The sequence below is a fragment of the Eretmochelys imbricata genome, chromosome 25 (assembly GCF_965152235.1).
Source record: "Eretmochelys imbricata isolate rEreImb1 chromosome 25, rEreImb1.hap1, whole genome shotgun sequence".
NCBI lineage: Eukaryota > Metazoa > Chordata > Testudines > Cheloniidae > Eretmochelys > Eretmochelys imbricata.
In genome coordinates this window covers 16,688,846-16,975,231 of record NC_135596.1, presented here as the reverse complement: position 1 = coordinate 16,975,231, position 286,386 = coordinate 16,688,846, and the positions used below count along the sequence as shown (strand labels likewise).

The 286,386-nt window shown below is 44.8% G+C and overlaps 6 protein-coding genes across 10 annotated transcripts; 4 read left to right on the top strand and 2 right to left on the bottom strand.

The window, feature by feature from the left end:
- Positions 1-2,129: 2,129 nt before the first annotated feature.
- On the bottom strand, positions 2,130-4,407 carry LOC144280285 (uncharacterized). Its single transcript, XM_077842190.1, has 2 exons — positions 3,343-4,407; positions 2,130-2,755 (listed from the first exon to the last, which is right to left on the bottom strand). Exons 1-2 carry the CDS (start codon positions 3,923-3,925, stop codon positions 2,235-2,237), a joined length of 1,104 nt encoding a protein of 367 aa, XP_077698316.1. The 5' UTR covers positions 3,926-4,407; the 3' UTR covers positions 2,130-2,234.
- Positions 4,408-4,461: 54 nt separating this feature from the next.
- HAUS8 (HAUS augmin like complex subunit 8) lies at positions 4,462-17,323 on the bottom strand. The gene is made up of 11 exons (XM_077842191.1): positions 17,205-17,323; positions 17,023-17,093; positions 16,530-16,585; positions 15,914-16,019; positions 14,189-14,302; positions 12,808-12,890; positions 11,409-11,483; positions 9,938-10,096; positions 8,795-8,936; positions 7,954-8,095; positions 4,462-5,482 (listed from the first exon to the last, which is right to left on the bottom strand). The coding sequence occupies exons 1-11, from the start codon at positions 17,228-17,230 to the stop codon at positions 5,362-5,364; spliced, it is 1,095 nt and encodes a 364-aa protein (XP_077698317.1). The 5' UTR covers positions 17,231-17,323; the 3' UTR covers positions 4,462-5,361.
- A 2,019-nt stretch (positions 17,324-19,342) lies between these two features.
- Positions 19,343-95,497, top strand: MYO9B (myosin IXB). 4 transcript variants are annotated; one of them, XM_077805439.1, is made up of 41 exons: positions 19,380-19,469; positions 20,936-21,072; positions 33,821-34,714; positions 51,604-51,698; positions 55,297-55,359; positions 56,548-56,647; positions 57,548-57,648; positions 58,001-58,130; positions 58,648-58,737; positions 59,214-59,330; positions 59,696-59,830; positions 62,555-62,676; positions 63,291-63,432; positions 63,703-63,898; positions 64,526-64,601; positions 69,053-69,166; positions 70,400-70,439; positions 71,101-71,223; positions 72,280-72,360; positions 74,260-74,370; positions 75,200-75,322; positions 76,077-76,226; positions 76,316-76,482; positions 76,980-77,939; positions 78,667-78,733; positions 79,159-79,289; positions 79,903-80,060; positions 81,436-81,626; positions 82,575-82,673; positions 83,145-83,321; positions 83,866-83,907; positions 85,765-85,876; positions 86,454-86,527; positions 86,803-86,995; positions 87,321-87,449; positions 88,048-88,153; positions 88,985-89,116; positions 90,376-90,499; positions 93,834-93,973; positions 94,289-94,416; positions 94,568-95,497. In XM_077805439.1, the coding sequence occupies exons 3-41, from the start codon at positions 33,878-33,880 to the stop codon at positions 95,002-95,004; spliced, it is 6,513 nt and encodes a 2,170-aa protein (XP_077661565.1). In that variant the 5' UTR covers positions 19,380-19,469; positions 20,936-21,072; positions 33,821-33,877; the 3' UTR covers positions 95,005-95,497. The 4 variants fall into 4 exon arrangements, with proteins under 4 accessions (XP_077661566.1, XP_077661564.1, XP_077661567.1 ...); XM_077805440.1 differs by lacking the exon at positions 20,936-21,072 and having other exon boundaries at positions 19,343-19,469; positions 76,980-77,795; XM_077805438.1 differs by lacking the exon at positions 20,936-21,072 and having other exon boundaries at positions 19,343-19,469.
- A 3,106-nt stretch (positions 95,498-98,603) lies between these two features.
- USE1 (unconventional SNARE in the ER 1) lies at positions 98,604-109,633 on the top strand. Of its 2 annotated transcripts, XR_013348763.1 has the most exons (9): positions 98,604-98,720; positions 104,119-104,168; positions 104,999-105,077; positions 105,576-105,728; positions 106,312-106,330; positions 107,058-107,088; positions 107,384-107,546; positions 108,081-108,349; positions 109,268-109,633. XR_013348763.1 is itself a non-coding variant. In XM_077842164.1 (8 exons), exons 1-8 carry the CDS (start codon positions 98,619-98,621, stop codon positions 108,261-108,263), a joined length of 780 nt encoding a protein of 259 aa, XP_077698290.1. In that variant the 5' UTR covers positions 98,604-98,618; the 3' UTR covers positions 108,264-109,633. The 2 variants fall into 2 exon arrangements, 1 of the variants encoding a protein (XP_077698290.1); XM_077842164.1 differs by having other exon boundaries at positions 108,081-109,633.
- A 21,895-nt stretch (positions 109,634-131,528) lies between these two features.
- On the top strand, positions 131,529-235,439 carry INSR (insulin receptor). Its single transcript, XM_077805414.1, has 21 exons — positions 131,529-131,621; positions 145,933-146,484; positions 196,764-197,079; positions 200,521-200,666; positions 201,115-201,259; positions 201,499-201,713; positions 203,849-203,975; positions 208,444-208,694; positions 209,800-209,967; positions 211,192-211,393; positions 216,050-216,324; positions 216,593-216,735; positions 219,689-219,848; positions 220,648-220,747; positions 221,664-221,731; positions 222,945-223,174; positions 224,613-224,723; positions 224,836-224,995; positions 225,992-226,121; positions 226,370-226,504; positions 228,299-235,439. Exons 1-21 carry the CDS (start codon positions 131,540-131,542, stop codon positions 228,651-228,653), a joined length of 4,071 nt encoding a protein of 1,356 aa, XP_077661540.1. The 5' UTR covers positions 131,529-131,539; the 3' UTR covers positions 228,654-235,439.
- A 31,958-nt stretch (positions 235,440-267,397) lies between these two features.
- On the top strand, positions 267,398-278,063 carry LOC144257514 (rho guanine nucleotide exchange factor 18-like). Its single transcript, XM_077805486.1, has 10 exons — positions 267,398-267,456; positions 268,143-268,278; positions 268,648-269,150; positions 273,070-273,274; positions 274,109-274,223; positions 275,541-275,598; positions 276,050-276,094; positions 276,478-276,555; positions 277,078-277,183; positions 277,896-278,063. The coding sequence occupies exons 1-10, from the start codon at positions 267,398-267,400 to the stop codon at positions 278,061-278,063; spliced, it is 1,473 nt and encodes a 490-aa protein (XP_077661612.1).
- The last annotated feature ends 8,323 nt before the right edge of the window (positions 278,064-286,386 follow it).

Below are 286,386 nucleotides of genomic sequence, written 5' to 3'. Positions count from 1 at the left end.
GGAGTGACTTGACCAGGTCATTCTCTTTAGTCCTGCAGTCAGTCCTATTGAACCGTCTTATGGTGAGCGGGCAGGCGATACGGACTGCTAGCAGTCGTACTGTACCATCTTCTGCCAGGCAGGCAAGAGATGAGGATTGCTAGTAGTCGTATTGTACCATCTTCTGCCAGGCAGGCAAGAGATGAGGATGGCTAGCAGTCGTACTGTACCATCTTCTGCCGAGCAGCCATGAGATGTGGATGGCATGCAGTCCTTCTGCACCGTCTGCTGCCAGCCAAAGATGTAAAAGATAGATGGAGTGGGTCAAAACAAGAAATAGACCAGATTTGTTTTGTACTCATTTGCCTCCTCCCCTGTCTAGGGGACTCATTCCTCTAGGTCACACTGCAGTCACTCACAGAGAAGGTGCAGCGAGGTAAATCTAGCCATGTATCAATCAGAGGCCAGGCTAACCTCCTTGTTCCAATAAGAACGATAACTTAGGTGCACCATTTCTTATTGGAACCCTCCGTGAAGTCCTGCCTGAAATACTCCTTGATGTAAAGACACCCCCTTTGTTGATTTTAGCTCCCTGAAGCCAACCCTGTAAGCCGTGTCGTCAGTCGCCCCTCCCTCCGTCAGAGCAACGGCAGACAATCGTTCCGCGCCTTTTTTCTGTGCGGACGCCATACCAAGGCAAGCATGGAGGCCGCTCAGCTCACTTTGGCAATTAGGAGCACATTAAACACCACACGCATTATCAAGCAGTATATGCAGCACCGGAACCCGGTAAAGCGATACCGGGCGAGGAGGCGACATCAGCGCGGTCACGTGAGTGATCAGGACATGGACAGAGATTTCTCTGAAAGCATGGGCCCTGCCAATGCATGCATCATGGTGCTAATGGGGCAGGTTCATGCTGTGGAACGCCGATTCTGGGCTCGGGAAACAAGCACAGACTTGTGGGACCGCATAGTGTTGCGGGTCTGGGATGATTCCCAGTGGCTGCGAAACTTTCGCATGCGTAAGGGCACTTTCATGGAACTTTGTGACTTGCTTTCCCCTGCCCTGAGGCGCATGAATACCAAGATGAGAGCAGCCCTCACAGTTGAGAAGCGAGTGGCGATAGCCCTGTGGAAGCTTGCAACGCCAGACAGCTACCGGTCAGTTGGGAATCAATTTGGAGTGGGCAAATCTACTGTGGGGGCTGCTGTGATGCAAGTAGCCCACGCAATCAAAGATCTGCTGATATCAAGGGTAGTGACCCTGGGAAATGTGCCGGTCATAGTGGATGGCTTTGCTGCAATGGGATTCCCTAACTGTGGTGGGGCTATAGACGGAACCCATATCCCTATCTTGGCACCGGAGCACCAAGCCGCCGAGTACATAAACCGCAAGGGGTACTTTTCGATAGTGCTGCAAGCTCTGGTGGATCACAAGGGACGTTTCACCAACATCAACGTGGGATGGCCGGGAAAGGTGCATGATGCTCGCATCTTCAGGAACTCTGGTCTGTTTCAAAAGCTGCAGGAAGGGACTTTATTCCCAGACCAGAAAATAACTGTTGGGGACGTTGAAATGCCTATATGTATCCTTGGGGACCCAGCCTACCCCTTAATGCCATGGCTCATGAAGCCGTACACAGGCAGCCTGGACAGTAGTCAGGAGCTGTTCAACTACAGGCTGAGCAAATGCAGAATGGTGGTAGAATGTGCATTTGGACGTTTAAAGGCACGCTGGCGCAGTTTACTGACTCGCTTAGACCTCAGCGAAACCAATATTCCCACTGTTATTACTGCTTGCTGTGTGCTCCACAATATCTGTGAGAGTAAGGGGGAAGACGTTTATGGCGGGGTGGGAGGTTGAGGCAAATCGCCTGGCTGCTGGTTACGCGCAGCCAGACACCAGGGCGGTTAGAAGAGCACAGGAGGGCACGGTACGCATCAGAGAAGCTTTGAAAACCAGTTTCATGACTGGCCAGGCTACGGTGTGAAAGTTCTGTTTGTTTCTCCTTGATGAAACCCCCCGCCCCTTGGTTCACTCTACTTCCCTGTAAGCTAACCACCCACCCCTCCTCCCTTCAATCACTGCTTGCAGAGGCAATAAAGTCATTGTTGCTTCACATTCATACATTCTTTATTCATTCGTCACACAAATAGGGGGATGACTACCAAGGTAGCCCAGGAGGGGTGGTGGAGGAGGGAAGGAAAATGCCACACAGCACTTTAAGCATAGCACTTTAAAAGTTTACAACTTTAAAATTTATTGAATGACAGCCTTCTTTTTTTTGGGCAATCCTCTGTGGTGGAGTGGCTGGTTGGCCGGAGGTGCCCCCACCGCGTTCTTGGGCGTCTGGGTGTGGAGGCTATGGAACTTGGGGAGGAGGGCGGTTGGTTACAGAGGGGCTGCAGTGGCAGTCTGTGCTCCAGCTGCCTTTGCTGCAGCTCAACCATACACTGGAGCATACTGGTTTGGTCCTGCAGCAGCCTCAGCATTGAATCCTGCCTCCTCTCATCACGCTGCCGCCACATTTGAGCTTCAGCCCTGTCTTGAGCCCGCCACCTACTCTCTTCAGCCCGCCACCTCTCCTCCCGGTCATTTTGTGCTTTCCTGCACTCTGACATTATTTGCCTCCACGCATTTGTCTGTGCTCTGTCAGTGTGGGAGGACAGCATGAGCTCGGAGAACATTTCATCGCGAGTGCGTTTTTTTTTTTTTCTAAGCTTCACTAGCCTCTGGGAAGGAGAAGATCCTGTGATCATTGAAACACATGCAGCTGGTGGAGAAAAAAAAAGGGACAGCGGTATTTAAAAAGACACATTTTATAAAACAGTGGCTACACTCTTTCAGGGTAAACCTTGCTGTTAACATTACATACATAGCACATGTGCTTTCGTTACAAGGTCGCATTTTGCCTCTTCCCACCGTGTGACTACCCCCTCAACCTTCCCCCCTCCCTGTGGCTAACAGCGGGGAACATTTCTGTTTAGCCACAGGCAAACAGCCCAGCAGGAATGGGCTCCTCTGAGCGTCCCCTGAAGAAAAGCACTCTATTTCAACCGGTGACCATGAATTATATCTCACTCTCCTGAGGATAACGCAGAGAGATAAAGAACGGATGTTGTTTGAATGCCAGCAAACATACACTGCAATGCTTTGTTCTACAATGATTCCCGAGTACGTGTTACTGGCCTGGAGTGGTAAAGTGTCCTACCATGAAGGACGCAATAAGGCTGCCCTCCCCAGAAACCTTTTGCAAAGGCTTTAGGACTACATCTAGGAGAACCGCAAATGCCAGGGCAAAGTAATCCTTTCACATGCTTGCTTTTAAACCATGTATAGTATTTTAAAAGGTACACTCACCAGAGGTCCCTTCTCCGCCTGCAGGGTCCAGGAGGCAGCCTTGGGTGGGTTCGGGGGGTACTGGCTCCAGGTCCAGGGTGAGGAACAGTTCTTGGCTGTCGGGAAAACCGGTTTCTCCGCTTGCTTGCTGTGAGCTATCTACAACCTCCTCCTCCTCCTCCTCTTCTTCGTCCCCAAAATCTGCTTCCGTATTGCCTCCATCTCCATTGAAGGAGTCAAACAACACGGCTGGGGTAGTGGTGGCTGAACCCCCTAAAATGGCATGCAGCTCATCATAGAAGCAGCATGTTTGGGGCTCTGACCCGGAGCGGCTGTTCGCCTCTCTGGTTTTCTGGTAGGCTTGCCTCAGCTCCTTCAGTTTCACGCGGCACTGCTTCGGGTCCCTGTTATGGCCTCTGTCCTTCATGCCCTGGGAGATTTTGACAAAGGTTTTGGCATTTCGAAAACTGGAACGGAGTTCTGATAGCACGGATTCCTCTCCCCAAACAGCGATCAGATCCCGTACCTCCCGTTCGGTCCATGCTGGAGCCCTTTTGCGATTTTGGGACTCCATCATGGTCACCTGTGCTGAGGAGCTCTGCATGGTCACCTGCAGCTTGCCACGCTGGCCAAACAGGAAATGAGATTCAAAAGTTCGCGGTTCTTTTCCTGTCTACCTGGCCAGTGCATCTGAGTTGAGAGCGCTGTCCAGAGCGGTCATAATGGAGCACTCTGGGATAGCTCCCGGAGGCCAATACCATCGAATTGTGTCCACAGTACCCCAAATTTGAGCTGGCAACGTCGATTTAAGCACTAATCCACTTGTCAGGGGTGGAGTAAGGAAATCGATTTTAAGAGCCCTTTAAGTCGAAATAAAGGGCTTCATTGTGTGGACCGGTGCAGGTTTACATCGATTTAACGCTGCTAAATTCGACCTAAAGTCCTAGTGTAGACCAGGGCTGAGAGATCTTAGGGGGGAGCATGAGACAGTGAAACAGAGCAGCTCTGAATGGTGCTATAAGGAGGACAGACCTTTCTGCAGCAGCTTTTATACACCGATTTCCCATACAGGACATGATGCTGTAGCTTGCTCCATTAGAAAAGGCTTGTAGAAAGTAATAATGTGGAGAAACAGGACAGTTCAGGAAATAAAGTTTATTTTTCATTCATGTATATTAAAAGGGCTCCGGGAAATTGTACACAACCTTCTCCAAGACCTGGCATGAGTGAACCGTATAATAAGGCCATTAGTGACGAGAGTAAGTTTCAGAAAGTTAAATCTCCTTCCAAACAAAACTTAACCTAATACAAAAGAAAAATACTAAGATACAGAACAAGACTTTAAGCATGAGATTTTTAAGCTTTACCAAACACAATATTACAGAGAAGTCAGTGATCAGTTCCCCCATTCAACATCCTTTGATTTAACAACCACTTAGAGCGACAGCCATCTCTCTGGACTTTTCCTCTTGCTAAATTGCAAAGGAAAGGGGTGATCAGACTTCCTGCTGCACTTCCTCACAGAATGACCAGTGCACATGGCATGAGCTCAGGCATCCCTCTTGCAGGCTAATGTCAATAATGCACAGTCCTACACACATTTGGTCCTGCATCTACATATTGACACAATGACCTTTGAGCCACATTTCCCTTGGGAAGAGATCTCTTGCCCTGCTGCATTGAAACGACACACAAGGAACACAAACAAATTGGATGGGTGTACTAAATTTGTCAACAGTAACATTTCTTAGAGCTCTTGCTCCACATTTCAGCATTTAAAATGACCTAGCAATGACAATGAGCTTCCACAAAGGATGTAGGGCTGGGGGTTTGAGTCTACAATGGACTCATGCCACATTGGTTCAGTTATAAAAATGCTCCACATCATAGCTGATGAATGTTTTACAATTATATAACTGAGGAAATGTATGATAAAGTTACCAGGCAGATGTCCTTAACTTTAGTCTGCTTTTTTGTGCAAGCTCCTTGGCCTTGGTTGAGCATCCACAGGCATTCAAGTCACTGAGGAACATTTCAAAGCTAATCGAAGTACCAGTGTTTCAGGGTCTCTATTCCATGAGTCTCTTCACAGACTTTTTGGTTATGCAAAGAAACTTCCTTACTGATTTCAAAGGACAGGTCCTGTACTTGCTTGAAGCTCCTGTAAACAAGTCAGACAGACTGAAGCAATTATTGTGGCTAACTGTAACTTAATTAGATGAGTAGTAAAGTGGTAGAAGATGTGGGTTTGCTTTCCAATGTAGCAAGAACTTGGGAGTGTTGTAGAGGGAGAGGTCTCTGGGTTCAGTCATGAGCGGGCCTGTGAGTTTTTCCATTTCATGTTATTTCTAGGGCTGTCAAGCGATTAAAAAAAACTAATCATGCTGTTAAACAATAGAATACCATTTATTTTTAATATTTTTGGATGTTTACTACATTTTCAAATATATTGATTTCAATTACAACACAGAATACAAAGTATACGGTGCTCACTTTATTTTTGATTACAAATATTTGCATTGAAAAATACACTTTTTACAGTTCACCTCATACAAGTACTATAGGGCAATCTCTTTATTATGAAATTTGAACTTATAAATGTAGAATTATGTACAAAAAATAACTGCATTCAAAAACAAAGCAATGTCACATTTTACAGCCTACAAGTCCATTCAGTGCTACTTCTTATTCAGCCCTTCACTCAGATAAACAAGGTTAGTTACAATTTGCAGGAGATAATGCTGCCTGCTTCTTGTTTATAATGTCACCTGAAAGTGAGAACAGGCATTCACATGGCACTGTTGTAGCTGGCGTTGCAAGATATTTACGTGCCAGATGCGCTAAAGATTCATATGTCCCTTCACGCTTCAACCACCATTTCAGAGGACATGCTTCCATGCTGATGATGGGTTCTGCTTGATAACGATCCAAAGCAGTGCGGACTTACACATGTTCATTTTCATCATCTGAGTCAGATGCCACCAGCAGAAGGTTGATTTTCTTTTTTGGTGGTTTGGGTTCTGTAGTTTCTGCATCAGGGTGTTGATCTTTTAAGACTTCAGAAAGCATGATCCATACCTTGTCCCTCTCAGATTTTGGACGGCACTTCATATTCTTAAACCTTGGATCAAGTTCTTCTGCTATTTTTAGAAATCTCACATTGGTACCTTCTTTGCATTTTGTCAAATCTGCTGTGAAAGTGTTCTTAAAACTAAGATGTACTAGGTCATCATCCGAGACTGCTACAACATGAAATATATGCAGAATACGGGTAAAACAGAGCCAGAGACTTACAACTCTCCCCACAAGGAGTACAGTCACAAATTTAATTGTTACATTTTTTTTAATGAGCATCATCAGCAAGTCCTCTGGAATGGTGGCCAAAGCATGAAGGGGCAAACTAATGTTTAGCAAATCTGGCATGTAAATACCTTGCAATGCCGGCTACTAAAATGCCATGAGAACACCTGTTCTCACTTTCAGGTGACATTGTAAATAAGAAGCAGGCAGCAGTATCTCCCATCAATGTAAACAAACTTGTTTGTCTTAGTGATTGTCTGAACAAGGAGGAGGACTGAGTGGACTTGTAGGCTCTGAAGTTTTACATTGTTTTGTTTTTGAATGCAGCTCTGTAACAAAAAAAAAAATCTGCATTTGTAAGTTACACTTTTATGATAAAGAGATTGCACTTCAGTACTTGTATGAGGTGAACTGAAAAATACTCTTTTGTTCATTTTTACAGTGCATTATTTGTAATGAAAATATAAAGTGAGCACTGTGCACTTTGTATTTTGTGTTGTAATTGAAATCAATATTGAAAATGTAGAACATCCAAAAATATTTAATAAATTTCAATTGGTATTCTGTTGTTAAATAAGCGTGATCCATTCTTTTAATCGCAATTAATATTTGAGTTAATTGCAATTAATTGACAGCCCTAGTTATTTCAACTCTAGTCTGCTTCTTGGGGGAATATTTACCCTATTGCATTATGTCCCTTTCTCACCTCTGGTGGATGTTCCAGCAGCAAGCCTTTACGGAAGTGGTGACTCATGGGGTATAGCAGGGGAAAGGAATTGGGTTCAGGATACTCCCATGGATACACACTGATGCAGAGGGGAGGTATAATCCATTACTGGAGCCTCTTTGCAAAGCCATATAGAAGAATAGGAGAGCAGAGTCATGGTCTTCTTTGCATTATGTTCTTGAAGACAGAGTGCTGCAGCCCACACCTCCAATCCCTGGTACTTGCTGTTGTCCTGTCTTTCAGGACTTTAGGACTGCTAGCCTTGGTTGAAATTTGTTTATGGGAGTCAGAATGTGTCACATTAACCACCCCCTTGTGTGATCCTTTCCTCATTGCCTTCTGTGTAGGTAGACCTTTGGGGGTGGGAACAAGGGGAGTAAATGGGTGTGTGTGTTTCTTGCTCTGTAGGGGAGGGGTGAAATCTGGCCAGTCGTGGCCAGCTCTAAACTAGGGTACAGGAGGTAAGCTTAGTGGCACTAGCCATTTCATATATGGATTGTCTGAAGAGGTTGTAGGACCCGCAGTTTTTTTGTTTTTTTTTTAAAAAAACAGATTTTAAGATCCATTATAGAACTCGGGAGTCTTCAGCATGATTTTGTAAATACCTTTCAAGTTCTGCATCCATTTTGAGAGCAATTTCCTTAAGTTCTTTCAGTACTGGGAATGCCTTTGAATTTTCTTCCAAGTAACCAGGTGCAGCTTCCACCAAAAGACTTTGTGTGACAGCTAAATGCTTTTGTACGTCCTCTACAAAAGAGCAAATGTTACAGCTATTATCATTGAATGTACAGTGGCACCTGTTAATAATATACATTTTAAAGATGTCAGCAGCTTGAGTGGTCACCCAAGAGCTTGAAGAACATCTGAGCATACTGGTGAACACTCAGCCTTCAGGAAAAGACAACAGGAGCATATTACTATGAGAGCAAAATTGTCTTGCATTATATTAAGACTAATCACAGCAGGAGACTAGGTAACTCGCTCAATTCAGTTTGTGAGATTAGTAGGTTCCACAGAAAGTTTACAAGCCAAGACCATGTATTGCTACAACAGGAGCGGAAGCTTCATTTATTCAGACTTCCTTGGCTAGCTATATGTTGCTATTGACACAATATCCAAATGTCAATCCTTGCAGATACTTTCAATAATAATGAACCCATAAGAAATCTCTTATAAATGCTACACAAGTGTTCTTAGTTTAGAGTGCTCTGCTCTTCTTACAGAAAAAGAAACTGGATGGATGCAGCTTATTAACTAGAGATGAACAAATATGCAGACAATACAAAGCAAAGCTTGGGACTAATGTTTCAGTGTCTCCTCCAAGGGCAGCGAACAAGAGTCATGCCATGGATTTAACAAGTTAGAGTTACATTTCAATTCAAAGAAGTACACAAGAGTCAAGTACACTGAAAAGTGCAAAATCCTGTTAATTTGGAGTTTTCATACCCAAATATTTGTGTCTATTTCCTTCCATGTGAATGTTCTTCATGGGAAGCTCATGTCTAGTGGTGTCCAGGGCAGTTGCAAAGGTCTTATACTCCTCCTTAAACTGTTCACAGACAGTAAGAAGAGGAGCAAGGACTTCAATCTGAAAACAAAAAGGGACATAACCCAGCACCTCAATGCAGAGAAGCCACTCTGAAAGAACAGTCAGAATTTTTTTATCTGGTTTGTCTTAAAGAATAAAGTGAGATTTGAGTCTAGTTCAGTATTAAAAAGGCCATCAATAGGATTTTAAAAAAATCAACAAATTCTGTGGCTGTATCATCACATACTCCTATTTTCAAAAGTGCCCCCCCTCCATCTTTGAGGAGGCCTGCTCCAATATCTGTTTCTTTACTTCCTCTGTTTGGAAGCACTGCCAATGTACAAAATAAACTGGAAAAGATGAGAATGTTTTGTTCTAACCAGTTGGGGTAGTTTTAAAGGGATACTTAAATCACTATTAGTAAGGCTCTTGGTGTTTGGTTATTATAGTTCTACAATATGTTCCCATTAAGTGATTTTTTTAAAAAGTTCCCTCAGGTACCAATGCCAAGATGGAGCTGCTGCAACCTATCTCAATGCATCAAGGTCCATTGCAGTTTTCCTTATGCTGATCCCATGCCACAAAACAGAAAACACACAGCAAGGAGATGCCATTGTGTCACACCCCAGGAAGTGATCAGTGCCTCTGCTCTGGCCCGGATATCTGTAGTAGTCCAGGATGTTTGGGGCCAGACGCTGTGCTTTCGCAAGTGGTGTACCACAAAAGACTAAAGGATGTTACTATTGCTTTAAGCCTTACATGCCTTAGATTATGAGCTGCTCTGGTGACTGGTGCACTATCACCACCCCACAGCTCAGAATATGCTCTTGCTCTTCCTTCAGACCTCCATGTGTTTCCTCCAGTCCATACACGAGAGGCCACCAAAGCAGGTGCTGCAGATATTCTACCTCCTTTACGTTGGCTGAGAAGCATGAAGTGTCACAGCAGGGTTCAAATTTGATGCTTTTTTGTTTGAGGCACAGAATGTACCAAAAGGCCAAAGGTTGCTTCTTCAGAGCAATTGCAAACTGCAGGAGAAACATGAAGTGTGATAAACTAACCTGTTTATCCAGCACTTCTTCAAGCTTCTGCTCTCTCTTCTTGAGCAATAGTTGGCGTTTCAGCTCATACAGCTTTTTCTGCTGTTTTTCCTTTTCTTCACACAAGATTGATAAATTTCTTTCACCTTTTTCCTCCAGCTGGGCAATATTTTTTTCTATCTGTGAAATCCAAGAATGTATTTGGAGCCAATATTAAACCACAGCTAAGTACTTTAGGGGTTAAGTTATTTCCAAAATATTTTGAGAGAGAAGAGAAATTCAAACTTGTTTGAATTCAGAAGTTAACTCACTGTATGCAGTGATTTTTCTGTACCTTATATAGTTACTAAAATGCTATTATATTCTGTAAAGGAAGAGTCTCACCTCCATGATCATTTACTAGAGCTCCTTGAAGTCAAAATGGCATCTAGTCTATAAAAGGGAAAACTTAGAAAGTGTACAAGGGTAGAGAAAAAAATTTATCTGAGTTTTCAGAGGGAGATGTGTCATATGCCTTACTCTGACCATGACCATCTCTTCTTCAAATGTTTTCAGCGATTTCCCCTCATCTTCTGTATCATATCTGACCAGGTCTTCAGGATCCTGTACCAGTCTAACTCCCCACCTTGTCCACTTCACTCCACCCAAGTCAAACATTTAACCACTCCCTATATCATCTGGTCCCTTATTTCCACACCTTCCATGCAGCTTCTAATACCAAATCCTCCTCCCCTCCCCATTTGACTCTACTCTCGCCTCCAAATTTCCCCCCCAAACATACCTCTTCCATTATAGTATGATGGCTTGTAAACCTAACGAACAACTGTGTAAATCTGTATCATTAACCTCAGTGAATACCTAAGCAGATTGCTGAATCACTTGTCATCCCATCCCTGTATTCCCCTCCCACTATGTTGCTCTCCCTCCTTAAATAATCCTAATTTAGATTGTAATCTCTTGGGAGCAAGGGCTCAAAACTTTTATCTATAGTGTACCATGCACACTTATACCATTGCAAAAATATAAGAATGGTCAAAGTGTGCACTTCATCTGGAAATTGGAGGCTCCTCCCAACTATCTCAGAAGCTCTCTCAGCCCTGATCATTGTTTAATGAAGTGCATGAAATGCTATATATGAGGTGGGGGGGGAGAGAAAACCTTTTGTAGTGGTAAACACCCATTTTTTCCATGGTTTGTGTGTATAAAAAGATCTTCTGTACTTTTCACAGTATGCATCCGATGAAGTGAGCTGTAGCTCACGAAAGCTTATGCTCAAATAAATTGGTTAGTCTCTAAGGTGCCACAAGTACTCCTTTTCTTTTTATATATGAGGAAGTGTCTGAAGTCACAATTGCATAACCAAGGCTATCTGAAGCACAAATTTAACTTGTGTGGGGCAGAAAGGTTGTTTCAATTATATTTAGAAAGTTTTCCAATAGGCTATGTTTTTTGTAGCTCTGGAATACCAAACATTTGACTATTTGTATCTTACCTTCATTGATACATAGTTTAATAACAATGCCTGAGATTCCAACATCCCAATCACATCATCAGGATCAGAAGATTTCTTAAGGAAATTGATTTAAAAAAAAAAAATTTAATGGTAGCACATATACTTAGAAATTAAATACAAACAAGTATTTCTAAACTAAAGTTTGAGTCTGTTCAAAGCAGCATCTCTGATCATTACAAGTACATTTGTAAACAAAGCCCGCCCTGTTATCACCAAGTGTCAACTACACACAGACTATTGTTTTTTCAAATGGGTGTATTTCTTAATAATGGAGCATTTCTCACCTACCAGCATGGAGGCTGGTTAACTTTGGGTTATTGTTCTTTTATCCTGTCACTCTACTTAGTGTATTCTCTGAAGGATTCACAATATCACTAGAGGATATGACGTTTCTATGCTGTGTTGGATGAATCGTTGTCAATGTAAAAGGGACCTCAGTTTAATTTTCAAGTACTGTACTATACAAATCACGGGGTGCAAATATCCTTCATGCATATTTGGGACATCATTAGAAAGCATGGGTAAGAGCACAACAAGATGAAGAACTAACTTGAAGACTAGCCAAAGTCAGAGTAGGGTCTAAGAAGAAATGGAAGCTGGACTCACAATGGAGTGCTGGTGGTACACAAATCAAATCCCCACCAGCAGAGACCATGTGAGCCTTTAATAATTGTACTTGGTCACACTTTAGAGGACAGATATGCTTGGTGACACACTAAGGAGAGGCCTCCATCCCTGCAGTGACATGAAGAAAGCACCATACTGGATTATACATTCTCTCTTCCTCCATTCAAAATGATATCGGATACTCAAGGTAATACTTCACTATACAACATGGCAGCTGGCAGAACAAAGGATATTTTGATAGAAATTTTAGAATGCTTAGGATAGGGTGCATTTCACTACCAAAATGCAGATTTTTTTCCTTAAAAAGGAACGTAAAATTTTACATATAGAGCTGAGGTTAGCCCAGTATAAGTAGGTCCAAATCTATTAAGCTTTACAGCCGTGGCTAAATTTGATCTACTACATTTCCTTTTGTGAGCATTTATCATGCTATTTTTAGCAAAGCTGCTTGTTCCCAATGCTTTTAGTTTTATTGGCAGATTCTTTATTCTAGTCCTTTGGGAACTACTGCATGCAGCATTAGCCCACAAGCCCTACAGCAGCTCTTCAGCCCATAATAGTCCTTAGTGCTTTCAAGATGACGACACTCTCACCAACACCACACACTACAGAAACACTTGTTACCACATGGTTTCTGGGTAGAAGTCTTAACTCTGGCTGACAAAGTTAATAATGAACAAAAATCCTTACTCAGTACATTCCCAGTAAATATAGCTGTGTCAATTTCCAGCTAATTTAAAGTGTCACTTACTGAGTTCTGCTCTTTTTTTCGTGTTCTTGATTCTGCTCTGAAGAGAGACTTTGAACCAGAAATCTTTTTTAAGAGACTTTTGTCTAAACCACAAAAGAAAAAAATATATAAAAAAAATAAAAATCTCTATGCACAGCACTTCTCTGCCAAAATGCTTTGAATGAGACAATCAGCAGCTTATTAAAAGCCAGTTTTAACATGATTTTATGCAGGGCGGATAAAATTGATTTAAATGTTTTTAATCAGATTTTTTTATTTTGTTATTTAAATTAAGTTCTTTTTTAAAATGACATCTGAATTTAATACAAAATATGTTAAGATCTAAAATTATAATCTCTTAAAACATTTAAATAAAAAAAAAAAATGCTGAATCCATGAGCCTCTAGCAAAAACTAAGTTAAAGGCTATTTTTCCATGTAAAGAAAGAAGTTTTTCCTCCTGATTCCAAGGTCAAGCTTTATAAATATAGCACAATGGATCATTATATTATATTAAGGGGTTGTTTTGTTTAACAGAAAGAAATTTGACATACTGTCTTGTGTGTTTAATTAAATTCCAGTTACCATCCTAATGCAGCTCGACAAATCAAGAGCAAAAAGTTAATCACCATTTTCTAACATACTAAAAATGTACAATTAATAAGAATCTGAAAGTACTCAGCTACACATTTACTTAAACAAACATATATAGTTTAGTGTACCTTCCTAAGCAGCAACAATACATATCAAATCTAGTGTAAAGGCCCCATTTAGTTGTAAAACAACATATTTTAATGGTTATATCAAGGAGAATGTACCTTTCTTTAGAAAATAAAGTACAAAATGGAAGAATTGATTAAAATCCATTATTTAAATCAGGTCTTTCCACTTGGCAATTTAAATTGCTGATATTAAATTGCCTTGGTTTAAATCAATCCACACTGATTTTATGAAGGGAAGAAAGAGCCCAAGCAGAAACATTCTATTTTTGGCTCTGATACTGACTCGTATGAACATGGCCATGCCAACTTTTCAAAACTGGCCTCTAATTTTAGGTGCCTACCTTTGAATACATGGGGCATAATTTCCAGAAGGGGTGAGCGCTTACAACAAATTCAGCTTGTTACTACTAATCAGAGTGGTGGATGCTCTGAAAATCAAGTCCTAGGAATCTAGAAGTAGGGCACCCCAAAAATTGGGGATTTGAAAAATAGAGGTCATTTAAAAATTTAGGCCTCACCTCACTACGTCAGTTTCTTCAATTCTAGAATGAGAGTAATAGTTTACCCTCTTTTGTAGTATGCTTGAGATCTTCAGAAAATTGTTAAATACCATTAACATACATTCTAATTTTTGATTTAAACAATGATGTTAAAAGGAGAGAGTTAAAGGAGAAAACTTACCATTAATAGCTGAGAGATCGAGGTCAGGTCGAGCAATTTTATGGCCCTCTAATAAAGTGGACTGCAAGTCATCTTTTCCCAAGATAGTACGATTTAGCGTGCTAGGAGCAGTGCCTGTAGAAACGTGTTATTTTAGTGTGGTAGAACATAAGTGAGCAGCCCAGAACACCTAGCTCTGCAAGTTCACAAGTGTTTGCCCAATAGCTCATTAAAAAAACCCAGAAAAGTCTCATCTGGATATTTCCACCTTTATTGTCTTCCAAAAGTCAACAAACATAGCAGGTGTAACTTGCTGCAAAGTTCCTTTTAGTTGGGGTTTAACTTGTTCAGAATGCTGCTATCTTAGCCATTTCATAGCTTGCCACCATGAGCAGAACCCAAATGAAGGAAAAGGTAAAGCATAGGTGATTAAAGTACAGAAGTAATGCTAAATTAAAATCATTTTAAAATATTCCTTTCCCACATTACCAGACTAAACTGGATGATCACCTGGACAAGTGCTCAGACACTGAGAGTCACATACAGGATCATTGTATAAACATGTAGATTTGCAACATTACTAGTGATTTATATATTGTGGGGGTTTTATTGTTCATTCCTCTAGATCTATTAAAAATTAGAGAAGTATTTTTGGGTATTAAAGTAGCAGCCCAATCCATTTACAGAATGACAGATATCTGCTTATTCTAGAGAATTAATGTGGTGTTTCATTTCCAGACAGAGAATGTAGAGCTAATCTACACATAGTACTATATATTTTAATGTAATAAGTATCAATGACAGGAGTCACAATGCTGCTATAATGTCAGATGGGCGGGGGGGGGGGAAGCTTTTGTAGGCCTCTAGACTACCTAGTCTACGATCTTTAGATCAGTGGTCTCCAACCATTTTATGTCCAAGATCACTTTTTAAATTTAAGGGTGACCAAGATCTATCCCACCTCTTCTGAGGCCCCACCCCTTCCCCAAAGCCCCACCCATTCCAACCCTACCCTAGCTCCCTCTCCCCAACCCTCATTCACTTTCACCAGACAGGATAGGTGGTTTGGGTTCATGAGACGGTGCAGGCTCTTGGCTGGGACCAAGGGGTTCACAGTGTGTGTGTGGGGGGTCAGGGCTGAGCCTGGTGCAGGGGTGCAAACTCTGGGAGGGGGTTTGGCTCCAGGAGAGGGGTCAGGGCTAGGGCAGGGGCTCAGGAGGGGGCTTCTACCAGGCAGCACTTACCTCCAGCAGCTCCTGGTCTGACTACCGCTACATCAGGCTCTCTGTCTATTCCAGCCCCACACCACCCCTGGAAGGGCCCAACACACCCCCTGGGAGGGCACATGACTCCACACTGCCCCTCTCTGCAAGCCCCGCCCCTGCAGCTCCCACTGGCCAGGAGTGAGGAGCTGTGGCCAATGGAAGCTGCAGGGGCGGGGCTTGCAGGCAGGGGCAGCCACAGAGGGAGACCCCTGCCAGGCCACACTGGCCACTTCTGGGAGTGGCATGCTGCTGGGCAGTCAGGAAGCCTGCCTTAGCAGCAACCTCGCTGCAGATCACGATCGACTAGAAGACCCTCTAGGATTGACCAGTTGATCGCGATCTACTGGCTGGTGACCACTGCTTTAGAGAATTTCACAATAGTCCCTGCTCCCTCAGTGATACTATGGCAGCACAGGTTGAGACACGTCCATAAAGAATTGTTCTGACTGTTTTGCTAAACACACACAAAAAACCCACTTACCTGTGGTGGCTTTGCATTTCTGAAAAATACCTGCTCTTCCAGTTGGGGTTTCCCCCTTTTCAGATCTTTTCACACCAGAAACTACAGATGAATTTGTTGAGGTACTCTGCCAACCAGAAAACAGAAAATATTCAAGATTAATAATGATTAAGAGGTGTAATGCCTTGTCTTGACTCCTACTTCATTACAGGATTTCACTGATAGACAGATAATTTAAAAAAACAAACAAAAAAACACTGCCTTGGAGCATCACAATGCTTTGCAACATCACATAAGAGGCATGGGCTTGGCTTTAATTCTTTATCCTGATTTCTCTCTCTGGGACTTGGTAAGAGCTCATAAGAACGGGTGGGGAGAGAAGAGAGAAAAACTCTTACTGACTGGGATTAGAGAAACCCATATTGTCTAACCAATAGTACTAGGCAGCTCCTACAGCATCAGAGGCTGCCAGGCATATTTCTAAGCCATGTTCTAGTCTCTTTAAAATATTTGTTTTTCAGTTGAAGCGGATATATATTTTCAATTTTTAAAACTGCGTTCTTCAATCAGCTTTCATTTTATTATGTTAGAGGCCAGCATTTCTTTTTAAAGCAGGTCATTTGAAACCATACTTCACCTTCCCCAGAGCTTTTCTATCATATTGAAGGTAGCGAGCCTTCACAACTCTTCCCCCTGACAGGAAGGAAAGAAATGAAAATTGACCAGCAAGAAAACTATTTATCTCCATCTAAATTACGCTAGTCTCAGCACTGTGGCGACGAAGCATTTTGCAAATGCAACACACAACGACATGCATTATAACAAATGAATATGTTACTAGTGATGTTTCCGGCTCATGGGGATGACTGACCCCTTATTTAACAGCGGGAGGAGGCAGGGAGGGGCTGTACACGATGGGGGGAGGGGTGGATGAACTCGGGGCGGCCAAATTTCCCTGGGTACAACGGCGGCGGGCAGAGCTCGTGAGGGGGGCGGGCAGCGGCGTGGATCCGACGCAGGAGTCTCTGGGGAAGGAGAAATCAGCAGATTTCTACTTACCTACCTACCTACGGGCCCACCCGGCCCCACCCCAGCGCCCCGGCCCGGCCCGGCCCGCCCCCAGCCCCTACCTTTCGGCCTCGGCCCCGCAGCGCCCGCGCTCCCGTCCGGTCCAGCAGCTCCCTCCGCCCCCGGGGGCGCCCTGCACAAACACCGGCACCAGGTCAGCGCGCGCTGAGGCGAGGCGAAGGGGCCCGCTCGGGCCCTGCCCCGGGGAGAAGGGGCAATAACGGGGATAGCACCCCCCACTCACCCCGCCGGGCTTCCCGCCGCCGCCATCGCCGTCAAACTTCCCGCGCAAGCGCCGCGGGATGATCTACTTCTCCAGCCTCATCATCGAGTTTATCCGGGAGTAGCTAGAACGCCCACTTCCTGGTCGCTCCCCCTGCCGGCTTGGAGGGGAAAGGCGGACACAGCTATTTCCATCCAGCCCCTGCCGCCCCACCCCAAATCCTTGCAGGGACCTTGTACATTTGCCCCCACGGGACCAGGGCCAGTAGCTCGGGAGCCAATGTGGGCCGTAAGCACAGGACAATACATTCACTGGGACCCTTCTGCCAGCTCGCTCATGGCCTCGCTGGGGCACCAGAAACCACCCACTGGCTTATACCCTGCCAGTCAGGGTTGTCTTTCTGTAGCAGGCCAGATCTAGTGGTTCCTACCCTAAATGTTCAAAATTATGAGTCAGCAAACCACCACCACCCTGCCAAATCATGAGCTAGGCTTAAAAATCATGAGCTAAAATAATAATTGTTTCTTTCTTTCTTGTTTCTGAGTCTTTGGGAGTAGGGGTAATATTGTCAAGGGTTATCTGCCATCACAAGTACGAGGGGTTTACCTTTTTTTTAAATTAAAGCTCAGATTCTCATGTATTAACTTGACTCCAGGATCTGGGACTTTAAGGAAAAAACCCTAATTATCATGAGATTCGTGTTAAAATCCTGAGAGTTGACAACACTGCTGATCTTTTAAGGCTCCTGATTTTGGCCACCCTTTCCTGCAACCGGAACCTCTCCTATGTAGCAGAGACTTAAAAGGATGGAAATGAGGACGAGACACTCCACTCCACACATACCCACATACTGTGGTCTCAATGGGGTGATGCTAGTCTACAGGTGAGATCAGAGTGGCTGGGAATGTGCCTGAGGGAAGGAAAGGTATCAGTTCTACCTCCTTTTTCATGCTGCCTGTCCAAATGCAGAGGGAGCAGCACGGACCTGCTTCTTGGTGCTGAGCTGCCACCTGGCACACTAAGTGCAGCTGGACACAGAGCAAACCCACTGCTTAATTTGCAATGAAAGAGGTGTTGGGGCTCAAGCAATTTTTTTACATTCATAACTGATGCAGCAAGCCCAGAGGTGCAGCAAGCCCAGACTATGAACTGCCAAGCCTAGAGGTGCTGGGGCTCTGCCCTGGCACAAATTGAGCACCATGAAAACACAGAACCTGCTGCCCCCTGCCACCCACTACTCCCAGTCCAGTGCCTCTGGCTACCCCAGATATTGCCTTCCCTGTCTAGCGGGATGGGTGGGCTGTTTTTCACATAATTTTAGGGATAGGGTGACCAGATGTCTCGATTTTATAGGAACAGTCCCAATATGTGGGGCTTTGTCTTATATTGCCGCCTATTCCCCCCCTCCCCATCCCGATTTTTCACACTTGCTGTCTGGTCACCCTAGGTGTGTAGGAAACTGATGATAACAGCAAGGATCAGAAATTTGCAATGCAATAACAACAGTTTAGTGACATTGGCTTTGCTTTGTAGCTACCTAGTCGCATCACAATCTACTCCCCCTGCCTGTACAGCAGCACAGAGGCTGCGTGGCTAACATGGAATTTTTCTTTGTTGGCCCATATGCCCTAAGCATGTCCCTGCAACTGAGCCCAGGCTTCCCAGGCACCTGGCTACTAACATCTGATACCGCCAGGGTTCTCAGACTTTTGTACTGGTGACCCCTTTCACACAGCAAGCCTCTGCGTGCGATCCCCCCCCCCCCCGTTAGACATTAAACACACTTTTTAATACAGTTAACACCACTGTAAATGCGGGAGGCAAAGCGGAGTTTGGGGTGGCGGCTGACAGCTCGCGACCCCCCAGGGCTACCGCCTTGAACCCACCGCTGCCGCAGAGAACCTGCTACCGGGATGAGAGCAGGAGCTGGAACAAGAGCATTTCATGGGGAAAGCAGACAGTTCTGCAGACGAGATGACGCAGCCCGACCCAAACGGACAGGCTCGTTTGCGCATCCCCCTGGATTTCTACCCGTGGCGCGCGCCCAGGCGCCGCCAGCTAGCAGCGCGCATGCTCAGCTCTCGCACGCAGGCGCACTAGCGGCTCGGAGCTCCTCAGGATTTGCCCGGCGTTGCCCTGTCCCTTCCCCGCAAACGCGGAAGTGAGCGGTTCCTCGGCGGGGCCTGGTAGGAGGGGCCGCCGCCGGGCTGGGAGTGATCGACCAACCGAGCCGCCGGAGGAGCGCGATGGGGAACGGGCCTTTGCCCCCCTCGTTCCTCTCCCTCGGTGGGTGAGCGGGAAGGGGCTGGTGTGGGGAGAAGGGGGGCCGGATGGGGAGGCCGGGGGCGGTTTGCGAGGGCGTGGGGAGAAGGGGGGCTGGAGGGGAGGATGGGGAGGGCGTGGGGAGAAGGGGGGCTGGGGGGGAGGATGGGGAGGGCGTGGGGAGAAGGGGGGCCGGATGGGGAGGCCGGGGGCGGTTTGCGAGGGCGTGGGGAGAAGGGTGGGAGGATGGGAAGGGTGTGGGGAGAAGGGGGGCCGGATGGGGAGGCCGGGGGCGGTTTGCGAGGGCGTGGGGAGAAGGGGGGCTGGGGGGGAGGATGGGGAGGGCGTGGGGAGAAGGAGGGCTGGGGGGGAGGATGGGGAGGGCCTGGGGAGAAGGGGGGCTGGGGGTGCTGCAGCACCCCCTGGATTGAAGTGGTTTCCATTATATACAGGTTTTACAATTTGGTTCAATGGTTCTAAGAACCCCCACCATACAAATTGTTCCAGCACCCCTGGTTGGGGGGAGAAGGGAGCTGGTTTGATGGGGGGGGGGGAAGACATGGTTGGGAGAAGGGGTGTAGGATGGTTTGTGGAAAGGGTGGGGAGAATGGAGGCTGGTTGGGGGGAGAAGGCGATAATGCTATACAGAGTTCTTCATATGGGAGTTGCTTTGTGACGGGTAATGGAGAACTGGAGGATAACATATGGAGTGTCATACAGGGGGCGATGGTGGGAGGAGGAGGGTCCTGGAGAGGAAGGGCAGGAGGGCGGGTTCAATCAGATCTTCTATAAATACACAGGGGGATCTGTAGCTTCCAGCCCTCTCAGATGGTGCAGGGCTTGCCCATGGGATTTGGGAGGTTACGGGGAGGAAGACACGTTCTGGTTGCCCCAACTTCCTAGATAAGGTCCTTCAAGGTTTGCTTGGGGAATCCGAACTACACTACTTGGAACCATTGTTGGCAGTGCAGTTGGGTTTTTCCAGCTCACAGCTATTTCCTAAGACCTTCTGGTGCCTGGCCTTTGAAAATAAACCCAAGCATGCAGCTGTGATTGTGGGTGCTCTCTGTTCCATGCTCTACGACTGAGCCAGTGAGCAGGAGGCACTACAGACCCATCTACTGCACAGGCTGCCTCAGACTCCTATTCTGTGCTCAAGTTTTAAGAGAAAGTGCCTGTAGGTTGTATTATGCTATGCTGCATCTGTCTGCATTGATGTGTTTAGCAGACAGGATTGCAATGTGGTTACTATTGGCACTCTGTCTTATGTCCAAAGAATGTTAAGGTCTTAAAGCTAGGAAGCATACTTTTTTTTTCTAGGTTCCTCTATTTTGACTAGAAAAATGGCTAGAGACTAATATCGATATTGTAACTGGTTCCATTTGTGAGCATCATGGGGAATTCACAACTCAGAATTTCTGAATTTGGTGAGAAATAAGCAGTGCCCACAACAGTTCTATAATTGCTCATTTCCATCTTCTGTAAGACAGTAGTAGAAGTCACGGAGGTGGTCTTAGACTTCTGACATGTGACCAGCTTTTCAAGGATGATGGCTTCAGCACCCTCCCCACACAACACTTCAGAGTGGATTAATATCAGTTTGCCTGCTTTCCTATCTGCAGATAAGGTATTTATTGCAAGCATTCAGAAGGGTCTAGGGATTTCAGACCTATTACTGGGCCAACAGGAGCAGTTGTCCTAAAATTGTCATGAGGCAATCCTACATTCCAATTAGCACATGAATATTCACACCTGTTGACTTCAGTAAACCTTTGGTTTCTTTATGTTGCATGTCATCAGGAACAGATTTATATAGAAAAAACTGAAGGAAAAACAAGATGGCTGTGTTTTATAATTCTCCACAAGCTTTGAATTTTGTGGAGAGGGTGTATATATACTTATTTGCCTAAAATTATTATTCTTCAGAAGTTTTGACTTTTTCCCTTTAAAGTTGCATGATGCTATTATCCAGAATTTATATAAAATAGCACATTTAAAAATGCAAAGTTTTAACATATCCTTGCTTTAAGAAAAGGAATAAATTCAGTCACTGTAATTGGGTATGACATACACAACAGCGTATCACATCTGGTTGCAGCGTACCTGAATGATTAATAGACTTTAATAAAAGCAATTGTTGCTTCATTTCAATTTATCAGTTCTTCTCTTGTTATGCTCACACTGTAATCCATGTTAATCTCTGCCGTACCATTGACTCTGGCAGTGTGCTCTAGAAGACAGAGCACTGAACTGGGATTCAAGATACCTGGTTTCTTTTCCCAGCTCTGTGTTTGGCCTGGTGGGTAACCTTGGGCAAGTCACTTTCTGCCTCAGTTCCACCATCTGTAAATGATTGGCCACCTTTTTGAGCTCTGTTGATGAATAGTACCCTATAAGAATAGGTAGTGATGGTGGGGGTATTAATCAGCATCCTGTATTGAAATGCTTTTCTTTTTCACTAGTCATTCACTTCTGTACTTTACCCAGATGAACTTCGGTGTTGGAGTGGGTAATTCCCACTGGAGACAATGTGGGAGTGCCCCCTCCCCCCCCAGCAACTATTGTGCCATTGCTGCACCGGTGTGCTCCCTTCTTGTCCCATTCCCAAAACCCAGGGAAACACCTAAATGTTAAGTGTTGGTGCTTAGGCTTACTCCCAAGCACGGGAGAGCCCACAGTGCTATGTACTAGAATGGTTCTGCATAGCTTCCTTACTGTATCAAGTTGAACCATGCTTTCTTGCTATACTTGAGAATGACTGGCTTAATAAAGAGCTTTTTCCAGAAGTTGACTCAGTAATGCTATACTTCAGTGAAATGGGGCAGCCCAAAAACTCAGATGTTCTAACCAGCATAGGAATAGGGGGGTTCTTAGGTCTCTGTTCCAGTTTTGCTGTGGAACTTAAAATGCTTGTAGGGCTGAATAATTTGGAAACCGTAAATGCAGCTGATGAAAAATTTAAATGAGACCTATCCATAATTGAAACTTCGTAGAAACTGAGCTTTTTGACAAATAGTGATTCAAGCATTAGACCTGTTGAACAAGCTGATGTATGAATAAATTGTTTGTCTGACTCATATACTTATAACACAAGTCTGCCCACCTTAAAAATGACCTATTAGTTGTAAGGACAAATGTCTTGTTTCTCATATCCTTGGAATTCAGAAAGAAAAAACCCTTACTTATGTAATCTTGGTGGTCTCAACTCTTGATAACTTTTAACTGATTTTATTTAAAGATCCCAGGATTTGGTACTTGTTCTTACACATTTATAGAGTGGAAAGTGTGTAATTTTTAAATAACACGCTAAGAATTTCTACAGATACATTGCTTAAATCCCAAATACAAAATATTTCTCTTTAACGTTGATTTGGTATTACATACTTCAATACTAACAGTGAAAATTGGCATTTATTTTGTCTGATTTAAGGTATAGTTGATGTTTATTTATAAACTGATCAAAGTATTCTCCTTGCTATTGTACAAAATAGATACATATTGCATTTCTAGGGACTTAAAGATTGTAAAAAGTGCCTCTGAATAGATATTGTTTGATTTATTTTTAACTAGACATTTCATGTCTGTGTAGAATTCCTTTCTAGCATTTAGCCATGATCTTAAAAATAGTTTATTTTTACACTGTTAAAATGGAGGTAAAAGGGGAACCTCTGGCCATATATGGAAGCAACTTTAATTTCAAGAACAATGTCCAGTACTACTCCAATAGGTAATTTGTGTATGTGATCCTCATGTGTGGAGGAGATACTTTTTACCCCTCCACCCCCGGTAAAATGCAAGCATCTATTTAAAATAGACTTGGGCACTGTATTCCTCAGGTGCCATGGACTTTAGCTGCAAGAACTGTGCTTCAAGGCCTGATTCTACCAATCCTCAATTTGCAAGTACAAGCATAAAAGAAAAAGTAGATTGAAAACTTTCCAGAAGTCCCCTGCCTCAAGCAGAGAGAGCACCCTATGCACCGTATTTAAAATTCTTCCTTGTATAAAAAACTAATGAAATAATAGTGGGTTGCACATTTGTGAAAGGATTAGCAGAACCTCTTTGTTTTGGTCTTCTACTTTACTTGCCTCCTCACTGAGGTCAATTTCTCTTGTCTGCTTTGTTTTGTTTACTAATTACTTCAAGTACCTTTTTAATAATGAAGTGGAGCATGCAGAGTTGGATTTACCTGGGCTTTATTATGCTACCGTATACAATATTGAACTTCGATTGGTAACATGATGCAGCTCTTTGCAGAGATAATATGCTCTACTACTTCAACGAGCAGTGGTCTTTATCCGCACGGTGTTTGTAAAGCTGTTTCAGATATGCCTAGATTATGGTATGGCTGCATAAATTATTTTTAAACCCACATAAAACTTAGAGAAAAAGTACCTTAATCATGGGTGTAATTATAGTACCGAGGACAATGGGGACCCAGCCTCCTTCAGGAAAGTAGGCCCTAATGGAGTACTACTACTAATCGAATGAAGAACTGAGGGAGAGTCAACATGGCTTTTGTAAAGAGAAATCCTGCCTCACCAATCTATTAGAATTCTGTGAGGGGGGCCAACAATTATGTGGTCCAAGTGATCCAGTGGGTACTTGAACTTTCAGAAAGTCTTTGACAAGGTCCCTCACTGACTCTTAAGCAAAGTAGGCAGTCATAGGATAAGAGGGAAGGTCCTCTCATGGATCAATAACCAGTTAAATAAGAAACAAAGGGTAGGAATAAATGGTCTGTTTTCACAGTGGAGAGAGGTAAATAGCAGGATCCGCCAGGGACCTGTACTGGGACCAGTGCTATTTGACATATTCATAAATGATCTGGAAAAAGAGGTAAAGGGTAAAATGGCAAAGTTTGCAGATGATCTAAAAAAAAATCATTCAGATCCAAAGCTGACTGCAAAAAGTTACAAAGGGCTCTCACAAAACTGGATGACTGGGCAACAAAATGGCAGATGAAATTAGATGTTAATAAATGCAAAGTAATGCACATTGGAAAGTATCCCAATTATACAAAACAGTGGTGGCTAAATTAGCTGTTACCACTCAAGAAACAGTGGATAGTTCTCTGAAAACATCTGATCAATGTTCAGCAGCAGCAGTCAAAAAAGCTAACAATATTAGTAACCATTAGGAAGGGAATAGATAAGACAGAAAATGTCATAATGTCACTATATAAATCCATGGTATGCCCACACCTTGAATACTGCATGTAGTTTTGGTCATCCCATCTCAAAAAAGATACATTAAAATTGGAAAAGGTACAGAGAAGGGCAACAAAAATGATTAAGGCTATGGAATAGCTTCCATATGAGGAGAGATTAAAAAGACTGGGACTGTTCAGCTTGGAAAAGAGATGACTGAAGGGAGATATGATAGAGATCTTTAAAATCATGAATGGTATAGGGAAGAGTTATTTACCCCTTCACATAACACAAGAACCAGGGGTCACCCAATAAAATTAATAGGCAGCAGGTTTAAAACAAACATAAAGAAGTATTTCTTCACACAATGCACAGTCAACCTGTGGAACTAGTTGACGGGATGTTGTGAAGGTCAAAAGTATAACTGGGTTCAAAAAATAACTAGGTGAGTTCATTGAGGATAGATCCATCAACGGCTATTAGCCAAGATGATCAGGGACGCAACCCCATGCTGTCCTTAAGACTCTGACTGCCCGAAGCTGCGTCCAGAGGACAGGGGATGGATCACTCAATAATTGCCTTGCTCTGTTTGTTCTCTCTAAATCATCTGACACCTGCCACTGTCAGAAAACAGGATACTGGTCTAGATAGACCTTTGTTTCTGACAGTGTATGGCCATTCTTATGTTCTTAAGAAAATCACCAGGTAAGGCAACATTAACATCCAGGCCACCCTGATTCATGCACTTTGCCGCACAATGCTCACGCTATCCAAACAAGCTCCGACTCTGCCTCCACAGCTAACTCCGTTTCATTTCCACCATACAGCCACGCACATCTGATTCCTCTCAATCTCACTTAATAAGCACCATAGCCTTAACTCTGCCATCAGATTAATTTAGGTAATAATGCATTATCGGCTTTTGAAATAAACTTGTGTCCAGTAGACTAGTAGAGCATCTTAATTTTGCTGAGTTCAGAACTAAGCTGTGCATCTGAGTATGATTCAGAGGAATTGGATGTGTGGATTGTATGTGATTTGTAGGGACTTTGGGGCCTGGGCAGAGTGGGGCTGTGATGCAGGGGCTTGAGGGGCAGTAAGGAGCAGAGCAGGTAGTTGAGAGGGTGAGGAATACCTCCTCTGCCTTATGCACCACTGAGCAGCAAAGCTGAGGTTGGGGTGAGGATAGGGTGAGGTAAGGAGCATGCTTGCGCCCTTTTTATTCTGCAGCCTCCCCTACTAGAGTCCAGCTTGTTCTGTGTTAGGAAGCCCATGGCAAAGACACTTTGTCCCTTGGTTTCCTTGATTACAACAGCTAAGAAAAATGTAATAACATTTAGCCATCATATACTTCTTTCAAAAAAAACTTTGATGGTGTTTGATTCAGAATTAACTAATGTGGAAAATTACAAGTCTCAGAGCATTAAAATAAAGTTATAGTGAATCCAATAAAATCTTACATTTGTATGTAAAATATCCAGTAAGAAGGATTTCAAGTTGCTTAGACTTCTCAATCTGCAGCTGATTGTAATATGAAAATTTGCAAGAGAATTCAAGTTTGTTTTTATTGAAAGTAGTAGTACACGTTTGGGAAGCTCAGTGTTAATTTAGGGGATTTAAACCTTGCTTTAAGTGGAAAAGCTCAGTGCAGCCTTGGAGTTGTTGGGGCACCTCTATAATATCCTCTCTTATGGGAGATGGAGAATTTCTCCTTTTTAGTTTAAGAAACAGCCCTACTGTCATAGTCAGTAATTGCATGTTTCTGAAGCAAAGACATAATTGAAAATTGGTGTTTCACATTACTCAGGGACACTAGTATCTTGCAAAGTCTGTGGTTTGAATTAAATATTACTGAACTGTATTTGACTTTGGAGATCAGCCATGTATTGTTGCTATTTTCATGTTGAAAAATACATGACCATGAACACTGCCAAAATAAAATCATAAACTTGTTATTAGGAAAATACAGTACATTGCATGAGATATATGTATTCAGATAATACATTAGTCTGTGTGGATATGCAAAGCTGCCAGTTGAAGTAAGGCTATTTAGTAGTCTAGAAGATACACACAATAAACAAACAGGCATGCATGCAAGCTCTGAAGTGCATGCACATCTTACTCCTGGGGAAATTCTGCACCAAAAATAAAAAATTATGCATACAATATTTTAAAATTCTGCATATTTTGTTTATCAAAATAACACAATATAATCACACTGGTTTCAATTACAGTATTTTGGTAACTTATTTAAACTACAATGCAATGGATGGAGAATGGGAGTGGAGAGTATTGAAGAAAATCCCCAAACCCCCTTGCCTAATATAATGTAGCTTGGTTTGACCCTTTTTTTCTAGTTATTAGTCAACAAATATATGCAGCCATATGCTCAGTGTTACATCATAGGCAACTGAAGAGCAAGTGATGGCTGGGGAATCAAACTCACAATTTATATTGGCTACTGACCATCTGCAGAAAGGTCAGTAACAAACAGTTGATGGAGCACATTTTGATAGGAAATTTTTTCAGTCCAAAAATTTAGTTCAGTTCTAATCACTAAAGCACCATAAACATTTATAAGGCTGTACTGTCCTTTACACCACTCTGGCAATGTAAAAGAGCCTTAAAACGTTACACCTGTTTTATACTACTGCAGGAATTCACAAAGACAATGGGAACAATTCACTAAGCAGGCAGGCTGCTACATTTGCTCTGCCTGAGGAGGCAGAGCCTGCCCCATGCCTGCCTACCTCAGAAACACCCTGATACCCTGCCCCTCCATGCTGAGCGTGCTGCAATAGCAAGCAAGAGGGACAGTGTCTCTCTCACACACGACTGCCCAGTCCCCCGTCCTCCCCCCACAGCAGTGATTTTCGTCTCCACCGGGTGCTCCAGTTGTCCAAACCGACCTGCCTGCACTGCCAGGGTGGGGGTGTGTGACCACTCTTTTGGCTTCCCTTTGTTTCCCCATCAGAATTCATTTTTCTGTAGGGAAACAAAGAAATCTGTGGGGGACATGAATTCTGCGCACATACAGTGATGCAGAGTTCCCTCAGGCGTAGCATCTGAACATACTGATGAATCTCACGCCCACCACATACACTTTTCAAGCTATTAGCTGGTAACAGTTTAAATATTTGACACACTAAAATGGGAAGAAAACAAAAATCTGTATCAGAACACAAGGAAGTATTTGAAAGTTTTAAAAAAACAAAAACAGGAGGAAAGGATGAAGTTGAGTGTATGCGCTGCAAATGGTGTGGCCCAGTTATTAAATGTAAATATTTATAGGCTAATGGTTCTAAGTCTACAATAGTAAACTGTTTATTCAAATGAAAAGTTTCATTTGGAGATTAGAGACACATTGTTTTCTTAAACCCAGAGGAGGCATTATGTTTTGAGTTCTGTTTTAGTTCTTCAACAACCACACTGAATTCCACTCATCAAAGCATTAATCTACTGAATACTTTTTCCCCTGTCCTTCCATCCACTAAAATAAACCCCTATATTTACCCAGAAAAATTAATAGTTTTTTGCACTGATTTTCACCTGTTTTTGTTGTTGTAGTAATAAACACAGATAAATTCCCAGGGAAAAAAATAAATAAAATAAAACCTGAAAACTAAGGGCCCTAAGGATGAGGCAGTCCAAGTGTACATGGAAACGAAAAGAATTGAAATATATGATCAGTTCTTCCTGCACATTTTTGTTGTAATGTTAGCTTTCCCTTTTAGCTTCAGTATGATTCACTGGATAAATATGCAGCTTCAAATTATGGCCTTATTTAAACTAAACAGCTACCCTGTGCTGGTTGAGGCACGGTCCTGTTTTCCAGTAGCTTACCAGATCGTAAAATAGTGTGTTCTTATGTACTTTACAAAACATAATTGATATTATTGAGGCTCAAGAACAGTTTGAAACTATCTACAGAATTACTCATTGAAATTTGCTTGTTATCCTACTTTCCCAACTCCAATGTCTTCCTCTTCACATTGTCTGTCTGTGCAAGAAGAGAATTTAAAAAGTTCATGCTAATCACTTGGTAAAATTAAAGCATGTTGCTTCCCCTCTCTTCCACCCAGAGAGAATGATTGGTGTTCTGGGACGTTGCTCTTCTCCAGTGATGTAAATGACAGCTACTCCCTTCTTCTGTGATGGAGTGAATGAGACACTCTCATGTTGAATAGGTTATTGTTTGAGAAATCTTTAGTATACTCAGTGCTGAGCAATTTGCATGTACTTAGCATAAAAATGAATATTGGGTTAAGCAGTGCTCCTTAACAAACTGATTATATTCGTACTACTTGTAAGTATTCTGTTAATATTCTGTATATCATATAGGCAGAGGGGAAGGGTAATGAAAACTGAAACGGAAAAAAAAATAGATTTCTTGTACTCCCTGTCTGTCTGTATCCATCCGTTATCTCTTGTCATATACTTAGATTTTAAGCTCTTTGGGACAAGGAGTTTTTGTTCTGTTTGTACAGCACCTAGTACAATGCGGTCCTGGTTCATGACTAGGGCTCCTTGGATACTACTGTAATACAAATAATAAAAAATAACATTGCTTGGGTCATATGGTAAATGTCCTACTTTAAATCAATGAGGCAATCAAGAGAGGCGGAAGAAGATAAAATTATCTGAAAGTCTGTTTTGGTTTCTATTGTACCAGCCTAGAGATCTAGTAGTTCTCCAGTAGTACATCATGAATTCACTTCTGTAATGTACTCTACTAGCTCTAGCAGACTGCTTAGGCATACTATTTCCGTCTGAAATTCCAGTAATAGTCTGTGGCAACAGACATTCATCTTAAGAGTCTAATTTTCTTCTGTGTCCAATGTCTCTGCTACAGCTGACCTCAGGTTTATGTATCATTTAGAGCCCTGTTTACACTGAAGCGATAAAGTGTCTGAACCAGCTTATAAAACTATTATAAGCAAATTCAGCACAATTTTTAAATATGGTTTACCTGACCAGTGTTGGCTAGTTTCTACCTAGTCTAGAACGTGTTCCAAAAGGTTATTTCCTCAGCCACACTGCTCAGGCCAGTATTTTAAAACCTCAGATAGGCCTTTTCTGCACAGTGGTGGGAGGAGACTATCTGCTTGGGCACTCCTTGGAGCTGTCATTGAGCAAAATATGAAAAAAAGCCCACCAAACCGCTTGCTGGGTCCAACAGGGCTCTAGGGTATATATCATCTTGGCTTGAGGCCTAGTTTTATTGAAATGTTTGATTTCTCCTGTTCAAGTGATTTTAAATGTTTATCCCAAGAGAAATGTATTTCAGCCTCTAGGTTATGATTTAGTATAGTTTTTGAACTTGTAGGCAGAGAAGTCCTCAGCTCATTAACCTGCCAAATCGTGGCCTTGAGCTGTTGGGGTGAATAGTGGAGGCATCTTCTGCTGGGATCTGTAAGCAGATTGATGGGTAGACCAGAAGATATTTACATCTTGTTTTGTTTAATGCCTATTGTTTCACAGAACATCCATGTTCATTTCTGCTTTGCTTTTGAAGATTTCGTGGGACTACTTTAGCTCTTTTTAAAGGGATACTGTCAAGGTAATTAGACCTAACAATTGATGTGCTTTAAAGTTTCTAATTTTATGACACTGCACTGAGGTTCTCCTCCTGTTTGTATCTGAAGTGGATTATTGCAACGTTGCATTTCAGACTACTCCGAAGTGAACTTTAACATTTAAGTTTTAATGGTTTTGGTCACCTTCACACAAATTATTGAATACTTTCATCTGGATTTTTCAAAGGCAAATCAATTCAAAAAGAATTCATTGAAAGCTGGGTATCCAATTTCCTTAGAGTCCTTTGAAAATCCCAGCCTTTAATATTAAAATAACCTTTAACATCAATATTAAATAACTCTCTAAATGTTTTACATGAGGCAGCTGATCCACAAGGAGGAAGAGGGCCTCTGAAAATTCAGCAGTGTTAAAATAAAGCAAACCGCATCTGGATTTCGTATTTGGTTGAAGTGAAGCAACCATTATGGTGACTCTTCCTATTTTCTCCCTCAGTGAATGTATGTAGTAATCATGTTACAGCAAGTTCTTTTCACTGAAGGCTCTGTGCCCTAGACTATCCCAGTGAGGAAACAAAACTGCGTTGTCGGTTTGATGTCCCCTAAAGCAGATGCCTGTGATGACTGCATGTACTGCAAATCTGTGTCTAGCATAAATACTCTCAGGTTGATGTCTACCATCTGCATGTTGCTTTGTCAGTGATCAGCCTTCCCCAGGATGGGAAATATTTTTTTCCTGTTTCTCAGTCTTGGAAATCTCCTGAGCTCAGACCACCAGCTGTCCCCTAAACAAGCAGTATATTATGTTATAATGGGCCTCTGTCTTCCATGAACAGAGCTGAGACTACTAGTGTTCCATTTCCCCCAGCAGATATCCAAGACTTTAGTTTTGGAAAATGTGATGGATGAGTGAAAAATGTATCAGACAGCCTTTATATGAGCTAGTAGATGAGGTTGGGTAGGCTTTATCAACAAGGTCAATGCCTAGGTAAGAAAAGCAGCCTCCAGCCACCTTCAGCAACTGGGAAGTAGAAGGCTGCTGAGGTTTCTGTGGGAATGCTGCCTCTGGACTCTGCTTGGGTCCATCTTTCATACCAGTCTCTGGCTAGTAAGTGTCTGAAACTTCTCGCTGCTGGAAGAGAGCAGGAATTCTGTGATTGGGGAGGGTCTAAGCTACTCTACTTTTTTCCCAGAACTGCCTGGCTGAGGAGATAAGATGAAGTGGTCTTTGTCACTCTTCGTCGTCTGTAGCTTTAGTGGTTTTTTGAATCCTCTTTTCCATGAATAAGTCCAGGGTCCCTTCTGCTTTTAGCTTTCCCAAGCAGCAGTAAGGTGAAATTCTGTTTCTTGATAGTGTCACTGCTGACTGGGGTTCTGAGTAGCGGTGGTGAAAGTAGCAGAGTCTTGTAAATTTCACTTTGCTGTTGCCTGGCAAAGCTTCTCCCGCTGATATAGCTACTGCCTCAGGGAGGGTGGATTAACTACACTGACAGGAGAGCTCTCTCCCGTTAGTTTAGAGCATCTTCATTAAAGTGCTACAGTGGCACAGCTGCACCAGTACAGCTGCACCAATGAAACATTTTAAGTGTAGACTTGCTCTTATGTAACCCCTTTAACCTTTAAAAAAAGAAAAGGAGTACTAGTGGCATCTTAGAGACTAACCAATTTATTTGAGCATAAACTTTCATGAGCTACAGCTCACTTCATTGGATGCATTCAGCTGTAGCTCACGAAAGCTTATGTTCAAATAGATTTGTTAGTCTCTAAGGTGCCACTAGTACTCCTTTTCTTTTTGCGAATACAGACTAACATGGCTGCTACTCTGAAACCTTTAACCTTTGTGGTTGAGTATCTGCCATGAGTCAAAAATCAGTGATAATTATAGATTTAAGAAATGGATGGGACTTCCTGAGTCGTCCGATCCAACCGCCTGTGTGAGTGTTACAACGAGCCTCTTAGAAGTGATAGACTTAATTTTTATGTAGAATAAGGAACCATTCTGCAGGGGATCATATGGATTAACCAGAGAAGTGCCATTATTTGTCCCACTGTTTGTGGTTCATTCTGCCTCCCGTTTGATAAGTATGAACTGAAAATAATCTAAAAAACTTGCATAACAGAAAATGTTTCAGAAACTCCTGCTTCTACACAGAATTGCTTAGAAATGAAGTTCTCCATTCTTAGACTATGTTCAGGAGTGGCAGAACTGTCATGTGCATCTCGGGAGTAATTCATTGACCGCCTGTGGTGGAAATGCCAACAAAATAATGTTTCCAACTCACTGTAGATCTTATTTGTGGAACCCTTTGGCCTAAAATTGTCTGCCATTGAAAATGACTGCATGTTAATTTATAACTTGAATTGACTTTCTCATATTGTACTATATTTTGATTTAATTTGTGATTTGTATTTGGGTCACTTGTTCAAGTATTCTGTACTTTCCACAGTATGCATCCGATGAAGTGAGCTGTAGCTCACGAAAGCTTATGCTCAGATAAATTGGTTAGTCTCTAAGGTGCCACAAGTACTCCTTTTCTTTTTGCAAATACAGACTAACACGGCTGTTACTCTGAAACTTGTTCAAGTAGCATCCTCTGCGTATACTGTTATAGAGCACCTTAAATTGAAGAGAGCAAAGATAGAGCTTTATTGTCCATCTGCCTAAACGGCAAGATTTCCCTTAGGAAACTGCTCTCCACTTAGAAGTTAATAATAGAGGTCACTGAACTCAGTGTACCACAGTCATAATGGTTTGGACTTGTAGTGTGACTACCCATGGAACATAACTAGGTGGAGGTTGAATGCCTGATGAAGCACCACACTGAGCGAAGGACAGTGATTCAGAGTGGATTGCAAATCAAAGAGGAATACAGACCAGCATCTTTTAACTTGGCCACAAAAAGGTGTTGGTTGACTTCCATAAGATCTGCTCTCTCTACTCCCATGAAACTGAAGCTCAATTGCAGGGGTCCAGTAGGGATTGAGGAGGGGAAATCAAGGTAGTGGGAATCAATGACAGTACAGGAGCTTCATGTATGAGGAGCTTGAATGCAAATGGGAGGAGAGAGATGAAGCAATAGTTAGAAAGACAAAGGTAAAGGAATGAATAGGGGATTCTTTAGGTGTGGAATGAGAGTTTTGAATCCCAGATGAGCTAGTTACAAAATTTATCACTGAAATGTGCTACAATTTAGACTAATTTTAGTTGATCACTTCCTGAAATAGGAGGTGAAAAGCAAAAATACACTTTGGAGCATTAAGGGTGTGGTTGTTGGTTGATTGATAGTAATGAAATTAACTCTAAATTGTGTTTCTTCTCAATAATTGTTGTGAATTTTATGAAAGAAATAGCCACTGTGCTTAAGTGAGGAGAGAACTATCTCAGGCTGGAAGGAACAGCTTGTGAAATCTAGATGCTCAAACTCTTTCCACCCCAACCTCTGCCACCTGAGACTCACTCATAAAGAAAATCTTTCCATTGCGAGATCCTAAGTAAAAACGGGCAGTTTGTTTGAAATAACATCACTGATGTTCAGGAAAACACCTTACTTTCCATCAATTTGCCTGTGTAATAACTTCATCTTATATTTCAGATAACTTTATTTTTTGGTTCAGTTGCTTTTGTATTTCAGGGAAACCGGTTGGACAGGATACCTTTAAACATCTGACTCTCTTCACTCTCCTTTTGCAGATAATGGGCACTGAGCAACAAGCTGGGGCGGTATGCTGAAGTCAGGTTGGGGGCAGAATGAGTTTAAAAGATGCTGGAAGTGCAGTTTGCCAGGAGAAGGCGGCCTATAATCTTCATATTTACCCCCAGCTCTCGACAGAAAGCACCACCTGCTGCAGTGTGACTGCAACTAAGGACAGCACCACTTCAGATGTAATCAAGGATGTGATACATATTTTGAACTTGGATGTCTCAAAGCATTATGTGCTTGTGGAGGTGAAAGAATCGGGAGGTGAAGAATGGGTACTTGATTTGAATGACTCTCCTGTTCATAGGGTTTTGCTTTGGCCCCGCCGTGCTCAGGATGAGCATCCACAAAACGATGGGTACTACTTTCTTTTGCAAGAGAGGGACACTGATGGGACCATCAAATATGTCCATATGCAATTGGTGTCCAAGGAGAAGGACGCTCGACGATTGGTTGAAAGGGGTTTTCTTCCATGGCATCAGGAAGACTTTGATGACTTATGCAATCTCTCCAATTTAACAGAAACGACACTCCTAGAGAATCTCAAACGCCGCTTTCTAAAACACAAGATTTATACGTATGCAGGAAGCATTCTGATTGCCATCAACCCCTTCAAATTCTTGCCCATTTATAACCCCAAATATGTCAAGATGTACGAGAATCACCAGCTTGGGAAGTTGGAGCCCCATATTTTTGCCATAGCTGATGTGGCTTATCATACAATGCTTAAAAAACATGTTAACCAGTGCATAGTCATTTCAGGTGAAAGTGGATCTGGAAAAACTCAAAGTACAAACTTTTTAATTCATTGTCTCACCGCACTGAGTCAGAAGGGGTACGCAAGTGGTGTGGAGAGAACTATTTTGGGAGCTGGACCAGTACTGGAGGTAAACTTAGGCTGAAATGTTTCTTTGCACAAATAACTTTTTAAAAACTTTCTGAATAATTGCTGGTATGTGTCATTTTTAGGGAGGATTTTGAAGGCCTTTCTCCTGCGGAGGCATTGAAAATCCAAGTCTGTGTTGATCTGCTACTTTGAAGACAGATTTTTAAATTATTTCTGTTTTTAATCTCTAATCTTTCTTTGCAACTAACTTTCTGCATAGATGAAATAGACCATTTAGTCCTCTTTTGAAATAGGCTATTTCTCTATTTTTCCTTTGCAAGTTACATTCTCGTCTTCAGAGATGTCAATTTTGATCAGTTATATTTTTCACGGCCAGAGCTCAATGTGCTGGGGTGAAGGATTCATTGGGTGTCTCTCATTAGGACACTGTCAGTATTTGAGTCTAGAGTCAAATACAACCAGTCACTTGGTTCCACTGAATAAGGAATACAGTGAATGTTTTCATAAGTAAATAGCTCTCCATTGAAATAGTTACTGCTCTGAGTCTATTGGTGCTTTTTTGCATGGTGAGGATGTCTTTAGCCTTTCCATTGTGAACTCCCTTTCGCGGGGATTTACTTCTCTGGTGTAAATGTTTGCTTCAGGCAGAAGCATGTTCTCAGCTGGAGAGAAATTTTGATTAACCCGTAAGAGTTCTGAGCAAATTCTGTCTTAATTACTACATCATTTCCAGCAGAAGGAAAGACAACAACCACCAGTCTTATACAGGGGTGTTAGTGGATTACAGATTGTTGTAATAAGCATTAAATCCAGTGTCCTTATTAGGGTGGCCTCTCATATATACCTGGAATACTGGAGATTCTGGTATTTCTGGGAATGATGTGGGAGTGATCCCATCCCTGTCAGTGTGATGTGCATGTAGGGTCACGCCACACGGGGGCACCATTTGGAAGATTGTGTCATCTTGCCCCCACTGGTGTGACCATGCGCATGGTGTGTACAAGGTCATGCTGGTGGTGGTGGAGTGGGGCACTCTCCATTATGGCATCCCTCATCAGATACTGCATAAAACCATATCTGGTTTTGTCTCAGTGCTGGATAGGGAACAAACATTACAAAAGCAGAACAATTCGTTTAAAAACCAGATGAGGGGCCTGCCTGGTCCTTATTGAGTTTATGATTTTTAGTTTCTAGAAAAGTTATGAATTTAAGCTCCCACACTCATCTTTTGAAGGTGTTGTGCAGGTTTCCTTTGAGGATGAAGGCTGAGAGGTCCGATATGGAGTGATCACTTTGTGAAAAGTGTTCAACCACCAGTGATAAGGGTTTTTTGCCATATCATTTTTCAATGTGAGTCACTTAGGTGCTTTTGAAAATTTTACCCATGATGCTTTACAGAACAGGGAGCACATGCAAGCATTTTGCCTTGCTTTCTGCTACTTGAAAGCAGAAGTAGAATTTGAGGTTTGCTAGTTGCTGGAGCTCAAGTTTGCAGTTTAGAATAGAAAACAGGAAGGGGTCACTGTGGAAAGCACTATTCAATCAGCTGATCTTGCTGTGTCTGATACCATTAACTCTTTTGGACTCTAATTTGCAAGATGTGATACAGCATAATCAAATCAGATAGAGGGGCTTGAAATCACATGTTATATTTTGCCAACTGAATGAGAAATGCAAATACTCCAAACTTCACCAGCTAGATTTCTAATTATCTGTTATGCAATAGAAAATGAATGCTGTTTTATTCAAGCATTCTTAGGGCATGACTACACTTGCAGATGTAGAGCGCTTTGAGTTAAACCAGCCTTTGGAGAGCGCAGTAGGGAAAGCGCTGCAATCTGTCCACACTGACCGCTTCAAGCGCACTGGCGTGGCCACATTTGCGGCACTTGCAGCGGCATTGGGAGCGGTGCATTATGGGCAACTATCCCAGCATGCAAGTGGCTGCAACGTGCCTTTCAAATGGGGGGATGGAGTGTGTTGTGTGTATCTGAGGGGAAAGAGAGTGGGTTTTTGGGGGGCTGAGAGCATGTCAGCATTCTGTCTTGTAAGTTCAGACAGCCGCAGACCCCCCTCGCCTCCCTGACCCCCCCTCACAGCATTCCACGTTAATGGTTGCTTTGTCTCGGAGCATATAAGCAGCCGGCTGTCAGAAACAGAGCTTTCAAAGGGCATTTCCGCATTCCTACAGCCAATTCCAAACAATGACAAGAGTGGCCACTTGACTTAAGGGGATTATGGGATGTTTCCGGAGGCTGATCAGAGCGCAGGAAAGCAACACCTCGTTCACACTGGTGCCGCGGCGCTCCAGAGAGGGCACAGCAAACGTTATTCCACTCGCCAAGGTGGAGTACCAGCAACGCTGTAGCCGTGGAGTCAGAGCGCTCTATGTGCCTTGCCAGTGTGGATGGGTAGCGAGCTAGTGGGCCCGGGGCTCCTTTATTGCGCTGTAACTCGCAAGTGTAGCCAAGCCCTTAGAAATTGATACACCTAACATGGAAGTCTGAATCATAAAGAACCACTCCTAGCTAAAAATATGAGTAAAGATTGAAACCTAAACTTGGGAATTTTCTAAATAAACCTTCACATAAAGAAGACATTTCAACATATACCATCTAAAATTTAGGATTTGATAGTTTCTTTTTATGAGTATTTCAGTCAGAACTTTCTCATGCTTTAAGGGTCTTTGTCCATCACACATTAATTCAACCTAAACTCCTATCTGGGGCTGTACTTTTGAAAATCCCTTTGTTTGCTTCTTAATAAAAGTAACAAAATGCAGTACAGCTGTATTCCAAAATGTCTTGCGGAGCTGAGCACAAGTTTGTATGAAGGGTGCTACTTATCAGCTTGAAACTAAAAAGGAGGAAATAAAGCATTCATAGATGCATGAAAGTTAATAAGGCAGTACAATCCTGCATGTAGAGAAGTTATGGAGGCACCTGTGACTCTAACCAAGAAATATGAGTAGGGTTATGTCTGCATATGGGTTAGGACCTATAATTCTCCAAGAGTTCAGCTTGAGTATCAGTGGGAGCAGTGAAGGTTTGAAGTATAGACAACTCACATTTTTACAGTAGGGTTAGATAACACAGTAATAACTGTTCAACTCATGTCTGCGCTACTGCCTCCATTATTATCACAGTTGGAGCTGATGAAGTGGAGAATTATGGGTCCCAGTTTTCTTAGGGTAGATGTCCTCTTAGTGGAAATTCCGATTCTGTTAAGTGATGATGAATACTTAAGTCAGTTGTGAGTTTAATAGGAGAATGCAATGAAAACTTTGTAGCAAACGTTCTGTCTTACAGAAACTGAATTGTTCACAACCAAAATGTCCTGTTTCAGAGTTGGTGATTTGGCTACAGTGAGAGTCACTTGGGCTTTTCATTTAATAGAACCAAGCACAACAAGGAATCTTCCTTTGAAAATGAGTTTTCCTGAGGACTTTTGGGGCAGAAGAATACTTTGAAATGTGTTTTAGTCATTTGGCAATACTCTATTTCGTTTTTGCTTTATATTTTGAGTCCTCCTGAAATGTGAAAGACTTAACGTTATTGAAGTCTGCTTGATTGCAGTAAGTCTATAAGAGCCTTTAGGTATTGGCTTAGAACTTCCCCCATTTTTGGTGACCTCTTATTTTAGTGATACCTGGTTGCCAGGCATCTGCTAATGGGCTGACCTTTTCATAGAGTTCAAGTGAGTCATAACATTTCTAATATAACGTAAAAAAGGTGAATGGCGGCATAGTACTGGCAAGTTGTGTTTGTAATTAAAAAAAAAATCATATATTTTAAGAATAGCCTGTCAGGAAACCTGAAACTGCATGTTCTTTGCTATGTGAAGACTAGTTAGCCAAAGCTGGTAGCTCAGCTTTCCTCAAATTAGTGGAAAGTGTTGAATCATCTAATCATTTGCTCAGAATAACCAGACTCTGGAAAAAATTATAACCACAACTACACCTTGCCATGGGATTAATTTAAATGCTTCTTGAAATTACCTTCTCCAACTTCTGAGACATTAGATCTGCCAAAATGATTCATAGATGTCCTAGTTAACTATGAAAGATATTGTATATCAAATAAATCAAAAGAAGAATCAGTCCTGGATTAATATAGACTTAGCGCATAAAAGATCATGGATCTTGGAAAACTAAGGTGGTCAGAAAATAGACTGCTGTTGCTTATACTTCTGCAACGCTTGACCAAAGGAAATACAGCTTGGGTCACTCTCTGGCATTCTGACTTCATGCATAATTTTAGCAAGGTCTTTTTTCTGCTACAGATGATAATAGTATAGCAATCACATGCAATATCATAATAGACATGAAAAGCATCTCTTGTTACGCTGTAGCTTCCACATGTGTCTGTTTATGTATGGGAAATTGTCAGGTGCCACAATGGAACATTCTAATAACATCTCTAACAGTAACATCCCTGGGACGGGTATTTTGTTGAATTTCCAGCTTCCAAGATGTAATTTTTAAAAGCTGTTTAAAGACTGCAAGGGGACCAACTGAACATTCAGGATATAGTAGCTATGTTAGTAATAGCTGCTAGAGAGGAAAAGCTATTCAACTGGAGTGTTTAGTGCTAAAAAATGTAGCCAGCAAGCTGCTGAATAAACTAGGAAGTAGTTTGGGGGCTAATTGAAAGCTTTTTCTGCTTAACTCACTTTCTCCCTCTTCATAACTCCGTCTTGAGCTCTGAGAATAGTTTTCTGTTGGTGGCATTTGCCCCTCTTTTCTGGGACAGAACTCACCTGACTCTGCAACTTGCAGGCAGCTTTGCCTAGGTAGCTTTTTTGGAGTTTTCCTGCCAGCTCCTGATCTAGAAAAATAGATTGTGAAGACTATTCATTTTCTGTGGAAGACAAAACTGTAAAAGTGACCTAATCTAACAGAATTCCTCAGGGAGAAAAAACAGACTGAAATATTTTCCTCCTAATTAAGTGATTTGCCACTGCACTTCCCTTGTTAATATATAAATGCTAATAAAACACTGTAGTTAAAATAAACTATTACTTTTTTGGACTGCAATAACACACTGATTTCAGCATATTTGTATTAGGAGATTATGGACTATTTATCATCCAAAGTGCTTTTTCCTTCCCCTCCCCACTCTCAAATTGGTGAGTACATGTGTGAAGATCATTTTAAAACTGTTTTGTGCTAATCTGCAAGACACTGGTTTGAAGGCAAACTTAAGAATTCCCAACCTTTAGACTGGATATGGCCCACTGTCTAACTGATGAATCACCAGTGTCTGACGTGTTACGGGGATCCACCGAGCAGTGGTAGTTGATACCTTTGGGAGTCACTTTTTCTTTCTTTCTTTCTAACAAAGGAGGGAATGAAAAAGAGGTAAAAGATGGTACAGCAATCATGGTTCATCTTAAAAAAATTTCTTTTTCAAGTTATGTAAATGCGAAAAGAGAGTTAAGAAACGAAACTGTTGCTGTTTTAACTATAGAGTGGTTGTTACAGGTGTCCTTATTGATACACTAGAACAGTATAGGGAATCTGCAACAAATGGCAGGGACATGTTTTGGGTGGGTGCCAGAGGATGGATAGGAGCGTAAAGTTAGGCTGGCTCTGTTTTCCTCTGCACAATTTAAACAATTTAATCTTTAAAGTGTAATCTCTTACTGAAGTGGAGGATTGCCTTCTGGTATGGGCAGTGCTTAGGAAAACTAAACTATGGCTGGGCATAGGGTTTAGAAATTTTTATATGGACTAAGTTATAAGAACATAAGAGCTGCCATACTAGGTCAGACCATGGTCCATCTTGCCCAGTATCCTGTCTCTGACTGTGGCCCATACCAGAGTTTCAGAGAGAGTGTACAGAAGAGGGCTATTATGGAGTGATCTATCCCTATCTCCCTCTGAAGGAATTAACATCTCCTGGGAGCTTTTTGGAAGGACAAAGTTTGGGTTGGTTAAACTTTGGCACTAGTCCTGTAGAAACTTATGTTCCAGGCTTATTCCACATGATTGGGAAGGCTTTACTTCACTACATAGTTTTGGAACGCTCCAAGAATTCTGTATGGTCACTTTGTCAAGGAAAAATGCGAAGTATTGAATCTATTTAAAAGACACACAGAATATGTGTTAGAGATTTTGTAAGATTGGTAAAAAGATAAATACTGGCCTTCTAAAGTGCTGATAAACTTCACTGGCAGTAGTTTCCAAATAAGAGCCATTCTTGGCAAAGCCACTTGCATAATTTGGGAGTGGTAGAAATTCATTGTAAATGTCTACTTTTGAAAGACTCAGCTAAAAATCCAGCCAGCTTCTGAAACCAAATATTGGTACATGTGAATATCTTGGATTCATTACAGCAATGGCCTTCCTAATCCACTGAAATAATAAAGCATGGTGCCTCTGAAGTGGAAGATGGTAGCACAGACTGTGGAATAGATTGGGGTACCTCTTCAGTTGTGGAACAATTTTGATTCTTGTCTTAGTTTGATTTGACAGGAGGATTCCAGGTTACTCAAGGATATTATAGAGATGATAGGTGAAATAAAAACAGCACTAAGTACTCTTCTGCCATTTGGATAATGTATTCCTGGAGGCGTCTTCATGAAACTTAATTCTCTTCAAAGGGTGGTTCCAAATAAGAGTGGCCCAAGCTATTAATACTGCCTGTTAGTGTTTCTCTTGTAAGCCGCATTCCTTAATAAATAAGAAATTGCTAAAAATGAATTAATATGACAGCAGAACCCCAAAGGTAGAAAAAGTGAGGCTTTCCCAGAGCCCAGCCAATTCATGCTAGGGAGAAGCTGCTAAACTTAGTTATGGAAAGTAAAGTTCTCAATTTGCTAACCCGCTAGAAATGGAAAACAGAGTAAAACAGTTTGAGCTTGCTGCCAGCCCTCAGTTTCCTGTATTACAGATCTGCTGAGCCTGTGATGTTGGTATGAGGTGGGCCAAGTCTAAGTGGTACTTCAGCTCTGGTTTTCATTCACATTTGCCACAAAAGCCTGCATAATATATTTAGTGGGTGTAGACTATGTTCTATTTAAAGTAAATGCTGTTCTGAGGACATACGCTTTATAAAATGATCATAGTCACAAAAGGCATGGCAGTTCCCTTTTTTTATTCACTTAAACCTTAGTATCTTCTAGTTACATGATGTCAAATGTGGCCTGACATGTTGGGGTTTTTAGCCTACTGATAAAATACTTCTTTGCTCTTAAGTGTACTCACCACATGGCTTGTCCAGAGTTCCCCAGACATTCAGACACCATGCACTGGTTGTGTCATTAGCCTTTACAGACCAAGACTGCACTATTCTCTCTAGTTAAGAACATAATGGCTGTGCTGGGTCCGACTGACAGTGGCTAGTGTCAGCTGCTTCAGAGGGAATGAACAGAACAGGGCAACTTATCAAGAGATCCATCCCTTGTCGTTCAGACCCAGATTCTGGCAGTCAGAGGCTTAGGGATACCCAGAGCACAGGGTTGCATCCCTGACCATTTTGGCTAATAGCCAGTGGTGGACCTATCCTCCATGAACTCATCTGATTTGTAATTTGAACCCAGTTATAGTTTTGGCCTTCAACATCCCGTTGCAACAAGTCCCACAGGTTGACTGTACATTGTGTGAAGTAGTACTTCTTTATATTTAATACCTTGATTGTCCATTGGCCCCACTGATTGTTTGGCAGGCATCCTCCTTCTGATGTACTTAAAAAAAACAAAACCCTGGTGTTAGTTTGTGTCTTTTGCTAGTTGCTCTTCATATTCTTTTTTGGGCTGCCTAATTATCCTTTTATACTCAACTTGCCTGAGTTTGTTCCTTTCTATTTTCCTCAGTAGGATTCAACTTCCAATTTTTAAATGATGTCTTTTTCTCTCTAACTGCCTCTTTTACTCTGCTATTTAGCCATGGTGGCATATTTTTGGTCATCTTACTTTTTTTTCTTCTTCAATGGGGGGGGGTGGGTATAAAATGGGTTAAGCCTCTAATTATGGTGGTTTTTTTTAGTTTCCATGCAACTTGTAGGCATTTCACTCCTGTGACTGTTCCCTCTACAGAATTTCACTTAACTAATCTCCTGGGTGGGGTTTTTTTTTTTTGGTTCCCCTTTTTGAGTTAAATGGTGCCATAGTGGGTTTCTTTGGTATTCTCCTCACCCCCACACAAGGATGTTAAATTTAATTACATTTAAGTCACTATTACTGAGCGGTTCAGTTATACTCGCCTCTTGGACCACATGCTATGTACTTTGTACTAAATCAGGAATTGCCTCTCCCCTTGTGGATTCCTGGACTAGCTGCTCCAAGAAGTGGTCATTAATGATATCTAGAAATTATATCTCTGCATCCTCCCTGAGGTGACATGTTCCCAATCAATATGAGGCTAATGGAAATCCCCCATTATGATTTGGTTTTATGTTTTCTGTAGTCTCTCTAATCTCCCTGAGGATTTCAGAATTACTGTCATCATAGAAGTGTAGGACTGGAAGGGACCTTGAGAGGTCATCTACGCTAATCCCCTGCACTCAAGCCAGGACTAAGTAATAACTAGACCATTCCTGATAAATGTTTGTCTAACCTCTTAAAAACCTCCAGTGACGGAGATTCCACAACCTCCCTAGGCAATTTATTCCGGTGCTTAACTACCCTGACAGGCAGTTTTTCCTAATGTCCAACCTAAACCTCCCTTGCTGCAATTTAAGCCCACTGCTTCTTGTACTGTCCTCAGGGGTTAACTAGAACAATTTTTCTCCCTTCTCCTTGTAACAACCTTTTATGTACTTGAAGACTGTAATCATGTTTCCTCCTTCCCCTCTCCCATCTTCTCTATTCCAGACTAAGCAAACCCAGTTTTTTCAATCTTTCCTCATGGGTCATGTTTTCTAGACCTTTAATCATTTTTTGTTGCTCTCTTCTGGACTTTCTCCAATTTGTCCTCATCTTTCCTGAAATGTGGCACCCAGAACTGGACACAATACTCCAGTTGAGCCCTTATCAGCGCAGAGTAGAGCGGAAGAATTACTTCTTATGTCTTGCTTACAACATTCTTGATAATACATCCCAGAATGATGTTTGCTTGTTTTTTTGTTTGTTTGTTTGTTTTTTGTTTTGTTTTTTGTTGTTTTTGTTTGTTTGTTTTTTTTGCAACAGTGTTACACTGTTGACTCATATTTAGCTTGTGATCCACTATGATCCCTAGTTTGCTCTACCCCAGTATTCTTTCCTTGGCAGTCATTTCCCATTTTGCATGTGTGCAACCGATTGTTTCTTCCTCAGTGGAGTACTTTGCATTTGTCCCTATTGAATTTCATCCTGTTTACTTCAGATGATTTCTTCAGTTTGTCCAGATCATTTTGAATTTTAATCCTATCCTCCAAAGCATTTGCAACCCCTCCCAGCTTTTTATCATTCGCAAACTCTGTAAGTATACTCTCTATGCCATTATCTAAATCAGTGATGAAAATATTGGACAGAACTGGACCCAGGACCGAGACCTGCAGTACCCCACTCAATATGCGCTTCCAGCTTGACAGCGAACCTCTGTTAACTACTCTCTGGAAAGGGTTTTACAACCACTGAATCCACCTTGTAGTAGCTCCACCTAGGTTGTGTTTCCCTAGTTTACGAGAAGGTCATGACCATCCTGGTCAGGTTGTCAGTAGTGTATTATTATTGCTATACTCAGAAATTCCATGCTTGAATAGTGTATCTGTAAAGGGTTTATGATACAGTTTCATTCATTTAAGACTTTTTAATATATTTGACTCTGTGCTTTTTTTTTTTTTTTTTTTACATATAGTGCCACTACACTACTAGTGCAATCTGCTCTGTCGTTCCCATCTATTTTTCCCCCTGGTATTACTGTGTCCCAGTGATTCTCATTGTTACACACGGTTTCTGTGATGTTTGTTAGATCAATATCTTCATTTAATGCCAGGCACTGCAGTTCACCCACCTTAATATTTAGACTTCTTGCTTTTGTATACAAGCACTTATAAAATTTGTCAATATTTAGTTGTCTGTGTGATGCAATTGGATAGGACTCTTTATTTTATTTGACTCTTTCTCTTCAGTTTCTAACTATGCTTTGGCAACTTCTGTCCCCTCCTCTTTACTAGGATATAGAGTATCCCCATTAATAAATCCTCCCCTGAGGGATGTCTCTGTCCAAACCATGTGCTCCTATGCTCCTGCCAGCTTTCCCTCAGCCCTTAGCTTAAAAACTCTTCTACACTGTTTTTAATTTTACATGCCAGCGATCTTGTTCCATTTTGGTGTAGGTGGAGCTCATCCTTCCTGTATAGGCTCCTCCTGTCCTAAAACATTCTTCAGTTCCTAATAAACCTAAATCCCTCCTCCAAATGTCGTTGTCTCATGTACTCGGTGAGACCCTGCAGTTCTGCCTTTCTAACTGGCCTCGTGTGTGGAACTGGCAGCATTTCAGAGAACGCTACCATCGAGGTCCAGGACTTTAATCTGTTCCTTGGCAGCGTAAATTTGGCCTCCAGGAGCTATCTCCTTCTTTACCTATGCCATTGGTACCTACAAGTACCACGACCACCAGCTCCTCCCCAGCACTGTACATACATCTGTCTAGATATCTCAAGAGGTCCACAACCTTTGCACCCAGCAGGCCATTTTCCATGCAGTTCTCCTGGTCATTACAAAACCAAATATAGATATTTCTAATAATCAAATTTCACAGTACTTTTACCTGTCTCTTCCTAATAACTGGAGTCCCCTTCCCTGGAGAGGTATACTCAGTGTAAGATGATACCATGACATCATGTGGAAGGAGGGCCCCAACTACAGGATGGTTCCATCTTAATGTTATCCTGCCCTGAGACTTTCATCCTCCTCACCAGAGTGGTGGCTGTCAGATTGGGGGTGGGGCTGGTCTGTTGTCTCGGAAAGTCTCATGTATGTACCTCTCTGCATCCCTTAGCTCCTGCAGTTCACCCACCCTGGTCTCAAGAGCCCATACTTGGTCTCTGAGGGCCATAAGCTGCTTGCACCAAATGCACACACATGCCTTCAGCCCACAAGGTAGGTAATCAGACGTGCTGCATTCAGTGCAATAAAATGATACGCATTCTACCTCCCACCCTGCTGCTGGACTTCTGCCTGCACTGTTTTTACTCCTGCAGGGTCTTTTGTGTGTGTTTGGTCTTTGTGTGTGTGTGTGTTTTTTTGCCCTGTGTGTGAGGGAGTTATTAGCCTAAGTTTAGAGAATATTTTTAGGTATATCTAGCTCTCTTTCTCCCTCTCTTGCTTCTCCAGTTCACTCGCTTTTCTAGTTGCTTACTATCTGGCATTTTAAATGCTCGTTCTCCCTGAGTTAGACCCACTCTCTTGTTAAGGGATTCTAAAGGGATTAGGATAAAAGGATAGAGCTCCTTAGGAAACTATGCTAGGCTCAGCATACAGGCCCCCACCACTTCCCAACAGACCACATTATACATTTCTTTCAAGCAGGCACACAGCGGACAGCAAACTCACCCTAAAGGTCACCTAGTCACTTCTCCTTCACCTGGAGAACTTCCTCGCAAAACTCCCGTTTGCCACTCCTGTTTGCTAGTTGGGTGTGGATGTCTGTCAAGCACTGGATCCAACTATGGTGAGCTTGATTCACTGGGTTGCTTTATCTCCCAGAGTAAAGAAACTAGTTCATTCTTGATAGTAATTAATAAATATGCATAATCCCATAAAACTGGACAGTTCTATAATTAGAAATGGACACCGTGGACCTAATTCTGGCTTTGGTCCTTACATACGCAGGGGCTCCGAATGGAATTGTAGAACTGTTGTGATTCTCTGACTGTGGAGGTGTTTCTGCATGTTCCTCACCCCACCCCAAAATCTCTGTTTATCCTCTAGTTGTCTTCTCATAATTCTACATTTTGAGCTCTAGGCTTGCACTGTCTTTGTTTTATCTGTATGTGCAGTGCCTCACACAATGGGACCCTGACCAGGTTAAGGCCTCTAGGAGTTACCATATTGTAAATGTTGGGTTCACGAACCAGTGCTTTATGGCTATACACAATCCTCTCCCAATGCAGTCTTCAGTTGTGTCATAATATTTCTCACTTTTGTAGTTGTGGCCAATGATATCTTATTTATAAGGCAATCTGGGGACTCGGTGTGTTCCTTTGTGGTTCTACAAGTCCTCATTAAATGTGCTTTAATAGCCAACCACAATGTCTACTTTATGACTATCTAGGTTTCCTTTCTTGTTACTTTCACTTCAGGAGGGTTTTGTGAGCAGGGATTGTTTTCCTTTATAGACCCTTATTTTCAGTTACCTGGGGTCTGCACACAAACTTGCACTGAAATAATTAAATTGGCATTAATTCACACACCTTATTTCAGTGCGAGTCTGTATGGATACTTTTATTCCGAAAGAAGTGTGTCCACACACAGACTTGCACAGAAATAACTAAACCTGTGAATTAAAACTTATTTAGGCCTTGTCCACACACAAAATTGCACTATTTTAACTAAAGGTGTGATTTTTAAAAAAATTGACTTTGATAAATTGATGAAACTTTGTGTGTAGACCTTCTTAAATTAATTTAGACCTGGCTTAATTTGGTGTAGCTTGCACCTGTAAATCCTGTTAAAACATTGTTCAGCCTAGCTGGTTTTAAGAGGAAGATGTAACTTTTTGTTTTTAGTAACCTCACCAAATTATACAGTAAATAATGCTTAGTCCTGTTCTCTATGATATAGAGCACTATGACGTAAGGGGTAAAAAACATGCTGAAGTGGTATTTGCTTCTGATTTGGGTGCAAGGTCAAACATTACTCAGTATTTTGAAATTTTTAGCTATTTGGAATATGTAAAAGGGAGTAATGGGTGTAATTGACAATGAGACAAAACCAGTAAACACATTTCAAAGAGTATATAAAACAGATATATTTTACATCCTCTTTTGAGAATTTGCTATGTGCTTAGACTAAATACCAGAGGTGAGGTCATCTGAGCCATTGGATAGTTTTTTAAATCATATGCATTGCTTGCATGAGTAATAAGTAAAAAGTCTTTTAGCAAACAAGGCTTATGGGATTTCTTATTAATTAACTCCAGGATGTCTGCTTGCTTGTAAATAGATTATACTTGGGCAAACCTAGTACACTGTGGATTTTTTAGTAGGTGGCAAACTGACAGCCTTAAGACCAATTTTTTGCATGTAGTTGATTCTTTGCAGAGTAGGTCTACGAATCCTTTACAGGGGGTCTTCCCTCGTTTGCAGTTTGGTGAGGTTTAATACTGCTGATTTTTTTTTTTTTTTTTTTTTACTCTAAATGAGAGGTAATTGGTGACATTCTCTTGCAAGCCATAGCTAAGCCAATACCTGGTGGAGAGGGGCAGATTTAACTTCTTGTGTCATGGATTGTTCATTGTTCTGATGTCACAGGAATTCCTATTTATGGATTGGCATCAGTTCCATTAACTATAAAGTTGATTAATCAACCAGGGTTTTCTGAATATACCAGACATATCCAAAATGAGTTATCTGCGTGTTCCCTCAGAGATCCATGCCTGTGAGTGGAGTAAAATCAAAGAGATAACATTGAGAATTACTTGTTAGGTGGTAGTTACAAGAATACATTAAGGAATGCTGGTGATATAACAAAAGCAAAGCAGTAATCAAATCCATAGCTAATGCGCAGTATCCTAGTCGCTGGTGTGTAATATGAAATGTACAAGGATGTAAACATTCATTGACTGCAATCCTGAAAATGTGTCCTTGAACATGTGTGTTCAAGTGCCTTACAGTGTGTTCTCAGAAAGCTAGCAGAAAACCATAGAAATCTTCTCAGAAGAGACTGTTTCAGGGATCTGTGCTGAAGTGTGGGACAGTGCAACTGCAACAGTATAGTGTACTCTAGTACAAGTATGGATTCCAATGAGAACTGCAAACGAAACAGCGTGATTAGCGTTGATGCAATGCGCCACTATTGATGCTTACGCCATAACTGTCCCAATGGTTTGTTTATGGCTGTCATTTTCAGGGTGCTGTCATACATGGCTTTTCGGTGAAATCATTCCATGGATTTGTTGTATTAGGAAACAAATTTCATCTGGGAATTCATAACTGATGCTGCTTGAAGTTTGCATGAGAAATGCTTGTGGCAGAACTTTCTGCAGATAAAATTCACACTTGGAGGTGTAATATTTTCTAAACTGCTGCCTTTCCACACTGACTGCACGAGGTCATTTCTGTGTGCATTTTAATCAAGTGACAAGATCCCCTTAAATATACCTCCGCTATAATACCTTTGGTTTGATTTTTGTCTTGACTTCTGGCTATTTTTAAGAAATGTATAAAGGATCTTTATTAAGATTTAATACAAAATGATAAACATTTTAAAAAGTCACAATTAAATGTTAGAGATATGGCAACATTAAACAGTTTTCAGTGCTGTCTATTAAGTCGCAGCAAGTGTTCCTGTTAAGAATTCCCAACTTACAACTTTAAGTATAGGATAACAGAGGTTTCAGTAATGATTTCTTCCTGTGCTGGGGCTGTTGGTATCTTCAGATTTGGTGCACTCCATTAAAACACAGAAACACATCCTTCTTCTTCAAGTGATGGTCCCTAGTTTATTCCACTTGTGTGGAATACGGATAGGGATCACACATCTTGAAGAACCTCCAGTTACAGTATGTAACCTCCTATTTTTTTGGCAGACTATGCATCCCAGAGCCATCATAACCTGAATAATCATGAAATCCATGGGCACTTCTAGGGTATAGATTCCACAGAGAGACTGCCTGGCACGGAATGCATCTTAAAGTCTTAACATTGTGTGGCAGTTACAACAGAAGGGAGTCAATACCTTCCAACTCTTGGAGACAAAACCTAGCAGATTCCTTTTTAAATAAATGTGTGGTCATTTACATTAATTTGCATAAAGTACATATATTTGTAAATACATATTGCCTATTTATCCTAATTACCCACTCCACACATATGACACACCCTCTTTCACTTTATCCCAACTCATTACACATGCATTCCACAGACAAAATTCTTTCTGCATCTACTTCCTTTCAGTTGTGCAGCCTCTAGTTGTGCACCCACTCATCCACTACTTTTCATAGATATAGCCACTCATTCGGCTCTCAGATTCATCCATTCCATGTGCACCATATCTATTCCACACACCTTTCATACACATCCTTTCCACCTGCTCATTCCATATACACATTGCTCATCCCAGGAACCCCCACTCCAGAAAGCTCATCTCCAAATGACCATCCCTAGCTTCCTGCTCTCAGCTACTCCTAAATTAACCCTTTGGCTCTTCCACCAGGCTACTGTAGGAGGGCTGCCAGTCAGGAGTTTTCCGTAGAGTCCAGTGAGAGGGATGAAACCCCGTGAAGTGTATGGCAGAAAATTAATTGAAGGCAGGCTGGTATTCTCACATTTTATATCTTAACTCCCCTGAGGCTAAAGGCAATAAAATTGCTGCTGAAATATTTCAAACTGAAAGTCTGGCTATCAAGGTCAAGTAAATGTGCTGCTGTCTGGTCCATAAACTGGCCCACAGAGGGAAGGTTGTTCAAATAGTTTTAGGCCAAAATTGATCTATAATCTGTAACAGCAATACAGGCAGAGCTTGAGTAGGTGGGTTAATGACATTTAAATTGGAACCCTGCGGATGGGGCATGCCAAGCTGAACAGACATGTCATTGTGTCAAACTGTGGGTCAGGACCCCAGAGTGGGTTGTGACCCTGTTTTAATGGGGTCATCAGGGCTGGCTTAGACTTGCTCGGTCCCATGGCTGAAGCCTGAGCCCCAGGGCCGAAGCCCAAGAGCTTCAGCCCTGGGTGGCAGGGCTCAGGTTACAGGCCTCTTGTCTGGGGCTGAAGCCCTTGGGCTTCATCTTCCCCCGCCCAGGGCCGTGGGGCTTGAGCAGGTTCAGGCTTCGGTCCCCCCATCTGGGGTCATGTAATAATTTTGGGTCTCAGAAGGGGGTTGTGGTGCAGTGAAGTTTGAGAACTCCTGTGTTAGAGGCATTGGAGGTAGAGATCTGCTGTCTTTAGTGTCATGGCTACAGTATTTGTTGTTCCTCTTCCATCCTTCTCTGACTCTGGGGAAAGTTATTCATTAAAGTGAGAAAAGAGGAAACAAATTCTAGCAGCTAATTATTGTTTCTCTGGAGAGAGATTTTAGACTGTCAGACTGAAATCTACTCCTGAAAGCTGCTAATGCAAGTCTCTTCATGACAAATACTAATGAACCTAAAATTCACTCATTAGTTGAAAAAATGTTGAAAGGACCAGTTCACTCTGAGAGCAATTCCAAGATGAATTTCTGCTAACAAAAGCCATATCTGTGAACTTCCATTTTTTCATACAAGATTAGTTTGATTAACCCTCAGAATTCAAATAGACTAACTTTGCAAAACAGACTTTTGCTTTGTCTTTAAAGAGAAAATATGAAATTAATTTTATATTACTTTGTAACATAGAGGGTGGGATTCATTTTTGGAAACAGGAAGCTTGCTCACTTTGTGGTTTTGACTACGGAGAGGTACTTCCTTGGTAGTTGAAGCTTTCTTCCCCTATACAAGATCCTTCTCTAAGGTCATACTTGCTTTCTAATGAATTCAGGCTGTTTTAACTGTGGTTTCCTTTGTTAAGCTTTTTTTAATCTTGGCTGTTCGTGTTCTATATTAAAGTAATTTCTAATAAATTTAAGTGTCGCCTTTCTCAAATCCTGAAATATCGTCTGAGCAAAATGTACTGATATATAACAAATAAGAAAGGAGTCTTAGCAACTGTTCATTCTTATAGCACATGCATCTTGCTCTTTCATTAGGATTTTGGGTGTTTAGTGCCAACCAGTAGTTGGATAAACAATGAACAGTGGAAGCTATGTACCAGCTTACTCTGTTTCACTGATGAAAATATAGACTCACCCTGTTCTTTGTTACAGGCTTTCGGAAATGCAAAAACAGCACATAACAACAACTCCAGTCGTTTTGGAAAATTCATTCAAGTCAACTATTTGGAGAATGGTATTGTCCGAGGGTAAGTATGGCATGAAGTTCTTTCCGGAGATAAACTGTATGTTCTTAAAGTTTTTTGTGCAGACTTGATAGAGTCTGAAATAGCTTTTCATTTAAGCATTCCACATATGTGAATGATCTGTTTCTGTGGGTGGTGATTTCAAAGATACATAACTTCATTTTGTTTGGATTTTTCATAGCCCACGTAAAAACAATACCTAGTACTTTTCCTCAGTAGGTCAGAGGTCAGTATCCATCTCATCCCCAGTTTGCTGAGGTGCACACAGAGGAAGTGGCTTGCCCAAGCTTACCCAGTATGCTACTGGCAGAGCTGGAAGTAGGGCCAGATGTGCTGAGTCAGTCCAGTGCTCTGTCTGCTAGGCCACATTGGTCAAGATAATTAATTTCATTTGAATATATCCCTACAGAGCCATCTTTTTAATAAGAGTTTAAATTAGTAATACAATTAACAATGTAATTAATACAAGTTAAGATTTTGTCCAAACAACAAAGGAAAAGAAGCAGAGGCAAAAAGGGATCCTCTTAAAAAAAAAAGAAAAGGAAGTTAAATCCTATTGAGGAAAATAGAAAGGAGCATAAACTCTGGCAAGTGAACTGTAAAAATATAATTAGGAAGGCCAAAAAAGAATTTGACGAATGGTAGCCAAAGATTCAAAAAGTAACAGCAAAAATTTTTTTAAGTACATCAGAAATAGCCTGCTAGACAACCAGTGGGGATGATTGAGATGCTAAAGGAGCACATAAGGAAGATGAGGCTATTGCGGAGAAACTAAATGTATTATTTGCATCAGTCTTCATGGATGAGCATGTGAGGGAGATTCCCACACCTGAGCCATTTTTTTAAGGTGACTAATCTGAGGAACTATCCCAGATTGAGGTATTATTAGAGGAGGTTTTAGAGCAAATTGATCAATTTAACATCAGTAAGTCACCAGGACCAGATGGTATTCATCCAAGAATTCTGAAGGAACCCAAATGTGAAATTGCAGAACTATTAACTGTGGTATGTAACCTATCACTTAAATCAGCTTCTGTACCAGATGACTGGTAGATAGTTAATGTGATGTCAATATTTTTAAAAGGCTCCAGAGGCGATCCCAGCAATTACAGGCCGGTAAGCTTAACTTCAGTACTGGGCAAACTGGTTAAAACGATGGTAAAGAATAGAACTGTCAGACACATAGATGAACATGATTTGTTGGGGAAGAGTCAACATGTTTTTGTAAAAGGAAATCGTGCCTCACCAAATCTTTGAGGGGGTCAACAAGCGTGTGAACAAGAGTGATACAGTGGAGAGAGTATACGTAGATTTTCAGAAAGCATTTGACAAGGGTCGCTCACCAAAGGCTCTTAAGCAAAGTAAGCTGTCATGGGATAAGAGATCCATGGTCCTCTCATGGATCAGTAACTCGTTAAAATTGGAAAAGGTACAGAAAAGGGCAACAAAGATGATTAGGAGTATGGAACAGCTTCCATATGAGGAGAGATTAGTAAGAGTGGAACTCTTCAGCTTGGAAAAGAGACAACTAGGGGGGAATATGATAGAGGTCTATAAAATTATGACTGGTGTGGAGAAAGTAAGTAAGGAAGTGTTGTTTACTCCTCATAACACAAGAACTAGGGGTCACCAAATTAAATTAATAGGCACAGTCAACCTGCAGAACTCATGGCTAGGGGATGTTGTGAAGGCCCAGACTACAACAGGGTTAAAAAAAAGAACTAGATAGTCATTGATGGATCTGTCCTCCATGAAGTTATTAGCCAGGATAGCAGGAATGCAAAACCATGCTCTGCAGTATCCCTGTCCTCTGTTTGCCAGAAGCTGGGAATGGGGAACGGGATGGATCACTTGATGATTACCTGTCCTGTTCATTCCCTGTGAAACACCTGCCATTGGCCACTGTCAGAAGACAGGATACTGGGCTAGATGGACCGTTGGTCTGACCCACTGTGGCAGTTCTTAAGATTGTCACTGTATATTTAATTTCCTGCTAAACGGTGGCTGTTCCATTGTCCTCTCCATGTTGTAATTTAAAATAGTTTCAAATCTACTATTTGAAGAGAGTTTGGGGAGAAGTGAAATAGAAGTGAGGAAGTTCTTGTTTTTTTTAGAGAAGTCACACACCAGTTGAAAGACAGGTGCAGAAGAAAATGACACTAAACAAGGTAGTTAAAACTATGTACACATGCATTAGCTATTACTTGGGCTTAATGTAGCTGAAGAGGAGTGGAGAATTCAATGTGTGTTGGTAAAAAAAAAAAAAAATGTTCCCAAATGTAGGTTCATTTTAGCTGGGGCATCGTAGTTACAAAACGCATTAAAAAAATCAATATGATAGTGTCTAAATAGAACTTGAACTCTGCAATAGGCATTAAATGTTGCAGGTTCTTCTTTAGGAGTGCTCCGATCCAAAAGTGGAGTAACTTTATATCAGTTGTACGAAGTGATTAAAGGTTATTTACTACAGCAACAATTAGATGTTATACTGGATCTTTCATTACAAGTAATAGGTTTTGTCCAATAATTGCCTCCTATATGATGTCTTTGCACTTAATTATCCATCTAATGTCATACGCTGAAATCTGTTTCTGTCTTGGTGTGTAAACTTTGTAGTATGTATGCAGAATACATAGCAGCGTCACACCACACATTTCTGTAAACACATTAAGGTTCTGCTTTCATGAGGTGGAATGAGATAGCTTAGAACATTAAAAAGGAGTTCTGGTCTATGCCGCAAACCTGTCCGTGTTATTCCAGGTACTGAAATTGTAACAGTTAACTGTTGCTGGGGTTTCAATGCAATGTCCCATTGAAAAGTCTTATTTATATCATTGCTGTTTCTTAAGCTGTTCAGAGATGAACAACAAGCCTCCACTCTGTTTCAGTGCTTTGATTATTATTCTGGATAAATCTGGCATCTTTACAGATGAAGTCACCCCAACTCAGGAGATTGGTACCATGTGAATTCATTTGTTTTCTGTCTCCAGCATGAGAAAAGGCTACTTCAGCTCTGGCTTCATTCTTTGTCCATTTGTATCCCCTGTGGAAGAGTAGATTGTTCTGTTGCTTACTCGCCATACAGTTTCCAACATAGAGTTCCCTGCTTTCTGGCCTCCCTCTGTGGCTGGTGGGGTGGTCCAGTGTGGGCCAGCAAATTCAGGAAGTCTGGCAACAGTGTTTCTATTATATTCTCTCTGCATGTTGTGGCCTTTGCTTGAGTCCCTAAAGTGATAAGCAGCTCTAGTGGTAAAATCAAGTTGTGTACAGTATTTATGGTTTTACAGCAACAGTTAATCTTGGTTTAATGTTTTTCTATTCATATCTACCAAGATAAAGCACCAAAAAGATAAATGTTCCTCAGGGTAGCTGCCCATTTCAAGCATTCTCATTGTATCCTCTCAAAGCCAGCACAATATGACTGAGTTTTTTCGTCTCAGGCTAGCAGAGGTGACAACGAGGCCATTCTACCCTGAGCTCTAGGGCATATGAAATCTTCATAAACTCACTTGTAGCTAGTTGCTTTTTAGTGTCTAATATCCAGATGCTCTATTTGACTGTGTTGCCCCATTCATGTTTTATTTCTTTTGGGGGATTGCAGGGCTGTTGTTGAAAAATATCTGCTTGAAAAATCTCGCCTTGTCTCTCAGGAGAAGGATGAAAGGTAAGAGGAGATTCGTATTTTGTACTATCTGTTTGATTGTGTCTCCCACAATCAGTGATGTTCACCTTTCTAAGCACAGTTTTTTTTATATAAAAGAAATTCCACAATTGTCTAATTCTCCTGACAAGAGAGTAGATCACAATGAGAAGAGTTTGGGGTGAATTACTGGTTCATGTAGGCAGGTCATCGGCAGTTTGTGTAGCTGTCAAAAGGCTGGACTGCACCTGAATGAATACTGGCTAAATCTGTACTGATCAGTGCTCTCTAGAAATATACTCCTAGCATGATGGTTGCCAGTCCTGGTCAGATAACAAGGATTATTTAGAGTTATGAAAATAAATTTAGCTCAGTCATGTCATGGTGCCAGTATTTCTTAGAGCTAATAGACATTAAACGTTTTAAAGGTGACCCGCACAAAGTTGTTCACAAATTGGTTTGTTTGTTTTTTGGGTTTTTTTTTTTTTTTTTTTTGCTGCTATGACTTATATAGAAGTCCTGAAGGTTTTCCAGAGAACTTCTCTGCTTGTTTGGGGTTTATTTTACCTTAAATATCTGTAGTATCAAGCCTGGTTTTGGTGGAAGAACTGTCTCGGATCACTTGTGAGCTGTATGATAATGGGAGTGGGAGTACAAAGACCTTCTTTATCCAACATGTTAACTGGTAGTTGAAGTTAAAATGCTGTTTCTTGACACTAGTTTTCCAGACATCATAAAAACAAAAAGGACGCCAGCCCAGTTCTTTTCCCTTTGCAAGTCACCTTTAAGCACCTTCCCTTTGTGCACTCGGACACTGCTACATTCAAATGAATTTATGACAGTGGACCCAGAAGGAGGAAATACTTAAGCCATTTTGAGATTTCATATAAAGGTTTCTTCTTCTCGAACCAGTGCTGCTTATCTGGATGTACATTCTGGGAAAACAGATTATGCACTTCTACTTTTTCTAAGTAAATTCTCTACAATAGACGTACAATTCTTTATTTATTACTTTAATAATAAAGAACAAATGAGAGGATGAGTAATTTTCTTCCTTGGGATTTTTTTTCTAAACACAGTGTGTGTGTCACTAATGATATGTAATGTAGTAATTATGGCAAAGGTGCCTTTTTATCCATTTGGAATCATGTAAGGCTTAAAGAGAAACCAATATCATATCTTCATTAAGTAGAAATATGTTTCACTCTATAGGAACTACCATGTGTTTTATTATTTGTTACTTGGAGTCAGTGAGGAAGAACGTAAAGAATTTCACCTCAAGCAGCCTGAAGATTATTTCTACCTCAATCAGGTAAACGTTGGTACTCTGTGTGTAACTTCAGTGATGAAGATGCTGTGTCCCTCTTTGAGGTGTTGTAGTGATAAAGGACACCAGAGCAGAGAATATTTGTTTCCTCTTGTGTCCTGTGATGATTCTCTATCTAGAAACTAGTTCAAATGGCAAAGGTGGCTTTTTGACAAAACATTGCTTCTTAGCTATGCAGCAACATGAGCACCAACAGCACAAATCATGGTATGAACCACTCATTACTCTTCTCTCTGTGGATGAGATTTAACCCTCACCAAACTTGTCCATGCTTCAGTGGAATGCGTTGCCTAGGGAGGTGGTGGAATCTCCTTCCTTAGAAGTTTTTAAGGTCAGGCTTGACAAAGCCCTGGCTGGGATGATTTAATTGGGGATGGGTCCTGCTTTTGAGCAGGGGGTTGGACTAGATGACCTCCTGAGGTCCCTTCCAACCCTGATATTCTATGATTCTTTGTGGGCCCCGTATTAGAGATCTCGGCAGGTCCTAAAGACGAACCTGTGAGCACCATATTGACATGTCATAAAATTCCCTTTGTAGAACGATTTTAGAGATGTTCTCAGCCTCAATATCAGTAATTAGACTGCACTTTCCGTTTGAAGACTCAGGTGACTGTTGATTGTGCTTATAGCATCATTCAGCTGGAGAGTGGTTGGGGAAACAAGACGGAGTATGCATTTGAAGTAAGAGCTTAGTCTTGCAGTTGCTGTAAGAAAATTGAAGTAAACGAAATTCTGGACTTTGCCAGAGCAAAACAAAAGTTGCTTCAGGCCTGCACTTTGGATGGTTCATCTTCCTTCATTAGAGTGCTTGCATAAGAGTTGTGCCAGCACCTCTGTTGTTCAATGTGTTTATGTGAACTGAATTATTGTGGGGCTTTTCTGTAGCATAACTTGAAAATAGAAGACGGGGAAGATCTGCGCCATGATTTTGAAAGATTAAAACAAGCCATGGAGATGGTTGGCTTTCTTCCAGCAACTAAAAAACAGTAAGTAGAATTGTTTAGCCTCTTTCTGCAGACAGCAGGTTAGTGTTCATATATTGCAGGGAAATTGATGCGAAGTAGTCTGTATTGCTATCTGTGCTGTAAAAATGCATTATGAACAGAATGGTGTGGTATGTGCTAATTTGTAAGACGTCAAAACTATATTTACTTTGCTAAGCCCATTACAAAACAGGGAAAGTAGAGGGCTACTTTTGTGGGCTGCTCTAGGCCAGTTGTGTTGTCCACATCTCTTCAAGTAGATGTGGCTGTGTTTCTGTTATGCATTCTGGCTGTATTAACCTGTTAACTTCAATTAGAACATTTAAAAAAAGTCACTATTGTTTTTATTCTTCAGGATCTTTTCAGTACTCTCAGCTATTCTTTACTTGGGCAACGTTACCTACAAGAAGAGAGCCACAGGTCGGGATGAAGGGTTGGAAGTGGGACCCCCAGAAGTATTGGACACCCTCTCTCAGCTTCTAAAGGTAGAGTTTTGCCATTAATGTGTTCCATAAACATTAAACCACTGTCACGGTCTGCCTCAATAACTTTTTGGGAGCATTTTGTTGCTCAAGTTCAGCATGCCCCAGAACTGGCATAGGAGTATTGTAGGGGTATCTTCTTGGGGAAGGGAGCCAGCTTGCTATACTGACTAGGAATGTGCATGCTGTGAGTGACTTTTTTGGGAATAGGGAGAGATAAAGGGGGTAAAATACAACCCAAAAGATGGGAATGGTAAAATCTGGTTACTCTGTTAGCTCTTCAGCTCGGTATCAGGAGCAGAGAAGTAGAGCTTAGCTTGTCAGCACTGGGGCCTTTCCACCACACAAATCAATCCTAACTACATGTAAAACTTACTCAACCACAGCTGTAGTTGTCCTAAGGGTTTGACTTCGGTATCTGAGGAATTAGTAACTACTGCTGTCACCATATTGCTGTTGGTCAGGTAGCTAACATTTAAGGTTGTCAGTAACTCTTGTTTTTCTTGCTTTTTGTGTGAAGGTCAAACGAGAAATTTTAGTGGAAGTACTGACAAAAAGAAAAACGGTGACTGCTAATGACAAACTTATCCTGCCATATAGTCTCAGTGAGGTGAGTGTCTAAAGGCATTAGAAGAAGGAACTTGGCCATTTACCTATAGCTGACCTGCATTGTGAATCTGTTGGTAAAAATGCTCGAACAGTTGTCTTGGACTTTTCTTACTCTTTAAAATCACTAATGAGAAAATAGCCCCTGATTACATCTGAGCTGTGAATAACATGTGAATATCATGTTGTTGGATTGCTGTGGGATTTTTACTTTATTCACTTAAATACATATTTTTAATAGACATGGCCAAAATCCCATTGTCAGCTGGTGGAAAAAGTTATATATTATACATTTAGTGAGTCTATACAAATGAATGTTAAAATAAAAACAAATTAAACCAAAGCTAGGGCACTGAAAGCCCTTATACTGTGCCAGAGAAAGGTTCAACAGTGGAGTAATCTTATTTTTTCTGACACTGCACCACTGTAGGAAAGTCCTCATATTTCAGGCCAACTTAATGAACTGTTTTTTATCTGCAGGCTATAACAGCTCGTGATTCAATGGCAAAGTCACTGTACAGTGCCCTGTTTGACTGGATTGTTCTGCGAATTAATCATGCGCTTCTTAATAAGAAGGATATGGAAGAATCTGTTACAGTAAGTTCTTCACCAGAAATAATACCCTCTAAACTCAGCTGTTGCACTTGTGCACATAACGCTACCAAAGATCACCCAATAAGACAGTAGGCTCAAATATCTGGAGTGAAATCCTGGCCCAGTTGAAGTTAGTGGTAATATTCTCAATGACTTCACTAGAGCTGGGATTTCAACATAGGTGTCATAAAGGCAACGATCTTCTATCATCTTGAAAAGTGTTCGTTAAAAATTTAAACATGTCAGTCATATTGGAATAGACACTATTACTCATGCTTAGTGCATAGTCAACAACCACAACTGTAATTGTATGATTAGCTTACTTTCACGATGGCCTACCTAACAGGATTTCTGTATCATTTTCTTAGTGCTTGTCCATTGGTGTGCTCGATATATTTGGATTTGAAGATTTTGAAACCAACAGTTTTGAACAGTTCTGCATAAATTATGCAAATGAGCAGCTTCAGTATTACTTCAACCAACACATTTTCAAATTAGAACAGGTAAGAAAGCGCATGTTGAAGGAATGATCTCCCAGCAAAAGTTTAAGGATGGGATAATAGACCCTTTTATTCACGTATTGATATGTCTTGCTTTATAAAGCACCTAACCATTGCAGAAAATTAAAAAAGCCTCTCCAAAAAGCTTACGCTGTAACATTATAGTTGTGAAACTATTTAGTTAAAAATCCTGTTTCAGGTCCTAGTTTATTTTGTGGAGTGTGTTTGTATTCTGGTAGAGGCCCCATTTGGGTACCAGGGTCCCATTGTACCAGGCACTGTACATGCACAACAGACAGCTGTGGCCTCCAAGAGCTCAGTCTAAATAGAAGATGGGCTACAACACCAGAATACAACATAGATGAGGCGAGCACAAGATAACAATGAAACTAAGTTACAAATTTTGGGACTGAAACTTCATCAACTTCCTGTAGCCAAAAAGGGAATTAGTTTGGAAAGGTTTGGCAAAGCAGTTGAGGTTCGTTTCAAATTATTTCATCCGTTCATAAATACTTTGATTTAGGTGCTTGTACCTGGGGTATCCTGTAGTGAATTAGTCTTAATCCAAGTTAAAATAGGTGGGTCATGCTTTTGGGTTTGTGCATATAGGGTGAAATTACCATTCTGGGGCATATGGCACTGGAGTCACACAATGTGCATTTATTTTATGGTACTGGATTCACATGTATGCACTGGCATATTTTTATTAAATACGAGGTACCTGGTAAATGTAAAAAAAATCTGTCCGATATTCTGAGAGAATAAGAATGAGGAGATTCAAAGTGATGTTTCTCAGCATGTCCATAATTTGTTTACATTGCATGTAGATGTGAAGGCATTAAAAGCCATTATTATTACCATAGCAGGTAGGAGCTCTAGTCATGGACCAGGACCCTTCCCCCACCCACCGTGCTAGGCTCTGAATAAACATAGAACAAAAGCCATATACAATAATAGTAAACCAGACTATGTATAAGCAAGAGGGTGTTTTATGGTTACCACAGAGAATGTAAACTTTTCTGTGTCTTTAACCTTTCTGTAACAACTTGGCTGGCAAGAAGTCTCTGTACAGGTGTTTCCTCAATTCCTGTGACTTCAGAAGCTAACTATATAAAAGGGGGCTAGCCAGCTGTCTCCCTGTGGGTCCAGTTTCTTTATTAACTTGTATTTAACTGCAGTAAAGTGCTTGAGAGAAGTCTCATTTGTTTGCTCAATGGGATAATAGAGATTTATCTTTCTGTGCTCTGGCTTTAACTGGTTCTGGGTCTGGAACCAAAAATTATTAATCTTTCAGTTGTGAAATCTCTAGAGCACAGAAACAGAAATAGCATCCAATAATAAGGTACGCTGCATCTTCTGTTCTGCAATCTGGAAAAAACCTATCACTTTCCTCATTTTAAATGTCCTCATTAACACATTCAGTATTTAAAATATTCAGTATTTCTCATTGCTTCCCCCTCCTGATGGTTGTTAGAGAATGTACTTAATGCATGGATACATATCAATTACATGCTGTGTGTCCTGTAAAATCAGCTAGTGCACTTTGTGTGTGCATGGTATTTGATTTTACGTGTTTTGTGTGGTGCAGCATTCGAGATTACAATCTGGTCTTGTGTCCCTAGGCTTAGGCTTGTTGTTTCTTTGTTTTCTTGCTGCTGGCTTTAGAAAAAAACAAAAAACAAAAACTTTTCTAGATCATGACAAAATAATTTGTCCTATTGTCAATCTGCATGAGGGATAAATTGCTCTGTATTATGTATCTTATGAACAGTGTGTAAACAGCTTTAAGCAAAAAAGTAATGGAAAAAGTTGCCCAAACGTAAGTAAACACAGCAGAGAGCCAGCAGCATAATAATTTAGGACAGGCATTGTTATCCAGACTAACCAGAGTAAATAGCTATATGCTGTTTTTGTTTTTCTAATTCTGTTTTCCCAAACAGCCTTAATCCTTAAGTAATTCATTTCTTGTATCTCTGTCTGCATGGGTTCCTTCGGGGATTCTTTGCATATCTTTTTTTGAGTAGGGACTTGTTCATAGAATTTAAATATCATTTTTTGTAGTGTATTGTGCATATAAATCACACAGAGTAGATAAATTGGACAGATTTAGTTCCACCCAATTGAAAGGATGCATTTTCTAACATCCATCATGTAGAAAGCACCTCCACTTCACATTCTGCTGCTTCTCTCTTTTTAAACATGTGGTTCTGTTTTTCACCGGGGTGTAAATACGTTACTCAGAATTGTAAGTGTATTATCTCCAAACCAGTTTGCCTCTGGCTTTCACAGCATAAAGAAAAGCTGGTTGTGGAGCTGGCACTGCAAGGTTGTTTGGCACAAAACTATGTGGAGGTGTACTTTGCACAACTTTATCAATCAAAACTCCAAATCTTCTGAACCAAGGCAATGCTTACTGAAGGCAAGACATATCCGCCATCGCCCTTAGAGAAATGGGTTCCATGTCTCACTCCCCAGTGTTTTGTAGGCCTGGTCTGCCTGGCTTACGGAGTTTACCATACAGAGATTAATTAATATTTTATTTAGAGAATCTATGCTTTAGTATCTATAAGTGAATTTTTTTTTCTGGTTCTGACTGCCCCTGTATGAACTAACAAACTTGGAACCTGGCAGTATCTATCTAAGGAAGCCCTGATGTGGGATGCGTGTTTAGTTAGCAGGGCTTGACAGGCTGCTGTGGTGATATGGAAATTTTCTTGAGTTGCACAGGAGGAGTATCAAAGTGAAGGGATCGCTTGGCACAATATTGACTATACAGATAACGTGACCTGCATTCACTTAATCAGCAAGAAGCCCACTGGCCTCTTCTTTCTGCTAGATGAAGAAAGCAAGTAAGTATCAAGTTTCTTCCTCAAGACTTGCTGTGTGTGTCATAAGGGAAAAGGTTATAAATAGATGAAGTTAATGGTTATGGTAGATAACAAATTAAGGGGAGGGAGGGATCTTTGTATGTACAGTGTACAGCTAAATCAGATTCCTTTCTGAGAAATTACGCCAGTATGTTGATGTTCTTGAGTGCTGCTGTAAACGAAACTTGGAGTTTTCACTGTGTAATTATGGAGCTAGTATGAAGCACATGGCTGTGGAATGTAATTATGAAAGTGCTGTAAGACATAGCTACTTAGTACCAGTTGTTACAAAGCTTGATAACGGAAGGGGAGTGTGAAATAACTATATGTACAATAGATGTTTCTAAATATTCTGCTTTGTTGTGGACTGCTTTCTGCTTAAAAGTTAACTCTGTAACTCAGCTCTCTAAGTGCCAAAGCGGGGATTATAAGCTGCTTACCCCTGTATAGGGCATAGTTATCCAGTTTGTCACTGCTAGTGACATCTCGGACTTGTACCAGCTCACACCTCTCTGTATGAGCAGGCTTACCTTCATTCATACTTGGAGTGCAAGAAGCTGATATTTCCCACTCTGTTTCCTACTTTATGTCCTTAGCTTTCCACATGCCACCAGCCAGACCCTACTTGCAAAGTTCAAGCAGCAGCATGAGGAGAATAAATTCTTTGTTGGGACACCAGTGAAGGAACCTGCTTTTATCATCCGTCACTTTGCTGGGAAAGTTAAATATCAGATAAAGGTATGTAGTAGATTTTGAATAGTCACCAAAGGCCCTTTCCTTTCCTTTTCCCTTTCCTATCCTACAATTCAGTATAAACAGAAAACTTGTTGGGTCTGGGTTAGACTTGGTGTGTCACTAGACTTAGATTAGTTTTTTTGTGAAAGTCTTGGAGTGAAGACCAAGACCATGTTAAGAATTATTCAGGCTGACATATCCCCTTAGTCAAACACAGTTCCATAGGAACCCTTTCTGATATACTGTTTCGGGCCTGGTGATTCTGTTCTGCAGGATTTCCGAGAGAAGAACATGGATTACATGAGACCGGATATTGTTGCTTTGCTGCGAAGTAGTGACAGTGCCTACATTCGGGAGCTGATAGGAATGGACCCAGTGGCTGTGTTCCGCTGGGCTATTCTGCGGGCAGCAATTAGAGCGATGGCTGTCTTCGCAGAAGCAGGACGTCAAAGAGCCCAGAAAACTGCAGGTACTGAGCACACAGAAACCACTCTGGAAATATTTTTAAATACAAGCAGTTGCTGTTCTTTATATCAATAGATCTAACAGATTTACATCTGTAGGATAGAAAGTATTAAAGCTTAATGCTGAAGGGGCAACTGTGTCCTACAGTTTAAATAACTTGTCCAAGGCCAAGAAGGGCATAGATGTTGTTATACCTGAGTTCAGAAGTCAGGAATTCCTGCCTTTAAGCCCTGTGTTATGGCTACACCCAGCATGAAAGCCTGTTGCCACCAGTGCATGCTTTAGAAACAGTGTGTGAAATATGATAAAATATTTTGTAAAGCTAGTTGTGATGCAGGCAATTCTAATGCATAGCAGGTATTGTCTGCCTGTCACTGATTATTTAATGGCATTTTGTCAGGCTTCCCAAGCCCCCACTGAGATCCCAGTTTTATAAACTAGATTGTTTCATCTTTAATATTAATACTCAGTCTTAAGAGTTTTTTGAATAGATGAGTTTGCCAGCTGTAGTTGAAGCAAAACTTTAGACCCTCAGGTATATTTCTGCAGTTGTGATTGAAATGCTGTATGTTCCATTGTGTGAATAAATTTGTCAAAATTAACAAGCGCTGTCCTTTACTTTCCACAACAGGTGTGGTGCGTCACGGACCCCGGGTTCCTCTGGGAGAACTCCAGAGAGCAAACACACCAGTTGAAAAAGTTTATCGGTGAGAAACATATGCTTGGCCTCTAAATCAGAGCCATTTACACAGAACAATGGGCAGTATCCTAAGGATAGTAGGGAAGAGTTAATTTGCCCTGTGGGGAAGGGCCCTACACTGCCAGGCCATGTTGTCACCGCTATCCACACGCTTGATTGACCATTTATTTTTTCAGTATCTTGGCAATTGTGTTGAGTTCTTCCAGTTGTTGTTTTTATTAATAGGAAGTAGTACAAAAAATAGGAGATTCGCTAGATGAGGCATAATTGCTCTCTACTTAGTATGCTTAGGTTGTATAAATTGCGATGAGAGACTCAGAATAAGCTGTTCACTTGGAATATCTATCTTTAATTACCCCTCTTCTAAAATGTTCAGAGGCCAAGGATGCCTGAATAACGTTGAATGAATGTGCGTGGGCCTGTGGAAGAAGTGGGGTTTAGGAGGGATTTGGAAGAGGACAGTGGGGAGGATGCTGTGCTGTCATTGGGAATTACGGTAGAACCTCCGAGTTGTGAACACCAGAGTTACAAACCAACCGGTCAACCACACACTTCATTTGGTAGTGGATGTATACAGCAGCAAGAGACGGGAAAAACAAGCCAAAAAAAAGCGCCAGTACAGTACTGTGTTAAACGTAAACTAGAACGTTAAAAACAGAAAAAATAAAGGGAAGTTTAGAAAAAAAGATTTCATAAGATAAAGAAACTGTTTCTTTGCTTGTTTCATTTAAATGTCATTTAAATTAAGATTACTATGCAGAAGAAAAATTCTGATTTTAACAAAGTTTCAAAGCTGTATTAAGTCAATGTTCAGATGTAAACTTTTGAAAGAACAACTATAACGTTGTGTTCAGAGTTACGAACATTTCAGAGTTACAAACAACCTCCATTTCCCCCATGTGTGCGTAATGCTGAGGTTCTACTGTAGCTTCATGCATAGAGAGCAGCATGGAGAAAAGGAACAGAGGGAACGTTGCCTTGTTGTGAAGGATTCAGTAAACAAGATCCAAGGTGTTGGGCAGGGAACATAGATGAGTTTTGTTACTTATACACAGTAGCACCCTCCATTTGCTAGCCACTTTCCAGACACTGTGGAAGATGCAGTCCCTGCACCTCTGAGCATGCAGTCTAATTATTTGTGTTACAGTAGTGCCTAGAGGCCTCAATTAAGGATTAGGGTCCTCTTGTACTAGGTACTATAGAAATATCTAAATAAGACAGTCCTTGACCCAGGGATTTGGCAGCATAGGATACCGATGTGATGCAAAAGTACACTGTGAAGAAAACTGGAGCTGTCTATATGCTCTCTCTTGTCTAGATATTACTTCTGTGTCAACTTTCTCTCTTTCTGTTACTGCTATGGAATTTTAAGATTTTGCTTTCTGGAACATATCCACTTTTCCTACTTGTTCCCAATTTGAAGTATTAATCCAGATATAATCCAATTTCCCAGCCTCTGGCTGGGATACCAGAAAAGTCTTTTTTCAGATGGAAATAAGGAGCAGATAAACGCATATATTCTACTTTACTTGAAATGCTCTGAAGAAAGGAAGGAAAATAAAGATCTGTCTGCATGTAAGAAAGAATTGTTTATAAAGTCTTTTTAAGGAGATGCTCCAGCTGGTTGTTAAATAAGAAACAGTGCTACCGAATATCACTGATGTAAACTCTGAACCTAGCCTTACCACTAAGTTTCTAAACTCTCCATCTGTAATTACTGTATGTTGCTTTCTATGTTGTACATTCTTTCCTGTGCTGTTGGACCCTGAAAACTGAAGAATCCATACAAGTCCCCATACTTTTGTAGCCTTTATTTCTAGGAGTATGGCAGTGATCACTGAAAATGCAGTGGTTGGGAGCAGGGAGATTCCTTACAGAGCTAGTTCTGATCATTCCTCTGTCTCTGCATATTTACCTTTCCATACAATATTTAGGTTCTATACATGGTTCTGTGGATGAAGGGAAAGCAGTGGATGTATTGTTTCTTGACTTTAGCAAAGCTTTTGACACTGTCTCCCACAGTATTCTTGACAGCAAGTTAAAGAAGTATGGGCTGGATGAATGCACTATAAGGTGGGTAGAAAGTTGGCTAGATTGTCGGGCTCAACGGGTAGTGATTAATGGCTCCATGTCTAGTTGGCAGCCGGCATCAAGTGGAGTGCCCCAGGGGTCGGTCCTGGGGCCGGTTTTGTTCAATATCTTCATAAATGATCTGGAGGATGGTGTGGATTGCACTCTCAGCAAATTTGCGGACGATACTAAACTGGGAGGAGTGGTAGATACACTGGAGGGCAGGGATAGGATACAGAGGGACTAGACAAATTGGAGGATTGGGTCAAAAGAAATCTGATGAGGTTCAATAAGGATAAGTGCAGGGTCCTGCACTTAGGACGGAAGAACCCAATACACCGCTACAGACTAGGGACCGAATGGCTAGGCAGCAGTTCTGCGGAAAAGGACCTAGGGGTGACAGTGGACGAGAAGCTGGATATGAGTCAGCAGTGTGCCCTTGTTGCCAAGAAGGCCAATGGCATTTTGGGATGTATAAGTAGGGGCATAGCGAGCAGATCGAGGGACGTGATCGTTCCCCTCTATTCGACATTGGTGAGGCCTCATCTGGAGTACTGTGTCCAGTTTTGGGCCCCACACTACAAGAAGGATGTGGATAAATTGGAGAGAGTCCAGCGAAGGGCAACAAAAATGATTAGGGGTCTGGAACACATGACTTATGAAGAGAGGCTGAGGGAACTGGGATTGTTTAGTCTGCAGAAGAGAAGAATGGGGGGGGATTTGATAGCTGCTTTCAACTACCTGAGAGGTGGTTCCAGAGAGGATGGTTCTAGACTATTCTCAGTGGTAGAAGAGGACAGGACAAGGAGTAATGGTCTCAAGTTGCAGTGGGGGAAGTTTAGGTTGGATATTAGGAAAAACTTTTTCACTAAGAGGGTGGTGAAACACTGGAATGCGCTACCTAGGGAGGTGGTAGAATCTCCTTCCTTAGAAGTTTTTAAGGTCAGGCTTGACAAAGCCCTGGCTGGGATGATTTAATTGGGGATTGGTCCTGCTTTGAGCAGGGGGTTGGACTAGATGACCTCCTGAGGTCCCTTCCAACCCTGATATTCTATGATTCTATGTTCCTTTTGCAGCTGCTCAGTGCTTGATTTCTCATTTGATTGCTCTGAGGATTTCGATATAAATGCTTTTGAAGACATCATTGCTTTTTATGAAAGCAAGAAGTAAGTAGAAGTGAGAAGACTTTGTAGTTGGAGACCAGGGAGGCACATTCCTGGGCAGATGCACCTTCTGAGCATGGTCAGGGCAGAAATCAAGCCTCAGAGAGTGTTACACATCCTAAAATAACTGGTTCATAGCAAATTGGACACTTTCAGCCAAGCGCAAGTGAAGTCCACACTGAACTCTTAGTAGGCCAATAAAACTTATCAGCCATAGTGTCACTCATTTCCTTTAGATATTTTAATGAAAAAAAATTAACAGCTTTCTTAAAAAGAACTGCCAAAGGAACTAGAGACAATGAATGAATACCTTTTTAAAAAATGGTTGGTGCTGCTTCACTGAGCAGCTTAGAATGGCGATGGCATTTTATGGTCAGAAGTGACTTCTTACACTTCTGTTATATTTTTGGTTTGTGCCTCTCTGGAAAGTAAAGAAGGTAAGTTTTTTGCCAAGATGTGACACTCCCAAGCATGGTGCATGGTTAAACTGATTGATTGAACCACTAATTAGAGACCATCCCAGGCTGACTTTTAAAAGCTAAACATGAGTTTAAAAAAATAACTTCAACTGGAAATGGGAGAAGTAAAACTTCACTTTGATGCAGTTTCAAGTAATCCTGCAACATCTAGCTTTCTGGTCTACTTCTTCATGAGATTGTGCTAAGCAGACATACTGTAACATTCAGACATATTGAAGCTATTCAAAGAAATATTTATATTTATTGCTAGATTAAGTGCAAAAAAGTCTCAAATATTGTCTCTAAAGACCATTCAAATAGCACACAGAATAGCTTCTTTGCACATGTTAAGCTATTTAAAATTGTATTTCTCTACAAGGGAGGAATTCCCACTTTTGGGTCATTTTGCTCCTAGCTATTTGTTCGCAGAGTTTTCCTTGGACATCGCATTAAGGACTTGTTGACTGTGTTGACTTCTATTGGTGAAAAGCTGTGATCCTCAGTGCATTCAGAATTGATGACCCAAAAGCGTGCATCAAATGGACACTAGGCCTAGAAAATAACTTGACACTTGACCCTGATATTTAAAACATGGAGGCACTAATTGATATGTCAAGCCAGCACTTTCTCTTCCAGAAATGTTCATGTTTAGGGAAAAGTAGCCTTGGATGGACCTGCTGTTTAGAACATACTGGGTGATGGGACTTCCTTTTTATCTCCTTGTTTTCTCCCTCATGGCTGTCTTTGTCTGGCTGTGGATCGTTTAGTGACTTGCATGACCAAATCATCAAGAGCATAAAAGGACTTCCCTGGCAGGGTGAAGATCCCTGTAGGCTGCTTCGGTCACTCAGTCGACTTCAGCAACCTCACTTCCATTTTCTGTGAGTTTTGGTGCTCTGGGCATTGCTTTGCAAGTGTAACTATAATGAAGCAGTTATTACAGTCCAGAACAAAATGGTTATTTTTGTGACAGTAGAGCAAGCCGCTCTTAAGATTAATTTAAACAAAACAGAAATTTTGAGCAAAATATTTCCTCTGTAAAAGTGCATTACCTGTAGTGGCTGCAGAGAATGTTACATTGCTTCCTTTGCACGAGCTAATGCTAAATTCTGCTTTTGATACCAACTGGCCTCCAAACACCAAATTGTATAGAAAATCAAGTTTCACAACATAAGTACAATTCTTATAGTGAGGGTGCTGAGTGCCATTGAACCAAACTATAAATCCTGTATATGATGGAAATCGCTTTAAGGCATGGGGTGCAGCAGCCCCCCTAGTTCCAGCATCTGTGAAGATAAGGAAGTGAATAGTTTCCCAAAGTGCAGGACATAGGCTAACAATACATACATTCCTAGATCCAGTGTCTTTAACTGTCAGGTGTAATTATGTATGAAAATGAATCTATAATAGGTTGCATAATAAGGGGATATTAATTGCCTGACACTGATCTGGGACACACCTTACACCAAAGGGTTAACACTGCAGGAATTAGCAGGGAGTGAAATGCAGCCCCATTCCCGAGGGATTCGTTTTCCAATTCACTGCCTCATTCCATTTGGTATCTTTGTGCCCTAGCCTAGGAAGTCCTGGAGATGATCCCATTAGTGAGGCCTCAGAATTCCTAACTGGCATGTGCTGTTCAGCTGTGAACAGCTCCCTGCTCTCACAGAGTGATGCTGGGACCACCAGAGATAGCCTTTTGGCAGTACATAAGTGTGATAAGGAGACTTCCAAAGACTGTACAGTTGGTTGTATAGACTAATAGCATGTGTTTTGTTTTTGTTTTATTTTTTAAAGCAAATACAGCATATGCACCAATTAAAATTTCTCTAACAGCTGTGAATTTTATTTGTAGACAAAACATTTCCTTTTTGCTAGTACTGCAGGTATTGGAAATTGGCAAAACAGTCTCCTTGCAAAGTCGCTTGCAGTCCCTGCATTAATCAGTTATAAGGAACTCCTATGTATGGATGAACACCTCCTGAAGCTGTTGCACTCATTCTCTTCTGCTCTGCATCTTAGCATGCTCTAATTTGCAAGGCATGGCTAACACGCTGAACTAACAAAAATCATATTATGTATTGTTTCTTAAACAATCTTTAATATTTTAACAGGAAGAGTAGAGGTACCAAACAAAAGCAGATCATTCCCAAGGTAAATTTATTCAGCACATTTTATGATGTCTTGGGTTTTGCAAGTAATGAATATGTATCGTGCGTCAGGAAAACTGTTTGAGAAGACAAAAAAGTGTTCATCTCCCTTTCACATCCAAAAGATGAGTTTGCTGTATAGGTACAGTTTGTTCTTTTATCTGAAGAGTTACGGAAATATTTCTTGAATCCTCTTTCTGTAAAGTGATGTGCATGTAACTGGAAGGCTTATGGAATAGCTAAATATGTGGAGAAAGCACATTTCAGTGTTCCTAGAAGCCAGGAACACTCTTTTCTAGATACTACATCTGAGGTAAACCTACTGAATTCTGGAGCTCAAGTAGAGTTCACAGATCATCTGTGACTCATCCAGGCAGTGGAGACTAGTTGTGGATGAACCTACCTGCATTAGGATATGGGAGGAGATGGCACATGTGCAGAGCCACTGACTAGCCCACAAGGGGCAGAAGTATTGGGGGGAGGCTGTGTGTTTTCCTGTCCTTGAGGAAGAAATGGTTTTGGTATTTGGAAGAGAATGATTTAGGTTTAAAATAAAAATCATGAGATTCACTGAGGGCTTCAACCATTTTCCGTATTACAAGTGTGATCACAGTTTATATAGATGTATATTGACTGAGTGAAAACGGCAAATCTCTTTGTTCTAGAACTTGCTGGACTCCAAGTCTTTGAAGCTTATAGTGAGCATGACTCTGCATGATCGGACTACAAAATCCCTCTTACACTTACACAAAAAGAAGAAACCACCTAGCATAAGTGCACAGTTTCAGGTAAATGAGTGAACTGGAGAGAGATCGATATTTCAGCCTTCATAGAGGATCAGAAACCGCTGCTATGCCATGGAGCATGCAGTGAGTGCACACCACTGAGGACCTATCCCTGAACTGATCTGACTTCTGGTTTTTTTCCTAAACCTGTTTGCACATTCTCTATATAGATCTGGGGGTAGTGACCCCTCAGGGGGTCACAAGGTTATTACATGGGGGGGTCACGAGCTGTCAGCCTCCACCCCAAACCCTGCTTTGTCTCCAGCATTTATAATGGTGTTAAATATATTAAAAAGTGTTTTTAATGTATAAGTGTGGGGGGGGGTCGCACTCAGAGGCTTGCTGTGTGAAAGGGGTCACCAGTACAAAAGCTTGAGAACCCCTGATATAGATGATCAGCTCATTCTCCTAGCTCTTATGCAATCTTCTGATACTTGTGGTCTGCCCTGTGTCACCAAAAAAATAGGACCTTCTGGCAGTCAGCACCTATGGGGTAGGCTGCGCTAGGTCAGTCATAAGCTACACAATTAGTTGTTGCCATTGTTTGGAGTATCTCCAAGGATTAGAGGTGAAGGTGTCTTGATGTTTCTGGCAGAGAAAGGAAAAAACTAACACAAAAGAGATGAAATGGTGGCACCTAAGGCCCCCTATCAGATCAATTGTTGTTTGATTAGCCATACGACTAGAGAGGCCTTGTACTCAGAGGAGAAAGGTCTGCTATTGCCAAAATATCATCATCATCATCAAACACACACAGTGTACTAAGGACCGTTGTGCCAACCAGAGTGACCACATTTGACAGCATCGCACCAGGTGGTATGAAGTTCCTAGATCTGGCTTTATCCTATGAACACCAATCTCTGGGCAGCCCCGTGGTCAGTGCCAGGTATGATCAGGGTGTGCACCCCTTTGTGCGTTTGATGGAGAGTGAGAGCACAGCGTGTGTAGGGTGTTTTTGTCCATTTGAACAACATGACTGAAGAACATTCAAAGCTATTGCTAAAGGCAACTCAAAATAGTGATATTTGAAGAATGAGTGTATTGAATGTCTCATTCCAGAACTCCCTCAATAAATTACTGGAGACCTTGGGGAAAGCGGAGCCATTTTTCATCCGCTGCATCCGCTCCAATGCTGAGAAGGTAGGTCATTCTGCCTCCCAGAGCTAAGTTGGTCTGATTAGTGGATGTACAGAAAGGGCATCCCCATCAATGTACATTGTCAACATTTTAGATTTGACTTTGCTTTAAGGCAGCCTGCAACTAGCATGTGTAAAGGCAAATTGTGTTTTCTCTGATACTTGATAAAAATATAGTAGTGCATGAAATAATTCTTAGCCCTTTCTTCAGTTTTTGAAGAGAATGTAATGAAAGCAAGAGACTCCTGTGTGTTGTGGGGAGGGATTCAATGACTGATGTCCTCCTCAAATGGCTTTTGTCAAAATAGCCACAGCAGCCCTCTTATAAAACTTGTGTCATCACAGCAAGCCTTGGGGATTATGGTTCTGGCAGGTTCAAGGGACTGGCAGCTAGTTCTAGCTCTACTCAGGTTTGGAGTTACAGGATGCAGTTACCATAAGAGAACTGTTTGGTGGCATGTGTGGAATGAATTAGTGGGTCTCAGTACAGTTCTTTGTGGATAGATGTCTGCACCTCAGGAATGACCATTTGGCGCTAGTTGCTCCGTTGTTAGTTCTACCAGAAGTACCAAGAAGAATGCAAAGATGAATAATAACAAACACAATTCTTTATATTATTTGGTTACTCTGGTTATTTTTTCTGCTATGCCATGTAAAGTGCTGTTGCTCTTCTGTCAAGTGGTAGCAGATGCTAGGGTCTTGCTGGTTGCTGATTTCTCCTCCTCCAAAGGGAAACCAATGTGGAGTCTGGGTACTTTCTTATTGCAGCTTGTTCATTTACACTGTAGACACCAGTCCTCAAAGAGAGGAGGTCATAAACTGCATGTAGGTAATATGCTTATTCTGAAATCTTAGTCCAAACACCAATGTCCAATTTCCAGGAAGCAGTTCTGTTCCAAGAACTCTAGTTAGAGAAATAAAGGCAGAGAGCAAACTTCTCCAAGCTTCCTCAAAGAACCTACATCACAAAATTAACAGTATACAATAGAACCTCTGAGTTATGAACACCAGAGTTACAAACTGACCAGTCAACCACTCACCTCATTTGGAACTGGAAGCACACAATGGGGCAGCAGCACAGGCCCAAAAAAAAAGGAAATACAGTACAGTACTCTGTATTCAATGTAAACTACTAAAAAATAAAGGGAAAGTTTAAAAAAAAAATGACAAAGTAAGGAAACTTTCTATGCTTAATGACAGGTTTCAGAGTAGCAGCCGTGTTAGTCTGTATTTGCAAAAAGAAAAGGAGGACTTGTTGCACCTTAGAGACTAACAAATTTATTTGCGCATAAGCTTTCGTGAGCTACAGCTCACTTCATTGGATGCATTCATGAAAGTGAGCTGTAGCTGTAGCTGACGAAAGCTTATGCGCAAATAAATTTGTTAGTCTCTAAGGTGCCACAAGTCCTCCTTTTTTTTCTATGCTTGTTTCATTTTAATTAAGATGGTTAAAAGCAGCATTTTTCATCTGCATAGTAAAGTTTCAAAGCAGTATTAAGTCAGTGTTCAGTTGCAAACTTTTGAAAGAACAACCATAACGTTTTGTTCAGAGTTACCAACATTTCAGTTACCAGCAACATCCCTTCCTGAGGTGTTCATAACTCTGAGGTTCTACTGTAGCATTTCTTTAAGAATTCTACACTGCTCACATGCTAAAAAGAACTTTAAAGATTGTATGTAACGGTGCCATTTTTTGACTCCTGCCATAAGAATACTGTCTCCAGCTGTGTGGATCTGAAGGGAAGAAATGTAAATATTTTGGGGTAGCTGGCTTTAGGTGAGTAGGAGAAAGGTGTCACTGACAGAAAATCAGTGTAAATTCTCAGTAAGAGATCTTGTCTTAGAGGAGATGGTGTAAATTGTGTCCTGTGTTTAGGTCTCTGTTTCCCTGTGTCTCTTTCAGAGGGAGCTATTCTTTGATGAGGGATTAGTGTTGCAGCAGTTGAGATACACTGGCATGTTGGAGACTGTGCGAATCCGAAGATCTGGTTACAGTGCCAAATATACGTTCCAGGTACTTGGGGTGCAGTGGGATCAAACCAGTATGATTTGGGAAGCATCTGCTTCTATAAAAAAAAACAAAAAACACCACTTATGAGACGCACAGGTGTCTTCAGCTGTGTGTCTCTATAATATATGCTGCTATGACCACTTGGACTCAGTTTCAATTTCTGTGCTAGGAAGTATCTGCTTAATGTAGCTCTGAAACCTCAGTGAAATGCTATCTAAAAGCATGTGTCATTAACTTAGACAGGTCCTGTGTATGCTGACAAGGCACAATCTGAACTGCTCTGAGGTTTATCTGTGCTGTTCTAGTTATTGCATGTAGAGAATCTTAATGTCTCATCTATGTATATGTCAATAGGCCTATCCCATTATAAAGTAATATACTTATAGCCTCTGCATATGGCAAATATACACACACCTCCATATACTAAGCATTAACTTGGATGTGAAACTGGAAGGAGCCAGCATTTTACAGGTTAAAAAATATTAGTGCAACTTTGGAATATTGATATTAGTAATATTAGTACTTCTTGAAATTAAGCTAAGTTATTTGGGCTGCAATGATTTGGAAGCTAGAGCTAGTTAGAACTCCAGACTCCTGAATTGTCTGCTAACTCTGGTCTCTCAAAAGAAAAGGAGTACTTGTGGCACCTTAGACTAACAAATTTATTTGAGCATAAGCTTTCGTGAGCTATAGCTCACAAAAGCTTATGCTCAAATAAAATTTGTTAGTCTCTAAGGTGCCACAAGTACTCCTTTTCTTTTGCGAATACAGACTAACACGGCTGCTACTCTGAAATCTGGTTTCTCACTGTCTCTGTTTGTTACCGACTCAGGATTTCAAAGACCAGTTTCAAGTGTTACTACCCCAAAATGCTAAAGCCTCGAAGGAAGAGATCTCAGCTCATCTGAATAAACTGAAACTGGACAAAAACAACTACCAAATAGGAAAGACCAAGGTCTGTAAAATGTGTCCTCCACTTCAGCCCCTGTAAGAAACACTAATGTGCTGAGTCTGCACGTTTTGCTGGGGAATCCCAACATATATTTGAATTTCTTTCTTCTCCTATCCACAGAAAAATGAACTGTTTTAAAAATTTGACTCTGTCTTCTCCAGGATATCTCAATTGCTTGTAGCTCCTCCAATCCCTTATTAAGACAGCTAACGGCAGCATCCTGGACTTGGTGCAGGGCTGTACCCTACAGCGACAGCCTTTATACTTTAAGAACATTGGCTCTGTGGACCATGAGCACCACTGGCTTTTATCACAAAGATCAGTGTTTCCATTTAGAAAGAGATTTGTGCTGCCTTCAGAGTAGTGTGTGGTGGAATCTGAACATGAGGGTTTAGTTAGTAAAACAGAATTTAAAATAGATTTTTGGGAGGAAGAATTCATGATGTTGGGCTTTACAAGTGAACCATATTCCCAGCCCTGTGTGGGACAGAATTGTGGCTATCTATCCTCCATTTATGTTTAATACCCAGAAAACTAGGAAATGGGATGGAAAAACTTATTAATGTATCAGATATAATGAACAGATGTTATGTGGCAGGAGGCAGCCATAGCTGTTTGGAAAACGAAATGCAATACTCTTATAACTTGAAAGCAAATTATATGCATACCCAAGTATAGTATCCCTGGAATATATCCTTCTAAGAGGTGGAACAGTCTGGTACTGATTAATGCTCATGTGACCTTTTTTACTGACTAGGTGTTTATGAAGGAGGCTGAACGACAGATGCTACAGGACACACTACATAAAGAAGTGATCAGGAAGATAGTTCTCCTTCAGAGCTGGCTCAGGATGGTTTTGGAGAGGAGACACTTTCTCAGAATGCGGCAGGCAACCATTACTCTGCAGGTATGTGTAACTTGATTTTAGTGTGAGCTGCAAATCTCTGCCAAAAACATTTCTGTGGTTGCCTCTGACCAATGAAATCTTGCTTCTAGACTTGTTGGCGTTCATACCGTATTAGGAGGGCATTGGAGAGGACTAACGCTGCCATTTACATTCAGTCGGTATGGCGAGGATACAGGGAGAGAGAATCCTACCATCAGCAGAGGAAGAGAATCTCCCTTTTGCAGGCTCTTGTCAGGGGACACCTACAGCGCAAGAGGTAAAGGAAAAGGAGTGATCTGGTTCAGCCAGGCCTAAATTCAGATACCGCTCAGGCTGTTTCAGAGCTAGCTTGCTATGGTTGCAGGAATGAATTCTTCATTATGGTGCATTGTCACCAGGTATTGGTAGAGCTAATCTGATCATCGTCCCTTAAGAAAGAAGAGTAAAAGCTGCATGTGGCCGGATTTAAACTGGGAAGTGACAGCCCAGGCACTGAGTTTTTGGGTTAAGCCAGAGTGCCCAAGCAGGCTACAATGGCAGCTTGCCCAAAGTGCAAGGGTTGCACCAGTATGGAGCAGGTTGTAGATGTCCTAATCATACTATAGAGCTGAAGCTTGCAGAGACTACAAAGCTCCAAGCAGCCATGCTGAGACTTCAAAATTGAAGATACCCACTGGTTGTACTCTGTGAGCCATATTTAACCCACAGCCATGCTTCTTGCCCACTTCTGGGTTAAGCCTTTACACATCCTGTCTTTAATGTGTTTTAACCTAGATTTCAACAAATGATTGTGGAAAAGCAACAGGAAATGCAACAAGCTCAAGAGGGAGAGGCTAGTGTAAGCCCAGAAGATGGTAATGAACTGGCATTGGAGCAGTTGGCTGTAAAACCTGAAATGCAGCCGGATCAAGGTGTTGAACAGATGGCAGCAGGAGTAGATGGAGCTCAGAATGATCGAGATGAAAAACTGAGCCAAGCTACTGAAAAGGCCATTCCTTCTCAGAAGAGCATAACAGATGTCCATGAGAAGCTCACAAGCAGTCGGGAGAAACGGGAATCTCGCCGGCAAAGGGGTCTGGAACATAATAAATTACAGAATAAGCATGTCCTGTTCCCCTTAGAGGAGCAGTCTTTAGTATGTCATGAAGAAAAAACCTCTGAAAAGGAGACTCCAGAAACTGTCCAAGAGCCAAACAAATTCACGGCAGAAGACACAGTCCTTCCAAAAGGTACAGAGGAAGAGAGAATCTCAGTGGAAGAAAACAAAACCCCTTCAGACACACAGGTCCCAGGTGAAATACTGGACAGTGAGGTCTCCTTTCCCAAGCAATCCAATGAATCAAAACAGGAAATACTAGATAAGGATATTGATAAAGTGAAAATTCAAGAGAACCAAAAGAATCAAGTAAAAGGCAGCCAAAGCTTCACCTGTCCTGAAAGGCCGTCGGATCTCTCACTGAACGTTAAAAAGAATCTTGCTCCCACCAGAAGCTTTCAAACTGCAGATGAGAATTATGGAAATAAAAATAAACACCGAATCTTGAAGGTGGACAAAGATCTGGACAGCCCCCCCTCTTTCCAAATTCAGAGGTATCTGCATGACCCGGGAGAACTGAGGGACAAGCGGGAGAAATGGAAAGGAAAGAGGCAGTCAGAGGCTGGTCAGAATGATGTACTCAGCCAGTCTTTGGATGAAAGAAACCGAACTGGCCAATCCCCTCAGACCCTACTAGCGTAAGAACAGCTTTCCCAATTGCTTTGACGATTCTGTGGTCAGTAGCAGCTGGCTTTAGAGAAATCCATTATCAAAAATATTTAAAATAAAGGCTGGGAGGGGAGGAAGTATTGTGGCAGCCTGTTCACCTGGCTCCAGTGTGGGGTAAAGAAATTCTGTCTGTGCTTTAAAATTCCTGGGTTCTGAGGCCCTAATCCTGCAGTTAGATCCATGTGGATAAAACCTTGTACTCTTGCTGAGCTTCCTTGAAGCTAATGGGGTTTTCTAAAGGATCCAGTGCTGCTGTGTGGATCCAGTTTGAGGACTGAGGCCTTAGCTAGTACATTAGTACTTGCTGATTGTCTGCATCTCTCAAAGAACTTTCTTTCCTACATCACTGGATAAAATGTTGCTCCAAAATGGCCAATCTCTTCAGATCCCCAGCATTGGCTCCATGCTTATGGTAGACAAAATTTAAAGTAAAGAATCTTTGACTTTTAAATGCAAATATATTGGAAGAGTGGTGGATTACAATAATATGTGTCAATTAAGATTCTCCTACACAGGTTAAAATCAACAGGTGGGATTCTTTTAAAATGCTTAAATCTGAAGGATACTTCTCAGTAGGTTATAACTCTTTTATGGGAAGTAAGATTTTGTCCTGAACTATCTGACAATATGAACTTTGATTCTTAAAATATAAAATCTGGTTTTTCGATGCAGAGTAATACTCTTCTAATCTTATAGAAAGAAGGGGACTATTTCTTCGCTGGATGATATCGCTAACCTTGCTCAGTCTGTCACCAGGATTCAGGTATTCACACTCTTCAGAAGTGTATTTTCTATTTTCCTTACTTGCCTTATTAGGAGTGTGACGCATAGGACCTTGTGTATATTTGAAATGCAGTGTGTACTGTAAATGCAAGTTCCTGTTAAGTCAACCTTTGGCTTAATTTCCATGTAATATGAAAAGTTTAATGTGCCAGCTATTACACAGCAATTTGTCCATTGAATTTTATATGCTTTCACAAATGGAGTCCCAGATGAGGCATTATATATAATAGGGCATTATCTTGCCACATGAGGGAATCTACAAATTGAGTGAAGTGGATTCTTTCGATTGTTGTACAAAAACAAAACTTGGTAGATTTCTTAAAAGATAAAACTTAAATACGTGAACTAGCACTTCCTTCATGGACTGGATTTTAAAGATCGTTCTATTTCTTTAATATTCTGTAGCCATCTCTGGAAACAATGGCGGAGGAGAAGAGCAACAAGAAACAGACTGTGCAAAGGAAGTCCAGTGAACAGTTATCGCCCTTGGATTCAGCTGTCTCAGTTCAGCCACCTAACCAGCCGATGGATGCCAAGTACGTGTTCTGTGTGTGTCTATGGGATTGACTTCAACCAAGCGAACCAAAGAACATGCCCTTTCTATAGCATGCCCTGTTATGCCCAAGTATTGCACATGTCTCTGTGTATGATTATAGTGCTGTGGGACAAGATAGGGAAAAACAAGAAATATTTTTCTCAGCCAATCAGCAAAAACGTGTTAGTACCAATGATAGACATGTATTGCATTTTTTGTGCATCCATTATCCCTGGAGCTTTGGTTCTACCAATAGATTTTTGGGAAAATACTCTATTATATACATCTATAATTAATTTATTGACTGACTGACCATTTCAGATAATGTGTCATGCCCTCTCTCTGCATTCTGGAAGGCTGTGAATTAGTATATGTAGTAAATATAATCCAGGTAGACACTCCCTCCTTCCCTTCTCTTCCCTTCCCTTCCCCTTGTCTCAGGCTTTACCTTGCTAGTGCTTGGAACTTATGCTTTGAAGATTTACTTCTCTCTATCATGGCTGTTAATTGTACAGTTAAACACACCCTTTCTCTTAAAGCCTGTCTGTGTCTGTATAAAACAAGCTTCCATTACAAACATATAAAAGAAACATGCAACCTGCTTTTACTTTCAGATCCACATTTAAAAGTCCTCTGCGCAAGCTGCTGGGAAAGAAACCAGACAAGAAATACATTAAGGAGAGTCCTGATGTAATGGAGGAAGGAGAGAATCTCCCTCTTCTATCGTGTATTCTGATGTCAGAAGCAGTGGAGTCACAAAAATTATCAGAAGGTGAGTTTCCTCTGCTCCGTTTCAGCCAGGAATGTGCAAGGAGTAGAAATAAAAAAAATGGGTTGATTGCAGAACCTTCACAGCATTAGAGCCACAGTGAACATCTCAAAAATTGTCCTTTTCAAATTCCCAGTGGTGCCTATGGATGGCAGCTTACCCTCGTGTTCAGTGAAATTAAGATTCTGCAAGCATTAGAAATGTTCTGTGATCAAAGTTCCCTTCATTTTTCAGAATAATCAAATCATATGTGACTAAAGTAAAACTTTAGATTCTGTTCTGCTTCCCATTGAGGCAATGTTTCTCAATAAGCCTTCTAATTTTACTAAATAAGCTGTATGTTCCTATGGAAAAGGGAAGTTATCTACGCAGAGTTTCAGACTTAGTTTGTCCTCGCGGCTTCTTCTCTTGTGTAGTCTTAGGGCTTGTCTACACTTACCGGGGAATTGATGTGCGGCGATCGGTTTAGTGGGTCTAGTGAAGACCCGCTAAATCGACTGCAGATCGCTCTCCTGTTGACTCCTGTACTCCACGGGAATGAGAAGAGTAAGGGGAGTCGATGGGAGAGCATTTCCCACCGACACAGCACAGTGTGGACCCTGCGGTAAGTAGGCCTAAGCTACATCTACTTGAGTTATGCTATTCACGTAACTCAAATTGCATAGCTTAGACAGACTTTCCCCTATAGTGTAGACAAGGCCTTAGTCTTAATGCTATATTTGGCCAGACTTTGTCACCAAAATTATAGATATGGAAACAGTAATTCTTAAATGTGGTTGGCATGTCTTAAGTGCAAGAGTTTTTGTTTAGAAAGGTGAACTAAATTTATACATTTTAAAATCTGAAGCTGTATGCATCTCAAACTCACTCTTGGTGGATATTGCATTAATATATTCCATGCAGACATATCCACTCCAGCTAGATGCAATTGGACATGTTCAGAATAGTGTTCTGAATTTCTGGCTTCCTTGTGTTTAACCGTGGTTTCTTTGTAGTTTTAACAGTATGAATGCCCAGACTTGATCGCAAAGGGAAAACTGCAAGGCTGGAGTCTTGTCCAAGTCTTGTCTTGGAATCCAAAGAAACTTCTCCAGAAACTGCATTATCCTAAAAGTTTGTGCAGAGAATAAGATAATTGTAGATTTCTTTTGTTTACTTTAAATATTTCTGGTGATATGTATTTGACTTGGCCTTGTGTTAACTGGACATCACTATGAAATGAATTGTTTAAAAGCAGCTGCGATGATTATAAAATACAATCGTGACCCTTCCCATATTGTTGGTGCCATGCTTTCCATTGTGCAGTGCAAGGGAGCTGAGCGAAGTAAAGCTGCAGAATACTATCTTCTCTAGAATATATACTGATTCTTTTCCCCAGCTCCTTCTGGACAGCCATGTCGCCCCCAGGCAGGAGAGCGACCTGTGAAAGAAACTAGCAAAGGGAAAAGGAACCGTAATATTAAAATCAGCAAGGTTTCAGCAGTGTCTGAGAAGTGGCCACCTTCTGTGTTCCGTGAGATCACAAATGCCAATGAGCTGAAATATCTTGATGAGTTCCTTCTAAACAAGGTGAGATGAATGGAATACAGATCAGTGTTGTAGGACCAGTTATCTGATTATGGTTCTTCTCACTCCATTTTTACTTCTTGTCAACTAATATAAATTGGAGTGGAAGCTTTTCATGATTTATATTTTACGTTGTATATTTTCTCACCTTTTGAGATGTCTTTATGCCCAGACTTCCAAGGAAGGTCTGCTTAGAACTGTTATATGAACGGCCTTGGGACATTTCTTTCAGCCCTGTTCTGTAGCTGCTGTATGTGGGGATGTCCTTTGACCAGGAATTCCATGAGCAGGAGTTCCATGGCCCTGGAACTGGGTCTTTAGCTATATCATTCAAAGTACTATTGCTCATCATGAATTGCCACTGAATAAAGTGCTGTGTCTTTCTGGTTTTCTCAAAATGTAAATATGAAATTGCTGCTAGTGTGATTTTGTGCAAAAGTGCAAGTGCTGAGTAGAAATGTCAGATTGCTTTGAACGAATGTTGTTGCCACTCCTAACAACCTGGAGGTGCCCAGTTCACCAGCGTGGGATTCGAAAGGTTATTCTCCCAGGCATCGGCTTCAGTGATGATTTAAGGGGAGGAGGGAAGTGATTTAATAACTTGACACAAACTAGATCCTGCTGGATTTTTTCTCAGTCCAGGTGTTTCTAATGCATATGGTGTTTACCTCCCTTGGCAAGTCGCTTTCATACTTGTATGCAGGCAGCAAGGTGATATTAACAAGAATGTATGGATAAGAAGAGCACAGTCATTGCAGAAGGAGGCATAGACAAGTATTATCTTTCCATGTGTGACAGAACCTCTTAGTATTATCAAGATGCATCAGGAAATCCCATTTTGGATAATTAGAAGCTTCAGACATGTCTGATCCAAAACGGTTAGCTTAAACATAGTACAGACTGGATGTTTTCTCCTTAAATATGATTGTGACAAATACCCTTGCCTTTCAGATAAATGACTTGAACTCCCAGAAGTCTGCTACTGAATGTTTATTTTTTGAAGCCACAGAAAAGTTTAGAGGAAATATCAAAACAATGTACTCTGTTCCTGTAAGTAATATACCTTGTTAGCCCTAAAAGTGATGTGAATATCACACGGATTTTGCAAAGAGCTGAAGTTAAGCATTTAAAATGAATGCTCTAGCTTTACTTGTTTGTATTATCCTTAGTCTTTCAGCATCCAAGTAGGAATTTCTAACACTGATTAAATATTTCAGTACTGTTTTTTCAGTGATAAAATTAGGGTACAAATGTCAGATCCTGCAAACTTACTCATACAAATAGATGCATTTCTTTCTTTCCCTTTCTCATCACCTCTCTGACCACTTGTTACAGTGCTGCAGCAAAGATGGCAGGACGTTATTGTCATCAGCTCGTCCATGCTGCTGCATTAGTTACCCAGTGGGTGACCATTAAAAATTATCCATCAGTGTTTCAACATTAAATTAATGGCTAAAAAAAAGAATGATGCACTTTATTGCACTGATTGTTCAATTTGAATCATGCCTTTACTTCCACTAGAACGGGCAAATCCACGTCGGCTATAAAGATCTGATAGAAAACTATCAGCTTCTAGTTACAAATCTTGCAAAAGAGAGGGAACAGAAAGATGTCAATCTGGTTTTAAATCTCTTCCAATCCCTTCTCGATGAGTTTTCCCGAGGATACGCAAAAAAAGAAGTGTCAGAGCAGCACAAGGTATAGTACTTCCTTTCCACTAGTCGTGGTGGTTGAAAAAGTTGCTTTAAAAGTGTTTAAAGAATTAGAACCACATTTTTCCCAATGTCATTGACGTAGTCCATGTTACTTCAGAACATTTTCCCACCTTGGTGTTCTTTTCGGAAACTTTTTTTCTATTTATTAATCCTGAATCCAGCACCTGGTACTAGATTTTCACAGACTTTGGCCAATTTATTTGAAGGTATTTCTCATTATTATGCATTTTTCAAGATACTGAAAATACTAAGATCAAGTTGGGAAGAATATTTTAAAACCTCCAAAATTCTTCGTAGGGTTCATCAATTCCAACGCTTTATCCCCAGACAGCGACCCCCCTCCAGCAGATTCAGGAGATGGTTTGAACTCTGAGAGGAACCTTATCCAGCTGTGTTATGCTAGCAGGTAGAGGCTGCAATGTAGAGCCTCAGATGAAGCTGGAGGTGGAATGGGGGCTGTAAAGTTGTGAGGGAGAGGAAATCTTTGGATTTCACAGATTAATATACCTTTGTGTATCTCACTGCAGCAAAGCAAAACCCAGAAGAAGAAACGAAAACAAGAGCGTGCAGTGAGTATTATTTTTTTTTAATTGTGATCACGCACGAAGTCCCCCGCCATGGTTGAGGTCACACAGTACTAGGTGCCACAGGATCCTCCTCCTGCAAAGAACTGCTTATACCTATGTGGCTTCTTGGTTTTCAAACCAAACTAACATAATCTCTTCATCACAAAGCTTTATAGCTGTCATCTTCCACAATGCAGCAAGGTGTGCAGAACCATTTCCCGGATATGTGCTGGGTACTTCCAGAGTCACTTAAAATGTTCAAAAAAAATTTAAAAAATTTTTTTTGCTGAAGATAATCACCAGCCCCAGCACACTATCTAACAGATGTAATTCACCATAGACGAGTGCAGTAATGCATGCTGAAAGGAACCATTGAAACTCCAATAATTGCTGTTGGGGTCTGAATGTCAAGTAATCTCTCAGGGAAAAGATCAAGGCGTTGTTGTGGATGGCTCCATGAAAATATTTGTAGTGTGCACATGAGCCACCAGAAAAGGGAATAAGATAGCAGCTGCATTAAAGGGTAGAGAAAAATATCACACCAAAAATAATGGCGATTCCTTGCCTCATAGATTTGGTCCCCTCCTCTCAGAAATTATGTAGAAGAAATATGAAAGGTCCAAGGAAGAGCATCAAGAATGATTAAGCATTTGGGAGTATTCTTGAAAGAGCAGGGCTATTTCTTCTGGAAAGTAAAGGTGTCCTAGGAGATAGGCTAGAGGGATATAAAACAACTGGTGATGCTGGGAGAGCTATCAGGGTTCTGTTTGTTCCTGTCCCATTAAGCAAGCAGGGAGCACTTAATGAAACTGAAAGGCCACAATTTTAAAACCGCATGTAATTGCACTGTGGAACTTGCAGTGGTGGGGTGTTGCTGAGCCAAATCTCATTGTGCAATTCATAAAGGATTAAACACTTCATATAACTACCGTAATGAAGATATAAATTAAGGGCTGTAGATGCCTGTTTGTAAAACATAAGCTGATTGCTATCTGGGTTCAAGCAGAACCAGAAAATTAGGCGTCAGTGTGGGTTTTCACCACTTGCATCAAAGTTCTAGCATTGGCTTCTGGATTAGAAGAATCACTGGTCTGTCGTCGTGTGCAGCCTGGTGTGTTCCTAAATGCATACATCTCACCTCACCTGGGGTGCTTTTTAGGACAGACTGTTTTTTTTTTTTAATGAGGAAATTGTTTAAAGGGGAGGAGTGACTGCTCAATGTTAGTAGCAGACTGCATCTAATGGGTGACTGGGTTAAAGTAACTCTGTCTAATAAATGCCTTAATTCTGAAATGGACCAACACCAATTATCTTGGGTTGAGAGCAGTGGTTCTCAACCAGGGGTACGCAGGGGTCTTTTAGGGGATACATCAACTCATCTAGATAGTTGTCTAGTTTTACAACAGGCTACATAAAAAGCACTAGCATAGTCAGTACAAACTAAAATTTCATACAGACAATGAGTTGTTTATACTGCTCTATATACGATGCACTGAAATGTATGTACAATATTTATATTCCAACTGATTTATTTTAATAATATATGGTAAAAATGAGAAAGTGAGCCATTTTTCAGTAATAGTGCACTGTGACACTTTTGTACTTTTATGTCTGATTTTGTAAGCAAGTTGTTAAGTGAGGTGAAACTTGGGGTACACATGACAAATCGGAATCCTGCAAGGGGTACAGTAGTCTGGAAAGATTGAGAGCCACTGGTTTAGCCTTACACCAGAAGCCAGATTTCCCTCTATCAGTTTTAATTGTGGAAGAGAGGAGAAAAAGTAAGGTGGAGATAGCTCAGATTGTTTCTAAAGAAAATAAGGAAAGGGAGCCATTAACTTCTCCCCTTCCCCCACCCAGATTGAGGAGCACAATGGCCATGTGTTCACGAGCTACCAAGTGAGCATTCGGCAGTCATGTGAGCAGTGCTCGTCCTACATCTGGCCAATGGAGAAGGCCTGTCTTTGCAGTAGTAAGTGGAAATGGCTCATTCTTGCCACTTAGTTTTTAAAAATTGCAGATCCTTACAAGTTTGGAGGGCACAGGCATAGCCTTGTTGGTGGGGGTCTGAGCTGGGAGCGCTTTGCAAGTGGTGGAGCCAGGGCAGGTAATACCTTGCATGTAGGGTGGCACCTGAACATGTTGCCATGGGGGTGCATGTGCAAGTTGGCTGGCACAGGTGGCAGGTAGGATTCTGGCAATTCTTGCCAGGCACTTCATGAAGCAGCAGCAACACCACCACTCAAAGAAACTACATGTCCCTTTTCTGTGGCTGAAGAGTTTGGGATGAGGTGAAATGAGGGAGGAAAACCTCCTGACCAGCTGGCTTTCCTAATGACTTGAAGTGATATTGTCATATCCCAACTGGAGCAGCCCTACAGCTAAGAATATTTTTCCATCTCCCATGCAGAGGGTAATTTGTGTTTTGGGGAAAACTCCAGTATGCAGCATATTCGGACTATATAGAGACTAATAGCAAATGGGAAACTGAGGAAACTTTGCATTTGAATCTGCTTTGATCTGTTAGTAACAGTCCCTCTCCTCTGTAGTCTGCAAGTTGATTTGCCACAAGAAATGCATGTCCAAAACTCAGAGCTGCTGCACATCGCCCTGTGGAAAAAAGGTAAGAGAAGTCCTGCCCTCAGAGTACACATGTGTAATGTGTTAAACCAGCTGTTAGGCAGTGATGGCCTGATTGTATCAACAACTGAAAATCTTGCCCAGTGCCACAGCCCAGACGCCATTCTCGCCAGTGGGCATCTTGTGACCAAAAGTTAGTAACAAGCATGGCATAAAACATTCAGCTTTCATTTAGGTGTAACGGGAGGTCCTAACTTAAATGAGTTTGGTAGCCTGGAAACAGGAATCCACATGACACTTGACCTGTATCAATTCCAGAACGACCAAGGTGTAGACTCCCGTCACTTCGGAGTGTGTGTGAGTTCCTTAATTAGCGATAAGAATTCAGTCCCAGTTGTTATGGAGAAACTACTAGAGTATGTGGAGATGCATGGCCTCTACACAGAAGGAATCTACAGGAAATCAGGGTCAGCAAATCGCATGAGGGAGCTGAAACAGTTGCTGCAGACAGGTATGTCTGAATAATGCTGTCAGCCTTTCCTGCTTCCCAGCACACAGTTCAGCTGCCCTGCTATTCTGAGAGCATCTGTAAGACTATTTCTTATCAGAAATACTGCTCTGCACTAACTTGTGCAGTATGGAGCCTGTATTACTGATTAGCTTGCTAATCTGTTCATGCTCATAAATACATATCTCGCAGGCACATTTTGAGTAGTCACGTGGGCTCCAGGGGAGTAGATACGCTAGTGCTTGAATTGTTTGTAGGCTCCCTTCTTTGGGAGCTGATTGTGTGTATCAAAGGAATCAGATGGGCTAAATCTAGTAACTCTTTTCAGATCCAAATTCAGTGAAACTAGAGAATTATCCCATTCACACCATCACTGGCATCCTGAAGCAATGGCTGCGAGAGTTACCTGACCCACTCATGACTTTTGCACAGTACAGTGACTTTCTCCGAGCAGTAGGTGGGTTTTGTCAACAATTTGTAGAGCAATAGGAATGTTTTCACTTGTTCTCTGTCTTAGAGAAGGATTTAGTGCCCCGGCACTAACTCTGTTATATGGCCTCTTCCTAGTCATCTTTACAGCAGTCACTCTAAAATTTGTCCTAGGAAACAGAAATTCCTGGGGTAAAATCCATTTTTGGGCTTTCTGATGTCAAGATTCCAGAATAGCAGCATCTATAATGACACTGCTCTTTCTCGTGGGGGGAAAAATGTTAGTATATTGAGTGCAAAAAATGTGAACAGACCTGGAGTCTGACATTCCTTGCATTTGTCACTCTGTCCTTACCATGCTGTTACAAGCATGTGAAAAGGTGGGGAACTAATACCATCTGGTGTGTGCTGTTGTCTCTCATTATAGTAGGATGAGTAAATGAAGTGACAGCCAAGGCTTCTAAAGTACTAAGCAACAGGAGAGGTTCAGAAATGGTTTTAGCTTAAGATCCCTAAACCCCTCCAAGAGCATTCAAATGTTCTGGCGTTAATTGACTGGTGCTTTAGAACTGCTGTGAGCTCCTGAGTGTCTTGAGATCTTGCTGTGCTCATCTCTTCTTATGCAGAGCTACCAGAAAAGCAGGAGCAACTCGTTGCCATTTACAGTGTCCTTGAACAGCTTCCACAATCCAATCACAACACCCTGGAGCGACTCATCTTTCACCTTGTCAAGTAATGATCTTTCCTTTCCTTTGGGTTTTATCTGCACTGAGTCCATTCTCCCTCTGGTGTCACTTTCCAATTACTGTTAAAAAAAGCCATGTAAACCAGAGATTAGTATATTCATCTTGTGGAATTTTGAATTTGTCTTGGAAGCTTTCTGATGGCCTGACCCATTTTGGGATCTGAGTGGGGATTTTACTGCTTTGTGTGAAAGACTGATATGACAAGGGTGAGAATTTAGGGTTGGCAGTTTGTGTGCACGTGTGGCTCTCTCTTTCCTGCAAGCCAGTCTAATTGTGTCAGGTGAGCCAAGCAGCATTAGCTCTGAGAGCATTGTAAGTTCTGGTTGAGTGGTGGTGGGTTTGAACAGCCTAGAATGCAGGGATTAGTGTGGTTGGATGGCAGATACTATGAGGATGTTAGCACAGCTGAGTGGCAGAGGCAGCATGAGCACTGTAAATGCTTGTAAGTGTTCTAGTGATAAGCTGGGTACTGCTGGCAAGGGGGCATGAAGTGGAAGGATCTGCTTTCAGCTGAGAGGACCTAAGTAGGAACGTGAAAATAGAGTGATAACTGACTCACGAGAGGGGACACAGAGTGGCTGGCCAAGGTTCATCTGGGCTACCTCAGTCTATGTGGATTCATATTCTCTTTCGTGCAACAAGGTGTAAAATTCACTTATTTAAAAACAAGTTTCCATAACGTCTTGCATATATTGAACCCTCTGGAGCTTCCTCCATAGCTGCCATGCCGAGACACTAGCAAAGTTTGATCAGATCATTTGTTTTCTAGCAAGATTTACTAAGAAACTTTCATTTTGTTCCAAACATTGAATTTCAGAGTGGCTCTAATAGAAGATGTCAACCGTATGTCACCGAATGCTCTGGCCATTGTCTTTGCTCCATGTCTCCTGCGCTGCCCTGATAATTCTGACCCACTAACCAGTATGAAGGACGTCTCAAAGACAACCATGTAAGTCTCGGTGCTTGGTTTGCTGCAGAAGGCTGTATGGGGTGAAACTGCCCTTTCAGTTGGTGCGTGTCTCTGGTGCTGTCGTGTGCACCTCATCCACCTCTCGCAGTTTGATCCATGTTAGAACTATCCAATGTAAACTTTGTTCGAGCCCTGTTGGCAGGACAGGCTGGAGGACTGAGTGCAGAATTAGGAGCCAGTAAATTCTAAGTTCTGATCCTGGCTCTGGCACTGATTTCTGTGGCTTTGGCACAACAGGCCCCAATCTTGATGAGGACATCAGGGTAGTACTGTAACTATTAATAATTAAGGGTCCTTTATTTGTTTTGCAAGCAGCGCTTGGATGGATGGAGGGGGATATGTACAGCGTGGTGGTATTAATCTGTATGTGTAAAATAAAAATAATGGGCCAAAATGTAGCACCATTCCTGTATAAACAGCTGTCCTATAGTTGTATTGAGATAGGAGCCATTACTTACATGGTATGGCATAGAAATTAAACACTGTCACTTGCCTACTTGGCAGCCCTTCAGCCTTTACCTCTGAGCCTCTCTTGAGTTGACAGTTGTGCCCGTATCCTCTTTGTGCTAATCACTAGCATCGCTTGCTTTACTGCAGCCTCTCTAGCTCTCTGTGCTTATCCCCACCCTTCCTATGTTGCTGGCCTTGGACCTGCCTCAGTTATTTTAAATAAAGAGCCAGAGCAGAAATGAAAGAAGTGTTTGAAAAATAATAAAGCAGTGGCTTTTTCCAACTTCTGATTCAGTTTGCTCTTCCTGTGGGGCTGAAAAGGTGGAGAAGGGCAGAACCCTCTATACCCTCCAATGTCTGTGCCGGAGCAGGCAGAGGACAGCAGGTAGAAGAAATAGAAATAGCTAGCAGCGTGGGTGATGCTTGTTCACTTACCATTGTTGCATGGAGACACAGTGTGCAAAGGTTCTGGTTATCCAAGTAAGAACATGTATCATCTGTAGCACTGCTTTTGGTTGCGCCCAGTCTTGCTTGTTTGTGTAGACTCTTCACCCTGCACTCGTACAGCACCACCCTCTAAAAAAAGTGCCTCTGGAGGCTTTGGTTTGAGAGGGGGCCAGCCACATGTGTGTCTAACATCCCTAAGCTGGGTGTATTCATGAGCAGTGTGTTGAAGATCTGTCCATATGTTGGGTGACTCATCCCATCCCCCATGGCTGTCCCCAAACCATGTATAGGTATCCAGGGAGAAGGCTGCTGAATTAACTCTTGTACTTTCACTCTCACAGGTGTGTGGAAATGCTAATAAAGGAGCAGATGAGAAAATACAAGATTAAAATGGGTGAAATTAACCAGCTGGAAGCAGCTGAGAGCATTGCTTTCCGCCGACTCTCATTGCTCCGGCAGAACACGGTAAGTGCTACAATGAGTAACAGGCCACACATCCCAACAGGGGCTGTATCACAGTCTCCTTGGGGTGGGGGAAATGCAGAATAGCCTTACCGTTCTCAGCCTGTCAAAGACCAAATGCTGGTTACTGACCTTGGATTATAATGAAAAGGGAGTTGGCCCAGCCCTGTGTTGCACTGGGAACTAGGCCTCTGCCATGTGGAAGTCTGAGTTTGAATGAGCTCAGTGTGCTGGGGAGGGAGAACCTCTTGATGATGTAAGTACAGAGAGCATCTGGGCAGCAGCCCAGCAACTCCGTAAGTAGGATTATGAGGTGGTTGTGTCTGTTCGGTGCCAGGCAACCTAAAGGGGATTCCTTCATTTCAGAGGCTATGGTGATTCACTTGTTCAAAGTGTGCTTTCACTTCAGTCTCTGGTACTTCCATGAAAAGCTCAGCTACGCTGAGTGTGCCAAAGTCACACCTCTGGGCTGGCTCTCCAATGGCACGGACTGTGATCAAAAGCATAATGTTTGGGGTGGGAGCAATCATAAATTATGTATATATTTGTGCATTGTACAAAGAACTGATATCTTTTCTCTAGGGCACGGTGGTTTAGTATAAAACATGAGACACCCACTCAGAGATCTAGATTCTATGTCTAGTTCTGCAACAAACTCCGTGTGTGTCTTTAAGCATGTCATGTCACCTCTCTGGGACTCAGTTAACTCTTCTTTCAAGCAGGGGCAATTGTATTTGCCTCCCAAAAGGCATAGGTGCTGGAACTAAGGGTGCTGGGGGTGCTGTGGCTTCAAATGGTTTCCGTGATATACAGGGTTTACAATTTTGTTCAATGGCTCTCAGGACCCCCACTATACAAATTGTTCCAGCACCCCTGCCAAAAGGAGTGGTGTGAGGCTTTCCTAGGAAGTTGTGGAATGCAGAGAATTAAGGTCTGGGATGGAAGAAGTGGGCCTACAACTTCTGGCTCCTAGCCCCTGTGTTCACTCTTCTCAGCTGAGGAGGCAGTTCAGAGAGATCAGAGGGACGAGCATCCCTTTATCAGATCGTGGTTGACTGGGACCAGGGGACTCGAGAGATGAGTGTATAGCTTCAAGTGTGCATACAGTACAGGCTGCCAGCACTGGGATTATTGTCAGAGTAGTAACTCCTACCCACGCTACTGCCCATGTAAGAAGAGCAATTTCCAAATGTGGCACAATCAAAACAGAGTGTCACCAGGACACTTTCCTTTGTGAGGGCTATTTCCCTCCTTTTTTGGCACTAGAGTGGCTTTAAACAAAGAAATGGTTTTGTATAATTACATAAGAACATAACAGCCAGATTGGGTCAGACCAAAGGTCTATCTAGGCCAGTATCCTGTCTTCCAACAGTGGCCAATGCCAGGTGCCCCAGAGGGAATGAACAGAACAGGGAATCATCAAGTGATCCATCCGCTGTCACCCATTCCCAGCTTCTGGCAAACAGAGGCTAGGGACACCATCCCTGTCCATCCAGGCTAATAGCCATTGATGGACCTATCCTCCATGAATTTATCTAGTTCTTTTTTGAACCCTGTTATAGTCTTGGCCTTCACAACAATTAGTAAAAGTGAATTAATTTCCAGCTGTCTGTCTTAAATGGCTGAATAATTTGGGGGCGGGGGAGAGGGAGTCAAAAACACAAAATCCGCTTTAAACAGGAACCAGGCCTGGAAAAATTTCAGCCCAAAAAGGGGGGAGAGTTTTATAAAGCTGAGTGACTGAAAATGGTGGTTATCATGGAAATGCTGAAGTAACCCTAACTATAGTTCCTCTCATGCAAGTGGTACCACAAAACTTCCTAAGTTAAAATGCAAAAAAAAAAGCTCTTTGGGAATGTATCTGCAGGCCAGAGGTAGAAGTGTAGAGAGTGAACAGGAGTTGTCCATGTGGAGCTAGGATTTGAGTCAGCCCAAGTGAGAAGCTGACACACACCACTGTGTGCAGTTCCAGTGCTTTACAAGAGATTCCGTCAGTGTCAGACATGTGACCACCCCTACCCCAAAGGACTTGCAATCTAACTGCACAATCAAAGGCTCTCTGTATCAAACAGGACTTGCACTGAGTGAGATTCTTCATAATTCTTTGGCCTCATCATGCCATTGATTTAAAAAAAAAAAAAAAAAAAAATTAAAGCAGAACTTTCCTGCAGACTTCATTGTGGAGTTTGGCTTTAAAATCAATGGGATGAAGCGAGCCTTTTGTTTGGCAGTTAAACAGTGTTAGACCCCTATGTGTTAAGCTTGCATGTCTGTTTTTAATCCTGGATGTAAGAATTGTGACAGCCAAGCAATGAGGTTCCACATATGGACCTCAGGATAGTGGCCTTGTACTTGCTGATTCAAAACCTGATACAGCTGGTCTGTGTGCCCTAGAAATCTGACATAAGTGAAAAATCAGAGTTTAAAAAAAAAAAAAAAAAAACCTAGATCTAGCAGGTTAAAATATGTACAATGGAGCAAGAAGGTCTTTGATAAAGAAAGATCCAATATCTTTGTGCTTGGGTAGATCAAAATGTTTTTAAAACCTTAAATATTGCTTTTATGGAACCTCCAAACACATACATTGCAAAATATCATAGTGATAGAACTATCGAGATTACCATTAAGTCTGACACATGAAGTTTTAATGTAACTGTTCTGATCAGAAAAAACAACTTTCTGAAGTTATCATGATGTAGTGAATTTGGTCTTCATCTTTCTCTAGCTCTGGCCTGTAAAACTTGGGTTTTCTTCTCCTTATGAGGGGGTGCTGGTATGTACAAGATCTGATGTGTTTATAGTGCATGGTTAATTCTCCTATGGCACCACAGCATGATGGGACATTTGCTGCTTATTATAACTTACGTGGTATGAAATAGATTTCAAAACATTCCAGACTGCATGCATCACTGCAGCCCTTTCCCCAGAATGCATGCACTGCTACTGTCCAATTCCTTCCTCACTTCACCATTTCTTATTAATGAAGTTCTAACCTGTGCTCATACTGAATGGAAAAAGAATTTGTAGTTAACTCTCACAGCTAAATAAGTGTTGGCAAACTTACTCTCTCCATTGAAAAATGTGAAAAAAGAAAAATGTTAAAACAAATTAGGTGAATTTAAACTTTCAAGGCAAATTAAAGCTACTGTGTGGCCTATTCAAAGATACCTGTATATATGGAATGGATATCTAACACCCCCCTTCACTACTTCTGTGGGAGCCCTTCACTTGCCCTACCTTCACCTGCCCACCTTTTATAACTAACTTTCTGTCCAGACAGTAGTGTGAGATATCCTACTCCTGATCATGAAGCATAACACATCCAACTTTCTTACAGAGTAAAAGCCCCCAAGACAGGGGAAATGACAACAGCTTCCCTGAGCTGGGATCACTGCAGGAGGAAGACGAGGTGTCTGATGTTGATAACCGGGAAAAGGAGATTCTGATAGAACGCATACAGTCAATAAAAGAGGAAAAGTGAGTCCCAGCTTCATATTTCTAATTAAATCCATTGAGCTTATGCCTCGTGTCCTGGGAGGCAACACAGCATGCTGCTTTACTTCTGTGTTGCATTTCAAACATAATTTGCGAAGTCAGAATGGAGAAGAGGAGAGGCAGTAAAAGGTAACAGGCAAAGGAAATATTTTCAGGTGAAATTTGGTGATGTATAGGTGCAGGACTGCTTTGCTTCTAACGTCTGCTCTACATAGAATAGTTCATGTCAGCAACATTGGTAAATATTGTAAGTCAATGACTTTCTGGAGTGCTATGATCTATATGTGTTTGATGCAGGGAAGACATAACTTACCGATTACCTGAGCTTGACCAGCAAGGCTCTGATGAGGAAAATCTAGACTCTGAGACCTCAGCGAGCACGGAGAGTCTGCCAGAGGACCGAACAGGGCGGCTGGATACTGAAGGTCAGTATTAAGGTAGTATGTGCTCTTTTTTTTACCCTCTACATTATTTCATATTTTACATATTTTGTGACATCTGGTCAGAACCAGTCATGTCAATTTACATTTTTTAAAATGTACTTTAACTTCCAAGTAGCTTTTACTTTCTTTAAAGGAACCATGCTGTCTGAAATCCACTGTCATGGTCGGTGCCCCAGTGTGCCTGCCAAAGACTCTTGCGGAGGGTCCAACGTTTCTCTTCCACTGGCCTCCACAGTCTCCTCAGTTACAAGGCGCAGACCATCATCAATGCTGGTCAAGATGAAAGTCCCCTGCCGAAATCCAGTGATGCCGACAGCAAATATAAAACTTCCGTATGGGATTACCAAAATGACAGAATCCCAGGGCAGAACACTGGCTGAAGAGTCTCAGCCAGTGGTGAGACGGAGGGACCGGCTAGCGAGGCGAACTGATAAAATTCACTCCATATACATTGCACAAGGGTCTGTGGTGGCCCAAACTCAGGAACCTTTGGACGAATATGAACCAACAGCAAAAGTGAAGCGGAGGTTTTCAGACCCTTACTCACACATTTCATGCATAGATGAATGAAATATTTAAAATGTTGGAATTTTTTAAAAATTGGGACCACAACTTTTAGCTCTGACCCTCCGTTAAGGACTGTAAACTTGTGCACTTGCGCTAAGCAGTCACTGGAGTCGCAGTTTGGAACTCTCAGCACTCTAAGGGTTAAGCATGGTTGCTTAAAACAAACAATATCCTGCTATTTGTAAACAAATTAAAAGAAACTGGTGGGGGAGGGGGAAAGTAGAATCTAAATCTGCTTGGGTCAGAGTAAAATATGGAGACTTGAGTCTGCAGGAAGTGACCTTAGTTTCTCCTGCTGTGCCTTTTTGTATTTGCTTACGATGGGCTCTAATAGGTCCGAAGGTGAGTTAGAGTCCCTAGGTTTTGCCTTACTCCATTTTTTTGTATGTTTTATGACAAGTTCCTTTGTCGTTTACAGAACTGTTAATGTAATAGCCTTAACTCAGACCAAAAATATATCAAAATGTTTATTAATACATTGCACTTTTTAAAAATACATGTGTTAGGTTATCAGTGTCCTATTGCTTAAGTGTCTGCCCTTTCCAGAGAGCCCTTTAAGTAGGAGAGAAGACACTTGATTCTGACCAAAAGTGGATCTGCTTCCCTGAGATTTGGATGCCATTTCCCACCACTTCCATAAAAGGATTTGGAGAGGGTTCCGCAGGGTAAATACTGATCATCAAAGGACGTGTAACCATGGAATGTTTCTGAGAGTTCAGTGTTTTGTGTACAAGTACAACCGCATTGCCAAGCAAATGCAGATGTCGCAGTGGGCAACTCTGTGCAAGGCTTTGTTCAGCATATGTTGTGTATCACAATGCTGCAATAGTCACTGAGGGTCAGGCATGAGAACATGCAAGCACAGTTTCTAAAACTTGAGCCACGTGAGTTGGGCTTAGTTTACCATTCAGTCTCTCCTCTACCAATGTGAACTGGGAGTGTAGATTGGGCAGCAGATTTTCTGGCTGATATATGAGGAAGTCTGCTTACGGGCTCTAGTCAGGAATCCCCTCCAGTCTCCTCATTGAAAATTTTGAAATTTTAGCCCTCCCCATCCCCCAAAAAAACAACCACCTCACAACATTTTGATTTGGAAATGCTGTTATGGTGGTTCATGGGAATTATAGTTTGGGTGCCTCAGTGCCATGCTCCTTAAAGACTGATGTGACTATATCTCCCATGATATACCAGGATGTCTTGGTGGGAAAGATCATGCATTACAGCAGTCACATAGCTGGAGGGCATCACAGGAGAAGTAGTCTAACTGGAGAGCCTACCCCAGATTGAAGAATGGAAGCACAGGGGACCTAGGGTGACCAGACAGCAAGTGTGAAAAATCGGGACGGGTGGGGGGTAAATAGGAGCCTATACATGAAAAAGATGCAAAAATCAGGACTATTCTTATAAAATCGGAACATCTGGTCACACTAAGGGGACCTAAACTACAACTCTCATGTACTTCTGAATAGAAATTCTTCAGTTTTCAGACTTGCAATAAAAAAATCAAAATTTTCCACAGAATGCAGATACTTTTTACAAAAGAAATAAACTGAAAACCCAATTTTCCATGCAAAGAAGTCTTGATAGAGAACATTCAGCCAGTCCAGCTGCTTTACTGTAATTTAAACGTGCTGCTGTAAGAATTAGTGATGAAGAAACATATGTTCCACCCTGTATTTAGAGCTGCTGTTGAGTCAGTGGGGAGTGCACGCTGACATAAAAAGGCTCTCTGGTAGACCCTGGCATGAGGAGTTTGCGGTTCTAAAGTTTAGAGGTGAGCCGGAAAACTCAAATACCATATTTCACTAACTTTACAACTAGGTGCTGAATGCCCCCGTCAGCCAGGTAGGGAGGGCATCATGAACAAAAACTGGGCTGCTTTTTCTTGGCATATGACATGAAACTAGTGGGCCTAATTTAAAAAACAAAAACTCTATCTCCCATCTGAGATCAGAACAGAATTAGCCCCCATGGTGTTGAGTAACCATTTTCTTCTGCTGTGCACTATCAGGCAGCCCTAAACACAAATTGAGGCAGGCTAGTAAGACTCTTTAAAGTATCTTCCATATGCCTTGAAAGGTTTGTTTTAATATATGGAAATGACCATGCCTTTTATAAACTGGACTAACCTCATCCTGTTCTTGCTTGCCATGTGTGGATTCTGTGTGGAGGAGCAGTGTCACATCACCATGCATATGATAGAGCAGAACCTAGATGGCCACACTGAAAGTGAATATCACAGGAACAGAACAAATCCAAAAAGAAAAGGAGTCCTTGTGGCACCTTAGAGACTAACCAATTTATTTGAGCATAAGCTTTCGTGAGCTACAGCTCACTTTATCGGATGCATACTGTGGAAACTGCAGAAGACATTATATACACAGAGACCATGAAACAATACCTCCTCCCACCCCACTCTCCTGCTGGTAATAGCTTAGCTAAAGTGATCACTCTCCTTACACCGTGTATGATAATCAAGGTGGCCATTTCCAGCACAAATCCAGGTTTTCTCACCCCCTCCCCTTTTTCCAAAAACCACACACACAAATTCACTCTCCTGCTGATAACAGCCGGAGAGTGGGGTGGGAGGAGGTATTGTTTTATGGTCTCTGTGTATATAATGTCTTCTGCAGTTTCCACAGTGTGCATCTGATGAAGTGAGCTGTAGCTCACGAAAGCTTATGCTCAAATAAATTGGTTAGTCGCTAAGGTGCCCCAAATCCTCCTTTTCTTCGTGCGAATACAGACTACCACGGCTGTTACTCTGAAACCAGAACAAATCCAGTATGGCTTGGTGACGTTATGGGCTGACCCCTCTCAGTGTGTTCAGTACTGTACAGCTAGGCATTAGGGAGAGTGGACAGACAACGCCCCCCGATAGTCTACGAGATCAAGAGCGAGTGGGTGTTCTACCCTCCAGGAACCCCAGCTACTTCTCCGTGGAGGACTGTCTGAAGGTGGTAGTGAAGAAACATGTTTTAAGGAGGAATTTAGAAGAATTTTCTCCGAAGTGAGGAGAATTATGCAGCTGCTTCGTCGCCGCGACCAGCAGGCCTGGGAGCTGGGTAAATGAAACAGGCTGCAGCTCCGGTGTAAACCTGTTTCGGTGTTAAACGCCTGTGCGGTGAACTGCCTTACCTCCTGCGGGACGGGGGTTTTCATTGCCGGGGGCAGTAGCCGGGGGACAATCGAGCCTTTCCTGCGTAACTCCCTCGCCCTGGGCTGCGTCAGCCCCGGCCGGCTCCGGGTGCCTGATGCTCCAGCTGCCGGCGGCGGGTCGTTAAAGGGAAGAGGAGAGCGGGCAGCTCCGCCGCAAGCGGGCCCCGCCGTGCCGCCCGGTGCGCCGCGCCTGCGCTGGGTACTGCCCCGGGGCGGCCCGGGCTGGGCCCGCGCCCTCCTGCTCGCTCCCGGCTGCCGCGCTCGGGCCGTCCCGCGCCAGCCCCGCCGGGCCCTGCCACGCGCCGCGCTGCGGGGTCCGGGCCGGGCCCTGCGCTCTGCTGACGTGTCCGGGGGCGGGGCCCCGCCCCTGCCACGTGGAGGCCGCGGCCGCTGTTCGCGTTGACCCGGAAGTGGAGTGTTCGCGCGCCGGGTTCGGGTTCCGGTTCCGGGTCGGAGCGATGGCGGCCACTCGGCTGGAGCTGAACCTGCTGCGGCTGCTGAGCCGCTGCGAGGCGCTGGCGGCCGAGAGGCGGGAGCCGGACGAGTGGCGGCTGGAGAAGGTGCCGCGGGGGAGCGCGGGTTTTGGGGCCCGGCCGGGAGGCGGCGTCCCCGGCAGTCTCCAGCCCCGCCCGGTGCCGCTGGCCCCTGGCGCTCGCTGGGGAGCGGAGCCCCCGCCCCGGGCTGCCCCTCGCCTGCACGGGAGCCGGGGCAGGGGGCTCCGCGTCCCGCCCCGGGCTGTGCCTCCTGCTTTCCCGCGAGCGGGGCCCCGGCTCCTTCTGTTGCCTGCGCCCTCGAGCGAAGGCGAGAACCCGCCCCAGCCCCGCCGTGGTGCCCTGGCGGCTGCCCAACGCCCCCGGCCCGGGCGCCCTCCGGCCTGCAGCGCGGGAAGCTCTTTTAGCTCTTCCTCTCCCGAGGGTCCCCCTGGAACGTAACGCGGCCGGAGACGCCCTGTTGTGGCTGCCGCAGTAGCTGACCAAGTATGGAGGGTGGAATCTCCTTCCTTAGAGGTTTTTAAGGTCAGGCTTGACAAAGCCCCGGCTGGGATGATTTAGCTGGGGATTGGCCCTGCTTTGAGCAGGGGGTTGGACTCGATGCCCTCCTGAGGTCCCTTCCGACCCTGATCTTCTGTGACTGGATTTTGCAAGTGGGACGGTAGCGGCACAGCTCTGCCCGGCTAGATTATTCCATTCTTTAGGCTGGGAGCAGGAGCTGGTCCTTTTCCTGGTGGTGTACAGGCCCTCGTTTGATGAAGTGACCAAAACAGCTTGATGAGCCATTTTCCCTGCAGACTTCTCAGAGGGATGCGGATGCTGTTTCTTTGAACCGCTTTGCCTATTCGATAGCGGAACGTCATAGTCTTATTCGTAAACCTTAACATGGTCTTGTAAACGCAGTGGTTACCCTGGGAGCTGCAAACTATGTGGTGACTGGGAGGAGATACTATTTGGCAGAGAGCTTCCTCTGAGTCAGGTTGGCTGTAAGAGAAATCTCATGTTTCTGGTCTCTGATGTTCCCTTGGAAGATGTTCTCTTTCCCTGCCAGAGTATCAGTCTTCTGTGACTGAAATGTCCAGGGTTGTGGGTAAGCTGGTGTATTTAGTTTCCTTGGCTAGAGCCCAGTCTTTCTGACTTAGAGATACTCTTCAGCTTTATTAAGATGAAATCTAATATAGGTGTCCTTGGACTTAGTATTGAAGCAGAATTTAAAACCACATCATGTTTTCTCTTGGAAATTTCTTCAGCTTTATTCAGTGAGATTGTTATGTTGTTAAATCTGAGGAATTTTTTTTATGTATGCTGTGTTCTACTTGTATTGGTGCCAAGATATTAGCGAGACAAGGTGGGTGCAGTAATATCTTTTATTGGACCAACTTCTGTTGGTGAGAGAGACAAGCTTTTGCTGTTACACAGAGCTCTTCTTCCAGTGTGGGAAGCTTCTAGCTTGTCTCTCTCACCAACAGAAATTGGTCCAATAAAAGATATTACCGCACCCACTTTGTGTGTCAGATTTTTTGTTAGATCGTTGGTTGTTTGACTTGCTTCACTATAGTGTTTCCCTTGGGCCTTCGTAAATTTACTGAATGTCGGCCTTTCAGAATTGTCTAATTTACTCTGAACTTTACTTTTGTGAAGAAAGGAGATGTTAATCTGCCAGGATTTAAAGGATCTTTGTTTAATCATCCTGGCTGTGGCCACTGGATGTCACCCTTACTCCACACACATAGCGGACCCCTCTTCTTGTATAAGAACCCTATTGTGATTGCCAGACTACCTGCTTTCGTATGAGGAGATGGAGGTTCAAAGTTAGGGGAATCCTGCTCTCCAAAAACCAAGTACTATCTTGTTTTCCCTGAGAGGGAAATTAGATACAGCTTGCCCAACTTTTTCCTAGAAAAGTTGAATAAGAGTAGTAGGCAATTCTCTGCCCCAGTGTAAGCAAGAATATTCCAATATGTCAGTCAAAAAAGCAAACTGGATATTAGGAATCATAAGACTGAGAATATCTTATTGCCCTTATATAAATCCATGGTACACCCACATCTTGAATACTGCATACTGATGTGGTCTCCTCATCTCAAAAAAGATACACTGGCATTAGAAAAGGTTTCAAAAAGGGCAACTAAAATGATTAGGGGTTTGGAACGGGTCCCATATGAGGAGAGATTAAAGAGGCTAGGACTTTTCAGCTTAGAAGAGCGGAGACTAAGGAGGGATATGATAGAGGTATATAAAATCATGAGTGGTGTGGAGAAAGTGAATAAGGAAAAGTTATTTACTTGTTCCCATAATATAAGAACTAGGGGTCACCAAATGAAATTAATGGGTAGCAGATTTAAAACAAATTAAAGGAAGTTCTTCTTCACTCAGCGCACAGTCAACCTGTGGAAATCCTTACCTGAGGAGGTTGTGAAGGCTAGGACTATAACAGGGTTTAAAAGAGAACTGGATAAATTCATGGAGGTTAAGTCCATTAATGGCTATTAGCCAGGATGGGTAAAGAATGGTGTCCTAGCCTCTGTTTGTCAGAGGGTGGAGATGGATGGCAGGAGAGAGATCACTTGATCGTTACCTGTTAGGTTCACTCCCTCTGGGGCACCTGGCATTGGCCACTGTCAGTAGACAGGATACTGGGCTGGGTGGACCTTTGGTCTGATCCAGTCTGGCCATTCTTATGTGGTGTGGCCTGTATAATTAATGTGCACACACCCCTTTCATGTCAGTGCTTTGTTGGCCTGCTCTATGGAAGTTGAGGAACCCATATCAAAATAGCATCTGGGAACCTCTGGTTTATGCTGAATGTCACACCACTTTTATCCTGTAGCTTGTGGTATAGCAAGGCTTTGCAGTGTGCATTCATGTTTGAAGTAGATATGTGGTACTTCGTAAGGCACAAAAGCCTTTGCCTAGAGGTACAATTTCGTGGCTTACAGATAGATGAGACACACCCGCAAATTAATCAGCATCACTCCATGGCTTCTGTCGTTGTGATAAATAAAGCAGACGGCTGTGGGAACATGTATGCTATTCAGACCATTGCTAGAATTCCCCTTTGAGAAGGAGTTTTAAGATTTGGGAATAAACTTCAAAGCAATGTGTTTACAGCTTGGATCATATTCCACACTCTGACCTTGGTCAGTGTAGTGAGGAGACTTCTGAGAGCCAGCAGTGCGGGTATTGCTTCTCTCATGTCAACTGTTCCTCTGTAGTCTCAACATTGCACCTGGGAGCCAGAGAGCTGTTTCCTGGAAGGGACTCCCTTCCACTTGATCTTGTCTTGGTAATTGGCCTTGTTGCCTTAGTTTTTTGTTTTGTTTGCTTTGCCAGTTTCCTTCCAGGCATGTGAGTTCCTGTTCATTCGCTGCCGCAGGGGCGCTTTAATAGGATGTACTGGATGGAAACTGGACATGAACCTCTCTCAGCAGGAAATGTAAAGGGGATGGTGTCCCCATGGGACGGTGACTGCAGCCAGATGGGCATCACTTCACTAATCCATAGTCTAACTTGTCCAGTTATAATGGTTTCCTATTGGCAGCTTTCTTTCTCTGCCAGAAGGAACTGGTTGGTTGTGCCATGTGGGTGGCTGTTTATGGAAACAAAAAGTTCAGTGACTATGGACGGTAAACTATGGGCTGGCAGGGCAGACGTTTGCCTGTTCAGAGAGTTGCAGAGCTCAGTCCTGCTGCTTGGAAGTAGGACCTTTCTATTTAGGTCTTTCTCCAACTCGCAGTACCTAAAATCTACTGAAAAGATGCCTTATTCCTGCTGAAGTGAAGATGATGTGACCATTGTCCCCTTAGACATCAGTGAACTATTCAGTGGAGCATCTGGTGGTTGGGATGGGAACCTGAAGTGAAAACCCTTCAGTTTTGCCTACCACGCCATCAGGGTGCCAAAGTCTTCAGCTGCCTTCTACCCAGCTGCCAAAATCTCTAGTGTCCTTCCCTGACCGCGTTCACAGCACATGCAATACATGTGTGCACACTCAGTGCAAAAGTGTGGCAGTAAAACCTTGGACACCATAAAAAGTGAATAATAAGGAATTCTGTACTGACTTCATTATTCATTTTTATAGTTAATTCAGTAACTCCTCTCCCTCACTTCCAATTTACATGAAGTTGCAGAATTCAGATTCCAAGACCAGAAGGGACCATTGTGATAATTTATTCTGCACTACAGCTCTCAGAAACCAGAGAGCCTCACAGCAGGATTCCAGTCCAGTTTGCTTCAAATTCCATGAGTGGAATTCTAAAGGGTCATTTCCAATTTAAAAAATCACTGTCTGAAATATTTGTACCTGCTAATATTACTATTATACATAGTCACTATATCTGAAAAATTAAGAGTATTTTCAGTGTGTGTTGGGAGTCTTTCATAAGAACATTACAGCCATACTGGGTCAGACCAAAGGTCCATCCAAGCCAGTATCCTGTCTTTTGACAGTGGCCAATGCCAGGTGCACCAGAGGGAATGAATAGAACAAGCAATCATTAAATGATCCATTCCCTGCTGCCCACTCCCAGCCTCTGGCAAACAGAGGCAAGGGGCACCATTCCTGCCCATCTTGGCTAATAGTCATTGATGGACTTATCGTCCATGAATTTATCTAGTTCTTTTTTGAACCATTATAGCCTTCACCTTCACAACATCCTCTGACAAAGAGTTCCACAGGTTGACTGTGCATTGTGTAAAGAAATACTTCTTTGTGTTTGTTTTAAACCTGCTGCCTATTCATTTCATTTGATGACCCCTAGTTCTTGTGTTATGAGAAGGAGTAAATAACACTTTCCTTATTTACTTTCTCCAACACTGTATATGTTGGTGCAGTCAGTTTGTTGTCACTCCTCTGGTCAGTGTGTGTCTTCAGCACTGCAATAGTGGAGGAGAAACTCTTTCGTAAAAAATGTTGTGAAATCACAGAAGTTGGCAGGGAGCCTCAAGGGCAGGTATAGCATTTGAAACTTGCTAACTCGGTTTTTGCATCTTAGATTTCAAGCTGATGGTTGCTGTTCTTGGAGGCTTATTTCCATTTGTTGGAAGGAAATTTTGCTTTGAGAGTCCAGTTGTATGCCTTGTTAGCCTGCTATTAGATAGAGAGTGGGGGGAAGAGATGCTGAGAGTAGTCTACAGTACTTAGTTTTATTAATTCATAAGTGCCATTGATAAGATCAGGCTGCTAGACTCTGCATTTCCTTAACCTGTCTCCTGGTGATGATCCTCTCATTAAGACTGTAAGATGCAGACTCTAAAGAGTGTGTATGTGTGAGAGTCAGATATAACTTTGTACATCTGGCTTTTAAAAACAAGCCACATTAACCCAGGTAAAAACAATATTGGACGATGCTTTCTTTGAAAACAATGACAATCCTCATTATCATTAGTGCTTTATATCCGCACTGCCTTTAGCATTTGCCACACTGCTTCCTGTTAATCCTAACTCTTGCAACTGTTTTTTTTTTAGTATGTAGGTGCTCTCGAAGAGATGCTCCTTGCATTAAAGAAACACTCAAGGTGAGATGCTGTCTCTGAGACGGAGGTTGGAAGGAAAACATGTGTGTTCTTTTTCAAGTAACCTCTTAGGTGGGAAATAGGCACAACCCAGGAACACTGAAGCTGTGGGACACTCGGGACTGTGAGGATAGCAGAATGGTTTGTGCTTAGGGGATGCCCTTTGTAGTTATAGCCCTAGAGCTCACTTAGCTCTGCTGGTTTTTTTGCTGTTGGGATGGTGTGTGAATATCGGTAAAGACAGCTCCGGGACTGTTGTTTCACTTACGTTGCAGGAGCACTGAAAGGCCCCATTTATGACCTGAGCCCCATTGTGCTGCACAAACCTACAGAAAGGCATGGTCCCAGCCCCAAAGCCCTTAACAGTCTATTCAGACAAGCCAGACAGGTGGCATAGAAGTGTCAAAATGTCATATTGGGCAATTTAAATGAAAAAGCCTCCAACGTTTCCCAGGTGCTCCAGCAGTCTGCATTGCCGGCATTGCTCTCGCGCGCCTCCCTGCACTCTGCCATCCCCATGGGAAACCATGCAAGTGTCACCAGAAAAGGTGCAACTGCAGCAGCAGCATGGCAAGCTACAACCCCCTCCCCCATGCACCAACCTGAGCTGCTGCATGTCAGCCCTGTTCTAGAGGTGATATGTGATCATTCTGCCCAGTTCAATCCAGTGTCCTTCAGACATTACGAGTGAGGGTGACCCTAGCTCTAAGCTGTTTCTGCTGGAAAATGCTGCTTAATCTCTTGACTGTTCCACGTGCATGTGACTTTCTGAAATACTTGCAATTGGAAATACTGACTCTCCTGGCTTTCATGGTTTCTTTTGACTCTTGCAGCAAGCCTGCCCCTGAACTGCTGAATGAATACTCCCGCAAAGTGGACTTCTTAAAGGGAATGTTAGAAGCTGAAAAATTGGTAAGAACCTTCTGTCCAGCCTGAAGTGACTTACCAAGCGTTTGGTTTTTTGTCTGTCTGTCTGTCTGCACCGCATCTCACAGCAATAAGCAGGTGTCTTAGTGCACCCACGCACAACCTTCGCTCAAAATCACGAGTGATGTGTCTTGGGAACTTGTCGTCTGTTAAATGTAAGGGGTTGATATTTAGAGTTATAAACTTTCTCCCCACCCCTCAGAGAACCACCAAGAAGGCAAATGTTTCTTCTATGATTTATGGTGTCCCCTTCACCTTTGAGCTGAGAGCTTTTGGGGGAAGGCTGTCTTTGTACAGTGCTGCATATGTCTGCTGAGCTATGGACTGCTGAAGAGCTCTGCTGCAATTAGACTGGATTGAGACTGTGCTGTCATGCCCTCTCGCTCACCCTCCATTCTGTGGGAAGTAGCAGCAGAAGAGCTCCCTGGTTATTCTCTAGCCTCCTCTGCAGAGCACAAGATTAATTTGGCCCTCTCTTTATAGTCGTCATCTGCAGAAAAGGCCCTGGCAAATCAGTTCCTGGCTCCTGGCCGAACTCCCACTACAACCAAAGAGCGAACCCCAGCAACTAAAATGGTTCATCTGCAGACAAAGGCTCGCTACACGGACAAGATGAGGAGTGAGCTGCTTGGTACGGTAAGTTACGTTCTGCTGCTGGCTTTTCGCTACTGCTAGTTCGAGAGGGATCTGCCGCCTCAGCCAGCTGCTGCCCTGGCACTCCCCTTCCAACCTGAAAGTGACCCTGCCTAGTAGCAGCGCTCAGCCATCTAGTTCCAGCGTGGGGGTAGGAGCAGAGCCAAGGGGAATCGTGTAGCCTCTGGTGAAATGGAATCTCAAAAACATCTTAAAGTACCATGCTTTTAGGCCACGTGTACAGAGGTTACAACCAGCCCTCTCCCTGGGAGAGCATGGATTCAGCTGGCAGCATGAGTGCAGAGGACTGGACTAGATGACCTCTTGAGGTCCCTTCCAGTTCTATGATTCTGTGCTGCCCTTCAGAGGGCTGAGTTACAGTTATGAGCCTGGGCTCTCTCCACCTCTTGTGCTGGACTCTTGGAGAGCCGGCCCCTGCTTCATGGTGTTGGAGTTTCTGATTGGAAATGTTGGGAACAGAGGATACTCTAGGGCACCGGGGTTGCTTGATGCAAGGCTGCAGGTCACTTCATCTGCCCATGTGTAATCTTACTGTGTTTCTCTCTCCTCTCCTCTGTATCTCCAGGATCCCTTGTCTGTCAATGGTAAGTTTATATCAAAGTAGATGGCTGGAATGTGTGTGGGGAGGAGGAAGGGGAAGAACAAGGGGTGACAAATCTTGCCTGACGAGCCAGAGCATGCTCCGTTTTTTTTGCTAGCCTGGAACTCTTCTTGTGAACCACTACATAAAGCAACTAAGTGCCTGGTTGGTTACTGAGATTGCAGTATCTCCCAGTTTGGATCAGGCACCAATTGGGCTAGGTTCTGTATAGTTGCAGTCTCTGCCCTGAACAGTTTACAAATCTAATTTAGGACTAGAGGCAACAAGCCAAGCTTTTGCCAGAAGCTGGGAATGGGTGACAGGGGATGTATCACTAATGATTACCTGTTCTGTTCATTCCCTCTGGGGCACCTGGCATTGGTCACTGTCAGAAGACAGGATACTGGGCTAGATGGGCCTTTGGTCTGATCCAGTATGGCCGTTCTTATGTTCTTAATGTTACCTATGACACTGCATGACACCAGAACATATCTGTCTGTCTCCCATTGGGAGGCAAGGCTGTCTAAACCCTTGTTACCTGGTGCAGACACCCAGACAGATTTAAACCTCTTCTCTCCCCTGCCCCCCTGTACCTCTTACAGAGTCTTTAGTTTTGTTTCTACAGTTTTCAATTATACCTGCTTAGTTTCCTGGTGCAACAGCTTTCCACAAGAGAGCCAGGCCTGGAGGTTTATCTTCTGCTAAAATTCAAACTTTTTTTTTTTCCGCAGAGTCTGAAGAACTAAATTTAAGGAAACGGAAGTAAGTCATAGTTTAATATTTTGACTCTTTGTGATGGGGAAGCAAGGGCCTTTGACTCCTGAATGTACTTTATTAACTCAGCTAGAAAGGTTTTAATGCCCATTTGAAGAAGCAAACGTAAGTGGTTTCTTATTAGATGTTTTAATAAACTGATGCTCTGAATTCTCTTGCCATCTAATCAGATTTGTGAGCTGTAGCGCAGCTCTGACATCACCTAATGGTGATCTAAAAACCAGTGAGAACAGTCCATAACAACACCCAATGAGTCCTACGTTTCCTCCCTTGTGCTCTGCAGAGGCCTTGCATCTGAAGAGAAGCAGTCAGCAACTGATCTGGATGCTGTGTTACAGCATCATCGCAGCATGCAGGAGAAGCTGGCTGAAGAAATGTTGAGTTTGGCTCGCAGTCTCAAAAACAACACCCTGGCAGCACAGAATGTTATTAAACAAGATAACCAGGTAGCACAGATTGCAGTGCAAGAAACTATTCAGATTCTCAGTATTGCAATCCATAACACTAATGTGCCAAGATATGGGGTAAACTGGAATATCTGTAACTTAATTCTAAATGTGACTGGAGCTGGAAGGACCTGTCAGCGTCCTCCATAGTGCAACTATAGAGTCTTCAGTTTTGTAATCAATAGCCATATCTTTGAAACCTGGATGCCTGATGTAAAAGTAGTGGGACTCTCAGGTTCTGAGCACCCACAAATCCTGCTGAAGTCAGTTGGAGTTGCCGGTACTTGACACCTTTGACAATCGGATGCCTACAGATGGCTTCAGGGGGCCTATCTTTAACTACTCAGGTTTGAAAACTGCGGGGTTTAGTACTTATGGCTTGCTCAATCATCTCTTCTCCATGATTGAAATATGGCTCCTACTGTTTAGGCTACATCAACACAACTTGGCTTAATCAATGACAAGCACTAAAATGTCGTCTTTCTCGTCTTGCAATCAAATCTTACTTACAGCTTGCTCTTTTTTGTTCCCTAGACATTGTCTCACTCTCTCAGGATGGCAGACCATAACTTTGAGAAGCTGAAGGATGAATCTGAACGCCTTGAGCAGCATGCAAAGAAATCTGTCAACTGGCTGCTCTGGATAATGTTAATTGTAGTTTGTTTTATTTTTATTAGCATGATCCTCTTTATCAGAATTTTTCCTAAACTCCGATAATGTGTACAGCCTACAGGAGCAACAGGTAGAAAGCTAGACAGTATGTGACACTCTGCCCATTCCCAGCAAGTCTCTTTGACAGTTTGGTAAGTACTCACTGTAAGCAGTGACCTACCTCTGATCATATCCTGAAGGGGGTCACCAGGGGCCTAGTCCTCCATCCCTTCCTTGTGCTCTGACTGGAGTTGGTGAGACACCTTGTGAACAGCTTCCTAAGTTGGGTCCCTTGATATCCCTTTTGCTTGACTAATATGGTGGTTTCTTGAGAAAGAAACTGCAATAAAGATGGCACTTTCAGTGGAATATCCCTAGAAATAGATCCCTCCAGGTGCCTTGGTAGATATCTGCTGTCCACTTGTGATGTGGCTAAGGCAAATGCTATCGTTCCTTTATAAGGGAGTTTACTTTCATTGGAACAGTACACAATTGAAGGATTAAAGACCATATTTGCTCTTTAGAAACCCACTGACTTTAACAGGACCCTTGCTGCAATTGTCTTTGTAACCAGCCTGTAGCAGGTATGGAGGGAGCATTGTTATTGAGTGGGCCCCCTTGAGTCAGAGTAGGCAAGAAGGAAAATTAGCTTCACAACCTTGCCTTTCCGCCTATTGGACTCTGATCACGGAAGTCTCCTGAAGCCTAGATTTATGGGAGAAGACGGAGGTTGGAAGCATCTAGTTTGGGAAGCCTGAATAAACCGGCTCATCTCCTCTTACAATCACAAACCCTAACATGCAACCAAAGTACAGAGCATGTCATTTACCTTTATTCCATTCCTTCAGGAAGCAGCTGATGGTGGCTGTTCAGCCCTGAACATGCAATGTACTCTTCAGACTGTGCAGACCCTGCCTGCCTATGCATCTTGTTGCTTCACTGTAAAATGAGAGTCGAGGAAGTTGGTCTCTCTTTAAATATGGCATTTACTTAAGGAAAATATCAGCCAGTATCTTCTGGGCTGGGCTTATTTGCATGTTCGCCTTCCTTAACTCTTATTGTTTTTCTAGTGGAAGATACCCTGAAGTTTTCAGCCACATTCTGCTCTTGATGAAGTGCTGGCTTGCTGTACTGGATGAAAAAGAGAGCAGTGTAATCATCCCACCCAACCTGCTCATAAAGAGAGAGTGTGAGATTCTGTCTCTCTTGCCCTAACTTTTAAAGCATCAGTACTGCAAAGTGCCTGCTTTTACTTCAGTTTAAACCATGCTCCGTATTACAAACTGTTACTGTTGGTATTCTGTATATTGCTGTCTATTTTGTACAAGTTTATATTGGTTTCTCTTTGACTTATTTATTACTATATGATTTTCATAATTAGAAGCAACTGCCATCTTCTCGCTATATATAGCAAGTGAATGTTGCACAGTACTATATTGCAGCTTCTGGGGTGATATTTATTCCTGCAGATCGTATAGATTTAAGAGCAAACCCATCCACAGTAGAATGTGTACCTTCTAATGTCACACAAATCCTCCTTAATCGCTTCACGTTGTAAGAAAACTGTCACTGTTCCAAACTCCTGCCTTCATCTGGTGCCTCTCAGAGGAAAGCTGAAAAGTGCATCTTCCTAATTCTTTATACGCTGCCTTTGTAATCATTGCCAGTATTCTTGCCAGCAAATTAAAGAAGTATGGGCTGGATGAATGGACTATAGGGCGGATAGAAAGCTGGCTAGATCGTCAGGCTCAACGGGTAGTCATCAATGGCTCCATGCCTAGTTGGCAGCTGGTGTCAAGCGGTGTGCCCCAAGGGTCAGTCCTGGGGCTGGTTTTGTTCAGTATCTTCATTAATGATCTGGAGGATGGTGTGGATTGCACCCTCAACAAGTTTGCAGATGACACTAAACTGGGAGGAGTGGTAGATACACTGGAGGGTAGGGATAGGATACAGAGGGAGCTAGACAAATTAGAGGATTGGGCCAAAAGAAATGAGATGAGGATCAACAAGAACAAGTGCAGAGTCCTGCACTTAGGACGGAAGAATCCCATGCACCGCTACAGACTAGGGACCGAATGGCTCGGCAGCAGTTCTGCAGAAAAGGACCTAGGGGTTACAGTGGACAAGAAGCTGGATATGAGTCAACAGTGTGCTCTTGTTGCCAAGAAGGCTAATGGCATTTTGGGATGTATAAGTAGGGGCATTGCCAGCAGATCGAGGGACGTGATCGTTCCCCTCTATTCGACATTGGTGACTGGAACACATGACTTATGAGGAGAGGCTGAGGGAACTGGGATTGTTTAGTCTGCAGAAGAGAAGAATGAGGGGGGATTTGATAGCTGTGTTCAACTACCTGAAAGGGGGTTCCAAAGAGGATGGGTCTAGACTGTTCTCAGTGGTAGCAGATGACAGAACAAGGAGTAATGGTCTCAAGTTGCAGTGGGGGAGGTTTAGGTTGGATATTAGGAAAAAAATTTTCACTAGAAGGGTGATGAAGCACTGGAATGCGTTACCTAGGGCGGTGATGGAATCTCCTTCCTTTGAGGTTTTTACGGTCAGGTTTGACAAAGCCCTGGCTGGGATGAGTTAGTTGGGGTTGGTCCTGCTTTGAGCAGGGGGTTGGACTAGTTGACCTCCTGAGGTCCCTTCCAACCCTGATAGTCTGTGATTGTATATCTAGGCTCTGATCCTTTAGTGATATGGGTACTGCACGGGAGCCCCATTAGGCCTGCGTGGGTGATGGGGCTCAGCCTGGGCTGTTCTCCTTGTAGGATCAGGTCTGAAGCGAGCCAACTTTAGCCTTGCCGTAAGCAGGTGAAACTCAATCAAGTGCAGTGAGACTTGCACCCACTTATGTCAAGGCCGACTTTGGTCCTGGCTGTATTTGCATCCACGTTCTGTAGGATGTAGGGTGGTGATGTACAGAGAAGGTAATCAATTACAACCTGATAGGGTTGATAAGAGTTTACGTGATGTCGTGAAGGGCTACTGTGTCCAGAATCAGATGAGTGGTATTGTTGAAGTTATACTTTGTTAGAGTGAGGGTGACTGTGGTGTAACGTGTGTGTGTGTGTAGGGGACAGAGGCTGTGCCTGTGGAATCTAGAGCCCGCTCAGAATGAGAGTATTTGAAAAGCATCCATTCCATCCAGGAAAAATCTAGTGTCCAGGTCCTAAGGCAAAGAGAAACTCATGTATGTGCAAAATAGACATAGAGAAACGTTTGGCTTCTAAGTTGTCCCTGAAACTTGGAAAATGGTTCTTCAAAATTAGGCAGGACTTGCATTGCTCTTCTAGGTGCAGTTGCTAGTGATAACTAGTTAGGTGTGTCTGGTGTTTAGGTATTTTTAAATCATTTGTGAGGAAGGGAAGGAAATAGAAGAGATCACTTTTATGAACCACGAGTGGCCATGTTACCAGTGCTTCCTGCCTGCTGTGTTCTGTTTCTCTCAGCAGGAGGATTGCTGAGAATAGTTGCATAATGCTCTACAACAGAGGTGGGCAAACTACAGCCCACGGGCCACATCCATCCGGCGGGACCGTCCTGCCCGGCCCCTGAGCTCCCAGCTGGGGAGGCTAGCCCCCAGGCCCTACCCTGCTGTCCCTCCTCCCCACCACACCTCCCAGGCCTTCCAATAAGCCTGTCCTGCTGCTCTGAGTGGCATGGTAAGGGGGTGGGGAGAGAGTGGTTGGATGGGGCAGAGGTTTGGGGCAGTGCAGTCAGGAGACAGGGAGTAGCGGGGGTTGGATAGGGGGTCGGGTGTCCTGGGAGGGCAGGGGACGGGGTGGGTTAGATAGGGGGTGGGGTCCGGGGGGGCAGTTAGGGACGGGGTTCTCGGGAGGGGGCAGTCAGGGGACAAGGAGTGGGGTGGGGGGTTGGATGGGTCTGGGGGCCTGTCAGGGGCGAGGGTGTGGATAGGGGTCGTGGGGGGGGGTGTTGGATAGGAGGTGGCGTCCTGGGGGTGGTTGGGGGGGGGTTCTGTGAGAGGGCGGTCAGGGGACAAGGAGCAGTGTGGGTCGGGGGTTCTGAGGGGGGCAGTCAAGGGGCGGGAAGTGGGAGGGGGCCAGGCTGTTTGGGGAGGCACAGCCTTCCCTGCCCGGCCCTCTGTACCATTTTGCAACCCTGATGTGGCCCTTGGGCCAAAAAGTTTGCCCACCCCGCTCTACAATCATCAAGGCTGGTAGGAAAATGTGACTGACTTTTTGGGGGCTGTCTGTTCAGAGAAGCAAGTGAGAGACTGCCTTCGTGGGAGAGGTGCTGACGATTATATTTTAAAAGCATTTTTTGATTGTACAATTTGATCTTAAACTGGCCTCCTGTATTAATTCATAAATAGGTTATGAAACTTACTGGTTGAACTGTAAAGAACACATTTTCTTGTAGATACTCACCTGCCTTCATTTCTCTCAAGGCTTATTGCAGGTAATAGGTTGCTCAAAAATTTAAGTCAGCATTTATCATGAACAGTTGAAGCAGTTAATTTGTGAGAAACATTAACTGCACTTGGACAGATCCCCAAGTTGTCAAATCAAACCATAACTTATGCAGCTGAAGTATTTGTTGTTCACAAATTTGTTTTTTTCCCACCTAGTTGTTTACCATTTTGCCTAAAGCCATCCCCCCATTGCAGTCATCCCATAAGAGCAGAATCTGTCGTGCAGTACTCAGTCACTTCTTGATGGCAGAATGATATGGTGCAGTTCTGGCTGCCTAACCATTATCTATAATTTCCTCCCCCTTAATACTTGAAATAAAACTATATTCTTGAAAAAAACCAAGAACACAAAAACTTTTCCACTTGGGAGTAGAAGAGGGGAGTGTCTTACTGCATTATCACAGCCAGTTGTGCAGATATGTGTAAAACCATTCTTCTGTTATTTCTGCTGTCAGCAGGCTGTTGCTGCTATCTTCTTGCCCCTTTTTAAATTGGTAGCCAGAATGGCAAGACCTCAGAGTAGAATTATTAATTTCTAATATCTTAGATCTGAAGTTCAAGGTGTTTATAGCATGAAAATCACTACCTGTACATAGACTTATTGTTCAGTGTGTTTGAAGGGTGTGAACTGCTACACATTAAATCGGTCTTGTAACAATTTACCCCTTCACATTTATATACATGTTAGTATTTAATTGTTTGCTCCTGCTAGCTTCATGTAGCTCCACAAGCCAGCAGCAGCTACTGGTCCTCATTAAACTATTCAACCAATTCAGGAACACAAGCTTCCTCACCTTCTACCTTAATTTACTCTGTCCTTTAGAAATTGCTGGGGGCTACATTTAGAATGTAACTCCCATAGCTGGAATGGGGCCCAAAAACTAGCTCTGATACACTTGCTCTTCATGGGCTCTAGAGTGAACACACATGATTAGGTTCTCTTATTTTATGTCTTTCCCCAAAATACTATGCCTCTAGAACTATGTTGGGATGCTGGTTATCTCTGCTCCAAGGGAAAGATCATTACCTATGAACTCCACTCGCAGGATCATTGTGTTGTGTTAATTGGCAGCTGTGACCTACATTTGTTTCAGATTAATTCAATAATCCCACTAGTTCGAGAACTCAGTAGAGTTTCCTGCCAGCAGTCTTCAGAAGAGGGGGATCCTGGAGTCAGAGATCCTATTTCAGCTGAGGATTCCTCCACACCATGGGCTCTCAGGGCCCATTTTCTTTGCTTGAGTGTGCTGCAAAGGGGCAGAGCATTGGCCAGGATTGGGCCCTCTTCTTGATATTCAGCCTAAAGTCTCTATCTGCTCAATTCATCCGATGCTCCACCCTAAATATTCCTTTCTCCTAAGTTTTTACACCTTTCAAATAGTGGTAGACTGTTACAGTATTCTCAGTTCAGTCATCTCTTAGCCAAGTCACAGTCTATAGCTCTTAAGACTGACCCATGACGAAAGATTTCTAGTCCAGAAGTTCCAGACTCCCAGCACCTGCTAAGTAAAGAATTCAGACTAGAGACAAGCCCTTGATACAGTTTGTAGGCAGAATGATGATTTTATTCATGACTTATGCAAGGACTGTTGTTCATAAGCTATTGCTTTGACTCTCGGCCCCATTCTGTAGCAGGAGACTCTAAGGAGGCCTGGTCACAGACAGGGTAGCAAAAGGCAGTTAATGGAGAATTTCTTGATTTCTCCAAGGCAGTGGGAAGTCCTAATGAGATGCATTTGTCAGACACAGATCTGTCTCTCTCTTCAGGAGAGGCTGGGTGTTTTGGCAGGCTACCTGCTGTCAGGCAGTAAAGTGAAAACCTTTGTTAGAGACCTGGGTCATGTCAGGCCAATAAGCACAGCAGCCTCCAGGCCTGGCAGCAACAGTGGCTGTGAATCAGTCTGAGCTCTGTTGGCAGCACCCCTTGGTGGAGACTTTTTTAATGTCTGTTTCAGAGCTGTGTCCTCAGGCCACAGCTGGAACAGATGGTTTAGTGGATTTCTTAGGGTGAATGGTCTGTGGGTGTCAGCAGGTCCACAGACAGTAAGAGGTGAGCATTGTACACAATGGTTCCCAGGGCTGGGTGGTAAAGCAATTTGCTAGTCCTGGGTGTTTTCCATTGGGTTATGCCGTACAAAGATTCTGTGTACTAGACCTCATGGGCTGTGTCCACCCTGCCAAAACTGGGGCCAGCAGGAGCAGTTTGTCAAATGGTGAAAGCAACAGACAGGAGCCTAAAGTTCTATTTTTGGCTCTGCCATTCACTCACCATGTAGCTCTGGGCAACTCCCTTCCCTGCTCTGCCGCCATTGTAAATACAGGATAATACCTCACACAGGTGAGTCTTCATTCTTCATTGCTTCTCAACTGCTAGAGAAATGCCTGTTCTTTTGGAATCCCATCTCAACTGTGGTAGTATGACAGAGGAGTGGGATACAAAGGGGATATTTCCTAGCGTAAGTTGGGACAGTGTGCTGCTGGAGCCCTCAGCATCGAGTTGGAGAGAAAACATGACCCCCAGCACCAGATGCTTTTGTTGATTTTAGGATGCCACATCAAAGGGGTCATAACAAAAGGAGGGAAGTGAATGACACAGGTGGGAAGGCTATTTATGTGCATTGAACAGCAGCATCTCACGAAGTGTAGGCTCCCTTCCTTCCACAGGACTGGCCCTACCCTGCATAATACTTATCAGTTCGTCCCTTTATCTCCTACAAAAAAAATGTTTAGATTCTATCAGTCTATTACAATGTTACTCTAGCAGCTTGTAAAAGGGATGGGGTCAGAGTATAGTTTACTGCCCAGAAGTCTTGAATGCGGTACTGTGGCATTGCATCCCTCCAATGTCTAATGATACACACACATTAGTTCCATTTCATTCTAGCAATAAGCCAACAACTTGCAGAAGCAGTGACATCATGTGCTGTTGGTTGCTGCAAAGTGCTGTAACTCATCTGATGGACTCTGTATTTCTACAGCATCCCACAATCCTGCACTCCCTAGCTGGTGATGAAATTTCACTTGTATGTGGAGCAGATCCTAAGCATCTCTGTGACACCTGAATTACGGTAGAAATAGACCAAAAAGGAAGGTGTGGGCGGGAACCCTGTAAAGATAAATTGCATCCGATGAAGTGAGCTGTAGCTCACGAAAGCTTATGCTCAAATAAATTTGTTAGTCTCTAAGGTGCCACAAGTACTCTTTTTCTTTTTGCGAATACAGACTAACACGGCTGCTACTCTGAAACCTGTAAAGATAAATGTGACTGAATCAGGCTTCATACATTAGACAGTAAATCCCCAATGGAGGAGGGAAATTGAACCTCAGGTGGAGAAGAATCAGAACTCCAGATTCAACAGTGGGATCTTAATGCAAGGAGAGCAGCTAAAGAAAGCATTTTCAGAGGTTTAACAGGAATTGGTTCCCTTGTTAAACTGCCACCATGTTTGCTGTTGAAGTTGGAGTGCAGGGGAAAGTGGTAGCTGCTACTTTGCCTCGGAGTTAGAGGGATTCCCTTTGCCAATCCAGAGCTGGTTTTCCCAAGGTCATTCTCTAGTGTTATAGAAAACCACAGTTCAGCCCTGCACAACCTCTCCCCCCCCCCCCATACTCCAGGGTTAAATACAACAATCTCTGCTTAGAGCCACACCTGGAAGAGCCAGAGAACTTGGCAAAACAAAGGACAATCTTTATGGAAGGGGCCCTGTGGTCTAGCATTCTCTGTTTGTTTAGCTGCTTCATGGTTTCTGCTGCTGTTTTGTTTTTCCCCTGGACATATTGTCTGGTGTTTATCCCATTGTTTTGTCTCTAACGCCATTTGGCTCTAGGACATGAACAGTAAATCTGGGACTGGAGAATGTTTAGGCTGAACAAACTTCACGTTCCTGAGAGGAGACTCCGGTGCCGAGGCATTTGCCTTACCCCTCTGGAAGCACAAACAGCCTAGATTAGCTAATGACTGACAGGTAGGTGGGCAGCTGGGGAGCCTCTGTGTAGCAAACAATTCGAAAAAACTGGCACACTAGCAGTTTTCCATCAGAGGTTGTCCCTCTGCCCATTCTGTTTGCACTGCATGGTCCTCCTCCCACCCTTTCTCTGACTGAGCTCTCTGGGTCCTCTTCTGGGTCTGGAAAACACCCAGCATTTTGTGACTGGTATTGCATTCCAGATAATAACACCAGTGCTTTTTTGGCACTGTAAGTGATGGCCAGGGGAGATGTGTTGCCTGGATTGATGGATTTGAGCCCCCTATGAAAAGGTATCTTGTGGTGATAATTCCGTAGGGGACAGCAACCCAGATGGGCAAAAGAAGGTGGAGGTGAGAACAGTAATGGAAACAGGAAGTAGAGGTGGATTAGTGTTTGCTAAGACTCTTGAGTGTCTGTGCATGCTTGTGTGCCTCCTTAGCTGTGGAACAAACCTCTGGATATTAAGGCATCCTAGCTAGAAACTCCCTGTGGCCTGGTAAGTCCTGTACTTTGGTGTTTGTGTTACATTGCAGTTTGCTGTGCCACCTATCTGCTCTCAGTGAGCAAAAATTTAAATCAGTATAAATAGAAACAATTACATTAGAACAAAGGAGGAATTCAATGGAACTTAGGCTGAATATTGCACCATCATTTGTGACATTTTAAAACCAGGCTGGAGAAAGCACTAGTAAAGATACAAGAAGGCCAGTCCTACAGTACGGAATGGACTAGATGTGACCTCCTTGATCTCTTCCCTCTCTAGCTTCTTTGATTCCCATTCAATGGGTGGTGCCCTCTGTCATTTTCACCTTGAGTGAAGGCTATATTTGCTAATGGAACAATGGGATTGTCCAAAAAGATTTTGGCAGCATTTCCTGTGTTAACAGTTAAACACAGGGGCTTCTTTCCTTAGTACGTAAGGCGACAGGATCTTCATCCTCTTAGCTTTCTCCCACCAATAGCTGTATGTCTGAGTAGTCAGTTATCGGAACGGGTGCGGGCGGAAGGAAGGGTAAGAAAGGAACTCTGTCAGCCCATGATGTGAAATCTTTTGCATTAAGAGACTTGGCACTAGCTCTGTGGGTCTTGGGATGGGATGAATTTCCCATGGTCAGCTTTCATGCATGCTCAGCTACTGGCCTACTGACTGAGAAGTCTATTCTGCACCCTATGCAGAGATATCCTGTCAGCAACATCTGGACTCCAGTCAGCTACTACAGGCTCCAACTACGGTGTTCCTGATTCTCCAAAGGGAAAGCAGGGCATATGTTGCACAGGGAGAATTTGTGAACTTGGCAGTGTGTGTCTCAGAGAAAATCCATCATAAAAAAATAGAGATCGAGCAATCCATGCTGGCTCCCAACAAGGCCACCCATCCCTGGGGCTGGTACAGGAATGTTCTCAACGGCCTCTTCTCCACTGTTTTGCCTAGTGCAGAGGTTCTCAAACTGGGGGTCGTGACCCCTCAGGGGGTTGCAAGGTTATTACATGGGGGGTCACGAGCTATCAGCCTCCACCCTCAAATCCTGCTTCGCCCCCAGCATTTATAATGGTGTTAAATATTTTTAAAATGTGTTTTTAATTTACAAGGGGAGGTTGCATGCATTGGTTTGCTGTGTGAAAGGGGTCACCAATACAAAAGTTTGAAAACCACTGGCCTAGTGAGTTGGAGACCATTCCCAGCAGCAGGGCCTTGTGGGAAGAGTAACAAGTGGTAGTCAGGCACTCCCTGCTCTGTCCGTTGACTCGCTGCATGGACTTGAGGAATCACTAAACTACTCTGCTCCAGTTTCCTCATTCTTCACGTAGGGTGAATGTATTGACTTTCCTCCCCAGTGAGTTGTGAGGGTGAGTTAATCTCTGTAAGGCTCTTTGGGGCTGTAAAGGTTTAAGTCTGGCCTTGGATTTGACTGGATTCATGGCTCGACCAGTCACTTCACTCATGGGGTGGGGGGAGTGTTTTTTTGCTATGGCAAAGCTTGTCCAGCCTAACCTAATTACTCTTCAGCTTTCCCTGCATCTTGGGAACCACGTGGCACTTTTAAGTCCCCTCCATAAAGAACTGTCTGGGCTGTTATACTGCACTGATCGTGGAGGTGTCTAACTACTCCCTGTTGGAGATCTGGAATGTCCCATCTTTTTTCCAGTTGCAGAATGTGTTGCAGCTGCAGGCCTCACGTTCTTAAGCCAGTGCACTGTATTGGGTCGTGGTGGATTCTCCATCACTCTCACGTTTTAAATCAAGATTGGATGCTTTTGTAAAAGATCTGCTTTAGGGATTATTTTGGGGGAGCTCTATGCCCTGTGTTGTACAGGAGGTCAGACTAGACCATCAAAACTGGTCTCTTTCTAGCTCTGGAATCTAGTAATTGCATATAAAACATGACTATCAATTAGTGACAGAGCTTCCCTTATTCACGATCGAGTCGGATTTCTAAAGCATCTGTCAGCTGGTTATCTAGGGACTGAACTGCAGCCTCTAGTGGAGCTCCCATCTTGTCCAACTGCTCAATCTCTTCCTTCGCCTCCAGCAGGGTTCATTACTCTTGCTGGTGCTGGGACAATGCTGTTTAGACAGAGGAATGTTTTGATCTTGGTCCTAGCCTCTCTGTTTTTGACCTAAGCTGGCTGGTTCCGTGGCAATGCAGCAGTTTGTGAGCACACCAGCACTGCAACAACCCTCCTACCTCCAAGGATCTGAAAGTCAAGCTGAGTCTTTGGCTTACACCACCAATCAGAGACATTCATCAAAGGGCCAAATGAAACTTTGGAGTCCCTGTTCAAAGCTTGCTGCATTCAGTGAGTCTGTAGTAGCATGAATGGCCAGCGTTGCGCATAGAACTTAGAGAACAATGTGCTGCGGATGCATAAGGAACGGAAGCCAGCTCAGTCTCTCTTAACTGCATTGGCTCTAACAGGTGTGATGTAAAAAATAAAATTAAAAATGTAGTGCCTCAAAGAAATCATCAGTTCTTCTAGTACTGAGTGCCCACAGGGAACAGGCCTGCTGAGTAAGAGAGAGCTAGTTGACAAAGTCTCACTGCAGAGTGAAACTATATGTTGAATCCTCCATTTGCTGCTGTCTAGGTGAATCCTTTTGGTAAGGATCTTGCTGCCAGGGAGCAAGCGTTTTGAAAAGAATTCCCAGTTCTGATGGGATTGATCTGATTTTTTTTTTTTTTTGAGTCAAATCAGTGGCTTCAGATGGAGGCTTTTTGGAAGGAGGACCAGTGTAATTCTTAGTTTCCAGTGTCCCAGAGAAGAGGAAGTCTGGAACGCAGCAGAGCTCTCCAGAAAGAGTCCTCAGCATTTTCAGGCTGCAGTAGAACAGTGTTCACAGGATGGAAAAACTAGATTGTTTTGTGACCTAATATACGTTGAAAACCTTCTTCTGGATGTGAAGCCATGCCAGATAGGTCATGTGTGAAGGCATATAATCTGAAATAGCTTGGGTTTATGATAACACCAACTCCTTGGCCAGCATATTCTTGCCTTTATGCTAATGTGTTTTCGGTGAAGCAAAGGGAAAGAGAACACGTGTCACTATTGTAATAGTTAAGGGCCCAGTCTGGAGCTGTGTGCCCTTAAAGACATTGGTGCAGTTCTGTGAAAGGGCACAGGGGAAGCTGAAGCTAAATGCTATTTGACAGTCCTCTTTCTACCCTGTGAGCCCATTCTGTGACCCCCTGACACATGCACAGAGCAACTCTAGGGCTAGGTATGGCCTGTGCTCCCTTCCCAGATCTGCAGTGGGGACCGGAGAGTGGCAGATGGTAGCCTGCTGCATGTGCAGTGCCTCAAACAGAGAGCATCCAGTGCACAGCGAAAGCCCGTCTGTTTCCTCTCCTGGGCCTGCCAGCACCCACAGGTGAGGGGGCTGGGCCCACAATCTGCTTCTACCCTGAGAAATTGGAGGGCCTGAGTAAGCCAAGAGTGCAGTTGTTGAGATTTGTGTGTGGCATGGTCCAGCTCCTGCCAGCCCCTGCAGCCCCTGCGTGGGCTTCTCCATGTGGGAACCAGATGGGACGGTGCTGCTATTGCTGTGGAGTATGCATTCCAGAACTGCAGCTAACGAATGTATAGGAACTGGTTTGTGCAAGTCCCTGTGTGCATGACATGGCGCTCCGGGCCCCACAACTCAGCTCAGCTCCTGCCGTGGCCATGCTCTGAATTGTTTTCATGGGACTTTTACAGCTGAAGAGGAGCTGCCCCATATGAATCTGCAACTGCTCTGCCATGAGCTCAGTTTTATTCCACTTTCTTTTCTGACACTGTGCTCTCTTGTTGCCATGGGGTTTTTTGGAGGGGGGTGAGGATGGGGGGTACTCTGCTGCCTTGTTTTGTGTCGCTGCCATGTGTGTGTTGGTGTCTCTGCTGCGTCCTCTGAGGAGTGGGGCTTGTTGCTGGGTGTCCGGGATGGGAAGGAAACTAAAATCTTTGGCCAATCTCTTCAGGGAGGCCCCCTGTTGATATTCAGGCTTCTGCATCACTGAGGAGAGTCTCAGTGGTGCCCCAGCACCTGCAATTCCCACCAGAGTCAGTGGGAGCTGTGTGGGCTCCCTAGGGAAATGCCTGATTGCAGCCAGATGTTACTCAGGGGCAGACATGATGGGGTCTGGGGCTGGTTCTGAGTTCCCCGGCTGGCAGCCCCTAGGGGCCAGCCACAAAGCACCCAGTCACCATGGCAGATGCCTGGCGTGGCGCTGAGCCTTGGAGAGAGCCAGCCTCTCTCTGTGCCCCCAGGCTTGTGGGAAGGTCCCCATTGCGCATAGCCTGTCTTCAAAGAGCGCAGGGGAGGGTATGCATGAAAAAGATTGCTTTGCCTCTCCCTTAGAATCATAGAATATCAGGGTTGGAAGGGACCTCAGGAGGTCACCTAGTCCAACCCCCTGCTCGAAGCAGGGCCAAGCTGGTTTCCCTTTAGCCTGGGGCAAATCAAAGCTGCCGGGGAGATGAAAGTCACTGGCCTGCTGTGCTGTAGCACCTGCTAGTGGTACTATAGCATCATGCATCTCGTTAGCCTGGGAGCACGTCTCATTAATTCTGAGTCGTGATTCCAACAGGAAGCTGTGAGCCTCCTCTCTGCTAAGTGCTCTGATTAAAATTCACCGATTAATACACAAAAAAACACAGTTTCTTACGCTCCAGTTTTTTCTCTGCTCCTGTGATCAGACAGGAGAGACACCCCTGCCAAACACCCATCCTCACCTTTGGTCTCTGTCACCTTTGGTCACTGTCTCTGGTGCAGTGAGCGAACCATTTGCTGAGGGGATCTTCAGATCCCATCTTTTCCAACAACCTGCATGGGAAGCCTCCTTGCAAGAAGGGCTGAGAGAAGTGAGGCCTCGTATCTCTAGTAGGGTTCCAAGGACTCCTTGCATAAGACTCTGTCGCAACAAATTCCCGCACCAGCAGAGCGAGGAGGCCTGTGTCTAGGCTCTTAAATGAAGCAGCGTCCAGAAGAGCCAGGACTGTGGGGTCTCTAGACCATGAGCTCTCCAGACCCATTCTAAACCCCATTAGAAAGAACCACTAACACCTGTCCACACACACATCCCATTGGCGGTACCTGAGGCCTAAGTGCTCCTGAAGGGGTCCGGTGCTGCTGCGTGAGGCTAGGGCAGGGTGGCATTGGGGATGAGGCAGCCGCTGTGTGACCCAGCCTGAGGAAAAGATGAAACGGAGGCCCCTGTATTCAGATTGACCCTGTGACTGCTACCTAGTGTATCAAGCGTTCCTCAGGTACAGAACGAACTGGTGTGCAGTGGGTTTTGACAGCGCGTGAATAGGCTGCAGGGGTACAGGAAATGGTGCCAAGGACCCATGCCGAAGTTGTTCAGGCCCAGATTATTAGCAGTGCTAGTAAAGAGAGGGATTGTTGTCATGTGTTTTTTCTTCTTAAATGTGTCTTTGCACCAGGGAAACCTGTTTACAGAAGGTGAAATTCAGCCCTGTGCTAGACCCTAGCAACAGGTCTATGCAATAGCTAAGTCCTACTTGAATTTTGTTTTGGCTGGTCCTTTGCACAAGGATGAATTTCACCTCTATCATTTTACAGAGAGGAGTTGTTGAAACGGGTCCCCATTGTCAGTGGTTTGCATCACACTGATCATTGTACATACATCATTTAATTTTGATAAAGAGAAGGTCAGCGGTACAGTAGCAAGGAATTGGGAACTGACTCTACAGTAGCTTTACAGTGAACTAGACTGAATCAGCCCTAATGCCAATATAATCATCCAGGACTAGTCCTCAAAATGTGCCAGGGACACTTGTTCACCCTAATTTTGAGGCCCCTATTTTCCCCTCTCAGTAATATTCCTAGAAATATAACTTCCCAAGAATAGTGTTGAGTTGCAGATGGTTCCCCAGATGACTGAGCTGTCTCTGTAGAGATGAGGTAGCCGGTAACTGAACACAGCAGTCACCATTAAAAGCTTTGGTGTTTACCAAATATTACTAACAAGTTGTATGTGGTTCAGTGCTGTTTTCCCTTACCGGATCTACACGGGGAAATTTTTATCTCAGACTTTAATGATGACTGTTGTACTTGCCTATTTCTAAAGTTCTGGGGTTCAGAAATCCATTTTCTAGGTGATTTTCTTAGTGTGTAGAAATGTCACACAACAAACCTCTGTTCTAGACAATAATTGCCAAGACAATCTATCATATTGTATTAAGTCACAGGCCAGCCACGAGGTCAGGCTGTAAACTTTCTCTCTCTGTTGAGATAGGATTAGCCTTTGCATTGCTGTCGTGTTAGCCATGGCTTCTCCGTTGTAATAAACCATCTGAGAAGTAAGGTCACAAAACATTAAAATATATATGAGAAATTGCAACCTACTGAGATCTCCACAGGGGAGAGGATGAAGCATATTAGGACTCAAGACAAGCGAGTGCTGAAAGGTTCCCTGTTCATTTTTAGGGGTTTGGGGGGCTGGTTTATTGGAGCTGTCAGCAAAGATTGACCCTATTGTGTTACATGCCCAAGCTTCTGGCAGTGCCATTGCAAATCTTCCATAACTGCGCGAATCTACGGTTTGTGGAATAACTAGCTATATACTCTGTGGCTATAAACTAGGTCCTTAATCCCCCACCATCCCACCCTTTTAGAAAATGATTTCCCATTCTGGATTTCAGGAGTTAATTAATCTCTCTGAATTTCCCATTTGATATGTTATGGGGTGATGTGCTTCCTCAAAGGTAATGTGGAGCATGAAAGATGCTGCCCAAGAGGAAGTGCTACAGTCAAAAATCTGAAAACACTTTGCTTTCTGAAAAGCAGTTTCATGGAAAGTGTTCAGTGGGCTGCGTCACTTATCTTGCAGTTCTGAGAGAGGTACAGCACCAGTTCATTTGTGTCCCCTTGACTTTCTAAAGAGATAAGGTAAGTGAGGAAACATCTTTTATTGGACCAACTTCTGTTAGTGGAAGGTACAAGCTTTTGAGCAACACAGGGCTCTCCTTTAAGCGTAGGGAAGGAACCAGAGTCTCTGAGGTCTGGTCTATGCTACAGAGTTAGGTTGATGCAGGGCAGCTTCCTTGGCTTGACTATGGAAGTATCTACGCTTACATGATGCTCCCACTGACGTAAATGCCCCACTGTGCCGATTTAGGCCATGTCTGTACATACAGTGCTGCACCATATCTGGTGAAGACGCTCTATGCCAACGGGAGAGAGCTCTCCCACTGGCATAAAAAAACACTCCTGGGAGCAGCATAAGTTCTGTCGGCAGGAATAGTGCTATGCACATGAGCACTTACGTAGGTGTAACTTATGTCACTCAGGGAGATGGAATATTCACTCCCCTAAGTGCCATAGTTTTGTCAACATAGACTGTAGTGTAGACATAGCCTTAAAAACACCTTCATGAGCAGCATAGAGTCAAGGTCGATGTAGTTAGGTCAACACAGTGTCAGTGTAGACATGGCGTTACTTATGTTGACTGTTACTGGCTTTCAGGAGCCCTCCCACAATGCCCCACGCTAACAGTACAATCGATACAAGCACTCCTGGTGACGATGTACACTGCTGACGCAAGAAGCAAAGTGTAGGCATGCACAAGTGATGTAACTACTGTGGCGGCTGTATGCCTACATAAGTTAGGTTGACTTAATTCTGTAATGTAGACATGGCTTGAACTAAATAGAAGTTGGGAAAGATTGTTAAGCAGACGTGGTGACACATGGTGGAGGTGGTTACTTGGAATGAATTGGGCAATTGCAGGTTAGACTGTTATGCATAAAGGGTTTGAAGTGGGCAATTAAGGGTATCAGGCAGCGTGGTATGTTATAAACTGTTGTAATAAGCTATAAAAGCAGAGTCCCTTTTAAGTCCATGGTGTCTAGGTGAGTTATGAATATAAGTGCACAATGTTACCTCACCTATATTCTCGCTCATATCCTGGGAGTAATATAGCTACAATAACACTGCAAATAACTTTTCAAAGACGTTATGAATGTAAGCTGTTCATTGTGACTCTTGTGATGATTGAGAAATTCCAATTTTCCAGTGCTTGGACAGTTCTCTTATCAGTGTCTTACAAATGACATGCACATTTATGCATGTCACAGCATTATACTTAGATAACATTATCTTACATCAGGAAGGAAAAATTTTAAATACATGAAAGGAGAATGTGATTATCTCAAAGTTCCCTATTAGAAGTTGTTAGAAGATAAATTAATCATCTAGGGAAGTAAGCAATGAACAAAGAAAAAGCTCATTGTTTTGGGGGTACAGTTGCTGGGTCAGATAAGAATATACCTTGTGTACTCAAGGCTGTCTACATTTACCATCTTTCAGGGAGAAAAGGAGTGTGTGTGAGAGAGCCAGGTGCGGGGGGTTGGGTGTGCATGTGGATTCAGTGGGGATATCGTGAAGGCAACAGGATAGTATTTAATGTATCGGCCCAATGATTTTGACAAAGTGTCTTGAAGTCCGTAGAAATTAAAACAGGAAAATATCTACAGATCATCTAGTCCGACTACTAACAGAGCTCTAGGGAAAAAATGCATAAACGGAAAGGTATTGGCTCTGCTCCTCAGAGCCCGCACAGCTGCTAGTTTATCTATCTGATCGTGCAGACAGCAGACTGTAGCATTAACATGTAAAACTGGCTGTGTGGGAGAGATGCTGGGGAGATTGCACCCTGATGTTCTAATCTGAAATTAGAAATTGAAAGTAGTATCTTGGTGAAAGATAAACCTGTAACTTTAATCCTTCTGTGACAAGTTGCAAACCAGTATCAGTCACTTGATTTGGGACAGAATGGCAGCTGGAATAGAAGGAAGTAAAGCAAATGGAGCCCTGCTGCTACAGGTTATAAATTCTACATGAGCCAGGGGTTCTAACTGACATTTGGTCTTACATCTTTCTCTAAGCAAATAGTCATCGGCAGACTAATTCACATTCGTAGTCTGAACAGTGCAGAGTTACTGTATGTGCAAATACACTTTAAGATAAAAATTTGGTATTTCAGCTGTTTACAAGACTTCAACAAGTTTGGAGTCTCAGCTGAGAGCTGGTCACTAGTAAGAGTCTTCCCATCCCTGCTTTGCAATGCTCTGATTGTGCATGTGCATTTAGGTTGGATTTAGCCGTTGTTTGCAGTGTAAAGTAATTGAAGGCAGTTTTGGTGATCTCCAATGCTGTGTTTTCATTGTCCCAAGTGGAGGGGATTGCAAAATACAAATAAGTAGCAGAAATGGTGAAGGCTAAGTGAGACCGTAAACATTCTTTCAGTTTTAATCATCTTGGGTATTGGTTTTTAACTCAGACAAAGAAGCTTGTTAAAAAATATGAGCTAAGATTTTCAACAGCAACTTGTGATTTTTTTGGGAGTCCAGCTTGAGACCCCTTACAGGATCTAGACTTTTTTTCCCAGATGGCAGGTGCTCAACACTCTCTAAAAATCAGGACCCTTTAGGGGAGCCTCAGGTGAGGTTCCCAAAAACAGAGAGGCCCCCACAAAATCATTGGTCACTTCTGAAAAATCTCAACTGTGATTTTTAGACCATCCAGTGTGCCAAGTATTAGTAACATGGACTTGCTCCCAGTCTTGCGATTTTTCTCCTGTAAATGTCACTATATTTCTATATCCATTAAAGGGTTTGTTAACAAATAAATAGCACTCAAGTTAGCAGACCCTGGGGTTGTTAACCTAGCACTTGAGCATCTATACTCATTTGTAACCCCAGGTTAGCAATTTCTGAACCCTGGGCCTGAACTTGAAGCTCCAGCATCTACATTGCCCAAGCCCAACTATACATATCCCAGACTTCCTAGCACCATCCCAAAATACGGCTGCCTTAGTCCTATGTTTGTGGTGCAGTGTGGGAAAACTTGACTGTCCACCAAATTTGACTGTCTAGAGGACAAAGTTGGCCTATGGGATTATGGGATATTTTTGGCAGACTCCCAGAGCACAACTTCAGTGGGGATGCATTTACATTGCAAAGTACTAGGGCTTGAACCCTGGGTGGCAGCTTGACATAGGCTTGGACCCTCCACCCCCGTGGGACTCTGGGTCTGAGCCCTGGGTTAGTGCTATTTGCGTGTAGATGGAAGCGGGGTTAGGCTTGAGCCTGAGTTCAAATCGTAGGCTACAATACAGTGTAGAGGTATGACCTCTAAACACACTATGACATTTACAATAGGCACTCTCTCAGGCTTTCACAACTGAGGCCCAATCTGGCAGGGCTCCTGGGACTTTATCCAGAGCAGAGATTACTACTTTCTTCAACTCCAAGGAAAATATATTTATCCTTAATCAACTTCTTCTAGATAAGCCCAAAGCAAGATCAGGTGTGTGGAGGAGAGAACATTCCTACCAAGCCAGTTCTGCCATGTGAGTAGGCTGGAAGAACAGCCCTACACCAGGCAGAAAGACATACATGCTGAAGGATTTGTCACACATGACACCAGAGAAAATGCAGCAGATTGTTGCTGTTTAAACAGCACTTTTTGGCTTTCTAACCATGTTGCAAAGGTGAAGCCAGTTACTCCCGACTTACAGTGGAGTAAAAGAAGAGTGAAATTTGGGCTCAGCATCAGTAGCCCAAACTCCCAGCCTTGTGCTCTAATCTCCAAGCTAGGGAACCTCAAACCTTTTCACAGTGTGGACCACACCTGAATAGCCTCATGGACTAATTCCTCTGATTTGTGAGTGGGTGAGAAAGTGGTCCATGCATTCATGATTGTGTAATATCCCTGTGCCAACTGCAGCAACCGTTTACATAGAAAAGTAATAGTGGGAAACTATTTAATTTTAGCTCTTTTAATACAAATTAGCAGATGGAAAAAAGGAGGAGAGCCAACACTAAGTGACCAGCCAGCTCTCTACAGATCACGGGCAAGTGCTCTTCAGTCCACCAGTGGTCCATGGACCATAGTTCGAGAGCCTCTGCACCAGGTTACCTATCAATAAATATAAAACTGAACTAAACTGTCTGGTATATAGTGGGGTACTGGAGAAGGAGAGGCAAAGATTTTGGGAAAGAATAATTGTTTACTTATAAGGCATGTTAGAATTATAAACTACCTGTATTCAAAGAATTTGTGTAACTCACAATCTTGCGGAAATGGGACTGTGCAAATATCAGACAAAATTATTGGAAGTAGTTCTCTTGGTTGCCAGGAAATGTGTTGTGATGCATTAGCTCAAGGGCAAACAACAAATATTTAAATAATGAAGGAAAAGCATCCAAGTCTGTATCCCACTGGAACAAGAAGATGACCCGACCTTTGGAACATAGATCTGGACTGTAATCTTAGGCATTGAAAAGGCCAATGGTTAACATAGCATACCCTCTCCTGCACATCGCATGGCTGACCTCTAGTAGAACTGAGCCCACAATGCATCCGATGAAGTGAGCTGTAGCTCGTGAAAGCTTATGCTCAAATAAATTTGTTAGTCTCTAAGGTGCCACAAGTACTCCTTTTCTTTTTTGCCAGGAGTTCTGTTGGGAGTGAATGAAAGAAGTCAAAGCTAGTCTGAGTGTGAAACTATTTCTTCTTGTTATAACTTTTAAAAGTGACATATCAGCTTGAATATCATCCAAAATGTAAACGTTGTCAAAACAATAAAATAAATCAACACTACTGTGTATGAAAGCGAAACAATACAGTACAAAGGCCCTGAACTTGCAAAGACTATGCACTCAGTAGAACTATAGACTGTGCACAAAGTTAACCATGTACTAGAATTGGGCCCTAGACATTAAATCTAACTGCAGATGAATGTGAACTGACTTCTGATTTTTTCATTGTAAACAAGAATGTAAACATTGACCAATACACTGGATTTTAAAATATACATTTTTTAAAATATTGTTATAGCATCTTGGGTAAAGATATTTGTATACAACATTTTTTTACTAAGGCCTTGAAATTAAGTGATTAATTGAGATATGTAGTAAAAATTCTGAAATTCAAATATTGTCACAGCTTAGCCATTATATGAAAAACATTTTCTTTTAAATCTGTAAAGGTTATAAAAACAAACTTGCAATTTCACCTTAACTAAATTAATTTCCACAGACTTACAGCAATGGCATGGCATACCTCTATTCAAAGGAAAATAAGTGTAGCTTTCCAAACTGCATGATTTTGGAAAGGTCCCAAATTCTGGCTCTCCAACAGACTTAGCCTATTCCTCAAAAAGGTCAGCCTGTTGCAGAAGCCCTTCATCCTACAAAAACAAGCACCTTCACAACTGCAACCTAATGAGGAAGTGGGGGACTCATAGCAAAAACTGCATGCCCTCCCAGGCCAGATTCTGGTCCTAGGTAGGGCTAACCACGGCTAGCTGACACCATGGTCCTTGTCTACATTGACTACAAAGTTGGGGTCAGCATTGTCTCAGATAACTAGATCCTTAACAAAAAGAAAAGGAGGACTTGTGGCACCTTAGAGACTAACCAATTTATCTGAGCATAAGCTTTCGTGAGCTACAGCTCACTTCATCGGATCCACTGAATGCATCGGATGCAGTGAGCTGTAGCTCACAAAAGCTTATGCTCAAATAAATTGGTTAGTCGCTAAGGTGCCACAAGTACTCCTTTTCTTTTTGCGAATACAGACTAACACGGCTGTTACTCTGAAACCTGTCTAGATCCTTAACATTTGTGTTTCTATACAAGAATGTTTCCCAATGTAGAGAAGGCCTGTGTGTGCAATAGGGACAGTATTGCTGACTAGGGTGGCGCTGGGTGAGGAATTTGGGCTGCTCTACACATGGTTTTTGGACTGCTGTCAACTATATTGGTTTAGAAACCAACAATTAAACTGGTGCAACTTTGCAGGGCAGTGACATGAGTATAAAGGTGCTTATCCCAGTACTCAAGGCCCTGTACATCTCCAGCGCTCCAAAGTGTTACACAAATGTGATCTTAGTTATTTAATAATCTGCCATCATTCAAATTCCCTTTTATTCTCCTATCTGCTGCTTCTGCTCAGCGTCTGCCTGCGTGTGACGTTGGTCTGGGCCTGGGATGGATCTGTGCATTTGCAGGGCTGGGCACTCTGCATGTGGGTAGAGAGGGAAGGGGAATCTTGTGCACGAAGAGTGGGTGCCAGGGGGAAGGACTGGCTGGTGGAGGGAAGGGGTGGTGCAGCGGTACTGGTCCTGGGTTATAGGGGCTAGGTGCAGGGCACACTAGTAACCAGGGGTGTGGGCAGAGGCACTAGTACTGGGTGATAGGGGCTGGCCACTGGGTGCAGGGCGCTGGGTGAGGGGGTCTGGTCGCTGGTTGCAGGGCGCTAGTCAAGGAGGGCAGGGCGCTGGGGGCTGGTCGAGGGGGGCTGGGTGAGGGGGTCTGGTCGCTGGGTGCGGGGCGCTAGTCAAGGAGGGTGGGGTGCTGGGGGAGGGGGGCTGGTCGAGGGGCGCTGGGTGAGGGGGGCGCTGGGGGTGGTGGTGGCCGGGGCCATGTGGGGAGGGACCCGGAGGGAGGGGGGCTGGTTGCGGGTGGCTGGGTGAGGGGGCCTGGTCGCGGGGCCAGAGCGCTGAGTGAGGGGGGCGGGGGCGTGGCCCGGGGGAGGGGGGCTGGGCGCTGGGGGCGCTGGGGGCGGGGGTCTGGTGGCGGGGGGGCGGGGCCCGGGGGGAGGGGGGCTGGTCGCTGGGTGAGGGGGACTGGTCGTGGGGGGCGGGGCCCGGAGGGAGGGGGGCTGGGCGCTGGGGGGGGCGGGGGCTGGGCGCTGGGGGCGCTGGGTGAGGGGGGCTGGTCGCTGGGGGGGGCGGGGGCCGGGGCCGTGTGGGGAGGGGCCGGGGGGGCAGGGGGGCTGGTCGCTGGCCGAGGGGGTCGGGGGGCTGGTCGCTGGGGGGGCGGGGGCCGGGGCCGTGTGGGGAGGGGCCGGGGGGGAAGGGGGCTGGTCGCTGGTCGCGGGGGGGCTGGTCGCGGGGGGCGGGGGCAGGTCGCTGGCCGAGGGGGTCGGGGGGCTGGTCGCTGGGGGGGCGGGGGGCGGCGGCCGGGGCCGTGTGAGGAGGGGCCCGGGGCTCGGGCAGCTCGGGGCCCGGCCGGTGGATGTCGCCTCCCCGGTCCCCTCCCCCGGCCGCGTCCCGTCCCCAGCCAGACTCCGCGCCGCCTCTTGCCGCCGCCCGCCGCTGACGGGGGCAGCCCCTTGTTTACCGGCCAGGCAGGCAGCGGCGAGCCCGGCCTGACGCAGCGGAGCGAGCCCGGCCGGGAGCCGCGGGCTGCGAGCGGCCGCCGAGAGGGCCGGGACCGCGCGGGAGCCGGAGCCGGAGCCGGAGCCGGCGGGAAGGGGCCTGGCTCCCGCTTCCTGGGCCGGCGGCCGGGCGCGACCAGCGGGCGGCGGCGGCGCCGGGCTCTCGGCGAAGATGCGGATCCGGGCTCGGCCCCGGCGCCAGCCCCGCGGTCTCTGAGCCCGCGGCCGGGAGGCGGCGGCGGCGGCGGCCGGGAGGGGGCGGCGGCTCCGGGCCATGGCGCCGAGGGCGGCGGCGGCGGCGGCGCTGGCGCTGGCGGCGCTGCTGGGGGCCTGCTGCGGCCCGAGCCGGGGGGAGAGTAAGTGCGGCGGGGGGCGGTGAGGGCGGCGGCGGCGGCGGGGGGCGCGGCCTAGTCGGCGCGCGGGGCCGCGCGGCTCCGTCCCGCTCCGCGCCCGTCGGGGGGAGCGGCGGGCCCGGGGCTGGGCCGGGCCGGGCCGGGCCGGGCCGTGCGCGGCGGGGGGCTCGGGGGGCTCGGGGGGCTCCCGCTCCGCTGCCCGGCGCTGGGGGAGCAGCAGCGGGGCCGAGCTCCGCTCTCGCCCGGCCGCCGCCCCCGGAGCGCCCCGTGTCAGGGCGGGGGGGCAGCGGCCGTGGCCGGCCCCGGTGTCACGGCGACTTCGCTCTGCCGAGCTGCGCTTCAGCCTGCGGGGGGCAAATACCCCCCGACAAATACCCCCCCCCGCCCCCGGGAAACGGACACCTTGAGACCTGCCCCCGAGGACCGCAGGTTCGCGGATGAAACTAAAACCGCGATAAACTGCGGCAAAAAGCCACATCACTCGAATGCAAAACCCCCGTGCCCCGGAGCACGCCTGCGTGTTCCGCGGAAACAGGGAAATGGGAGCCAGGGGCGCCCCCCACACCCTGAGCTTGGTACCCTGCCTCACAGCCGGGCTGCCGGCTTGCCTCCCAGCTCCCTTTGTACCCGAGCCGGGTGCCTCGGCAGTGGAGCGAAGGCTCCGGGACCCTTCACCCTTCGCTGTGGACTTCCTGGCTTTTAACCTTTTTTGTCACAACCAGTGTCTCTCTTAAATGTAGGTTTTGGGGTATGAAGTGTAATTATGTGTAGGAGTGGTCTTAAATTAACAGAAAATAGCCTTAGGGCATGTCTGAATTTTAAAAGGGAAGTGTTCTTTGGAAGCTCCCAGTAATTCAACTCGTGTGAGGAGCACCTGCGTATAGCTGAGAGAGCCTCTTAAAAAGATACTGTGGGTGTTTATTTTGAACAAAAAAAATTCCTTTAAATAGACTGGGTCATGAGTAAAATACCTTGTTCCTACTTTGCTTGGCCTGCTCTGGTTCAGGGGTCCGCAAACGCGTGCCAAAGGCAGCATGCAAGCTGATGGTCAGTGGCACTCACACTGCCCGGGTCCTGGCCACCGGTTTGGGGGCTCTTCATTTTAATTTAATTTTAAATGAAGCTTCTTAAACATTTTAAAAACCTTATTTACTTTACATACAGCAATAGTTTACAGAGTAGCAGCCGTGTTCGTCTGTATCCGCAAAAAGAACAGGAGGACTTGTGGCATCTTAGAGACTAACATTTATTAGAGCATAAGCATCTGTGAGCTACCGCTCACTTCATCGGATGCAAGTGTTGCTCACGAAACCTTATGCTCAAATAGATTTGTTAGTCTCTAAGGTGCCACAAGTCCGCCTTTTAGCAATAGTTTCGTTATAGACTTAGTTATTAAAGACTTATAGAAAGAGACCTTCTAAAAACGTTAAAATGCATGATTGGCACGCGAAACCTTAAATTAAGAGTGAATAAATGAAGACTCGGCACCCGCTTCTGAAAGGTTGCCGACCCCTGCTCTAGTTGGAGTTATTTGTTTTTTAATTTTTGTTTTATTTTGATTTGGGGATAAATGAAAAATCTTCAGTTTTCTGAGTTGCTGGTAACTTTACCTTAGTGGCCATTAATATTTACTTCTCAAAAATATTTTGAAATGGGACCTCTAAGTTGACTTCTGAATCAGGTTCTAAAACGGTTTCTCTTAAATGTGGCATTTGGCATGTGAAGGGGGTATAATTGTATCATCTGTCTATGTATAAAATAGGGAGCTGAGAGACTTAGCCCATGCTTTTCTGTTGGAATTTACCCTACAAGTAACAGAGGGGCAGCCGTGTTAGTCTGTGTCCACAAAAACAACGAGGAGTCCGGTGGCACCTTAAAGACTAACAGATTTATTTGGGTATAAGATTTTATGGGTAAAAGTATAACTACAAGTAATGCCTTTGTGGGTCTAATTCGTTTTAAATATGAACATGCGTACCCCTCTAGCCTTTTCCATGCTACGTTAGAGGATTCTAACTGTAGTTCCCCCTCACTTCTCTCTCTTTTTTTTTCTTTTTTGGTTAATTTCAACACAGAATATTGTTTCAGAAGGCTCTTAGCTCAGTGTTGGCTTAGAGTTGCAAAGGTTTGAAATTAACCAAAAAAATATTCTTAGGCAGGGCTTGCAGTCTACAGGTATTAAAAGCAAGGGTGTGGGGAGAAATTAAATTAAAACAATAATAGAATCTGCAGTGGAGGGATTGGGGAGACTAATAAATGAAGCTCACAGCTTTCTTAGTTAGCTAGTGTCAGACCATTGTGTTTTATGGCTGATTTTGTTGGATAAGCTTGCTTAAAGACATTATTTTAGCTAGAGTTTTCTGTTTTAAGGTAGAATGTTTGTTTGTTTTTTATAGAAAATGAAAGGACCTGCTAGTAAATGTTTGCATAAAGAGAATTAAGTTCTGAAATTGTTCATTTAATAACTTTCATTGTACTTGGAACATTTCCTACAAAAGGAAGTAATATCAGTCGGTTGGTTCAGAGTCCAGATCCTGCAACGATGGACTTGTCACATACGTACAGTGGTAGAGGGTGGTTCCTGCTTTGTACCCTTTGACTGCTGGAAAATCAGGCTTTTGGCTGGTCATGTAGTCAAAAATACCTCCCCCTCTTCAGTCACAGGCTTTTAAAAAAAATAAAAAATGATTAAATATAAATCTTGAAAAGGAGTACGACTGTATTTTTCATCTAGAAGTTGAGATATAGTCAGCAAGCAGCCCAAACTGTGGCCTGTGGATATATGTGAAGATTTCTCTTTCCAGTGCAAAACACTCATATTAACACTGACACAACTTTAGTCCAGTGACCTCCAAGTTCTTTACAAATTGTTACTGTTACAAACAAATGGCTGCTACTGTGGCTTTCTGTAGCACCTTTTGTTCTTGGATGGCACCTGAGTTTATGAACATAATGAATTAATCCTCACAGCCTTGTGAAGTAGGGAAGTATTATTTCTGTTTTACAGGTAGAGAAATGGGGGCAATGCCCCTGGGGTCAGATTATAGCAGAGTCCAGAATGGAATTTAAGGATATTTCTACTTAATTTTATTATTTATACAGTGCCAATAGTGTCCTACGCAGTTACAGATGAGGTAGGAACATGAGGTCCCTAGTCCAAAGAATTTTCAATTTAGTCTTGACTCCCATTTGTCTGCTGTAACCACTAGACCACATGTAAAACTCTGTGTTTGTAAAGTGCCTTAAAAGATGCCCCTCCTTCCCGCAGTTCTTTTAGTTCTGTCATATGCTGAGCATCACCCTAGAAGTCAATTTTGCTCCTGTGAGTTTATAATATGAAAAAGTCATTTGTCACCATAGTTATACAGGCCTTCTCTCTTGCAGTTGTAGGGTTCCATGAAATATTGTTTTATAAAGGGAAACTGTCCTCCGTGTGCTCTGCAGCCTGGAGAGGTCCTAAAATGAAAAGCACTTATCACCAAAAATAACCTGGTGAACCTTTCAGAGGGCAGTCCTGGGGTGGCCAACTTGCTGAAAAAAGTTATAGAGACAAGGTGGGTGAGGGAATATCTTTTATTGGACTAACTCCTGTTGGTGAGAGAGGGAAGTTTTCGAACAACTCAGAGCTCTTCTTCAGGTCTGGAAAAGGTACGGAGGGTGTCACAGCTAAATACAAGATTGAACAGATAGTTTATCATAAGTAGCAAATATTCTAGGGCAAGGGTTCTCAAGCTTCATTGCTCTGTGGCCCCCTTCTGACAACAAAAATTACTACATGACTCGAGGAAGGGGATCTGAAGCCAGAGCTCACCCAAGCCCTGCCAAAGCCCAAGTCCCACTGCTTCGGATTGGCAGACAAAGCCAATGCCCAAGAGCTTTGAGGGGGGAGCCTGTAACTTGAGCCCCATCGCCTAGGGCTGAAGCACTTGGGCTTCAGCTTTGGCCCTGGGCGGTGGGGCTCAGGCTTCAGCTTCTTCCCCAGCAAGTCTAATGCCACCCCTGGCGACTCCATTTAAAATGAGGTTGTGACCCACAGTTTGAGAACCGCTGTTTTAGGGGATCATTCCAGACGAAGTGGCCTGTTAACAGCCCTGTGATTATAGGGCAAAAAGGGGGGTTAGTGGGTTACTAAGTGTTGTAATGAGCCATAAATCTACTGTCTTTATTAAGACCATGATTTTTAGCATCTAGCAAAGTTATGAATTTAAGCTGCCAGGCTTATCGTTTGAAAGTGTTGTAGAAGTAAAAAAAAACTTGTCATTTGTGAGACTGGCAGCATATCTGCCCCATGGCAGAGACTTGAGGCCTTACTGCTTCCTCTGAAGTCAATGAGAGCTTTCTACCTGAACTCAAACTCCTCTAATATCTACGTTTTCACCCTTTGGTTGACTAGTTCTGAACACCTTGGCCCAGTGGATTCATCTTTGGTTGCTCCCGTCTGTCCTTTGCCTTTGTAGAGGACAGGCCCAGCAGTAAAGAAATAGGCTCCTGTGATAACTTTAATGTATAGAACATAAAAATGGTATCGAATCCCAGGTTTGGGGCAGAATGCAGAGTGCAGCAGGCCAAGCTATGGCATTTGTGTGCGATTGGCACAGGAGAAGCTGTCTCCAGGACACAGGGGGATTGCCCTTGCTTTAGCAGAGGTCTTCTCCTTTCTTGCCTACAAGAATGAATGCAGCAGCTGCCTCACAAGGTCATCTGAGGGAACTTAAGGGTAAATGAACAGACTCTCACCTTCATCACAGCCTCATCTGAACCTGCTTCACCTCACAGACCTCACTATCAGGGGTGGCAAACTGAAGATTAAAATTAAACAGTTTAACCATTAGATCTTTTTCTGTTTGTTAAGCCATTATTAAAGTAGATTGGAAACTGGCTTTTGCAGTCCCTTGCATTGAGGTCTCACCTGGTTGGTAGTACTCATGACCTCTCATCTCAGCAAGGTGGACACCCCAGTCACTAGATTCAGAATTTGTCATACAAGTAAGAAAAAGAAATACTCAGAAGCCCTCTTTCCTCTTCCCATATCTTATTCCTCAAAACGAGTTTATGATGTGTGAAGTGTCATGCTTTTAGATTGAGCAAAGTGAATGTTGTTTTCTTTTAATGATGCAGTTACTGAGGCAGGCTGTATACATTTTAAAAACTGTAGCGTTAATAAAATATGTTAAATGGTCTTTGATCTTATTTTCATGAACAGTACTATGTTATCTCAGTCTTAATGGATAAAGAAACAAAGCTCTGGAGTAGCGAGTCATTGAGGTTTATTATCCACACTGTTTATGATAAATAAGGTTTAGGTTCCAGAATTTTTCCCAGTCACTGTATTTTGAAAACCAAAGCTGACATCAGACGTGGTTTCTCCATTCATTACCTTGGTGTTGCTGCCAAACTAGTTTGTACAAGAGGCTCTGCCTGTCTTTATGGCATGTATTTTAGAAAAAATGGTTGTACCTTGCCATTTGATTCTTTCTTGGTGGCTTGATTAGAAATGTCTAGAAATGGTTTGTTGTTTTTTCAAATAAAGTTACTCTGAATAGCTTGATAACTGAGGATGCAGGATGTTTTTTTACTTGTCCCATGTGGCTGCTGTCCTATTTGGCTGCCCCTTCCCTTTTTCTTGTATGGTGGAGAGATAGAGCACGCAGCCTCGGCTTTGTGCCTGTTCCCATTGAGATCAGTGGTCCAAATTCATTATGTGATGTCATAGGTAGAATTTGGCTCACTGGGAATTTTGTCAGCAACTTTGGTGGGAGCTATGGTGGACCCTAGTATATACAGTATGGTGGAGCAAATATTTGAGGCTTGATCCCTTTTCTTAAAGTTTCCAACATCAGAGAAGAACTCAGCTTATTTGTCTTTAAGAAAAACTCACTAATAACTGGCTTCTGAACTTTTGTCTTTCTTCTGGGAGCTAATTTGACCAGTTTTCATATTAATTTGTTGCTGAATTTTTCCCCAAGAAGAAATTGCTGAGAGAAGCTGGGGAAAAAAACCCACTTCTTCCTTTGATAATATGAAGTGATAGGGCTGACATGAGAATGGCTGTAGCACAAATAGAAGGCTCAAACGGCTGGGTAGAATTCAACAAATATATTCAGAAAAAGCTTTTTTTTCTCCCTATTCTACAGTTCTGAAGATTTATAAAATATTCTTAACTGTATAACTTTATGATGTACCATGAAATGGTATTCACTTAGCATGGTGATGGCTATAGAATGAGAACCTGAATAGAATACGAAGTCATGATAAAAATCCCTTGTAAGTCAATAGATAAATTCTTTTAAAAAATATAATTTCCACAGAAATGTGAAATTCTACAAAAGTTTCAATAGAATTTCATTTAAAATTGCTATAACCTTAGCTAGGTTGTGCCTTTAAAGAAGTTGTTGGTTATTTTAGAAAAGAAGCTCTTGAACTGTGATTGTTTTTTCTAGGGATTCACCTAATGCTAACTCTTAAGCAATAAAAGACTTGGATAGTTAACTTACCATTGCATCCATGTTCTAAATAATTTGCAGTCTGTTACATGTGTGTCTAGTGGCCTTGAACTCTGAGCTTTTATTCTTGATAGTAATTTCTTTCCTATGGAAAAGACTTGAGTAATATTTATTGTCTTTTCCATTTCTTAGAAGTTAACTGTATATATTTAAATTATTATCAGAGAGAGCTTTATACACGTCAAAGTAGCTGCTCCTGGGTAACAACTCTGTCTGCTGCAACTTGTTACCTGTGCGTTTGGTAAGCAGAAACCAAGGATTAAGCTGATTGTGTTACCAATCCTATCTTAGTTGCGCTTGTGGTTTATGCATTGAACAACAACCTATTGTAGTGGTTTTTCTTTCTGTTGTTTCTCCTTTTGCTAGAGGAACCCTATGTTTTAAGTGTCAGATTATCCTAAGTTTTATTGGGTAGTCGATTTATGTTCTTCATGAAGAATAGCTTGACTTTTACCTTTAATAATACTCCTGAACCCTTTCTAAAATTAAATTTTAATAGAAAATATTCTATTTTCTGGCAAGACATTTTGAATCTACCAGTGGGAAAATAATGAAAGAAGAACATGCCTCCCTAGCCATCAGTTTTGCTGTTTCTGTGTGGCTGCCGAGAAGTGCATGTTCCTTGCTTCAAAGTATCCTTAGAAGAGTTTGTTGAAGCTTTGATGCTTGGCACCGATTGACTAATAATCATGTTACTTCTCTTGTCGATTCCTCTTCATTGCTCCAAATAGCATGCTGTCCTGGCACTTAATTAAAAGTAGCAACAAGACCTCCAGCAAAGTTGTTGGCCTCTTGGGATAGCCAAAAATTTAAAAGTGTATTTGTTATTTTGAGATGTCTAGATTTTTAAATGGAAAAATGATGCTGAAAACATTTGCTTTGTTAGAATGAACTTTCCCCCAGTTCCCTCCAAGATTATTTCATATCTTGTTAGCTATTATCTAATTTAATATGAGGCTAGTTACTAGGTTGGCAGAAATAGTGGCTATAGATGAGACTGCTGAGCTAAATGTAATAGTTTGTATGAAATTTTAAGGCTTCGGAGGAAAGCCCCCCTTTGTGGGTGTCACCCCAAACGTGCATTTGCTGTCCTGAAAGCGTTCTTCCCCTTCTAACTTGTTCTGAAGAAATACTAAAACCATCCGTGTAAGATGTGTTTAATTTTCTCCCAATATTTCTCATGGTTGGGGTGCCCAGTGAGAGAGTTTTTTGATTCCCTCCTACCTTACCCAGAAGCATCGGTGAGGTAAAAGGGGTTCTTGTTAGCTGCTCACAAGATTCCCTGTTCTACTTTTAAAGGCACACATTTTGATGTGCTGTGCACATTGTAAAATTCTTCTGCTAATGATTTTTGAAGCAACTTGGATATAATGCCAAAAACATCCCATTGAGCAATATTATTGCTCAGTCCAAATATTGCCAGGTTTAATTTTTATTTGCAGTTAATCAGATTTATGAACAATTGCTATGAGGTTTTCCTAGAAACTAAGTACAGTTGTTTTTAAAAGAACATGTTAGGGATCTGTGGAAAACTAAGATCAGAATATTCATTGCCATTAAACTGCTAGGTGTGGTAGTTTTGCAAGAAACTCACACAAGTGAGTAACTTCTTAAAATGGCAACACGTGAGTGGGGCTTATGTATATTGTGGCATGTGGCCGAAGGCCTTGTGCTTCCAGCACCCAAGAAGTGTGTTGTGGGAAACAAGTCTTCCCTGTAGTGTGTTCCTGCATGCCCTTGCAAAGAGCTTTGCTTCTCTTATGCTTTCAAATGAATCAAACAAAATAGAACTAAGTGTTTTTAAAGTTGAATCTAATGCACCATGATCCCCTTTAATATGTAACTTTGAGCATGTTTTACTGCAAGATCCCAAACTCTAGTGTCTTTGAATGCATTGGACTCAGTAAGCCATTAACGTTGGGCCATTTCCAGCACAAATTCAGGTTTTCTCCACCCCCCTCCCCCACACACGCAAACCCACTCTCCGGGGGGGGGGGGGGAAGGCCCAACTGGATTATCATACACATTGTAAGGAGAGTGATCACTTTAGAAAAGCTATTACCAGCAGGAGAGTGGGGTGGAGGGAGGTATTTTTTCATGCTTTGTGTGTATAAAAAGATCTTCTACACTTTCCACAGTATGCATCCGATGAAGTGAGCTGTAGCTCACGAAAGCTTATGCTCAAATAAATTGGTTAGTCTCTAAGGTGCCACAAGTACTCCTTTTCTTTTTTTAAACTAGACTGGTTTTGCATTCAGTGTTGTGTCCTTTGGTCTCAAACATTGAAAAGTACTCTTAGATTGGTGGCTAACTTGATGTTTTTGGGTTTATGAAAGAGGTAAAATCTGAATTCAGTTGCATAATGTTACTCCTATTGGCTTTATTAAAGTAAATGTAATAAAACCAAGTTAAGACAATCTGTTGGCCAGCTCGTGAAGTACTGTGCTTTTAGGCTGAAAGCAAATCTTAGTAGTATGTGTGCTAGGTACTTCCATGGCAGTGAATGCAGGAATAATGCAGTACTGTTTTAAGATTTATTCTATACTTACTTGCAAACCACATTTTGCAATTAATGTGCTAGAAAAATGGCTAAATTATTCCAATTATAATTAAAAGTCACTCGCTGCCTCTTGTGTTGATAAGAAGCTTGGAATGTGGATTCTAAAGCTTTCAGCCACCCAGTCTTCGTGTAGATTCTGATTCAGGAACGGATTTCTGCATGTGCAGAGATAAGTGTTTACTGAGATAGCAAAGCAACTAGACAAGGAGAATTCTCACAAGTATGAAAGTTATAAATGTATCCTGTTTATGAGCTAATAAAACAATTTTCCATAGAAATTTAATTGAAACACCTCAGCAGAAAGCAGGGATGACATCCATGGTAGAAATCACAGGTAAGTGCATCACACGCCTTACAGCAGGTAAAATGAAGAGGCACAAAATGCTCTGTCTAGACTGAATGTGCCTCGGTTGTTGGTGTTTTGAAAAGCAGCCGACTTTCAGTCTTGAATTTCCATATAAAGAAAAGGAGTACTTGTGGCACCTTAGAGACTAACCAATTTATTTGAGCATGAGCTTTCGTGAGCTACAGCTCACTTCATCGGATGCTCACGAAAGCTTATGCTCAAATAAATTGGTTAGTCTCTAAGGTGCCACAAGTCCTCCTTTTCTTTTTGCGAATGCAGACTAACACGACTGTTACTCTAATTTCCGTATAGTAACACTCAGCTGCACCACTAATAGTCAATACGCCAATTTGTGCAGTGCCAGCAGTGTGCTAAGTGTTTTACAGATAAGTATGGAAACTATACGCTTGCCACAAACAGTTCTGTGAGCATGAACAGGGTCTGGAGTTTAGAAACACCTCTCTTCTAAAGCTGTTTTTATCATGTGGTGCCATAAATGTGCATGTTTATAATACAGCTGCATAAGTCTACTCCAGCTAAAAGCTTTGTGTATAAAATCATCTAAAGCTTTTGGTTTAAAAAAAAAAATCTGACTTCAATTCAGATTAATAGGAACAGATTTAAAGAATTCCATTTTGGAAGATTTGATCCTGATCTGTGATATTTATCTAAAGATCACAGGTAGAAGGAGTGACCATGAAAGATGGTTACTGACAGCGAGGTATTTGAGTAGTGGCTAAAGAGTTTTAAGAACAGAATTGGATGTAAAGAATTTTTGGAGGTTTATTCTCCTGTAACTGTGGCCTTTTAGAGGGGACTCAGTCAAGGGTGACAGTCTGCAAATTGTACTTAAAACTTTCATCTCACAGCAACAAAACAGTGCATACATGCAGTGCTCCGGTGGCATCTGATGCAATCAGAGCAGCAGAGATGTTTGTATGGATGTTAATTGAATTAGGTTACTGGCTCTGGACGGTATAATCAAGATAGAAGTTCATAATTTGCAATAGAATTAAAAAATAGAGGTGAAAAGTCTGTATGATCTTACACTGTTTTGTTTTAGAAGGCATTTACTGGTAGTTGCACAGAAAGATTGCTCATTAAGTATACCAGTAGATCTACTGGTATACTTCAGGTATGGAGTTAGACATACAGGTAAATGTTATTAATGATAACTGTTTTAGTTTAGCATTGTTATTTACACACAGTTTGATAGGTAGGTGATTGGTCTGGATCTTCAAATGCAAGTTTTGAGAGGGGAGCTGTAGACTCTGAATCAGAATAGCTGTCACCAAAGATCATTTTGAAGAGTGCTTCCAAAGGAATTTTGGTAGGTTAAGGAGACTGCAGTGTCCAGTGCTGTTAGAGACACACACGTTTAAATACCTCAATACAAACTCCAAATACTAAGATTAGAACCAGTTACTAAAGGAGTTATAAGGTTAACTAACACTGGGATAGGCTTAGTATGTCTCATGTTACTCACATTTTGGTTAGTAGCTCCTGCTCTGCAGATTGCCTCTTGCAAATAAAAGGTAGGATTGATGTATAAAAGCAAACAAACCAAGAAAAAAAACCCACCCAGATTTAATACTGGTTTTCTGTTCTAGTAAGTTTTTAGCTCACTTTCCACTTGACTTTTATTTTGTGGTGGCAGAATGTTTACAAGCATCCAAGAATACACACATCTTTCTCCTATGACAGGAAAAGAAGGATGTATGCTAAGGGGATCTTAGTATCCTCAAAGTGATGTCAAGAACAGGTTAGATGCAACTGGTACAAATTGAGATTTGACTACTGCTACCATCTCACCTTTTCACTTTGGCCTTTTACCTCTCTTCCTCTCCATCTTTGTCCACCTGAATGAAGCAGTTATCCTCCATTTGGGAAGGCAAGCTGTTACCAGCAAGGGTATGATTCTGCTTCATTATCTGTCTCTGGGGATGCTGCAATGAAATGTATGCTATATCTGACCATTCAGAGACTGTGTACACTTGTAGAACCCTCCTTGTATCCAGTGCTGATTAGTAAGCAAGTTTGCCCTGCCATGGGTGTTAACATCTTGCACACAGGATTTTGTTTAATATTTCCATGAACAGAATTTTTTTAAAAAGAGAACTTGTGGGATAAAAAGGCAAAATATTATCCTATCAAACCCTCTCTCCTACTACCGGAAATTCAAGAAGATGGACAAAGGGTTACCAGATTCCCCTTAGACAATGCATAGTGCTCCTTACAAAGCTTTGTCCTGTCTCTTTTAAAAAAATGCCAAGAAATGGTACTTTTGTTAAAAATGCCAAAGAGCCCTATAATGTGGATATGTTACCAGTCCAAGTGCCATGTGCATTTTTATGGTGCATGCAAAATTTACTGCCTTGTAGATTAATTATTAGAACTGTATTTGTTTTTCTGGAATCAATTCATTTCCCTCATTTCCAAAAATCCTTTGATGATAACTAGTAGCCTTCCCCTTCAGAGGAGAGGCTAGCTATGGTTCCCTTTGGAATTCAGTATAATACCTAGTTTGTGTAGTGTTAATACAAACTGTATTCCAGATGATAGTAGGTGGAGGCAGGGCGTGGGGGGGGGGGAAATAACCTTTTTCAATGAGACTGGGAAGGCAATTGAGAGTTAACGAGGGGGAGAGATTCAGGGAGGATGTTCTAGAGAGGTCATGGTGTTGGATGTAGAGAGAAGAATTTTGCATTAACAGTTGAAAGATTGTTTGAAAGGGAAGAGCAGGTTGGTGCTAAAAGAATAGAGGGGATGAAGAGAGGTCTAAAGAGAGAGAGAGAGAGACGAGATCTGTGACAACAGCTGGAGCAACTCCACGGAGGGTAGGAAAACCAAGGAAGATAACTTTGACTTGATACTGAAATATGTGATCATAGAATCATAGAATATCAGGGTTGGAAGGGACCTCAGGAGGTCATCTAGTCCAACCCCCTGCTCAAAAGCAGGACCAATCCCCAATTAAATCATCCCAGCCAGGGCTTTGTCAAGCCTGACCTTAAAAACTTCTAAGGAAGGAGATTCCACCACCTCCCTAGGCAACGCATTCCAGTGTTTCACCACCCTCCTAGTGAAAAAGTTTTTCCTAATATCCAACCTAAACCTTCCCCACTGCAACTTGAGACCATTACTCCTTGTCCTGTCCTCTTCTACCACTGAGAATAGTCTAGAACCATCCTCTCTGGAACCACCTCTCAGGTGATCAATCAGTGAACCTGATTTGAAGAACAAGATGATGCATTTGTGCATTCTGTGCAGGTGAGCAAGAGCTTGTGGGTCACAGGGAACAGAGTGGCAGTAGTCAATACAGCTTGTTCAGCCTGGGGTGGTTGAAAAGGGAAAGAAGAATCAGTAGACAGAGTGAGGGATGTCTGCCTCCCCTCCCCTGTTGCCTTAAGGAGAGATGGACTGAGCTGAAGATTCAAAATTAGAACCCAGATTTGGTTCCTTCACTTGGCGCTGTGGCTAGACAGAAGGCCTGAGATCTGTGATGCAATGGTTGAGCGGGTAACTTCAGCAATGGCTTGTTTTGGGCTTTGCTATACATCTTATTCCTGTAGTTAGGCTTTTTCAGTAGACTCTGTGTTTTGATACTGTGGTTCTCAGCCTGGTTTTGTGAAAAGACTCAGTCACTTGTGGATTTTGCGCTGTCACTCAGTCCTGCACCAGCTGTTGCAATTGATCTCGTTGGTGAATTTTTTTTCAGTGTCTAGAGCAGAGGTTCTCAGGACAAATTATTTGGTGGCTTCAGAGTGTGGCCACCAGCAAGAGCTGGTGGCCATTCTCACGCTTTTTTATTAGCTTTAGGAAAAACAAACAAATATGCAAATATACATGTCCAAATCATTGTAATTTATTTATTGCTAGCTAGTAAGTCTGTTGTGAAAAGTGATATTAATCAAGTATTGGTTTTCACAGCAGACTTGCTTAGCCCTGGCAAGCCTGGGGACAAATTAAGCCCTGGTTGGGAGGTCAGGGGAGGTAGCGTGGGACTGAAGCCTGAAGTCCCACGGCCGAGTCCAAAGCCCCGTGTCTCCAGCAACCAACACCAAGGCGGTGCATCCAGGAGCAACGGGGAGGGGGAGGGGCCGCTACTTTGCCTCCCCCACATCACAGCCCAGGAGGCTGTGGTTGTAAGAAAAGCCCCAGATGGCCGCATTTGAGAAATGCTGGTCTAAAGTTGTAAATACACCAGGTTTCTTTGGTTCTTTGTTTCATTGGTGCCTGGTCTCATGTTTCTGTTTTTCTACCAGTTTGAGCCTTGTGTGATTGTTCACTTTCCCAGTTTTCTCTCTGGATTATTGGTTCTGTTGAATAAAATGCTTAACTAGATATTGCAGGGGAAAGGTTTCCAACCATGGAATGTAAAAACAATAAAATAAACTAATCTAGAAATGTCCTTATTATCCTCTCAATAAAGGCCAAGCTAGAATATAGGCTGTGTTCTTTCATTTTCACAAAACTTCCTTCACTCTCTCAGTCCCCTGCATACGATGCCATATTGCCCAATTACTCCCATTAAATTCTTTTGTATTAATTGCATAATCTGACATGAGGTAGGTATGGTGTTCTCTTTAAATACTTGCCAAAAATCCTCTGCTGAATAGATGCTTATTCGACTCTTGTGAATGCCAGGTGGCTATCTAGACTACTGTTACTTCACAGCGAACATAAAATCCTAGAAATTGCAGATGACAAAGGCCTATGAAGTCTTCTAGCCCACAGCGACAGGCTCATATATGCAGGATTGTTCCTTGCAATATTTCCTAGTGCTTAAGCCGTACTACTTTAAAATGCACCCAGTCATGTTTGACTGCAGTGTATTGTACAGCAGTTGAACATATATTTTTTTAGAAAATTGTCATTTAATTATTTCTGTTCTTTGCCTTCCAGTTTGCGGGAGCATGGACATTCGGAATAACCTGACCCGGTTGAATATGCTTGAGAACTGCACTGTGATAGAGGGCCACTTGCAAATCTTGCTGATGTTTAAAACCAAGCCTGAAGATTTCCGTGAGCTCAGCTTTCCCAAACTGACTATGATTACGGACTACTTACTGCTTTTTCGGGTATATGGCTTAGAGAGTTTAAAGGGGCTTTTTCCCAACCTCACTGTGATTCGAGGAACTCATCTCTTCTTTAACTATGCTCTGGTCATTTTTGAGATGGTTCACTTGAAAGAGATTGGCCTTTATAATCTGATGAACATTACTCGAGGTTCAGTGCGGATCGAGAAGAACAATGAACTGTGTTACTTGTCCACAATCGACTGGTCTAGGATTTTAGACTCTGTGGAAGACAATTACATTGTTGCCAACAAGGATGACACAGAAGAGTGTGGAGATGTGTGTCCAGGAACTGTGAAAGGAAAAAGCAACTGCCCACCTACTGTAATAAATGGCATTTTCATTGAACGCTGCTGGACCCACGATCACTGTCAAAGAGGTAGGAATACAGAGAAAAATATTATTTAGATTTTGAGAATGCCCTGCTAGCAGCTTTTGTGCCATCCTTGCTGCCATTCAATATGTCTAAGTACTAATATATATATTCTTTCATAAGCTGCTACCTTTATTTCAAATGTGGATGTACATTTTTCTTCAAATGTAAAGAAGAGCATGGTTAAGAAAGTTTATGGCATTTTAATTTTTCAAAAATTTTCTTATTGCAGAGCTTCCTTTTTAAAAGGACCCCATTCTAAAATATATAACAATACCCTAAGCTGCATACTGAATATTTAGTTCCTAAATATTCAGCTTTTTAAACTGTTCCTGTAACTTTTTTTTTACCTATCTCCCCCCGCCCCGGCTATTTGACTAATTAATGGCAATTTCTTCAAGATCCCCCTCCCCAATACAACACCATCATCCACCTCTCATCTAGCTTCCTTTATAAAGAAAACTACTGAAATTTTAAATTTGGAAACAGCTTAATGATCTGTGTGTATGTACACGTGCTCTCTCTTCAAATGAAGAATGTGATTTTATATATATGTTTACATTTCAACTCTGTATTTGTATGGTAACTTTAAAAAGTGAATACACATTTAGTTTGCTTGCTTGCAAAGTCATTCTCTTACGCACACCAACTTACTTATATATTTTCTTTTCCTTTTGCAAAACTTGGTCAAAATATTTAGAGTAGCAACACTTTTAATTGACATCCAACTTGAAAAACATACTTGATAAGTTGTATTTTGACTGACTTATCTTTGAATTCAAGAGCTCTCCAATTGGTGTTCTCAGTAGGAATGTATATGTTCTTATTCTCTGACACCTGCCTGAAGGTTTGTTTTTTTTTTAAAGTTAATTGTTTTTGATCAGTCATAAGTGGTGAAAGTGTTAACAAACATGCACACTCGTCTCCTGGTAACTATGGCAGAGATTAAATGACAGTTCTTCTCAAGCTGAATGCGTTTCTGGACCCTCGCTGCTTCTGTTCTTGTGCCTTCCACAATAATCTTCAACCAAGGTTGCCTTAAAGTCTGTGACTGTTTTGCTAAGCTTAAGGTAAGCTCGTGTGAATTGTACTTTGGTTTTCATTTGTCCCGAGAACCCCATGGCCACTTCTTATGGGGCTTACCTGGTGACCTCAAGCAACTATTCACTACCCCCCAAGCCCCCGCAGTCCCTTGGACTCCTGTCTTGTTGGACTTGATCATGTCTGACTGCTTGAATTTATCCCTTCTCTCTCTCTCTCTACCGCCCCCCCCTTTTTTTTAAAACTACTGAGGTTGAGACAAAATGCAGTCAGTCAATCTGTCAAAGTTCTCAGTAGGATCATTGTTTTGGAATAAAATAAAACTTGCTGAGCTTTATATTTGGAGTTTAATAAATTAAACTTAATGTAGGTTCTTCATTTTGATATTTGGTGCTTAGATGCCAAGGCAATGGGTGCTTAAACGCTTCAGGTTGATCCATAGTGATTAGAGAATATGGAGGGAGAATTTTGTCTAGTTTTCTGTGTGATTTAAATTTCTGAAATTTTGGTTTTCACGCTTCCTCCTCCTTTGTTCATTGTTCTCACTTTCTCCTTTTGGAGATGTTGCAGTGCAGGGAATGACCATGTTTCCTCTAGCTCAGGAATCTTTCTTTTAAAAATAGTTGTTTTGTCACTGCAGAGACAAGATACATAAAGTAACTGTTTGCGTTCCCCGGGCTGAAACATCCTGAATGACTGCTGTATTGATGAGTACTTTGCTGTTCAGTGTTTGAGCTGCAGTGAGTGACATGCTGTGTGGTAAAATTCTCCTCTCAGATATCACAGACTGATAGAAAATCCACATGCATAGGGACAGCAGTAACTAAAAGATGAGCCATGTGTCTCTAGGAAGAGAAATTTGTCCTTCGTCTACTGCTCTGCTTTCTCATAGTTAGGCTTCTTCCCCTTCGGAATTGAAGCGTTCACGTGTAGTGAAGAGTTCTGAATGGGCGCTGTGCTCTTCTGAGAATCTGGCACCAGTTGTGGGTGCTGAACATGCTTTAAAGCCTCTGGCCTTTTCACTTCAGGGAAGCTCTTGCAGCTCATCCTTTCACGTATCTGAAGCTTAAAATTTACTGCTCAATTCCTGCCCATTCCCCAAAATAAAATAGAGACTGGCTTGATTCTGACTGTGACTGTTACACAGCTGTTTAGTTGTATAGCCGTTTAAAGATATATTGTCATTCCTTCTGGAGTCACTCTGCTGTCTCTGTGGTTCAAATTATGCTGTGATTGATGTTTGGAGCGTGGATTAAATACCTCTATTCATCATGGAATTTCCCTTACCAAAGTTATATATTCGGAGTGAGCAAGCAGAGCTTTAATTTTCTAGGTAATGCTGCTAATATAGGGAACAGTATTTTTCCATTCAGGAACAAATAAAGGAACAGCTCATTTTAAAATTTTACCTATCACGCTCTTGTAACTTACTTACCATTATGCTCTTATACTTGGGATTTCTCACATGCTCTTTTCCTTCGTAGGACATGAGCATGGTCTGCTTTTCAACAACAACAGTGTTCAAAGTCACAGCAAATTCTATTAAATGTTGCCAGCCTTGCTCTGAGTCGAGCTTCCCAGATAGTTCTGCTTGAACACACAGCTCCCCACAGAGAAGACCTGGTCTGACAAACCTTACTAAGTCTCTCAGGCTGGGACTCCACTGGTGAGCCTCAGTCGGGGAGCAGGATGAGTAGAGACACAGAAAAGTCTGGCGTAACCGGTGCTAGAGTGTAGCTAGGGAGGCAGCAGACCTAGGGAGCAAGTCTTCTGTCTGTCCAATTTGCCTCTCCAGTAGCACTCCATACTCTTCCCAAGCCCAGCTCCCTTTTCTCCCGCCACCTCGTCTACTCCACATCCCTGCCCCATTTCATGTTTACTGTTTCTCTTTATTTATGTTTTTACTAGGGCTGTCAATGTCAATTGGCCAAGAAGGCCAATGGCATTTTGGGATGTATAAGTAGGGGCATAGCGAGCAGATCGAGGGACGTGATCGTCCCCCTCTATTTGACATTGGTGAGGCCTCATCTGGAGTACTGTGTCCAGTTTTGGGCCCCACACTACAAGAAGAATGTGGATAAATTGGAGAGAGTCCAGCGAAGGGCAACAAAAATGATTAGGGGTCTGGAACACATGAGTTATGAGGAGAGGCTGAGGGAACTGGGATTGTTTAGTCTGCAGAAGAGAAGAATGAGGGGGGATTTGATAGCTGCTTTCAACTACCTGAGAGGTAGTTCCAGAGAGGATGGCTCTAGACTATTCTCAGTGGTGGAAGAGGACAGGACAAGGAGTAATGGTCTCAAGTTGCAGTGGGGGAGGTTCAGGTTGGATATTAGGAAAAACTTTTTCACTAGGAGGGTGATGAAACACTGGAATGCGTTGCCTAGGGAGGTGGTGGAATCTCCTTCCTTAGAAGTTTTTAAGGTCAGGCTTGACAAAGCCCTGGCTGGGATGATTTAATTGGGTATGGGTCCTGCTTTTGAGCAGGGGGTTGGACTAGATGACCTCCTGAGGTCCCTTCCAACCCTGATATTCTATGATTCTATGATTAATTGCAGTTAACTCACGCGATCAACTCAAAAAAATTAATTGCGATTAAAAAAAAGTAATCGTGATTAATCGCAGTTTTAATCACACTGTTAAACAATAGAATACCAATTTAAATTTATTAAATATTTTGTATGTTTTTGTACATTTTCATATATATTCTGTGTTGTAATTGAAATCAAAGTGTATATTATTTTTTATTATAAACATTTGCACTGTAAAAATGATAAAATTTTTCAGTTCACCTCATACAAGTACTGTAATGCAATCTCTTTGTTGTGAGAGTGCAAATAACAAATGTAGATTGTTTGTTACATAACTGCATTGAAAAATAAAACCATGTAAAACTTTAGAGCCTGCAAGTCCACTGAGTCCTACTTCTTGTTCAGCCAATCGCTAAGGCAAACATGTTTGTTTACATTTACAGGAGATGCTGCTGCCTGCTGCTTATTTACCATGTCAGCTGAAAGTGAGAACAGGCATTCACGTGGCACTTTTGTAGCAGGCATTGAAGTTATTTACGTGCCAGATATGCTAAACATTCATATGTCCCTTCGTGCTTCGGCCACCATTCCAGAGGACATGCTTCCATGCTGATGATGCTCGTTAAAAAATAATGCCTCAATTCAATTTGTGACTGAACTCTTTGGGGGAGAATTGTATGTCTCCTGCTCTGTTTTACCCACATTCTGCATATATTTCATGTTATAGCAGTCTCGGATGATGACCCAGCACATGTTTGTTTTAAGAACACTTTCACAGCAGATTTGACAAAATGCAAAGAAGATACCAATGTGAGATTTCAAAGGATAGATATAGCACTCGACCCAAAGTTTAAGAATCAGAAGGGCCTTTCAAAATCGGAGAGGGACTGGGTGTGGCGTATGCTTTCAGAAGTCTTAAAAGAGCAACACTCCGATGCGGAAACTACAGAACCCGAACCACCAAAAAAGAAAATCAACCTTCTGCTGGTGGCATCTGACTCAGATGATGAAAATGAACGTGCATCAGTCTGCTCTGCTCTGTATCATTATCGAGCAGCACCCAGCATCCTCATGGACACATGTCCTGTGGAATGGTGGTTGAAGATGAAGGGACATATGAATCTTTAGTGCATCTGGCACGTAAATACCTTGCAATCCCAGCTGCAAAAGTGCCATGTGAATGCCTGTTCTCATTTTCAGGTGACTTTGTAAATAAGCAGCAGGCAGCAGCATCCCCTGTACATGTAAACAAACTTGTTTGTCTTAGCAATTGGCTGAACAAGAAGTAGGACTGAGTGGACTTGCAGGCTCTAAAGTTTTAGATTGTTTTATTTTTCAGTGCAGTTATTTTTTGTACATAATTCTATATTTGTAAGTTCAACTTTTATGATAAACAGTTCTTGAATGAGGTGAATTGAAAAATCACTATTTCTTTTGTTTTTTACAGTGCAAACATTTAATAAAAAATAAATATAAAGTATGCACTGTACACTTTGTATTCCATGTTTTAATTTAAATCAATATATTTGAAAATGTAGAAAACATCCAAAAATATTTAAATAAATGGTATTCCGTTATTGTTGAACAACGAGATTAATTGCCCATCAGTACCCTGAGGGAGTCAAAGTCTGCTTTTCTGAAATCCACGGTCCATATTCTGCTGCTCTTCTTTCTTCCTTGTGTCAGGATCCTGAACTCGACCATCTCATGGTCACTGCCTCCCAGGTTCCCATCCACTTTTGTTTCCCTTACTAATTCTTCTCGGTTTGTGAGCAGCAGGTCAAGAAGAGCTCTGCCCTTACTTGGTTCCTCTAGCACTTCCACCAGAAAATTGTCCCCTACACTTTCCAAAAACTTCCTGGATTGTCTGTGCTCTGCTGTATTGTTCTCCCAGCAGATATCAGGGTGATTGACATCTCCTGTGAGAACCAGGGCCTGTGATCTACTAACTGCTGTTAGTTGCCAGAAGAAAGCCTCGTCCACCTCATCCGCCTGGTCCGGTGGTCTATAGCAGACTCCCACCACAACATCACCCTTGTTGATCACACTTCTAAAACTTAATCCAGAGACACTCAGGTTTTTCTGCAGTTTCATACCAGAGCTCTGAGCAATCATACTGCTCCCTTACATACAATGCAACTCCCCCACCTTTTCTGCCCTGCCTGTCCTTCTTGAACAGTTTATATCCATCCATGACAGTACTCCAGTCATGCGCGTTATCCCACCAAGTCTCTGTTATTCCAATCACATCATAATTCCTTGACTGTGCCAGGACTTCCAGTTCTCCCTGCTTGTTTCCCAGGCTTCTTGCATTTGTGTATAGGCACTTGAGATAACTTGCTGTTGTCCTGCTTTTTCAGTATGAGGCAGGAGTCCTCCCCTCTTGCGCTCTCCTGCTCGTGCTTCCTCCCGGTATCCCGCTTCCCCACTTACCTCAGGGCTTTGGTCTCCTTCCCCCGGTGAACCTAGTTTAAAGCCCTCTTTGATTTTTTTTTTTTTTAAGTGATTTGTGCTGGTGGGAAATCCAATTCAGTTAACTTACAATTAAGGCTGCTAAAATTTGTTGTTTTTGGGGGGGGGCGAGGGGGGGGATGTTGTATTCTGAACTTGAATCTAGGCCACTAATGTCTCTGGCAGCTAAATGCTGACAAATGTTCCTGTTTTACTTTGTACTGAACATGCAGATCTGTATCCTGTTCAGGAGCTCTATTTTGTAAGGCTGTTGTGTATCTTCAGTAAAGTTTTACTGAAGCATTTTTTTAAAATCATATATTCACTTCCATTACCATGAAAGGTTTCAGAGTAACAGCCGTGTTAGTCTGTATTCGCAAAAAGAAAAGGAGTACTTGTGGCACCTTAGAGACTAAGAAACCATTTATAATACTCAAATAAATTGGTTAGTCTCTAAGGTGCCACAAGTACTCCTTTTCTTATTACCATGAAAATATAATTCACAGTTCATTGTACTCTGTTCAGCCAGATCTTGTTTTCGCTGAAGAATTCAGTAGGCAAAATAGTTGGAAGTGCAGTACCCCTGTCCTCACATTTGTCAGACTGGGTTTGTCAAACATCATTTTCATATTTTGCTTTTTTTTCCATGTGGTTTCCATTTAACTGAAAGAAAGAAAAAGAGTGTGTGTGTGTGTGTCTTTTCCACTTGAGGAGGAATAGTTCTGCTCCAAAACAGAATTCCCTCCCAAGTCCCTTTGCTTTGCTCTCACATTCTCAAGCGAGATTTTGAGGCAGTCTGGTGTGCATAAGGTGTCTCTTGTAAGTGACTGAAAAGTCTTTATAGTTGTGAACCAAGGGTGGACTGATTTTATGCCACCAGTTTTAATTATGATTTAAATCTGCAGGTAGGAAACCATGACTTAGGTAATTTTAATCTTGTTTTGCATTTATATTTTTTTTAGTTATTTTCCTAAAGAAAAGTTTCAGAGTAACAGCCGTGTTAGTCTGTATTCGCAAAAAGAAAAGGAGTACTTGTGGTACCTTAGAGACCAACCAAGTGGATTGGTTGGTCTCTGAGGTGCCACAAGTACTCCTTTTCTTTTCATGACGAAGCAGACCTAGATTCACGGCTTCTCCTAATCCTATAGATTTTAAGAGCAGGAAGATAGTTTGTCTAGAGGCTTAAAACTTTTGACAGGCTAATAAGGATTTGTTAACCTTAGACAACAGTATTACTTAATATGAATACACTAAGCTCAACAATATGGTATACACAGTATTACTTAAAAAGAAAAGGAGTACTTGTGGCACCTTGGAGACTAGCAAATTTATTTGAGCGTGGGCTTTCGTGAGCTACAGCTCACTTCATCCGATGCATTCAGTTTTTTTCCACTGGGTGCATCCGATGAAGTGAGCTGTGGCTCACGAAAGCTTATGCTCAAATAAATTGGTTAGTCTCTAAGGTGCCACAAGTACTCCTTTTCTTTTTTCCTAAAAAGAAGTTCATTCTCATTGGTTTTTAACCTTTGAAACATGTTAATTTGCAACTAAATATAGCCTTTACACTTATTACATTTGGTGCTTCTTTTTGGTAACCAGGAAAATATACTACGTACACTTTTATTTAAGCAATTATATAGTTTAACGTGCATTTAATCTGATTCTTAACTTTTTACATTTTTTTAATGTTATTTGCCAGATGCTTGGGGATTTAATAAACAAAAAAAGTATTAACTGTAGTTTAATTAATGATTGTTTTTGGGCACCATGTCCTTTAAGATTTTAGAACTAGTAGATCTCACCCAACCACACCTAGTTCATATTCGTATATTGGAAGCAGAGAACAAGCTTTTCTGTCTTTTCAGCTCCCATTTGGTTTCTTAATAGGTCATTCAAAATTCACTGAATTTAACTAATTGAATAAAATCACATGAAGAAAATATTCTTTCTGGACCTGCAGAAGCTGTTACTGCTGTCAAAAGCTGGTATAGCATTTCAACAAACTGGTTCCAGGTGCTTGGCCAGTGACTTCCACCACTTAAGTAGTTTCACTTGCTTGAAAACTTTGACAGCAGACTGCTTAATATTAATTTTTTTACATTCAGTGATTTTAATAGTTTATAGTAAATTTAGGCCTTAACAATGGTTGTCCTAATTTCAGTTAATTTTGTTTTTTAAAAACAAAAATTTATTTAATTTATATAAAAGTATGATTAAAAATAATTTATTTTTATCCACCTTTTTCTGAATACATGATCCAAATTCTTTGGAGGAGGGGAGAAGAACCAGGAGAGTGGGGAGAGGAGAGATGGATCAGTGGTGTAGAGGGATTTTTGTTGTTGTTGTTGTTGTTCTTTTTTTTTTTAAAGTAAACTAACTTAATCTAAACTCCATATTTTCCAAATGAGAAGCGTTTACAGCATTTACCCTAAAGTACGCGACTGAGATGTGAGAAAGAGGAAGAAAGATGAAATGAATGAATAAAAGTGGGCTGTAAAACAAGACATGTAATCCCTGGACATCTATCTGAGAGCCGCATTTGCACTGAGAAGAGGTTCTCATGTCCCTTCCAAGTAAACGGTCTGTAGCATTCTCGGAACATCGTGATGTCCGGTATTTGCGGAATCAGAAGTCTGTGTGACTCACTAGTACAGGTTACTTACCAAGTTGCAGATATACTCTTTCTCCTAGTCCCTGCACAGCAGAAGTGAAGGAGTACCCCACTAGTTCGTAAGTCTAGACCAGGGGTGGCCAACGTGTGGCTCCGGAGCCACATTCGGCTCTTCTGAATAACACGCAGCTCCTTGTACAGCCACTGACTCTTGGGCTGGAGCTACAGGTGCCAGCTTTCCAAGGTGCCGGGGGCGGAGGGCGCTCACTGCTCGACCCCTGGCTCTGCCCCACGCCCGGCCCCCACTCCACCCCTTCCTGCTCCCTCCCCTGAGCCTGCCATGCCCTCAATCCTCCCCCTCCCCTCCAGAGGCTCCTGCAGGCCACAAAACAGCTGATTGGGAGGTGGGGGGAGGTAGGGAGGGGGAGGTGCTGATTAGGGGAGCTGCCAGTGGGCGGAAGGTGCTGGGATCCGGGGGCAGGCGGGGAAAGCTGATGTGGGGCTGCTGACATATTACTGTGGCTCTTTGGCAATGTCCATTGGTAAATTCTGGCTCCTTCTCAGGCTCAGGTTGGCCACCCCGGTCTAGACTGTATGGTAGAGCTAAACCTATTAAAAACAAAAAGTGGAAGGTATGTGTAAACACTTCAGGATGAATAAGATGATGTAAGTTATCAGTCAATAAGTAGGTCTAAAGGTCTGTGATCTGGTATGATTTGCATGCTGAAAAGCTTCAAGAGAGGGACATAGCAGGAAAAGCAACTAGACAGAGGTTGTGGGACTTTGTCTTCAGGTTTCTGGAATGTTTCTGCAACAAATAGGCTTGGAAGGTGGAGAGAGTCCCTCCAATCTTCATCTGTCTCGCTGACTGGGAAAAAACAGGAAGAGATTGTGGGGATGTGATAAGGCAGCTTTTTTCTGTTTCCTATCACAGGGGACAAAACCATAGCAAACCCGTTATATGATCAAGGCTCCTGTAAACTAATGTGAAATAGTCCTGATGGCTCTTAAAGATGCTATTTCTCACAGAAATTCTGAAACCGTGAATATCTTCAAGGCGGGTCTGAATAATAAAGTTCAGAGGTGTGTGTGGGAAATGTTTTGTGTTGTTTACTTAGGTAGAAATATTACTTAGCAACAGCTTCCTGTGATTTGTATGTGCTGGGAATTTCTGTAACCATAAACTTGGTTTTATCACCTTTGTGTGGGAAAAGGGCATTGAAAGCAGTACAGAACAGACTTAGCCAATCTCAAGGGCAAGATATTTTTAAAGTTTTAAACACAAAGAAATGTTTCCAGTTGCTAGCACGTGAAGGGGAAGTGCTCTTTTTATTTGAAGATCTGATAAGAATTGGCTCACTCCCCCCACCCCTGTGCTAACAAATGTCAGATGGAAGTTGACACCCGATAATTTCAGTGGGGCGTCTGTTCTGAACCTTGCCAAGCGACAGCTTTATTGAGTACATACAGTGCTTGTGCTTGAGGCTATTGTGATGCATGTAAAAGACTGGCCATCCTAAACTAATTCAGTTTAGCTTATTAGGAACAGTTAAGAGATTTATGGCACTCTGTGGCATGATGTAACTCCCAAATTCTGAGGAAAAACAGATAATGCAGAAAGGGATTAAATTTTAGAATGAATTATTCAAATCACTTTTTAAGAAAGTGCTGTCCACTTAAAAGCAACACAATAAAAAACAACTGGCACTGTGCAGATTTCTACTTTGACTTTTCTCTTTAGTTTAACTATTCACCTATCAAGGGAGCCACAAGAGGAATCGATGAGATTCATAGTGTGACAGGTTTGGTCACAGAGACCCCCTTAGGACTGTCACCTGATGTGCTGAAATTACCTCTGAGCCCGTTTTCCCTGCCAGCTTGGGACTCCAGAACCCTGTCTTGTTGAGCCAGACATGCTAGCCTGCTGCAACGCAGACTCAGGGTCTGGGCCATGCCCGCCCCCAAAGCTGCAGACTTCAACCAAAAACAGCTCAGCAGATTACCTCTCCAGCACTCAGACACCCAGTTCCCAATGGGATCCAAACCCCAAATAAATCCGTTTTACTCTGTATAAAGCTTATACAGGGTAAACTCATAAATTGTCCGCCCCCTATAACACTGATAGAGAGAGAGAGATGCACAACTGTTTGCTCCCCCAGGTATTAATCGCTTACTCTCAGTTTATTAATAAACAAAAGTGATTTTATTAAGTATAAAAAGTAGGATTTAAGTGGTTTCAAGTAATAACAGACAGAACAAAGTAAGTCACCAAGCAAAATAAAGCAAAAACATGCAAGTCTAAGCCTAATACATTAAGAAACTAATTACAGGTAATATCTCACCCTTAGAGATGTTCCAATAAGCTTCTTTCACAGACTAGTTTCAGAGTAACAGCCGTGTTAGTCTGTATTCGCAAAAAGAAAAGGAGTCCTTGTGGCACCTTAGAGACTAACCAATTTATTTGAGCATGAGCTTTCGTGAGCTACAGCTCACTTCATCACAGACTAGACTCCTTCCTAGTTTGGGCCCAGTCCTTTCCCCGGTACAGTCCTTGTTAGTTCCAGCAGACATCTCAGGTGGTAAGCAGGGGCTTTATCGTGACTGGCCCATCCCCTTGCCCTGCTCCACCCCCTTTTATAGCTTTGGCGCAAGGCAGGAATCTTTTGTCTCTCTTGGTCCCCACTCCTCCTTCTAAATGGAAAAGTTCCAGATTTAAGATGGATTCCAGTATCATGTGACATGGTCTCATGTCATGTAAGACCCCAGCTTCCGTTCTTCCTGGGCTGGCCCACACATGCACAGGAAGGTTTGCAAGTAAACAGAGCCATTGACAGTTCATTGATTCTTAAGCACCCTTAATGGCTTCCACTTAATATGTTTATATCGGTGATACAAGTTTGTCTTATTCTCCTAAATCCAGACATAGAAATAACACATGCAAACAAATGGGATGAACACAGTAGATTATAAGCTTTGTAATGGTACCTTCCAAGAGACCTTTTGCATAAAGCATATCCCAGTTACATCATATTCACATTCATAAGCATATTTTCATAAAGCATATAGCGTGCAACGTCACACATAGGATTTAGTATACGCAGCTCCATTTGGCCAAAAGCTCTCCCATACTGCTGCTTGCAGATCCTGATTTCTCATTCCACTTTGCTTTTCTGGCTTCCTCACATTACCGCTCTTTCTTGATTTGCTTCTCTTTCCTCTTTTTTCTGTTTAAATATATGAGGTTTTGTTTGTTCAGTTGCTCTGTCTGTGGCCTGCAAGTTCTACCTCCTGCAAGACCAGCATTTGAGACATCAGCCACCCTTTGATACATGCCATCTAATGCAGAGAAGAATTGCTGCTGTGATACACACAATGGGAACACAGGTTCCCAGACCAAGCAAAAGGCTTGCAAATAATGGGTATCGAGAATTCTCTGTGATGCCAAAATAGCTGCATCACTGCACATAAATCCTGTCACAACAGAAAACATGGCAAAGAGAGAGCAAGCATTTCCTTGCCTCTACTGCTACAATGGAAGCTGGAAAGGTCTGTGTTCCTCTTGGTTGTAACGTGCCATTTTAGTCTTTTTGGTTATGTCCGGACTCGGAGCTGGATGAATGATTCCCAGCTTGAGAAGACATACTTGTGCTAGCTCTGACAGAGGTGGTGAACCGAAAACAGAGTGTAGCCACGATGCCACAGATACACTGAATGCATACCCATCGGACACCAGGGACAGGTCCTTGGGCGGCTAGCTCATCCGGCTGCCTGTGCTCCCATGGCTACCCTCAGGTTTCCAGCGCGCTAGCTTGGTCAGAGCTCCTGAGAGCATGTTTCCCTCACGCTGGCAATCGCACCCCTAGCGCCACGCCTAGACACAGCATTTGTTTTGTCCATGGTGTATGTCACTGCCTCATTAGTCGGGGAGGTTAGAAAAGAGTTAATGTTCTGCTTTTTTCTCTCTCCTGACCTGTATTCACCAGCTCTCCATCACTAATATAGAATCATAGAATCTCAGGGTTGGAAGGGACCTCAGGAGGTCATCTAGTCCAACCCCTGCTCAAAGCAGGACCAATCCCCAATTTTTGCCCCAGATCCCTAAATGGCCCCCTTAAGGATTGAACTCACAAACCCTGGGTTTAGCAGGCCAATGCTCAAACCACTGAAATATGTGTAACTCATTTTAATTCCCATGTTTTGCATAGTTATGCTAACTTTCCTCCATAGCGTTATTAATAGTCCTTTACCTGTTAGGTCTTTCTTGAAAGGCTTGGTATAAACATTATGATCCCTCCCTCCTTCCCTATGTTCCATATAAATAAGTGGGTGTTTTTTGGTTTGGTTAAGATCTGGTGAGAATAAAACACTTTCGAGGACTATCAGATGCTGTTTGTTGTCTTATGGCATCAACTAGAGCTCCCACCGGCATGAAGATTTAGGTGCTTAGTTCCCTCTGGTTCACCTGTTTCTTCTCTACCTCTTCAAAGTCTCAGTTCTGAGTCAAAGAGAGCTAGGTGCCAAAAGCTACTTTCAGCGTAGAACTCTCCCTGATGCCAAAGAAGGAGGAGGATTAGCTCCTATGTCAATATCAGTGAAGCCCTATGTGATGTGGAATCCTTTGACACTTTCAGTGCCACTCACTAACTGCCTCATGTTGAGCTAATACTGTGGTAAAAGACATGAATAACAAGAACGTTCGGGTGAGCGGAGCAGTGGCATTTTAAATTTATCCCGGCAAATAGACTCTGGACTTTTAAATGCAAAGCAGCCCAAAAACTCAAATTTTTCAAATATTAAAATAATTATAGTTACAAGTATTGATGTAACTGTCTTTAGTTTGTAGTATGCCCAATCCAATAAACTGTAGATGTCGGTTCTACCAAAATGGATTTCTGCCCTCTATTCTCTGCAAACTGAGGGGATGGAACTAGTCTGGGTATTTTTTCATCTTATGAATAATTCACAGCCCTCTCAGCGTTGAAATGCAGCAGCTGATTGATGTAGCACCGCAATACTGAACAACAGTGAGGAGTAAGGAAGAATATATCAAACTGTGTTACACTAAAATCTCAGGGGCAGGTGTAATCCTCAAACGGGAATTTGGCCAGGATGCAAGGGTTGCCATTTGGACTTTTAGCAAAAGTGCTGAAGGATCTTCTAGGATCAAATAATTAGGAGCTTAGTTTGTCTCCTCCTCTGAAAGACTGTGGATGCTGCAGCAAGTGCGTCCTAGCATTAACTTGGAGGGGAAAGGCAGCTTGCTTAATACACCTAATAGTAAATCATGCATAGTCCCTCCATAATCTCCTGCAAGATGCACTTAACTTACTCATTTTCAAATATACCAGACACATTCAGTGAGGGAGAGAATTAAAAAAGAAAGTTAGACAAATTTCACTCATTCAGTTCAGAGTGAAACACCAATCCTGCCTTGCACGGTGATGCACAGGGACCACCCCTCTCCACATTGCACACTTACAAACGAAGACAGTTGTTTGACATGAAAACAGCTACTGTAATTTTTCCAACACATGTTACAACTAGATAGATGTGACTAGGAATCGGTGCCCAAATTAAAGAGAGAGAGTGATTGTTTTAATGAAGAGCAACATCTAGCCAGCATCAAGCAGACCATGGGAGGGGGTAAAAAAGTCAAATGCAAAACAAGCAAGTGCTATTACATCAAGCTCAAGTCCTGCCACAACCCAAATTTCAAAGCTCTGGATTACAAAACTGTAAGCAAATGAAGGGAAGAGGAATGGGGATGGAGGGAAGAGAATAAAGATTCTTTTTAAAAAAGTAAATCTGATCACAATCCAAGCTAGCCCCAGGCTAGCTGCAGGATTTAACTGAGGTTGTAATAAGGAACACAATCTTACCCAGCTAACGCTGGGCACCTGCTTCTCACGACCTCCTCTTAACTGGATGTAAGTATATTCTTTAAGGACTGTCTACCTAAGAGGCACCACGGGGTACTTTTCAACCTTCCTGGTAAGACACCAATCAGAGACGCCATGTAGCTACTCATAAAAAAAAATCTCTCTTCCTCAAACCAAAACCATAACTGTGTTAATGGGGCTGTCTGGCACTTAATGTTGGGTTTTGTGGAGGCACAGAATATTGCATATCAGACTATTGCGTGGAGAAAATAGCTTTTAATTTTAGCGTAGAGCCCTATAAGCAAAGAACGGGGATCTCAGTACAAGCTTTTTTCTGTAGCAGAAGAGTGAATTTTACTCCATTCACCTTGGCTAATGCATTGGCAGCACGGCTTAACCCTGTCTCTTTTGGCCAATGAAAATTCAGTGAAAGAAGTATCAATTATCCATCTCCATCCACCCTCCCACAAGGCAGTATCTTCTAGTAACCCTACCTGTCTTGCCAACCATCTATATTTTGTCTAACAAGGACTAATCCAGTTCCTTAGTTCTTGTAAACAAGAATACTTTGGCATTTTTGCCATTTCAGTTCCATCCTATCAGAAGTGTTCTTGGCATGCCATCCTCAGTAATTACAAGTTGTCATCAGCTTTGGCCTTTTTTCTGCTTAAAAAGATCCCAAACAAAAGTCTTCTTTTTGGCTTCAGCGCTCCTCTGAGTAAAACCTGGAGGCCATCAGCACTCCACCTGGGGAAGCAGACTGTAGATTGAATACAGATCCTCACTCGTTCCATTTTGTGTAGAAAAAGCAGTGGATTTGTCCTCATAATAAACCCCTGGGAAAATAGCTCTTTTGAATATATAAGGCCAGAGTTTAATCTCAGTTATAAGGTGTGACTCAGTGCATATTTTTGAAAATCTGTTACTGATGCTGCATGGGATTTTGAGCTAAATGGTGGATCTTCCTTGCTTTGAGGATAAGGTTCCCATGCAGTTCTTACCAGTAAAATGCAAAAGTCAGCTTTGCAAATTTCTTTATGCTTCATTTCCTTCTTCCACTTCTAATTGTACACTTAAGGCCAGATCACTTCTGAATGTACTCATTTAATTTCACAAATCCAGCAGGATTGTTCTGGTTGTCTAGGATGGAAGGTGAATGAACTTTTAGGGAGCAGTGCTTTTTCTGTGCTTTCTTTCCAAAATGGTTTAGGGCTTTATCCTGTGTGTTTGGGCTTTTTTTGTTTTTTGTTTTTTTTTAAAATAGCATTTGACAGAAATTTGACTTATCTTTGACATTAAGATTATTGCCTTGAAAGTAGGTACCTTTTAAAAGGAATAGTTTGACTTTTTTTATAAGAATCTTTCTCCAGCCGGAATGGAGTTTAACAAGTATTACTTGTGTAAATAAACTGTGTTGAAGCACTGTGATGTAAGTGTGACCAATGCAAAGGTGTTCCCAGCACAGGGCTTAAGGATTTGGGGACCTTTTGACTCCATTATGAGGTTAGTCAAGGAGTAATCTGTCCTGGAGGAAGTGACACCAAGCCATTCTCATGTTGTAACAATAGCTGTTGAAAAATTCAGCGATCGTGCTTCCCAAATTATATTCTCTAATTGTGTGTGACTTCCTATTGGAAGGGAGTGAATGAACTTACTGGGGTTTTATGTTTTTTTATTAGGACACCTTGTAGCACTTTGTTGGCTAAAAGGAGTGTTGAGTGGTAGGAGGCTGGGGAGGTTCCGGTTGTGAATATTTGGGAAGATTTCAACTACTTAATCCATGCCCATAATTTATTCAGATACTGCTGTCAATCAGTGTTCATGCTTGTTGTCAATGGCATGTTGCATATGAAGCCAGTGCTCCATGGTTCACTTGTTAAGTACTTCACAAGTTAACTGTGCATGTTTCTCCAGATGTAAGATGGGAGGCTGGTGGCACTAGGCAGATGAGTTAAGGCCACTTAGCTAACCTTAAGTTTGCTTTCTCTATGGATTGTTTTTTTCCCCCATTGTGAAAAGGATAATTATAATCATTGAATGTACAAGCTTTTTCAACTCCTCTTCTTCAAGGCTTCTATTTAAATAATTAAATAGAATAGTTGTTGATATGTCTCCAACTTCTGTTCTGATTTAAAGGCTTTTTTACCTGGGAATTTACTGCCTGCCTTTTTTAAATGTGTAAGAATTGCTCTGACAGGCGTGCCAGAGATGGTACCTAATGAAACCAGAAGAGAGCTGCTGGCAGGGTGTTCTTGGGGGGGTGAGTTCCTCGCCTCTGAAACATATTTCCTTTGCTGAATCTGTTAGCAGGCATGTTGCAAACTCCAGGGCTCCTTCTCGGGCATCAATGGAAGATTGGGGGTCCCTAGAGAGAGGAGCAAGAGAGGAAGTGGGGAGGGATAGCTCAGTGGTTTGAGCATTGGCCTGCTGAACCCAGGGTTGTGAGTTCAATCCTTGAGGGGGCCATTTGGGATCTGGTGTAAAAATTGGGGATTGGTCCTGCTTTGAGCAGGGGGTTGGACTAGATGACCTCCTGAGGTCCCTTCTAACCCTGATATTCTATGATTCTAAGGAAGATTTTGTTGTGCTCATTTGATATGCTTGGGTAGAGGTGAGGTCTCTGGGAGAGTCTGATTAATCTAAGTATTGTACTGAATATTTTCTTCCATTTTAATTTTGTGACTGAATGTTTTTTAGTTCTTGGGAGGTACCTAAAGTTCTGGACAGGTGCCAGAGAAACAAATAATAACCCAGCTAAGGAATTAAGTGTGACTTTAATCTTGTATAAAAGAGTTGCTCATTTTCAAGTACGTAAAATCTACTTTTAAGTATTGTTTTAAAAGTCATGGTTAGCACTTCAAAAGGCTGTGCAAACAGGAACTATTTATACCAACTCCTGAATTGAACCTGCACTAGCTATGTCTGCTTCAAAGTGTTGTGTTGTATTCCTGGATTCTAGAAATTTTGTTTCTATCAGAGAGTAATGAGTGTGACAGATATCTAAAAATGTTAGTCTCCACCAGTGTGTGTGTGATAGAGGCTATAACGTTAAGAGCTGTTTCTTTGGAGAATGGGAGATTTCATTTCTCAAGCAGTTCATAAAATTTCACATCACTTGTTTTTCCACTTAACATATAAGGCTTCTGGAGACGTGCAAGTCTTGTTGCTGATCGTTTGGAATTGCTACTGCTGGTTGGTGTGTGGCCACGCTGGAATCTCTGGGCCCTGACGTGAGGAGCCCTGCCTGTCAGACTCTGCTCAAGTTACAGGGGAAGACTGCTGGTTTTTAAGTTATGCGTATTACATTATTGCATACTGCATGCTCCACAAGATTTTTTTTAAAAATATTTTGTTAGTAAAAATATTCATTAAAATTCAAATCCCAGAGATGTGGTGCTTGACTATACAAATAAACAACACAACAGATGTATGTGCTACAGGTTACAGTGACATATTTATTATAAGTAATATTAGCGAGAGTGGCTTGTTTTTCCTTGTCTTTAGTCTCCTCTGAATGTTGTCTTTCTAAAGCAAGGTGTATTGCACTGAAAGTGTTTACATAACTTCAGTTCAGGCTGAATGTGTCCAGGAGACTTCTCTCGTAAGTACCCCTCAGAAGCTCCCAAAAAGCCAGAGACAAAAGGAGTTCTTCACAGTGTGATGTCTGATTGTCTGAAAGCCTTGCCCAGCATGGTCTTAATACAAATTGAGGAATTAGGATTTGAGTTTTCAAAATAACTTTGAAATGAAACCTTTAAAAGTTGCAAAAAGAAAAGGAGTACTTGTGGCACCTTAGAGACTAACCAATTTATTTGAGCATGAGCTTTCGTGAGCTACGGCTCACTTCATCGGATTTAAAAGTTGACGTTTCTTCATCTTGCTTCTTCTGTAAATCTGTGCAGATTGATGTAGTTCTTGCCGAATTTAAAGGATAACCTGCAATAGCAGTTTTACTAGCTGACTTAGTGAAAGTGGCAATTATGTGGAGTTGTATGTGCAGTGATTTGCCATGGCATGGAGACAGTGATTCTGGCACTTCATGGTCACTGACAAGGCTCTGCATTCATGGCAAGACTAGAAGTCTAGGGGAGAAGTGGATCGTGTAGTCCTCAGGGGTGTTGTAGTATGGAAGCAGAGGCTATCTACAGTGCCATTCACGTGATTTGTGTGGAAAGGCTTGAGTAACGTCACTGTGGCTTCACATAAAATTATGAAAGGTCTGGTTACAAATGGACATCTTCAGCAAGTATGGCATTACTCTGGAGAGTATAACATATAAATTTCAGCCTGCTTAGTACTTTAATTTTAGAGCATGATGTTTCCCAGTGCATGATAAATGTTGATCAGCATAGAAGATTAATATATCACTTTCAGCATGGTCAGATGTTTCTGATAACTAAAGGAACTCCAGATTTCACTTTGGAACAAAGTCTTTTCAGGCATAACAGTGGTTCGATAGATTACATCAGGCACCTGTATGACAGGAGCTAATTATGTGAAGAATAATTTAGTTTGAAGAAGTGGTATGGCTTCAAATCCTTGGTTCTTATTGAGACTTAAAGGGATTGATGAGCTCACTGCAGTAAATTGCAGAGTATTTTGTTGCGGTAGTGTGGCCTAGCGGTTAGAGCACTGGACTGATACTTTGGAGATCTGTGTTCAGTTCCCAGCTCTGCTGCCTGGTGACCTTGAGCAAGTCACTTCCCTGCTTCTCTGTGCCTCAGTTTTCCCATCACTAAAATAGGAATAATGATAGTGAGCTCTTTTTGTAAAGCATTTGGATATCTATTGGGGAAAAGTGCTGTATAAGAGGTAGGTAGGTAAATAAAATAATTATAAATAAATATAATTTAAAGCTGTAGCAGGATAGCACAGCACAGGATGAGCAGATGTTTAACAAGAGCATTGTTTTCAGTAAGAGCCTACCTATACTGATGTTTGAAACAGTCTTAGCATTTTCAAGCAAAAATCCTGCGCTGTGGAGGTGCTAACATGGCTTCAACTCTGTGTAGACAGGACCCCAGGCAAATCTCTCCTTTTTAGATGGATCTTGTCTGTATGGCCGCTCTTCCAAGGGGCTTTATCCACACTAGGTTTATTTTAATAAAATTTCCCTTAGTTGCTACCACTAGTTCAGCTCCACCAATGGGTAGCATCAGTGTGAGTGTTCGTGTACACAGGGGATCAGCAGCTGCTAGGTTTGAAACTGCTCTCATCTAGACTTGGAATAGCTTCCGTCAGAGTTGGCAATCTTGTGCTTAGCCCGTGGACTTCCACCAGATCAGTGGTTTGATTTGCTTTAAAACTGTGGTAGTCGACCGACTGCTTGAATATTTTTTTATTTAATTTCAGTTATTTTAATAGAATATAGGGATTGAAACATTTCAAACAGTGTATGTGGGATCTGTACATTGACTTCAGGCTTCTTTCCTTGATTATTTTTAGCACGTGATTGAACGTAAATGGAAGTAGCAGTGAGAACATTATTTAATCACACTGTGGTGAAGGTTAGGCAGATGTTTCCTTCCAGTGTCCATTGCTGGCCGAAAGCGCCTGTAAAGCTTCCATTGTTTGTTGGTATTTGCGTTGTTCTGATCTCCCTGTGTGTGTGGAGTGTTTTTAATGACTCTTCTGGTATAAGGAAGACCCTAGGTCAGGATGGTTGTGAAGCTGGGGAGAGAAGCCTTTATCCATGATCATTTCTGCAAATAGGCTAAGTTCTCCTATTTCAGAAATTAGTCTAACCTTTATCAATAGTCTTCATAAACTTGGCTAGGCAAGACATTTTCACAACCTCTTTTGTTTATTGCATTGGTGTGTTCTCTGGTCACTTGTGCAATCCCTTTTGGTGGGGGGGGGGAATCTAAATTTAGAAATGCGTTTAAGACTTAGGATAGGATTATTCTTGCATTAGTATGGCTTTTCTCAATGAATCTCTAGTGGGTAGGTTTGCATGTCAGCTTGTGTAAGTATCTAGGCTACCATGAAAATTATAGGGTTGGTAACTCGGCATTTGTTCTGAGAGATGCCTGCTCCTTATGTGGAATGCCTTTTGTGGAAATCTCATAAGCAAGCTGACTTTCTCCACTACAAATATGTTCTCTCCTCCTTTTTGAGTTCTGCCATTTTCCTTGCTAATCTGCTCTAATTCTCCAACTTAATTTTGAATTCCATGCCCACAGTTCCAGCCATCTTTTCTCCACCTTGACTCGCTCCTCATACCTTTCTCTGCTCCTGCCTCCACTTCTCTCTCTGCACAGGATCTCCCAGACTTTGTCCAAGAGAAAATTATTAACTGTACATTTTTAGTATGTTAGCAAATGGTGAATGTATTTGCTTATTTATTAGATAATTAACTTTTTATCCACCATGCAGGGAAGAGACAGCAAGATGAGGGGAGGGGAAGGTCACGTGGTGGATAAAAAGTTAATTATCTAGTAAATAAGCAAAGACATTCTATTAAGTGTACATTTTTAGTATGTTAGAAAATGGTGAATCTTAAAATATTAAGGTATATAGTTATAATGTGCCAGTCTAGGTAGCAAAAGGATGTACCAAATGTAGTTAAATGACTCTTTAGTTGTAAATCAACATGTTTTAATGCTTATATCAACCAGTGAGAATGCACCTTTCTTTAAAATTGATTATTTAAATTCAGGCTTTCCACGTAAGGATTTACATCATGACTTAAATTGTTGATTTAAATCACCTGGATTTTTAAATCAGTCCAGCCTGATGTGATTTTTGGACACGGACTACAAGGAGCAGGTCTGACCTGCTTGTCAAAAAGCAGCACAAGAGCTGAGTTGTAAGCACTAGTTAGTTTATTTACAGCTTCTTATCATTATCTCTATCTGTACTTTATGACACTCACTCTGCCTTTAGCAATGCTGCAATGTTTTGAAATCAAACTCCCACGTTTTGAGCTTTCTTGTTCGATTCCCTGGAATTTAGTCAGAACTCTGAAGTTGTTCTTTACCTGCTTGGATGGGGTTAGGACGAGGCTTTTTTTTAATTTTTGTACACAGGCACACGCGCACACACACACCGATAATGCCAGCCAAGGGGGTCCATTCCGCCCACGATAAACCATGGGAAATGGAAGAGAAGAACAGAAGTGAAAACAAGCAAGGAAAGGAGGAGAAAACAGGTCGAGAATAAGCTCTCTGAAATGACTGGGCCATTCGCTGTTCCTTAAGGCTTGCCAGTGAGGGATGGAAGGGAGTTCTGCAGCTGAAGACCTTGGTCCAAGGCGGTCTTGTCTCTAGACATAGGAGCTGACAGCTGAGGCACCCCATTGACTCCATCTTATGAGCAAGGTAACTGAGGCAGAGATTATGAATGGGTTTAGACACTAAATAAGATGAAGATCTTGAATTGTAGCCTTTGACCTGTTCAATCAGTGCAGCTCACTTGCAGAGCTATATAAATTGATAGTAAAAGAAGTAGGACTTTAAGTGATTAAAAACATTAATCCTGATTAATGCTGATGATGGGTTCTGCTTAATAACGATTCAAAGCAGTGCGATGCATGTTCATTTTCATCATCTGAGTCAGATGCCACCAGCAGAAGGTTGATTTTCTTTTTTTGGTGGTTCGGGTTTTGTAGTTTCCGCATCGGAGTGTTGCTCTTTTAAGACATCTGAAAGCATGCTCCACACCCCATCCGTCTCAGATTTTGGAAGACCCTTCAGATTCTTAAACCTTGGGTCGAGTGCTGTATCTATCCTTAGAAATCTCACATTGGTACCTTCTTTGCATTTTGTCAAATTTGCAGTGGAAGTGTTCTTAAAATGAACATGTGCTGAGTCATCATCCGAGACTGCTATAACATGAAATATATGCAGAATGTGGGTAAAACAGAGCAGGAGGCATACAATTCTCCCCCAAGGCATTCAGTCACAACTTTAATTAACACTTTTTTTAACGAGCGTTATCAACATGAAAGCATGTCCTCTGGAATGGTGGCCGAAGCATGAAAGGGCATATGAATGTTTAGTGTATCTGGCATGTAAATACCTTGCAATGCCAGCTACAAAAGGGCCATGCGAACACCTGTTCTCACTTTCAGGTGATATTGTAAATAAGAAGCGTTATCTCCCGTAAATGCAAACAAACTTGGTTTTTTGTATTAGCGGTTGGCTGACCAAGAAGTAGGACTGAGTGGACTTGTAGGATCTAAAGCATTACACTCTTTTGTTTTTGAGTGCAGTTATATAACAAAAAAATCTACATTTGTAAATTGCACTTTCATGGTAGAGTACTACAGTACTTGTTTGAGGGAACTGAAAAATACTATTTCTTTTGTTTATCATTTTTACAGTGCAAATATTTATAATAAAAATAATATAAAGTGAGCAGTGCACACTTTTCTATTATAACACAGAGTACAATCAATATATTTGAAAATATAGAAAAAAATCCAAAAATATTTAATAAATTTCAGTTGGGATTCTGTTGTTTAACAGTGTGATTAAAACTGCGATTAATCACGATTAATTTTTTAAATCATGATTAATTTTTTTGAGTTAATCGTGTGAGTTAATTGCGGTTAATCAACAGCTCTAAAAAGAAGCATGTCAGTCAAATGTGCAAAGGTACCGTGCAGATCATGGCTTGGTGACTTGCTTCAGACTGCAGCATATGATCTCATTATACTTGTTCATTGGCTCCTGCACTCCTCTCGGTCTTGGCTGCAAGAAACTGGACTGGAGAGTTTGGAAACAATCCAGTGAGGGAGCAGCATCTTACTTTGCCATGGATAGGGCTGCTTCAGCTTGTAACAGACAAAGAGGTCCATTTGCTGTGTGATGCACAGGCATTAGGCTGTCGCTACTCCCATTAATGCTAATCAGTGTCACATGGCTAAACTACACATTGCACTGACCAGCCACATTGTTTTTTGTCTGCTTGTGTCCCACCTGTCCCCAGAGGCGGTGCAGGACGATGCATGCAGGGTGATGCATCCAGGGGAGGAGGAGGGCTGATGCTTTGTCTCCTCCCCCACATCACCACCCAGGAGGCTGTCGTGGCCGCACAAAAGCCGCTGGTGGCTGAATGCAGCCACGGTGGCCGCATTTGAGAAAGCCTGTGCTAGTGTCTCCTTGCAGTGCAAGCGGCTCTGCTCGCTCTGCCAAAGCACATAATAGTAAGGCTCCGTTAATTTTCTGCTTTTCACTGCCAGCTAATGAAACACTTTATATGCATTTTAAATTCATTTTATTGGCATTTAATAGCATGACACAGACCAAACAGCAACTTAATTCTCCTGTTAATCTGGGGCTGTTAACTAGCTGCTGTACAGGGTCTTTGAATCCGCTTCAGATGGGAAGAAGAAATTGCCTGTAGCAGAGTGAAGATCAATGGGCATCTTACGACACTGAGTTCAGTATGAAATGCATTGGACACACATGATCGTGTGTACCTAGGGTTGCCAACCCTCCAGGATTGTCCTGGAGTTTCCAGGAATTAAAGATTACTCTATAATTAAAGATTGTCATGTGCTGAAACCTCCAGGAATATGTCCAACCAAAATTGGCAACCCTATATATACCTCTTGTGTTAGCTGCAAAGATCCCAAACTCCACCAACATGCTCTCTTCCTGGCACTGAAAGAGAGCTTCAGCTGGGAAGCTGCGATGGTATGATGAAAAGATCAAATGGTGCAAAGGCTTCTGATGAATGAATGCTTAGCAGTATCTGCAGATGATTGGGTGGCTCTCTTTTTATGCCAAATAAGTGAATTATCTGAAAACTGTCCATATCCAATGTGTAGAACGGGCTAGAATTCCTCATGGTTCTGGTAGATAGTCTGTGGTTCTCTTAAAAATGGCTGCTCAGTGGGTCATCCTGAAAAGGGTGAGGAAATCGGAGAATGGGCAGGAGGTGGGGAGAGATCCAATGGAATGAGAGAGGATGATGGAGTGGTGAGGGAAGAGCTGCTACTTTGGATTATTTCTAAAGAGGCAGAGAGAACTGAGTGGACAGGCAGCAAGAAAAGAAAGCAGAGAATGAAATACAGATTAGTGTTCCAGGACAAGGGATTGAGCATGCACGAGCTGCGTGAAATGTGTTTTGTACGTCTCTTCCTAATCCTTTTCCACATGGGCGGTGGGTGAACCCTCACTTTGGGGAGGCTAGCCCACCGGCCCCACCCCTTCCTCCCAAGGCCCTGCCCCCGCATGCCAGAGTCCCAAAACCCGCCCCCCCATAACAGAAGGAGCCCTGAGGGCCCCCCTCGCAACCAGAGGAGCCCCAGCTCGCCCACCCCAGGCCAACCCCCCAATCAATTAAGGTGGGCTTTTGATTGGTCTTGTTACAGTTGGTATGGCAACACCCATTTTTTCATGTTCTCTGTGTGTGTATATATATCTTCCTACTGTATTTTCCACTGCATGCATCTGATGAAGTGGATTTTAGCCCATGAAAGCTGATGCCCAAATAAATTTGTTAGTCTCTAAGGTGCCACAAGTACTCCTCGTTTTTTTTGTTTTTTGTTTTTTGGTTTTTTTGGGGGGAGGGGGGTTGTTGTTGTTTTTTATCTCCAACTCAGGGAAGAAAGATTTAGCTACCTCCACATCCTCATGTTAGATTTTCTCAGCACCAGCCTGTGCCTTTAGTCAGTCTTTAGGTGTTGAATCTTGCTGAGTCTGAAATGCTGCGATTGTGGCTGGTTTCTGTTCATTGTCTGTTACAATTAACAGTGAATTGATTGGGCTGTGGAGCACTGTAGTTTACAGGTACAGCAGAAGACTATTTGCGTCACTGGAAATAAATGGTCCTATTATATTTACTAATTACAAACGTGTGAGAGAGACTCAACCAACATAAACATTCACAATCTGCTTGGAAGGGAGAGAGACAAAAGTAAGTAAGTTGTATCATGAGCATTGACATAAGCTCTGCCTGCTTCAGCAATTCATGTCCTGTTTGCCTGTCCATCACAAATTGCTGTTATAGACTGGTTTACAATTAACTTAGTGGTGCAGTGGTTGGTGATTACACTAGCCTTTCTCCTCCTAGCAATTTGGGTTCAGAATCCTGCCTTAGGACACAGGTGAGAGAGAAATCTGACCATCCTAGCGCCTTTTGCAAGCCTGTATGTATTACAAAGTCACCTCACAACTTGACACAAGCTGCATACATACCAACGTGTGTCTATTTATGAGGAAAGGTCCTTCATGTAAAGAGGAAAAAACCCTGTATCTGTCTTCCTGGTGTCTCATAAAAAAATCTGTTTATTTCAGTGGAGACTAAAGATGCTGTTTTTCCCTTGAAATGTCCCCATCGGTTAGCTTCAGCTGGTCGTGTCCAGTAATGTATCATGATTAGCAGACCCTGTTCATTGGAGGCCCAGCACTGAGATAGAAAACGATGTAGCATTAGCAGAAGTGCGTTGCTGTTTCTGGCCACTCTGTGCCTGTCTCTGACAAGTTAAGTTTCATGAGCACCTAATAATTGCTCTGTCTCTTAGGACCGTAAGAATGGCCGTGCTGGGTCAGACCAGTGGCCCATCTAGATTTGTCAAATCTGCAGTGAAAGTATTCTTAAAATGAACAACGTGCTGGGTCACCATCTGAGACTGCTCTAACATGAAATATATGGCAGAATGGAGGTAAAACAGAGCAGAGGACATACAATTCTGCCCCAAGGAGTTCAGTCACAAATTTAATTAATGCATTGTTTTTTTAACAAGTGTCATCCGCATGGAAGCATGTCCTCTGGAATGGTGGCCGAAGTATGAAGGGGCATAGAATGTTTAGCATATCTGGTATGTAAATTACTTGAGGTCCACAATGTCTGCTGAGATCTCACCATGGATTTGGTGGGGGTCTCAGCATCTTTGTCAGTCCTCGCTAGGCTGGCCACAGAGGTGCCCCAGGTACATAGTGGGAAACCCCAGCATTGTACAAGGCTTGAAAATGGCACTGGTCTTCCTTTGAGAAATTTACCATAGCTCCAAACAGGTATGTAACTTGTAAGGAGTTTGGAAGTGAAATATGCTTTTCCTATCCTTGGTGATCCATGAGAAGATAAGTGCGGTGGTCTCGTAAAACATGTCAACGGAAAGACTTCCCTTTATATTCTAGTAACAGTAATGTTGTTTTTGGAAGTTGATGTCTATGGGAAGGGAGGCACCTGTGGTTAATTTTATCAGTTCCTGTGTAAATAAGGCCCTCTTAGCATTCGCAACTCACAGTTCAGAGGTCATGGCATTGTGTACTGTTCTTTCTTATTTTATAAATAACATTTTAATTTAGTGCTGATAGTAAAACCTTGCATTTATCTGGCACTTTTTCATCATCAAGTTCATACAAAGAACTGAGATTCTCAGTACATTAATAAAGGCCCCCAGGCCAGGTGAGTGTCACTGCTATACTCTGAGAGAAACTGAGACTTGGTGTCCAGTGTACTAGGGAGTGAAGGGTGATGAAGGTAGCCAGAGGCAATTAACTTGAAGACCATGAATAAAAAACACTAGATTTTTCTAGTGCATTGTTGTGATGCTTCCTGGATTTCACGTGATGAGACCGTAGTAAGCAACCTCGTCTTGGACGTAGAACCATGTTTTCTGTGCTAGTTGACGAACAACAATCGCTTTGTAAAAGAAGTGTGTAAACTTGATGTTTCCTGTTCCTATTCTAGGTTTTTCTGGATTTTTCTTTATTACTCTGGTAGGCCTGACTAGCATACATGCTGTCCGAAAGCTCTGTTAGCAACTCTTACGTACATTGGATTTTATCAGTCAGATCACCAGCTTTTAGCATTGCCTCTGGATTGCTAAGAATGCTACAGTCAGTGTAGCCTTGGCATTCACCATCCCCTGCCTTCAGCTGAGCAAGTTGATCTAAACTCCCTGTACTCAGTGTGATCTGCTCGGCATCTGGGTTTATGCTGTTACTCAGTATCTGGACTTCCTATTTTTTTATTTTTTATATATTTTTTGATAACACGGCACTGGGAAATGGTAGCCCTTAGCCTGTAGAGGCAAACCATTGGTAGGGTTTAGGCTTGAGCTCCTCTGGCCTTGGTGACAGTAAGAAATGGCTCAAGGAAGCAGAACACAGTGCCGAGAGAGAGTTACAGAATACTGTTTTCCTTACAGCAGCCATTTTAGAATCTCTTATGAACTCTCTCCCCCTTATGGAGTGTCTGACTCCGTACTCTTGTTTCACATTTGTATGTAGTTGGGATTTTTTAAATAGGCTATGATCGCCCACCTTTGAATTATATTAACTTGTTCTTTCCTGAGTCTAACAATCCCCGGTATTTCCTTTTTTTTTTTTTTTTTTTTTTTAAGTATTTCAAAGTCAGTCTTATTATTTTCCATTTTCAAACTTTTATTCCCTTCCCTCCTCTGTCCCCATAGCCCCCTCAAAAGCAGCTTGTGTGTGCACTCAGTCTGGATGCCATCTCAATATATTGCTACTAAATAAATGGGCATGGGGAAAATGGGTTGCCATGACCGTTTGTAGCAGGTGCCGTCTCATTTTTTTAACAGCACTCTGCAAATGTTAATTAACAAATGGCCAGTGTGATGCCACCCTATTCAAAGAGCAAGAGAAGCACTTTAAAAAAAAGTTTCTCCTATTTCGCTTGGCTTAGCGGGTAGAAAGTTCAGAAGATGAGTGTTTCTGCAAAGTGTTTAAAGCACAGCACAGCCTATGCTGTGCAGATCTTAAGTCCCATGAAGTCACAGTTCTGAGCCACAAAAGCATCTCATCGACCCACGGATGAGGTGGAAGAATCTGTGTGAGCTGCAGGTAGCATAGGCGCAGAGTTTCTCATCTGCACGGGGGGGTGCTCCGCCCAGGCCCTGCCCCCACGCCACCCTTTCCCCAAAGCCCCACCCCTGCCCTGCTTCTGCCCACCCTGCTCCGCCCCCACCCTGCCTCTTCTTGCCCCTCCCCTCCCCCACCCAGTTCCATCCCCTACTCCGAGCAGGCTGCATCCTCCCTCCCCCTCCCTCCAGCGCCTCCTTATGCCACGAAACAGCTGATCTGCGGAAGGCGCTGAAGGGAGGGGGAGGTGCTGATCTGTGGGGCCTGCCAGCGGGCAAAAGACACTGGGGGGAGGGTGGAGGTTCTGGTGGGGGGGCTGCCAGCCCCGGAGCACCCCTGGAGTCAGCATCTATGGGTAAGTCTACACTGCACAGTTGTTGCCAAAGTACTTAAAAAAGCCCTCCCGCAAAAGACAGACATTTTGCTGCCGCAAGCAGCAGTCTGAACGCGGCTTTGTCGGAAGGCGTTCTCTCTTGCCAACAAAGCTTATGCGGCTCGCAGAGCTGGAAGTATTTTGTTGGCAAAAGTGCTGACAAAATACCGCAAAAGAGCGTTCACACACGCTTACTTTGAGTGACAGGGCTGTGTCGACACAGCCTTGTCGCTAAAAGCTGCATGGTGTAGAGAAGCCCTAAGGCAGGTAGCATTCTTATGTCCCTGTGGAATGAGGTGCCCCTCTCTGATTCCCCTTCTGTCTCCTCAAAAATATTTTTGGCATTTTGGAGCTTCTTTCCATGGGCTGCCTGCCTCTGTGAGCTTCCCACAAATTACAAGCCAAGGGAAAAATAACAATCCGATCAAGAAGCGGGAAGTGTGGTCCAGTTCTGTACACAGCTGTGTCCCTGTACTGACTTAAGGACCCAGGTGAGGCTTGCCATTCTCACTACCCATGCTGCGGGAAAAATGCTGTCTGCCCTATAGTTGAAACCATGCTAGTAATAATGATGTCTCAACAATTTGCATATTTCCAGCAGGGATTACATGGCTAATTTTGACCGGGATTTTTTTTTTCTGAGAGGTGGTGGCTGTGTTGTGCTGTCAGTGGATTGTCCCCATCCCAGGGGCCAGTGACTGTCTGTCAGTAAAGCAGGGTTTTGTAACATGGTTTTCCAGAACAAATTGCTGTCTACAGTAGTCATGGTGAAACTGCCATGGGCCCTACAGATATCTGTTCTTTGTTACCATGGAGATAAGTAGCTTAGAAATACATAAAATTGAAATTCTCTGCCCTTGAACTTCCACAGACATTGAGGGCTCTGTATGGATTGTAAGTTCAAATAGGAATATTTGGCTTGGCTGCAGGATGTTCAGTTAGTCTTGTAACACAGGAAAAGTGCTAACAATGAAACCTGGTGATAGGCAGCCGTGCTACAGGGGTTGCTGCAGAATTTGGGGGAGACCTGCTGTTCTGCCTAGGGCAGCAGCATCTGCGCTGTTTCTTTCTGTATAGCCGTGCCTAGTCTACAGTACTCTCCTGCCCTTCTTACAGTTGATGTGGTGTGTTAACATGCATGTGCTGGCCTATAGCTTGATCCTCTTGTTAGAATTTGTTTCAGATGAACTAGAAGCCATGTAACTACATAGTTTAGTATCTGACGCTTCTGTATCTTAGGCACTCTAGGGTGCTGGGGCAGTATCAGAACCTAAATAGAAAAGTGCCTTCATCAGAAGAACAGCTACAGTATCTGGAGATTATCCTCAGAAGTGGGTAAATTAGCTTTCTGTGCTGGGAGGGTAAAGTTTGGAGGTTTTGAGAAGGGCTGTGTTAAGGCTATAATTTCATTGTGTTGCCGTGAATCTAATTGTAGGCATTTGTGTATATTTGGCACAGCTACCTGTGTATGACACTTGAAATAAAAATAGTTCAGTTTAATAGGATACTTCTCTTCTTTACATGCTATTGCCAAAGCTTTAGGCTGCAGATAAAAACTCCTATGGGGTTGTGTAGCATACATTCAGACCCCAAATGTCAATTTCCCATTGTTTGTAAATCACGGGAGTGTTTTTTCCTAAGGAAGGTAATGTTTTTATATTTATTAGAGTACACATTCCTAATAGCTGTAGCCTAATGAAATGTTGGCTTGGCTTCCAATATTTTACTAGTCTATTTTCATGCCTGTCCTCAACACTTTATTAAAGCAGCCAAGCCACCCGTAGGAGTGAGAGAAAAGGCAACTTCATAAGTCTTATAGAAACAAATCTTTAATCAGGTCTGGCTTTATCCAGGTTTATTATATTTGTACTTCCTCACCATGTTGTGTATGGTAAGCTCACTGCATTTGAACCCCATTATTGTTAGTTTAAGAAGTATTGAAACCAAACCATTCATTTGTTAAACTGTTGTGAAAACATAACCAGTTTTATTTGTAACCATTAGCAGAACTACTTGGTCCTGTTTGTATATCTGAATACATAAGGCTGGATGAGTAAAGTATTTTTTAGAAGGGAGGTAAACCTTCAAACTTCAGGGCATGAGTCAATCATTAACTGCTGGGGCTGAGTGGGTTAGGAGGAAGTGTCTGTCTGTCCTGGATAGGTATTCCATAATTGCAAATTATGGGTGGGGGCTGGGGTGAGTTGCACTTTCCTCTGAAGCACTTGGTAGTGACCACTCTTGGAGGCAAAATATTGCACTGGATAAACCAAGGGTCTGATTTGGTGTATCTTTTCCTATGAGTATTAAAGCCTCAAACCTTGAGAGGTAATGCTGCACCCGCGTTTCTGTTCTGCACCCCATATTTGAAGAGTTTACAGCTCTTCCATAAAACATTTGCTTCAACTTGAAACATGTTACGCATGGTCTTAGCCCAGATGTATGAGTAGTTTTATGTTTTAAAATAATTCTTTCTCCCACCTTTCTTGGCACCAACTCCAACCCAGCAGAACTTCTTTTTGTATTCCTTTTAAAAAGCAAGTTTCTAAATTAACAAGTATTTTAAGCATTTTCTTGTCATCTAATGAGATATACTGAACCTGTGCAAAGCTAATGTCTCATGCAAAATGTGTAAAACATCCAGTTTTCTATAAATAAATGTCAGGATCCTTGCAGAAGGATTAGTGTAATAGTCTTTATATTGCAACTTGAACAGTTTTTTTGGTCAATTTCTTTACTAGAATAAAATACTTTTTTAAAATCCAACAATATTTAATATTAAATGCTGCCACTTCACAATATCTTTTGGTGTTTAGTCTTTGAATGTGCAGAATAACATACCACTCATTAGGGTTGTGGTAGTAGTAACTTCATTGTGTGTGACCCTTTTCAGTCACTTCTAACCCTTTTGGATGAATAATCTCGGGTCAAAGATGGCCATGGGTGCTTGGAAAGTTCAGTCAAATTCTGGTTAGCCATTTCTGGGTTAACAAAGAATATGAGGGGAGAAAAAAGGTGCTCTGGGCAATGCAGAGTTGTGCTCTAAAAATTCAAATAGACCATGTCCTCAGCAAGGAGAGAAATGGGCTAATTTTGAAGAAAAAATCAGTTGAGAAATCAAGAAGTGAAAATTATGCACTATGCACATAAATTTCCACGAGTAATTTCAAATTCCTAATGACCTAAGTGGAAATTATGGCTACTCAACCTGTATGAAAATTTGCCCATGAGTGCAAACTACAGAGCTCTAAAACAATGTAATAAACACATTTGTATTTAGTTATTATACATACAAACCCACAGCATTTATTTAATGCAGTGTGTGATTACTCAGAGTTTTTCTTCTTTCTCTTTTTGTTTAGAACAAACATTTTTTTCTCATTTAATACATTATTGTTGACATGATATGCAAGTCAGGAAATTCAAAGTTGTTGTTCTCACAGCAACTGTAACTCAACCATTTTCCACTTGCATGCATGTGTAAATATTACATAAAGGCAGAGAAGTTATCACCTTATACAGTAAGAGGGAAAATTATACATATGAGTGGGAAGGGAGCACACTGTAGTGTTTCTGTAGGACGCTGGCTTTGAATTGTCTTACTCTTGTGTGTGTAACATTGCACAGTAAAAGCACACTAACCTGGGCTTTGGCATTGAACTGCATAGATCGCAGCCAAAACAAGCCATTTTAAGCTGTGTCAACATTGGATTCAATTTTTTTCCTCCCGTGTTTTTTTTTTCTAGTTATAAATATTCTTCATAAATTAAAGTCCAAGATGAGACTCTTGCCTTAAATCCATACATTTTATTAGTATAATGTGTCTTATTGAATTGCACCCAGATAATTATATAGAATAATCCACATGGAGAGAGGATCTAGTTTTTTCTTCTTTTCTTTGTCTGCAAAGGGTTAAGTGTATGTTTGCTTTGTGCAGAGATAGAAAAAGTCGTTTAATGGCTCCCTAGCCTAGGCAGCAAACACATTGGCTGAGGGTGAGGGCGGTTCTCCTGTCAGAGTTGTTTCCTGACCTGGATTTCTGAGGAACCGGAGCCTTTAATTTTTCTTAATTGTCTTGTTCGTAGTCAAAATAAATGTGTGTAATTCTTGAAAACCTCTCTAATTGTGAAGAGACTCCTTTCCTTTCTGCTTCACTTGTCAAGCCACTGTGTAGAGAAGATGTTTGCACAGGCAGCCTTCCGACAGCCTAGTATGGATCGACAAGAAGGGTCCATGTTGTTTGTGTTCCAGCTGTGTTGACATAGTATTGCACGAGGAAGGGGTATTTATTACGAATAGACAGGATCATATCAATCCCTGAACTAAACCGCCATAAAATAGGGCTTCCCTCACTCTCTAGAATATACAGTATCTTGAATAAGTCGGTGTGCACATGGTCTATGATTTCCTTTAAATCTGTTTGTATAAATTATAAATACTTTGAAATCTTTTAATTTCACCTAAACTTCTACCAATAGTTGAATGTTCTACTGTTTTATCAACTCACTTGACACAGAACATATCTGTCCAAATCATATCAATGTTAGGGAACTCAGAAGAAATATAGTTTGGGAAGGTTCTGTCTTTTACCTTTTTTTCTGACTCAGTGCGACACTGTGCTGCTAACACAGTTATTTCATAAGGAAGCAGGAAATAAGGTCTAATTAATGCAAATATTTTTATGCTTAAACATTCAGATTAGTCTACTGTTTAGTAGCTGGATTGTCTAGTGGTTAGCCCTTTTCTCTGCTTGCTTGTGTCTAGCGAATATTTAACATTATTTTGTCTGCAGGTGAAGCACAGGAAAGTAATTTAAATAATGCAAAGGGTCCATAGGCTTGAAATTCCACTGTGTAGACTCTGTCCCATCTGTCCCCTCTGTGGGGTCTCCACAGCATGAAGAATTGTCAACTTGAATCCATAATTAAAAAGTTTTGTAAAATGCAGTGTTTCCTGAGCCTTAGAAACGCTCTGACCTAGTAGTCAAATGTTTGTTCACCACTGGAACAACAGGTTTGAATCCCATCACTATCAACTCCACCTTCCCGTCCTCTAAAGGAAATAAATTAGGTACTATGCAATTTACTGGTTTTTAGATGTGGCTTTCAAGAAGGAGCTGGGCACTTTTTGTAAGACTAGGTTTTATCCTGGTGTCCTTGCCAAAATGTCTCCTTTGAGCACCAGTGTTCAGGGTGCAGTGTGCTTGCTTCTGATCTCTACCCCAGAAGTGGCTGCATTTCGGTGTCTCTGTATTTCTAAACCTCTTGGGATCTTTTTTCTCCCATCCCTTGCTGTGTTGTGTCTCACTCAAGGTTCACACAAAGGGGCTGGCAAACTCTTGCCTCCTGGCTCCATGCCGCCGTGTCAGTGCTGGACACTGTCCCCAGAATACCCCACTCCCAGTTAGTGTTCCCACTGGGGACAGGGCAGTCGACCTCCATTGACTGCTAGATCCTGCAATGCTGGGCATGTTTGGAGAGCTGCACAACCTGAAATCATTTGGGGATGTGAGAGGAGAGGTTAAATGGTGGATGTGAGACCACATAGCTCCTTAACAGAGGCTTATGCACACTTTGGTTGAGGGTTTTTATTGTAAAAATAACAGTTATTTTGCATTTGTAGGGTTGCCAACTTTCTATTGGCAGAAAACTGAACAAGCTTGCCCCACCCCCTGCCTTGCCCCTTTCTGAGGCCATGCTCACACTCACTCCATCCCCCTCCCTCTGTCACTCACTCTCTCCCACCTTCGCTCACTTGCTCATTTTCACAAGGCTAGGGCAGGGGGTTGGGGGGCAGGAGGGTGGCGGTGGGTATGGGCTGCGGGTACGGGCTCTGTGGTGGGGCCAGAGATGAAGGGTTTGGGGTGCAGGAGACGGCTGAAGCCTGGGGCAAGGGTTTGGGGTGCAGAAGAGAGCTCCAGGCTGAGGCAGGGGGTTGGGGTGTGGGAGGGGGTATGGGCTCTGAACTGAGGGGTGCAGGCTCCGGGGTGGGGCCAGAAATGAGGCATTCAGGGTACAGGATCTGGGATAGGGTAGCGGCTTGAGGTGCGGGGATGGAGGTGAGGGCTCCGGCTGTGGGTATGGGATCTGCGGTGGGGCCAGGGTTTGAAGTGCAGGAGGGGGCTCCATGCTGGAGAAGGGGGTTGGGGTGCTGGGGGGGGTGTAGGGCTCTGGCTGAGGGTGTGGGCTCTGGGGTGGGGTCGGTGTTTGGGATGCGGGGGGTGTGCGGGCTTTGGGTGGTGCTCACCTCGGGCAGCTCCTGTGAAGCTGCTGGCATATCTCTTGGCCTCTTAAGCAGAGGCCCGACCATGTGGCTCTCTGCGCTGCCCGTGCCTGCAGGCACCGCCGCCTCAGCTTCCATTGGCCACGGTTCCTGGCCAATGGGAGCAGGTGAGCTGGGGCGGGGGCAGCGTCAAGAGCCCCAGTGGCTGTCCCTCCACCTAGGAGCCAGAGGTAGACGCTGGCAACTTCCTGGGAGCCATGCGGAGCCGAGTCGGGAGCCTGCCTGTGCCGCCGACCCTTACTTTTAATGGCCAGTCAGGGGTGCTGACCGGGAGCTGTCAGGGTCCCTTTTTGACCGGGCGTTCTGGTCGAAAACTGGACACCTGGCAACGCAAAGCATTCGTACTGTGGCTAACCTGGTCAGGGACCACTGTGCTAGGTGCTGGTACAAGCACGTAGTAAACGGTCCCTTTCCCCAAATAAATGCCTAATAAAATAAGAGGTGTCCTGGCTGCCTTCCTTTCTTCAGTGCTGTTTATAGAAGCGTGAAGATCATTTCTTACCAGTTTTTATTAATGCTCCTTCTTCCCTTCTGCTTCAAAACAGCTAAACTTATATTTAGAGAAATCTCCAGAGCTGAGAACTTAAACCAGTTTCTGCTCTGTGAATATTTGCAGCCAAGTTCATAAACCATAAAAAATAAGCATAGGAATTTGGAGTCCTGGTTTCTATTACAAATATAAAAAGCCTGTGTGGCATAGTCTAAAATACATGCCAGGTGCATTGTCATTAACAGCCCCTGTGTGTTCTGCTGTTGGGCTTGTTCTCTCAAAATTACCTGCCTGATGCACGAAGTCCTTGCTTCAGTGAACATTAGTTTTTTACAATCTCTTGGGAACTTAGAAGTTCAAACCCTGATGTTTCATAATAGTGTCAGAGTTTAAGACAGAGGGGACCACTAGTTGGACCCCCTGTATATCACCAGCCTCCAGCAGCAGCGTGCACATGCTAGGGAAACAGCCTCGTCTCCTCTTGATAGGACCTGTCCAATATCTCCTGACTTTTGCTTTTTTTGTTTTCTATGGCTCTCTCTGGCTTTTTAGGAGTATATTGGATAAGGGCAGGAATTGAAGATGTGGTAAGCTAAGAACCACATCTGTCCAAATCATATCAATGTCCAGGGTCACTAGCTGTCCTTTAGGGTACTCCCATGCTGCAGTCGGAGGGGGGATTGCAGCCTGGGCTGTCATACTCGCACTGGCTCTAATCTAGCGAGGCTTAAAAATAGCGACGAAGAGACAGCAGCAGGCGCGTCAGTGAGGCCTGCAGAAGCACAGCGAAGACTCCAGGTCGGTATCCATGTTGCTAGGCTGTGCTGAAGCCAGTGCCGCGGCACCTCATGGCTATTGATAGCTGTCCTTAGAGTTACCGTCTTTTGACATGCAAAAAAAGACCCAGCACTCCCCCCACCCCAGACAAGCCCGCCACAACCCCAGCCGCTAACCACAAGGCAACTTTGTAATCCTCCATCTTCAACAGCCACTTACAGTATCTGGAGTGATAACACATATAGATAAGATTGATAACATCATTGATAACAAACGGGCGTTTGTTTTAGCAACACGTTTTGCCATCCAGTCTTTGTAGACTCTCATTTAGCCAGTTGTCACTGAGTGTGTAGTTTCTCATGTGAGCTTTTTTCCCTGAGGGTGTAGGATCAATCGTACCTTTGTCCTGATCTTCCATTATTTAATATGCCTCGTGCTTCTCCTCACTCTCGCGTGACTCAAACCCTCTTTCACGCACATGCGTACGCAATTGCCTGTTGTTGGGCAGACTGTTGTTGTGTTTTCAACAGTTTTGAGCTGTTATTTAAATTGTGGAAGTGGGAACACTGTAGCATCTTTAGCTGGACACAAACTTTTAACATTAGATATCCCAGTGTATTGTGATGATAATACTAATCTTTAGACCCACATAATAAAACCCTGGCAGATCAAATTATTTTTTCTGGCAACTGGCAAATCCATAAAAAAATGGCTACGCCTGTGAAATACCAGCCAGGTGGTAATCCTAGCTGTGCTAGCTAGGTTAGACCTAGTGTAAGTATGCCAACCCATAAGATTGCAGTGTAGATATAGGCAGGGATCGGCAACCCTTGGCACGCGGCCCATCAGGGAAAGCCGCTGGTGGGCCGGGACGGTTTGTTTACCTGCAGGGTCCTCCGGTTTGGGCGATTCGTGGTTCGCCATCCCCGGCCAATGGGAACTGCGGGAAGCGGTGGCCAGCACTTCTCTCAGCCCGCCCTGCTTCCCGCTGCCCCCATTGGCCTGGAATGGTGAACCGCGGCCAGTGGGAGCTGCGATTGGCCAAACCTGCGGACGCTGCAGGTAAAGAAACCATCCCAGCCTGTCAGCTGCTTTCCCTGATGGGCCATGTGCCAAAGGTTGCAGATCCCTGATATAGGGAATTATTGAAGCCTCTTTGTGTAGTTGGTGGGGGGCACATATGGAAAGAGCCAAACCTGCAGAAATGCAGTACAGGGCACTTGATAATTGTGGCTTACTCCACAATGCCCCATCATTCATGTACAAAACATTCACATTATACGCTCGCCTTGGTTGAAAAACCCAAGGATATGCTTTCTAGTTCTGCACAGAAAGCCCACCAGAACTCGTATGCTTGCTGCTGTTGGTGGCTGGGGTGGGTGTAAGTGAATATGCAACACACCCATGCAGGTGAGAGCACAGTGTGATTAGTGTGAGGACACCTTCATACCTTGTGTGTTTCTAGGACTTTTCTGATCCCTTGGTGGATCAACAGCTTGTGTTGCTGGCTGGCTGTTCAGATAGTCTTAGCTCAAGTCATTTTCCTCCATTCTTGAGCATTTTCACACTTGTGATGGAACTCTTGCTCTGGCCTCCTTCCACTGTAGGATCGACCACACCTCCATCAGGTAGACTAGCCTAACGCTGCACAGAATCTGCATAATGGCATTTTACTGTATGTTCCTTGGAATGTGTACTACCCTAGAAAGGAGATCTGGGTTCATTTCCCACTCTGCCACAGACTTCCTGTGTGGCCTAGGAAATCACTTCTCTGTGCTTCCATTCCTCTGGAGGAACACCCCCCGATCTCACAGGGTGTTCAGACTGAATCCATTGTTTTGTGAGGTGCTGAGGTACTACAGTGAAGAACACTTACAGAAGTGCCAACACGTTAAACAGACTTCTGTTAATGTTACCTCATATTGCCTCTTTAACTTCTTCCTTATGTGCTTCTTATCATTCATACCCACGTGACCCTTGTTGTGAAATTCCAGTGGCTATTTAAAAAGCATTTATTAAAATTCACAGGTTCCAAGGCCAGAAGGGACCACTGCGATCATGTAGTCCGCTCTCTTGTATAACACAGACCATAGAACTTCCCCACGATGGTTCCTGGAACCAATCTTTTAGAAAAAAATCCCATCTTGATTTAAATTGTGTCAGCGATGGAGAATCCACCATGATGTGTGGTGTAAGCAGTTCCAATGGTTAATTATTAACTGTGTAAAAATTTACTCCTTGTTTTCAGTCTTAATTTGTCTAGCTTCAATTTCCAGCCATTCTGTGTTAGATTGAAGAGCCCATTATTAAAAGTTTGTTCCCCATGTGAAATATTTATAGACTATAATCTAGTCACCCTTTAACCTTCTCTTCGTTAAACTAAATAGATTGAGGTCCTTGAGTCTATCACTATAAGGCATATTTCCTAATACTTGTGACTCTTCTCTGAACACACTTTCTGATTTATCAACATCCTTCTTGAATTGTGGACATCAGAAGTGGACACAGTATTCCAGCAGTGGCTGCACCAGTGCCAAATACAGAGGTAAAATACCTTTCTACTCCTTCTCAAGATACCCCTTTTTATGCATCCAAGGATTGCATTAGCCTCTTTGGCCATAGTGTTGCACTGGGAACTCATGTTCTTCTGATTATCCGCCATGACTCCCAAATCTTTTTGAGAATCACTGCTTGCCAGGTTACAGTCCCCCATCCTGTAAGTATGGCCTACATTCTTTGTTCCTAAATCTATATTAAAACCCATATTGTCAGCTTTAGCCTGCCCCATTCATTATTTATCACTCCCCCAATTTTTGTGTCATCTGCAGACTTTATCAATGATGAACAAAATGATCTTCCAGGTCATAGATTAAAAATATTAAATAGCACAGGGCCAAAAACCAGACCCTGGGGGACCCCACTAGAAACACACCTGTTTGACAATTCTCCATTTACGCTTACATTTTGACTTGAGACCTATCATTTAGCCAGCTTTGAATCCATTTAATGTGCGCCATGTTAATTTTATCTCTAGTTTTTAATCATGTCATACAGAACAGAGTCAAATGTCTTAGAGAAAGCTAAATATATTATATCAACATTATTACATTTATCAATCAAATTTATAATCTCAGCAAAAAAAAACGATAGCAAGTTAGTTTGGCAGGCTCTATTTTCCATAAACCCACGTTGACTGACATTAATTATATTACCCTCCTTTTTAATTCTTTATTAATAGAGTCCCATATGAGCCGCTCCATTATCTTGCCCAGGATCAATGTCAGACTGACAAGCCTATAATTACCTCGGTCATCCTGTTCGCCCTTTTAAGATAATGGCACAACATTAGCTTTCTTTGAGTCATCTGGAACTTCTCCAGTGTTCCAAGAACTATTGAAAATCAACATGAACAGTCAGCAAGCTTCCCAGCCAGCTTATTTAAAACTTTTGGATGCAAGTTGTCCAGACCTGCTGATTTGAAAATGTACAACTTTACTAGCTGTTTTTTAACATGCTCCTGAGATACTCGTGCAATGGAAGGAGTGTTATCCTATGGTGTAACTACACCTGTTTTTCCCAGATGCAGAACAGAAATATTTATTGAACATTTCTGCCTTTTCTGCATTAGTAATGATAATCTTACCTTTTCCAGGACCAATATCATTGTTAGGAATCTCTTTATTTCTAATATTCTTAAACTCCTTATTTTCCTTATCTCTGCTGGCTATAAATCTTTCCTTGTGTCCCTTTGTTTTCTTTGTCAGTTTTCTACACTTCTTAGCTTCTGATTTATATTCATTACTATCAACTTCCCTTTTCTTCCATTTGTTATACATTTTATAGCTGGCTTAACTTCCTCTCTAAACTAGGTCATTTTTTTAAACCAATATGCCTTTGTTCCTTGATTGTGGGATTATGATTTTTTGTGGCATCTAGTAAAATGTTCTTAAACAAGTCCCAATTATCATTCACATTTTTCTGATTAAATTCTTCCTCTCAGCTGATTTGGCTCCTAACTGTTTTCAGCTTTATGAAATTTGGTCTTTTTAAAGCTCTAAGTATGTAATATCACTAGTCTGGACTTTATTCTGTTTGCACATCATAAATGTGATCAAGTCATGATCATGTGCCCCTAGACAACAATAAAACACCTGCAGCTGGCTTGTGTCAGCTGATTCGGGCTTTGTGGGACCAGGGCTTACAGGGCTATAAAATTGTAGTGTAGAAGTTTGGGTTCATGCTGGAGTCTGTGCTCTAGAACCTCAATGCGGGTGTTTTATTGCGGTGTAGACATAATTTAAGTTACCATCAGTTTTTACTTCTGTGATCATTTCCTCTTTATCTGTGAAGACCAGGTCTAATATAGAACTCCCCTGTGTTGGATGCAACACCTTTTGAGTTAAGAAATTGTCAGCTATAATATTTAGAATTCCAAGGATGTTTTACTACGGACTGCATGAGACATCCACTGTATGTCACACAAATGGAAGTCCTTCATGACCATGCAGCTTTTCCCCCTTACAATTTATGCACAGGTGTGTAAGGAGCCGGTCATCCTGTTCACTAGTGTGATTTTGTGGTCTATAGCAGACACCAACAGATACCCATCTTGTGCTCTTATCTGGTAGGACATTGATCCATAAGCATTCAAGATCATTTTCTTCTGAGTTATCCATGACTTGAAAAAAAGTATGCCATTTTTTTGACAGAGTGCCACCCCCCCTCCCCTTATGCCCACGCGATCCTTCCGAAATAAACATTAGTTTCAACATTCCAGTCATGGGAATCGTCGCACGAAGGTTCAGTAATACTGGCTAGATCAAATTTATGCTCATAAATTAGCTATTCCACTTCCTCTTGGAGTTATTTAATAAAACAAAGTCTGAAAATGTCTGAAAGAGTTGATGACTGCATAAAATATCATGGAGAACCACCTTAATTACCCAAAGCTTTAGTCTGCAAACACTTTTTTTTTACTTTTATTTATTTTTATTTAAATAATAATAATAAAGATGTTCTATACAAGGCTTTAGTACCCTAAAGCATAATGAACACAACAAAATCCTATTAGTATTAAATCAGCCATTCAGATAGGAACTCTGCCAGCCTACCACCTACAAAAAAGCTCCGTTCCACCCAAGTTGATAAGTCAATGATTTATTTTAAAAAAAAATCATTGTTTTTTAAATTTTAAATGAAATACAGGTTTATTTAAAAAAACACATTTAAAATTAAATTTGATATTCACCGGTTATGTTAAGGCCTAAACTACTTATAATTTATTAAATCATTTAAATTAAATGAAAAAAATAATATTTAGCAGTATGTGAGCAACAAAGTGATTAAAGGTCTAGAAAACATGATCTATGAGGGAAGATTGAAAAAATTGTCTTGGCTTTGTCTGGAAAAGAGAAGGCTGACAAGGGACATAACAGTTTTCAAGCACATAAAAGGTTGTTACAAGGAGGAGGGAAAAGAATTGTTGTTCTTAACCTCTGAGGATAGGACAAGAAGCAATGGGCTTAAATTGCAGCAAGGGAGGTTAAGGTTGGACATTAGGAAAAACTTCCTACCTGTCAGGGTGATTAAGCACTGGAATAAATTGCCTACGGTGGTTGTGGAATCTCCATCATCGGAGATTTTTAAGAGCAGGTTAGACAAACTCCTATCAGGGATGGTCTGGATAATACTTGGACTTGCCATGAGTGCAGGGGACTGGACTAGAAGACCTCTCAAGGTCCCTTCCAGTCCTATGATTCTGTTTGCTGCCAAATGTTAAAGAAAGTCAGACCAATGAACTGGTGGAAGTCACGGACTTAGCATCTGGAAACAAGAGTTCATTGAAATTCTAAACCAGCTTTTGACAGCCAAAGCCTTTCTGTAGGTGCAGAGAGCATATTTTCTTCATTTCAGTTTATTCAACTAGTTCATCTCAATAATGAGTTCGCTCAAAGTTAAGAAATCAGGTGGGAGTTGGAAAAAGCGGGAAAGCTTGTTTTCCTCTTCTGGTCTCTGAATAAAAACTAAGTGTGAGAGAATGAGATCTGCTAAAGCCTTGAAGGACATGGTGACCAGAAACAATCAGTTAAGTTTGCTAACTATAGATAATACATTTTAAACAAATCAGTTAGCTTTTAATGCAAAACATGTTTTGATTAACTTTATTCTTATGTATCTAGCACATCAAAGGTGGTTTTGTTTAATTAAAAAATAAAATCCAGTTTTTGTGCATTTTAAATTGAATTTCCATGGAGCTTGACACAATTATAAGTAAAAAATCAACTAGTGAACAGGCAACGTGTCGTTCACTGATTTCTAATATAATATAAAATGGAAAAATTAAGAATCTGAATAAATGTAAGTTAAGCTATATAATTGCTCAAGTAAATGTTTATAGATGTAGTGTGTCCTTGTTAACAAAAACGAAGCACCAAATTTAGCATAAAGGCTGTATTGAGTTGCAAGTCAACATGTTTTAATGATTACCAATAATGAGAATCAACTTTTCGTTAGGAAAATAAGTAAAACATACAAATGCATAGTGTAATTAAAATAGATTTTTAAATTAAGGATTCCTGTTTGCTGATTTAAATCATGATTAAAATCTGAGAGTTAAATTGGATTAGTTCATATCAGAACTCCTTGTTTCCACCTCTTTTCCATTCTGGGGATTTTAATGTTGTAAAGTCTGGTTTAGATTTTCATTTGCTAGTAATTCTGTATGATGTATCTTACTCTGAGCCAGTGTGTGTGGAGCTTAAACATGGAATGGGGAGCTATATCCTTGCCTTCTAGTTTCTGCACCAAGAGCACTTCGCTGCCAAGCATGGTGAGATATGAATGAAACAGACTTTCCTCTTTTATGCAGTTTCCACATTTGATGGCTATAGAATTGGTAGGTTTTGTTGTGAGATTTTGGGACTGAGCTCTGGACTTTTCTGTTGATTTACTTCTGTTGGCACTATTTTCAGTAAACTGCTGGTTTGGTTTTTGTAGTGGTTGCCAGAGTTTTTCATTTAGTTGCCAGTTCTAGGTTGTTTGCTCACTTTTTAAGCATAGGTCTCCTTTTGATCTACTATATTGCTCTATTTAATCATAAGCTCTGAATTAACCCTCTGCCATATCATCTGTTGCTGGACCATGTTCTGTGTTTGTGGGCTGATGAGGAATTATGTGAGCATGTCTTTTTGCAAGCTTCCCAGTTTATTTTTATGCTTCGCCCAATATAAGGGATCAACTGCAAGTTGTTTTTGTTTGTTTGCTACTCAATTTAATTATCACTTAATTATCAAGTTCATAAAATAAGCATTATTGCTCTAGGAGTGCAAAAACTTTGCTAATGTAAAAGGAAGTGAACCCACGTTCTGTATTTTAAGTTGGAGTATCAATTTACTGTACTTAACTGCTACTTAAAAGTATGTGGGTGAACTGTTCCATTTAAAAGATATTTGGTCCAGCCTTCTTTCCCTCTGTCTTGCAACCACTGCATTAAAAGCCTCATTGACTTTGATGGGAAGTAGGGCTGCAGAACTGAGCAACCTGTGTGTTTCTCTTTCCATACTTTGAGCATTAACTAGAAGTTTTTTGTTTATTGCTTTTCCCCCCTTAAGTGCTGGAAGAAAGATGATTCACTGAGGGCAAAAAAACTCCATGTAGTTCTTCAACTAGAAAAAATAAAGCAATTATGCAAAGTATTCTGGTGGTTTATAGGCCTGGTGCATTACCTACAAATCATTGCCTTCATACTGAATCATTCTGAATTCTGTGACATTGAAACCAGAATAATGAACTGGTGAATGTTCTACAGTTCTTTAGGAAACAAAACTATTAAATTAGATGTGAAATTTCTTTTCTATTTTTTCTTGTGTGTGTGCAAAGTTTCCAGTCACACAACAGTGGAAGCAGTCACCTGTTACTCCTTTGTAAGTTTCTTATGTGAGTCTTTGTAGCAGTAGCCACCACCTGTGAAAGCAATAACTCTCTAGGGCTGTTTTAGTGAAACCAACGAACACTGGATTTGGTAAGGTTTGAATGATCTACTAGATGGAAAGTTCAGTTTAAATATAATCAATAGCATTCTTCTATGGTTATCCGGTTAGTTTTAGTTGGTAAACTTTATATATTATCTACAATATTAAGCAAAGTAAGCTGTCTTAAGCAAAGTAAGCTGTCATGGGATAAGAGGGCTGTAGACTGTGCAACTTGCGGTTTTCATACATGTTCTTTCTTTAATACACCTGTGAAGTTCAAGTATCTGTGTCTGAAACCTTTGTTCTATAAATAGTGTGCTCGATTTTCTTGATATTTGCAGTTTGTGCAGAAGCTTCAGTACGTGCAGTAGTTACTCTTCAGTCTTTGCACATTCACAAATTACTCTGGATCCAGAGTACACAGGGTGCAGGTGTTGGCTTCATTCTTGCCATGCTTTGTCCTGATAGTTCCTTCTAAGCCGGGAACAAAACATCTCCATTAAAATATTTTTAAACATGAGTTTCTTCCTGGGGTTAGGGTGGAATTAAAATGCATTTTGGAGTAAACTAGATAATCTTGGTCCAAAATGTTAGAACTTTTATAGTGAAAGTCAGGAGGCCAACATCAGAGGAATCCAGGAAAGTGGCCTGTCTCCTATCGCCCCTGAGTAAGGTGACCGGATGTCCCGATTTTATAGGGACAGAGCTGATATTTGGGGCTTTGTCTTATATCGGCACCTATTACCCCTCACCCCTGTCCCAATTTTTCACGCTTGCCCTCTGGTCAGCCTCTCCCTGGGACTTGCTTATACTTAGAACTCTTCAAATACATGGATATCCACAAATATCTGGATCCGCAGATGCAGTTGTATTGTTTAACAATTTTGTGGCTTGGATGTGGATCCAAATTTTTATATCTGCACAGGGCTCTCTACTCTTACCTTTCCTGGAAGAAAACAAAGGACCCTAAACCATCAAGTACTAGGTCTGAGTGTTTAGCTCATTAGTTTGTGTCAGTGTGAAAACGGCATGCAAGACCATGCAAGTCCTGCTCTTGCAACTGTACATTCGTTGCACTCTGCCCGGGAGTGTGATGTATGGGAGGGACACTGCATTTCCATTATAAGGATAATTTGCAGTTTCAACTGTATCAGCGTAATGATGAGAGAAGTAAAGGTCTGAATAGTGAACTAGCCTGGTGTGAGGAGGGTGAAATCTTGCCTAGAGAAAACGTGAGGGCGGACTGGCTGTCTGGAAATTGTTTCCTTGGCTGGTTCATGTTGTGAAGACAATAAAGTGCCTGGGCGGCAGGGAAGGTTTGTACTGAGGGTTTCATAGAATCAGAGAAGTGTAGGCCTGGAAGGGACCTCCAGAGGTCATCTAGTCCAGTCCCTTGCTCTCAACACAGGACATTAATGTTGGTCATTAAACAGTGTATAGGAATTGTAGCAGAAATAGAGGGGGTTCTCATGGGTCACAAGAACGATTAGGAGCCTCTCATAATGGGGAGAGACTGAAGTGATTTCTTAGAGAGGATATGTGATATGTGTACAAAATAATGAGTAGCATAGCGCAAGTGGGTAACACAAGAACAAGGGAACATTGGAAAGGCAGCAAATTCAGAATGGATAGAAGGAAATAATACTCTTCCACACAACACCCACCTAGCCTGTTGGATTTACAGATCTAAGACCTCATTGAGGCCAGCGGGATTCAAAAAGGGCTTTTATTTGTATATGAATAGCAAGAAAACGTAGAGTAGTTATAGTAAATATTAAAAATAAGGGTGTTTTGTTTTTTTGAAGGGATAGAAGCCTTCCTACTAGGGGCATAAGCTACCCCCTAGCTAATTGGGGTTATGAGGAAACTTTTTTCTGGTGTGACGCCATCCTGTAACTGGCTAGTGCAGGATTTCTTGCATCTTTCTCTGAAGCGGCTGGTACTGGGGTATATGTGTACCCTATCCTGATTCAGCCTGGCAGTTCCCATGTTCCTATGGATCTTTGCTATATTTCCCAAACGATTTAAAAGATGAATAGTGGGGGGACTTTCAGTTGCATGAGCTCAGTTTTGTGCATGCTCAAGCTGAGTCTAGGAGATGCAGGAAGAAATGTTCTCTTGAGCAGGCTGCGTGGAACAGTCGTATACATAAGAGATTAAAATGAGCTTTGTGATCATTAGAATTCAAATTTTAGACTTCTAATGGCTGAACAGAAGACTTGCCAGACTGGAACAGACCAGTGGTCCATCTTCTGGGGAAAGATAGAGTGGAAAAAATTGGATTTGTTTAGTCTGGAGAAGAGAAGTCTGAGGTGGGAAATAAGTCTTCAAGTTTGTAAAAGGTTGTTATATAGAGGAGGGTGATTAAATGTCTTTATCCACTGAAGACAGGACTAGAAGTAATGGGCTTAAATTGCAGCAAGGGAGCTTTAGGTTAGACCTTAGGAAGAATTTTGTAATTGTAAGAATAGTTTAAGCACTGGAACAAATTACCTAGGGAGATTGTGGAATCCCCATCATTAGTTTAGGTGTTTGTCTAACCTGTTCTTTAAACCTCTATCAGGGACAGATAATATAGTGCAGAGGACTGGACTGGATGACCTATCAAGGTCCCTTCCTGTCCTACATTTCTGTGAGTCTCTGGCCAGGTGGATAATGCTAGACACTTCCAAGAAAGGCATTACATTCCTGTAGTGCCCTTAATTCTGCAGTACCATACCTTCTTCTTAACAACTGGTGATCCCATTAGAAAAGCACCAATGACATATTGTACTGTTGAACCTAGATGCTGCTAGTTTAACTGAGCAAAACTAAGCCATGCTTCTGCTACACATTCACTTTTTGAACCCACACTTACCTATAGCATGACTCTCTTGCACTATTTGGTTCACCATGTGGATGGGGTTTTTTTTTTCTTCCCAGTCAACAACATACCAAAACTCTGCCCTCTGGCAGGGCTCAAGCCACTGCTTGTAACTGGCAGTGTGGAGGCAAAGCATGCTACCGTAGCAGGGTTTAGAAAATTCTTTCCAGCAAGGTTTCAAGCTCTGTTGTGGGCAGGGTCTTGTGTTGCTGCCTGTTGCTAACAGTGGTCATATTGGGATCCAGGAAGTGGGAGGGCGAAGCCCACCCAGTGCTAAAGGATCCCCCCCAGCCTAAAGGGGGGGGTCCACAGGACCTGGAAAACCAAATAATTACGGGGGACAACTAATGAACAGCAGGGACAGGAGTGTGGTCAAAGGGTCAAATGAAGGAAACCGGACGGGGACACCGAGCAGAGAACCCCGGACAGCACCCACTGCTTCCTCAAAGGCGTCAAGGGAGTCAGTGGACGCCGCCCAGTGGAACTCTGCCCGGAGGCGTAAACGGACGGAGGATCGGAAATAGGCCCCACAGTCACAGGAGACTCCATCGGCCAACCTCCTCACCCTGGTTTTATAGATGGCCACTTTAGCCAGGGCCAGGAGGAGGTTGACCAGGAGGTCCCATGACTTAGTGGGGCCACGGACAGGTAGTGCATAGATAAGGAGGTGATGGGAAAAGTGCAACCAAAATGTTAACAAAATATTCGTGAGGAGCCGGAATAGGGGCTGCAGCCTGGCGCACTCCAGGTAGACGTGCGCCAGGGTTTCCCTCACGCCGCAAAAGGGGCAGGTGTCTGGGATTGGGGTGAACCGCGCCAAGTACACGCCCGTGCTCGCGGCCCCGTGAAGGAGCCGCCAGCTGATATCCCCGACGGGCCTTGGGACCAAGGTGGAATAGAGGCCGGCCCGCCGGGGCTCCTCACCCTCTAGAGGTGGTCGGAGGCCCCGCCACTTTGTGTCTGGGCGGGACGCGAGGGTGAGGACATGCTAACAGTGGTGCTGGGTTGCAAGAACTGCCAAGTGAACTGTGTGCCGTTTTACACCTGCAGATATTCTTATCCCTTGCATGTTTAATATTGAAAGTCGTGTTTTCAGCTGAAGTGTTTTTTCTGTTCAGGGAAGGTTTATGCAAATTGTAAGTGTAAATATAGCTTGACTCTTTCTGTATCTGTAGGTGGGTCCAGCACAAATATTTTGTCTTTACCACATAGTGGCTATAAAAAAAAAAAAAAAATCTGAATGCGAAAATGCTCTAGAGTCTAAGAATTTTACACAAGGGTGATTGTTGGTTTTCAGCCACTTGGCCCAGGGCCCTTTGTCAGATGACCAATGTGTGTGTTGCCTAGTTTTAAAATAAGGTCTAGTGAGGGGGTCCTACGCTTCCATGAAGAAGCTGTGGGCTAGCTATGTGATGGGCGTCTGTCCTGGGGGGACATGGTGAGGACAGCAGCTGCTTCTCTGGCTCTGTTAGGGAGCTGGACAAGAGAGGAATAGGAAAAAGTGACTGTGTGGCCATTTTTGGCAGAAAGTGTGGCCAGCTGTATGAGGCAGCAGCTAGTGAAGTACAGAGTTACCTGGTCTGGTCTCCACAGACCACAGAGTTCAACTAAAGATTTCTTAGAGAGTGGCAGTGAGAACCTGTTCTACAGATGCCACCAAATGCACCCTCAGACCAAAGGCCCAGAGCCAGTGCCTGTGGGCAAAATGTCCATTGACTCCAGTGAGAGTAGGCTCATATCCTGATTGGATGCTTGGCAATACAGTTATAGTCCAAATGGCATTTGTTATCCTACAATTAACTCTACTCTCCACCCATGCTGCGTCCCTGTCCTTAAATCTTGCTTCCTGTTATTTTATTCGCCACACTGGATCAAAGCTGTTTATATTTGGCTTCTTATGCTCACTCTGTTAGAGTTGTTTTCAGACTTTCATGATAACATTCTGAACTGAAGTTCATTGGCTGTGTTTTGAATGAAGTAATTGCATTTGATTTACTCCTCAATCTAACATTAATAGTAGGACTAAGCCTGAAAGTCCTATGCAAACAATGAGTGAAGTGGCAGAAAAGTACTTTCCTTTAGCACTTTTCAGTTTTCTCAATGGTCCCGCAGTTTGTCACTCAGTTCTAGTTATGGTATTTGCTCCGGGCTATACTGCTGTGTGGTTTCTGGTTCAAAACCCAAACCACTTGTTAAAGAGTATTGTGAAGCACTGAGTAGTGGATAATTAAAAAAACAAACCATGAAAACCACAAGCAGTAACACTTGTGGGTTCCCTTCTTCTTGGGCTCTTTGGGGAAGAATGTTGAAGTATTTATATTGGGTGCCCTTCTTCTAGGACCTCAGGCCTGTCAGTTTCCCCTCTTCTTCTCCCCTAACAAAGATTATGACAGGTTAGTATAAAGTTAAGAGATCATTGAGAATATCCAGCTAATGCCGAGGACTAAACTAAAGGATCATTGCAAATAAATTCTTTGCTGCATCATCATTAGGAGCTTCCTTTTGAGTGAGTTGTGAGGAGCTCCATTTAGTTTAGTGGACTGAGGAACTGGAATCTACTCAATGTAATTGGTTATACTGTATGAGGCTTATCATTCATTATCCATTAGCACCTGAGATTTGATATTGCAAAGTCATAAAAGCACTTCTTGTGAGCCCCAACATACTGTACATAGAACATATCCTAGAAAAATAAAATTGAGATTAAGAACTAGAAAAATCTGGTTTAAACCTACATTTAAATAGGACCAATGAGTTGTCGAGGTGGAAGATGTCACCTCCATGTAGCAGCATGGGTGAAAGCCTGGTATTTGGAACTGGCAAGTGGAGGTATCCAGACCTCCAATTCAGCTTCTGAGCAGGTGTCGCTACAGGAACTAATGGCTTGTCTTCACTGAGGAGCAGGGTGCCCTACAGGCATGTGATTTCTAAAGCAAACAAGTTGTGCACTAACTGGTATGTGCAGACCCTGCAGTGTGCACGAGAACTTCCCTACTGCGCTTTCACATAGTACGGTTTGAAACTCTAGGGAGCTACTAGTGCACACAGAAGAGTCTACACATTCCAATCAATGCGCTTTAGAAATCACACACCTGTAGTGTGCATTACCCCATCATGTAGACAAGTCTGAAGTTGCAAAGCTGGGGGGATGATGCTGTGGAGCAAAGGGACTTAGGGGTCTTATATCAGCAGGCTCACAACAAGTGCTCAGGTGTTTTTCATTTTTGTCTTTGCAGTTTGTCCACCTGCTTGTAAGTCACAAGGCTGCACCCCTGATGGTCAGTGCTGTCACAGCGAATGCCTGGGCAACTGCTCGGAGCCCAACAATCCTGAGAAGTGTGTGGCTTGCCGTAACTTTTACCTTAATGGCAAGTGTGTGGAGACCTGCCCAGCCAAGTACTATCGCTTCGAGGGATGGCGTTGCGTGACCTTCAGCTTCTGCCAGGAGCTGCACAACAAGTGCAAAAATGCCAGGGAATCAGGGTGCCATGTTATTCACAACAATGAGTGTGTTCATGAGTGCCCATCGGGATACATCATGAACTCCAGCAAGTAAGTGATGTCCATGTTGTTGCCCATTGTTGTTGCTTGTGTTGTCAGTTGTGTGTCACACTTATTTAGAAACACACTTGCTGTAGCATAGGGTTCGTATTCTATACCTTGAATGAGAAACAACTCCAGTGTTGCGTCTTATTGACTCAGATTTTTAAGGCCAGAAGGGACCATCATGAACAGCTAGTCTGACCTCCTGCAACACAACGCAGGTCACAGAACCCCACCTACCCACTCCAGGAATAGGCCCATAACCTCCGGCTGAGTTACTGACGTCCTCAAATCTTGATTTAAGACTTCAAATTACAGAGAATCCACCGTTTACTGTACTTCAGATCTGCAGCTGACCTGTGCCCCATGCTTCAGAGGAAGGCAAAAAATCCCAGGGTCTCTGCCAATTTGATCTGGGGGGGAAATGCTTTCCCAACCCCAAATATGGCAGTCAGTTAGACCCTGAGACCAACCCACCAGACACCTGGGAAAGAATTATTGTAGTAACTTAAAGCCTCTCCATCTAATGGCCCATCTCCAGCTGTTTGGGAATATATGCTAATAGCCGTTGTGGATGGGCCATGTGGCATTGTGGGCAATCTCATCTTACTGTGACGAAGGGACGGTGTAACAAACAAGTAGTACCCGTGCAGAGGAGAGGATAGTCTGTCTCACCGTCCTCAGGGCTTTAAGGCCAAAAGAATAAAATAGTGTATATAGTTATGCTGTTGATCGCAGAAAACCTTTTTTCTCCCACAATAAAATTATATATTGTGATGAGTCAGATATCTGTAGTTTTGTGTTCATGTACATTTTCTCTTTGATTAACAAATCAGGGAATTCGTGCTATGGCTGGATTTTTGAGTCTATTTCCTGTTTTATATTTCAAACATGTGAACCAGCAGCCCCGAAAGTGGGCTCTGCATTGCTTGTGTAACAGCAAGGTCTTCCTCTTGCCTGTCCCTGCTCACACCAGTCCTTTTGCCACTGGGACTTGCTCACAATGTCCTGATGCTTTTCCAGCTGCTGAAAGAGAAATCCTAGGAAATGTGCTGCGCCCTGTTCATGAATTATTTGTTTGATTACTTACTTTAAGATGGAGGATGGGCCTGGCTTTCTTGCTGTTGGGTGAAATGCATCTCTAAGTTACAAATAGCATGAATTAACCCTAAGAGCAGGAGCTACAATCTTGTCTTCACAAAGAATAATTTCCCCCTTCATGTGAATGACTTTGAAAAGCAATGGGCTTGAAAAGTTCAGGATCTGCATATTAGCAAGAGGGAACAGAGAGCTGTTGGTTCTGGAAGATCTTTACAGTACTTTGTCTCCAGTAAATACCATTTGAGTTAGAGCACAGCATGCAGACGTGCCTAGGTGAGACGGAAAGTAGCTGTCTTCTTTCCTTTGTCACCACAGGAATTTCATCTTAGTAGAGGAACAGTTCAGTGCTATGAGTTCTCTCATTCAGATTTCTCTGGGAGGTTGGCTGGTTAATTGTGGTCTTAAATTGCATAGGACAAGAAGCAATCGTCTTAAATTGCAACAAGGGCAGTTTAGGTTGGGCGTTAGGCATTAGGAAAATCTTCCTAACTGTCAGGGTGGTTAAGCACTGGAATAAATTGCCTAGGGAAGTTATGGAATCTCCATCATTGGAGATTTTTAAGAGCAGGTTAGAGAAACACCTGTCAGGGATGCTCTAGATCAGTGGTTCCCAAACTTGTTCCGCTGCTTGTACAGGGAAAGCCCCCGGCGGGCCAGGCTGGTTTGTTTACCTGCCGCGTCCACAGGTTTGGCCGATCGCGGCTCCTAGTGGCTGCGGTTCGCTGCTCCAGGCCAATGGGAGCTGCTGGAAGCAGCAGCCAGTACATCCTTCAGCCCGCGCCATTTCCAGCAGCTCCCATTGGCCTGGAGTAGTGAACTGTGGCCACTAGGAGCTGCTATCGGGCTGGATTAGATGACCTCTCAAGGTCCCTTCCAGTCCTATGATTCATTGTTGAATTAAAGAATCAAAGCTACTTAAACCATCAGGTTTCAGAGTAACAGCTGTGTTAGTCTGTATTCGCAAAAAGAAAAGGAGGACTTGTGGCACCTTAGAGACTAACCAATTTATTTGAGCCTAAGCTTTCGTGAGCTACAGCTCACTTCATCGGATGCATACTGTGGAAAATACAGAAGATGTTCTTATACATACAAACCATGAAAAAATGGGTGTTTACCACTACAAAAGGTTTTCTCTCCCCCCACCCCACTCTCCTGCTGGTAATAGCTTATCTAAAGTGATCACTCTCCTTACAATTGGCCCCACAGTATGCCAACATTTTTATGGCTGACTTAGAACAACGCTTCCTCAGCTCTCGTCCCCTAACGCCCCTACTCTACTTGCGCTATATTGATGACATCTTCATCATCTGGACCCATGGAAAAGAAGCCCTTGAGGAATTCCACCGTGATTTCAACAATTTCCATCCCAACATCAACCTCAGCCTGGTCCAGTCCACACAAGAGATCCACTTCCTGGACACTACGGTGCTAATAAACGATGGTCACATAAACACCACCCTATACCGGAATCCTACTCACCGCTATTCCTACCTACATGCCTCCAGCTTTCACCCTGACCACACCACACGATCCATAGTCTACAGCCAAGCTCTGCTATACAACCGCATTTGCTCAACCCCTCAGACAGAGACAAACACCTACAAGATCTCTATCAAGCATTCTTATAACTACAATACCCACCTGCAGAAGTGAAGAAACAGATTGATAGAGCCAGAGGAGTTCCCAGAAGTCACCTACTACAGGACAGGCCTAACAAAGAAAATAACAGAACGCCACTAGCCATCACCTTCAGCCCCCAACTAAAACCCCTCCAAAGCATTATTAAGGCTCTACAACCTATCCTGAAGGATGACCCAACACCAGCAGAAGAGTGGGGTGGGGGGAGAGAAAACCTTTTGTAGTGGTAAACACCCATTTTTTCATGGTTTGTATGTATAAGAACATCTTCTGTATTTTCCACAGTATGCATCCAATGAAGTGAGCTGTAGCTCACGAAAGCTTATGCTCAAATAAATTGGTTAGTCTCTAAGGTGCCACAAGTACGCCTTTTCTTTTAAACCATCAGATGATTGTTTCTTTATCAGATCTCTCATTCTGGTTTTGATTCACAGACTGGTGAGGAGAAATTGTCCTCTGTCACAATATCTTGTATTCCAGTGCTTGTACTTCAACAAAGAAAAAAGTGATTTTTAGGAATATTCAAGTGTTATGTGAGGTTGTTTAGAGCCAGGTATTATTTGTGATGCAGGTAAACCACTCAGCATATTGTCAAAATACTGTTGCGTTTTCAAGTAATTACCCTGCATGTGTGAATTCTGATGGAGAAGCCCCAGTTTATGCCCTGCAAAAACATCTCTCATGTGTCTTCTGCACTCTCTTGTTTTTCAGCCTGCACTGTTCTCCATGTGCGGGGCCCTGTCCAAAGGTTTGTGACTACGGCAAAGAGAAGATAATTGATTCAGTGACATCTGCACAGGAGCTTCGTGGCTGCACCATCATTAATGGAAGTTTAGTCATAAACATCCGTGGAGGAAGTAAGCTCTGCATCTTACGAGCTGCATCAGGGAGAACTTGCAGAATATGGAAAAGCATGACCGTAGGGAGAGAGAACTGAATGTCAAAAAAGACAATGAGGCAGTGTCTATTGAGCCTGAGATCTCTGCAGGGCTTTTAAAGCTTGAATGCGGAGAATTTGTTTGCAGAAAGCGTGCTTCAGCCCCACAGTGATTCAAGAATTAATCCCCCTATGTAGTTAGTTTATCAAAACATAAGTTAAGTTTCATAGTTTGAAGTTTAGAAAGGATCATTGTGATCATCTAGACTGACCCTCCTGTATAACACAGGCCAAAGAACTGCTCCAGAATAATTCCCAGAGCAGATCTTTTAAAACAATATCCATTTATAAAGAGAAATATGGGATCTGGTACAGTGCTCATCACCATGGTATCAGAGAGACTAAACCTATTGTTTCCCTCTCCCCAGATAACATAGCAGCTGAGCTTGAAGCGAATCTTGGCTTGATTGAAGAAATCTCAGGTTATCTAAAAATTCGCCGCTCCTATGCCTTGGTTTCTCTTTCTTTTTTTCGTAAGCTACATCTGATTAAAGGGGAGACGTTAGAAGCTGGGTGAGTTCTTATATAAGATGCTTCAGTCTGTTATTACATATTGGGGGCCAATGTAAGTAAACAGGAGAATGTTAGCAAATTTATTTTTAAACGTGTGTTTAATTGCTCTCTGCCCATAGTTGCAGCCTATCCTTATGGGTACTCTGTGTGGGGAACTTTCATGTGATGTGTGGATTAGTGCAAGAGAAAAGCTAGTTTATGAATGAACCCATCCTCGTCCATTCTCTCTCTTCTCACAGGAATTACTCCTTCTATGCCCTCGACAATCAGAACCTGCGCCAGCTCTGGGACTGGAGCAAACACAACCTCAGCATAGCACGGGGGAAGCTCTTCTTTCATTATAACCCCAAACTGTGCTTGTCAGAAATCCACAAGATGGAGGAGATCTCTGGGACTAAGGGACGTCAGGAGAGGAATGACATAGCCCTGAAGACAAATGGCGACCAAGCCTCTTGTAAGGAAGCTTCATAATGTGATGAGATCTGTGCCGTATGCACCCCCTTGCTAACCTCCTTGTCTGGCTTGTGAACTTCTCAGGGCAGGGACTGTCCTGATGCTCTCTGTGTAAAGCCCCAGGCACATCAGTTACTCTGTAAGCTAGCTGAAGGGGCACACTCAACTTAACATGAGTTAAAAGTAGTTTCAGGTCTGATCTCTGCCCTGGAGGCCCCCGTCCAGCTTTTGTGGTTATACAGTTTTCCCCCAAAACATTTTGTGGTGCTCTTCCCCCTCCCACTCTTTGACTGGGAGCTCTTCAGGCAGGATCTGGTCAGCCTTGTGCCTTTGCGCAGCCTGTCACATGCCAGAGCCTCGATCCTGAGTGGAGTGTCTGGGCCCTGCTGCTGGGCACATGTTTAATGATCTCCTTTCTCTGTGCGATGGGAAGTGGTGACACTGAACTGTATGCTGCAAAATAAACTGAAAAGGAGAGAGAGTATTTCTGCTCAGTTCGTCTGGAATGGTTGCTGTGACAACTGTTGGAGAAACTTTTCAGGCAGAAATGTGACTTATTTTTAAAGGCTGGCAGTTTCCTTTAAAGTAATAATAAGGGCTAAGGAATATAGAGGGGGGCAGCTTTGCCTCCAGCAGCATTCCCAGGCCTTAGCCTGAGTGCCAGCATCTCACCCTGTTCCCAGGGAAAGGTGCCATTCAAACAAGCTTTCCCATGGTTGAGCAGGGCACAAAGGGTGCCAGTCGAGCCTCTCAGACCCACTCCAGTGTCAGGTGAGGCAGAGTGAGCTGGATCTGAGGGTTCTGCCTCTGCAGGATTCCTATCCCCTCTCCAGTCAAAGAGCAGCAATGGGCTTTTCCCAGAGCCAGAGGGCGATGCCTCTGCTGGCCCAGGCAGTGAGAGGCTGGATCTGGGGCCCAAACTGTGCTCTTGTGTGGTTGTATGTGACTCTTGGTTTAAAGCTGCCAGGCAGGCTGTCCGGTTTGTCTCTAAAGGAGCCTTCCTCCCTCCCAGTGCTACCTCTGGTGGGCTCAGCTATGGCTTGCTCCTCTTCACACCTGCCCCAAACTGCCCATTGTTGATGTGTTTGCTTTTTGTTTGTTTCAAGTCTAGTTTTCAAATTGGCAGCATCCTGTTTATAAAAAAAATAAAAATCCATTGTTTTTTCTGGACTAAGCACCAGCCAACTTAACAGCCTTCCTCCCTCGTGCAGCTACTGCAGGGATGGCAAATCTAATCAATGCTCCACCGTTTGTCCTTCCTGGGTCCCTTGGAAATAAAAGACTGTAAGCCTTCTTCCCTTGCAGTGGCTTCTGTCGTTCATGTTCCTTTCTGCAATGGGACCCTGCTCTTTCCTGGCAGGACTGGGCATTTCATCACAGTGGAGGCAGAAGCTACAGCAGCTTCACAAACCATTTCATTGGTCTTGTCTCTGCAGACTAGCATGAATTTTAACCCATTTAGGCTTTAGATTTCTGTCTGTCTAGGGTTGAGGCAGCTTTTATTTCTTTATCGCTTTAAATAATTTACTACCGGTTCTACTGGGTCGCCATCCTGTAGACAGTGCAGTTGTAAACGTCAGATTCTTCACTTGATTTGGCTTGTTAAAATCTGTTCAGCTTTGCTTTTTTCTCTATTTTTCTGCTGCTTAGCCTGGCTCATTTTTGTCTCCACAGTAGTAGCTAGGTGTGTCACCGTGGCAAGTATGTGCTGTATCACTAATACAACGTTAAGCAAAAAGTCCTGTCTCCAGTTCTTGCTTTAGTGCTCTTTATTCTCAACACCAGCTCACATAGGTACAATCTCTTTTATAAGAATTTTTACAAGTGTCAGTTGTTTCTGACCCAAGTTATCTGCATTGTTTAAGCAAGTACTAGTAGGTAGATCTGACAACAGACATCTCACTGAACAGAGTACCTGTAAACTGGATATGTTGAGCAAACCAATCAATAAGTCCATTGGATTGTTCACAGTCCTACCATTTTACAACTGTAATTTAAAATGTACAGTTCTTCCCAGTTCTAAGCATTTCCCAGAGCTTTGGTTCTAAAATGTGTTTATGCAAAAAAGGAACTTAAAAGAAACCACTTCAGTTTTAAAATAAAGTAAAAAGCAATATCCTTTGTCTTTTGCTTTAGGTGAAAATGAATTGCTGAAGTTTTCGTTTATCAGAACATCTCATGATAAGATCCTACTAAAGTGGGAGCCATACTGGCCACCTGACTTCCGTGATCTCCTAGGATTTATGCTATTTTACAAGGAAGCGTAAGTAGGGAAGTCTGTACAATAACTCTGGGGAGATGCCAGCTCATATGATCCCAAGCCACGCAGTCCCCTGGTAGCTCTGTGTACTTCCACAAACTGTTTCTGACCTCAAAGAGCAGATTTCAGACCAATCACTGTTACCACTGTTTAATTCTTGTAAATGTGTAATCATTTCACGTAACTTCCCAATGTCACTTTACTGCTGCACAGGTGCTAATTACGATCCCTGCGTTAGCTGTGTTGGGTACAGTCAAAATACTCCTCTAAAGAGTAACTAAAAAATCAGAAAAAAGAAAAGGAGTACTTGTGGCACCTTAGAGACTAACAAATTTATTTGAGCATAAGCTTTCATGAGCTACAGCTCACTTCATCAGATGCATTCAGTGGAAAATACAGTGGGGAGATTTATATACATAGAGAACATGAAACAATGGGTATTACCATACACACTGTAATGAGAGTGATCATTTAACGTGAGCTATTAACCAGCAGGAGAGCGGGGGTGGGGGGGAACCTTTTGTAGTGATAATCAAGGTGGGCCATTTCCAGCAGTTGACAAAAACATCTGAGGAACGATTTGGGGTAGGGAAATAAACATGGGGAAATAGTTTTACTTTGTGTAATGACTCATCCACTTCCAGTCTCTATTCAAGCCTAAGTTAATTGTATCCAGTTTGCAAATTAATTCCAATTCAGCAGTCTCTCGTTGGAGTCTGTTTTTGAAGCTTTTTGTTGAAGAATTGCAACTTTTAGGTCTGTAATGGAGTGACCAAAGAGATTGAAGTGTTCTCTTACTGGTTTTTGAATGTTATAATTCTTGACGTCTGATTTGTGTCCATTTATTCTTTTACTTAGAGACTGTCCAGTTTGACCAATGTACATGGCAGAGGGGCATTGCTGGCATATGATGGCATATATCACATTGGTAGATGTGCAAGTGAACGAGCCTCTGATAGTGTGGCTGATGTGATTAGGCCCTATGATGGTGTCCCCTGAATAGATATGTGGACACAGTTGGCAATGGGCTTTGTTGCAAGGATAGGTTCCTGGGTTAATGGTTCTGTTGTGTGGTGTGTGGTTGCTGGTGAGTATTTGCTTCAGGTTTGGGGGCTGTCTGTAAGCAAGGACTGGCCTGTCTCCCAAGATCTGTGAGAGTGATGGGTCGTCCTTCAGGATAGGTTGTAGATCCTTGATGATGCGTTGGAGAGGTTTTAGTTGGGGGCTGAAGGTGATGGCTAGTGGCGTTCTGTTATTTTCTTTGTTGGGCCAGTCCTGTAGTAGGTAACTTCTGGGTACTCTTCTGTCTCTGTCAATCTGTTTCTTCACTTCAGCAGGTGGGTATTGTAGTTGTAAGAATGCTTGATAGAGATCTTGTAAGTGTTTGTCTCTGTCTGAGGGGTTGGAGCAAATGCGGTTGTATCGTAGAGCTTGGCTGTAGACAATGGATCGTGTGGTGTGGTCTGGATGAAAGCTGGACGCATGTAGGTAGGCATAGCGGTCAGTAGGTTTCCGGTATAGGGTGGTGTTTATGTGACCATTGCTTATTAGCACCGTAGTGTCCAGGAAGTGGATCTCTTGTGTGGACTGGTCCAGGCTGAGGTTGATGTTGGGATGGAAATTGTTGAAATCATGGTGGAATTCCTCAAGGGCTTCTTTTCCATGGGTCCAGATGATGAAGATGTCATCAATGTAGCGCAAGTAGAGTAGGGGCGTTAGGGGACGAGAGCTGAGTAAGCGTTGTTCTAAGTCAGCCATAAAAATGTTGGCATACTGTGGGGCCATGCGGGTACCCATAGCAGTGCCGTTGATTTGAAGATATACATTGTTCCCAAATGTGAAATAGTTATGGGTGAGGACAAAGTCACAAAGTTCAGCCACCAGGTTTGCCGTGACATTATCGGGGATAGTGTTCCTGACGGCTTGTAGTCCATCTTTGTGTGGAATGTTGGTGTAGAGGGCTTCTTCATCCATAGAGGCCAGGATGGTGTTATCAGGGAGATCACCGATGGATTGTAGTTTCCTCAGGAAGTCAGTGGTGTCTCGAAGGTAGCTGGGAGTGCTCGTAGCGTAGGGCCTGAGGAGGGAATCTACGTAGCCAGAGAATCCTACTGTCAGGGTGCCAATGCCTGAGATGATGGGGCATCCAGGATTTCCAGGTTTATGGATCTTGTGTAGCAGATAGAATACCCCAGGTTGGAGTTCCAGGGGTGTGTCTGTGCGGATTTGTTCTTCTGCTTTTTCAGGAAGTTTCTTGAGCAAATGGTGTAGTTTCTTTTGGTAACCCTCAGTGGGATCAGAGGGTAATGGCTTGTAGAAAGTGGTGTTGGAGAGCTGCCGAGCAGCCTCTTGTTCATATTCCGACCTATTCATGATGACGACAGCACCTCCTTTGTCAGCCTTTTTGATTATGATGTCAGAGTTGTTTCTGAGGCTGTGGATGGCATTGTGTTCTGCCCGGCTGAGGTTATGGGGCAAGTGATGCTGCTTTTCCACAATTTCAGCCTGTGCATGTCGGCGGAAGCACTCTATGTAGAAGTCCAGTCTGTTGTTTTGACCTTCAGGAGGAGTCCACCCAGAGTCCTTTTTTTCTGTAGTATTGGTAGGAAGGTATCTGTGGGTTAGTATGTTGTTCAGAGGTGTGTTGGAAATATTCCTTGAGTCGGAGACGTCGAAAATAGGATTCTAGGTCACCACATGTTCGTGGGGGTGGAGGGGCAGAAGGAGAGGCCTCGAGATAGGACAAGATTCTTTTGCTGGGCTAAGCTCATTCAATTCAGCACTTGTTATAGAAGCCGTAGATTTTGTCACCTCTCCATTTGCACTGAGAAGTGGGGTATTTCTGTTCCCTTTCAGACTAGAGCCATTTTAAAAAAATCAGGGATTTCAAACTGGCTCTGCTGAGGCTGACCGCAGTTGTTCTGAACTAGAGCTCAACCCCCACACCAGAATTTCTGTGAGATGTGGTAGGCATTCACTGGTCTGTGGGCTCAAATCAAAGCCTTTGTCAACAGGCAGAAAGCTAAATGAATTGATGACACCAGAGGTAAAATAAAGATTTCACAAAATCCCTTCCCAGGCAACTGCACTCCCTTTCATGAACTCAGAGCTCTGAGCTGTCCCATGGTAGGGAGCCCTTGCACAGCTCATGAGCTGGAGCTTACTTGGGGAGCTAAAATGCATTTTAAGGAATGGTACTTCTGGACCCTCTGACTGGAGACGACTGCACTTCTGGAAAGGAGCATTTCCCTGTGTCCTGTCGAGCAGGAGAGAGCTCTATAATACTTAATTTAGAAAAAATTGTTTAAACAGTAAAATTTGACTGCCTCAGTTTAGCTGGTAAGAAAGTAGGACTGGCCAATATGACTCAGTGCTTCCCAAGGAAGGTGACTTCCTGCTGAACTCCCAGATGATGAATATTTCCTTCCCTATGTGCCAGATGTTCTGTAGGGACTACCTCTGCCATGGCCCATCTCCTGCTCGCTCCTTGGGGTTAGATTCTACTGTGGCTGGAGGAATATCAGTCTTTCTTGTCTGGAATGGTTGTAGAGCCCGTGCCCCTGAATTCTGTTTTTAAAAAACAAACCAGCCCAGATGTGAGAAGGCTCTGGGATTCCTGAGCATCTTTGGGCTTCTTGAGTGCTGCTGTGTTGTTGTTTCAGGTGTAGTTAGTGACAAGAACTAGTTTGGATCCTGGTGAGAACTGTTCTTTCCCCACTGGGTTCCTCAAGCAGCTGTTCTGAGCTTCCCTATAACAGATCAAGTTACAGGCATCTTTGTCTGATTGCCATTTCATTCCATTCTCCTAAACCAGCTGTAAATCATTGGCTGTCCTTTAGCAGAGCGGCAGACTGAGTAGGGCATCGTTTGGGACAGGCTGTATGAACACAAGGACAAAGGTCTGTCTCCTTATGTTGAGAAGCAAGAGTAGAACTCCTCATTTTTGTTTGTGGAGAAGCTTTGGGTTCTGGCTGTCTCCTGCTTCAAGGCATCAGGAAATAATGCCCATTCCCCCTATCCAGCCCCACTCACTGCTAGGTCATTGCACCATGGGCTCAGCGGGTTTGTTTGAGGTTGTTGCATTTTCCTTTACCTGCAACTTCCTTGGTGGCTGCTGCAGTGAGAGTAGTGTTCTGCAGACCAGTGATTTGCTCTGGCTTGGTAAATCCTGTGTCTGTGGAGCAGTGACTGATGATGATTTGTGGCCCCACTAGACAGCTGGATGTCAAGATTCCAGGGTTCCCGACAGACTTCCTGGACAGACTCTCTTCACCTCTCTGTGCCTCAGTTCCTCCAACTGTAGGGTGGGGCTAATACCTGTGATGCTCTGTTTGTAAAGCTCTTGGCAATCCTGTGATAAAGGATTATCATGGTCTTTGGTGTTTCATATCTGTTGTGATTATTTCCTAAAAATCTGCAGTTTGGATTCTATTAATGTGTGGCTTTTGTCCTTCTCTTTCCCTTGAAAAAGTCCATACCAGAATGTGACGGAGTTTGATGGACAAGATGCCTGTGGATCAAATAGTTGGACAGTGGTTGATGTTGACCCTCCCCCCCGGTCAAATGAGCCTAAAGCGCAGGCCCAGCCAGGGTGGCTCCTGCGGGGGTTGAAGCCATGGACTCAATATGCTGTGTTCGTTAAGACACTGGTCACCTTCTCGGACGAACGAAGGACATATGGCGCAAAGAGCGAAATTATCTACGTCCAGACCAATGCTACTGGTGAGTGCTTTCCGATTAATGTCCCCTTGCATATGGCAAGGAAAAACATACCCACCAAACTCCTTGCCTGAATGGTTCTCTCCACTGGCGCTGTGTGCCAGAATATAATTCACCCAGGCTCCTCGTTCATTCTTTGTGCATGAGCATGTTCACATGCTGGTATAACCCTGCTGCAGTGTGATCGTGTGCCACTGAATCTCGGGTGGGGGAGGCCTGAATTTTTTTCCGTGCAGGACATTTCTCCCTTCATTTCTGTTTATTTGCCTGGTAAAGCAAACTGTTGAATCAGGACAAACCAAGTAATGTTGGAAAAAGGCAAGTCCTAATGTTCTGAGGCCTGGTTGGAAGACTATAAGGAAATAATATATGAGGGAATGACCCTTCACAGGGGAGAGAGCTGAATTAAATCCCTATAATTACTTACTTAAGTGCTGGCAGTGTGTGTTTTCATTGTGCAAAACACACAAAATATAAAGATAGTCCCTGTCCAGAGAAGAGACAGGTGACATCAGGTGCGTTGGGAGATCCAGAGTAAGATTTTTTTCCTTCCCTTATTGTGATGATGATTATCAATAGTGAGATCAGGACCTCGGTTTGTGTGTGCTTCCTTCAGGGGGCAGTGGGAGGGCTCCAGTTTTGTGAAAAACGTCGATCACCTGTACCAGATAATAGGTGAGACTGGTACTAGCACTGCCAGGAGTCCTGTGGGGAGGGCAGGGTGGTTCTGATCCTCCTGTCTCTAAGGTGGGGCTGGCTGAGCGGGGTAACACAGTAACTTTCAATTCTGGGAACCCCTGCAGATGGTCGCAGGACAGACGGTTTGGGGGAAATTCCAGACTGGCAGGGTGTTGGGATCACTCTGCAAAAAGTAACTGGGTGGTGGAAGCCAGGGCGTGATCTGCTTGGTTGTAGGCTGGCTGTTGGTGTCAGGGCTGTGAGCCATAGCAGCATAGCACAGAAGGCACCCAGAGTTGCAGGGCAGGCAGTGACACAATCCGTCCCTGGTCTGGGTTGAATCCCAAAGTATCACAACAATTCTTGCCTTGTGTTCCAGGTCTCTTTTGGTACAGTGATGTGAGTGACTTCTGTGTCTTTCTCCCTTCAGTTCCCTCAGTCCCATTAGATCCAATATCGGTTTCCAACTCTTCATCCCAGATCATTCTGAAGTGGAAGCCGCCCTCTGAGCCAAATGGGAACATCACACACTACCTGGTGTTCTGGCAGCAGCAGCTGGAGGACAGTGAGCTTTTTGAACTCGACTACTGCCTGAAGGGTAGGTGCCCATTTTGCCCATCCTGCATCCTGGGTTTAACATTCAAGCTTCTGGGCTCTGCTAGTCTCAGACTAGCTGTGGGGTTTCTTTCTCTGCCACGTGGAAGGTGGGTGGGACACAGGATCGTGATGTGCTAGTGGATGATGCTCTTGGAGCACACAGTGATGTAGCCAGAGCTTTTAAGGCTGTATTCTCCCACTGTCTTTTGCACTGACCAGGTCGTTATTGCCAGGCCCGCCATCAGAGATCACGAGGAATGGCTGGTTGGTTTGTTGGTTGGTTGGTTGGTTTGAACACAGTAAAATCAGATGTTTTAACCCTTCTGGGATCTGCCTTCTGCTCTTGCTTCTCTTAATCTGGGTAACCAGTTTTATCAAAGCTAATAAGAGTGAGATGAAATATTGTTGGCCTTCTGGAGACTTGGGGTCAGATTATTCTGATATGTAACCCCCTCCGTGGCTTCTAGATCTGTCTTGGGGCTAAAGAGGTTTATTGGTGTCTTTCTAAGAGTCATGACACTGCAAGCACAGATTGGGGCCAAAGGCTATTTCACATCTGCAGACCAGAGACTTCCAGACACAAGATGTGAGAGGACTGGCTGTCTGAATGTTTCATGAATCCAGCAGTAACCCCTAGTTACAGGTTATAATCTTCTCCCCAGCTGGCAGTCATGTTAGAAGCCCCTTTTGGCTACAGCTAACAGGAGTATGCTGGGCTTAATCCTAGTTTGAAAGCCAGCGTAGGCAAGCCCTTAAACGTGTCACCAGTGAACAGTGCCCTGCTGTCTTGCTGCATGTGTCGTAAACATCCACTGAAGTGGTGAACTCTACCTCACCTAGGACCCTACTTCTAACCTCTGGTCTGCCAATCTGTACACCCCTTTCAGGACTGAGGAGGGCATCCGCTATGTTGTATGCTGGCCCAGCGTGGCTAAGCGGAGCTGACTTAGTGTTCGGAAATTCATTGGACTGGCGCATCCATGGCAGGATGGTTCACTGCTGCTGGTATAAATGTGACAAGCTGCCAGCCAGGATGCTGCATCTGGATTTCAAGGCTCCATGGGAGAAAGAGACATGCCAAAAGGAATGTCAGCTCAGTGGCCTTCAAGGAATAACCTGGAAATAGTTCTGACTTTTTTGATCTATGTGACTTAAACTGCTGTGCCAACCAGCTAGTGACTTTTGCAAGATGCTGTGTGTGATCTAAGAATCCTTTTCTCCATAGGACTAAAATTGCCGTCGAGGACTTGGTCTCCTCCTTTTGAATCTGAAGACCCTCATAAATATAATCAAAGTGAAAACGAGGACATCAGTGGGGAATGTTGTTCCTGTCCAAAAACTGACTCTCAAATACAGAAGGAGCAGGAAGAGTCTGCCTTCCGCAAAATGTTTGAGAACTATCTCCACAATGAGGTGTTTGTCCCCAGGTAACAAACCCTGCCGCTGCTGCTGTGTTTAGTTGGCTTTGGGGTGGGGTAATGTAAATTGACAAAGTGAAACCAAAGACTGAAGGCAGGGTTTGGTCGTGTTGCCAGTCGCTCCAGGGCACTATGTCAGACAAGGATACCTACAGGGCTGTCCAGAGAAATATCTGGACGGATACGTGGCTGAGAGTGGTGAAACTAGAACTCGAACAACTGGTGTTACCTCAGATTTGGGAAACCCCCGTGTGCTGCCTGATCTCGGCATTCTCCTCAACCAGACCTCATAAGCTGAGAAATCTCAGTGAGCTATTAAAAAACTGGAAGCTTATTTAAACTCATGTGATGCCAGAAATGGCTGTTTCTTCTGCCTGAAACTTTTTTGCAGCTTTTGCGCAATAGCCACTTAAAAATAAAAGAAGAAAAAGGGAAGTTTACCATGCCACAACCTTGTCTTTTACTGCGGTATTTGCGGTCTTCCCTGTACTTAGCATGGGAAATACCTCCAATACCATGAGGAATGTAACTGCTGTGGGTGGTAAATGGCCTGTTTTGAATGGCACACACTGTCACATTAAGTGACGTTGAATGTGTTCGCACTTCATGTGAGTTCCAGAGAATGCACTATGGGAATCAAGTTGGGGTTGGTAGTAATTTGCTCTCTAAACTATCATAATGAGTTTCAGGCATCAAATCTGTTCTTTGCTAGTTGCACTTAACCAGAAAATATTTATTTGCAGCTGCCTGACAAAGGCCTAGCTATGACAATGAACACTTTTATTAAAAGTGCAGTACTAAACAGCATTCCTCTCTGTGAGCCTGAGTAAGTAATGCCTGCCATTGGCACATGGAAGCATCTGCAGAGTCCCTTATTTTTCTATTTCCTTGCTGCTTGTGCCGTGCAAATGAGCAGGTTTCAGTGCGAAATGTAGAGCTATAGTGGGATTGCCCAGGACTCTGGGTACTCAGCAGCCAGAGAAGATACAAGCTATTATAACATAGGCAATATCCTCTTGATCTAGGCAAACAGTTCTTATAATGTGATTTTTAATTTTATTGTGCAGCCAGCCCAGGATGCTTCTCAGGCCAATTTCTGGGGTATGTATTCTAAGAAGAAACCAATAATCACGATACCACCTTGTCAGCCTGCTAAGGGAGTAACCTCCAGCCCTGTTACATTAATTAATTTACTAACACAGGGCCCCTTCATTATCATAAGCCAGCAGCAGACACAATTCTCCTGACACGCAGTCTGCCTGCTAGGTTGCCTTTTATGATGGGTTTCAGCTTGTGGCAAAGTGAATTAGAGGTTGTTTTGCTGCTATTTCTTGTATGCCAATCTGCTCCGGGGCAACTTATCCAAGGTCTGGCAGCAGAATAGGATAGGTATTTAATTCCATATCTCATTTCTGCCGCCGCTAACTGCCAATGGCCTCCTCCCTAACAGCATTGCTGAGACCCTACTTGAAAGCAGAGCCTGCTTGGTCACGAGAGGGCCCTTGTAGGAGACTAGCAGGAGGCTTGTGAAATTGTGCAGGGATGTAAGCAGAAGGTGGAAGGGGTAGTAAAGAGGGGCCCATCTCCCCACTGATTGCCTCCCTGTCTCATCTCCTCACTTCCTGTTGGCTCTCCTTGCTTCCTTTCAGTTTTTTTACTCCTCCTTTCCCCTTCCCCGTTTGTTACAGGAAACCTGTTCCCCAGGCAGTGTCTGTGCCCAAAGCCATGCCCTGCCACAGACACACCCAGCCAGCCTGAATCCCACTGCTTCGCTCTTCTTTTTCTGACCCAGTCTCAGAATTTGGGCTGGGAAGAAGTGTCACAAGGACTGCTCCCTGGCCAAGTGCAAGGCAGACTGAGTGGGGGTGGGGTGGGACTTGCGTAGAACTTGTAGCTAACTTCCTTTTACATTGATAAAACAGGCCTGGGATTTCTTAAGGCACTGCCTTCCCATAGCCCCCTTCCTAGTCATCAGTAGGGAACTTTTCACCCCAACTGCGAGCTTCGTGACTTCCTCTTGCAGCTGAACAAAGTGGTGGTCACAATCTGATGTTTTGTTTCTTCTTTATTACGTTGTTTGCTCTTGTACTGGAAAGAGTTTCACACAGGGATGAGCAACAATAAGGAAGAGGCTTCAAAAGCAATTGGGAAATGAGAGCTCGAATGTGGGTGGGTGTGGGGAGTATGGCATCGGAAAAAAATAGAGCAAGGCTCAAATGCCCCCTCCTCATGAAGGCTCGCCTCTGAGAGAGGGCTCTATGGCTGCTACTGAGCCAATAAATTCTTCTGATTCAGCCAGGGCCATCCCTGGTGGGTGTTCCCGGGTGTCCCCCTCCTCTGGGACTGAGCACTCTCCCACAGCGCTGCTAGACCCAGCCTCTCTGGGGGACAGGGAAATCTGGGAATGGAGACCAGATCTGGGTATTTCACATAGCAAACCACTGAAGCCACCAGAATAGCCTTGGGTTGTATTGAAAAGAGAGGCTGGAATGACAGCAAGGAGAGCAAAGAGGATTTAGCAAGGGAGTTGCCTTAAATCTAGGAAGGGATAGTTAATTATTTTTGTCAAGATCCAAATGTATTCGTCAAGGTCCAGACTCCAGAGGAAAAAAACCAAACAAACCAACAACAACAATAAGAAGTAGTAAATAAAAAGGCTTTGGGGTCTGTCTTGCGGTCCATATTTGGCCCGTGGTCTGCCTATTGACTACCCCGATCTAGGACAATAAAAGACTTGGAGTTCTTGACTTTGCAGCCTCAGAAGCTTTTCGTATTCTCTAGCATTTTAAGAGTTCTTTCTGTATTTTTCCATTCACAGCTCTAGGCGAGAGGAGAGTGCCGAGTAGCACAGCTCTCATCAGGGATATTATTGTTGTACTTGTGAAAAACAAAAACAATCTCGGACTTGGGAAACTGCTGAGTCAGCACTTTGTAAACAGTGGGGACGAGTTAAATTGTGAAGTGTAAAGAAGATTCTAGTTAACCATAAAGATTCCTTGGGGTGGGTGGGAGATGATCTGTTTTTTATTGTGACCTAGAATTGCATCTTTGAACTCTGCCTTATTGTTAGAGGGCACAGTTCAGAGCAATGCCCAGACTGGGAGAACAACAACTTAAAAAATGGTTTGTCTGGAGTTAATTAGTAATTACAGGAAGAGAAATCTAAAGCCGAGAATGTGCTGTGCTGAGCCTGCCGTTTGGTGTCACGTTCTCTCTTGCCAGTGAATTTGTCCGTATTACTATGCAAAATATAATGTTTAATATTTGACGACATTTTAGATCTGCTTTCAAAGTGGTTGCATTTGTTTTTTCAGAAAAATAACATCAGGGAATGGAACTGAGGACTCTAGGTAAAGACCTGACCCCTGCAATCACCTGCTGCAATTTTAGTTAGCCAATCATGTGCTTGATAGTCTGAGGGTGGCAGTGGAAAGTTCAATTCAGCAGCAAAGATTTGCTTCAACAGCTTGTTGCATTTGTAAACTCTGGAGATGTCCATAGTGCTGGTTCCTTTCAGATGACTCAATAGCAAACATCACAATTGTTCCCTTTAACATGTGATTTGGATTTTAACTGCCTCGTAACAGAGTGATCAAAAGCTCTGACTGCGGGAAACGGGGAACATGGATTCCCCTCGAGCAACTGACATTGGTTGTTTCTGACATGGCTTGGATCCCCCAATTCGCTCAGAGTTCCCAGCCTGAAATTCCTAGTTGCAAATGCGATCACAGGATTCAAACACTGCGTGTAACTGTCTTGATTTAACATAATTTTAAAAAAAATGGGGGGGGGGGAGAAATCGGGCTGGTGCTTGGTGCTGAATTCTAGTGAAACAAAAATGTCCCCTTTTCTGGTTTGGAAGTTAACTAGCAGCTCTCTCTTACAGTATGGGGGACTGCCAAAGTCTTGTCTGACAACTTGAAAGTCACAACAGCAAGAAGTTGAAGTAAATCTGCTAACTAATATACAGTAATTTGAAAGAAAAACTTCAGTTAACCACTACTGAATGTTACTAATGTGTGCGATGTGAGTCTGGCAGTACTGGGATCTTTGTTTAACTTTATTCTTTAAAATGTTGAAAAGAACATTCAAGACCTGCTTGGTGTGAAAGGGTGAAAATTCTCTTCATGTACAAAACAGAGACTACAGGTCTCAGAGTAGTGGACATACTCGAGTGAGCCATGAAACCAGTCTTATGAGTTTTAAATGGAATACGTACAGCACCCAATATGCTCAAACTCAGGGGTTAGGACATGATCCCATATGGTCAAAGCTACATTAAATGCAGGGTAAAGTCTTGAGTATTGCAGTCTTGTTAAGGCAGCATCCTACCTCTGTGGAACCCAGAGATTAGTAACATTGTTATGTTCAGCTGTGCTGAATTGGGAGAACTTGAGTCGTTGCATACTTTGGCCTTAGCTTTTATTATTTCCGTGTACAGTTATGAAACAAAGGTAGATCAAGACCACAGGCACCACTAAAAGGTAGCGTTTCTGCAGAGACATTGAGACGGGGGTTAGAACAAAAAGTTCTGAATTTTGTAGTTTGTGCTGCATTATAAATGAACTCTACTTGCATTTGAGTTTTCAGATGAACTCTGAACTCCCAGATAAATATGTTTGAGCTAAATATGGTGAATAATTTCTTAAATGTATTGTTCTGCAGGCCATCACGAAAACGAAGAGATCTTGGCAGTGTGGCTAATGCCACTGTGGTGGTACCCACCATCCCATCTTCGCTGAATACCTCCTCTGCAATAGCACCTGAAAATGCAGAGGAACAGAAACCTTTTGAGAGAGTTAAGTCTAAGGAGTCCTTGGTTATCTCAGGTCTGCGGCATTTTACAGGATATCGCATTGAGCTCCATGCTTGTAATCATGATGCCCAAGAATCCCGGTGCAGTGTCGCAGCATATGTTAGTGCCAGAACCATGCCAGAAGGTGAGTTGCCTTTACTGAGCTTTGATTCAGGGGACTCTAATATTTTTAAATGGCAGTTTTCTCGGTGTGTTAGCTGCATTTCAGAAAATGCCTTGGGAATCTCATGCTGATGAACTGGGCTGTACCTATTGCTAATAAATATCCCTGTTCGGTGGTTAGACGAAAAATCTGACATATTGGGTTGGGTCAGGTGTGCATTTTGTAAAATATTTTAGAACTTAAAAAAAGCTTTTTCTAAACATAACTTTGTAAAATCCGTTGGTCTCAGCAAAGGCGGATGACATCGCTGGTCCAGTTACCCATGAGCTGGTGGAAAAAAATGCTGTTCATTTGAAGTGGCAGGAGCCGAAGGAGCCGAATGGGCTAATTGTGCTGTACGAAGTGAATTATGGGCGTCTTGGGGAGCCAGAGGTGAGAGCTTCTTTCATTCAGCCTCTCCATAGGTGGTACTTGAATAGGTGTGCACTTCACAACATGGGGAGATAGCTGGTAGCAGCAGCTGGGAAGTTAAATTTGCATATTCCTACATTCCTTGGACTCAGCTCCTCCATATCAAGTGTTGGGATAAGATCAGAATTGAGGCTGTTGGAAGCAGAGCCCACCAACTGCCTCCATCACTATTGGTTCGGCAGCTTTCTTGGTATGGACACATTAGAATGGAAGACCAGTGAATTCCAAAGCGTGTGTACCAACGAATGCTGTGACGCAGCTGGCAATCGTGTGGGTGCCAGAAACTTTGGTGGCACAAGCAGATTGCCAGTGATGGACGTAAACTGAATATAGCAGCACCCCCTTTAAAGAGCTAGCCAGAATGCGATCTGGATGTTGCTCAATCTTCAAGGAGACCACATCCCTGTGGGATTTACCATGATGATGAAAGTGCCCTGGAGTGTCTCTCTCCCTGCTAGTGACTGGCTGCAGCTATGCACTCCCCTCCTGTAGGAGTAACATGGAGCACAGCTCTGCCCATAAGGTGGATCACTATAACTGCAAGGGAGGACTGGCTGCAGGAGTTCATGGAAACCCAGCTGTGGAAGTTCTGTTTTGCATGATGGTGCTCCAGAAATGCAAGGCAGCCCACCCTGCCCTATTGTTCTAGTTTGTCTGGTTGCTTTTTTGCATGAACTTATCAGCCACTCCGGCAGAGAAATGTGCCCAGCCTTACCCTCTGGGAGTGTGTTCCATGATGATGGAAAGCACTACAAATTGGTGTCCTCAGCATGAATCTCTCATTTGTTAGCCTGGTGCGGGAATTTCTGTAGGGATTTTAGTGCACAGAAAGCTATGGAAACGATATAGATGTAAATCTCAGCTGCTTATTGCGAAACAATTAAAATAATAGCTCAAGGATATAATAAATGGCAACCCTGACCCTGCAGCCTGAACTGCATGGGCAGACCCCAATGCCTGGGCAGGGTTCCAGTGGGGCTCTGCATGGGTGGAAGGGTTTGCCTACCGCGATCAAACGGCAGAATTGAGGCCCAGTACAGCAAATGGCATGCGTCCCACATGATCTAATACTACTTAACAATGAGAGGCAAACCCAGGATATACCGTTATAATGGGGAAGATCGGAGCATTCCAACACACAATTATTTGTCTCTTTGCTGTTCGGGGAACTGTGAGGGGAGAGTCCTCATGCTAATAACCTTTAAAAGGTCTCCGTGGGAGGACTTCATTTGAAATAGCTTGTGATTTAGCTTTTGTTTTCCTTTGGTTGCTTGTTGTAGCCCTGTGCTTAGTATGAGCTTCCTTCTTGGGTGATCAGCAGAATATTCCACTTGCAGAATTAACCTTTGGACTAACAAAGCTGTTGTTCTCATTTGTTTTCTTGATCTTTGGGCAACATGTTTTTATGGCTTTTCTTTCTTTGCCTTTCAAATCCAACTCTCAGGGTGATATGCAGCCCTTCCCTCCCTGTAGTGGGCTGGGTATGTGCTGAGATTGGTGAATGATTTCATGAATAAATGGTGTTAGGAATAAACTACTGCTAGTCACTGAATTTCTTTGGGTGTTAAATATCTGCCTAAGTTATGAGCTGGTAGGAAGGCTGAAGTCTTGGCCTCTCTAACTCTCCCGCCCTTTTGTTTGTTTAAGAACTCTTCTTTTGGTGTTTTGAATGTTGATTTGATGCCAAATGAAAATCACCATTAACCAGGGTATTAGAATTCTCATCGGCTTTCATAGGAAACTGCTCACTGGCTGTAATACATCATTATGGTGTTAACTGAAATACATGTAAAAGCACCCAGGTGTTAGTGGTCTAAATAAAACCCCTTTCCAGACATCCTCCTGGACAAAGGCAGAAGGACCCTGGGGACTCATGGCGCTCTCCTGTTCTGACTTGCAGTAAATATATTTGATTGTGTATAAACAATGCAGGTGATAAGCTGCCATCCTGTGCTCTGGCTGCCTGCCCACTAGCGTGTTCAGATACATAGCAATGTCTGCTCTAGCAGACTCTGAAATCCACCCCAAATGCCAGAATTGCTCTCAGTTGTTACGTGGCCCAGACTCTCCACCCAAGTACAGGTGCTGGAAAGCTTAACTAATCTGGGCTCTGTCAGTGAGCTGTAGGTGAGGGGAGACTCCAGAATGTGGGGATAACCCTCGCTAGCAGCACCCACTTATTTACATCCCATTGGCAGAGCCAGCCCCCATGAAATCAGGTCCTGAGCAGCTTAGTGCTTTAGAATTTATAGTGTAAGCCCACCACCTGGAATCCCACTTGGAAACGTGCAGGGAGCCAGCACTGATTATGGTGCTGCACTTCCTCTTCCCCGGCGCCGGTGTCTGGGGGAGCGCTGCGGAACAGCCATGGCTCCAGGTGAGGAGGGCCTGGATGACTGCAACAGGGGCTGCACATCAAGGAAGTGCCCGTGCGTGTTTCACTGGGCACGGGGAGAGAGCAGCGCTCTCGGAGTAACAGCCTTAGGGAGGCCAGAGCTGGGAGCTCATAATTGGGGGAGGGATAGCTCAGTGGTTTGAGCGTTGGCCTGCTAAACCCCGGGTTGTGAGTTCAATCCTTGACGGGGCCATTTAGGGATCTGGGGCAAAAATTGGGGATTGGCCCTGCTTTGAACAGGGGGTTGGACTAGATGACTTCCAGAGGTCCTTTCCAACCCTGATATTCTATGATTCTATAATCCTTGGTCACAAGTTGCTATTTCCAGCATCATCTCAGTCTCCCTAGACACCGGGCTGTTGTGCTGTTCCCCCTTTCTATTGGGGTTCAGCAGGGGCTGGACGGGGAAGATTTGCAGATTAATCTGTGGAAGGGAGGTTGGTTGTTACAGGCCTCCTGACTGTGCTGCATTCTTCAAGAGGCAGTGAAGTAAAGCTGTCATTTTCCATCCTCCTGCAGGAGGCACACTACTGCGTTTCTCGTAAGCAGTTTGCTAATGAACAGGGCTGTAAGTTACGTGGACTACAGCCTGGAAACTACAGCGTCCGAATCCGAGCCACCTCGCTGGCAGGAAATGGGTCGTGGACAGAGCCCACATATTTCTATGTGGCTGATTATTGTGAGTTCACTTGCTCAATGTTTTAATAGAAATCCAGGCTATTCTCTGGAGCGGGGAGCACAGCACAGAGCAGGGGCCCTGGAATAGAAGTGCATGGGGAAAAATATGGTGATCTGGGGATTACAAGTGGCAAGCGCATTAGAAAAACTTGACAATCAGTCTCTTAAAAGCTGGTCTATTTCCTTCACTTATTTGTTAACGCTGAGGCCACAGTTCTGGGTGGCTGTGCATTGCTTGCCTACGGCTTCGGGGCAAAGCAAACGGCCTTCCTGTGTGTGAGCTTAGAAACCTCTGGAAATGGGCTGTTTGAAACTGAAGAGCCGCCTTCTGCATTGAGTTGAATAGCGAGAAAAGGACCCCCATCCACTTTGTGTCAGAAATGGCTTTGCTCTGCACTTGAGTTTGGGAGCGCAAGAAGGCAGTGGAAATGGGAGATTGTTTGGGAGCCACCTCTGGTTGTATTCAAAGTTCCCATCATCAGGGATGTTGATAAGCACTTCGATTTGCCCGCCTGTGACATGAATTAGCCAGCTAGCTGGATTGTCTGCAGCCGTCAAAGTGCTGAGGCGCTTGCCAATCTTGTTCTGGGTGGAGCAAAGCAGGTTTGGATAGGAAGAGATTCCTGCTTTGTGCAGTGTTGGGCCAACTCTGGAGAGCACCTCTGAGTCCTGTCACTTTGGCAGAATCTCCCCCTGGACTCATGGGTGTGCAGGTGTTTCAGGGGGGATTTCAGTCAAGAAAAGACTAAACTGCTTGGAATCCCATGTAACACCTCTCTCTCTCTCTCTCTCTCTCTCAGTGAACCCTCAGTCTAATATTGCTGTTGTTGTTGTCCCAATCATTTTTTCCATAATAATTGCTGGAATTATTGGAGCTGCCTACGTATTTGTGAAAAAGAGGTGGGTGATGTATATAGCTCTAAGCAGAACAACAAAATGTTTTTCCAAAGAGGGACACTAGTAGTTTTCTGTGGCTTTATGAAAGAGGTAACAGATTTTAGCAGAACAGCTAAATGACTTATCTAGGACATCTTCCTTTTGGAGATCTGAAGTTCAGGGGCTGTTATCTGTCCTGTGCTTTGGGAGTTGTTTTAATTACATGGCTGCATGTAGGCTCTAAGGGCATGTCTACATGGCAACTAGACACCTGCAGCTGGCCCACGCCAGCCGACTCTGACTTGCGGGACTCAGGCTGCAGGGCTGGTGGAGCCCGGGCTCTTGGACCCCGCGAGGTGGGGGTCCCAGAGCTCAGGCTCCAGTCTGAGCCCAGAAGTCTACATAGCAATGAAACAACCCCATGAGCCCAAGTCAGCCCCACAATCCCTAAGGCAGGGGTGGCCAACCTGAGCCTGAGAAGGAGCCAGAATTTACCAGCGTACATTGCCAAAGAGCCACAGTAATACGTCAGCAGCCCCCCATCAGCTCCTGATCCCAGCGCCTCCCACCCACAGCCCCGCCAGTCAGCACCTCCCCCTCCCTCCTTGCATCTCCCGATCAGCTGTTTTGTGGCCTGCAGGAGGCTGGGGAGGAGGTGGGAGGAGCGAGGGCATGGCAGGCTCAGGGGAGGGGGCGGGAAGGGGTGGAGTGGGGGCAGGGCCTGTGGCAGAGCCAGGGGCTGAGCAGTAGCACCCCCTGGCACATTGGAAAGTTGGCACCTGTAGCTCCAGCCCCGGACAAGGAGCCAAATATTAACTTCTGAAGAGCCGCATGTGGCTCTGGAGCCCCAGGTTGGCCACCCCTGGCCTCAGGTGGCAGAAACACGAGGCACAAAACTGTAGAAATACTGAAACTTTATATGTATCTGTCTTGCTTCCAGACAAACTGAAGGACCAACGGGGCCACTGTATGCATCCTCTAACCCGGAGTACCTGAGTGCCAGTGATGGTGAGAGCATGCTGCGGTTCTGACCATTCCAGTGCTTCACTGGGTTTTGAATTGTGACTTGGGAAACATGGATCAACTTATAAAAGCTTAAAAGATGTTCTTGTCCATTCCTGGGTGGGAAAATACTACTACTAGAGCAATTCTAGGGTAGAGAGGAGGAGCTCAGTTAGTTTAAAAAAAACAACCACCCACCTTTGGGTTGGTAATAACTATTGGGAAGTGGTGTGCTGTTAACATGCTCGCTACTTTGCAGAATAGGAACATAAATAAGGTGATGCTGGGATTTTTACTGCCTCTCTTGGCTGTTGTATTTCTCCAGGTTTTTTTGCTCAAGAATCTCTGGTACACTGATGCTTTTCAAAGAATATCTAATGGGATCACAGTCAACACCTGCATCTTTTGCATGCCTCACATTTCTCAGGGCTACTCTGTGTAATCCACTGAAAAGGGTTTGGAAAGGAGTTTCCTCCCTTTCCTGCTGTAGGAATGCCTGTCAGCTTAGACAGTACACTGTATTTAAGCAAAGTACTGTGCATCCAATTTCATTGTGTTAAGGGGAGTTAGAAGGGGGCTGTTCACTGAAGCAGTCATGTTTGTCCTCTCGCCCAGGCTTCTGCAGCACAAGGCTGACAGTCTGAACACAGCAAGATTATTTTAAGATGTTGAGTTTTAGAACAGTATCTTTGTATCCATTCTTTGTTTATATTTGTTATATCTTCGTGGAAAGTGAGCTCAGTACGGAATATTACATCCAGTACAGGAGCGGGACATGGGTGTTTGAACTAGTGAATGTGAATGCTGGATGTCTGCTTGTGGATCATAATCCCCCTTTTACCTGCATTGTGCGCTTGCAGCTGCATTCTGTCACTCACCCTGCAGATTTTCCCTGGCACACGCTTTGCAAGACTCAGTCCTACTGTCTGTGGGACAGACGCTCCTCGCCTCGCCCCTGGTGCAGACATTTGTACCGGGATAAAGTGGGTATGCAATACTGCTGTCTGATTAGGCAGTGTTTCACACCCACCTTGCTCAGGTGTAAATGGCTGCACAAGGCAGGGGGTGACTTTGGCCCCCAGTCTCCAGACCAGCCCCTGTCTCGCTGAGGTGGGAATAGTGTCAAGGCCTGGGTGCTCCTGTCTCCTGTGCCTGATTGCAGAAACCTCTCTCCAGTAACTGCTCTGCTCATTGAGAAATGTCTTTCTCCACATGACAGTTTATGTGCCCGATGAATGGGAAGTCCCACGAGACAAGATTAACCTTCTCAGAGAGCTCGGGCAAGGCTCCTTTGGGATGGTGTATGATGGGATAGCCAAAGACATAGTGAAAGGGGAGCCAGAGACTCGGGTAGCTGTGAAAACCGTTAACGAATCTGCCAGCCTCCGGGAGCGCATTGAGTTTCTGAATGAAGCTTCTGTAATGAAAGGGTTCAGCTGCCATCACGTGGTAAGTGAAGTTTCTCTACAGTAAATGACTTGCTGGTGAAAATCCCACCTTCGAACTAATGTCTCTTTAGTGCTTTATAATGCTAGAGGATCTGGCTGAAAAAATGATTGAAAGGGAAGCAAAATCCATCAGTGAGAGAGACAGGCAGCGTCTGGAAAATTCGTCTTCCTGTATAATTTTCCTTGTGCTCTTTCAAACCCCCACTTCATGACAGGGCCCCATGTCCCGTGACAGCACTCTGGAATCTTGCTACAGAAGTGTTGGTGTGACCAGAGTGGGGCCAGCTGTGGTCACTCAACTAGGGTGAACTGCAAAGAATGGGGAAGACAAACCCCACAGAGTGGTGGATATTCCAATACTTAGATTTACCAAGCCAGCATAAAACTGCTTCTTTATTACCTTCCTGGTTACTCAGAAGTCCAGACAATACAGTTCCCTTAAAAGTGATCCAGCCTCAGGCCCCCATCCAGGTACCTAAGTCAAATATGATGATTTCTGTAAATCTTATTTCATCATATAAATGAAAGGGTTCTACTAGTCCCTAAGGATCAGACACATCACCTCCCAGGTTAATGAATGCTTCAGATCTTACCCAAATACACGCTACAGCCAATTCTTAATAACTAAACTAAAATTTATTAAAAAACAAAAGAGAGAGAGTATGATTAAAAGATCAATATATGTACAGACATGAGTTTAATCCATTGGGGTTCAGATTCCTAACAGAGATGGTGAGCTTTGTAGTTGCAAAGAGTTTCTTTAGAATTCAGTTCATAGGTCATAGTCCAATGTCCAGATCTCTCAGGGTATACAAGCATAACTGGGATCTCAGTCTTGCAGCTCAAACTTCCCCTGATGAAACCTAAGCAGATCTGAGATGACAGAATCAGGACCCAAGGGTCTTTTTATACAGTGTTCTAGCATCCACTTGACCACACATTCCTGGCTAAACAACAGGCTTTTGATGTAACCTTTTGCTTTCTAAACACCACCAGTAATTAGTTACACAAATTAACATAGGGCAGTTTATCCATTAGGCAGTCTATTGCCTTCAAAGAGACATATAGAAAATGACATTATTTTACCCAAGATTCATCCAAATGTTAATATTCCCTTTTGATCTCTGAATCAATATTTATAGTGACAGACAGGAACTGTCTGTTTACGGGTAGCATCTAAGATACACACAATTAGTATTACTTCTAACAATATAGGTTTGCATTTCAAAGTTCTAGCCTATTTACCATGAATATCCCTAATTATCATTTGCATACCTTTCTAACATAACTTTAAAAGTGGGCTTTGAGTCATTCAGCCTGCAAGCTGTTTAACCCTTTCTAGCCATGTGTCACCGTTGGTTTCATTGTAAACTCCATTTTCACAAATGTGCCATGCCCAGGCACAACGCTAAGGGAGAAATACCATTTCTGTTTTTCAGGTTCGCCTCCTAGGGGTGGTCTCAAAAGGACAACCCACACTGGTTGTCATGGAACTGATGGCACATGGAGATCTGAAAAGTTACCTTCGCTCCCTGAGACCGGATGCTGAGGTAAAGGTGGGAGAGAAGCGATATTGGGGGGTGGGGCGTGGGTGTGGGCGTGGGCGTGTCATACAACAGACTGACTTGCTTTGGTCTTTAATACTTTCTGACTTAACTTCAGAATAACCCTGGCCGTCCCCCACCCACTCTCAGAGAGATGATCCAGATGGCTGCAGAGATTGCAGATGGTATGGCTTACCTGAATGCCAAAAAGTTTGTCCACAGAGACCTTGCAGCCCGTAACTGTATGGTTGCAGAAGATTTTACTGTAAAAATTGGAGGTATGTAATGTGTGCTTCAGATCTAATACTAAGCTTTAACTGTTGAGGAGGTTCTGTGAAATCCTAGACTAGTGCTACAAAGAGCCAGCTGATCTCCATTGATTTTTAACTGGCTTTAAAGTTCTTCACTAAGGTGAACTTCCTTTGCCCAATATCTTTTCCTGTTTCACCTGTCTTGCAGAAGGACCTGCAGGCACTTTGGTAAGTGGATTGTTGAGGTGAGCCTCACTGCAGCATCTACAGCTTCTACTGAAATGCAGTTAATAACTTCTTCTAATGAAAGCTCCTTAGGGAATGTCATATTATTTCTTGCTTCCATGAGAACTGTGACGGAGAAAGTATCCTATTCATGGAGCATAAACTAAAAGTTAAGGACTGCTAAAGATGTAATTAGGCCCAAGGACTAGTTTTTATGGAGTACAAACATCTAAAACGAGTTCTTAACACCAGTTAAGTTGACAAAATTTAAAAATAATCCAAAGCCCCCTCAAAGCCTCCTGTGGCCTGAGGCCAGCCATCTGGAATTTCAGGCCAAAAGGAATTCTGTTTTCATCAAGAGTGGGAAGAGATCAGTCAAAATAGGGGTTAGTTACAACTGTGACAGTTTCCATTCCAGTGGAATGGTACCATGGCTGCATAATAGTTTAGGAAGAAGACTTGGGGGGAGCGGGGAGAAGGTGGAAGGTGCTCAGCCTCTAAATACTCTCAAGATAGCAGCATGACTGAAAGTTGGGGTGTCATAGGTGGAGTAATTGGGCAGCAAGACAGACTCCAAGGCAAGTGACTGTGGTTCCCACACTGCAGAGATCCAGGAGAGGATTGTGGAAGACACCAGTGGAATGAAGTAGGAGGAGTCCAGCGCTGTGGGTGCCTGACCCCGCCTTCTGTGCTGGTGCACACGGTGTTAATGTGCATGTGTTACAGAAACCGGAGTCTTTTCGGCAAGTGGCAGGGCTGGACTGGGCATTAGTAATACATCCTAACTTCTTTTGTCAGATTTTGGCATGACCAGAGATATCTATGAGACCGACTATTACCGTAAAGGAGGCAAAGGGCTGCTGCCTGTGAGGTGGATGGCCCCCGAATCTCTAAAAGATGGTGTCTTTACTGCTTACTCAGATGTGTGGTAAGTTGTATTCTGCATTCCATGATGAATTGTAGCAGGATTCCTAAAAGTGACATGGGTGACTTGATCGGGGTGGGGGTGGGGGTGGGGGGCGGTAAGTTCTTCAGAGAACAGGAAATTATATTTTAAAGCAGCTTCTTAAATATATAGTGCATCTTCTAAAATCTTCCTGCCCCAAAAGTAAGCTGAACATTGTTTTTTCTAGATCATCAGTATCAGTCTGATCAGTGGTTCTGGTCTTTTCTCAGGTCATTTGGAGTTGTCCTTTGGGAGATAAGTAGTTTGGCGGAGCAGCCATACCAGGGACTCTCTAACGAACAGGTGCTAAAATTTGTAATGGATGGCGGATACCTGGATCAGCCAGACAACTGTCCAGAGAGATTGTAAGTATTAGAGGCGGGTGGGAACTGTTATGCTTCTTTGGTTAAGGTATGGCCACTTAAGGTGGCTGTAATTCCACCCCCTTCCCACCCTGATGAATGGGGGGAGCAAAGATGAGTTTTGAGAGCCACCTGACAAAGAAATGTTGTCACCCCATCCTGAGTGACCCAGAGATGAAGAGGAGAGTCAAGGGCAGCCCAGGAGACTAGAAAGGAAAGCCAAACTAAACTGGGCTGTATGATCATAAGAAGAGAAAGTGCACACCAGAGGGCATGAAGGCCAGAACATGGGGAAAGTCTAAAATATAAATAGGCCAAAACGAAAGGCGTCTCCCATCGCTGCGTTTTAATGCACAGTGATTCACCTCTGCAGAGTAATGTGCTATGTAGGGCTGTGCTTGCTTCTCTGCAGTTCCTTCCAAGTGGCTGTAAATGCTGGGGAGAGGCTCATGAATCAAAAGGGGGTGGGTGCTCCAGCACTGTAGAAGCTGTCTGCAAATCAACACCTGCCTGGCTGACCCCTGGTCATACGTCTGTGTTAGACAATTCCACCTGGTTTGCTTCTAGGCAAGAGTGGTGGCCACTTTCCATGGATTAACTTTCAGGAATCCCTCATCTGGTGAATGGGAAGGGAGGGTGGAAAGTGTCTTGTCTTGTGCTTTTTCCTGTCTCTCAGGCATAGCAAGGGCCCTAGTTAGTCTGTCCTCTCCTGTGGTTTTGTCATCCATCAGCATTTTATCCTTGCCCAGCATGTGCTCAGTATTTGCTTCTGTAGCCAACCTCAAGGGAGCACTGAAACTCTCCTCCCAAATGATGGGAATAACAATGGGCTTAACCCCCTATGGCCACTCAGGTGGGGGTTACGAAGAGAGTGATGGTGCTTAAGATCTGGAGTGCTGAATGTCATGCTGCCAATAACGAGTCCTTCTAGAATGAAACTTGCAGGGTCTCAGATAAGTTGCTAGCCCCAGTGTTTAGTGTTAAAAATCGCAGTGGAGCTGTTTGTGTCCTGCTGCCCAAGTCTAGCCAGCTCTAGGCTGCATGTTGTCTGACGTGTTAGCCATCATCTTCCAGAGCCTGCATTTGAACGTGAACAGGACCTGGGCTGCCCATGGGAACAGCTGGGAGGAGGAGTGGCAGGGCAGGTAGAGATGCGAGGGATGGGGAAAGGGCAAACACTGGAGGTCAGAAATACAGGGAGGCTCAAAAAGAAAACCTCTTGTAGAGAGAGAGAGAAAACATTAAACAGACTTAGAAAAAGAATAAAAAATGGTTTAAATTGGCCATGAGTAAATTGAGACTGGAAATTAGAAAAAGGTTTCTGATCATTAGAGGAAGGAGGTTCTGGAACAGCCTCTCAGTAGAAATAGTGGGGTATAAAAATACAACTGAACTAGTTTTAAAATGGAGCTCAGTAAGTTTTATGAACAGGGTTATATAATGGGTGTCCTGCAGTAGCAGTGGAATGGGCTCCATGACCAGGAGGTTCTTTCCATTCCTGTGTTTCTATAATTGAATGAATCTGAGGGAGTCATGGGCCCTGACAGACATGGAAGGAGAGGAGCATGAGGCTATAATAGGAAAAGTGGAGACCAGGAAGAGAAACTGGAGAGGAAGAGAAGAAAACATAAGAGACTGTAAGTTGAAATGTTCGACCCAGGAATCAGAGAGTTAACGGCCATCACAGCGCGTTTGTCCCAACATTGGTTCGGATATTAAATTACACCAGCCCCTACTCAGGTCTGTGCTCGTAAAAGTGATTCCCAGATACCGACTCTCTTCTTTGTCCCCTTTCAGGCATAGCCTGATGCAGATGTGCTGGCAGTACAACCCAAAAATGCGCCCTACCTTCATCGAGATCATCGAGATGCTGAAGGAGGACTTGCACCCCAGCTTCCAGGAGGTCTCATTCTTTTACAGTGAAGAAAACAAACCTCCCGAGACAGAGGAGTTTGAGATGGACTTTGAGAACATGGAGAGCATACCCCTTGACCCTTCCTCCTATTCACAGAGGGACAAAGTCCTGGGGCGGGACAATGGGCCCTCCATGGGCCTCAAGGGGAACTATGAAGAGCATATACCTTACACTCACATGAATGGTGGCAAGAAAAACGGGCGGATTCTGTCCATGCCTAGGTCGAGCCCTTCCTAACACCACCTCTTTGGCCCAAGAGTTGTGTCTTTGCTTTTCCCCTCCGTGAATCTCAGGACTCTTGTTGTTGCTGCCACAGCGTATGACATACAACTACAAACTCTCTGTTCAGATTTTTAATCATCTTATGATTAACAGACTTTTTTTGACAAGTTAAGTGGTTGTCAATGGACTTATCTGTGAACATAAATGGAAAAGGTTTCCATGGTGGCTGTCCTTTCTGTAGCCATGGTTCAAAACAGGAACTAACCTTGTAAATTAGGTTGAAAGAAGAGAATCCACATTTGCCAACAAAGGAAATGAAAATCGATGATGTCTGAGCTACATTATAAAAGTGCAGAGCAAAACTTCTGCAGGACATAAATGTTCTCAGTAGAATTCCAAGCTTTATGGCATCCTCTTCAGAAATGTTTTTCACTACAGCCGAAGGATTTTAACACCCATTAATTGGACACGCCATTTCCTCAGATTGACCAATAGCTGCTGCTTTCATACTTTTTTAATGAGTTAAATCCGAGTGTGTGTGTGTGTGTGTGTGTGTGTGAGCGAGCGCAGTATATATACGTGGGGTGTATGTATATATACAGATATACACTTCTTTTGTACATACGTTTTGTATGTTCTCACAGAAGCTTTCCTCTTCTTGGAAGTGTGCACTTCTCTCTTTCCCAGTTTCCTGGAGTGATTGAACCCTAAACAGATTATTTTTGTACTAAGGACTCTTGGGAGTAGTTTTCTCTCATTAGCATATGAGGAAAAATATGCTAGGAGCCAAAGGAGTAGAAATCTGAGATTTGTGGCTACTTTCAAGACCAAACAAAACAGAAACCCCTGACTGGATATCAAGCTTTCTGTCCTTATAGCATTGAGTATATATATTGTTTGTTGTAACATATTTAAAGTGTTTTTAGTTTTAAATGTTAACTACCATATAAATTATTGAGTGTTTATGATTCTTTTTGGGGGAGGGGATTGGGGAGTTTGTTTGGTCTTAAAGTGGTCCATGGATTTCAGAATGAACTTTATCTTAGCTGATTACCCTCTTAGGAACTATGAAGCACATGTTAAGTTTGTACTTGACAAGGCTTCAAAATATGGTTTCATGATTTATATCACACAGTCAGCCAGCTCCAGCTAAAGCCCCAAGATAAAATAGTTTGGACTTGAGTTGGTTGGCGGGGGCTGACAGACAAAGCATTGCCTCAGCCTTCCGTCGCTCTGCTACTTCACTTTCTTTCCCTTCCGTGTGCACTTTTCCACAGACATTGGAGAAAACGGCGCCAGGTGAAAGAGCAAAATCTCTAACAGAACAACAGACACTAACCCAACCCAAAGCGGGGAGTGCCTGGCTCCAAGAGTGGAGCCAAAGCTGAACGTGCCTGTGGTGAGCTAGTCTGTGCCTGTCTGCAGCCTGCGCGGGCATTTGGCCTGGCAGAAGAAGTGGGATTTTGGCGTTTTGCTGAGATACCTGCATCATGCCCCATGGATAGTTACAGGGCCATTTTGTTCTTAGCCAGCGCCTCCAGCTCTTCAGGATGCTAACTTCTGTGTTTTGGGCTGGGCTTTGTTTGGCTGCTGTTTTGCATAAAAGGCAAAGCTGTTTAGCTTAGGGTGTTAGAAAAGCGTCATGAAACTACATGTCTCCTACAGTGATGAAAGGATGTACTGTCAGGGAAAGGGGCTGAAGCAGAGGGGAGTGAATGTACTAATAGGCTTGAAAGAAGCAAACCCTTGGATGTTGCAGGCCATTGTAATGCAGGTGATGGTTTCAAAGGGAGACAGAAGGTGAAAATCAGCAGCTTTTCTTTGTGGACAGCTCAGGGAGCCACAACTAACACAGTGACTCCGTGAGTTCCCTGTGCTGGGAGTAAATGGTTCAGTCCTGGCTCATCTGGGTGGGGCACTAAGCGTGTAGGTGTGTGGCTTGTTGCTCCAGACCACGTGCGGCTGCTTCGTCCTTCCCGCAATTGAAAGACCAATCACTGAAAATAAAATAAGGGTTGGTGCTAATAGGGAGCACATCACTGATCCCTCCCTGCTAACCCAAAACTACAGACACCTGGTAGTATGGTACCTAGATAAAGGATTATGGACTTTCTGCACCTTCTGAAAGGAACAGCACCCCCTTATGTTTGTAAGGCCTGACTCAGTTGGGACAAAGGGAGAAGGTACAAAAAGATTGTTCACAAAATTAGATCCAAAATGTATTGTGTAAATATGAGGCCAGAACTTTACAGTTCGAAAGGCCTAGCTTGCATTCTTGTGCTTTACAAAATAGTAACTATTTAGCAGCTCTACGCTACACTGCAGGGAAGAAGTATTCACACACTTTTCTAATTGAGAGAGGTTTTCTTATTAGGAAAATTTTTATTTATTTTAATATAAAATCGCTGTAAAAACCATTTTCTTTCTTAAAACATACAAAACGTGTACATTTTTATCTTTGAAAACTAGGCAGGAGGGTGTGGTGGGGTGTTGTTGTTTTTTTTGTTCTGTTCTGGCACAGTCTACCTCAGTGTCCCATAAGGCTATTTTTAATATTGTGCATCTCTAGACTGGATGAAATATTCTGGTCTGGACCTATTATGAATTGGGGAAAATCAATATCAGCTGATTCCAATACGAGGGACCATTCACCGGTGGGATGGGAGAACAGCTAATCATTATTTATCACTTAACTTAAGCAGTAACGACCAAAACCCTATTTGTGGCTCCAAGTACAGTACACAATGGCCAAATTTGACTGGGGCAATCCTCTTAGTTCTGCTATGATCAGGAAAATATCCTGATATGGACAACATAGTAATTTCCAAGGCTAAATATTTTAAGTATTTGGACGTTCTTCCTGATGCAATGCCCTGAAGTAGAATAAATGGCCTTTGTTTGGAATAGCATGTGACCAGTGTGGACCAGATAATCAACAGTGCGTAATAGATCTAGTTTGAGTTGGACAGCTTGGATCACGTCCATGTTCTTAATTTATACCAGTGTGAATCTGGAGTAAACGATAATGAGATGTGACCCCTAAAGTACAACTTTCTCACCATACTGTTGCTTTAGGAACATTGCAGAATTGAAGTGATTGACTCTGGCTATTATTGTCACTGTAGAAGACCTTATATGTACAAAATATTGGAACCCCGTATTGGGTTTGGCTAGCTTTAGTTGATATTGGTTGGCCCTGTGTAGTGCACATGACTTGCAGTGTCCAGCTCTTTGAAGAAGGCAGGGAATATATACTGTGTTTTGTGGTCCAGGCAGTCATTCACATGGCATAAATACATGTTCCTCACATGGGTTACTTCAGACTTCTTTTCTCTCTCTCTCTCTTTCTCTCTCTGCGTGGGTGCGGGGGTGGGTGTTGAAATCTAGTTCCTTTTTTTAAAAATCAGCTGTTACAGCACTTAGCGTTTAAAGCTGATGCTTGCTTTCCTGTAGAGGTGAGAAGCACAATTGAAAATGCTCTGCTAAAGCCCAGCCTTTGCTTTGGAGAATCTTCATTTTTAGCCCACAGTTGACATTGTGGTCCATACTGTTGAAATTATCGTTATCCTGAAGCGTGTTGGGGCTCAGAAGGACCCTGGCACTGTGCTTTGCTGGGAACTACTCCTGTAACACCAGCCAAGAGGCAGCAGGGCCCATGCATGAATATAGTTGATGTGATCTGTGTGTGGTGGACGAAAGGTTCTTGTTTTGAGCTGTTCCTACTAACTCATTTGCAGAAAGGGCGTTAGCAATAATTGGCTTGTTCCTGGTCCCTGCGGAGCTGTTGCTTTCATGAACTTAACAGATTCATATGGGAGCTGAAAATACTGTTACTGTAACAGAAGCACAGGCAGACGCTGAGGGAGAAATCCTGCCCTTTGTGCGAGGCGAGGAGGAGAACAATTGTCCAGGACCCAAGGTGGAATGGCTCAGACTGAGCAGTTGCAGCATGCTACTGAGAAGCCCTCTTTCTCCTTGTCCAGAGCATGTCTCTCTGGCTATCATTGGTACCGGTGACCACAGTAGATGTCAGGATGGGCCCCCTTCCTAACATTCACCTGAGAACCCGTCCTGCTGCCTTGTGATGCAGGTAGGAAGTTCTCCACATCCCCCACTGCAGAAGGCGTCCAGCCCCACAGTGTAACACTATTTCTAAAGCTAGCAAAGCAGAAGAGATGAGCAGTGAGTCCTTGTGCACTGCTGTCTTTCTGTAATGCAAACGTTAAAGGGTGAGAAAAGACCGGTTTCTCAGAAACATTTGCACGTTAAATTCAGTTGCCATTTCCTGAATGCCTCTTGCGAGGCTGGTGGTACTTCACTTGCAATACAGCACACCTTGCACTGCAAAACCTATCTGCTAGGTTCAAAAATGTCTGTTGTGGCTGCTTGTAAATATTCTATCGTTGTAAAATAGAAGAGCTGATTATCGTAAACTAACTGTGCCAGCAGTTATTAGGTTAGACATGTGACATGAAATAGACCAAGCTGCAACTTCACGATCTTTCTTACATTGAGTAGGAAAGCAGCTACATCAGATGGAAAAAGGCTGCTGTCAGGTTGCTAAAGGGTACTTTGGATTATGGGTCGTATATCTGTTTCCTGTCAAATTTGTATTGTAATAATGGGACACTTTTGCTTAATTTTTAGTATGTTGCATATGATGATGGTTTCTCTTTGGAAAATCTCAAAGTTGCTTCCCGTGCTATTTACCTAGAATATGATGGAGGAGGAGGACAGGAGTGAGGTAGATACTGTGCCAATTAGCCTTGAGCCTCATTTTCTTGGGGGAAGGGGAGAGGAGAGCAAATTCCCTCTTGAATGTCACTGTGCTATGAAGAAGGGGCCTTGAGGAGCACTAAGCCTTCACTACAGAGCTGGTGCCTCCAGATATTACTGAGACTATATCCTTGTTTTACAAGTTAGAAATCAAACCAAAATTTTTTGTGCCATAAATGTTTGCTAAAGAGGCTCATGCTGGGGCCCCATCAATCCACGTGAGATGGGTTCTGAGGCTCTGCTCTGGCATCTTGAATAATACCAGAGGAAGCAAGAAAACTGCAGGAGAACCTTTGATCCTCTTTATTTCCTAGCCTGCCTCAAAAGCCACCTGACTAAACTTCTCTTGGAACTTCTTTTTTACTTGGAGACTAGGTGGGCATGTTTTATGTCACGAGCTAATTGCCTTTGAAAGCACAGCTGGTGCCTATCAGTGTCCTAGGAGTAGTGTCCAGGGAAAGGAGCTGTTGAATGAATTGGAATCGAGGAATAGTAACGTCAGAAATACATAAAGTCTCTGAGATAAGATTAGTTGTTGTTTCTATGAACTTAATAAAAAGGCCAATTTTAATTTATCTTCTGCTTGGCTCGATGTTAACTCTGCTTGCATACTGTACACAAATGTTGATGTAAGAGCATTAACATGCCTCAGCCTGTTCTGTTTTGGCTTGCCTTGTTACGAATATCATAAGAATGAGGCCAACAGTCATTTTTCCCTTTGGAAGAATTTGAATATTTGAAGGCAATTTTAAAACTTCTGTTTTTATAAAAACAGCTGCTGCCATGAAATATGTCCTTTAAACACAAAAAAAACAACCGTTCGTGTCCTTCCAGAAGATAAGCACTTATTCTTGCAGTTTAACAAAGGTACTGCACCACAAAGCAAGCTATAAGAGTACAGGTGAAGAAGTGGTGAGTTTTATATTGTATAATAAAGTTAGTATTAATTTTTACAGTGTTACTCTTTCTTTTGTCAAAGTAGTTGCAGTCAGCAAGAAAGAACGTTCCTGAAAGTCTTTTTTGTTCTTAACTCCCTAAATTGTCCAAAAGCCTAGTAAATGATTCATTTCACTCATTCTAGAAAATCATGATTGATGGACGCTTTGGCCCAGACTGAACTACATGCCTAACTTCTCAAAGTACTTGAGTAAATCTCAGTGACTTAAATTAAGGCATGTGCTTGAGCAACTAGCTGAATTAGGGCCAGTATTAACACCCTGCAAAGTATATTCTCTGTTTAGCTCTGGCTTTGTGTTACAATGAATAGAAAAATCTAGGTTGAATGGGGAAATACTGACTCAAGTAGAAAGTCCTTGCATTTCTCTGATGTACTATCCCCCTCGTTACCAAAGCACTCTTATTTAATTTAAATTCTCCCAGCAGCACCCAATAACCATTCAGCACACATTACTGAATATTTACCCTACCCCACCCCGAAAGATGGATTTTTAGGGAGGCCACTTTTGACTTTGGAAGGTTGAATTAAAATTTTAAAATCCTACTTAAAATTAAAAGCTTTTACCTTTAGCTTTATGTGGGGTGCAGAATACACTTGTTCAAGTATCAAAACAGTAGTTTGTGTTTGAGGAACTATGCAGATGTGGGTACTGGTCATCAGCTTTATCAAACTCAGCCAGAAGTGGATATTGTTCTGCTTGTACCTTTAAATAAACTGAAGGCAAATTCAGTTAAATGTTAGGTGAAGTTCTGTGAAGTCTTTATATTTTCTGTGTTTAATCTTGCTGCTCCTGCCTTCCTTTCTGCACACAGAAGGTCCCAGAATGCTGATAGTCTTGCAGATACCTCTTTTTTTGAAATAAAGTAAAGGATCAAAATGTGCCATGGTTTAAAAATAAATAAATAATAAATAAAAAAAGCTTGATTTATTTTTTCAATGTTTTCATATAAGAGCCAAGCAGTGACAAGTATAAAAAATACCGTTGAATATTAAAAATCTTGCTGTGTGTAAAATATTGAACAATTAACTGTTTATATTAAAATTCTGAATAAATTATCCCAGAATAACTCTGGTAATTTGTGTCTCTCGCACTCTGTGCAGCACTGAATGCTGCTTCACCACATTAAAGGCATTAGATTCACCTCTTGGAATAAGCGATACTTTCACTGGCAAAATGAATGGTGTTAAGAAAAAAAAGGTCATACTTGCCAATTTATAGGCTTGTGGTTTGAGGTGTGTTTAACTCCTCTGCATAATTGCTTGTGTGATCTGTCCTGGGTTCTGTCCTTAGGGCAGAGGAGTGTGTAGCGTGAAGCCATTAGATAAACATTGGCAAGAAGGAACGCCTTCTGCCCGGAGACGTCTAGAGCCGCCGTTCTGTTACACCAAGGGGAAAATTAGTGTTTGGTTTAGTTTGTTTTTTCCCCCACTGTTGCCTTTTAGAGAGAACTTGTCCCACACGGGCAGGTTAAATAAGACTGTTCCAGGCACCTCCTTCACGCCTAACCGCAGAGTTGATCGAACACTCTGATGACCCATCAAGTCTGGTGTCCCATGATAGGCAGCAGGCAGCGCTGGATGCTTTAGAGGCTGATGTAAAACCATTTTATTTATTCATTTATTTATTTTTCCCACTTGCACCTTGTTTTATTTTTTACCAGAGGGAGAAATTTCCTTCCTGACCCCAACTGGAGATCAGCTCCAGCCATGAAGCAGGAGGATTTATAGTTGCTGTTGTAATTGCAGATAGTGTTTCCTACTCAGGTAAGTAATGGATCCTGCTTTGCATCTTCCTGAGTAGTAAGCCTCAGTTGTCTCCTGTGCTGGGCAGTTATACACTGTGTAAAAAACATCTGCTTCCATTTGTTAAGAAGTCTTGTCGCTCTGTGTTACGGGATGGAGTGAACGGGAGCCCCCGATTGGCTCCTCGTACTGCTTCGTAGACTAGAGCCCTAATGCTGCAATGAGCCCAAACTCTTCGAAGAATCAGGGCCAAAATAGCCCTCATCTTTTTAACCTCTCCCTGTGTGAACATCCGCTGAATCATCGGATTTTCAGCGCCTGTCTCTAGACCTTCCTTATTCCTGCAAGAAGGAACCCAAACCGAATGCAGGATTCTAGGGAATGGGCATGCCACCAATTTATAGAATAGCCTGTTTGTATTTATAGTACAACATAACCCTGTTTTCCTTAACTGCTGCTGAGTGGTGAGTGAATGTCAGCCTAATGCCTAAGAGCTTACTTTCCTGGGAGGCCAGCTAATTCAGAACCCATCAGTGCGTGAGAGGAGTTTAAATTGTCCCTTCCCTTGGACATTACCTTACACTTAGAATAGATAAATTTAATCTGCTGTTTTGTTACCCAATTTCCTAGTGCCTTCTGAATCTCCTTGCAGTTCACCCTGCTCTTCACTAACATAGCCTGGACTGCAACCAGAAAATACAGCCACCCGTATTCCACCCCTTAGGAGAGTAAAGGGGATAGCCTCAACTTTTTTAAAACTATGCCCCTTGAAAATGTTTTACCTGCTGTTATTACAAGTAACCCCTGAAATGGCTAGAACCAAAAACTGGAGGGAAACTCTTTCCAGTTAGTTTGCTGTGTAGATTCGCCGGCCTTTTGTATAGTCTTTCCCCTCTAAGATCAGCTTTCTCAGCTGTTCATCTGGGCCTATCACAAAGCAGCAAGAGTGAGAAGAATGTTTTTAAAAGAAACTATGTTTGTAAAACCCATAAAAATTGGTTTGGAATAAGTCTAGGACCTGAACTGCTTTTCACCCAGTTCCCCCTCCCGAAAGGATTAGATTTCAAGCACTGATGGCATCTCTTTTAACTGTGTTGTCCCACCCACTTGGTGCTAGTAGTGATCCACACATTTGAATATCTTCAACCTCATTTATAGCCTGGCTTATACTGGCCTCGGTCTGCAGGTTCATACAGTGGACTGTCATGTGGTATGCTAGCATGTAATGTGTTGTATGTGCCATAAGATGAGGATGGTACAACTTGTGGCATAGACAGTGACCTGTGATATCACAGAATTGTTCGGGCTGGAAAAGCAGATGTCCGACTAGGCCCTCGGGTGGAGGTGCAGAGCTTTTCTTCTGACTCACCCTTGAACCCAAACCAAGCAAGTCTCATGAGCCCCACGAAGGAGCTCACCAGGCTGAATGTGTGTCTGATACAAGTGGGGGCAGAGGCAGAGAAATTCTGCTCAGGAGGAAGCTTGTGGGCTAAGGATTATGGGCTTGAGTCCCAGAGGTGCTGAGCACCTGCAGTGCCCATTGACTCCAGCTGGAGCTGTAAATGCTCTGCTCTGTACATACTGCCTTGTGGTAGGGCTTTCCTGGGGCAAGCCGCAGGGAGTGGGGCAGGGTCTGGGTGACATCCGTGGTGTGCGTACTGTCAGATGCCACCAGTTAATGCAGACCATTGAAAAGGTAAATCCCTTCTTCTGGAGCAGGAACCATCCATATGCTCTCTCCAGGCAATTCAGCATGGTGGTTCTGCTCCTTGTCCAGCCACTTGGCTACGGCTATGGCTAAGCCTCCACAAGAATTCACTCTGCCCAGGCGGATGTATCGGACTTCTAGACAATGGGCTTTTCCTGGAGATCAGAGCTGTTTACACCGCTGCATAACAGCAAAAGGAAAACGTGCTTCGAACCAGCAGCACGACTCCAAGACGAATGGAGTGGGGAAGAGGAGCTGCCGCTCTGGTAAGGGTTCATCCCGCACTGTCTGATCTCCGTGGAAGCCTCGCTCGTGGCCGGGGCTGGGGGGCTTCTTCTATAGATCATAGCAAATGGTTGGGGAAGAATCTTCCCATGGCAGCAGTAGTTCTGGTGCAGCCGCCCGGTGCGACCCGGGGAGACCGCTTGTGCGCTGTCTGGCCTGTAGCTTTAATAGCAGCAGCAGCAGCCAAGAGTTTGGCCTGGAAAGACACAAACTGGCCCAAAGTCTTTGGCTTGGGAATAACACAGAGAAGCTGCTTGTGCAGCTGCTGGTGACGGGGCAGCTGAGCCGTCGGCACAAACCAGGTTTGCACAGTTCAGTCGGGCCAAAGAGGCACTTCCACTCCCACCAGCCCACAGGACCTGGCCGGACAGAGCCGCCCTGATTCTTAGCAGCCTGAGGACAAAGCCACCGGGGTACCTGGCTTCTGAATGCCGGCAATTGCCCCCAGGGTCTGGAGAGAAGAGCCAGCTGGAGTGGGACAAACTGCTCTCGTCCCTCCAGGCAGTGGGTATGTGCAGCTCATGTGGCCATGCTGTCTGGGTGCCCTGCCGCTTGGCTCAGCGGCTCTGCAGGGCCGTCTGCATGATCCCTCCCGCATGCTCTGTACAATGCTACAATGTACTGGGGGCACCTCCATCTCTGCATCTCCCCACCCCATAGCCAGTCACGCACATGCCACAGGAAACCAGGAGTTGGGCAACCCCTCATGGCGGCTGCTCTTCAGGGGCTGGAGGTCTCACTCTGCTGTTCTGTGAGAGCCCAGCGGCCTGTCCCAGCCCAGGAGATGGCTATTCACCTTCCGACCTGACGCCACCTCTGTCTCCCCTTGTGAAAGCAGAGTCTTGGGGCCAGGATCCTGCCTTTGAGGGGAGGCAGGGAAGGAAGAGGGCTGGTCCAGGTCACTGTTTCCTTGAAACGTGGCAGATTCTCTTTCCATCTCCCTAGTCAGGGGTTTCTTGTTCCTTCCCCTCCGAGGCTGGGGGACAAGTCAAACCCCCGCCCATACACATCTTTCGGCTGAGAAGCTTCTAGTGCATTGAGCATCCCAGGCTCATTCCCCTAATTCTGGGAGCGCTGGGGATGAGAATATGCCGGACTGGGTCAGACCCAAACTCCATCTGATCAGTTTCTTGTCTCCCACAGTGGCTGGCACCAGTTGCTTCTGAGGAAGATGCAGAAACTCCATAGTGGGCGCTCCTGGAAGGGCTTGTCCTAACCCCTAACATGCATTGGCTTGAGGCCTGATGCTTGTGGCTTTAGCTGTAAAAGGCTTTGGGTACCTGTGGCACTGAGCCTCAAAGCCTGGGTCAATTGACTCTGACTGCGAGGGCTAAAAATTGCAGTGTAGATGTTTGGGCTTGGCCTGGACTCTGATACTGTCCAGGCTCCAGCCTGAGCCCAAATGTCTACACTGCAATTTTAGCCGCACAGCCAGAGTCCCACAAGCCCTACTCAGCTGACCTGAGTCAGCAGTGGCCCTGCCATGAGTCTTTTATTGCAGTGTTGATGTAATCTTTGTTAACACTGTGTGCAATCATGCTTGCAATCTTGCTCAATTCTTGGCCATAATGACATCTTGTGACAGTGAGTTCCACAGATTAACTTCATAGTGTGTGGAAACGTATTTTCTTCTGTCAATTTTTAATTTGCCACCTTGCCTCTGGTACTTTGCATCCCTCCTGAGCATTGTTGGCTGTGGGAAATGGTTATTTATAGGTTAAGCAAGTAAACAAAAAATCTGAGGAAATTCCAATCCTGGAAAATGAAGGAATCCAGTGACTGTGGGGAGCAAAGGGAACAAGGCAGAACACCAAACCGAGGTCACAGGAATGGCCAGGGGCTGGGTCAGACTAAGGGCCCATTCTGCCCTGTGCCAGACTTTTCTGAAGAAGGTATCAGAATTCAGTAATGAAAAATTATAGAGCAGCCTGCTGTGGAAAGGGTCTCCTGAAATCCTGTTAGAAGCTTGCTTATGCTCCAAGGCCAGGACTGTTTGTCCTTACAAGATTCTGTCCAGTTATGTATCTGTGGATAGTCTCATTATCCCCAAAAGAAGGCTCATTTTCTTCTGAATCCTGCTAAGCTCTTGAACTCAGCAAGATCCCGTGGCAATGAGTTCCAGGGCTAATTGTGCATGATGTAAAGAAACAAAGTGAGACCTTTTATGAGTTATTTACACTTCATTGACTGTCCTCTTGCCCTTGTACCATGAGCCAAGGTAGCAACTGAAGAGCAGACAGGGCCCACCCTGCCTTGTCTGAGACGGGACCTTACCATGCAGGCAGGAAGCCTGGCTAACTGTGAACTCCTTTCAGAACAGGTGTGAGTGTCAGGCAGCAGCTGACCTGCCCCTTCCCCCTGCTGCTCTAGTTCCGTCCCCAGCTCATGCTTGTACAATGCACTGCAAGGTCCAGTCTGGAACATGATCAGCTCCCAGCTAAAACTGCTGGCTCGCCCAGAGGGACCTCACTCCTGACATGCCGCAGATGTTGGCTGGCCCTGGGAACTGGGAATCTCTTCAAATGATCAGCCCATGACTGAGGGGTAGCTGCCCCCATGGCAGGGTGCAGCGCTGTTCATTTGGAGGCTGCTTTTCTTGCTCTCCTCTTCTGGAGTGAGTTCTAATCCTTGGGGGTGGCGCAGGGCGCTTCTGCTGGCAGCTGTTTGTTTCTAGGGGCTGTTCCCAGACGGATGGGAAAATGTGCCGGTGTCCCACAGAGTGACATGCGTCAGCCCAGATCAGCAGTTCCTAGGGCCATCTGTATTCTGGCTCCAGGTCCAGTCAGCTGGTCTGATCAATGCTAGGAACTGCAGTACCTGGTAGCTGCAACATCAGCCACCTACAGGAAGTACCTTTGGACCCCCTCTCCTGGCCGCGTGCTCAAATTTGTGGTTGGCCCTTCCTGCTCTGCCCAGGCCTGGTCCATGCTGCACAAACACCATGTCGGTGGGCTAGCTGATGGCGGGCTGAGGTTCTGTGGGATCACAGTGCTAAATGCTTCAAGCATAATGCTCTCCATCTTCCTAGTCCCACGGTCTGGCTGCTGAGCACCACAAATCCGTCATGCTGTCAGAGCCAGGCCCACTCATCCCTGCAGGGGGCCCAATGGCAGAGCTGGCTTTCAGGCCCCACCATGGCCGGTGCTCCCCAGTCCTTCCTGCCCAGGGCAGAGCCTCTCTGTGTGCTCCTTGCTGCCCAAGCCCCTCACTGCACTCTCCTGCCTTGCCCATCGCTGGCCGTGCCAGGTTCCTTTGTTAGTACTGAGAGCCTGTGTCACGTTGTGTCATTGCATGGCCTGTTTTGGAGCTTCGCTCTCCAGAACGCCATTCCGCTTCAGCGGTTAGTGTTACGTAATCGGTGCTGCTGCTCTGAATGTCCCCAGTCCCAGATCACAATCTCTGCACTTGCAGTTGTGACAGTCTTGGCTGTGTCTTGGCTTACACTGCCCTGGCCCACAGAGCACTTGGCTCCTATCCCCAAAGGCTGCTGTTCACTTTGTACTGTTACGAAACATGGGGCAGCTTGTTGCATTTTATCAGTGTTTCCCTCATCCGCCCGTGCTGGAATCTGCCAGGGATGCACGTGGAGAGAGAGTAAAGGGCTGAATGATCTCCGTGCTGTAGTGATGCCATCTAGTGCCTCTAACAATACAGGGAGAAGCCTCTTGGAGTACTGGCAGCTGGCTGCAAGTCCGGGCTACGGGCACCAGGAAATGGTCCCTGATACAGAACTCACATTAAAGTGCTTGAAATAGCGCAGACACTTTTCAAACTCTTCCATATATTCCTTAAAATACGACAGCAGCGTGATCTGACTGACTTCTAAAGTCAGTCAGGACCCCGGCGTCTGGTGTGCACACGTCTCCCAGGACTGAGAAAGGCAAACCAGCCTTCTGGGCCTCAGCCACAGAGTTCAGATCCAAACTGTCAGGGTCTTCGGTGTCAAACAGGAGGTGGGTTAGAAGTTTGTATCTAGCTGGGGATTTCCTCTTGAGTTTAGGAGTCTTTGGGTCCCAGGTGTCGGTTCAGGCCCATCTCTCGTTAATGGGAATTCAGGGAGGCACTAGACACAAACACAGATATGTCAGTCCTGGTGAAATCCTCTTTCTTCTTGTTGAGACTCTGCCTGGAATATAACCAGCGTCTGGCTTGGTTCCGGGGCATCATGGATTCAGCGCTACAGAGCCTCTTGCACAAGGTCTTCCATCACATGATTAATGCACAAGGGACTCCGCAGGTGGCCTGCAGATCTGGATACTGCAGTGCCTACGCTGGCCTTTCCTGAGGAATTCCCCACTGTGACGAGAGGTGCCGGCCTCCTAGCCATTGTCCCTGGAGTTCTGGCTGCTCTGAGCAAGCTGAGATCACACTAGAAACAACTCTGGCACAGGGGTGCTGGAACAATTGGTACAGTGGGGGTGCTAAGAGCCATTGAACTAAACAGTAAACCCTGGCTATGATGGAAACCACCTCAAGCCAGGGGGTGCTGCAGCCCCCCTGCACCCCTGGTTCCGACACCTGTGCTCTGTCTGCGTTGGTGCTGCCCCCACCAAGCGGCACCAGTGCTGGCCAGTGTTGTAGGTAAGGGGGTTGCATTGTGGTGCGGTGGCATATTATGGAGATGCTACATTCCTGGCTTGGGAGGCAGGGTCCTAGTGAAAATATTTACCCTTTAGAACAAGATGGGTCCAGATGGGCTGCAGCTCTGCCAGCAGGTTGGTTGCAATGAAAAAACATCCATTAATCTCCTGAACGTGCCCAGAGTGAGCAGATCTTGTCCAGGGCATGCAACCCTCAGCCTCCTGTTGCTCTCTGTGCTCAGGATTCCCTGCTTTGTCTTTGTGGGGGCTCGTTGTAGCAGAAGAATCATATGCACTGCTACAGGCTGGGGACTGACTGGCTCAGCGGCAGTTTGGCAGATTACAGTGGATTACAGTGGACGAGAAGCTGGATATGAGTCAGCAGCGTGCCCTTATTGCCAAGAAGGCTAACGGTATACTGGGCTGCAATAGTAGGAGCATTGCCAGCAGACGGAGGGAAGTGATTATTCCCCTCTATTCAGCACTGGTGAGGCCACACCTGGAGCATTGCATCCAGTTTTGGAGCCCACACCACAAGAAGGATGTGGGCAAATTGGAAAGAGTCCAGCGGAGGGCAATGACAATGATTAGGGGGCTGGGGCACATGATTTATGAGAAGAGGCTGAGGGAACTGGATTATTTAGTCTGCAGAAGAGAAGAGTGAGGGGGGATTTGATAGCTGCTTTCAACTACCTGAGAGGTGGTTCCAGAGAGGATGATTCTAGACTATTCTCAGTGGTAGAAGAGGACAGGACAAGGGAGTAATGGTCTTAAGTTGCAGTGGGGGAGGTTTAGGTTGGATATTAGGAAAAACTGTTTCACTAGGAGGGTGGTGAAGCACTGGAATGGGTTACCTAGGGAGGTGGTGGAATCTCCATCCTTAGAGGTTTTTAAGGCCCGGCATGACAAAGCCCTGGCTGGGATGATTTAGTTGGGGTTGGTCCTGCTTTGAGCAGGGGGTTGCACTAGATGACCTCCTGAGGTCTCTTCCAACCCTAATCTTCTGTGATCCTATGAAAAGGACAGTGCTTGTCAAGGCTTCCTGTTTCAATGTGTTACAAGGAACTGCATTCTGCTAAGAGGCTTCTGTAAAGCTCGCAGGGGCTCTGGGCACCATGCTCAGCCTGTGGCATTAATCCTGCAAACATCTGCAGCTGATGGCTCCACAAACACATTCCTGCCCCTCACTTTTAAAACACACACGCTTAACTAGCTGTCTGCAAGGAATGAGAAGGGCTTTTCCAAATGTATTTAGGTGGGGCCAGCAGAGGTACACGCTGGTAGCACATGGTGAGTGCCCACAGAATCCGGATGTCTTCTTCTGAAATCCGACGAAATGGGTCTTCACCCACAAAAGCTTGTGCTCCAATACGTCTGTTAATTTGTAAGGTGCCACAGGACTCTTTGCCACTTCTTCTGAAATGACTATGTGCATTAATTAATGAGGCAGAGGTTTTAAATTGTCATTGTTAGCTTTCAGGGTCAACGTGGTCCTAAGCTGAATATGTGGAACTGCTTGACTGTCTAGCTGCAGGCTGGAGAGGATGGGGCAAGGTATTTTCACTCAGCCCTATCTGCAAAGGGTTAACGGATGGCAAGCTGTCCTTTTCTAAACACAGACCTGCAGCACCCACTGACGGCTGGGGCTCCACACTGCACATGGGGCTCTGAGGGAAAGGGAGAGTTCTGTGGCCATGTGGGGATCCCAGAGCCTGGAGGGACAAATCTTTGAAGTTCCCCAAGGGCAGAGCATAAAGCACTAGCCACCATTAGACTTTCTTGGGTATCATTCCAGCCAGTGTCCCCTCAGAGCAGCTGCTCAGCTCCCTCGAGGTTTGGGTCAGATGCCTCTGAACTGTGAAAGCGGCTGTGGCTGAGCTTGCCTAGGTTGGGCAGGAGTGGGAGGTAGGTGCTGGAAGCGGGCAGTAAATGCACAGCAGGGAGCAGGAGGCTAATGGCACCTGGCTTGTAGAGCCGATGCGCCCTCTCTCTGCTTCTAATACAGCAAAGTAGCGTGTAACACCCCCAGTTCTGGACCAGGACCCTGTGGTGCGAGGTGTGCACGCTGGAGTCGTGAGGTCTGGAGGACCACTCTCCCCAGTGGCCTGGGCCTGGAGCAGGTGCATGGCAGGCGGCTGATGCTAGGCAGGTGGGGATGGGAGAGAGGGAAGGTGACTGTGTTTGGCCTAAGAAAATCCAACAAACTGTATTTGGAAAACACTGTCCCAGCAAAAGGCCAGGGCATGGTAGGGCTCTCCATTCCCTGCCTCTCTCACTGCAGGGTGGTTGTTTATATATAGTAGTGCCAGCAGCTTGCCAGGTGCTATGCAGCCAGAAGGCAATGTCCCTTCCTCACTTGATCTGAGGGTGAGCCGCCTCCCGCGAGGCTGGGGCACCCTGCCCAGTGTGGGACCATCTGATCTCAGATGCTTATCAGGGTCTTGCAGCAGAGGAATTAAACCTTGATTCCTATTCACTCTTGTGGTTTCCTGGAGCCCAGGGTAATAGCTGTTCCAAGCACTGCCGAAGCCACGGTCTCAGTAACTGGCGGATGAGCAACTCTTGCTCTGGTTAGGGCTGGGCTGGATTGTGCTCGCCACAGCATGAAACAATGCTCACGCCAGTTAGGCTGCAAGGATATGTCAGGAAGCATCCTGACATCCTGCCCTTTGGTGACTCTGATCCAGAAACCTGCGTGTGGCAGCACGTCCCAGGACTTGCAGGGCCCAGAGCTAAGCCAGCTGGACAGGGGTGCCGGTAGCGAGGAGACACCCCTACTTTCTCTCCTGGGACCCACTGCCAGAGGGAGGGAGCAGGTCAGCCCTTCAGCTAGAGCTCTCACAGGAGCGGTGGGTGTGCTCGGGCTTGGCGCCAGCCAGGTGCCCAGACAAGGAAAGAGTCTTTGTAGCATCCGACTCCCCCTCCTGCCTGGAGAGCAGAGGAGGGTCTGTCCTGCTGGTGTCGGTCTCCATTAGCCAGTGCCAGTTGCTGCACTGCGTGCTGCAGCACGGCTCTATCCCGTCGTCCCGCCTCTGCCCCTGTGATGCTGGGACCCGGCTCATCTCCTGTTCACTTTCATGCATCCCTGTAGTGCTGCGCAGGGCTTCTGGCAGGCCATGCGCAGGGCCTGGCAGCAAATCACAGTGGCAGAGGAGCGCGCCGGTAAAAAGGGCACAAGGCTGGATCCTGGAAAGTATTAGGCAACCTCCCCTAGGAGCCTTGCCACTCCCTAGGAGTGCTGGAGGGAGGTGGGATGCTGAGCACTTGTGCACAGGCAAGTGCAAAGCGGTTTCTCTTTGAGCAGAACAGGAAGCCATTTGTGGCAGTTGCTGGCTGCACATCCACTGCCGACTCGGGCTGTGCTGTGAGCTGCCAGCCTGGGCGGCCCTGGGTTGCTTCTGGGCCTCTCCTGTCCATGTCACCCATCAGGGTCACTGCAGGTGTCTGCAAGCAACTAAGCTACCTTGGTCTGGGCAAATCGTAGGCCAGGAGGGGCGGGTTTGTTTGTGACTCAGGAAAGGGGAAGTGGCAAGAGGACTGAGTCAGCGGCTGCTGTCACTTCTGAGATGAGCCTTGATGCTGTGTCTTGTCCCGATACCAGGCGGAGAAGCCCAGGGCATGGGCTGGTGAGACTGCTGCCACAGCGTGCTGAGGAGAGGCCTCCCACGTCCTGGGTAAGTCCCGCTGTACAACCTCCACCCCCGGCTCCCGGGCCCTGGGTCGTTGTTTGATTGTTGCAATGGCTGGTGAGAGAACCGACTAGCTCCCGGCCAAAAGGGCTGGGTCATGGGCTTTTGTAACTCTCCCTCACCCCCCCCGCTGCCTTGCTGCAAGGACTGGCCCAAAGGCCCCTGGGATGCAGGGCTCTGGGCCTAGAGGGGGATGTGTGGGGTAATGGGAGAGGTTGAGGGCAGTGGCTGTAACTTGAGGCCTCCCCTCTGCCCCAGTCTGTGGAGGGAGCTGAGGCATCCGGTAGCACTGGGCCGGGGAAGATGCTCTTGGCCGCAGGTTGAGAAGTTTCTGGTGTTGGTGAGAGGGGTCACAGCACAGCGGGGCGGCAGAGGGAGCTGGGGGTTGGGCACATGCTGCAGCTGCCCCTGGCTCCTGGGAGTGGTGAAACAGGCCGGCCATATTCTCCCTCTGTCTCACAGTGACCCGCAAGCCCCGCTCGGTCCCCAGCGTGCAGGCAGGAGCCTGCCCCAGCTGCCCAGGGCCGCCGGCCTGGGGGTGAGATGAGGTGATGGCGCCCGAGCCAGCCACCAGGTGGCAGCACTGCCCGTCCAATCGCGCGGAGGCCTGTCGGCCCGCGACACAGCAGGAAACCCTGACGTGGGTGGCCCCGTCATCCCCCCATTGGGCAACTGGGCATCTTGTGACTCCAGCTTCCTGCTTCCCACGGTAGCCGTCTGGCTGCAGACAGGCCCTGGCCCTGCGCCGCCTCCTCCTCCCACCCCTGTTCTCCCTGGCCAAGGCGCCTGCCCCCAAGCTGAGGCGAGGGGCTTTTGTGCTGCTCCCAGGTGCCCGCGGGCGTAACTTCATCAGGAGTCCCAGGCACCAGCTCTCCTCCCACCCGCTCCAGCGGTGAGGGGCAGGGCTGCCAGGCCCCAGGCACCCAGTACCTCCGGCATCACCAGAGCCCTTGGGCTCCTCAGCTCGGGGGCAGCACACCCAGGGGAGCTACCGGCAGCTCTTCCCGGCTCTTCCCTGGGGTGATGGCTGGACTGTCAGCATCGGCCTGCGTGCATGGCCCCCCACTCCAGGAGCGGTGGAGGCTGGTGTTGGTCTGACTGTGGCGAAGCAGAGGAGGAGCAAGGGGCCTCTGCGCTCTGCAGGCCATGGGCTGGGACAGGAGAAGGTTGTGGGGCTGCCCCATGGCCCCTGAAGGACTCCACCCACCCGCAGCATTGAGGGAGGACAGGGCCCTGGAGCCATGGCTGGGATTCTGGAGGAGAAGCTGGCCTGGAACCCAGATGACAATCTGGACCCAGCCCTTTGGGCCCTGTGCAGTCCGGCAGCTGGAGCCTCGCGCAGGGACTGGTGTCAGGGCATGTTGCTAGCGCGAATGACCTCGTCCCCTATGGGGTGGTGTTACCAGCCCCGTGATCTAGGGAGGGGCAGTGGAGACGGGCCCAGGGAGTGATTGACCCCCAGTCACACAGTGAATTGGGGTCAGAGCCAGGAGCCCCCCGGCTCCTGCTGCAGCCACACCCTGCTAGCTGCCTCGGGGCCTCGCTCGGCCGACTGACGGGACAAGGCCTGGACTGATGCTGTGGCGGCGGGAGAGAGGGCCCGGCTGGAAGCTGCGCCCTGTGGCAGGGTGAGCAAGAGGGCTCATCTAGGCTCCACTGGCGTCTGCCTGGAGCCATGTGAAATGTCTGTGGACTCTGGAGCCTGTTGCCTGGTGTGAGAGAGGACGGGAGCCCTTATGAGTCCCTCTGGTCCCTCACCGGTTCAAGTGATCCTGTCATGGGCCTTGGGCCTGGGTGGGGAGTGCTCTCCGGTCCAGGGGTCAAAACAGCCCTGAGCACGGCTCTCTACAGTGCAGGCAATTCTCTCCCAGGCCGTTCCCAGCTGAGGCAATGCTCTCTCTGTTCTGGGCTCTGTCCTGCTCTTCCCGCTCTGCTCTCTCCTCTGGCTGCGGCTGGGGAGGGAAATGCTCAGAGCTGGTGGCTGAGGAGACTCCAGAAGCCAGTGCCTACTGCTCCACAGGCTTAGGTTAGCAAGGTCTCTGTCAAGGTTCCCTCCCCACTGTGAACTCTGGGGTGCAGATGTGGGGACCCACATGAAAGACCCCCTAAGCTTATTTCTACCAGCTTAGGTTAAAAACTTCCCCAAGGCACAAATTCTTCCTTGTCCTTGGACGGTATCGCTGCCACCACCAAGTGAGTTAGACAAAGATTCAGGAAAAGGACCACTTGGAGTTCCTGTTTCCCCAAAATATCCCCCCCAAGCCCCTTCACCCCCTTTCCTGGGGAGGCTTGAGAATAATATACTAACCAAATAGGTAAACAAGGTGAGTGCAGACCAGACCCTTGGGTTTTTAGGATACTAAAAACCAATCAGGTTCTTAAAAGGAGAACTTTATTATAAAGAAAAAAGTAAAAGAAGCACCTCTGTAAAATCAGGATGGAAGGTAATTTTACAAGGTAGTAAGATTTAAAACACAGAGGATTCCCCTCTAGGCAAAACCTTAAGGGTACAAAAAACAGGAATAAACCTCCCTCTTAGCACAGGGAAAATTCACAAGCTAAAACAAAAGATTATCTAATGCATTTCCTTGCTTTACTTACAGTTTTTGTAAACTTAGATGCTTATTTCAGGTAGGGTTTTAGGAGAGGGTTTTTTCCTGCCTGGTCCCTCTCTCTGTCCCAAGAGAGCACAACCAAAAAGAGCACAAACAAAACCTCCCCCCATAGATTTGAAAGGATCTTCTTCCCTTATTGGTCCTTTTGGTCAGGTGCCAACGAGGTTATTTGAGCTTCTTAACCCCTTACAGGTAAAGGAGGGATTTTATGCTCCTTTAGCTGTATGTTTATTACAGCCTCCCACAAGGCATCTCCTGGGGAAGTGGGCTTTGGGGGAGACCAGCCTGAGAGCAGGGCCTGGCCAGGGACAGGGTCTTTTCACCCCAGGCAGCCTGTCCTCTACTTTGTAAAGAGTCGGCCACATAAGCGAGACCTGAGAAGTAGTGAGCCTAGCTGTAGGGAGCAGACTCGGCCTAGATGAGTGGTACTCAACCAGGGTTAGGGGTACCCTGGGAGGTATGCCCCGGAGGTCTTCCAGGGGAGACATCAACTTAACTAGATATTTGCCGTATCTTACAACAGGCTACATAAAAAGCACTGGCAAAGTCAGTACAAACTAAAATTTCATACAGACAATGACTAGTTTATACTGCTCTATATACTATGCACTGAAACGTAAGTACAATATTTATATTGCGTTTGATTTATTTTATAATTACATGGTAAAAATGAGAAAGCCAACCACTGTTCAGTAGTAGTGTGGCTGTGACACTTTTGTATGTCTGATTTTGTAAACAAGTAGTTTTTAAGTGGGGTACGCAAGACAAATCAGACTCCTGAAAGGGGTACAGTAGTCTGGAAAGGTTGAGACCCACTGGCCTAGAGCTCAGGCAGGCTTCCCATGGCTAGAGCTCTGCTTTTCCAGCCTTGCCACAGGGCCAAGGGGTTGGGCTAAAATTTTGAGGCATCAGCTGGGATGGAGAGGTGGGGGGAACCAGGCTGAGTTACAGGCACAGAGTCAAGGGGTCCACTCAAATTTTGGGTGATGGGTCAGGTCTCTTATTCCATCTGAAGCAGCTTGACGATGGGGGCCCTCCTTAGCCTGATCAGATGCTGTGGGGAAAATGAGCTGGAGACAAGTCTGTTCCAGGGGCAGTTTCTCCCTGCTGATGGTGGGTTTGCTGCAGAGCTTCCCAGAACTGCTGGCTTATCAGAGGGACGGCTTCCCAGGCCTGCCCCGTGGAACTCACTCAGGCTCTGCCTTTGCACTTGGATACGCTGCCAGCCAAAGCCGTAAATGCCAGGCCCGTGTGCACGTGGTGTTCATCTGGTGTTTCCATGGCATGAGTACTCGGGACCCTGCAGCGCTGATTGAGTGGCTGATGGATTTGGCAGGCTATCATCATCGTGACCAGGAGTGGAATGGGGAGCTATTTGCCAGCCAGGGGAAAGTTACCAATGTGCTAATAGCTTGTTTTTGTATTTAGTTTCAATCCAGTGAGTAGTGCTTGGTGCTTAGGGAGCAGAGCTGTCATCCTAGATGTCCCCATCCTGCCTGCACTCACTGCTGCAGGAAGTGTGCACGGCTCCTTTGTGCAGGTGGGAGATATAAAGCTCAAGAATTTCCCTCTGGCTGCCTCTTCTATCAGCTGATACTTTTGACAAAACACTTGGCTTCTCCACTCCCCCCTCTTGGCAGCTCCTGGGCTGGAGTCTGCAGAGCTGCCTCAGACCGTGCTGTGCTCTGACTTCCAGCGACTGCATCGTCGTCTTCTGCTTGGGTTTTATCCCCTAACGGGGCTCAGAAGGCTCCCTGATGGCAGACTCGCTGCTAAACCACTCCTGGCCATCGTTCTCAAAGCGCTGGATGAAGAGATGGTCCTTTAAGCGAGGTAACGTCCCACTCGTGGGCCCTGGATGCCTGTTGGAGCCCTGCTCTGTGGTCCTGGGTAACTGCTGCAGAGCAGTGCAGACACCCAGACCCAGAGCAAGCTGGGAGCTAGCGGAGTTTGGCTTGCTTTGGCAGAGAGGCTTATGTTTGTTTAGAAACGAGACTTTTCTTGCCGGAGGGGATGCTGCATAAGTATTTGTTCATGCTTTTCCTTCCCTTTAATCTTCTCTTCAGGGCACCTTAAGTGCTTTTAGCAGCTGGGTAATTGATTAAATATCAGTCTTCTGGTTTGATAATGAACTTGATTCATTGCTCCCAGAGGACTGGAGAACCTAAAGTTTATAGAGGCAGCTGTCTCCAGGTGAACCTCTGGCAGCGCTGCAGGTTATGTCATGCTGAGAGCTCAGCTCCCAGAGCCATGTGTGCAAAGGGGCTGAATCTTGTGCTTTCAAGGAGACCCCCTGGAACTTGTGGGCTAACAAAGCCTCAACACTTGACAGGAGCAGCCTGTGATTTGGGGAACATGGCTCGCCACACAGTACTGAGTAAGGCCCTTTGTTAATCAAAGACCAGCAGTGTTAGTGAGTGGTGACGGAGGAGACCGATTCTGGTATTGGGGTCCTCAGCCCCCAAACACTGCATAACTTTCTCTGAAAACGTTGTGTTGCTATTGGCTGAGCTAGAGCCAGAGGCCTGAGGAGCATGAATTTCGCAGTCACTTGGGGCTTGACTTGTCGCGTGCAGACATCATTTCCCCAGTGAATATTTACAGTGTGCAACTGCCATGGTGCTCTGATGTTTCCAGGTATTTTTACCTGCGATGTCAGAGCTCTCAGCCTGCTCCTCCCCCTCCTTTTCACCTGGCTCCATTCTCCCCACATACCTGCCTGCCTTTTCCCCCAGCACTCCCCTCTCCTGAGTGGATGAGCCTTGGATACAGGGTGGATCTGAGACTCAAACTGAGGGACACATGGAAATTCATTCTGGGCAGGAAGCAGAAATTGACACGGGACTAGGCTCGCAAAAGGCTGATTCAGGCTAACCCTTTCCAAACCTGGATGTGCTCTGGCAGCTGGCTGGGGCGCAGGGAGATTTGAGGCAGCTGATGAGAGCTGAATTTTGCTAATTTCCAAATGAAGCAAATCTCTCTTGTAGCAATGTCATGGTACTAAGTGGCCCCTATGCATTGGGTTGGAGAGTGTCTGTCTCACACCAGCCTCCCTCCTGCAGCACTGTAGGTTCTGCACACAACACAGCACTGCCTCGAACAGATTGTCCATTTGTGGCATGTGCACAGGATGTTCAGCTGTAGCTCAGCTCTGCCCTGCAGGTCTGTGCTGTGGCTGGAGATGCCCTTTTTCTGGGCCAACAGCAGAGGAACCGGATGCTCAAAATGCATCTGAATCCCCCACTTCCCTCCCCGCAAGTTATCTGGGACCTTTCAAGGTGCTTTATCAGTGTGAAAGACACAAACGGTACTGGGCTCACACCGTCCACCACTGACGTGCCGCCGTCTCTGGCGTGTCACAAAGGACTCATGCGCACGCCAGCTGGTGAATGAGAGACGTCCCTGCACACAAATCCTTCATGAGCCATGTGGTGTGGGCTCTAAGCGCTCATCTAGTGGGGACCGCCTGTTAACCGCATCGGTGTCAGACCCTAGCTACTGGGGAACACAGCCTCTCCCAAGCACATCTCCTGTGCCCTGGAGCTGAATACCCCCGTGAGATTCTCTGGGAGCCTTTCTCAGCAGGACCCTGGCAAGTTTGTAGTCGAAGTGGAGCTGGTTTAAAGAACAAAGCCAGCACTTTGCTCCTCTCTGCCCCCTGCTCAGCGGCTGCCCCCACGTGGTTGACGGCTGGCCTGTGGGGAGGGAGCAGGGGATTTGTGTCAAGGAGTGAGAGGAGGAAAGGACACTGGGTTGTCTTCTGGGTCTCTCAAGCCTGGAGCAGAGTAGGGCAGGTGAAGCAGCTACCAGCCTCAGAAAATGGACAGCGGGTGTTTGGTTCAGCAGCACGAATGGAGCGAGCACACGTGCCTGGAAAACAAACTGGTTCAACAGTAGCAGTTGCTGATGGAAATCCTGACCCAGCGCGGTCAGAAAGGGTCTGGAACCTATGACGACATGGGGGTGTTTGCTGAAGGAAGCTATAGTACAGCACCCAGCAGGCTGATTTAGGGGAAAGAGGACGAAGCTGAGCATATGTCACTTGGCCCTGGGCCCACTGCGTGAAGAGTGATTCCTACGGGGAGGGGGAGGTCCCGAGGGTGCTATGTGGGGCTACACCCCTCCGTGATGGGGAAACGGAGACTGGAGCTCGCTCAGATGGATCCTGCTGGGTAATCATCTCCGGGGGGAATTCCAATGCTTGGAAGAATTTAAACTAAACTGGACAAAGACCTAACAAATATACAGCCAGGAACCATGTTGCCCTGGCGCCCAGGAGGGACCAGAGGGAACCCAACCGGGACCTCCTGCTGCCTGTCTCCCTAACGTGTGTGTGCGTTTGTTTCCTTAGCAGTCAGCTGGCCCTGCCTGAGCCCAACAGCCAGGCCTGGGCACAGCTTGGAGGAACGGCTGGAGACTCCCCAGTGTATGGCTGCAAGTTACTGTTAGAGTCAGACAGCTTGTCTCCACTCCCCCGGCCCAGCCCTCATGAGCTGCTCTCTGCCACAGCGAAGGGCTGCTCACGCATGGCATTGGCACACGCACCAAGGGGTCGCACTCATTCAGAGCCCCCGGCGCGGCAGGTTTATTGCGCACTCTACAGCTGTCTTAGTCTGTAGCGCTAATAATCCGGAGAGCCAGCCCGTAAAGGGTTGGCTTTGGGGCCAGAAGGTGGCTTCTTGATAGTTCTTTTTCTCCCTTAAACTTGCTGCTGTTATAAGTGTTATAAGTGTCCAGGAGTCCAGGGGCCCAGCCATTCCTGCCTCGTGGAAAGATTACACGGTGTGGTAGCTCTGCCTTTCTTCACAGTGTCTGGTGTTGCCTTTTAGAAAAAAGAAAGTGGGGAGAATGCCTGAGATGTGGAGACCCTGAGCTGCGCATACGGAATGTGCGCTCTTGATTTTTCTCCAGCATGTTTTCTCCCCAGATGGTTCCCTCGCTCATTCACTGAGCCCCACAAAACCCTGCACTCTGTTGAGTGGGGGGGAAACTGAGGCCCAGCTAGGGGGAAATGTCTTGCCCAAGGTCATATAGTGAGTCAGTGGCAGAGCTGGGGTTACACCCTGACAGTCTGTCTTGCTCTAACCACTAGGCAGGTGCAGCGTTCACAATGGATTCACCTGGTAGTCCAGGCTGCAAAGAACCAGGGACTGGTTTGTCAGAGGCAGCAGCAAGGGCTGCACTGACTGGGCTTTAATCCTTCGTGGTGGTGGTGGTGGGGATTTAACCCCTTGTGGTGGGGTTTTCCTGGTACTTACACCCAGACTCTGCTTTAATGGCGTGGAACCTGCTCAGCCTGTCTCGATATCATCAGATCCAGAGAGGGGCTACAGGCCTGCATGCCTTTCTGTGTGCCCCCTGGCCTCGGCCAGCCCTAGGGGCTGAGGGGCGCAGGGAGATAGCCTGAGCCAGTGGCACAGAGTGGAAGAGGCTCCAGTGTTGTCCTGTCCTTTGGGACCTGGGGGCAGATTCACCCAGGTCACAGGCCTGTCCTCTCCTACCTGCTGTGCATTTACACAGGTCCCAAACTGTCCTGTCATGCTGCATGTTCCTTCCCTTCTATCTGTGCAGGAGCTACGCTATGGTACCGGGTGCCGGCCATGAAGCCAGGCTGTGGCTGAGCCTTAAATCAAACCAGGCTCCCAGGCTGCTGGTGGGGCCCTTTCCAGTCCTAGGGAACTCAGAGACCATTTCCCCACAAACTCGCTCTGGGGATTCCACGGCCAGGCGCTCGCTCGCTGCAGCAGTACCCTTTTATGGTTCCCAGCCAGAGGCGCATTAAGCAACCACAGTCCTAATCTGCTTAATGTTTCCTTAAGCAAACAGTGAATGCTCTTGAGAGCGTCACTCTGTCATCTCATCTCCAGCCTCCGGCTGAGCAAAGGTGCGAGCTGCTGCTGAGTGCCGGAGGTGTCTATCCGATTCCCCACCCCTCCAGCTGTTGCCGTATTGGGCCTGCCTGCCCCGAGGAGCCTGCATCTTTTACAAAGGAGCAAAACACACAGAGCCCAAGGCCTGGTCTATGCTTCAAAATTAGATGGCCCGAGCTACAGCTCTCAGGGAGGGGACACGTTTTGTGACCTAAGCCCCCCCTGACAACGCAGCCAGGTTGATGGAAAGATTCTTCTGCCTCAGAGAGGAAAACCCTCTGTCGCATCGACACGACAGGAGCACAGCTTCAGCCTGGTAGCGGTACCATGAGAGGGCCCGCAGTATAGACATGGCACAGGGCTGGCGACTGCGCTGAGCCCAGAGGCTGCAGGTTCCTACTCAGAGTGCTGTTGAGTGGGGGGAGCCTAATGCGGTGCTTCCTGCCCCGTGCAGGGCCATGGACTTGTCCAACTCTCCCAGAGTGGCACTGTGGATGCCCCTTGCCACGCGGTCCACTCCTGTGCTTGGCAGGCACGTGTCTTAGTCCTGCCCCGCACTGTTGCTCCAGGGTCACTCAGTCCCACCTGGGGCTGTCCTGCTCTCACTTGTGCTGTTGGAGTCAGGAAGATGTAGGAGGGGAATCCTGCCTCTGGGTTCCTGCCAGGCTACTTGGGGGCTTCCTTGGGGCCAGGAAACCGCTCCCGCTCAGCAAAGGACGACGGATCTCCTCAGCAGTTGCTGAATGGCTGCTCTGCGCAAGTGTGGATTGGTCTCGCCCAGCTGGTTCTTGTGTGCACACCAGTCTGCCCAGCCAAAATGTGGGGATGCAATTTCAGAGGCTGGTTTGCGAATGTGGTGCGCCTGACCGCATGCCAATCTGTTACGCATAGCGACCAATTGGGTGTGGCTGATAGTGGTGCTGGCTTAGTAGGAAACTGTCCTGGGAGGGACTCTCGGGGCTGCTTGTGTTACATGGATTAGATCGGGGTTCTCACCCTTTTTCTTGCTGAGCCCCCCCGCACCCCCTCAACATGCTATAAAGACTCCATGGCCCACCTATGCTACAACTACTGGTTTTCAGCCCCGCCGTGGTGAGGCGCTGGCTTGGGATTTCTGCCCTGGGCCCCAGCCAGTCTAACGCTGGCCCTGCTTGGCAGACCCCCTGAAACCTGCTCATGGACCCCCAGGGGGCTGTGGCGCCCAGGTTGTGAACCGCTGGATTAGATGAACATGGTTGATGTGACATGACACCCGTGGTCCACAGTCTGCACTGGCTCAGGGCATTTGCTTCTCCTGGCAGTTGGATGAAGCCAGTCTGACCTTCAGGGCATCAGACAAGGCTCCTCTTGTTTCCTTAGTCTTTGGCTCCTGGGAGGGTTTGCTGGGGAGTGTGCGGATGGCTTTGCTACTTGGCTACCCCTTCACCTCGTCCCTCTCCATGGTACTAGCTAGAAAGGAGTCACTGCAAAGGTAGCGTGGGGTTTAATTTGTCATGTCTGGCTGTGCACACATTGCCTAAAATGGTCTCCCAGCCCTATAGCTCTGCGCTCTATATGCTGCTGAGTAATGATGCCTTGCTGTGCGGGGCTGTGTTATGAAGTTTATGGGGGTTGGTCTGCAGGACTGATTTATCGAGTGTTGAACAGGGTGTCTGCAATGCCCAGAGAGGATCTATGTTGTGCTGTGGGGTGGAGAAGTTACATTGGCTGCAGTCTGTGTCTCTGTCCAGATCCCCAGCCCCGGGATGGCACGAGAAGAACAAGCTGAATGTTTTCCAGGATTCCAAGGGTGCTGGTTCCATTCCAGGGTTCCACTTCAGCACTGAAGATTGAAGGCCGCCTTGTACAGGAGCGATGGGCCTCTTTCTGGAGTGGCTCCGGCAGGCAGGACGTGACTCCTGCTGTTAGAGGAAAACACTTCATTGGTTTAACTTCGACCCATGTGACTCGGAGGTATCACCCACATCGGTGTGGCAGCAAAACACGTGTCAGTCTGCAGTGACTGCCTGGTCCCTGCAGCTGGCTACCTGTGGGGCTCTGCCCATTCACTTTCAGAGAAGGTCCCCTGTTTCAAAGGAGGCACAAACAAGAGGCTTTGTTTTTCTTCCCTTGTTCTAGGCAGCTCTCATTATGAAAACAGAACTTGCTTCCATCCCCTTGGGCACTGGCAGCTTAGCAGTCCCTCCTGCTAGTGGCGTATCTGGCACAGAGGCCAGTCACTGTGAAAAAGACTTGGGGCGGATAATCACCCAAAGATGAGCTCCCAATGCGATGCTGTGGCCAAAAGGGCAAATGCAATCCAGGTCCATGTGAGGGTCTACTTCCGTGTCTAACCCTGTCTGTCAGGAGTCTCTCAATGGCTTTTGTCACATGGGGCATCCAACTACCTGCCTATTTAATCGCAGCCCAATGTCTGTGCTGTAGCCAGCCAGCTTGATTTAGATTTGTGACGTGACGAAGTGTGAGATGTCACCTCCGCTCCTCCTGCTACCTACTAAATAGTCCAGCACAGCCCTGTGACAGAGCAAACAAAAGGTTTTAGAAATCCTGGAACATTTTAATGGGGGTGTTTATGCTGATAGCCCATAAGTAATAGATTCAGTTCAAAAGTCTGTTATGTGGGATTTCAGTGTAATCTTTTAGGATTTTTTCTCTCATATGAATCAATCAATACATATGGGAAAAAAATAAAATTAAAAATGCATATTGCCAGACACTTGCTGTTTGGTAGCAATTATAATTTGAAGTCTCTGGAAGGAACACTGAATTCTTAAGATTCAGGAAGGAAAGGTTAACAGCCATCAAATAGCTACATCATTGCATGCCAAGTTCCATGTAATGCATTGGTAATGCAGAGGGAGGTTGTATGCTTACTCTAGGACAGTTCTGTAGGGCTTACCCATCTTGAGGCTGGTTGTATACTCATCACCCAGTTGGGCGCTGGACAGTCCTGCGTGTGTAGAAGAGCATCAAGCCAGCCTAGTCTAAAAAATGAAACGTGCATGAAATGCGTAGTGTTGTCATTGCAGACAGTGAATTTAAACAAGTTTACAATAGGTTTCAGAGTAACAGCCGTGTTAGTCTGTATTCACAAAAAGAAAAGGAGTACTTGTGGCACCTTAGAGACTAACCAATTTATTTGAGCATGAGCTTTCGTGAGCTACAGCTCACTTCATCAGATGTATACCGTGGAAACTGCAGCAGACTTTATATATACACAGAGAATATGAAACAATACCTCCTCCCACCCCACTGTCCTGCTGGTAATAGCTTATCTAAAGTAATCGTCAGGTTAGGCCATTTCCAGCACAAATCCAGGTTTTCTCACCCTCCACCCCCCCACACAAATTCACTCTCCTGCTGGTGATAGCCCATCCAAAGTGACAACTCTTTACACAATGTGCATGATAATGAAGTTAGGCCATTTCCTGCACAAATCCAGGTTCTCTCACTCCCTCACCCCCCTCCAAAAACCACCCCCATACACACACAGACTCACTCTCCTGCTGGTAATAGCTCGTCCAAACTGACCACTCTCCAAGTTTAAATCCAAGTTAAACCAGAACATCTGGGGGGAAGGGGGGGGTAGGAAAAAACAAGAGGAAATAGGCTACCTTGCATAATGACTTAGCCACTCCCAGTCTCTATTTAAGCCTAAATTAATAGTATCCAATTTGCAAATGAATTCCAATTCAGCAGTTTCTCGCTGGAGTCTGGATTTGAAGTTTTTTTGTTTTAAGATAGCGACCTTCATGTCTGTGATTGCGTGACCAGAGAGATTGAAGACTTCTCCGACTGGTTTATGAATGTTATAATTCTTGACATCTGATTTGTGTCCATTTATTCTTTTACGTAGAGACTGTCCAGTTTGACCAATGTACATGGCAGAGGGGCATTGCTGGCACATGATGGCATAAATCACATTGGTGGATGTGCAGGTGAACGAGCCTCTGATAGTGTGGCTGATGTTATTAGGCCCTGTGATGGTGTCCCCTGAATAGATATGTGGGCACAATTGGCAACGGGCTTTGTTGCAAGGATAAGTTCCTGGGTTAGTGGTTCTGTTGTGTGGTATGTGGTTGTTGGTGAGTATTTGCTTCAGGTTGCGGGGCTGTCTGTAGGCAAGGACTGGCCTGTCTCCCAAGATTTGTGAGAGTGTTGGGTCATCCTTTAGGATAGGTTGTAGATCCTTAATAATGCATTGGAGGGGTTTTAGTTGGGGGCTGAAGGTGATGGCTAGTGGCGTTCTGTTATTTTCTTTGTTAGGCCTGTCCTGTAGTAGGTAACTTCTGGGAACTCTTCTGGCTCTATCAATCTGTTTCTTTACTTCCGCAGGTGGGTATTGTAGTTGTAAGAAAGCTTGACAGAGATCTTGTAGGTGTTTGTCTCTGTCTGAGGGGTTGGAGCAAATGCGGTTGTATCGCAGAGCTTGGCTGTAGACGATGGATCGTGTGGTGTGGTCAGGGTGAAAGCTGGAGGCATGCAGGTAGGAATAGCGGTCAGTAGGTTTCCGGTATAGGGTGGTGTTTATGTGACCATTGTTTATTAGCACGGTAGTGTCCAGGAAGTGGATCTCTTGTGTGGACTGGACCAGGCTGAGGTTGATGGTGGGATGGAAATTGTTGAAATCATGGTGGAATTCCTCAAGGGCTTCTTTTCCATGGGTCCAGATGATGAAGATGTCATCAATATAGCGCAAGTAGAGTAGGGGCTTTAGGGGATGAGAGCTGAGGAAGCGTTGTTCTAAATCAGCCATAAAAATGTTGGCATATTGTGGGGCCATGCGGGTACCCATAGCAGTGCCGCTGATCTGAAGGTATACATTGTCCCCAAATGTGAAATAGTTATGGGTAAGGACAAAGTCACAAAGTTCAGCCACCAGGTTAGCCGTGACATTATCGGGGATAGTGTTCCTGACGGCTTGTAGTCCATCTTTGTGTGGAATGTTGGTGTAGAGGGCTTCTGCATCCATAGTGGCCAGGATGGTGTTATCAGGAAGATCACCGATGGATTGAAGTTTCCTCAGGAAGTCAGTGGTGTCTCGAAGGTAGCTGGGAGTGCTGGTAGCGTAGGGCCTGAGGAGGGAGTCTACATAGCCAGACAATCCTGCTGTCAGGGTGCCAATGCCTGAAATGATGGGGCGCCCAGGAGTTCCAGGTTTATGGATCTTGGGTAGTAGATAGAATATCCCAGGTCGGGGTTTCAGGGGTGTGTCTGTGTGGATTTGATCTTGTGCTTTTTCAGGAAGTTTCTTGAGCAAATGCTGTAGTTGCTTTTGGTAACTCTCAGTGGGATCATAGGGTAATGGCTTGTAGAAACTCGTGTTGGAGAGCTGCCGAGCAGCCTCTTGTTCATATTCCGACCTATTCATGATGACAACAGCACCTCCTTTGTCAGCCTTTTTGATTATGATGTCAGAGTTGTTTCTGAGGCTGTGGATGGCATTGCGTTCCGCATGGCTGAGGTTGTGGGGCAAGTGATGCTGCTTTTCCACAATTTCAGCCCGTGCACGTCGGCGGAAGCACTCTATGTAGAAGTCCAGTCTGCTGTTTCGACCTTCAGGAGGAGTCCACCTAGAATCCTTCTTTCTGTAGTGTTGGTAGGGAGACCCCTAGAAGAAGTCCAGTCTGCTGTTTCGACCTTCAGGAGGAGTCCACCTAGAATCCTTCTTTCTGTAGTGTTGGTAGGGAGACCCCTCCAACGCATTATTAAGGATCTACAACCTATCCTAAAGGATGACCCAACACTCTCACAAATCTTGGGAGACAGGCCAGTCCTTGCCTACAGACAGCCCCGCAACCTGAAGCAAATACTCACCAACAACCACATACCACACAACAGAACCACTAACCCAGGAACTTATCCTTGCAACAAAGCCCGTTGCCAATTGTGCCCACATATCTATTCAGGGGACACCATCACAGGGCCTAATAACATCAGCCACACTATCAGAGGCTCGTTCACCTGCACATCCACCAATGTGATTTATGCCATCATGTGCCAGCAATGCCCCTCTGCCATGTACATTGGTCAAACTGGACAGTCTCTACGTAAAAGAATAAATGGACACAAATCAGATGTCAAGAATTATAACATTCATAAACCAGTCGGAGAAGTCTTCAATCTCTCTGGTCACGCAATCACAGACATGAAGGTCGCTATCTTAAAACAAAAAAACTTCAAATCCAGACTCCAGCGAGAAACTGCTGAATTGGAATTCATTTGCAAATTGGATACTATTAATTTAGGCTTAAATAGAGACTGGGAGTGGCTAAGTCATTATGCAAGGTAGCCTATTTCCTCTTGTTTTTTCCTACCCCCCCCTTCCCCCCAGATGTTCTGGTTTAACTTGGATTTAAACTTGGAGAGTGGTCAGTTTGGACGAGCTATTACCAGCAGGAGAGTGAGTCTGTGTGTGTATGGGGGTGGTTTTTGGAGGGGGGTGAGGGAGTGAGAGAACCTGGATTTGTGCAGGAAATGGCCTAACTTCATTATCATGCACATTGTGTAAAGAGTTGTCACTTTGGATGGGCTATCACCAGCAGGAGAGTGAATTTGTGTGGGGGGGTGGAGGGTGAGAAAACCTGGATTTGTGCTGGAAATGGCCTAACCTGACGATTACTTTAGATAAGCTATTACCAGCAGGACAGTGGGGTGGGAGGAGGTATTGTTTCATATTCTCTGTGTATATATAAAGTCTGCTGCAGTTTCCACGGTATACATCTGATGAAGTGAGCTGTAGCTCACGAAAGCTCATGCTCAAATAAATTGGTTAGTCTCTAAGGTGCCACAAGTACTCCTTTTCTTTTTAAGTTTACAATAGTTAGTTCAGGTTTCCTGGTGTCAGATACGGGGTCAGAAATAGAGATCTACAGAATACTTTGTTTGATTTAGATTTTGAAGTGTGTTGTGGTATTCCTTGCAGAGTTGGTTTGCCCTGTTGGGTCAGCTGGAGCGTTCGGCCTCTTGCAGAGAACAAAGCAAGAGACTGTACCTTAAATTATCTACCACAATGCTTGGTCTGGTGGCCTGGCTTGTGTCCAGTGTATTCCTTAGAGATGGCATCTGAATTCTTCATGAGTCATGCCATGGTTTAGAGATCATGGTTAACATTTTCTGTGTGGCTCGCTACATAGGAATGTGCTGTAGTCAGCTGGATGATGCATTGTACCACGAACCATGTCAAGCCTTTGTTTTATTTCTCAATGAGCTATCAGGTTGTGTGCATACACACGCTTTTCTCTCACACACAAACACTCTACAGTGCAGAGGACACGGACGCAGGAGCGTTCTGATACCAGAGTATGAAATCCTTCCATGCTGCTCAGGGCTGTCTTTAGAACCCCAGCGTATGGCTCTAGTCTCACACCTCCAAAGTCTCCAGGGCTGTAGCCTTTAAGAATAAAGGATGAAAGTAAAATTGTTGGACGTGTTTAAATCTTAAATTCCCACGGAGGGCAGCTGTCTGTGGGCCCTCGAGCAAACTCATAGGACTATAAGCCCCTGAGAAGTGCCTCAAAGCTTGTGACAACTATCTGCAATCCAGCTCTGGAACAGGGCATTGTCCATGACTACTCTTTATGTGCTTTAGCTGAGAATGCTAATTTCCTCTTTTCAAGGACAGTGAATCTTTCACTGTTGGGACTTATTGTGAAACAGCTTTTCATTCCTGCAGTATTCATGTGTGGGGCTGCGGACACTGATAATAGGCTTTCATGCCAGGAGCCAGGAGAAATCCTTCCCCAGCCAAGGATGCAGATGCAAGTGACCAGGCTGGTAGAAAACAGCTTGCACCCCGTTGTTCTGAGTGCCTTTGGCACTGCTCTGTGGAACCCATCGGGGTGGGGGTGAAATCTGTGGGTGCTGGACAAGCCCATCTTTCTCTGGGACAGTCCAGGACTATCCAGGTGAAAGCAGGTTACATACATGGTGAAGCTGTGTATTTATGGAGAACAGAACCTCATTTGGTCGGAATGCTGAAGAACCCTGGCCAGCGAGGGGAGGAGATGGGGGAGCGCCCAAGGGCATTCCTTGGTGGAAGCCATGTTCTCCTTGATGTACAGAGTTGTCTCTGGGTGTAGCTGATCTGGGCTCTGAGCCCCTTTTCTTCAGTGTCACTTTGGAGTCTCTGGGAATCTGTTCTGCGGAGAAGGCCACTGGAATGCCTGTATGGGATTCCTCCCGGCTGACAGGTGCAGGGGCCTGTGGGCTCACGGAGGGCTGGGAGAACAGTGCAGGTCACATGCCATGGAAATTGCCTGCTGTAGCGTGTGATGTTACTCACACAAAATTCTCTGTCACGTGCACGCTCTAGGGCATCCCACCTCTACCTAGTGCTCAAGGCGTAACCTGGTTAATTTGGGCACCCCGACCCTTTCCCAGTTCTTAGGGCTCCAGGAGAAAGGCACTAATTTACCCCTCCGTGGGCTCTAGGCTCTACTGCTTCCGGACTCAGAGCACACACCCATTCCGTGTGGACTCAGAGCACCCATCCATTCCCTGTGGACTCAGGGCTTAATCTTTTGCAGGTTTACGGGGTCTTTTATCAGTGAAAGAGCCTTACACAGTAATCTCCTACTTAACCTCTATTTATTAACAATCACCAAAACAGAATGCACACGCTAAACATACAATGTTGACCACTCCCACTCCCAATAAGACAGATGAACTTTTCTTGATGGCCAGTCAGGATCAGGTCATCTGGGGACTCCAGCTTCTGCACTGTGTCATTGGCAGAGTGTTGAGGTCTGGCAGCTTTGTTCTTGGGGCTTTGTCCTGGAGTTGGTTCCCAAAGAACTTCCTTTCGGACCCCAATTTATATAGTAAAATTTGAGTCCGGCTTAGATGTACCTTAACCAATCATTTTACTAAATTTTTACTAACCAATCCTAACATACTGTAACAAAATTCTCTAACCTAATCGTCCACCACCTTAATTAATTTACACCTAGCAAAATTAATTATGTAACAGACAGAAACAATCACGGGTGGCCGGTGACCCGGCTGCCCGAGGAGGCTAACCCCCGGCCCTTCCCCTTGTGCCCAAGGCCCTGCCCCTACCGGCTTCTATCTCCCCTGCAGGAGCCCAAAGCACCCCCACCGCAGCCCCCCCCACCCCAGTGACGGACGGACGGACAGACAGAGGTGCGGGGGCGGGGCCCCAGCCCCGGTACGCCACAGCCCCGGTGCTCAGATGGCCGGGCAGCATGGTCACCGTGTCCCCAGCCCCAGGACTCCAGGAGCTCCTCAGTCCCGATGCTTGGGTGGCCAGTGCCAGGCAGGCAGCACGGCCCAGCAGCAGCTGCCTGGTGACCCCAGTTGCAGCAGGAGGCATGCTGGCCTGGGGGTGGGGCCACAGCAGGCTGTTTGGGGAGACAAAGCCTCCCCTTGCCTACGCTATCCGCCACCCATGGAAACAATCAAAGAACCAGACAGAGATCACACAGACAAACAATAGAGAAGTGGGGACCATAAAGATAAAACAATAAAGAAATGAGGATTTTACAAGCACAACTATTGATAAGTGATTTCTTGCCAGACAGACGCTATCAAACTAAGTTTTCTTTAACCATCTTAAGATCTGTTTCGTTCTCTGGTGATGGCGGGTGCTCTTAGGTCAGGAGCCTCCTTCTTAACAGCCTGCTATGACCTTGTTTTAATGTACCGTAATTTAGATGGAATGTGAGGATGTGACTTTCTGCTGCTTAGCTACTGGCTGCTGCTGTCTTACTGTGGCTGCAGACAGAGGCCTGAGGCCTCACAATATGGCGACAGTAAGTCGCCTGCTGTAGCAATCCTGGGAAGAGCGGGCTGGCGGAGCGCGAGCTGGCTGCCTGCCCTAGACTCTGCTCAGGCACGTGCTGCTGTGCCCGGTGAGCTGGTGCCGCTGCCACCAGGGGGACGCTGGGGATGGGGAAGCCTGCCGGACCCTGGAAAGAGAACAAGTGGGGCAGAAGATCAGTGAACCCAAACCCAGCCTTCATGCCAGACCCGAGCCAGCAAGGAGGGGACGTGAAGGCGGCTGGTTCCCATGATGGTTGTAGGCGCTGCCCTGCCAAGGTGCAGTGGAGGGGGAGTTAAGGAGTGTGGCATTTCAGCTGCTCGCAGGACAAGGCCTGCCCGGGGGCCCTGCTTGGCTCATGATTTAGATTTTCAATCCCTGAAGGTCTGTGGTAGCTCTGGTCAGACGAGTAGCCCTGCTTCCTCCCCGAGAGCTGAAATTTGGGGCTCCCCTCCTGAGAGCCATGGAGGTCCCACAAGAAAGCTTCCCATAGCCCTAGGGCTGCCCTGAATCTCTCAGCCCGCCCCCCCGCTCTCAGCTTTCATTCAGGAGCCGCATTTACTTACGTATCACTGGGTTGGGGCCAGTGGAGACGTTCTGTGCTTGTGAGGCACGTTGTGGAGAGTTACAGCCCATCACAAGCACTCCCCTGTTCCCTGGGGATCACGAGCGAAGGAGACATTTCCATGCAGCAGAACTGCAGCCAATCCCACTGCGCTGCCCTATGGAGGGGCCCTGCCTAAGGAGGTCTGGGGGGACAGGAGACATTCTGCATAATATTTATCACCCGTTGGCGGCGAAGGGGAATTTCAGTTTGCGAGTGGAAGGGCTTGAGCTCCCCGTTTGGGCCACGAGGGAGCAGGGAACAGGCACATTCTGGGGCAGAAATACTGCATTTACAGCCCCAGCAATGACAGGTTTCAGAGTAACAGCCGTGTTAGTCTGTATTCGCAAAAAGAAAAGGAGTACTTGTGGCACCTTAGAGACTAACCAATTTATTTGAGCCTAAGCTTTCGTGAGCTACAGCTCACTTCATCGGATGCATACTGTGGAAACTGCAGCAGACATTATATACACACAGAGACCATGAAACAATACCTCCTCCCACCCCACTCTCCTGCTGGTAATAGCTTATCTAAAGTGATCACTCTCCTTACAATGTGTATGATAATTAAGTTTGACATTTGGCTTTCTCAGTGCAGGCCTCCCCACAGCCCATCGCCCTCTCTGCTGTCAGGGTGTCACGCTTGCTGTCTGTCCTAGGGCAGGTGATGGGGACATAGTCAGCATTGGAGAGAAGGGGCCAAGTTCATCACAAGGGCCTTGTGTCAGGGAGGAACGTAGTGCCCAGCTAGATGGCTGGTGGCTCCCCTGGCTCAGTCAGGGCCTGATCACGCTCAGAGGCATCTGGTTACAGATTCCTTGTCTCGTGCCATTTGATTTTATACTGAATTTAGCAGATATACGTTCTGTCTTCTCCAGGCAGGCCCCGTGTGCCCTGGGCTCTCCCTGCTGCACCCTCCCTGGGGCAGGGACGCCAGGCCTTGGGGGTTGTGCAGGCCCCGTGTGCCCCACAGAGATGCCCTGCTCCTGCTGCACCAGGATGCAGGCACCTGGGCTGTTTGTTGTAGGGGCCGTGGAGACTCTGCTCATCCCCTCCCTCTGTCACGGCCAGATCTCCTGGCCACCAAGGCCCCAAGTTGATCACCATCTGGCTCAATTAATGGCCCATGTGCTCAGGTTATTGTTTAAAATTCATTCCTCCATGGAGGTGCTCTCCTTGGCTGCTGCTTGGGTGTGACTTGATGCTGGGCCAGTGCACAGGGCAGGCCCAACTCCTCTCTGACGTCCTTGGTGAGGAAACAGTGAATCCCGCATGGCATAATGTGGCTGGGGGTACTTTAGGGACAGGGAGGTCATACGCTGCGGCGGGGGGGCGGGAGCTGGCCTGGGTCTGGGTCCAGGCTGGGGCAGTGCTTCTCGGGGGTAAACCCTCTTTGAAAGGACACGTCCAAATGAGCAGCCCGGGGGGAAGGGCTGGGCCTGGCCTGAGACAGGGGTCAGCATTCAGCTTGCAGTGCCTGGGCCTTCTTTAGTCAGTGGCTGACTCATCTCGCTGGGGCTTCCTCCTTAGCTCCCCTGGTCTCTGTGCAAAGGGCTAAGGAGGGCGCCCAGCTGACCCTGGCTTGGCCAAGTTCTGGCACTTACTGTGCTGTCTCCTTTCTAGGGCTTTGCTGTCTGTATCTAGTGCCCTACAGCCCTCCATGGGGAACGCAGGACCAGTGTCTGCCTTCTGCCACCAGCAGCTTAACCTCTGCCCAGCTGCGCTGGCATCTCGTTAGCAGCCCGAGGGCCTCAGTGGGGCAGACTGCAGCATCTCCAGTGCACCTGCAGCGAGGTGGCCATGGCATGCCATTCTCTAGCTGGCTCCGGGCTGATGGCTGCTGAGGTCACAATGGCCCCTGGCACGGCCACCACGTAGGAGCCCAGGGGGCTGCGCGCCATGTGTCGGATACTGGGGCTGCCCTGTTCTGCACTCGCTCTGCGTGGGTGCATCTGACCCACCGCTGCCCTTGTGGCTGTTCCCATTTCCCTCTTGTTGAGCGACCGTGACCGTCTCTCTCTCTTGCAGGGTCAGACTGCAAGCCATGCTCGCGGGAGTTCGCTGCCAGCGGCATCCCCACGTCAGACTGCAGCAGCCCAGACACCTTCTCCCCATCCCTGGTTGCTGAGGATGAAGTCTTCTTCACCAGCATGGCAGAGGAAAAGGCAAGTGTGGCCTACAGTTCTGCTGCCAAAGCACTGTCCTGTGGGTGAGAGTGCTGAGTGGGCAGGGGCTAGGCAGGCAGCCCTGTGGGGAGGGCTCTGGACTGGGAGTCCCCCTCCCTTTTAGCACAGTGTCCAGTGTCCTGTCTGTCCTCTGCTCCCATCCACAGTCCCCGCTGGAAGCATCAGGTCCCTGGGACTGCCTCTGCCCTGGTGGCAGTCTCGCTGTTCTCCGCAGGGTGCTGTGGATGGATGGTTGTTTCTCTGGCGAAAGTGAGTGAGATTTTGCTGCACCAAGGCTGCTCTGCTCAGCCAATGGCTTCACTTGCAGAGACCTGATGCTCAAGCCCTTGGCTTTGGGTCTGGATCCAAGTGAAAGGGGTCAGAGGTTAGACAGCCCAGCCCCCAGCCAGCATTTGTATCCCCCACCCTCTGGCCTTGCAGCAGCGAAAGCTTTTGATTCGGTCTCCTGCAGAGAGGGGAAGAATGTCCTGGAGGATTTGCACTGATGTGAGACTGGAGAGCAGGGCTACTGGGGAGCCTGGAGGGCTTGGGAGGTGTACTTCCCCTGTGCAGGGGGAAATAACGCACTCCCCTTCCCTTGGCATTAGTGGGAGTCAGGCACAGGAATGCCACATGCCACAGGGCAGAAGCATTAGGCACTCCCATGCTAAGATGGCAGCACAATTCACCCACCAGAGAAGCCCTTTGTGCCCTGCTCTTCGCCCTCCAGAGTTGAGACCAGCGACTGCCCTGCTCTGGGCCTGCAGTGCCTGTCCCGAGGCAAAGTGCAGAAAGGTACCAGAGCCCTGCTCTTGGTGCGGGCAGCAACACAAAAATCTCACGTCTCAGTCCTCAAAGCCAGCCAGGTGATAAGCCATAATTGTCAGAAAGCCTAACTCCAGCCCTTTGTGCCTCTTCCCCGTGTCCTGCCAGTCCCTGTGTGTCACAGGGCGACAGTGATATCTCCCCCACAGGGGAAGGTGAGGTGGACTGGGTGTGTTTCCGAGGTATCAGGGACAACATGTTAAGTGTTAATATTCCAAAACCCAGGAGGGAGGGATTAGTTGCCTTTGGATGGGCCCAGCTGTCTCCTGGCTTGTCACAAGAGGTGAAAGGGAAGCTAGTGTGAGTGGGAGCATGCCCCTTTCTGAGGCCCGGGCAGCATGGTCTGCCCCAGCCATGCTCTGCTGTGCCTGGTCTCTTCCCAAGGTATTAAACTGTTGCTCCCTTGGCAGGAAGACGCGTCATCTCCGGAGCTGGATGCCCTGATGGGCAGCGTGCACAGCAGTACTGAGGATCTCCTCTCCATAGACTTAGCTCTCCATGACACAGAGTATTACAGAGACCTGGGGCTGCTGAACCTGCCAGAGGCCTGTGTGATTCCAGCAATGGCAATGCTGCCCGAACGGACAGGCCAGGCGGCGCCAGGCTGTCCTGTACCGGAAGAGAAGCCTGGAGGCTTGGGGCGAACGCTTGTGGGCATTGGCTGCCCCGATCCCATCTCCGGCTCAGTGCAGTACAGGGACGCCAGCTGCCATTTCCTGAACAGTGACTCTGCTTGCTCCTGTGCGGCAGGGCTCCCGGATAGCCCCCCTGCAGGGGGGTGCCAGGCAGAGCAGGGTAAAGGACCGGAGCGGCATGAGGATGGGGAGTCCTTCCCCGCGCTAATGAGATCCATGTCCACCTCATGGAGGCACAGTTGGGAAAGCCCTGTGTCACCTACAGACAGCGGGCGCAGGTACGGCAGGGCTCCCACAGCCAGGCTTGTGTGGGGCCTGTGGGGGGAAGGAGGGGGAGAGGATGTGGTGAAACAGCAGCTTTCCAGCCACCTGAAATCAGGGTTTGAGCCCCTGTGGGTGAGAAGGGGCTGCCGCTTCCTCTGCCTGGGATGCACCTGCGCTTGCTGTGTGACCAAAAAACTCCCCTAGGCTGGGGGTGGGGCTGGTGTCCCTCTCCTGGGCTTCCCTAGACGGGGAAGGGGGCAGGTCTGGGTCTTCCCCTTGGTTATTCATGTTGTGGCTACATACGGCCCAAGAACCACCCAAGGGTCTGAAGCTGACCCCTGACTATCAGGGGCCCACATTCCTTGCAGGTTTTTCAGTGTAGCTGCTGTAAGCCCAGTGTCTCAAGGAGCCGGCAGCCCCAAGATGCTGCTTCCTTCCCCAGCCGGAACGCCCCAGAACTGAGCGCTGGCTTATGGCTGTTCGCTCCAGGCACCCGACTGGGCCCTGGGGCCAAGCTCCCCTCTAGTCCGAGGTGGCAGCACCAGGCTGGGAGGAGCTGCTGGCTTGACAGTGACTGTGCCATCTCTGTTCTCCCCCAGGACACCCCAGCCCCAGTAACCATTCAGGGAAAGAACTCCAGTACCCCGGGTTGCCCTGAGCCACCCATACAATGGGTCTGCTCTCTGCTGACATCTCTGCTCCTCCCCCTGCAAGGGGCTGGCTGGCAGCCCACCCAGAGCAGCAAAGGCCTGTGCAGTGCTTTGGCTGGAATGCTCAGGCAGCCCAGATCTCTCTGCTGCTGGGTGGTCCCCCTCCCTAGTCAGCCTCTGCCAAGGGAGGCCTGGAAGCCTCCCACTCCCTGTGCTCTGTGGGATGTAAACTCTTGCAGGAGGCCTGGGTGTGGGGGGCTGGAAGAGGGTTTTGCACCATTAGCCGCTTGGCGAGGGGCAGCAGCAGCAAGAAGGCCCTTCCCAGCAGGCCCAGGAGCTGGAAAGAGGATCTCCCCTCCTGGGGTGAGCGGGGTCCCTGCCTGCATCCCTTTGCCCCAGGGAGGAGCTCTGGAGAATGGCACCAGCCCATCCTTGTCCCCTCAGCTCCAGCTGTGCCAGCAGGAGAAGGTGTTGGGTGGGCAGCTCTGCCAAACCAGCTGCTCTCCCCTGGAGGGAGCCTGCCCATGTGATCCCAGCTCTGACCCTGCCCTCTCTGGCAAGCCACATCCTCTTCTGGGTTCCTGTGGCTGGAGAGAGGGTGTTCTGTGGGTAAGGCTGAGCCAGGGCTGGAGCTGCCTCCTCCGCATGTGCTCTGTCACACGCAGGCCTCTGGGTGGGATTTCTGTGCACTGGTGTGTCTTTGGGATGAACGTATTGATCTGGCTGCCGGCAGGGAGGGAGCTGTGAGCCAGCAACGACTATTTTTATCTCCTCCTCCTTATAAGGTGCCCTGGAATTATCTTGTGCTGAGATCTTGGCAGTTCTTTATCAGGCGCAGGCTTCGGTCCTAAGACCTATTGTTGTTCCATCCACTGTGTATCGTTCACAGCTTATGTTGTGGCAGGAGCATGTGAGCTAGTGTGGAGAGTGGCCAGGAGCAAGCCACAGCCTTGGTCAGTCCCCTTTCTGGGTGATTTATGATGTGTAGAGAAGGGGAGTGTGTCTGGTTCTCCTGGGACCTGTGTCTGGCTAGCAGGAGCCAAGTGACAACGATCAGCACCTAGGTCCCACAAGGTACCATAAGATTTTTCCATTGGTCTCTATTCATCACTTCGCTGCTACGTGGCTGGCGTCCTGATAGCACGCTAGGAATCATCAGGGCCTTGGGGGACAGGGGAGAGTTATCCTGGCTTGTGGCCCCCTGAACGAGGATTTCTTTGTCCTGCCTATTTAGCAGCCTCCACTGTAAGCAGGTGGTGGCAGGGTTTACAGGACAGTTTTATGGCAGTGGCTCCCTGCCTGCAAAATCAGGCTTTTTCAAAGGGAAAGCCCAATGTGATTTTGATGGTGTTTTAGCCAACAGGCATACAGCATGCAAATGGAGTTAGGCCATGCTGGCTGGGCAGCTGCCCATGTCTGTCCCAAAACCTCACAGGGGCTGGGCAGGGGTCAGCAGTGTTTGCTGGCACAGTCTGCCCTGCGGGGGTATGGGCAGGTCATGAACATGCTGATGATCAGAAAAACTGATCTGTAAATTCTAGAGTGATCTAGTAAGGTCACCCACTTTTAGGGGCCCAGCTCCGCAGCCCTCACCTCTCTTGGGCGGAGACCCGCATTTCTCTCCCTCCTGACTGGGGTATGTCCCGGCTGCACGGTTCCCTGCCTATGCCACAATAGCCCCAGCCAATCAGACGGCCTAACCTAGCGTCTGCACGTTGCTTTCTCTACAGAGGCAATAAGCAGCGTAACTGCCGACGGTTCTGTTACCACTCAACTCTTTCTAAGCAAGCACGTCTAGTTCTAAGGTGAAAACAGTACACAGAAAACATATTAAAAACATTAAAAGAGCCTGCATGCATGCTAATGAACTCACCAGAGATCACCCCTAATGCCAGCAAGGGCTCTGGCCGGTGGACAGTCCTTCAAACCCCCAGGGGTTTTGTGTGGTTACAAGTTCATAACAGCTTTAGTTCAAAACAAGAACCACCGTGAATCGGTCACGCTCTCCTTTCTACTGCTTGGGCTTTAGCTCTTCAGATTCTGGAGTAGTAATTAGCAGACAGCGGTTCTGTCCTCAAGGCATAGCTTCAGAAAGCTGGGTCGGGTGGTGTGAATTTACATTCATCCCGAGGAATTTCCTAGGAAACCCACTTCACTTTGTCCCAAAAGATCCTCCGTGTCTAGCCCGTTGTTTAGAACAGAACTTTGAGGCTCACAACACTTGTCAGGGTTTACTTTGGCCACATTTCCCCCTAGAGAAGTTGCTTCCAATTCCCCAATAATCCATAAACATAGCATTCAATACAGTGGACTTCACAGATAACTTAAACTTAATTCAGTGCTGCAAAGGGTTGGGGCCTATCTTATAGCACACTCCTCCTACTTACCAGGCCAGGTTTTGCTCTTGGAGAGCCAGCTTGCTGCCTGGGGTTATTCTGTCCAAGCTCCCTTCAAAGAACCCAGGGAAGCAGTTTCCAGCTGGGTTTGCTGTTTATTTTAACCCTTCTAAACAAAACAAATCAAACCTCATGGATTCTTCCCTCAAAGTCTGTGCAGGCGGAGTGGTCCCTTCCCCATATCTGGCCCTCACACCAATACCTTCAGCAACCCAAAATTCCTGGCTCTGACCTCAGAGCCTCAATAATTCAAGACTTCCCACAGTCTCCATTCTGCCCATTTGGTTTCTGGAGCAATTCCTTTCTGCAGTGGCTCCAGCAGCAGTCCGTTAGGGGAACAGCCCCTGGCCCTCAGCTTTCTGGAGTCTCTCCCTCTCTTATAAAGATCAGCTAGTTACATTTCTGCTCTCCTCTCAGGTGCAGCAGGCTGGGGTTGCAGGCAGCCAGCTGGAGGCCTTGGACCCCAAAGGAATCGTATCCCTTATACCTTCACAAATATATTTTTTCCAGGCTATGGCAGGAAATTTTCCTATCTGTCACCCCCAGGCTGCTGTCCAAAGTAGTTCGTGCCTGTAATGGGCCTTTCTTGTCCTCAGCTGGCTGTCCTAGAATGGGGATGCAGGTGTGGCTTTCCTTGGCTGGCCTCTGCTCACCTTCCTCAGACTAACAGCACAAATCACTGGCTTGGGCCCTCACTGAGGGCCAACGGCCTTTGTGGAACAGACGTATCTGGTGCAGAATTGGGCCTGGATTTCCTGTCTGTCCCTGGGGATGAGGCCTTTGACAGGTGGCTGTAGGGGAGGGCATGGACCAGTGTCCTCTGTTGGCCCCCTTGCTGCCTTCGCTACCTTCCTGTGGTCTGAGTTGGTTTCTGTTTCCTGAACTAGGCTAAGCTTGGATGCCTCCGAGATGGCCAGTGACCTGGAGCAAGAAGAGCTCGAAAGGAGCCTGCCCTGTCTGGCTCCCCGTGTGTCCCTGGAGCTGCCCGCGGCTGGGGTGGAGGCCTGGGGGGGCGGCGGCAGCGCTCTGATAAAAGTGGAGATAGAGCCCCTACACCTGAACTTCGCCATCGTGCCCGATCACGAGGACACAGTGAGTGGGCTTGAAAGCCGTGCCCGTGGCATGCTGTGGGGAGTGGGAGATGCTGGACTGCGGGACATGCAGGCTCAACCTGTGCCCCGTCTCTCCAGGCTCTGTTCCTGTCCGCACTACCCCCAGGGACCTTGGCACCTGTGAATCCTCAACTGTGTCCTCACTCTGCTCTGGGACAAACTGCTCCAGCCCCTGGGCCCCGAGTCACGGGCACACGTTCCTGCATAATAATAACATGCGTCACTTGGTGGCTTCTGTGCAGTGAGGCTCACAGACTCCATCAGAGCCCCAGAGAAGAGGGACATCTCCCTCATCTTATAGATGGGGAACCTGATGTAGAGGTCACCGAGAGTCCAAGCCAGTTAGGAACAGAGCCCAGGTCTCCTGATTAGCAGCTCTACCCAATGCCTTTGTTTCTTTCGATTCACTATATCTAAAAAGGACACCTGTACAAAAGTTCTAGGCACCCTAGCTGATAGACAGCAGATATCACAGCAGCATATACTTCTTCCACGCCATCCTAAAGCCCAGACCCTCAGCCCTCCCTAGAAACCCTAGTAAATAGATGGCTTTTCCAGCATGTCGTGTGATCGTAACTCTGGTTAAATACCAAAGGGTGGGGTAGGATGTCAGCCTATTCCCAAGGTTTTTTTTCCAGTGTAATTGGTTTTGAGGGGAGGCCCTGATTTATGCCGTGTGGTAACTATCTGGCTGTGACTTCCACCAAGACGGTGGGATGGGGTCATCAGCAGAACCCTGGTGCTAACTGTGTGCCCCTGAAGCACCCTTGCTGCATGAAGGGCAGGAGGCGTTGATGATTCTTCTCTTTTCCAGGAATATGACAGCAATGGGAAGAGACTGAAGTCAAAGTATGTCCCTTCTGCCTGCAACAAGGTTTCCTCTCCTCTGATCTCTCACAGCCTGGAGGTGTCGCTCCCAGCTGCCAAAGGTGAGTAAATGCCTGGCATGAAATAGGTTAATTGTACAGACATAGTCTTAAGAACGTGCACTAGCAGGAGATCCTGTGGAGAGTCCCGAAATCTGTGCAGCCCCGAGTATGGACTCGGGTAGCTAGCCCATGCTGCTGCCTGTTTCACTGCAGCTACGTTACTGTGTGTTGCACTCTAGCTCAGTCAAAGCTAGTGTGGTTATGTCTTCCCAAGCCAGAAACTACAGCCCCAGGTGCAGTGCAGACGCAGCCTGAGTCTGATCTAAGGAATTTCCATAGCCCTTGTTACCATGGTATGCAAGTCCTGACCTCATAGCTGTCTCCAATGCCACAGAATGTGTCCATGGCTGGATGCGGTGTCGGATCCCTGGTTGCACACAACAACAAACAGTGCCCTATGGACAGAAAGTGGCATCCCAACAACACAGTCTCTACATGAGCCTCAGTCCTGCCTGTCAGGGGCACAGTGCAGCTTCCCCTGGTAACCGAGCTTCCAGAATGGCTGGTGATGTGCATCCAGCAAGTACTGAGCCTGCCTGGCATGGGATAAACCCAGGCAGGGCACAGCCTTTAGAGCAGAATCGCAGATTCTCATTCCTGGGTTGGACAGGCTTTAGGAAAGCAGAGGCAGGCTAGAGAGAGAACTGACCATCACCTTGCTGGGTATCCTGTTGCGGTTTATGATCCCTTTGTGAAGTTCCCTGGGTAAAGCTGCTGACACACAAACCCTGCTCAGAAAGATCCCCTTCCCCTTTACTCTTGCTCATTCAGAAACCCCTTGCTTCAGAGCAGGGTGATGAGACAAAACTTGTTGGAGAGCACAAGGAACCCATGAAAACACCAGGGTTTGACCATGGCCTGCCACCTCCAAAGCATCCCAGCTCATGGGAGCTCTGCTCTGTCCACACCCTGGGAGCCTGCTGCTGAAACCTCCATTAATGAGCCCGCCAGGCTGCCATCAAGCAATGTGCGTGTATCTCCGGCCCTCAGATGGGAAGAGCTGGGGAGGGAGCAGAAAGAGGATGTATTGGAGAAGTGGTGCAGGAGTGCAAGTAGCTTGGAACATACGTGATGGGCTGAGCTCTTGGCCTCTGATTTCAAGGGGAATGTGAAGGAGGCAGCAGAGAGAACGGAGCAAAGAAGGGACAGGTTGGGAAACCAAGGCAGATTCCACAGCAACCCTCCTTCCCCATTAAAGGGAGAGTGGGAGCCCAGCAGGCCCAGGGTCAATTGTACCTAGCTTGCAATGTGGCGCTCTGCCAAGGGGCAGCCCAGGCAGCTGGCATCCCCACTGACCATGTTTTCCCTGGGTTCCAGGTATTGAACCGCCTGCGCTGGAGATGATTGAAAAGGACCATGTGGCCCCAGACCATGTGTAGGTATCAGTGATCCTGGAGCAGGGGGTGGGTCAGTGATTCTCTACATTCTTCTGAGTTGCTGGGGATCCGGATTCAGCCTCTAGCTGTAAGAGAGCAATTAACAGCAGTGCCATGAGCCGTGGGAGTGCCTGCTCTGGGATGCGCCCCGGACCCATGGGATGCTCTGGGAAATGCCCTGGGCTCACTGAGATTGTCAGCCAAACTCCCAGTGACTGCATTGGGCTCGTGTTTCATGCTGTGTGAGGCACAAAGTGGCCCTGCAGGCAGGTCTCCGTAGCTGGCACGCTCCCTTCGTCAGCTGCTCCTTCCAGTCACCAGGGTATGAGGGAAGCATTTTGCTGGCTCTTGCTACCCCAGCCATGAATCTTGCCCTGGACTGAGCTGCACGGGGGTTTGAAGCAGCAGCCGGTAGGGAGACTTCCTGACCCCTTTCCTCCTCCCTGGCAGGCTGATCGTCCAGCAGGTGCTGCAGGAGCTGAAACAGTATCACGGGTGAGTGTGGGGCTGGGAGAAGGCACCTGTCACCTAGGGGCTGGCTAGTCTCATGGGCTGTCCTACCTCCCAGTGCCCCCTGGGGCAGCTCCCATGCAACAGCCCCCCAGGGTGCACAAGGCCCACCAGGATCCCCCCCAAGACCTTCCTGGGAGCTGACATCCACAGTGTACACGGCCCCCAACACCACCCTAGGAGCAGAGCCACCCATGCAGGGCTTGCCAGGGACCCACACGGGAACTGTCCCACACCAATTCCCCCCCCCCAGGGTGTGCAAAGCCTGCTGGGGTCCCCCTGGAGAGGCAGAACTCGCTCCCTTCAGAAGCTCTGGGGCAGTTTACTCTTCCTCCCAGTCTGATGCCTTGTCCCGTTCCCCTGCTCAGGACGGAGCAATGGGCCTGCACAGCCGAGGGAAGCAGCGAATCCCAGCAGAACCTCACCTGGTTTGAGTTCCTGTCTGAGTAAGTGACCCGTTGGCACGGGTGCCCCATGTCCCCATCCTAGCTCCCGTGTCCCAGCTCTCCATCCACCCAGGCATCCCAGCCAGCTGCCTCAGGCGGGATCAGGGCCCCATTGTGTTGAGTGCTGCACAGATGCAGCCCTGCCCCAAGGAGCTTACTGTCCAAATAGGCAGCAGGGTTACTCTCCTCCTCTTGTAGACAGGTGTTGCGTCACAGAGGGGAAGTGACTTTCCCAAGGACATGCAGGAAGTCAGTGGCTAAGCTGGGACTTGAACCCAGGTCCCTGGAGAGCTCAGCACCTTCACCACAAGGCTGCAGATGTGGGAGGCAACTCGCACAGAACCTGATGCTCATGAGATTTGGGAAACTCAATGTTGGGGGGGGCCCTTGGGGTGAGTTCCATTGGGTGTCTCTCCTGGGGGCATTGTGAGTGGGATACATGCCTGTCCCAGGGCTTCCATGGCACTTCTCGCCCCCACTTGCCTTCCCTTTGGATGAGACTGGTTTCCTGGCTTGTTTCAGGGCTGAGGACAACGGGAAGAATGACAAGACTGAGAGAGGCACCAAGGTGAAGCACCGGCTGAGTTGCCTGCGGAACCGCGTCACTGGGTACCGGCAGAAGGATAAGGTGAGGGAGAAAAGTGGAACCCATAAGGGGCTCACAGCACTGTCACCAGAGAGGATGTAAGCTCCCCAGGGTCTAGGGCAGGGTCTAGTGGGGCTGCTTTGGGACAGACTTGGTCTCCTCAATGGTGAGCATGACAGCAGCCCAGCCCCTAATATCACCTGCTCGGAGCGTTGCTCCCTACGCCCCGCCCAGGGCCAGATTTGCTCAGGACTTGTCCTGGCTGCTCTAGCATGGGCTGCCCAATATGCGGGGAGTTCCAATCAGGGAGGACATTTCCTCCAGGTGGCAGCACGGCCTTCCGTGTGGGGAAAGGGTGAGGAGAGGGCTGGCAGAGCTGGCTGCTGGACTGCCCTGGGGAAGCTGTCTTCTTTCCAGTGCATGGTCCCTGCCCGGGGCACATCCCTCCCCAGGCAACAGCCCCCGGGTAGGGAGTCGGTGTGAGTTTATATTCTAGGGTGTGGTGCAGACGTTTTGCTGCACGCAGACTGCATCCTGCCCTCAGTCACATGTGCACCCACCCTAGTGGGGCTGCAGAGACTCTGGGGCTGGCTCAGTCCTTGGGGAACACATGCGGGCCGGGTACTAACCACATAATTGCACTAGCGCTAATGGGCCCAACGTCTCTGCTGAGGGGTCAGCTCTATGTGTGTGTGTGCGCACCCAGAGTGAACTCCTGCTACTCTGTGCCATGACACTGCTTTCCCCCTTCTAGGGTAAGAACAAAGACCAACAGAAAGAGAGAGAAAAGAGCCAAAGGTGGAAAAGGGTCAATGGGCACCAGCTGGCGCCAGGAACTTTCTCCAGCTGCACCAGCTGTTCACTGTGCACCAAACCTCTGACGAATAAAAATGGCCTGCAGTGCCTGAGTGAGTATGGCTGATAACATGGCCTGGCTGTACTTACCCCCCCCCCCCCGCCTTTCTGGCCTGGCTTGGTCTAGTTGTGCTTCCTGCCTGGCCTGGCTGTACCCGCTCCCCCATCTGCCGTGCCTGGCCTGGCTGTGCCCCTGATTCCTGCCTGGCCTGGCTGTAACTGCTCCTCCCTCTGTGCCTGGCCTGGCTTGGCTGTGCCGCCGATTCCTGCCTGGCCTGGCTGTACCTGCTCCCACTCCGTGCCTGGCTTGACTGTGCCCCCAATTCCTGCCTGGACTGGCTGTACCCAGGAAGCCTGGCCTAGCCTCTTTGTTCCCAGATTCCCACAGGGCATGGCACCTTGTTCATTCTCATTGGTTTTACCTGCCCAGGCATCTCCTGTCTCTTTCCCAAAGGAGGGTTCAGGGTCAATTCATTCCTTTAAATTTTATATTAACAAAAAGGGAAGGTCAGGAAATGCTCTGTCCTTTCTGAGTAGCCCTGAGAGCATTTTTGGGCCTGGCTGGGCTAGCCCCACTGGGCTGCCTGGGCCCAGTCTTTGCTTCCCAGAGACACAGATCTTTCAGCTCAGCATGTGATGTGGGAACAGACATGGGGAGTCAAAAAACCATCCGGGGTTTAGTTAACCAAAGCCAAAGTGAAATGCTGTCACCCCCAGAACCCTCCGACACACACTGGGGCTTGGCCCTCCCCTGTGGGGTTGCATGGAGAGCGCTAACCCTGTACAGAGGCAGGACAAGCTCAGTGCATCTAAAGAGAGGGAAAAACATCCCTAGGCTGAGGGGGGAGGGCTCTCCTCTGTGGAATGTGCTGGACGGACGTAAGACTTTATCCTACTGCATGGTCTCACTCCTGGGCCTTGTCCCCCTGCTTCCTGTGCTTGGTGAGCGGGTGAAGCTGCTCAAGGCACTGCAGAACATTGACCTTCCAGAGGGAAGCAGCAGGAGTTTGGAAATGGCAGGTTCTCTCTCTGCACCCCATGCCCCTTGGCAAAGCTCGCGCCCAAGCGAGGGATCTTCAGAGGTGCTCAAGGTCAGTAACACCCTTCGAGGGGAAGGAAAGGACTGGCCACCCCATGCGCTCTCCATGAGAAGGATCTTTTCCGTAGTGGCGCCTCGGTCTGGCACTGAGGTGTAACCAGGGCTTTTACAGACACAGGCGGACCCGCTCGTATAGGGCCTCTAGCCGGGTTTGTAACACCGGCTCTGATAGTTTTGTATTGTGGTAATGCCTAGAGGCCTGGCCCTGATTCGCTGGGTGGTGCACCAACACGTAACAGTCAGGTGGCCCCTGCCTCAGAGAACTGACAGGCTAAAGGTAAGACAGAAGAATACAGGCAGAGACAAGGAGCCCAAGGAAAGAGTGAGATGCTGCTGGTCAGCCTGAGAAGCTGCAATTGGAGTTCCCCAGCTGCCTGGCTGTCGTGTGTGTCATAGGTGTCACAGCAGAGGAAATGTCAAGGAGGGGTTTGGAGGGGGACCAGGAGATGGCTTAGCAGATGTTTATAGGGAATTCCTCCCATGCATGAGGGGTGACATGGTTACAGTGAGGCCTTGGAGTACTGGATGTTGGCTTTCCAATGAGCTACATTAGCCGTGACTTAGTGTATAGTGCTCTGTGCTGCCAGGCAGAAGACCCTGCTTTGATACTCAGGTCAAGCCTCCTTCAGGAGCTCAGACCCATGCCACTGCTGGCCAGGTTTCTTTGCACTGCCTTTGGGATCCTGGGTTCATTTCCCCAGGCTCGCATGCCTTAGGGGTTCGGACTCTGGTCTGCTGTGTAGGAGAGCCCAGTGCCTGGATCGTCTGGATGTGTACATGGTTCAGCGTGTTGCAGTCTAGAGCAAGTGCCTGGGGCTGGGTGTGAGCTGGAGCTGCACAAAGCTTGGATCTGAGCTGTGCTGTAGGACATCTGTGATCCTGTGTCTCCCGTGAACATGAAGGCACCAGACCCTGGCAGGAGGGAAAAGCTCCGAATCTCACCGGGACTGTGTGAGCGTCTCCTTTGGCTTTCCTGGGTGCCCAGGGGCGTTGTGCTGTGCTGGTTAATATAGTGTGTTGGGCTGGGGCAGCCAGAGTTTGTTCTCACATGGTGTTCCCCTCAGGCTACCTTGACGGGAGCTATATGACAGCTGCTGCGATTAGATGCCCTTCTCCACCCAGACCACGAGTGAGCCCAGCACGTTGCAGCCTGTGGAGAGAGTGGCATTCAGATCGGGCTGGACAGCATGCTGGGGCTTGGAATCTCTGTAGGCTGCACCTGTGGGTCAGTGATGATGGCTGACACCATTGGCTCCATTTATTCCAATTACGGCTGGCCCTGGGGCTCCTGTGAGGTGGCCCTTGGATAGGCAGCGTTTTGGTCCCTCCCCGGCAGCAGCACAGCCAGAGTGACCTCCTGCTGCTTTAGCAGTGACACTGATGCCTGTCAGGTGGCAGTCCTGGAGCAATAGACCATTTTCACCCTCTCACCCGCCCCAAACATTGGCTGTTCCTATCCTTCTTGCTCAGTAATAGCAGTGAGGAGCCCGCACCTGTGATCCCAGACCTGTTGGCTGCTGGTCTTAGCACAGCAGGTGCTGCTGTTTATTTGCTGTGTTGACAGCATTTTAACAGCAGAGCCACCACATGGCAGAAGAGAAAACAAGTTTAGTGACCGAGATGAGCAAGCGAGTTACAGGGGAGGCCAGAGAGAGAGGATGGAGGGCTGGGTAAGAGGCCCCAGGACTTTCCAGTTTCCCATGAGCACAGATGGTCTGTTAGCTACTCTGAGTGGACTGTGGCCGGGATTGCCAGTGAGAATCCGAGCTCTGCCCCTTTAAGTAAGAAGCAATAGCAGGACCTGTGCTCCTAGTTCAGAAAGGCAGAGAGGAGTCAGTTTGTTGCTGGTAACACAAATGCATGCTGTGAACGAGGAAATCATCCTAAATAGCTCCACACAAAACACAGTTGCCTCCCTCTCTCCATGAGATCCCACCAGCCATGCCTGGAATCAGGGGCACCCTAAGATATAAAGTCCCTTAATGAGGGAGGGGAGGCAGGCAGCTGGGTGCCAGCTTAGAACCATGTGCGGTCCAGAGCATGACTAAAGAACATTTTCTGGAGCCCCTGTTTCAGGACAGTGGGTGATTCACGGTCTAAGCCCTGGTGGAAAATCCACACCCCTGCGTGACGTGGTTATACCAGCCAAACCCCCAGCGTAGACAGTGCTATGTGGACAGAAGGGCTTCTCCTGTCAGCATAGCTACTGCCTCTCAGGGTGGTGGAGTACCTACGCCAATGGGAGATGCTCTCCCATTGGCATAGTTGGTGTCTTCTCTAAGCAGCACAGCTGCACTCCTACACTTACAGACAAGCCCTTAGAAGTGAGATGCCAGCAGGACTGACTAGGATTCAAACTAAGTGGGTCCTCTGCAGCAATTGCGACCCCATCACTGGAGTCTAGACGGAGACAGCCCCCATTCTCAAGCATGGAAAAGCCGGTGTGTCTAAATTAATCCTTTCTCATAAACATGCTCCCAATGTTTATGTAACAGGAGTTAGATGAATCCCAGGAAGCCACTGCCAGGAGCAGAGCTCTCCAACTCGGCTGTGCCATGGAAGGGAGCCAAGGGTTTGCACTGAATGTGTTACAGCAGGATTGACTATATTAGGTTTGACCATTGGGGGGTTTTCTGCACCTGATGAGTGACGGATTACATGTTGAAGGCTATGTGAGGCAGTGTGCAGCCCCCAGTCCTGTGGGCATACGAAAGAGGGTCTGTAGAGATCTACCTGCCAGGGACATGCTGAAATCTATAATTGCAGCCAAAGCACTTTGCAGATTTCAGGGAAGCTCTTCTCCCCTTCGAGATTCGAAGTACTAGTGTGTTATTAAATCCCCATGAATCATAAAGGCTGGGGGACTGGCTGGCTCAGGTAACAGCAATGGCATATAAAGCCTTTAACCTTGATATCACTATTGCCCATCTGTCCCAGTTTGACCCCTTTCTGGCTCTCAGTGGAGAGACTCAATGTGCCTTGGAGAATGAGCTCCTGTTTAGACCCCAGTGCTGGGCTGAGGAATATTGGTGCGAGAGGCTTGAATTTCTCTGACCCATGTTATACCTGTTCTGTGTACATCAATCTCCGGAGTTGTTGGGCCAGCATCTTTCACTAGTGGTGAATTAATTGCTGAAGAAGAAAACAGGCTCAGGCGTCTCTTCTTTGTCCCATGCTTGGATTCTAACATGTTAAAGTGACCCCCTCACCTTGCCTGTTGTGTTTAGTACATTGATGTCTGCATTTTTCCCCTGGGCTCCCCAGAGCAGCGCCAGTAAGCTAATGTAGGCATGCAGTGCTTGGACTGGAAAAGAGCTGAATTCTGTGAATTCCAACAAGAAACTTCTGCTACTAGCCCTGACAGCGGCCAGAGGAATCTGAAAGCTAGCAGTAAACTTGAAACTTGACATTTCTAGAAAGAGACACAGCTGCCTAAAAACTTCTATTTAGGGAAAAGAGAGAGAGGAGGTTTGGCTCCTGTGGCATGGTGACACTGAAAAATGTGCTGGGAATCCCATTTGGAATGGGAAATTACTGACAAGAGTCCAAATAAAACAACCAGCAGAACCAGAGAGACCACGAAAGGCCACCACGGTGATACTGTGCTAACATTGCTGTAGGCCAAAACAAGGTGAGACTTCAAGTGATCTGTTGAATTTGTTGCCACATATCTGCATCCTAGTGGATGCTCATTGCAACCCTAGGAGTTTAGAGAAAGGGGACAGGATGGCTCTTTGCAGTCAGATGGCTCTGTTCAGTGCTTCTAGTGCGTCTCCTTTTTGCTTTTCATCTTCTTTTCCTTTCACTTCAGTGTTGCTTTTTTACTTGCCCCTCTGTGGAACAGTTCCAGGATCCTATTCTCTCAGTTGCCTGACACAGCTCCAGGATCTTATCTGCTCTGCCTGGGGAGTGGATAAGCAGGCCTGGTACTGATGGAGCTTCTCTTGATTACATGTCTGGGCTTTTCCCTATCTCCTATTTGTTCAGTGCCAATAACAAGTGTTTTTTCATGTAGATTATTAAACGGCATTGGAAGGATTATGCTGTTTTCTTTGTCACTATCCAACCCTCATTTGGGTTTGAAGAGACAGTATTTGAACTGGTTGCTGTGCATCTTCTATACTGACGTTGTTCAGATGCTCACAGGCCATATACCCCCCAGCATAAGATGTTCTTCTTGTGCCAGTTTTGAAAAATTATAGTGACACGCAGGGCTGGATTTAGGGGCAGGCGACAGTGGGGGTTGGGGGGAGGCACGCTGGGCTTGGGGGGCTGTTTTTGTTGTTAGTGACAAAATAGAATGTTTGAAGTAAAATGTTTCAGGTATTCCATATGTGGATTCATTTTTCACTACCCTCCTAGAATGTTCTGGACCTTTGCGTGCAAATTTATTGTCTTATATGACAGGGATAAATCATGCATGCAAATCATTCATCAAAGTCATGAATTGGGCTACAAATACAATAAAAAATAAGGTTTTCAAAAGTTTAACAAGTGAAGGGGGGCTCTGAAGACGCTCCTTGCCTGGGGCGCCATTTGGTCTAGGGCCAGCCTTGCTGACACAGTCTTTGCTGCATTGCACTTGCGTATGCATCTCATCTCAGTGAAGCACAAACACAGTCTGTCTTAGGATGATTCTGTCACCAGATAGCAGCCTTCTGTTTACCCCCAAATGGCATCCTCATTATTATTTATCATTTGTATTCCCATGGAGCCTAGGAGCCCCAGTAAAGGGCTAGGCACTGTACAAAGACAGAGCAAAAAGATGGTTTCTGTTGCAAAGAGCTTATAATGGAAGTATAAGAGCCAACAGATGGAGACAGGGACATGGGAATACAAGGAAACAGAGACCGTTTAAGCCAGCAAGATAGGTAGTGGTCTCAGCACACCAGCGGTCTAAACATGCCCCAAGTGTGGAGGGCAGCCTGTGTGTTTGAAAATTTAATTAGCCAGAGATGGAGGCTGGCATCCTGGGCCGATCAGAGGTGGGATTCAACATTTGAATAGTGAATGAGAGAGGATAGGCAGGGTGGTGCTAAGTCATGAAGGGCCTTGGAAGTCAAGATAAGCAGTTTGTTTGATGTGACAGAGAAAGAGAGCAGTGGAGGAATTCAGAGAGGGATCAGAGTAGCAGCCGTGTTAGTCTGTATTCGCAAAAAGAAAAGGAGTACTTGTGGCACTTCAGAGATTAACCAATTTATTTGAGCATCCGATGAAGTGAGCTGTAGCTCATGAAAGCTCATGCTCAAATAAATTGGTTAATCTCTAAGGTGTCACAAGTACTCCTTTTCTTTTTAAAGAGAGGGATGTTATGGTCAAGGTAGGGCTAGGAAACTGATCTTTACAGCAGTGTTTTGAATGGATATGAGTAGGGCAGGATTGCATTTGTTAAGGTCAATGAAAAGGTTGCATCTCATCATTAGGCCAAAAGCAGTTATTTTCAATCCTTGTCATGTCTGGGTCCCCTCCTGGAATCTGGTCTGTCATGACTGAACTGGGTATTATGAAAATAACTAGGAGAGTTCATCGTTTCAGTTTGACAAAGCTGATGGCAAAAGGAATGTAAGTGTCTCAGGTCTTTTAGGGCTGTGTTTAATCATTGACATTCAGAACTTTGCGTCCAATCAGTTCACAATCCAAGAAGGGAAGAAAATATTTTAATAATGATGAGACTGTAGGTGAATTATGCTTTGTTCACTGTAGGATGGCCTATGAGCACAGACAATGATTGAACAAAATACTGCAGTGTCTCATCCACTTGTATATGCAGCTTTGGAACCCTTTCACAAGAAACAAATGGACTTTATAGTTAAGGACAGTATTTTCATTCTCAGTTGTGCTTCTACACATCTTTGCTAATGCACCTCAGTACCCCCGAGGCACCCGACCCTCCTCATCATTGCAGTCAATCCTGCACAGCTTTGCTGACACAGCCAAATCCTGTCATGCAAGCGGCACCCTAGTTTTGCAGTGCTGGGCTTCTCCTGAGCAGACCTGGACAGTTCCAGATTTTAGTGTGTTGATTCTGTGATAACTAGGCTGAAACCCCAAACTTATTTTTCTTTTAGTACACAAGCTTGTGATTTTTTTTCCTAAGGGTATTTTAGTAGCCAGGCATTGGAATCAAAGGATTAGCTTGCTTGTCAGAATCCTTATTAATAATACAAAAATAAAAATAGATCGTGTTTATTTCCAGCAGAGTGAACATGTTTGTTCATATAATATAGCATACAAGCTCTGCATCAAATGCTGAAACTAAACTTCCTTTACTGTATAATGTCTCTCTCTATGGCAATAGTTGCTTTGGAAATACATATTAATATTAATGCCTTCCACTCTGCTGGCTGCATGGGGCATACTGTAAGTCGCAGCTGAATTTTGCTTGAGAAAACTTCGCTGTTGCTGCAGGATGCCCTTCCCCTGGCTGCACTTGTCTTAGCAAACAAAGATTTAAAATACCACTTTGGTGCTGTCTTTATTGAATGGAAAATTGCATCATAATTTTAATATGATTAATACCACATTTAATGTAAAGCCCTAAATGATCTTTACACAAACATATGAACTACCTTGCTAAAGCTGTCAGTCGAGGTACTATTCACCATTAATTAAAAGCCTAGCTATTTTTTTCTAGTCACAGACTTTTGCTGATGAAAGGCAGGGCTTCTGGAAAGCCCCGTTGGTAAAGGTTCTGTTTATCGAAAAGCTCCTACTGGTTACGTAGCTCTTTGAGAGGAAGAAAGTTTGTCATCCATTCCTAGGATTAGGTTCAAATAAGTTATTGGGCCTGTTTATAAAATGCCAAATGTTCATAAAAAAATGCTTTTGTTTCAAGTATTTGAAGAGGGAACTGACTTGCTGTCTGAGCGTGCAAAGAGATGGTGACCAGTGGCCGGTGGAAATGGGCAGGGAACCATAGATGGGGTAAATAGCGTCTCGTGAATTCCTCTCCTTTGTATGGGGGATTCTTTGAGAGTCTGGATGGGCCCTCATTACCTGCTGCTCTAAACCTGCACCCTCTTGGAGAAAAGGTGTTGATGGGGTTCAGAGAAGCCCCAGAGGGATCAGTTCTCCATGAGATTGAGGTTATTTTCCCTACAGATCCTGGCTTCCAACAGGCTTTGGAGGCCAACCTCCTCAGTTCCTGAAGGGACCACTCGAAAGAAATGCTGAGATGACCCTCACAGAATGACCAGGACCCCTCACCCTTCTGTCTTGTATCTTACTGATAAGTAGGTTTAATGAACACACAGCTAGGGTGGCCCTACACAGCACATGAAAGCCAGTGTGC

Coding starts and splice junctions, on each gene's coding strand:
- HAUS8 (XM_077842191.1), bottom strand. CDS start 17,230: ATGGCGGCGGCGGGAAGCCCGGCGGG. Junction 16,586..17,022: donor TGCGGGGCCGAGGCCGAAAG/GTAGGGGCTGGG, acceptor CCTTCCTGTCAG/GGGGAAGAGTTGTGAAGGCT. Junction 8,937..9,937: donor AAGAAGTGCTGGATAAACAG/GTTAGTTTATCA, acceptor TTTTGTTTTCAG/ATTGAAGTCCTTGCTCCTCT.
- LOC144257514 (XM_077805486.1), top strand. CDS start 267,398: ATGGCAGAGGAAAAGGCAAGTGTGGCCTACAGTTCTGCTGCCAAAGCA. Junction 267,457..268,142: donor GCCAAAGCACTGTCCTGTGG/GTGAGAGTGCTG, acceptor TTCGCCCTCCAG/AGTTGAGACCAGCGACTGCC. Junction 268,279..268,647: donor CAGTCCTCAAAGCCAGCCAG/GTGATAAGCCAT, acceptor CTCCCTTGGCAG/GAAGACGCGTCATCTCCGGA.
- MYO9B (XM_077805438.1), top strand. CDS start 33,878: ATGAGTTTAAAAGATGCTGGAAGTGCAGTTTGCCAGGAGAAGGCGGCC. Junction 76,227..76,315: donor AGGCAACCATTACTCTGCAG/GTATGTGTAACT, acceptor TCTTGCTTCTAG/ACTTGTTGGCGTTCATACCG. Junction 93,974..94,288: donor CAGTCAATAAAAGAGGAAAA/GTGAGTCCCAGC, acceptor TGTTTGATGCAG/GGAAGACATAACTTACCGAT.
- INSR (XM_077805414.1), top strand. CDS start 131,540: ATGGCGCCGAGGGCGGCGGCGGCGGCGGCGCTGGCGCTGGCGGCGCTG. Junction 146,485..196,763: donor CCACGATCACTGTCAAAGAG/GTAGGAATACAG, acceptor TTGTCTTTGCAG/TTTGTCCACCTGCTTGTAAG. Junction 224,996..225,991: donor TTTTACTGTAAAAATTGGAG/GTATGTAATGTG, acceptor TTCTTTTGTCAG/ATTTTGGCATGACCAGAGAT.
- LOC144280285 (XM_077842190.1), bottom strand. CDS start 3,925: ATGCAGAGCTCCTCAGCACAGGTGACCATGATGGAGTCCCAAAATCGC. Junction 2,756..3,342: donor AGGCGGAGAAGGGACCTCTG/GTGAGTGTACCT, acceptor TTTCTCCACCAG/CTGCATGTGTTTCAATGATC.
- USE1 (XM_077842164.1), top strand. CDS start 98,619: ATGGCGGCCACTCGGCTGGAGCTGAACCTGCTGCGGCTGCTGAGCCGC. Junction 107,089..107,383: donor CTAAATTTAAGGAAACGGAA/GTAAGTCATAGT, acceptor TGTGCTCTGCAG/AGGCCTTGCATCTGAAGAGA. Junction 107,547..108,080: donor TTATTAAACAAGATAACCAG/GTAGCACAGATT, acceptor TTTGTTCCCTAG/ACATTGTCTCACTCTCTCAG.